This window comes from Chenopodium quinoa, unplaced genomic scaffold (genome assembly GCF_001683475.1).
Source record: "Chenopodium quinoa cultivar QQ74 unplaced genomic scaffold, ASM168347v1, whole genome shotgun sequence".
Classification (NCBI taxonomy): domain Eukaryota; kingdom Viridiplantae; phylum Streptophyta; class Magnoliopsida; order Caryophyllales; family Amaranthaceae; genus Chenopodium; species Chenopodium quinoa.
Window position 1 is genome coordinate 715,912 of NW_018745454.1, and position 281,743 is coordinate 997,654.

The 281,743-nt window shown below is 36.1% G+C and overlaps 32 protein-coding genes, 3 non-coding genes and 4 pseudogenes across 47 annotated transcripts; 21 read left to right on the top strand and 18 right to left on the bottom strand.

Moving 5' to 3' along the window:
- Nucleotides 1-330: 330 nt before the first annotated feature.
- LOC110713884 (arginase 1, mitochondrial-like) lies at nt 331-5,492 on the top strand. Of its 2 annotated transcripts, none has more exons than XM_021892320.1 (7): nt 331-531; nt 1,878-2,020; nt 2,174-2,333; nt 2,819-2,952; nt 3,415-3,624; nt 4,200-4,310; nt 5,009-5,492. In XM_021892320.1, the coding sequence occupies exons 2-7, from the start codon at nt 1,880-1,882 to the stop codon at nt 5,267-5,269; spliced, it is 1,017 nt and encodes a 338-aa protein (XP_021748012.1). In that variant the 5' UTR covers nt 331-531; nt 1,878-1,879; the 3' UTR covers nt 5,270-5,492. The 2 variants fall into 2 exon arrangements, with proteins under 2 accessions (XP_021748012.1, XP_021748011.1); XM_021892319.1 differs by having other exon boundaries at nt 332-531; nt 1,864-2,020.
- Nucleotides 5,493-5,756: 264 nt separating this feature from the next.
- Nucleotides 5,757-12,935, bottom strand: LOC110713882 (annotated as a pseudogene).
- Nucleotides 12,936-44,441: 31,506 nt separating this feature from the next.
- LOC110714458 (probable tRNA N6-adenosine threonylcarbamoyltransferase, mitochondrial) lies at nt 44,442-50,614 on the top strand. Its single transcript, XM_021892971.1, has 13 exons — nt 44,442-44,877; nt 45,044-45,088; nt 45,888-45,962; nt 46,219-46,315; nt 46,476-46,566; nt 46,749-46,798; nt 48,237-48,427; nt 48,553-48,638; nt 49,062-49,137; nt 49,265-49,348; nt 49,424-49,538; nt 49,697-49,785; nt 50,258-50,614. The coding sequence occupies exons 1-13, from the start codon at nt 44,623-44,625 to the stop codon at nt 50,390-50,392; spliced, it is 1,389 nt and encodes a 462-aa protein (XP_021748663.1). The 5' UTR covers nt 44,442-44,622; the 3' UTR covers nt 50,393-50,614.
- Nucleotides 50,615-51,174: 560 nt separating this feature from the next.
- On the top strand, nt 51,175-56,373 carry LOC110714481 (DNA repair protein RAD51 homolog 3-like). Of its 2 annotated transcripts, XM_021892995.1 has the most exons (10): nt 51,401-51,417; nt 52,534-52,632; nt 53,034-53,076; nt 54,083-54,199; nt 54,351-54,384; nt 54,466-54,536; nt 54,608-54,834; nt 55,328-55,459; nt 55,918-55,984; nt 56,098-56,373. In XM_021892995.1, the coding sequence occupies exons 3-10, from the start codon at nt 53,046-53,048 to the stop codon at nt 56,271-56,273; spliced, it is 855 nt and encodes a 284-aa protein (XP_021748687.1). In that variant the 5' UTR covers nt 51,401-51,417; nt 52,534-52,632; nt 53,034-53,045; the 3' UTR covers nt 56,274-56,373. The 2 variants fall into 2 exon arrangements, with proteins under 2 accessions (XP_021748686.1, XP_021748687.1); XM_021892994.1 differs by lacking the exon at nt 53,034-53,076 and having other exon boundaries at nt 51,175-51,417.
- A 1,399-nt stretch (nt 56,374-57,772) lies between these two features.
- LOC110714594 (transketolase, chloroplastic-like) lies at nt 57,773-62,002 on the top strand. The gene is made up of 7 exons (XM_021893138.1): nt 57,773-58,515; nt 59,296-59,386; nt 59,469-59,574; nt 59,660-59,942; nt 60,085-60,233; nt 60,324-60,477; nt 60,632-62,002. The coding sequence occupies exons 1-7, from the start codon at nt 58,027-58,029 to the stop codon at nt 61,589-61,591; spliced, it is 2,232 nt and encodes a 743-aa protein (XP_021748830.1). The 5' UTR covers nt 57,773-58,026; the 3' UTR covers nt 61,592-62,002.
- A 1,764-nt stretch (nt 62,003-63,766) lies between these two features.
- LOC110714614 (3-phosphoshikimate 1-carboxyvinyltransferase 2) lies at nt 63,767-70,796 on the top strand. Its single transcript, XM_021893160.1, has 8 exons — nt 63,767-64,302; nt 66,009-66,253; nt 66,887-67,040; nt 68,197-68,411; nt 68,486-68,603; nt 68,978-69,188; nt 70,075-70,136; nt 70,241-70,796. The coding sequence occupies exons 1-8, from the start codon at nt 63,970-63,972 to the stop codon at nt 70,457-70,459; spliced, it is 1,557 nt and encodes a 518-aa protein (XP_021748852.1). The 5' UTR covers nt 63,767-63,969; the 3' UTR covers nt 70,460-70,796.
- A 5,012-nt stretch (nt 70,797-75,808) lies between these two features.
- LOC110713981 (UDP-glucuronate 4-epimerase 3-like) lies at nt 75,809-77,980 on the top strand. The gene has a single exon (XM_021892436.1). It carries the CDS (start codon nt 76,222-76,224, stop codon nt 77,563-77,565), a length of 1,344 nt encoding a protein of 447 aa, XP_021748128.1. The 5' UTR covers nt 75,809-76,221; the 3' UTR covers nt 77,566-77,980.
- Nucleotides 77,981-80,862: 2,882 nt separating this feature from the next.
- Nucleotides 80,863-85,757, top strand: LOC110714115. 4 transcript variants are annotated; one of them, XR_002510106.1, is made up of 5 exons: nt 80,863-81,106; nt 82,384-82,934; nt 83,022-83,247; nt 83,362-83,815; nt 83,962-84,639. XR_002510106.1 is itself a non-coding variant. In XM_021892588.1 (2 exons), exon 2 carries the CDS (start codon nt 85,004-85,006, stop codon nt 85,589-85,591), a length of 588 nt encoding a protein of 195 aa, XP_021748280.1. In that variant the 5' UTR covers nt 80,863-81,106; nt 83,962-85,003; the 3' UTR covers nt 85,592-85,757. The 4 variants fall into 4 exon arrangements, 2 of the variants coding, with proteins under 2 accessions (XP_021748280.1, XP_021748279.1); XR_002510105.1 differs by having other exon boundaries at nt 80,866-82,934; XM_021892588.1 differs by lacking the exons at nt 82,384-82,934; nt 83,022-83,247; nt 83,362-83,815 and having other exon boundaries at nt 83,962-85,757.
- A 130-nt stretch (nt 85,758-85,887) lies between these two features.
- LOC110713967 lies at nt 85,888-89,019 on the bottom strand. Its single transcript, XM_021892419.1, has 2 exons — nt 88,587-89,019; nt 85,888-86,541 (listed from the first exon to the last, which is right to left on the bottom strand). Exons 1-2 carry the CDS (start codon nt 88,808-88,810, stop codon nt 86,334-86,336), a joined length of 432 nt encoding a protein of 143 aa, XP_021748111.1. The 5' UTR covers nt 88,811-89,019; the 3' UTR covers nt 85,888-86,333.
- A 687-nt stretch (nt 89,020-89,706) lies between these two features.
- Nucleotides 89,707-103,599, top strand: LOC110713966 (annotated as a pseudogene).
- Nucleotides 103,600-104,094: 495 nt separating this feature from the next.
- Nucleotides 104,095-106,124, top strand: LOC110713965 (protein ASPARTIC PROTEASE IN GUARD CELL 1-like). Its single transcript, XM_021892418.1, has one exon. It carries the CDS (start codon nt 104,255-104,257, stop codon nt 105,746-105,748), a length of 1,494 nt encoding a protein of 497 aa, XP_021748110.1. The 5' UTR covers nt 104,095-104,254; the 3' UTR covers nt 105,749-106,124.
- Nucleotides 106,125-107,397: 1,273 nt separating this feature from the next.
- On the top strand, nt 107,398-111,995 carry LOC110714616. Its single transcript, XM_021893162.1, has 2 exons — nt 107,398-109,694; nt 111,033-111,995. Exons 1-2 carry the CDS (start codon nt 108,633-108,635, stop codon nt 111,810-111,812), a joined length of 1,842 nt encoding a protein of 613 aa, XP_021748854.1. The 5' UTR covers nt 107,398-108,632; the 3' UTR covers nt 111,813-111,995.
- A 1,573-nt stretch (nt 111,996-113,568) lies between these two features.
- On the top strand, nt 113,569-115,950 carry LOC110714091 (40S ribosomal protein S18-like). The gene is made up of 4 exons (XM_021892564.1): nt 113,569-113,820; nt 113,951-114,111; nt 115,265-115,453; nt 115,592-115,950. Exons 1-4 carry the CDS (start codon nt 113,584-113,586, stop codon nt 115,695-115,697), a joined length of 693 nt encoding a protein of 230 aa, XP_021748256.1. The 5' UTR covers nt 113,569-113,583; the 3' UTR covers nt 115,698-115,950.
- Nucleotides 115,951-131,536: 15,586 nt separating this feature from the next.
- On the top strand, nt 131,537-133,916 carry LOC110714212 (ribosome biogenesis protein TSR3 homolog). Of its 2 annotated transcripts, none has more exons than XM_021892701.1 (2): nt 131,537-131,650; nt 132,571-133,916. In XM_021892701.1, the coding sequence occupies exon 2, from the start codon at nt 132,606-132,608 to the stop codon at nt 133,431-133,433; it is 828 nt and encodes a 275-aa protein (XP_021748393.1). In that variant the 5' UTR covers nt 131,537-131,650; nt 132,571-132,605; the 3' UTR covers nt 133,434-133,916. The 2 variants fall into 2 exon arrangements, with proteins under 2 accessions (XP_021748393.1, XP_021748394.1); XM_021892702.1 differs by having other exon boundaries at nt 131,549-131,650; nt 132,606-133,916.
- Nucleotides 133,917-135,090: 1,174 nt separating this feature from the next.
- LOC110714310 (pentatricopeptide repeat-containing protein At3g50420-like) lies at nt 135,091-137,190 on the bottom strand. The gene has a single exon (XM_021892815.1). It carries the CDS (start codon nt 137,188-137,190, stop codon nt 135,091-135,093), a length of 2,100 nt encoding a protein of 699 aa, XP_021748507.1.
- Nucleotides 137,191-137,625: 435 nt separating this feature from the next.
- LOC110713961 (tRNA 2'-phosphotransferase 1-like) lies at nt 137,626-143,229 on the bottom strand. The gene is made up of 9 exons (XM_021892413.1): nt 142,911-143,229; nt 142,088-142,253; nt 141,685-141,813; nt 141,367-141,514; nt 140,473-140,562; nt 138,692-138,746; nt 138,480-138,602; nt 138,120-138,176; nt 137,626-137,988 (listed from the first exon to the last, which is right to left on the bottom strand). The coding sequence occupies exons 2-9, from the start codon at nt 142,243-142,245 to the stop codon at nt 137,858-137,860; spliced, it is 891 nt and encodes a 296-aa protein (XP_021748105.1). The 5' UTR covers nt 142,246-142,253; nt 142,911-143,229; the 3' UTR covers nt 137,626-137,857.
- Nucleotides 143,230-144,012: 783 nt separating this feature from the next.
- Nucleotides 144,013-147,602, top strand: LOC110714250 (probable LRR receptor-like serine/threonine-protein kinase At1g34110). The gene is made up of 4 exons (XM_021892747.1): nt 144,013-144,736; nt 145,171-145,431; nt 145,533-146,384; nt 146,758-147,602. Exons 1-4 carry the CDS (start codon nt 144,307-144,309, stop codon nt 147,237-147,239), a joined length of 2,025 nt encoding a protein of 674 aa, XP_021748439.1. The 5' UTR covers nt 144,013-144,306; the 3' UTR covers nt 147,240-147,602.
- Nucleotides 147,603-149,915: 2,313 nt separating this feature from the next.
- Nucleotides 149,916-152,247, bottom strand: LOC110714437 (pentatricopeptide repeat-containing protein At2g45350, chloroplastic-like). Its single transcript, XM_021892948.1, has one exon. The coding sequence runs from the start codon at nt 152,037-152,039 to the stop codon at nt 150,099-150,101; it is 1,941 nt and encodes a 646-aa protein (XP_021748640.1). The 5' UTR covers nt 152,040-152,247; the 3' UTR covers nt 149,916-150,098.
- A 142-nt stretch (nt 152,248-152,389) lies between these two features.
- On the bottom strand, nt 152,390-153,622 carry LOC110714438. Its single transcript, XM_021892949.1, has 2 exons — nt 153,487-153,622; nt 152,390-153,324 (listed from the first exon to the last, which is right to left on the bottom strand). Exons 1-2 carry the CDS (start codon nt 153,541-153,543, stop codon nt 152,713-152,715), a joined length of 669 nt encoding a protein of 222 aa, XP_021748641.1. The 5' UTR covers nt 153,544-153,622; the 3' UTR covers nt 152,390-152,712.
- Nucleotides 153,623-156,113: 2,491 nt separating this feature from the next.
- LOC110714323 lies at nt 156,114-161,600 on the bottom strand. Of its 2 annotated transcripts, none has more exons than XM_021892826.1 (7): nt 161,133-161,600; nt 158,316-158,635; nt 157,925-158,082; nt 157,767-157,847; nt 157,543-157,618; nt 157,369-157,428; nt 156,114-156,579 (listed from the first exon to the last, which is right to left on the bottom strand). In XM_021892826.1, exons 2-7 carry the CDS (start codon nt 158,626-158,628, stop codon nt 156,413-156,415), a joined length of 855 nt encoding a protein of 284 aa, XP_021748518.1. In that variant the 5' UTR covers nt 158,629-158,635; nt 161,133-161,600; the 3' UTR covers nt 156,114-156,412. The 2 variants fall into 2 exon arrangements, with proteins under 2 accessions (XP_021748518.1, XP_021748517.1); XM_021892825.1 differs by having other exon boundaries at nt 157,363-157,428; nt 161,133-161,598.
- Nucleotides 160,017-160,090, bottom strand: TRNAN-GUU. The gene has a single exon. It is a non-coding gene; the product is annotated as a tRNA-Asn (tRNA).
- On the bottom strand, nt 160,708-160,781 carry TRNAN-GUU. The gene has a single exon. It is a non-coding gene; the product is annotated as a tRNA-Asn (tRNA).
- A 704-nt stretch (nt 161,601-162,304) lies between the features above and the next one.
- Nucleotides 162,305-166,298, bottom strand: LOC110714325 (50S ribosomal protein L19, chloroplastic-like). The gene is made up of 5 exons (XM_021892829.1): nt 165,951-166,298; nt 163,630-163,881; nt 163,467-163,553; nt 163,239-163,372; nt 162,305-162,744 (listed from the first exon to the last, which is right to left on the bottom strand). The coding sequence occupies exons 1-5, from the start codon at nt 166,017-166,019 to the stop codon at nt 162,642-162,644; spliced, it is 645 nt and encodes a 214-aa protein (XP_021748521.1). The 5' UTR covers nt 166,020-166,298; the 3' UTR covers nt 162,305-162,641.
- A 1,063-nt stretch (nt 166,299-167,361) lies between these two features.
- On the bottom strand, nt 167,362-171,104 carry LOC110714107 (annotated as a pseudogene).
- A 2,390-nt stretch (nt 171,105-173,494) lies between these two features.
- On the top strand, nt 173,495-187,144 carry LOC110714509 (protein transport Sec1a-like). The gene is made up of 21 exons (XM_021893041.1): nt 173,495-174,205; nt 175,739-175,791; nt 176,725-176,806; nt 177,641-177,719; nt 179,031-179,081; nt 179,185-179,281; nt 179,366-179,398; nt 179,900-180,028; nt 181,083-181,265; nt 181,343-181,426; nt 181,515-181,613; nt 181,696-181,772; nt 182,395-182,491; nt 183,780-183,905; nt 184,006-184,101; nt 184,237-184,356; nt 184,462-184,542; nt 185,292-185,491; nt 185,611-185,701; nt 185,789-185,878; nt 186,661-187,144. Exons 1-21 carry the CDS (start codon nt 174,118-174,120, stop codon nt 186,712-186,714), a joined length of 2,010 nt encoding a protein of 669 aa, XP_021748733.1. The 5' UTR covers nt 173,495-174,117; the 3' UTR covers nt 186,715-187,144.
- Nucleotides 187,145-187,929: 785 nt separating this feature from the next.
- On the top strand, nt 187,930-195,109 carry LOC110714090 (transducin beta-like protein 2). Its single transcript, XM_021892563.1, has 10 exons — nt 187,930-188,739; nt 188,840-188,945; nt 190,085-190,145; nt 190,238-190,530; nt 191,442-191,581; nt 192,463-192,537; nt 192,944-193,034; nt 193,468-193,671; nt 194,584-194,628; nt 194,757-195,109. Exons 1-10 carry the CDS (start codon nt 188,527-188,529, stop codon nt 194,840-194,842), a joined length of 1,314 nt encoding a protein of 437 aa, XP_021748255.1. The 5' UTR covers nt 187,930-188,526; the 3' UTR covers nt 194,843-195,109.
- Nucleotides 195,110-200,571: 5,462 nt separating this feature from the next.
- On the bottom strand, nt 200,572-200,644 carry TRNAK-CUU. The gene has a single exon. It is a non-coding gene; the product is annotated as a tRNA-Lys (tRNA).
- Nucleotides 200,575-203,746, bottom strand: LOC110714350 (glutathione S-transferase 2-like). Of its 3 annotated transcripts, none has more exons than XM_021892855.1 (9): nt 203,256-203,613; nt 203,043-203,099; nt 202,387-202,472; nt 202,152-202,223; nt 201,913-201,966; nt 201,747-201,822; nt 201,475-201,536; nt 201,177-201,241; nt 200,575-201,095 (listed from the first exon to the last, which is right to left on the bottom strand). In XM_021892855.1, exons 1-9 carry the CDS (start codon nt 203,362-203,364, stop codon nt 200,936-200,938), a joined length of 741 nt encoding a protein of 246 aa, XP_021748547.1. In that variant the 5' UTR covers nt 203,365-203,613; the 3' UTR covers nt 200,575-200,935. The 3 variants fall into 3 exon arrangements, with proteins under 3 accessions (XP_021748547.1, XP_021748549.1, XP_021748548.1); XM_021892857.1 differs by having other exon boundaries at nt 201,182-201,241; nt 203,256-203,601; XM_021892856.1 differs by lacking the exon at nt 203,043-203,099 and having other exon boundaries at nt 203,256-203,746.
- Nucleotides 203,747-205,724: 1,978 nt separating this feature from the next.
- On the top strand, nt 205,725-207,666 carry LOC110714604 (abscisic acid receptor PYL8-like). Its single transcript, XM_021893150.1, has 3 exons — nt 205,725-206,007; nt 206,628-206,843; nt 207,207-207,666. Exons 1-3 carry the CDS (start codon nt 205,906-205,908, stop codon nt 207,432-207,434), a joined length of 546 nt encoding a protein of 181 aa, XP_021748842.1. The 5' UTR covers nt 205,725-205,905; the 3' UTR covers nt 207,435-207,666.
- A 713-nt stretch (nt 207,667-208,379) lies between these two features.
- LOC110714603 (protein ROOT PRIMORDIUM DEFECTIVE 1-like) lies at nt 208,380-210,704 on the bottom strand. The gene has a single exon (XM_021893149.1). The coding sequence runs from the start codon at nt 210,415-210,417 to the stop codon at nt 208,825-208,827; it is 1,593 nt and encodes a 530-aa protein (XP_021748841.1). The 5' UTR covers nt 210,418-210,704; the 3' UTR covers nt 208,380-208,824.
- Nucleotides 210,705-216,422: 5,718 nt separating this feature from the next.
- Nucleotides 216,423-223,904, top strand: LOC110714081 (AT-hook motif nuclear-localized protein 7-like). Of its 3 annotated transcripts, none has more exons than XM_021892549.1 (7): nt 216,423-216,661; nt 217,427-217,881; nt 219,595-219,662; nt 221,928-222,059; nt 222,595-222,756; nt 222,992-223,290; nt 223,544-223,904. In XM_021892549.1, exons 2-7 carry the CDS (start codon nt 217,521-217,523, stop codon nt 223,548-223,550), a joined length of 1,029 nt encoding a protein of 342 aa, XP_021748241.1. In that variant the 5' UTR covers nt 216,423-216,661; nt 217,427-217,520; the 3' UTR covers nt 223,551-223,904. The 3 variants fall into 3 exon arrangements, with proteins under 3 accessions (XP_021748241.1, XP_021748243.1, XP_021748242.1); XM_021892550.1 differs by having other exon boundaries at nt 216,450-216,655; XM_021892551.1 differs by lacking the exon at nt 223,544-223,904 and having other exon boundaries at nt 222,992-223,294.
- Nucleotides 223,905-224,945: 1,041 nt separating this feature from the next.
- On the top strand, nt 224,946-228,793 carry LOC110714190 (proteasome subunit beta type-1-like). Its single transcript, XM_021892670.1, has 7 exons — nt 224,946-225,151; nt 225,243-225,350; nt 226,183-226,264; nt 227,289-227,418; nt 227,550-227,692; nt 227,801-227,887; nt 228,499-228,793. Exons 1-7 carry the CDS (start codon nt 225,105-225,107, stop codon nt 228,571-228,573), a joined length of 672 nt encoding a protein of 223 aa, XP_021748362.1. The 5' UTR covers nt 224,946-225,104; the 3' UTR covers nt 228,574-228,793.
- Nucleotides 228,794-230,258: 1,465 nt separating this feature from the next.
- LOC110714311 lies at nt 230,259-232,847 on the top strand (annotated as a pseudogene).
- Nucleotides 232,848-233,378: 531 nt separating this feature from the next.
- LOC110714307 lies at nt 233,379-235,726 on the bottom strand. Its single transcript, XM_021892811.1, has 6 exons — nt 235,058-235,726; nt 234,807-234,932; nt 234,174-234,252; nt 233,990-234,082; nt 233,786-233,899; nt 233,379-233,680 (listed from the first exon to the last, which is right to left on the bottom strand). The coding sequence occupies exons 1-6, from the start codon at nt 235,261-235,263 to the stop codon at nt 233,627-233,629; spliced, it is 672 nt and encodes a 223-aa protein (XP_021748503.1). The 5' UTR covers nt 235,264-235,726; the 3' UTR covers nt 233,379-233,626.
- A 1,183-nt stretch (nt 235,727-236,909) lies between these two features.
- Nucleotides 236,910-244,084, top strand: LOC110714066 (ATP-dependent DNA helicase 2 subunit KU80). Its single transcript, XM_021892530.1, has 12 exons — nt 236,910-237,101; nt 238,030-238,122; nt 238,324-238,375; nt 239,365-239,496; nt 240,267-240,670; nt 240,809-241,095; nt 241,188-241,383; nt 241,517-241,720; nt 242,689-242,856; nt 242,935-243,318; nt 243,534-243,664; nt 243,789-244,084. The coding sequence occupies exons 1-12, from the start codon at nt 237,087-237,089 to the stop codon at nt 243,847-243,849; spliced, it is 2,127 nt and encodes a 708-aa protein (XP_021748222.1). The 5' UTR covers nt 236,910-237,086; the 3' UTR covers nt 243,850-244,084.
- A 9,117-nt stretch (nt 244,085-253,201) lies between these two features.
- LOC110714313 lies at nt 253,202-255,667 on the top strand. Its single transcript, XM_021892817.1, has 2 exons — nt 253,202-254,991; nt 255,076-255,667. Exons 1-2 carry the CDS (start codon nt 253,202-253,204, stop codon nt 255,665-255,667), a joined length of 2,382 nt encoding a protein of 793 aa, XP_021748509.1.
- Nucleotides 255,668-263,776: 8,109 nt separating this feature from the next.
- LOC110713904 (65-kDa microtubule-associated protein 3-like) lies at nt 263,777-272,383 on the bottom strand. Of its 2 annotated transcripts, none has more exons than XM_021892343.1 (13): nt 272,322-272,383; nt 268,085-268,180; nt 267,082-267,288; nt 266,749-266,997; nt 266,269-266,478; nt 266,039-266,194; nt 265,786-265,945; nt 265,494-265,645; nt 265,324-265,411; nt 265,033-265,106; nt 264,783-264,857; nt 264,440-264,671; nt 263,777-264,368 (listed from the first exon to the last, which is right to left on the bottom strand). In XM_021892343.1, exons 1-13 carry the CDS (start codon nt 272,334-272,336, stop codon nt 263,896-263,898), a joined length of 2,187 nt encoding a protein of 728 aa, XP_021748035.1. In that variant the 5' UTR covers nt 272,337-272,383; the 3' UTR covers nt 263,777-263,895. The 2 variants fall into 2 exon arrangements, with proteins under 2 accessions (XP_021748035.1, XP_021748036.1); XM_021892344.1 differs by lacking the exon at nt 272,322-272,383 and adding an exon at nt 268,307-269,010.
- LOC110713905 lies at nt 270,434-273,309 on the bottom strand. The gene has a single exon (XM_021892345.1). The coding sequence runs from the start codon at nt 272,803-272,805 to the stop codon at nt 270,904-270,906; it is 1,902 nt and encodes a 633-aa protein (XP_021748037.1). The 5' UTR covers nt 272,806-273,309; the 3' UTR covers nt 270,434-270,903.
- An 827-nt stretch (nt 273,310-274,136) lies between these two features.
- LOC110714113 (LOB domain-containing protein 19-like) lies at nt 274,137-278,761 on the bottom strand. The gene is made up of 2 exons (XM_021892586.1): nt 278,253-278,761; nt 274,137-274,856 (listed from the first exon to the last, which is right to left on the bottom strand). The coding sequence occupies exons 1-2, from the start codon at nt 278,631-278,633 to the stop codon at nt 274,461-274,463; spliced, it is 777 nt and encodes a 258-aa protein (XP_021748278.1). The 5' UTR covers nt 278,634-278,761; the 3' UTR covers nt 274,137-274,460.
- Nucleotides 278,762-281,743: the final 2,982 nt, after the last annotated feature.

The following is a 281,743-nucleotide window of genomic DNA, read 5'->3' on the forward strand; positions in this document are numbered from 1 at the left end:
GATTAAAGCTGAATTGAAATGAAATTAAGCTGAAGATAACATACCCTAGCTCAAGGTACAATACACTTATGTTTATAAAACAATTTCTATTTAAGTTCTAATGTTCTATGATTATGAGTACTCACTTTTCTGTGTTCTATTTACTACCTCCGTTTCATATTATTTGCAACAATTTGACATAAAAATAGAGAGAAAAAATGTCTAATCGTTGTGATAATATGAAACAGAGATAATATAACATGTGTTTGTTTTTTTCTATCTTCCCTTAAATTAAAAAAACGTGTAGTTTTTCCCCCGGGGTTAGCCCCTCAGCCCTCGTGTGCAACAAAAAAAAAACCAAAACGTGGAGTACGAACAACGGAGTAGAATAATACAGAATTTGATTGGCTAACTCCACCTCCTCTAGTCCTTTACCTCTGCTGCCATTGCCAACTATTTAAACCATTCCAATCTCTCTTTCTCCTCCCAAAATTCCTAAGCCTTTTTCTCCTTTTTCAGCTACTTCTCTTTCTTCTTCATCCATTTTACCAGGTACAATTCTTTTACTTTTTCTTCTGATTTTTAAGAATCTTAACTTCTCAAGTTCAATTTTATAAGGGTAATACAAAAATTATTTATTTATAAGTTTCAACTAATTCTTTGTGCTATAAACAATTATTATGTCTTATTATTTAGTTTTGGTTATTAATTCTCTGGAAATTTTCATGATTACTTTTCTGGGTATTGCTAGTTTTTGGTACTGGAAGTTTGAATTCAGTCCGATTCAACCCTAGATTTCGAATTTATTTTATTGTATCAATTGTCTGCCTGATTAATTTTGGATACCTGAATTGTAAAGTTACTACGTACAAATTAAGCTATCAGTTGCGGCATTTACTTAATATTCAACATTAATTTATGCATTTTGCATATCCCAATTAATGGTTGTTAGAATTCTTAGAAATGGTCATTGAGCGTGCTGGGCCGAGGTAAAAAATCAGCCCACTCCTCCGGCCAGAAATTATGTGCCCAAACTAGACGGGTCGTGTGGCCTTTTCGGGCTGGGCCAAAAAAACCAACTAAAATTGCATAAAATTGCTTAGGGTCTCTTCTGATTTACCCAAGTGAGTTGAACTGAACTGAACTAATTAGAGCTGAGTTGAACTAAACTGAAATGAATTGTTTATGAGAGAAGGAAATTAGGAACTGAATTGATTGGAGATTGGAGATGAAGTGAATTAAGCCGAAGAGAACAGACCCTTAGCTTGCCAAAAAAAAAAAAAGGACGGGTAGGAAAACCTGTCCAACATCGGGTCGGGCTCACTTTGATCACCTCTAGGAATTTTGGGTCATGTTGAAATGATCAGTACACTAGAATGCTAGATTATTCGGATAGCAAGGGCATGGTGAATGGATGGTTCTGGCAAATAAATTCTTCTGTACCTTTTTTATTTCACTGTTAATAAATGTTGAAATTCGAGATCAATCCTTGTTTCCCTTAGGAAAGGGGTGGGGGGATGATATTAGCACCTTTACAAAATGGACATCTCAAGAGTTAGAAATATGCTTTGTTTTGAGTTTTTATCTCAAGGGATAAATTAGTAAATAAAGTGATTTTACATCATGTTTTAGGGTGATAAATAATGGTTTGAAAGCTGTGACTGCTTACACATGGAAGTTTTTGATTGATCTTAATGATCTATATGGTGGAGATGATAATCTGATAGATCTATTATACATGCAGCCAATGCAGGAAAGGAGTTGTTATTTTATAATCTGCTACTCCGTATAACATTGTGTTTGTTGCGTTAATAATTGAGTTTGAAAAAATTTATATGTATACATGTGCTGTTTTAAATGTTTTCTCTCTTTTTACATGTGCAGTTTTCCTTCTTTAGTCATGCAGCAGGTTGCAAGGAGGGGGATTCATTTCATGCGGAGACTGCATGGAGCAAATATTCCTGAAGATATGATCGTTGAAGGCCAAAATCGAGTAATAGATGCCTCCCTCACCCTCATTCGTGAGAAGGCGAAGCTCAAGGTAGTTCAGCTATCCACATACAGTGATGAACTGATGATTACTGTCCTTATTTGAGTTTATTCCTTATTGCTCTGCCTTGTTATCTTCTAGAATGGATGATTAAATCTCGCACTAGTGTGTGTGAATTTGTTCCATTTTAATTGTTGTTTCTAGGGCGAGCTTGTGCGGGCCTTGGGAGGAGCCAAAGCAACATCTGCACTTCTTGGAATACCTCTGGGGCATAACTCTTCATTTCTCCAAGGGCCTGCTTTTGCACCCCCACGTATTAGGGAGGCAATGTGGTGTGGAAGCACAAATGCTACAACCGAAGGAGGTAATGTCATCTCTGATTATCCATTGTTGATAAATATCATGTACCTTTTTTTTTTTTTTTTTTTTTTGAAGACAAATATCATGTACCCTGTAACTAAAAAAATTTGGTAATCTGTAACTTTTAACAGAGTTTATTTACGAGGACACCTTGTTTTCTCTTTTTAGTTCTATATTACCTTTTCTAAGATTTAAAAAAAATTATATTCTATAAAATAATTAAAATGAAAAAGTATTCATGGAAACCATTTAAAACCTCATGTGTGTGCAGGATCAGCTAACTGATAATAACTTTCTGTAATCAGAAGGTTTGATTTCATATATAATTGGTTTGTTCGATTTCAATTCAACTCACATCTGAAAGTAAGTACCATATGTTATGCTATGAGAATTTGGGAACATGTTGAAGATGTTGATATAGACTTTCTACCTTTCATTTGTTTAACTTATATGCTAATTGCTTGCCGCTAAAACTGTGACATTATGCAGGAAAAGAAATAGATAACCCTCGAGTCCTAACAGATGTAGGCGATCTTCCTGTTCAAGAGATCAGAGATTGTGGAGTGGATGATGATATACTGATGAACATTATCAGTCAGTCAGTCAAGCTAGTTATGGAAGAAGTAAGTCATCTCTTAAAATCTTCCCAACGTACAAGTAACCTGTTGTTTCCTTGAGCTTTGATTTTACATATAGAAAATCTTTTCCAGCTTTCACTTACAGATATTGCACAAGCATGATCACACCTTTTATTTTCATGCATGGGGGATACTTAATTTTTTTAATTCCACTAATAGTAATATATACATTGTTGTAGAGTCGAGTTTGATCTTATTGGCAATTGAACCCACGTTCCAAAAAAAAAAGAAAAGAAAATGCATAAATAAAAAAAGGGCAAGGTCTGATGATCATCATGGTAGCTCACATGTTCATGTATACATGATGCTCATTCATCCTATCTACAGCTTATTATTTCTTCAACCATGATCTTGTTTCCACTCGTTGTATAGTTTATTTTCAGAGGTGAAGATATGACCCTCTTGAATTTTTTTGAAATTATTTTGTTCTGATTATTTTATTGGCAGGAACCTTTGCGTCCGATGGTGTTAGGTGGTGACCATTCAATATCTTACCCAGTTGTAAGAGCTGTGTCTGAAAAGCTTGGAGGACCTATAGATATTCTACATCTAGATGCCCATCCAGATATTTATCATGAATTCGAAGGGAACAAGTATTCTCATGCATCTTCTTTTGCCCGTATAATGGAGGGTGGCTATGCAAGGAGGCTGCTGCAGGTAATTGAGTTAATTTTTGTTTTTTCCTTTTCTTTAAATTGTTCAATAAAGAGACTCAGCCTGTGCTTGTTTTCAGTGATGTGCTCTGTGATCTTTTATAAAAGCAATTTTACTCTCACCTGTAGCCATCCTATAAAAAAGAGAAGATTGATTACTATTACCAGGTTTATCTAGTATGTTCATGTTGCAGTCCACCAATTATATAGATGGATACATTATAATATTCTATAGACTCCTCGGTTTTTGCAAAAACCACTAAGTAATCAGATTTTGAGCCATTAGTCACCATCTTTTCTACTCCATATTTAGCTACCGGGGTGGTAAAACAGGGCTTTTTGTTGAATAATTTCAATAGATCTCTTAATGAAGACCATTTACATCAGCATTTGGCTTGATGTTGGGATTGGCCTGCATTACCCATATGGACTGGACTGTACCACGTAGTGTCTTTTCTGTTGGGTATATATAATATTCTTCTTAGTATATGATATTAAATGCCAGAAATCAAGAGCTGTTGACTTCCTTTTGGCATTGTAATGATCTCTGAAACTATAAGAATGTCATAAATTGTTCAGGTTGGTATAAGATCTATAAATAGCGAAGGTCGGGAGCAAGGAAAGAAATTTGGAGTGGAGCAATTTGAAATGCGAACATATTCACAAGATCGCCATTACTTGGAAAATTTGGTATTTCCTTATCTTTCTCATCTGCTCTGTGAATCTATGATTGCCAACTTATACATCATACTGTTTTATATGTTTCAATGTATGTTCATGCACATAAATGTACATCATGCTCTTCTATGCTGTTGCTTCATTTGTTTGACATCTAAGTTTCAATCCTATTATCCTTTCCTGGATTTCATTTTGCTTCCTTGATAACTCTCTTTCCTGAATTAACAATCTTTGCTCCCAAGAAATCCAACCTTCGTGTTATAGGTGGAGTATTAACAGCATTGTACATTTTCTAAATGATTTGTGTTCAATTTCTTGTTGTCACTCCTTTTTAAACAAAGCTTTGGAAATTTTCTTATTGTAGACGACCTGATGTTATCTTATTTGGGTACTCAATTGTCAGTCAATAAATTATCGAAGTCATTTATTTGCGTTACTTTGATGGCATACTACCTCAGTCCATGAAACCTTTAATATGCCTTATGTCCCATAGTAATCTATTAATTTCCAGTATTAGCATCTTTCCTCTCTGCTTCATCTCTAAAGTTGCCTCCCATGCATATCCATCTACCTTTTCACTTTCCTAATGTCCGTGCAAATTGCCAACATGCAATTTTGGGGCGAAAGATGAAGTGTGGAGTGAATTTGTTTTACTTCATCCGGATATTCAAGCGTTTTTGTGACTTTTTTCTCCTTTTGCATTGACTCAGAAACTGGGTGAGGGAGTTAAGGGTGTCTATGTGTCAATCGATGTGGACTGTCTTGACCCGGCATTTGCACCTGGTGTGTCTCACTTTGAGCCCGGAGGTCTGTCTTTTCGTGACGTTCTCAATATTCTGCATAATCTTCACGGTGATATCGTGGCTGCAGACGTGGTTGAATTTAATCCTCAGAGGGACACTGTTGATGGTATGACAGCAATGGTTGCTGCCAAGTTGGTGAGAGAACTATCAGCAGTAATGTCAAAGTAATAGTCAACATCAATCATTCATACAATAAACTAGACCAGTACAGTTCTGTTACACAACAGATGAATTGGTTTATAGTGTTTGATTTTAATGTAGTATTGTTGTTGTCAAATTGTTATTATCTTCCAAAACTTAGCTGAGATTGAAAGCATGATTGCCAAATATCTAAATAAATTCATGCTTAGCTTTTGATTTTGTGAAAAAATGTTCATAACTAATTAGCTAATCTTCAATATTTTGCTCATTGTCGTGATTACAAAGTAAACATTCTCGTAGCAGCTATGGTTTAGGTGCAATTCCTATGCAAAAGACCGCATTCAGGTTCTCTACACTTACAGAGCATAGTACAGAGTAACTCATAAGAGTGTTAAGACAATTCGATTCCTCTAAAACTGAACTAGTATGGAGCAAGAAAAATTTAGGGCTGACGAAAACAGTTTAGGTGCAATTGTAGAGGCTTATAATAGCCTCGTTGCAAAGGTAGTATAAATTCACAAATGTAGTTCAATGACATTCCTTGAAAATTTTACAGTTAGATGCTAGCTATTGTTCAAGTCAAATGTGGCGTGGTCGCCTACTCTCAAGTTTGTTACAATGGGAAAGATCAAGAGTTCGAAAAAAAAAACTTGTGTATAATGCTACTCTCAAGAATTTCCTCACTTGAACTATTTCTGCAATCAAGCTCAATGGTTTAACACATCATCTTTTTGAAGTTTCCTGTGAAGTATACATGTAATGCTACAACAAATGATCTTAGCTTACAACTCTTTCCACTTTTCCACCTTACGGTACAATGGTTTCCGTTTCTTTGCCACCTTCTCGCTTCTCTAAGGAGATACACTTGTACCTTCTTGCACAAAATACATAGAACCCTAGATTTACTGCAGTTAAAGCAGCCGACAGGAAAAAGAACCTGTCTAAGTGCCCGTCATTCAAGTTGGGAGGCACCCAACCTGGCTTGCCATTCCTCGTGGTAATACGCATTACAACAGACAACATCAAGCTGCATAAGTAGCTTCCCATTGCTGAAGAAGACATCGATAATCCTAGTCCAATACTCTTTATACCATCGGGTGTTTGCGAGGAGAAAAACTCCCATTGAGCCACATAAACAAAGGCCTCAGCAATTCCTACTAGAACATACTGTGGAGTTTGCCAAAAGATACTCAAAGGACTTATATCCTCCCCACTCAAAATAGCGTATTTCCTCCTTTGTTGTTCCAATAACCCTGCTACTATTATTGCAACAACTGCTATTGATAGTCCAACACCGATCCTTTGTAGCTCGCTTGGAGGCTTTGGCTTCCTCTTTGTGAGCTTAACATAAAGAGGGACTATGAGTTTGTCATAAAAGATGATGAAGGTTGATGTGCTGATTATGTCAAAAGCAGTCATACTTGCTGGGGGAAGTGGAAGGCTCCTATCGCGGTGTTCATGGTGGCTCCTTGCTCTATGAAGAGAGACAACATTTGGATGAAAACAACCGAAGATAGTATGGTACATAGCCATATAGGTAGTAATCTTAGGATGCATTTCACTTCCTCGACTTGAGTGACTGTGCATAGCCGCCAAGGGTTCGTAGGGGATGTCTTCTCTGGTATAAAGGACGTGTCTACCGGTGTGATGATTGCTGCTCTATCGAGAAACCTGCAAGGAAAGAAATCGCAGTGAATAAGGAGCAGAGGAAGCAGAGTTTAGTAGATGATAAATGCAATTTATACATTCGATCTTAAAATATAACTTATTTTTGATTGGCGATCATATTTTTACTATCACTTATGTTAAGGGTAGTATCGGGAAAAAATATTTATTAAATTTAGAAAGTGACTTATTATTTTAGGACAATTTAAGTTACAGCGTGATCAATTATTACTTATAAATAGAAAGAGTAGATGATTCTGAAGCGAGATGATTACTTACTTGAACCCATTCGAGTGGAGTAATTTTCGAGCTCCAATCATCTCACTATCCTTTCCTTGAATCTCATAAAGCCCTTCACCATGTTGAGGAACCTCAAGGCTCATTTTCCTAAAGGATGCAACAATCACTTGAAAGAACCTAGAGATTGGGTTACCACTAGGCTTAAAATGCCTATATCTCATAGTTCCACTAAACAGCAAAATCAAAGCAGCAATTCCACAACAAGTAGATATCCAAAATCCAAGCACCCAATCTCCCATTGTCTCAATGTATACCAAAATTGTCTCTCCAATTAAGGAACCCATGTTTAAGGCGACGTAGAAGTAGCTGAAAAACGAGGTCTTTGCCCGGCTTTCTTCAGGATCTTCCTCATCAAATTGATCAGCTCCGAATGTAGCTAGTGCAGGTTCAGCTGCCCCGTTACCTAAGGCAACTAAGTAGATTGATATGAAGAATATTGCTGTCTCGAATTTCGAGTGAGGATCACATTGTTGCTCTAGTGTTCCACAACCACCAGGTTTTAGTAGGAGATGTTGGGTTGTCAAGGAGCTTGCAATTAACCCCTGCATACATTAAGAAGCACTTGTTTAACTTCATTATTTCATACTAATGACAGCTACTTAATCGCGAAATTAACTCTAATGACAATCTGATTTGAGCTAATTTGAATGCTTGTAATAAAATAAGAAGTAATTAATTATTGGCAAGATCACGCCTTTTTTTTTTTTTTTTTTGATGAAAGGAAACACAAAACCCGATGATTGAATCTACTCCTGGCATAGATATAACGTGTTGAACATTTAAAATCGTCAGTCCCATTTTTTGTGCACAACAATATGTGTAACTCATGGTTCATGTTAATTTTATGAGTCTATGACCCACAACTTCTAATTAACTTAAAACAAAATAACCGTTCAAACAAATAAATTGAGGACTACATTGTGGTACATAAGGACATATCTCTTAAGTTAAAACAAAACACGCATAAAAAACTTTAGTTTTTTAGCGTGTTTAATGTTTATACATTTATCTTACGTGCTGTAATAGATTATATAACGTTATTATGAATTTATGATATGCAATAAAGACTAAAAGATTAAGATCAAGAGTGGGTGAGGACAGATATATACTCACAATGGTAAGAACAGCTTGGAAGATTAAGCAAGTGAAATATCTTCCCAAATATGAATCACTGAGAAAAGCCCCTATCAATGAGAAGAGATACACCGCGCCCATCCACATACTGAAGGTGTTTGCTGCCTCGGCGTTTGTCTGTCTCAACACCGATTTGGAGAATAACACCAAGTTCACTTCCACACCAACAAATGCTAGTGTTGCTAGTACTTCATTACCTATTTTTTGAAAACATCAAAAACTTACATATCTTTAGAGCAAAAACGGAAAAAAATAAGACATAACTATGTTAACATCATGTTCTATACAGTTGTATGTCGCCCTAGCAATTACTATCTCCACCTCAAAATAATGTCATCTTTAATTTTCATGGTCATAGGCTTACAAACATGTTGATTTAACGGTTGACAGGTTATAATTTACACATGTCGATATATCTTAATTTACTTCAAGGTCATATTTACTTTGAACGTGTGAAGATAATTAAAGAAGTTTGAAACCGAGAATTTTATAAAGGATTTTTTCTTATATACAATTTGAGATTGTCTTTTCAAATACATCTTGAGATCTTAGTGATCATAGTGTCTTAAGAAATCAATACAAAAGTTATGTTTCATCGCCAACTTATACATTCATGAATGTATAAAGTAAACTCCTATTTTTAAAGTCCCAAAATAACTTTTTCATTATCTTCTTGACCAACTTTTATTGCTCAATCTCAACTTCTATCTTTATCGTGACAAAAGGTAGAATCTCGCATGATTATGTGATATTTCAAAAGTACTAAATTTAGCCATCAACAAGGAAGAGTCCATCAATTTCAATTATGATTTAATTGAATTCAAAGTGATAATTGTCCCCATGCCACTAAACAACATAATAATAAAATTTTGGACAAAAATTAAATATTTTATATCATGTAAACATTAAACAATATATATGTATACTTCATATTTTAGCGCATGTTGAACTTATGATGATTTATTGACAACAAAATAAGGTACATAGGGTCCATGAGACCAACCGAAAAGGTGTCACATAATTATATTTTTGGGATTCTTAAAATTTAGATCAATATAATTATTTAATTAATCTCTATTATTCTCCAAATAATAAGTCAATTCCTTAAATAATTTGGTGTCCATCTTAAATATCTAGTAACATGTCATTACTTTTTTTCATACCGGTAATTTTTGTAGTTTAAAATTTAAAGCACATATCGCATGCATATAGATCTAGTCTAGTATAATATGAGTAAAAGTTAAAGATATACAAAGACCGGGAGATTAGCAAAGTAAATTTATACTAATTTTTTGGTGGACCTAATTAATCATAATCTATTGTACTTATTATATCATGGATTGAAATTTCCTTTCGGTGACATGCTAAGTTCACAAGATTCATGATTTTGTATGTGAATGCCAACAAGTTAGCTAACTAGGAATTGGCACCATCATTTAAGAGGATAAAGTTTTTCTCTATTCTTTGACTAAAACTAGGTAAAATTTTCACTACTGAGTACATTCTTTTTCATCAAAGATTGAAATGACTCTTATTTGTATTTTCAGTTGACCATAAATTTAGTTGTTACGTTATTACTATCTCTGTTTTATAATTAACAGTTGGTCTTATTTTTTGAGGTCAAACTTTGAGTCTCTCCAAATTATAATAGACCACATTAATTTTGATGGTGGGTGATAAAAGGAAATAACATGACCTTTCTTGGACAAACTCGATATGAATCCAAAAGTGTTCTATACTTCGTTCTATGAAGTGTAATAATTGCAACAATTTGACTTAAAAAATTATCATAATTAAGTAGTTATTACCTAAGAGTAACATCCCGGCTCTCCACCCACCGGTTCTTCCTTTGGCTGCAGGCCTTCCATGCCGATCTAGTGATCCATCTTTCGTGTAGGAAATCCATGTTTTCGCGTTACTACTGCTACTACTACTGCTGCTACTACCGCCCTGTGATCAATCAAATATTCTTAATATATAACTCTTTACTACACTCAAAATAAATTGGAAGGTAACAAAAAAAAAAATCATATGATAACGTTAATGCTAGCAAATTATGATCATTAAGAAATGTTTGTACACTGCTATATGTGCTCCATTTTTTTTTTCCACTAATGATAGAATAACACGACGATGTACTACAAGCTAATTAAGCTCATAACAGTCAATCAACAAATTATTAACTCAACGTGGTTGGTTAACTCAAATTCATTAAAAATTTTACCCAAACAAAAATAATGAAGAATTATATATTCGTACCATCTTGGGTTATATATTAATATATAAAATTATAAATGAAGTGAGTGATATCGACTATTGCCTCACTCATGATTAAACTTATTATTCAATAGAATGGAGTTTTAGACTTTGTTCAAACTAAACTAAATGCACATAAACATACGCGAAATATGTTCCTATGTTCATAAATAAACATACGCGAAATATGTTCCTATGTTCATAAACTATCTCATATATAACATGCATTTTAGACTTTGTTCAAACTCGGTTCATTTGCTAATTAAGTTTTAAATGCCAAATCCAAGTTTTTAATCGAGTTTTCGAGCAAGAAAGTTGTTTTATTGGATAGAGGATACTCTTCAATTTTTACTACAAGACATCCAAAACTAGACATTATAATGAGTGAATTGCATCATCAAATATATAAGCCTTTTTCAATACACTTTTATTGGAAAATTAATTAAAGTGGTAGGTAGAATTGAAAATGCAAGTTAGTTATAATTGTGTAGTACAATATATTTCCTCAATCTTTTTAATTGATGATCAAGCTTCACTCCTTGCGGCTTGTATCATACTTTTCCAAGACCAAATCATACTCGCTATCAAATCCTCCCTCACTAAGGAATTATAAAAAATAAAAGTTTATAAAACAAAAGGCCTTTTCAAGTTCTAATAGTTTGACTTTGAAGTACTCTAAACTTTGCCAGAAAAAAAAAATAAAAAAAAATGAAATTTTGTGATTTAAGACTTTGAAGTACTCTAAACTTTGCCAAAAAAAAAGTGAAAAAAGTGAAATTTTGTGATATATATAAGATTCTTATACATTATTAATTGCACATACTCTCGTATGTATTAGTTGGAATTTTTCTTTGTATGTAGTTGTAATAAGCTAGAGAACAACTTTACTTGTCTCATAAATTTGTTATGGCATTAACACATAGTTATATTGAGTGACTTTATATACGAATAAATAATTAATGAGAAAGCCCATGTCAATAATTACTCTAGTCATGAATGATAATAACAAGTGTCCACTAATACTTTTAAATCTCATATTGATATTAATATTGTACCAACTTGATATCTAAAACTATCAATAGTCTTGTTGGTGTTGTTAAGACTTGTGATCATACCATGAGGTTTGAAGCACTAGGCTACTAGCGGACACTTGTTATTGTCATTAATGACGGAAGTCTCGTACGTAGAGAGTATGTACTGTAGACGCCAAATTCAAGGAAAAATGCCCAGTCAACAATTTCAATAACATATTGGTTCCATTTAATTATAGGAAAATTATTATGTAAAGCAAAAGATTATCAAATTAAATGTTTAATCTTTGATAAGCAGTTTTAAAAAAAAGGTTGATCCTACAGTAATCAGCAATTATTAGATAGGTTTTCCCATCTAAGCATTAGACAAGCAACAATAATTAGCAATTACAACCGCATATAAACATTTAATGTTTACTAAATTATTGCTACTTTTGATTATAACCCTGTAAAAATCAATTCATAAGACAATTGATAAAACTAATATTTTTACTCTTTGTATGCATTTTTTTATAAACACCCGGTGTATGTGTATTAAAAAAATATATATAACAAAATCTTTTGAATAATGTCAACATAATTTAATTTTTTGTAACAATATTATACGTAAAAAAAAGGAAAAATAACATGTACGGAGTATTTAATTGATATGTTTTCTTTTTTTTGTTGACAGATAATTGATATATTTCCTAAAATGGGGAGAGTAACACCAAAGTGACGTATGTTAAGGGAGCATTCAAAACTTACAACCAAGAAGAAAAGAGAGAAATAGTTTTACAAAATTATAAATTATACAATACTTCAGAATTTATACATCTAAGAAAAAAAAAAGAAGAAATGAAGTTCTACAGAATAAAATTAGTGAAAAAAAGAGAGGTTGTTTTTAATTAAAAATAAAAAAATTTACCTGGGATCCATTACAAACTAAAGAAGATTCACTGGAATGCAATTTTGTCTCCATCTTTCAAATTCTCTGTTTTTTTTTTTTTTTTTTTTGGTTTTTGTTTTTGTTCTTCTAATTTAATTTATATTTCTGGGATTTAATTTGTGAAATGAAGGGGAAAAAAAGAAAAGAAAAAAAGGAAGAGGTTGGAAAAAATGGTGAAGAGGTAGAGTGAAACAGATGGCAGAGAAGAAGAAATGGATTGCTGCATGCCAAAATGAGAATGAGGAAAATCAGCAAGTGATTTGTTGGCCCATGCAGAGCAACTCTTGTTTTTATAACCAAAGTAATTAAGGCTCTGACATTTTTGTGCAAGGGTATTTTAATCATTTTATATGGATGTTGAGGGAAAAAGTATATAACTATTTAAATAAATACTTTTAAATAAATAATGTACTATACTGTATATTTATTTATAATGATACATGCATGTTAAATGATGTTATGGAGTACAACAATTTAAATAGTGTAACAGCTTTTACTTCCATATAATGTCAAAGAAAATCTGATCTGATTCTTATTAACAATGTCATACTAATATACTATAGTGAGATTATATGGTTACCACAAGATAAGTGAGAAAATATGGTCTGATTATAGATTTTATTATTATTATTATTATTAAAAAACAAAAATCATATTGGACCGGCTCAATTACAGTAGTTGTTTCGGGGTTTTCTGATGTCCTGCGGGAGAGTTACAATTCCGAGACTGGAACCGGACGCCTGTACCTGCAAAACAAACGGATGCTCCGGATGATTGGAGATCCGCCTCCGACGGTCAAGTTAGTACTTGATTAAGGAGTAACTAATGCGGAAATTAAAGTGATTGAGTCTCTCTAGGTGAGAGTGTTTAATGGGTGTAATCTGCGTAATCCCCCTTAATGAGGATTAAGGGAGGTATTTATAACCTCGGGAAACGTGTCAATCCTAGGTTTAGGTTAACCTTGGGCTGATTGGGCTTCCCTCGGAAGTTGGACCTAGGTGGCCGACTTCTCCATTAGGCATGGAGTATGCCACGTGTCATGAAATAATAGGTCCAGGGTGGACGAATAAGCGTGTGCCACGTGGCAAGCCCTGAGAGGTCCAACTGGGGACACTTGGCAGGACTTGCTTGGCTCACGTGGCGCATTCCGATTGGTGGGAGCAAAATCCCCTAATCATTTGCCCCTCACAGGTGGCACGTGACTGGTCACGTGTTACCTGTGACAGGTGTCGCCCTGTAACAGGCGACGGCCTGCTACAGGTGTCACTCGGCGAAAGGCCGAGAGATTCTCCCGCCCAAATTTTGAATTCCGGAAGTGACCCTTCGCCTTCTCACTTCGCCTATATAAGGGAGTGTTGCCTTCGGTCATTTTCACACTTGAGAACTTTGTGAGAGAACATTCGGACCCCTGAACTTGCTCTGACATTTTGGACCCTTTCTGCCTACCGCCTGCTCTGACAAGCCGACTGCAAAGGATTTTTAGAACTTCATCAATCGTCACTCGTTCAGGTAACCGTCGGTTCTCTTACTCTTAATTTTCTCTTTACTTTATTCTTTTTTGAAATGGCACCACGGAAACACACGACACGACCTAGGTTAGCGATCAGCCGGTCACCGGGGACGGCTGAATCTAGGACTAGGAGTGTCGCCTGCCCTTTTCTGGACCTATCTTTGCCCTTTATACAAAGTCCGACTGTATCTGTGTCTATGCAAAACATGATGGCCAGAACAAAAAAGACGGCTAGGATCTCGAACTCAGACGGCTCCTCCCACCGGGTGCCGATTAGTGAAACATCTGACCAGGCGCCAGATGTGGAAGTGAAACAAAGCGGATTGAAAGCCGGCAGTTCTGAGGGAGGAGTCAAAGTGACCCCTTCCCATTTTACAGTTGACAATTCTACATTCTCTCCTGCTCCTTTTAAAGGAGAGGAGGCGGGCCCCTCTGGGAGAGGGGAGGAGTCGTCCTCTTCGGACTCGTCAGAGGACGAATCCGAGTCTAGCTCTTCTGGCCATGCTTCTCTGGACACAGAAGAGAAAAACAGTCGCCTACAAGAGGCGAGGCTTTCTCACGCAGTTGAGAAGGGGGACAATTGGGCGGAGCCATCCGCCTCTCACCAAGAGCAAAATACCCCCTACTACTGCACGGTACCTCGGGGCCGGATCACGGCCATGCAAGAAAAAGTGGGGAGCTTTATAGCAAACCACACAATGGGCCCCGGCTTTTTAGTGTTCGTGCCGGATCCAGAAGACACAGTCGTCTGGCCGGCTGGTACTAGTTATGATGGCGCCTGCTTTGGCTGCTACGAGGCGGCCATCAAGGCTGGGATGCACTTCCCACTACATCCGGCTGTTCAACGGATCTTGGATGGGTATGAGTTGGGGTTATGGCAGTTAGCCCCGAACTCCTGGGTCAACGTACTCGGCTATGTGGCCGGGTGCGAACTGCACGGGGTGGAGCCGAACTTTGAGGCTTTCGCCCACATGAACTACCTCAGCCGGACCCCTAAGGCAGGCGGTACCGGCTGGTATCAATTGACGAGCCACAGGGGCTACCTCATGACAAGAGGTAAAGCAAACAAATGGAAGGACTGGCGGAGCACCTTCCTTATCATTGAGAGTTCAGACACAGAGCTGAACAGGCGCTTCAACAGGTGGAACAGGAATCCGCCCCTTCTTGCAGGCGGCCGCAGCATGCCGCCTGTTCCCCCCAAGGCTAAGAAAGAGATCCTAGATAAAGGACTCTTCAAAGTAGAGTCGAAGGTGAACTCTACTTCAGGGGTACGAGAGCAAGTACCTCTGCACTGCGTCCCGAGCTTCAAATGGCTCTACGACGAGTACTTTTTGGCCGCCTGTGGCCTCAGCAGTTGGTGCTCAAGAGGTAGCCGGCCTGTCGAATACTCTGTTGTTCCATGCATTTCTGTTATGACTTTTATTAACTTTGCTATTTGTTTTTGCAGCGGACGCCATGAGCAAAATTACCGCCTCCAAGACTGCGGCGACCATGTTGCGGGCCTCCATCATGCAACAGTCTTCAACCGACTCCCCCAACAAGGGGGAACCCTTGGTGGGCTTCGAACCTTTCACTCTCTTTTTGGAGTTGTGTTTATGCATATACTGACTATTTTCTTCTTTTTTAGACGGGCGCTCCAAGAGCTTCTTCTTCCCAACAGCCGGACTCCAAGGCCCGGAGGACGACTGTTGCGAGCTCTCCTGGTTCTGCCAGGAAACATGCGGCGGCTGAGAAACAGCCGGCCCTCCTTCCAAAACTTCAATTGGGCCGCCTAGAAGTATGAAGTTGTCCTTGTAAATTTTAGACTTGCTCCCTTCTTTACTAGGTCTAATCCGTTTGTCTATGCTTAATGCAGCCGGCCCTCAGGAGCCTGACTTGGTCGAGGTGGCCAAGTCTATGATCAAGGCCGTTCCTCCAGCTGAAAGGGAGACGGTCAGGGGTGTCGGCACCCTTGACCTAGACGGGATTGCAGGAGTCCTTGCTGAGGTATACTTAACATATTTTTGAGTATTTGAATTCCAGGACGCCTCTCTCTCTCTTTTTTTTTTTTTTTGTTTGGAAACTGACGCATGTTCCCCTTTTTACTTAGGCCCTGCTCCGAGTAAACGGCCTCCGTAAGCCGCTTGACAGGAAGAACAAAGAGGTAAAGGCTGCAAAAGCTATGGCCGCCTCTGACTGTGATAAGGCAATGTTTCAAATTGCCCAAAATGAGGTTCTGACAATTGATATTCTTATTATCAGGCGCAGGCTACCGCCGCTATCCGGGCTCAGTTAGAGGCGGCCCAGAAGAGGAATAGTGAGCTGGAGGCGACCATCAACAATCTCAAGGCCGAGCTGAGACCTCTTCGCCAAAAGATGTCCTCATACGACACCTTGGAGAAATCTTTGGCGGCTGTTAAGGAACGCCTGGTGACCCAGGAAAAGAGTCTTACTCAGGAGCTCTCGGAAAAGGCCGAGAAAGAAAAGAAAGAGCTGGTCCGGGAGATGATGGAAGACTCTGCTCAAATCGAGCGCATGACTTGGGGCCGCCTCTTCCCCAATGCCGACTTTGCCTCCTGGGAAAAAACGTACCGCCAGTGTTCTGATAGATATAATCAAGAGATCCTGGCGGCTGCTGAGGACGAGGCGTTGGAGGAGGAGGAGTAGCCGGTAGTGGCGCTTGTGCCGCTTGGGGGTAATGCATCGAAGAAGGATGCAGATGAAGCCCAGTCCAGCAAAAAGAGTGCTGACCAGGCGGCAGCTGCTAATATTGAAGATCTGCCCCCTTCTTAAGCTTTATGTCTTCTTTCCACGGCCTGCGTGTCGTTTGTTTGTATTTACCCGGCCAGGGGGCCGGGGCTCTGAATATTTGGCCGGTCTTTAATGACCGGCTTCCTTTTAATGAATGTTTTTGTTTTGCTTCAAATTTGTTTAAGTATTGAATATTCTGATATCTAATTGCACACTATACCGACTGTTTTACATGGCCGATAGTTGCAGACATGTACGGATAGTTAGTCACGCCGCCTATGCCCCTGGACGACTGGTTGTCTGTTTCCAGGCTAGGCGATCAGTCGGCCATTTATCCAATCGGTATTCGACCCATTTTAAAGACTGGATCCCCTTTAGGTAGGCGGTCCTGTCATTTGTAAAATTAACTAAGTAGGAAAGTGGTTTCCTACTTGTCATGTTTTTAGGCTAGAGACTTTAGGCAATCTAGGTCGACTGTTCCCCGCCACATTTAATCTAGTGTGAACAGGTGCTGTATGAACACCTTTTTAGTTTCATACTAAATTTTTAAGGAGTGACCAAGTAAACATGATTGTTACCTAGTCGCCGAGTGACTGAGTAGTAGAGGTTTCAAGCGGTGGGTACCGGTTGCTCCCCTTTATTCGCCAATGTTTGTTGGCTATCAACTCATAAGATACCGACTGTTCTTATCCCAAGTAGTCCAGTCGGTTGGTTGACACGGATGGTTACTGCGAACACTTATTTGACCTGATTAGTCAGTTAAGTGAGAGGTATCCTTGTCCGGGAAACAGCTACGTGGTTGTCTTGTTTAGACAGCCGTATAGGTGTCGTGTAATGATTTTATAGAACAATGTTCCACCCAAAAGGGAGCTGCTCTCTGCGACGAATTTCATCCGGATGGATGCCGTCGGACGCCTGCTATAACGTTGGGACAGGTCGAATTGAATTTTTATATTTTGATCAGTTGGCTTGACGCCTGGTCTGATCATTTTAGCCATGAGCCTTTGATAGTTCTTGGTGAACTGTATTATGAGAGAGTAGCCGGTTGAGTGAAACAAGCGGCGTGCCCCTCTTAAGTAAGAATAAAAATTAAACACGGAGAGTAGCCGACTGTTTGTCAGTAGGCATGCCCCTCTTAGGTAAAAATGAAAACTAAATATGGAGAGTAGCCGACTGTTTGTTAGTAGGCGTGCCCCTCTTAGTACAAAATTGAATGAAACAGCAAACTTTTATTAAGTAGCCCTTGACTATTTACATCATTCAAAAGAAATATTTCTTAAGATTATCTACATTCCAAGTTCGAGGCAACGGTTGGCCGTCTGGTATTTCCAGACGGTAGGTACCGTCCCTGACCTCTTCACAGATTCGGTAGGGTCCTTCCCAGTTGGGAGTTAGTTTGCCAGACTCATTAGCCCTACCAACTGCTTCCATTTTTCTAAGTACAAAGTCCCCCACTTTGAGTGGACGCCTGTGTACTTTTTTGTTGTATGACCTAGTCATTCTCAGGCGGTAAATTTCATGGCGCAAGACAGCATTGCCCCTCCTTTCAGGGAGTGAGTCTAATGCCAGGCGCATGGCTTCCCAGTTTGCCTCTTCGTCATATAGCATTACTCGAAGAGTCGGCTCGTAGTGTTCTATTGGAAGAACAGCTTCCGCACCATAAGTTAGGAGGAATGGAGTTTCTCCAGTCTCCCCTTTTTCAGTCGTCCTAATGGCCCAGAGAACATGTGGTAATTCATCCGCCCATAGGCCGTCTGCTCGTTCAATCTTTTTCTTGAGACCGTCTGAGATGATTTTATTAAAGGCTTCTATTTGGCCGTTTGCTTGTGGACGGTCGACAGATGCAAAGTAGTGTGCAATTCCTTGGTCACCCAACCAGCTTTTGAGAACAAGCGTCTCAAATTGGGGACCATTATCAAAAACCATAGACATGGGAACCCCGAACCGAGTGATGACATTTTTCCAAATGAATGAAATTACATCCTTCGTCTTGATTCCCTTTACAGCCTCCGCCTCTACCCATTTAGTGAAGTAGTCGACTGCAACAAGTATGTACCTCCTTCCGCCTGTAGCAGGCGTATATGGACCCAGAATATCCATGCCCCACTTAGCAAACGGTAGTGGGCTATGAATGGTAGTGAGGTCAGTAGCCGGACGGTGAATTAGTTTGCCAAACCTTTGGCACTTGTCACATTTTTTCACCATCTCCATTGCATCTGCTTCTAAAGTAGGCCAAAAGTAGCCCTGCCGCCTTACCCGTTGAGCAAGCGTCCTACCGCCTATATGGGAAGCACAGTAACCAGAGTGAAGATCGTCTAGTATCTTTCGCCCCTTTTCTGGAGTAACACACTTCAAGAAGGGTTGAAGGTACCCCCTTTTGTGCAGTTCTCCCTTTATCATTTCAAAACTGGTTGCTCGTTTTTTCAGTGCTGCCGCCTGTTGATGATCATCCGGCAGGGTACCGTTTGTCAGATATGCCCTGATTGGATCCATCCAGGTTGAGTTTCTGTCTAGGATTCCAATAGGGTCTTCCTCAATGCTTCTCTTCTTCATTACTTCCCAAAAAACAGTTCGAGGAGTATCACAAGAAGCGGATGATGCTAATTTTGAAAGTGCATCCGCCTGGTTGTTTTCTTATCTCGGCACTTGAGTCAGACGAAAATCTTCAAGGGATCCGACCGCCTGTCGTACCGCCTGTAAATACTTGATCATGGCCGGATGGGTTGCTTCGTATTCGCCATTATACTGACTCACTATCAATTGTGAATAGGAACAGACGTCTATCTTTCGTGCCCCTGCCGCCTTGCACATGCGGATTCCAGCTAGTAAAGCTTCATATTCTGCCTCATTGTTTAAGGCCTGAAAACTGAAGCGTAGAGCATACTCGTACATGTCGCCCTCTGGCGACTGACATATGACGCCTGCTCCACAACCATTTGATGTAGAGGTTCCATCCACATATACCTTCCAGACTTGGTCTGGATCTCGAGAATCAGGGGGACGAGTCATCTCAACAATAAAGTCAGCAAAGGCTTGCCCCTTCACTGCTTTTCTAGGCTCGAAAGTAACTTTGAGGCTCTGTATTTCTATGGCCCATTTGATCATTCAGCCTGACGAGTCCATGGTGGTCAGTGGCCGCTTGATAGGTTGATCTGTATACACGACGACTGCATGTGCCAAAAAGTAGGGCTTCAATTTTTTAACAGCCATGAAGAGTGCAAGACCAAATTTCTCCACTAAGGGATACCTCAACTCGGCATTTTTCAGTACATGACTGACAAAGTAGACCGGGAGCTGACAGCCGTCTCTTTCAGCAAGAAGAACAGCGCTTAACGCATGATCAGAGACGGCCAGGTACATGTAAAGTACTTCTTTGGGTAAAGGGCTGACCAGCCTCGGCAAGGAATGCAAGTGAACTTTCAATTTCTGGAAGGCCGCCTCAGCATCCGGCCCCCATTCAAACCTTGTCTTCTTCTTAATTGCCTGGAAAAAGTATAAGCATTTGTCGCCTGATCGGCTTAGAAATCTTCCCAAGGCCGCCAGACAACCTGTTAACTTCTGAACCTCTCGGATGGTACGAGGCGACTGCATGTCGATGACCGCCTGCACCTTCTCAGGGTTTGCCTCTATTCCTCTCTGATTGATAAGGAATCCGAGAAATTTCCCAGACTCAACTCCAAAGACACATTTCTTGGGATTGAGCATGACATGGTGCCGCCTGAGTATGGCAAAAGTTTCTCGGAGGTCCGACAGATGATCTTTCTGAAGTTTAGACTTGACAATCATATCATCAATATATGCCTCGACATTTCTCCCAATCTGATCAAAGAACACAGTGTTTATCATTCGCTGGAAAGTGGCCGGGGCATTCTTAAGACCAAACGGCATGACCGTGTAACAGTATAACCCTTGATCAGTGACAAAGGCTGTCTTCTCCTGATCTTTCTTCCATAAAGGAATTTGATGGAAACTAGAGTAGGCGTCCATAAAGCTCATCAAAGCATGGCCGGCTGTTGAGTCGACCAGGTTATCAATTTTAAGCAGAGGGTAACTGTCTTTGGGGCACGCCTTGTTTAAGTCTGTGTAGTCTACACACATTCGCCAGGTGCCATTCGGCTTTTTAACAAGCACCACATTTGCAACCCAGTCTAGGAAGTAACATTGCCGAATGAACCCTGTATCAAGTAATTTTTTAACTTCGGCGGCTGCCGCCTGACTTCTTTCTTCGCCATGGTTCCGCTTCTTCTGCCTTACCGGCTTCTTTTTCGGATCCACGACCAGTTTATGTACCGCCAGATCAGGACTGATGCCTGGCATTTCATGGACTTCGAATGCAAAGATGTCCTTGTATTCTTTCAATAGTTTGTGAAGGTCGTCACCCAGGACCCTTAGAGCAGTCGTCCCAACTTTGATTGTTCTGTCAGGACGCGAGTCATCTAAGATCAGGTCCGTATGCTCACCAGTTGGCTGAGGGCGGAATTCATCCGACCGCTCCTCTGCCAATGATTGCTATTTTCTGTCTTTTCTTGCGGCCCCCGTCTGGGATGTCTTTCTCTTCTTGCCGCCTGCTTCTTGAACAGGCGCACTCTCCTTGACATTGTCAAGGTCTATTTTTCCACCACTCGGCCCAGCGGCCATAACAGTGGGCTTGACATCCGAGAGATAGCACTCTCGGGCCATCCTCTGATCTCCCCTTAGGGACCCGACTGTTCCATTATCCCTCTCAAACTTGAGCAACATAAGAGATGGGATTATAACAGCCTTGGAATTATTCAGGGTTGGTCGTCCCAGAATCATGTTGTAGGCCGAGAGTTCTTCTACTACCAGGAACCGGACTACCATGTGTCGTCCTTCCCCTTTTTCACCCAGGCGGATGGGTAAATCCACTCGTCCCACTGGGTGGACGACTCCTCCTCCAAACCCTACTAAAGGGTGGGGTGCCGGATGTATGCAATCAGTCTGATATTTTAGTTTCGACAGACATTTGCTACTGATGAGATCTGAGGAGCTTCCGGTATCTATGAGGATTCGGCCAACTCTCTGGTTGGCCACTTTACATTCAATAACGATAGGGTCGTCATGCGGCCCTCTTACCCCTCCTAGATCTTCTTCAGTGATGACAATCTCAGGAAATGAATATTTGGAGGGCCGTTCTTGGTGAACGGAATTTACATCTAGCCGTCTGATATTGTCTTTGTTGCCCCTAATAGTGGGGCCGCCTCCTGAGAAGCCGCCTGCAATGGTGTAGACGACTGCATCATCTGTATCGGAGCTGTCGGCCTGTTGATTCTTTTTGGCCAACTGCTTTTTCGAGGAAGTGTTCCCCGTAGATTTCTTGACATAAGTGTCAAGATCACCTTGCTCAGCCAGGCGGTCCAGATACCGCATGAGACTGATGCATTCATTGGTGTGATGACCAACATCCTCATGATAATCACAGAATTTTTCTTGGTTCCGGTTGTTTGCAGAACCCTTCATGGGGACCGGCTTCTCAATTGAGATCCGTCCCTTGATTTCCTTTAGGATAAATTGGCTATCCTTGTTAAACGCATACTTTGGGGAGTATGGTTTGAATTCTTTTTTCTTCTTCTGGGTCAGCTGTTTAGAGGAATCAGCCGCCCATACCTCTTTTCTCTTCTCATCTTTGTTTGACGACTGTTTCTGTCGTCCTTCTCTTTTGTCGGACCTTTTCCCGTCTGACTGTTTTACCGTACTACAAAGATCAGTCGCCTGTATATAGGTTTCCGCTTCAATCAAGGCCTCTTGAAGAGTCGCCACCCTCTTTCGGACCAAATCAAATTTGAAGGTCGACCCGTCTTTGAGACCTCTGAAAAAGTCAGTATAGGCTACTTCATCCGGTAACCCTTGAATCTGTATTCTCATCAGGTTAAACCGCCTGATGTAAGAACGAAGCCCCTCCTTCTCGCCCTGCTGAATCGTTCCTAAATCAAGGGTCGTCTTCTTCGCAAGGATGTTCATGGCGAAGTTGGAGGTGAATAAATAAGCAAGCGTCCTGAAGTTATTTACACAACCAGTCGGCAGGTTGCCGAACCATTGTTGTGCGATTCCTTTGAGAGTCGCTGGGAAACACTTGCACCAAGTGGGATCATCCAACCCTTGAAGGTACATCAGGTTGGTGAATGCCATCAGATGGTCTTCTGGGTTAGTAGTGCCGTCATAGGCGCCTACTAATACATTTTTCACTTTGGCCGGCTGAGCGGCTTCAGTAATTTCCTTAGAGAAGGCCGACGGCTGTTCGCCAAGTCTAAGCAACTGTAGCTGCCAGTCCATAGGTTGGACATTTTTTGCTGCATGTCCACCAAACGGAGGTGGCTGCAAAAAATACTGTTGTTGCGGTACAAACGGTAAGTTTGGTACCGCCTGGTCGCTATGAAAGCCGGACTAACGGGAGGTGCCGCCTGACTGACTCTCATGATACAACTGAGTATGCCTCATCGAGGTATTGCGCAGACTGTCTTGGAAGTTTGAAGTAGAGGCCGACTCTGACAATCGGTCACTCTTCTTCTGCTCTAGCAGTAGCCGAGCATCTGTGTATGTTTTCCTCGACCCGTCCGCCTGAATATGACGAACAGGTTTCCTCTTTCCTGGAGTAGGAAAACGGTATTTTGTGAAATCAAGGGCAGGCGGCTCCCACTTCCTAGATTTAGGATGAGGGGTTGCCTCTCGCCCTTGAACTGACTTCCTCTTCCGTGAAGTGGAGGGTTTCTTAGCCGACTGCTCCTTGTCCAGAGCAGGCGGCTTCTTGTTGATCAACTCTTGAATTTCTCCCTTGAAGTCCCTCATGAAGGTCATGAGTTCGTTCCTTGTGATGGGAGCAGACCCATCAGTCGGCTGCTGCCGAATAGGCGGTGCGCCTGCTGGCTCACTTCCAGTTTGAAGATGTTCACGTTCCCTCCTTTCGGTATGACGGGTACGTCGGGCCCTTAGGGTCCCGTCTGAAGCTGTGTGAGCTTCAACTTCAAATTCATTCTCAGTATCGTGGTCCGACTGAACTAGAGGGTCGTCCAGGGGACAACTCTCTTCAGGAGCCGGTACAAACGTGGATGCCATCTCAGAAGTACTCTCCCCACAGACGGCGCCAAAAATGTTTCGGGGTTTTCTGATGTCCTGCGGGAGAGTTACAATTCCGAGACTGGAACCGGACGCCTGTACCTGCAAAACAAACGGATGCTCCGGATGATTGGAGATCCGCCTCCGACGGTCAAGTTAGTACTTGATTAAGGAGTAATTAATGCGGAAATTAAAGTGATTGGGTCTCTCTAGGTGAGAGTGTTTAATGGGTGTAATCTGCGTAATCCCCCTTAATGAGGATTAAGGGAGGTATTTATAACCTCGGGAAACGTGTCAATCCTAGGTTTAGGTTAACCTTGGGCTGATTGGGCTTCCCTCGGAAGTTGGGCCTAGGTGGCCGACTTCTCCATTAGGCATGGAGTATGCCACGTGTCATGACATAATAGGTCCAGGGTGGACGAATAAGCGTGTGCCACGTGGCAAGCCATGAGAGGTCCAACTGGAGACACTTGGCAGGACCTGGTTGGCCCACGTGGCGCATTCCGATTGGTGGGAGCAAAATCCCCTAATCAGTAGTCAAATTCTTAGAAATAGTTGAGTCTAGAGCGAAGGATATATAAGAGCATTCTCACTTCCAAGAACTGTCATTACTAGGATTATTGTATATAAGCTTAAGATAAACCAACTACACACTTCGTTATTTGGTACGGTGTAGCATAACAAAAAATGGGTCTTAGGTGATTATTTAAGAGAGTGAAAACTTGATATTCAATTAAAAAAAATATTTATTAAGTTATTTATACTTGCATATAAAACAACATAATACTCCCTTCGTTTTTTATTAATCAAAAGTTCGAATTACATGAAGAATTTCACTTGCTTGTTGGACTGTTTGAGTACTCTCAAAGAACTATACTTCACACAATTGGTAAGAACTCTCACGATCTCTTTACATTACTCTTTTTTTTCCCTTTTTTTTGCTGATAATTAATTAACTCAAATTATGAACATAACTATATCTATTGCGAATCACTTTTAGGAAAAACATCACCAATTAAGGAAACAAATCTCCTAATACTTGTACACAACTGGATAGTCTGGATTTTAGTTCTTTTTAAGTGCAATTCATTAGGCACCTTTAATCTTTATTCTAACCTTTATTAATCTCAATAAAACCTTCATATGTCTCACTTTGTTAGACTCATTTAACCATACTTATGTTAGTTGATATCAATGTTGTTTTATTGTCTCTTCTCCTCATTCTTTTTATATTGTACTTCTCGGGCTCTCAATTGCTAGGATTTTAGGTCGAAGATAGTTTAATTTCTTTGGAAATTTGTTGGCTATTGTTGAGCTATTCATTATTTATTATAGTTTTTGTTGTTAGCTTTAATATGCTACATCAAGAGTGTTGTAGTAAGCTAGCTAGTTTGAGTTTTTTTTTTTTTTTAGTCTCTTACTCTTTTTATAGTGTTTTTGAGTCAAGTTAACAAAAAGTTTAAATGGATGTATAAATGTTATGTAAAAATTGTCTATTTTTTATGATGGATGCATGCATGTTGTTCATGACCAATCTCAAATATGACAATTATTTCAAGACAACAATCTCCATATACACTAGAAAAATGCATTACATTAAAGTTCATTCATCATTCCTAGTGATTTATAAATAGAATATACTTCCTCCATTAAATATTAATTACAAAAAAGGGGTATTTTTGTGAGATATAAAAAATTTCTTTGTTGCAATTAATATTTAACGGAGGAAGTATATCATCCACTGTATATTTTTAAATATTTTAGAGGAGAAGGTTATTATAGTTTTTAGATCTGATTTTGTTTAGGGAAATGTTGATTGTGGTATTGTACAACTTTTTCTTCAATGAAAATTTACCTTTTCAAAAAGAAAAAATTGGTATTACTCCAATAGTTGATATCACATTATTATGTCAAATTCATATATATACTAGCTAGCATATATAGGTGATTCAACAAACCACTCATAGAAATTAAAAGGTTACGTATTTCACTTTTCTCATTGTATACCACTTCTGTTACCAAAAAAAATATTTCATATATCAAGAGCATAAAATAACACACACTATGTCACGCGTACATGTCGTTTAAATGCTAGCATGAGAGCTTTGTGCTCCAGGGTTTTAGTTTGAAGAGATAAGAGAATGATGTAGCCTACCATTATGTATAATCTTGGTCCTACTCATCCCTTAATGAGCCCTATGCATTATAAAGTGTATGAGTGTTGTGTGCATAGATCCGAATGATGTATATGACCACAAAGGATGTCATTGACAATTAGTTTATTTGCAATCAACAAATATTTCGAATGTACGTAGATCATTCTTCAATTGAATACTACTTTATTTATTATATTGGTCCAATATTTTTTGAGGGGACTTTATTGGATCAATATAATTAAATGAACAGTAATAATGTAAGATCATATATAATTATGATAATAATATGGACCACTTAATACAAAATGACATATAATTAATCAAGAAATCATGAAATTTGCCAAATTTCCTACATGCTAGTTTGATGTGGGTCATAAACTCATAACCATGCTGATGAACCCTTTTCAATTAAATTTATATTATCTAATAAATCTTATAAACCATGGTAATTATAATGTATGGTTTTAACTCATTTATGTTCTTTTTAGTGTCATATTTCTGTACAAGTAGGCCACATTAAAGTAGGTATAAATTATATGGGTGACTTTTACCCCTACACCATCAATACCTCATGTTAGTCTTGTCTCATGATCAACTTATCAATTTTTAGAAAATCTAATTTAACTATGCCTTTCAATCCAATTGAATAACTACATTTCATTGATATTGCTTTTCTTGTTTGGAAAATTGGTCAAATTTGATATCAAATACGGACTTTAATTTATTTTTTATTATTTTTTTATTATTTTTACAAACTACAATAAGTAATCCCACTAGAAAGATTGGTCAAATTTGATAAGTAATATTACTTAATTGAATATTAATTGACCGGAAAAAATATTGTAGACTTTTGTTTTTAATTACCATGATCGATATATTTGAAGTGGACAAGTTAGTCCCCCTAAATCGCTATATATGTAAGTTGTGATGGGCTCTTTGTATTTGTGTGTTTTTGCCAAAAAAAAGTTATCAAAGGTGATAATAGTGTAAGCCAATGGTTAAATTAATGCTTTTTCTAACACAAATCTTACTCTCCATTTATTATCAAAACTGATTTTGATGATAAACAATTGATAAAATCATATCATTGAAATCATATCATTGGTACGTGAAAATAAACTTTTTAATGTCCAGTTGAAATAAAAAATTACGGAGTCCCAAGGGTAAACTAATAAAGAAAAAAAATTCTAATTTTGAGGAGGCATTCTATCTATACCTTGATCAAATTGATGGATAGACACAAATGTGGCTTTACCTTGATCATATTGATAGATTGACACAAATTGATCGATTGACACAAATTGATTGAATTGATGGATTGACAACACAAATGTGTCCTTTGAATTAAAAACTTTATATTCCTTGAAGGATGCACATACTTATAGATTAAGGGCATGTTCATATTTACTGAAATGAACTGAACTGAACTGAAAAATTAAAATGCATAAAAATATATGAAAATTAATGATAATATATATAGTGGATTGTGAAAAATATAAAAGTATTTTAAAAATATCTCTGTATTTTAATTATTATATTTTAAATTATTAAATTTTTGTGTATTATATTTTAAATATATATATATATAAATAAAAAGTATTCTTCAATATTTTACTGTAGTCAATCGTTGCTTGTTGTACTCTACACAATTTTGTTCGTTTACATGAACTAGGGATTCCATTCACGCACCAAGTTGAAGTCATGGGACCAACAGAAGATCATACTATGTACGATGATAACAGAAAAGCAGCTATGGATAGTGTACGAAACCAAATAACTGATCAGATTTGTGAGTCAATTCAGAGGAATGCCGAGGTAATGGAGCAACTTAATGAAGAAGAAGAAGACGAATAACTAACCGATTATGAAAGCTAGTAATTGTTGTGTGTCGTACTCTCATTTTGTCAATGAGTTCAACTATAAATAATAATAATTATTATTATTATTATTATTATTATTATTATTATTATTATTATTGTTATTATTATTATTATTTTATTATTATTATTATTATTATTATTATTATTATTATATTATTATTATTATTATTGTTATTATTGTTATTATTATTATTGTCGTTGTTGTAATATGCTAAAACATCTAAAACAAAAAAATTAACAACTGAGCTGAACTGAACTGAACTAAACTAAACTGAACTGAACTAATTAGAGCTGAACTGAACTGAACTGAACTGATTGGAGCTGAACTGAACTGAAAATAAGTAAATATGAACAGGCCCTAAGACTTATTTTGATGGTCACCGCCCATTTTAGGTGGTAGATTCGAATCTATATAAAATATGGTGGTGTTATAGTGTTATTTAATATCTTATTCTATATTTTACCTTTCAAGTTGTATTTTATTCTATCTTTTACCTTCCAAGAAGTTAATTATTCATAAATATTAAATTATGTGTGTATATAAATTGTGTACACGATATTTCACTAAAATAAAATGTATTTATAGGGTGAAGTAGTACTCACTCCGTTTTCACTGACTTTGTTATTTCTTCTTTCTATATGCTTTCTTAAATTTCGCCCAATTTATGAGAGAATGATCTGATACGACCATAGAAGTCTTAATAGTAAAAATTTACTCCGTAATTTATTTAACTTTAGTTTGAAACATTATTGTAATTCCTTTTATAGATTTATGACAATTGTTTAATTAGTCTTGGAATAAATTTAATTATGTGTCATCAACAAATGAAATTACATTTTTAATTACATTTAAAATAAAAAAAATTATACATTTTTAATAAAAATTTAATCAGAATTCGAATTGAAATTTAATTTCCATATGGCTCAAAAACGATGAATAGTGAAAGAAGATTGAAATAATTAAAAAGGAAAAAAATTATATTTTGATATTAAATATTAGATATTTTATCCAAATATTCGATAAACATAATATAAACGACATTTTTACATTTCTAATAAAATTTTAATTATAGTATTATATGGATTTATATACTAAATATTATTAATTAAAAAAATTAGACTTTAAATAAAAAAAATATTTCTTTGATTTATATAAAAGAAATTAGGATAAAAATAAATCAATTATAAAGATATAGATCAAAATTAAATATAAAAAAAATATCATAAAACTATATATAAGTATATGAATTAATTATGGCTAATATTTTAGCCCTAGTTTTTATTTTTTAATAAGTCTCATTTTGCCCTATTTTATTTTTGACATACGAGACCACACTTTTATTCTCAAAACTACCCCATTAACTCTTATCTATGTTAACGTATTTTAATGTAATTTTTTAATTGATAAATAATTTTACGTAATTTATTAATATATAAGGAAATTTAATATTATTTATTTATTTAACTTTTTATATCTTATTAACTATATTTCTAGTATAATTTATTAATATCCTTTTGTTTCCATCCTTATTCTTCACATCCATTAAAACCTTGGTAGAGGTTTATTTGTTGTGTAATAATTAATGAATGATATCCTTTATTTTTATCTCAATCACCATTGAATTGAGAAAATTTACAATTACTTACTTGCTTTTTAGCCTACGTAATTAGTATTATCATTTTCAAGATTTAAATTATATAATTTATATTATTGCCAAAATTTAGTATCTGCAATTACTATACTATTTATGGGTATTTTATATTGATAATGCTCAAAATCCCAAATTACACCTTTTTACAAAAAAAATTCGCTCCATACCGTCTCACATAATAATCAAGTTTGTTGTTTTTTTTTGAAAAAATTCAATCAACACAAAACCGCTAATTGAATTGGCGATTTCTGACAGGTTAAAGTCATATCACCTAATCAAAAGTAATTCCTAAAACCACTAACTAAAATAGATAGGGAAGTAGAGTCGAATCCACAGGGAAACGAGTCTTTTTATTCCTAATTAATTAATATAATCTAGATTATAGAGTAACAAATTATTATTATCGAAGGGAAACTAAACTACTAAGAGTAAAAGTGGGAAAGAATAAAAGTAGGAGGAGAAACAATGAATAAAAGGCCTAGGGCATAGGTTCATCAATAAATAATATTCCAGGGTAAAACATAAAAATCAATCATCAATGCATACATTAATCAGATCATAAAGGGCTTTCGCTACGTATTACAATCACACAATTAATTTACCGATATTAAATCTCATCTCTCGAATCTCAACTTAACCATTTATAAATTAACCTGCCTATTGAAACTAGACCTAAACATTAATTCTCATCTGTCGAATCTCGAATCAATATTGTCAAACTCATGCATAAAAGATCTGCGCAAATCTAGTCACAGAGCATTAAATCAATCAATAGGAAATTAATCTAGCATTGACAATTAACAACAATAAATTACCCCTTCATATTATTTATAGATCCCCATAAACCCTAGAAAGAAAACTACTTACACCAATTAATATAAAGAGAATAATAGTATAAAAGTAATAAGGAAAACAAAATAATAAATCTTGTGAAAAAGTAGAAAAGAAAAAAAAAAGAAAATTAAAACTAAAAGAAAAGAAAAACTAAACTACCTAATGAAAGCCTCCCCCACCTATGTAACTACTCCATCCTTTTATATGAAAGGAAAAGGAGTTTTCTAATCCCACTCAAACTATAATAACCAAAACAAATTAATCAAATTTGCGTGAGAATGGACCAATTGGTCTTGGCTGCACTCTAGTGCAGCTAAGATAGCTACAACAAGTGAAGCCCAAAAAGTGCGACCCAAATAAAAAATGAACATTTAGTTGAAAAATATGAACATGAAAAAAAAATGAACATATAAAAACAAAAAATGAACACGTAAAAAAATGAACATTTAATACTAAAAAGTGAACATGTTACAAGAAAATGATAATTTATTAAAAATGAATCTAATTATCATATAATCATAAATTTGCTAGACCACGACCTTAAAAATGAACATTTAGTTAGAAAAATAAACACATAAAAAAAAAGAATATTCAGTAATAAAAATGAACATTCAGTAATAAAAAGTGAACATGTCAAATAAAAGAAATGAACATTTAGTATATTAGAAATGAACCTTTTTCATACAACCATAAAATTGGGATCATATACATTAGAAATTCTCCAACTTAAAGGCAAATCCATTGTACATATCATATACTTCTTCATCACTTCTTAGTTGTTTCTTCACTAATTCAGAGTCTTTGTCTTCTACAAATACAATTAATCTGTACTCACTAAAATATAACAAATAATCAGAATTTTCATAATCATCACAAAATATCTTCATAATAATTATTTAGAATGTTTATAATATATAATCATCAATACAATACTTAAAAATATAAATAATATTCACTCTATATGTCATATGTGTTCATAATCAATAACAGATATGTTCGTAAAGAATAACGAAACATATATATTCATAATAAATTGTTCAGATTTTCAACATAAATGTTAAGATAGTTTAACTTTCAACGTATTATATTTTACTTTCAACCTAATAAAAATGAAAATTTAGTATTAAAAAATGAACACTTATAAAATGAATATGTAACCAAAAGTTATGAATATTTAGGATATTAAAATGAACATGATTTTCATAAAGGTTCAAATTCATTGTACATAATTATTAATGAAAAATAAAGATAATTATTAATGAAAAATAAAGATAAAATAAATTGTCGAAATATGTTAATTTTTTATGTATTTAATATTCATTTTCGGTGTACTAAATGCTCATTTTGTAAAAGATGTTCATTTTAAATTCCTACGTATTCAGTTTTTTTTTACAGAAATTATATTCAAGATTGATTGTAATTATTGAAACTCTAAAAAATTGATTATAAACCTTAAATCTAATCTTGAATCATCATAGAGAAAATAATTATTGATTTGTAACATGATTAGAAATCAAAATAGAGAGAGAACGATAGGGGAGAGAGAAAATAACTACAAATTAAGCAATACAATTGATATTCATTAACAATTAAACAACTTAATTGATATTCATCACAAACTCATAATAATTTCAAATAATCAAACAATAAATCATCATGCATGATCAACGAAATCATACAAAATACAATTACAAATTGATAAAATATAACCTCCATTGTTTTCTTTGACCTCAACTTTCTCTCTCCTCCATTTTTTCTTTCCTCTTTGATAAAGCCAAATGATTGAATCTGAAACTCATAGATTTAGAAAGAAAGGAGTATACCCATCAAAACACGAATTACTAACTCAAAATTTTATATAAAGAAGAAGAAAACTTTAAAGATTGAAGGGAAGTGAGGTAAAGAGGAAAGAGAAAATTTTAAATTGAGAGGAAAACTGAAGAGAGAGAAAAATAATAGTGCTAAGGAAGAAGAAGAAAGAGAATTAAGATATAGGGAAGAAAAAAAAACGTATGTTCATTTTAACGTACTATATGTTCATATTTATTGTTGTTGCAGCTAGCTTGGCTGCACTAGAATGCAGCCAAAAATTTGTAGCAAGCCTAATGCTGAAGATGTCCACCCGACCGGGCCAGGCCCCTCCCGATCAGGCCTGGTCAACTGAAGCTGCAAGCTGGGCTTTGTGGCTTCTTTTATTGCCCATTTCTTCTCTTGTTTGGTCCGTAATTTGTGTGGGAAATTTTGGAACTCTTTATATATCGAGCCCTTTAATCACCAAATTAAATTCCTTTAACTCGGTACTTGAGCTTTTTATGAATGGTCATAAATACGATCAAACTCCAATGACTTTGTAGTGGCTCAATAAGCTCGGGAATTATCATAAATCTGCAAATTCTTACAAAATAATACCAACTCTACAAAAACACTAGAAAACGTATATTAGTAATAAAAATAGCTCCGCATAGCTCAAATAAGCACAAATATGACCGTGGGACGAGGAATAAAAATATATATAAACACTAGTAGAATAAACTAAATGGGCAGCCACAAATGGCAAGCGGTTATTGAATTTCGCTTGCCAAAATGCAAATGGCAAGCAGTTTTGGATGAACCGCTTGCCAAAATGCAAATGACAAGCGGTTCATCCTAAACCTCTTGCCAAAATGTAAATGGCAAGCGGTTCATAGCTCAAACCGCTTGCCATTGGTAAAAAAAAAAACTACCAACCCATCGTATTATTTCACGCCTCTTTCCTCCTCTCATTACCTCCACTATCTCTCCTCTTTCAAGCAGCACCTCTCTCTAGCTCCTCTCATTTCACATTTTCACGCAGCCACTCTCTCTCCTCTCTCATTTTCACGCACCTTTCCTCTACTTTCTATCCATTTCTCACTCTATTTTCTATTTCCTTTCCTTCCTCAATCTCAATCCTCCCCTCATTTTCGTGCAAAAAACAAACCAAAAATCCAAAAATCTGATCGAATTCTAGCAATCGCCTAGCATGCGTGTGGATTTTAGAGTTTTTTAGGTCAAATCTGACCATGAAAACTCTAGATCTAGAGTTTTCATGGTCGAATTTGACCATTGAAACCATAATTTCAAGCCAAAATCGGGGTTTTGGTTGATTTCAAGGTATTTTCCCTTTTTCTTTCATTCATTTTGTTTTTTGAGATTTTTTTAAAATTTTCATGGGGTTTATTTTCTGGGTTTGAAGAGTTTTTTAAATTTTTTTGGTTCATTTTTTATTGAGTTTCTGGGAATTTTTGGAGTTGTAGTGATAAAAGGAAGAAGAAGGGTAAAAGAGGAAGATTAACGCGGCTGGTGGTGCTCGTGGGTGTGGGCTGCTAGGTGCGGTGGAGGTGTGAAAGCCAGCGACTGGCGGTGATTGCGGTGGGAGCAGGGGATGCTGAAATTGGTGGGCAGAGATGGCGGTGAGAGTTGCGTCAATTGCGGCTGGGCAGTGACGAGTTGGTGTTGGTGTTGGGCTGAGTTAGGCAGTACGAGGGGAGCAGGGGATTGGTTACATGATTATTAATTTTTGTATTTTTTTTAATGAAATTGTAATATTACAACAATTAATTAATGAATATATTAATGTTTTTACTTATATTTTGTTTGTGTTACAATTTAAGTGAAGAAAACCAAACCAAAAAAAAAATTATTTTTTACAGGCATAATGGGCAGCGGTTTTGGCGCCAAACCGCTGCCCTTTCTCTACAAATGGCAAGCGGTTCTGAACCGCTTGCCATTTAAAAGGCAATTGGCAAGCCCCCCAAGAGCATGCGGTTCAAAACCGCTTGCCATTAGGGGGTTTGAACCGCTTGCCATTTAGTTTTTTCTACTAGTGAAAATAGATTCATCAGTTTCATATAGGATAAAACCGCTAACTCAATTAGTGGTTTTATAAGAATTTGTGCATACAATTGTAGAGTTTATCTCACCTAGCAACTAAATCGCTAATTCAATTAGTGGTTTATATGTGTATAAACCCTAATTTAATTAGCGGTTTACTAGTAAATTGTAGAAAAAAAATTAATTTAAATGTTGAGTTGGACGGTATGGGGGAATTTTTTGTAAAAGGAATGTAATTTGGGAATTTTTGCATCTTTGAACTATTTTTATGGAAATCACTCCTATTTATGTCATATATTTTTAATTTGGTAATGATGTTCCACGTATTCAAATTATTGGGTTTACAATATATTTAGTCTAGATGTTTCATACAAACCCTTCTATAAACATATACGTAAGAAACTCATCACTCGCCCTTTCTAAATTGAAAATAAAAATAATAAAGATTTTTGTGATACTTAGTTACTTACTACCTGAAATAAAAGTATAAAAAAGTTTGCAAAAAATATTATACCTTAAACTGCTAATATTTTACTAATATGACAATAATGAGAGTGTAGGATTAAGGTGTTTTTTTATTGGTTATTTACCACCTATATTTGCCAAATATTTTAAACTTACCACAAGTTATTGATTGCCGTCTAAACTCTAAGTTTCCGTCCAATTGGGGTCAATAACTATTGTTTTTTCTCATCTTCATTCCCCGATTTCACTCGTACTCATTATTTTTATGAACTTGGTTTCTTATTTAAAAAAAAATCAATCAAAATCCAAAATTAACCAAGGGCTTTTATATTATTTGCAATTAATTTGCCATAAATCAAGTTTAGATGCAGTTTGAAGAAATTAGAGTATTGAAGACATTAGCTATATAAAAAAAAAGTTGTCTAGTTGAAAATTGAGAGTTTAATGTGCAAAAAGAGGGGAAATGAAATCGGACCCCATCAACGCAAAAATGGATGACAAGTCGACAATGCTCAAAACATTTGGCAAATATAGTGTGGTAAATATAAAAAAAACCTTATATAAGATAGCAAATACTAATGACGGCATTGGGTCAGGCCGGCGTAAAGCCCCGACACAACCCAACACGAAAAAAGCACGGCACGGTACTGTGCGTGTAAGTCAGGCCTGGGCCGCCTTTATTTGGAGATGCATGATAAGGCATGGCATAGCCGGACCCAGCACGATAAAGCATGCTAATATCAATGCATTTTTATTTAGGCACGCAAGCTCGACACGATGGCATGTGGGCCTGGGTCGTGCACGACCAACCTTTTGAAAACTTCGGCCTGGTACGTGAATACGGGGAAATTAGGTCGTTGACTAACCTGATCACGGTCAAACAAAATTTATAATAATAATCCTAAACTAACCCTTATACAAGTCTAGTGGTAAGTTCGGAGTCGAACCACAAGGAATGGTAATGTTAGATTGTTCTTGATCTAATGCTTAATCTATGCCGAAGTCGGTTTATGGATAGAGGACACTACAACTACACTAACACACATATAAAGAACAAGATATTATAAAGTCTATTAGAGGCAAAGATCCACTTTGAATAAATTAACAAGTTAATGAGAATCCATTTAATAATCAATCATGCAAAGAAAGAATTAAAATGGGAATTAATTACACTCAAAAGCAATCTCTCAAATTTCTAGCTTAGATCTCTTATTGATTAGGTGCATAGAAGAAATTTACCCAAAATTTAATCAAATATATCAATTCTAATTCGTCAAACTATAACTAATATGCAATTAAGTTTGTTGTTATGGGAGATCAATCCAATCTAAAACAAACAACATGCCATCATCAATTCGATCAATATAATCACACAAATTATCAAATTTATCTCAAATAGCTCAATTAACCATTACAAAGATTCACTCAGCACCTATTAGAAGGAAATCTACTCAAACATAATTAACAAAGCAATTAAAGAAAGCATAAAGAGAAAAGTGAGTAAGAATGCTCATTGATATAAGATGAAGATCTTCAAATCATCAAATTCCTCCTTTCATTATCCCAAATTCATGAAAACAATTGTATTTCTCACTTTCTCTATGTAAATATTGAGAGTTTTTCTCTCTAAAAACCTAAACATAACCTAAAAACTACTGAAAAAAATGAATTCCTCCTCTAAAATGAGCAAAAAAAAAAAAAAAAATTTATATCCATTACTAAATTGCCTAGGAAGCTCCGCAAAAAGTCGAGCAGCACGTATAGGAGCGGGCAAGGCGCTCCAAAGGTTGTGCATGGGCGCTCTTTGTTGTAGCAGAAAGAGGTGGGATCGTTCCAAAAAGTTTGGAGCAGGCGCTTCTCTTATACTGCGCGCCCGCTCCTATGCACTGGACAAAACTGCTCGGCTTTAAATGAACATAACTCCCTCATTTTACATCTGAATTGAGCATGTGACCTGTCGTTGGAAAGATCTTGAGATAAGCTTTCATATCCAATTAAAATCACTCCAAAATTTTTTGTAGATAAAAATATATAGGAGATTGAAGTTCGATCTTTGCAATCAAGTGCACATTTATTCATTACTTGTTCTTTTATGTTTTATATTTTTTCAATCTTGAACAATGAACTTATCCAAGTGTTCCTAAGTATAAGAACAAATCAATAAAGTTTAATCTAATGCAATAAGCAACCAAAATATGCAAGAAAAGCCAAAATTGAGCAATAATGACATTTCACACGCAAACATGACAAATGTAATACAACGTTATTAAAAGTTTAAAACCAAGTAAAAAGATATCAAAATTATAAAAAACTAACTAGAAAATCCTAAAAAATAGTGACACAAATGACACTTATCAGTACGGCACGACACAAAACTCGTGGGCCGAGCCATGGGTTGGGCCTACCTAAGCCAGGCCAAAGCACGTGGGCCTGACACGAGGCACAACCTGGCACGGCTAGAGCCATCTCTAGAGAATACTAGTTAACAAAATGTGATAAATATCACATACGTAGTGTAAAAAGTGGATGGTATAGTTATCTTCTCATACCTCATTTTTATTTGTTATCGAAATTACTTTGTATAATCTATTATTTTTATTTCAAACTAAAGTTTTTTTTTTTCCAAATTAATAATCATATCATGACGTCAAATTATCCTCGCCATTATCCTCACCTGACAAAAACTTACAAAAAATAACAAATTAGGGCTTCGTCCGGGACATTAATTTTTGTTTGGAAATGAAATGAGCACATGTACCAATAGTAACAAGTCCAAAACTATCAAGTATTTGTATCTATTTTTGTCTATAAATGGCGGTACCTATGTCATATATATACACTATGCTTGGTCGAGATTTACACCACCCAAGTAAAAGTATATACCCAAAAATTTGATAAAATTATAAATGAATGAATAAGGCAAGTATTGCAATTCAAAGCGCACCAGTTCCTAGTCCAATTCCAACATTTTAGGAACCATTTCTATTGATTCCAACCAATTTCGGGTCTAGTTTATCTGATTTTAACCGGATACCCGATTTACTCACTCTAGTCTTAAAAACCCTAGTATGAACAAAGATTTTGACCAATTGAAATAATTACGATTTTCCACATCAACTACTAGAATAAGTTAAAAATAGTTTATTATTCTAAAATCTAAATCAACTACAGTAAACTTTACTCGTAGGAATTTAAATCGAATTGGAATAATTGACAGGAATAACCCCAACTTGCTCGATTCGTCAAAAATAATCTCAACTTTTGGTTATTTTTTAATAATTCGAACTTTAATATGAATTTGCTTAAAATGGTCCGAGCCGATTATAAAACTTGTTATAACAAGTCACCCAGCACGTGTCATGACGTGATCCGTCAAAAAAATATATATAAAAAAATAAAATTAAAAAATCAACTAAAAAAAAACACAATTTAAAAATAATTAATTAGGAAAAAAAATTTAGGGAAATTCCCATTGGTACCATCAAGGTTTTAACTTTTCCCATTGGTACCACAATTTTTTTTTACTTCCTAATGATACACCCCAGTTTTTGACTTACTAACTAACGTGATTAAGTCTGTTAATCAGACGTTAATAAGTTGGTTTTGTAGCAGCTTAGGTTTAAAAAAAAGGGAAAAGTCTATTATTCCCCCACTTAAATCATTTCCCTTCAAACTTTCCCTCTCTTATTTTTCTGTTATTTTCCACCAAAACAATTCTATCCCTTTAAATGCGCCACTTCCTATTTTTTTCTCCATTTCATTTCTCCCCCATTACTGAATTTATCTTACTCTCCAATTGTTTGACATAGCTGGTTCTTTAAGCTCTGGTTTTTCTTCTGGCAGCAGACATGGAAGGTCCACCCAGGGAGAACCTATTTCAAGTGCAGGCACTGTGGTTTCTTTATGTGGGTCACTGAAAATCAATTGATGGGAAACAGAACAGGGGAGAGAAATGTTGCTGAGTATGCTAATCTGAGAGAAGAATCCAATGAATTTACATAGAGATCATATGAATTTGCATCCTCGATTTAGTTTGTACCTGATTTTACTTTATTTTGTTGCTCTCAATTGAAAGTGATGTACTATGTGAAATTATTAGCAATATTAATTTGTCATGCCATATATTTGGTAGATTATTAGCAATTAAAGGTTGTACTGTTTGAATTTATGAATGACAAATGATAAAAGGGAAACATCAATTATCTTTGTGTTTTATATACTTTTTGAAATTAGTAATGATTCTAACACAACCTTTTATCTAAATGAACTGATATCACAACTTTAAACAAGGGCAAAGTTGGCTGATTTCATATAACCAAAATGTAGATAGTTAACAAAGTTAAGTTCCAAACCAAAATATATCAATTCCAAACAGCAAACTACACTGTTAGAATCCAAAAATAAATACTTAAATTCCCTAGCTTTTACTGAACAAAAAATCAGCTTAAGTATCAAAAAAGAGAGTTGAATACATATAACTCTCTGCTACTGTATACAAACTTAGAGAATCAAATTAGGCTTGAGACTGGTTCAATGGTTGGGTAGGAATCTGTGAGGCATTCAATTCTGTTGGATGTTCAGCTGAGGGTCTTCCTTGATTCATGGACTTGGATCCTGCAGCCTCAGATGTTGCTGTCTTTGAAGCCTTTGTTGCCTTTGCTGCATTAGATTGATCTCTGACCCTTGGGTTCTTGATGACAACAGGCTCAGAAGCCTTCAACTCTTTTCCAGTTAAGCCCCCCTTACAGGTTGCCTTATTGTGCCCAAAGCAACCACACTTGCTGCACTTCACTGTTTTGATTCTTTTGCCTGGTTGCACTTCTCCTTCTTCTCTTTTTCTATTCCTACTTGGCCTTCCAATTCCCCTCTTCATATTAGGGGGCATGATAATTCTACCTGAGTCATCAGAAGGCCATTGTTCTGTGTCTGGAATGGGGTTAATGCACACACTGTAAGACTGCTTATATGTCTTCACAGAGTACCAGGAGCTAACAAAGTCATGTGGGTCTAACTTTGCATCAATTAGTGCCCTAATGGCATGCCTACATGGTACTCCAGATAATTGCCATGCCCCACATGAACAATTTTTCTTGTTAAGGCTCAGAGGGAACTGAGATCTACCTTCATGGATTTCATACTCCCCTGGGCTGGACTTGTACACTTTACAGTTTGAGCTTGCCTTTCATATCTCTTTCATCAGTTTCACAATCTTTGGACAAATGTCTTCATCTTTCCAAGACTTTGCATTCTCAAGCCTTGTTGCAATTCTCACCATGCATACCCTCCTTATGCCTGCATATTCAATCTAAATTAGAAAACTACTCACAATTTATAAACATTCAACTGAAGTAAACAAGTTATGCACAATATACCTTCTAGCAAAGTTAATACAGGCCTACACCTATTAACTCCAAGTGTGGAGTTAAAGCTTTCTACAAAATTAGATGTATTGTATTCATTGCATACATCAGGGTCAAATTTATGCTTACTCCACTTGGACTGTTCCCTCAAGTCTGCAAACCAAGACATAACTTCATCACCTCCATGTTTCTGAAGCTTCTCCATAGCTTTCCTGAATGTTATATGCAAATGTTTAGAATTGCAGAATGTGAATGCACATGTGAAAGAAGAAGTTGAGTAGTATACCTGAATGTGAAAGCAGAAGTAGCATTACAAGCTCTCCAAAACAGGACATACATGAGAGGGCCTGGAAACTTCTTTTTGTAGTTCCTACTAAGGTGCCTACAACAGAACCTTCTGTCAGCTTCTGGCCACACATTGTCCAAAGCTAATTTAACTCCCTGAAACAGTGATGAATTAGATAAGTATGCATATATATATATATATATATATATATATATCAAGAACAGAACTGAACAACAAAATTAAAGTTAGGTACTTGCCTTTTGCCTATCAGAAATGATTGTCCAATGCTTTCTTGAGGACTCTTTGACAATATTCAGCAAATGCCAGAAGAAATAGCTCCATGACTCCTTGTCTTCTTGGCTTACTACAGCATAGGCAATGGGAAAAATCTCATTATTTCCATATATACCCACAGCAGATAGCAATATGCCCCCATAATTTCCTTTGAGGTGTGTTCCATCTACACCAATCAAAGGTCTGACACCTCTAAGAAGGCCCTTCCATTGTCTAGTGAAAGAAATGAATATGCTTGTAAACTGAAGCTGCTTAGGTAGGGACTCAGATTCTTTCCAAGCACAAAAATCTTTACTTCCAGGGTTTGTTTCAATGCACATTTGAGCATACATAGGCAGCAAAGAGTATGACTCATCATGTCCTCCAAAGAGCTGCTCAATGACAAAACTCTTTAACCTGTACAAAGTGGACTGTTTCATGTATATTCCATATCTTTGGAAAAGCAACTCATTTAGTGCTTTGCCAGGAATGTCAGGGTTAGCTCTGATGTCTTCCATAACCTTCTGAGAAGCCCACTTAACATTGCATATGGGTTTGTATGTCTCTAACCCCCTGCAAGTATGCACATTGGGCCATATCTTCTTAATGGCCCAGGTTCTGCCATCTGAAAGTCTGCTTGCATGTAACCTCCAGTGACAACACTGAGATTGGCACACTGCAGTTTACCTCTTGTTGTCAGCATACTCAACATTAATAGCAAATCTTTCTTGCACAGCAAAGTCTTTCAGTGTATCCTTAAAGTGTGCTTTATCTGTATAAATCATCCATGGTCTGAGTTGAATCTTGTCAAAATCTGCATCCTCATACATCTCTCCATTCTTGTACAACCTTTTAAAGTAATCCTCATCATCTTCATCATCTAAAAATTCAAACCATTTCCCTGGTTTCCAATTATCCTTTATTTTAGGAATCCTTTGAAGCTGTACCAGCTCATCTGCAGGTATATCCCCCTTTGGTGCTACTTCTCCATCAGAATCTTCTTCATCACAATCACCCTCTCTTTCTCCAGATTCACTACTTTGCACAACAAACTGCATATTTTTCCTTCTCACCTTTATACTAGAGACTTGACCCTCCTCTTCACCCTCATTCAAACCAGAGCTAGTACCCTCCACCTCACTCTCATTCCTACCAGATTCATCACTTTGGACAACAAAATCCATCTTCCTTCTCACCTTTAATTTTCTAACTGGACCCTCCTCTTCACCCTCATTCAAACCAGTACTAAGGTCATAATCTTGACTCTCAATCATACATGACTCAACACCAAGCATCCTTCTCTCTATGGCAGTAGTAACAACCTTTAACCTTAACCCCTTTCTAATTGCTGTGGTCCTGGGAAGCTTTTTTGCAAAAACAGAGCTTTGAGATGATTTAGGCAAAAGTTGGACATTAGAATCAGCTGTCTCAGTCACTGTAATAGGTGAAAATCTTGGGCTCCTTCTCAAAGGTAAGCTCTTGAAAACAATATTTGGTGACCTAGGGGATGGTGGTTGCATTAGGGTTGATTTTGTGGCAGCTTTCTTTTTTTTCTTTGCAAACATTGACCTTCTTTGCCTTTTCTATCCTTGCCATGGAAGCCTCAAACAGTTTCCTACCCTTGGTATACTCATGTTCATTTTGTTCAGGAATTAGTTCATCTACTGGTGAATCATGATCAGCATACCTAGGTGGAGATGAATCATTTAAAATGATCTCTTCTATGGAAGGCTGAGAGGGATCTCTTTGTGATGATTGTGTTTGGGGTGCAGTGTTATGAGTGGATTCATCAATCTTAGGAGATCTTGTTTGGGGTGCAGTGATCTTAGTGGATTCATCAATTTTGGGAGGTTCCGTTTGGGGTACAGTCAACTGTGAAGATTCATTAGTTTGGGGTGCATGTTTGGACTTCCTTAAGTTCATGATCATTCTATTAAGAGGACTTGGTTTTTTGGAAAACCCAACCCAAATGTCATACACATCACACTGACCTAGGCTCTGAAACATCTTATATAAATCAGTAGCATCTAATAAAGGGTTATGCTTTTGATTGTAAGCATAATTAAAGGAAGGGTTGATGATAGGAAACTCGGGGTCTATGTCAACATTGTCTTCAAATTCAAGAACCAAGTCAATCAAATTGCATGTATCTAAGTCAACTTTAAAGTCAATATGTTTCCCAAAGTAATGAAACCTTAACACAACCTCATTACTATCACCCATTCTGCAAAATAAGGCAAACAAAGTACACAATTACAACATGCACAAATATTCTACACACTTTAAACAACGCACATTCACAGATTCACCTATCAATCAAACATGATAAAGCCATATCATCCATATACATCATATACATCAACATATACATCAACAAATTAACCTAAATTAACATGTAGATGTAAATAACCAAAATTCGCATAATTACATAACATATTCATCAAGAAATTGGTCTAAATTTACTTAAAACAAAACACCAAACAAAATCACCAATTTTTTTAAAAATTGAACAGTAGTAGTACTAACATACCTGAATTATGGAATGTATCAATCTCCAACCTTTGAAACCCAACGAAAATTGCAACAAATCTCTGTAAACCCTAGGTTCTCCCTTCGATTCAATAGAGCAAATTAGAAATAATTTTGAAATTGGTTTGGTTTATGTCAAATCGACATAAATGGAGGGGGAAGGGGTTTTGATCGTTGGAGGGAAGGGTTTAAAAGGGGGTAAATTAGTCTTTTTAATTTTTTTTACCCAAAGTATATTTTAACCTAGATTCACTAACTTATTAACGTCTGATTAACAGACTTAATCACGTCAGTTAGTAAGTCAAAAACTGGGGTGTATCATTAGGAAGTAAAAAAAAAAATGTGGTACCGCTGGGAAAAGTCAAAACCTTGATGGTACCAATGGAAATTTCCCAAAAATTAATTTTAAAAAAAAACCTCCACTAGCCCTGCATGGCAGTTGGCAGCACCGCCTGACCCCTACCTCGGCTATCAGCGCTTAGTTGGCGGATACTGCCGGCGCGTTTCCTCCGTCATAGCCGGCGAAGATCAACTCACCAACCCTCTCCCCTTCCCACGAACAACCCCTCCCCAAATTCCCTTACCCCGATCCGCCACCGTCATCGCATTTCCTCCACCCGATCCACCATCCTCCTAGATTCCCCTACCCGACGCGCCACCATCCTCCCAAATCCCCCTACCCCGACGCGCCACCATCCTCCCTAAATCCAGCTAAGTGTAAAAATTAACAAAAGGGATAAACCCAAAAAATCAAATGTGAAGTTGGGAAGAGAAAAGGGGTAGGGATGGATTCCCCGGCGGGGGAGGGAAATGGATCGGCGGGGCGGGAAGTAGCCAGCCAAGGAGTGGGCCAGCTAGGCGCCGGCGGTAATCGGGGGTAAGGTTCAGGCTGGTTGGCGCCTGGCGGTGGCAGTGGTTGGGTGGGTTGGTGGTTTCAATTTGTTTTTTTTTTTTTTGTAATAATATTTTTAAAGTTAATTAATTACATAATTAAGCCAATAATATAAATATAAATGAATTTGAGCCAATAGCATGATGACACGTGTATATTATTTTTTTTTTTAAAAATAATTATCTGTTCAACGGGTTATTAGTCACCCGGTACCATTGGAAGCAAATTCATATTAAAGTTAGGATTATTAAAAAATAATTGAAAGTTGGGATTATTTTGAGGGAATTGAACAAAGTTAAGATTATTTTTGTCAATTTTTCCAATTGAATTTGTCATAAACTAGGAAAAATATGAACCAAACCACTCCGAACCAAAACATCTTTAGAACGAACTCACGAGCCCCAACTAACTCGGACTTTTGGATACTCGGACTTGGCTTACTTCACTAGTCATTGAACGTACGTACCTCCTCACCTCTTAGGCTCTTACCCATTCCAAATTCCAAATTCCAAATTCCCAATATCCCATCCCTCTTTCACTCTCTTTCTCTCCTCAGAAAACGAAACATTGTATAAAATGGTGGGTGTGGCGGGAAGCCTATCAAACACAGTACTACTGCATCGCTTTAAATATTTCATTCCTTTCCCCTCTTTTTGCAACAAATTAACTGCACTCTCCAAGTTTCGACAACATAGAAAACTTCAATTTCATCTTAATTTTGCTAATTTCTCCACTACCCAATTCGATTCTCACAAAACCCATTTAGCAAATGTGGATAATTTGATTGTTCTTGGGATTGAAACCAGTTGTGATGACACTGCTGCTGCTGTTGTAAGTTTTTGTATTTGTTTTCATTTTTTTTTGGGTTCTATAATGTTGTTTAGGAATATGATATATGCAGTTGTAAGGGCTAATTATGATCGGCGGGTGATTTTGTCATGAGTTGTTTTCTCTTCTTGTTGGTTTTGATTGATTCAATTGATTGTTGGGGTTTCAGGTGAGAGGCAATGGAGAAATTCTTAGTCAAGTTGTGTCATCTCAGGTACAATTTCTATTTCACTGATAATTTTGATGGTTGAGATTGAAATTATGCAATAGTCAGAATTAAGAAACAAAGATTTGATTTTTAACACATTTATATTTTAGCTATTATCTGTAAAATTATTCATCATGTGATTCTATCTCTAGTTTTATTTGTGTAAAATTATTTATCTTAAACTATCAATTTGATTGTTTGGTTGAAGAGTTGTTGGGCATCGGCGCATTGAATTGGCACTCTATATTAGAATGTTGGCTGAAGAGAGTATTTGAAAGCCCTAAGGGTGCTAGGTTGCTATTAGTAGAGAGATTGCTTTTAGCTTTAGTGGGTACTAGGGTTATCTGAGTGACTGATGATAAGGAAGGAGTATAAATTAACAGGTTGGTGCATTCATTGAAGGGGGATTGGAAGTTTTCGTAAGTTTGCAATGATGCTCAGTTCATGGCCTCGTGGGTATAGGCTAAGTAGATTTTCAACCACTGATATCATTTTGTAATGAAATTATATTATAATTCTGTACATAGATTTAATTCTTGGTAGCTAATATAAGTAACAGTCTATTGCTAATTTGCTACCTTTAGTTTGTCCTCTTTCGATTTCGACCCTGTTGATCTGCTATTGCATTTTGGTATCTTGCTATATAGGTTGATATTGCATAATCACATGTCCCTAACTGGAATTAGCTGAATAGATAACCATCGTTTTACTTGTATATATATCATTACAACATACTCCGTATTATGTAAGGAGCTACAAGTTTGTTAATTTACCTTTAATTTTTTTTTTATTTGTGCTTATTAAGGCAGATCTGCTTGTCCAGTATGGAGGAGTTGCCCCAAAAATGGCCGAAGAGGCTCATTCAAAGGCCATCAACCGGGTACATTTCATCAATCTGACTTGCTTCTGTTGCTAATAAGTTACTCTTTCAATTTCTATGAATAAAATAAGAATGATTGGAGGAATTGCTTCAATTTTTCTGAAAACGTCTCCTTGGCTCCTTGCTACTTTTTTTTTTCTTTTCTTCCAGCCAAACTTCTGATATATTTTCTTGTGAATCATTCTGTTTCATGTATTCCTTTTTGCGTGCAATCATCTCACCGTTTTAATTTATTTTCTTTCTTCTCCATCTGCAGGTAACACAATCTGCACTTGATGAAGCAAATTTAACTGCTAAAGATCTTTCTGCAGTTGCAGTTACTATTGGTCCTGGATTAAGTCTTTGCCTACGTGGTAATGTATTTGGTTGACTATCTGTGTGTCTGGTTTTATTTACAAAATAGAAAACTAGCTTACAGTTTTTGTATGCCATGATTCTTGTGAGCTGTATGGTTCAGAGCTTCTAGGAATCATCTTTGCTAAAGTATTTAACTTCTCTTTCTTATTAATGTAGTTGGTGTCCGTAAAGCTCGAGAAATCGCCCGTAGCTTCCAGTTGCCTTTAATTGGCGTGCATCATATGGAGGCTCATACTTTAGTAGCAAGGTATTACTGACTTCCCTGCACATAAATTAAATGCCCAATCTGATATTAATCCACTTAATAATATTTCATATTTCTTACTTATTATGTGGATATCAGGGAGTTTTGACTGTTTAGAATCTGATTTCTTCTGCGCTCACTAAAAGCTACTTGTTTTTGCTTTTCATAATTTTTCTGTTGTCCAGGTTGACAGATAGAAACCTTCAGTTTCCCTTCATGGCTCTGCTCATTTCAGGTAATAATGATAACTTGATATTGTTCCTCTTGCACTTTTCTCTGTAGCTTGCTTTTCTTTTGTCATTTTGAGTCATTTGACTCCAATTAATATTATGAACTCTCAAGCTGAATGAACTTGAGTTATGAAACAATCAATGTTTTTATATCTTTCCAGTCTCCCACAATCCTAATCATTCTATATCAATCAGATTTTAAACAAAATGCTTCCCCAGCCTATTTAAATATTGTATTGTTCCATAAATTTGCAAACATTTTGGAGATTATGGCCAATGTTTCAACAATTGAGTTGAAGGCAGTCAAGGGAAACATGAAGTCTGACATAACTAATATTATAGTTCTTAAAGGATTATAAAGTTTGTATATCAGGTTGCACACGGCAGTGTCTTACTAAGGTCTTCTTGGCATTCTGTGAAGGATACTTTTGAGAGTTGTTAGCAGCTATTTATTTTCAGAAGTTCAGAACCCATTGTTCCAGTAGCTTAGGTTCATATGTATTTGTATAATTAAGCTCTTAAGTTACGATTAATATCATAAGTCTGATGAGCACACTTTATGGGTGGAATTCCCACTGGCATCACATAGACTGCTGTTTTCTAACAGTTCATGGCAGTTTCCATATCAGAACTGTTAGAAGCAACTTGTTGGGTACTTGGGGAGTTGGGGGTATTAATAGTTGAATACACTCTCTTAAACAGAATTTGAAGTGCTTTGTTTAGTAAACCTGCAATTTGATTTGTGTTTATTTTTCAATGCTATTTGCTTTGTCCTGTTTTGGCTTTTAACCAAAAATGTGCTAGTATTTTCACTTAGTGAGGGGACAGAAGACATAAAGGGATATTTGGGGTGTTACAGGCCACAGCAGGAAATTCTTTATTCTAGTTAAATCATGTGAAGAATGCATTTTTTAACAGTTCATAACCATTTCCATGTCAGAACAGTTCAGAAGAATACATTTTTTTTATTCTAGTTTAGACTGGTTTTCCCTCACATAGAGCGCTATTTTCTAACAGTTCATAACAATTTCCATGTCAGAACTGTTAGAAGCAACTTGTTGGGTACTTGGGGTATTAAACTATTAATAGTTGAATACACTCTCGTTAACAGAATTTGAAGTGCTTTGTTCACTTAATCTAAAATTCGATTCGTGATTAGTTGTCAATGCTATTTGCTTTGTGTTATCTTGGCTTTTAACCAGAATCGTGCTAGTGTCTTTACTGAGTGAGGGGGTAAAAGACATACAAGGATATCGGGTGTGTTACAGGCCATAGCAGAAAGTTCTTTATTCTAGTTAAATCATTTGAAGAGTGTTTTTCCCTCCTTTTTAAAAGGTTCTTATGTTTACAAAATTGATAGGATTCAACTTCCTATGACTTTTTGAGAATTTTTTTTCATGATGTAAATCTTTCTGAGCATCTAAAAGAGTTTTTGTTTTTTAGGAGGACACAATCTTCTAATTCTTGCACGTGACTTGGGCCATTACATACAACTAGGGACAACTATTGACGATGCTATTGGTGAAGCATATGACAAGACAGCAAAGTGGCTTGGCCTTGATATGAGAAGGAGTGGTGGTCCTGCTGTAGAGGAGCTTGCTCGAGAGGGTGATTCTGAGTCTATAAAATTTAAAGTTAGCTCCTATTTTCTTAAACAACTTTTCTAGTCACATTTGCAGACTGTATACTTTGGGTTATATATAAGCCATATTGTTGGGCAATATTCATCACCGATTCTTGTTTACTTATTTTTTATAAGACCCCAATGCTACATCATAAGGATTGCAACTTTTCCTATGCTGGTCTGAAGACTCAAGTGAAGTTGGCAATTGGATCAAAAAACATGTAAGTATCTTCTCCTGCTAGGGGCAAAGTTGTTCACATCTTGACCTTCCAAGACTGTCTATTGATATCTAAACTGAGTGTTGTTATTTATTATTTGTATCTCTTGGTCTATAGAGCATGTCTTCACCTTAAAATCTTGTATAGATGTCAAGCTTGAGGTCCCTGCGCCTTGTGGCTAAAGGGACGGCAGAGGTATATGTGTTGCCTATGGAAAATTTGGAAATATAATGCCGTATCAAAGTTCTGTTGCTTATTATAGCATTGAGTATCTGTTAATGCAATTACCCTTTATTCATTGCCTAGTCTGCTTCAGTTTTGGCTAGATTAGTTTATTGATGTTGCTTGTGATGAAAATGTTCAATAGCTATTGGACTAATAATAAACTTTATCTCCAGTTGTTCATGAGTCTTGGGCTGTGTGCAGTGATGCGGAAATTCCACTTTCCTTAGCAAGTAGTCATGACAGAAGTTCTAGGGCTGACATTGCAGCTTCTTTCCAGGTTACTTCCTTGTATCAAACAATATTTCTGTTTTTTCTATCTTGATGTTTCTTTCTTCCTGTGTAAAGTGGCTCTTTGTATAGCATTGTTTCATTTGCTGACGCACTTGGGGAAAATTTGGATGCAGCGAGTTGCGGTGTTACATTTGGAGGAAAGATGTGAAAGAGCTATTGAATGGGCATTGAAAATGGAGCCATCGATTAAATACTTTGTAAGTAGTCAATAATTGGTTTATAACTTGCTACTGAAATCTATGCTTTTGACTCTCATCAGAGATATTATGCAGGTTGTCTCAGGTGGCGTAGCATCAAATCAATATGTGAGAGCAAGACTTGAACAAATTGCCAAGAATAAAGGCCTGCAGCTTGTTTGTCCTCCACCCAGCCTTTGTACCGACAATGGTAAAATCACTGTCTTGCTTTCTCACATTCTAAATCACCTCTAGTTTATTCCTTAACAATATAAAGATGAAAGAAACTATAAGATCCAGACAGGTTGAATAATCTAAGACTGGTTTTCCCTCCTTGAGTTTGTGAGACTAACCCAATTACTTCAAAAGGTGTCATGGTTGCTTGGACTGGCATTGAGCACTTCCAGATGGGAAGATTTGATCCACCGCCACCTGCTGATGAACCTGAAGATACAGTGGTATGTCTGTAATTCCGTATGTATCAGTTAAAAGCTTCTTACTGTTGTCTCTACGATTTTGTCTGGTTGGGAGGAAAATCATATTCCATGAAACCCGGTTTGTAAAGGGGTAATGTTCTTATGCTTTAAAAAGTTTTCCACAAGATGGACATTGTTCTTGTCTAAGAAAGGAATGCCACATTTTCTTCCTTTACCCTTGCCTTCCTCCTCTCCGCTTCTCCATCTCCTCTCTTCCCTTTCTCCTTTTCTTTCTAACTCTTTTAGCAATGAACTAAGGAAAAGAAGATTGAAACCTGATTTCCATTGAATGCAGAATTCACTTTTTAAAAAAATGTTTTCTTTAGAACTAATCACAGCCTATTTTATATGCCTTGTTTTACTGCTTACTGCAAAGTCACTTTCTGAACTAACAGTTAGCTGAATATAATGAAAAGGATTTTGACCATGCTTACGCTTTTGCTTGGTATTGCAGTATGATCTCCGGCCTAGATGGCCACTGGGGGAGGAATATGCTGAGGGAAAAAGTGAGGCACGCTCCATGAGAAAAGCCAGGATGCATCCATCGCTCACATCTCTCATCCAAGGCTCAACCAAACAACTCTTGTAGCATCGCATGATCTCCCAGTTTCTTCATTGATGCTGCTGGGTTTCCATTAGGTTGCAAGATGCTGTGCTACGCTTATCTGCAGGAGTCATCCCTAACCATTTAGTCTAAGAGTTGACAACTGTTCATATTACAGCATTAGAACTGTAGAACTTCATCACTCATATTTGTTGTATGTACTGATTTTTTTTTTGCTTATTAGCGAAATCCTATTTTTGAGGGCAATGATAGTTCTAAAGGTTTTTTTTTTTTTTTTTTTTTTTTTTTTTTTTTTTTTTTTTTTACGCTGCAACCTTGCATCCATCTTTTCTTAAATTTGAAGCTCCTAGGTCCTAGCAAGAGTTATTGGTCCAATAATTGTATGGTTTTTGTGGTTCACATAATAAAGTGATTTATATCGAAAAATCACCCCTTTAATATAATAGAGTTCTAGCATAAGTTTACTTCCATCATTAGTATTACACTATTACATGTAACCTTTTATGAAAAATTAGATTATGCTAAAATATTCTTTAATCCAATCACCCCCCTTTCAAAACAAAAATGCTACGCTATTAAGTAAGTCCTAATCTAGTGGTGCATGAACCATAAATTCGAAACTTCAAATCCTCTTTCCATTTGTATTTGTATGGAATAATGTCGTTATAACTCACTTATATCTATTATTTTACGGAGTACTTTTAAAAAAAAATTAAACTCTTACAAGAGTGTTTCCTTTTAAAATCCCAAATAATTATTATTTGTACAAGTATAAATATTGTTATTTTTATTTTTCAAAAATATCCGAATTTCTAGAAGAAAAAAAAAAGTTTAAGCAAAATAATACGAAGCTGAAGTTGATTTGGCGCGAGATAAAGAAAGTGGAAGGAGAGAGAGAGAGAGAGAGAGAGAGAGAGAGAGAGAAGAGGAATCGAAAATGGAGGTGATGAGAATGGCGATTTCAGGAACACAAAGAGGCAAACTGATATCAGCAGGCTACACTTCTCTCTCCTCTCTTTTTTCTGTCTCTCCTCTTCTTCTTGCTCAAGGTTTCTTTCTCCCTCTTTCGTTTTATGCTTTATTCTCCTAATTTAACGCACTTATTTTTTTATTTTAATTTCTGTTATTTCGATCTATTTCTGTACTTTACTAAGATTTTAGGGTTTGTCTGCATAATTTCATAGCTGTTGATTATTTTTCCTGTTTTTTGGGCACATCTTCCTACTGTTCGATAAAATGTCTGGCTGAATCCCTCTCAATCCTTTTGCTTTTTGCTAACAAGTTTGGCTGATTTTGGATCTGTATTGCTTTTATGTGATACCCTTTTTTGTATTGAGTTTATGTACGCGAATTATTTGACAATTTAGGTCGTTAATTTCATTGAATTTGTCTTCCTGAAATCATTATTCAGTTCCCATTTCTCATGCTTTTCTGGGTTTTGATTGTGATATTTATTGGCTATGTAGGTTGTATTATGAATTTCTACATTGAATTTTCAATCATTTCTTCTTTTAGGGTTAGGAGGTACTAAGAATGAGGGGGTTGCTAAGGATATTAAGTAAATTGGTTTGCTGGAGATACAAGTGAGGCAATGTCTCATTGTTTCTTCGTGCAAACCCAACTCGAAATAAATGTCACTAGTTAATTCCTTTTGGATATTTTGTTTTGGGGTTGTTGTGATGTTAGTTTGCAGCTAATACTTGCGATGCAATATTGTGTTGTACTCTAAAGCTTTGTTCAAGTTGGGTTTATGAATTTATTAATTACAACATAAGATATGAGGATTCTTTATACTCGTCAATTTTGTGGCTGAACTTCAAGTTTATGAACTAAAATTGACCAGGCGTATGATGAGAAGTGTAATAATGTGTGAGAACAAAAGTCGGGTTTTCAAGCTTACATTTCCATTTCTAGGATGCCAAGTAGCTTCTGAATGAGTTCAGTCCTCATGCATTGCTTATTTTCTTATAGGCTTTACAAGTTTACCGTGCGTTGCTATGCTTGCAATTGCTGCTGCTCTTTGTGATGATAATTTTTATTTGTTAGTTGTCATATGTACTAATGTACACATAATCTTCCTTTTTTTGCTTGTCTTTTTATATCATTCAGTAATTATATGTCAAACTGCACTTTCAAGTTACAATGCTACATTCTATTTCTAACAGATTTAAATATTTCGGAAGTTGAAGCTCTTGAAATATTGAAGGCTGCATCGCATAGTGGCAGATTAGACACATCAGGTGGAAACCATGCTATTCTCAATGGTAAGTCTTAAATTCTTTGAGCTTAAATCTGTCTAAAGGTTGTTAGCAAGGAATATGTTAGTAGCACTAATGCTTATATCATTCCACATTCCAGTGAGAAGGGTTCTATTGTATTACACTATTATGATGTTCAAAACTTCAAATATCTATGAATAAAGCTAACATTCAGGGATGGATTTAGAAATCATAACAGTTGTCTATGTACATTGCACATTGGTTGTAAATTGCAATCAAGCCAATCATTAGTGTTAATTAGTTAATTAGTCTCAATTACACTCTTGACTCTTCATGTAACTGTAATGAATATTGTTTAATGACGTACTAGTCAAGTCCTTAAATTAGAGATATGATTGAATTGAACTAGTTTCACCCTAATCTTCTTATACTTTGCTTCCTTACAGTTTATTTGCTGAATGTGGACTTTTTGGTATTCGCAATCTAAAGGTATCAAGCCATAGTTTGATAAACATATTGCAAGGGATCTTATTTACTTGACTCTTTTTTTTTTTTTTTTTTTTTTTTTTTTTTTTTTTTTTTTTTAATTATTAACCTAAATTTATTCTAACTTAAAAAATTACTTAACTCTATTTTTTCTTATTAACCTAATTTCTTCTGTACCTGAGAAAACAGATAGGATGAAGAAATTGTTTACTGACTTTAAATTATTCATGCTTCAGTTGTGAGTCCTTGTGACTAATATGCCCCCTTTTCTTATGGATATTGACGCAAAAGCATCTTATTTTCAACCATCATGTCTTAGGGTGTGCTCTCCTCAACTTATTTTGACTTACTAAACAAAAATAAGTTGAAATAAATTCAACTAAAATAAGTTTAGATAAAATAAGTCTAATAAGCAAATAAAGACTCACAAGTTTAGATAAAATAAGTTTGATAGTCGAAATAAGTTGAAGAGAACACACTCTTAGGCCCTTTTTGGTTGAAGAAAATTTGGCTGGAAAGAAAAGAAAGAAAAAGGTTTTTACTATGCTCTCAATTCCCATGTATGGTTTGCAAAATGACATGCAAAGTAAAAATTCACAGGAAAGGAAAAGAAGTGAAAAGAAAGCCTCTTTACAAAATTTTCTCTTTCCTTCCTCCCAAAATTGGAGGAATTCGACTGGAAAGAGATAAATAAAGTTGTAAATTAGATTTTTCTTCTCTCCTCTTCATTTCCTTTCGTTAACTTACTATTGGAAAATAAAATCTCTTTCCTTTCCCTTCTCTTCCTTTCTTTCTCCCTCCCTCCCTCCCTCCCTCCCTCCCTTCCTGCTCTTCTTTTCTTTTACTAATATTGAACCACCTCTTTTAGTACAACTGAGTCACTTTGATTGGTTTGTAACTGAAATCTCAGCATGTTATGTGATGTTCACTTCCATAATTTGCCACTCCTCTATTTCACTGTATGTGCAGAGAAGTGACATTTAAGAATGATTTTTAATATCTGTCATAGGCGCTCAAAATGCTTGGGAAATGTTTGAGGACTCATGTATACGGATAACTACATCTTCTGCTGATGTTGATGACATCCTTGGTGGTGGTATAAGCTGCAAACAAGTTACTGAGATAGGTATGTCCTCTGGTTTTTGTGTAAATAGAACTGCTGACACAAACCACCTTTTCTAAGTACTACAGATTTTTTTTCCCTCTTGTATGCTACCACAGTAGTAGATGATTAATATGATTTGCATTGCTCAAATAACTACTTTTCTGGAATACAGGTGGTATACCTGGCATTGGCAAAACACAATTTGGGTAAGTAGCCAATTTTTTTGTTTAACAGTCTCCTTAGTCCTTAGTTTTGTTATGCATCAATATTGATGCTTTATATCTCAGGATTCAACTTGCAGTCAATGTCCAAATTCCAGCTGAATTTGGTGGTCTTGGGGGAAAAGCAGTTTATGTAGGTGAGTCATTGCTACACCACTTTCCCTGGCTTAGATATGCTTGAATCTAAGCTGTGTAGATGCATGTTTAGATACAGAGGGAAGCTTCATGGTGGAGCGTGCTTTGCAGATTGCTCAAGGATGTGTTGATGACATGGAGAATGATAACTGCTTTCGGCAAAGAAATATCCGAGCTGTTAAAGACAAATTGCTTCCCAAAGATTTCTTGGCTAACATATTCCACTTTAGGATCTGCAGTTACACTGAGCTAATTGCTATGATAAACCATCTGGATAAATGGGTCTCAGAGCATAGAGATGTGGGTACCAAATTGATGCACAGGAACTTAATTACATATTTACATTGATTTTTGAATCTCTCTTTATACTCCTCATTTTTTAAGTCATTGACCAACTATAGTGCAATAATTAGATATTTTGTCACATTGTCCTAGTCCCTCATGATTAAGAATATGCTTTTTTTTTTTAAATCACGGACTTGAAATTATTATAGACCCTTTATTATAATTGAATCTTTCTATCATCTCCTATTAATTAAACTTGGACTCTGTATCATGTTAGGAAAACGGTGACGAATATAATGGACATCCTAAAATAGTGGTTTGCTATAATGCTCTGTGTGTATCACAAAATTATAACTGCTCTAGCAAAAAAAAAATTCCCGCCTTCTTTACCAATCTAATATTGGATTGATTGATTGCCCTCTTTACCAATCTAATATTACAAATAGTTGCAAGCGTTCATGCTATTTGGTGTATGATTGACTTAACTTTGTAGCTATATTTCTTTCAGGTGAAACTGGTTGTAATTGATAGTGTTACATTTTATTTCCGTCAAGATTTTGAGGACATGGCCCAAAGGACTCGGATTCTTGGTGAAATGGCACTGAAGTTGATGAAGCTTGCACAGAAGTTCAATTTAGCAGTAAGTGAAAGTTTCACTCTTGAATGTTTGTATTAGGATGAAACAGTAAGGTGTGCTTGGGCAGAAGAAACAGATAAAACAGTGTACTTGACGATAGCTGCATAAATTGAGATAAAAACATGAATTTGACTCTGGAAACTTTTTTTTATTGTCAGGACTCAGAAGTGTACTACTAGATCCAAACCCTTGTCCATTTAGTAGGTTTTTATCGCCTACATCCTACACTTCTTCAGAAATAGAGTTCTAATTGTATACGTAGAGTGATTGACAGAATTTGTGTTTAAAATGATTGGGTCTTCAAAGATACAATAGATTGAACAATTGAACTATGTAGTGTGCAATTGTGCATAGCAGATTAGCAGCTTATAAAGTCATGAATCAACCGACCCTGGTTCCCCCACCCTCTTCTGAATGGAAATAATCTGGATCTTATTGGCTGTTTATTTATGTACCATCAGGTGGTTCTATTAAATCAAGCGGCAACCAAGTGCTCCGAAGGTTCATATCAACTAACACTAGCACTAGGTAATACTATCCATTATGATCTTTTTGCCTGTTGAATTCCTGGCTTGCCCTATTGTTTCCTTGTAGAATGCACTATTGTTTTGATTTTCATAGTGGTTGATCTTGTGGAGCAGGTGACAGTTGGTCTCACGCAAGTACAAACAGGGTCATCTTATACTGGAAAGGGGATGAGCGTTGTGCTTATATTGACAAGTCGACCTCTCTTCCATCTGCCTATGCACCATATGCTATTACAACCAAAGGAATCCGAAACTCCAGTAAAACTTGTAAAAGAACCAAAATGATGTGAACTTTTTTCTGCTCAGTTGGATTCATTTAGCTGCACAGCTTGTATGTTTATTGGGTTGATTTTGGTCTTGAATCTTTCCTGGCTATGCGTTTTTTTCTGCTCTAGTTGCTTATTACAGTACATTGAAGACTACATTCAAAAAGAAAATATACATGAACAATCACCTCTAAAAGAATGGTAATGTTCTTCATAGTTGCGGCTTTTCAATGGAAGAATATGGTATTCGTAATTAAAAATGTGACAAATCTCTCTTTAATTAAATTTTAAAAATAGCTCTAGACCATCCTTTAAGAATTTTATTAGATCTGAACATGAACATCAATTTCTTTCAATTGTCTTATTCTGCTAGTTAGTAGTCACCTAAAGAATCAAATTAAGTCCTATTACTTGGTATACATTACTAGTAATATTATTCAATTTAAGGAATTGATTTGTTAATACTCCATATAATTTAACTGCAGACAACACAATTTTTTCTTCTCGAAGTTGTTGATTTGTTTAATATTTATTCGTTTATCTAATCTAATCTCTTTGTTAAGATATATGTTAATATGAAATGTTGTAAACATAGAATAAATTGAAAAATTATACCCTATAAAATTCTAGATTGGAAGGTCATGTTTGGCAACCGTGGGGGCATTCTCTTCCTCTTAATTATATTATCGGTCAATAATTAGGAATGCTAAAACAATTCATTAATAAAACACTAGTAGTTGCATACCCAAACAAAAAAGTTGCATTTCCCAACACTATCTACTGAGCTAGTGAGTTGTTTAGAGTAGTGCGACTCGCCCACAACCTCAAAAGCCATTATGCACCAAAGTTAACCCATCTTTACCATTAATTTAGTAATTAATTCAATATTCTTTAATCAAACCTTGAGCTTGAGATTAAGTTGCTATACTCTAGGAACCTTCATGTTCAAGCTCAACTACTCTTTGGAGATACCCAAATAATAGAGTGGCAAATATCACACTTCATCTATTACTCTATATTGCCCCATATCCTATCAAAAAAAAAAAAGTTTGTAACTTGTGAACTTTACACTATTGACAAACTCTATTGTTAAATTAATCTCAAGGTCTCAATAATATTCTTTGTAATTCTCATTGTTTTTCCCATTTTGCTCACATTAGAATTATCTAATCCTAATATTCCTACATATCTTACTTCTTCTAAATCTATCACAATCTATCACATATATCTTTTCACATTAATATCTCATATCTGTTGGAAAAAAAAAAAAAAACTCATATCATATTATTCTCATAAAATCATATCATAATATAATATACATTCCTATCTCAATATCTATTCTAAACTCTTTTAATAATTATAAGTATTTAAGTATATATATTTGATTAAAACTACAAATTGTTACATTTGGAGATTGTGTTACATACATCCAAAATGACAATTCAAGTAATCCACTCAATTTCATTTCTTCCATTTAATTTTAATCACTAAAAACCATAAGTGACTTATGAAATGATCTCATTCATCATCATCTATTCATATGTTAAAAATAGAATATATTTCCATCAAATTTCCTAAAAATAAAAAAATTCCACCAACCCACCAATAAAACCAGTCAACGGTTCTGATCATCTCTCACTTACATCAAACGGCCACCAACCCCCCCTTTTTTTTCAAAATTTGTAAAAGTTGTTGTCCAATTTTCTCTCTCTTCCTTCTTATATTTCTACTCATAATCCCCACCAAAACCTTACTTTCTCTCTCTACAATTCCAACAATGGCGTCCTCTCTTTCTCTCTCCCAAGCCATCTCCGCCGGCCGTACTTCCACCTCTCGCAACCCTTCAACACCCACAAACCGTCTTCCTTCTTCACTTTCTCTCTCTTCCTCCTCTTCTTCTGTTTCTCTCCTCAAATCATCTTCTTTCTCTCTAAAAACCTCCCGGCGAGTGGCCCCACGCGCCACCGTACGCGCTTCTGCGGTGGAATCCCTCGACAAGTCTGGTACTACTGAAGATACCCTGATCGATAAATCGGTGAATACGATCCGGTTTTTGGCGATTGATGCCGTTGAAAAGGCGAATTCGGGTCACCCGGGTTTACCCATGGGTTGTGCTCCGATGGGTCACATTTTGTACGATGAAGTTATGCGGTATAATCCGAAGAACCCTTATTGGTTTAACCGTGATCGCTTTGTTTTGTCCGCCGGTCATGGGTGTATGCTCCAGTATGCTCTCCTACACTTGGCTGGTTATGACAGTGTCACTGTAATTTTCTCTCTCTTCTCTTTCTTTGATTTTGTTGATTTTGATTGTTTGCTTGATAATTTGAAATGGGGTTTTGTTGTTTTGATCTGGGTATCTTTCATTTATTTGGAATGTTGTGATCTTGGTGATGGTGATATCTGATTTTGGTAGTATTATTATCAGTTGCTTTGAAGTTCTTTGGTTGACTTAATTTTATTGATGCTGACTTGGGTTTATATATATTTTGTTTTTATCAATATAATTTGTATGATAAGTTGTGGTTGTGATAATTTGCATGATGTACACGTCTAGTGATTATATGTGGTTAGTAGATTGTCGAGATTTTTGAATACTTTTTATTTAAGAATTTGACAAATTTGGATTAGATGTGTGACAATTAGAAAATTTTAGCTAGAATTGGGAGAGAATGAAACATAAGCCATAAGATGCTAGATACTGAGTGCATCTAGTTGTCCATTGTGCACTGTGGGTCAGGTGTGCACCTAGCTCTGGCCAGGCTCGACGGATACCTGTGGCTATTTTTTGGCTCATTTGTAGAATTGTAGCTATCGAATTGAGCAAGAAAATGACATGTAGTACGGCTCATTAAGAATTTTGCAATTAGGAGCTTCTCACTGACTTTTATTTAAGTTTTCTTTATGGAGTGGTATCTAATTCAGTTTTGATGGTGTTAGCTTTTTCTAGGTTCAGTTTATTGTTAGCTATATTCATGTTTTGCAAGATGACATCACATTTGACTTAGAAACTTACTTTCTGTCATTGGGAATTATCTTATATCAGGAAGAAGATTTGAAGAACTTCCGCCAGTGGGAAAGCAGAACTCCTGGTCATCCTGAAAATTTTGAGACTCCTGGGATTGAAGTCACCACTGGTTAGGACTAGTGATTAAAACTATTATAGCGAAAATTAATTATGTGTTTTGTATGTCTAATCGATCCTGTATGACTTTGCAGGTCCCCTTGGTCAGGGTATTGCCAATGCTGTTGGGCTGGCACTTGCAGAGAAGCACTTGGCTGCTCGGTTTAACAAGCCTGATATGGAGATTGTTGATCACTACACGTAGGTTTCTTCTATCCTACTTATGTGCTGAATAAGTTGGCCGTGTTTCCCATCTTAATCATGCCTTTCCCTTTGGGTCTTTTAGGTATGCTATTCTTGGAGATGGTTGCCAAATGGAAGGTGTTTCTCAGGAAGCCTGTTCCCTTGCTGGACATTGGGGACTTGGAAAGCTTATTGCATTCTATGACGACAACCATATATCTATTGATGGTAGCACTGATATTGCATTCACTGAGGATGTTGACAAACGGTTTGAGGCTCTTGGATGGCATGTGATTTGGGTCAAGAATGGTAACAATGGCTATGATGAAATTCGCGCTGCAATCAGAGAGGCTAAGGCTGTTAAGGACAAGCCGACCTTAATCAAGGTGCATTTCATCACTTCTATGCTGGGCTGTCATATATCTTTGTTAATATTAAAGTTTCAATGTTTCTTTGCATGGATGAGTCATCTTACTGCTTTTGAGTATCAGTGGTGTAATAAAATGGTTTCCAACTTTGTAATTGTAGGTGACAACAACTATCGGTTATGGCTCTCCAAACAAGTCAAATTCATACAGTGTGCATGGTAGTGCCTTGGGAGCTAAGGAAGTAGAAGCAACTAGGAGCAACCTTGGATGGCCATATGAGCCATTCCATGTACCCGAGGATGTTAAAAAGTGAGTTTTTGTGAATGATTTACTTAATTTTCTGTGTCATCTTAGCATTAAAATTATTTGGATTATATTCTCATCTTGGTTTCCTTGCAGACATTGGAGCCGCCATACTTCTGAGGGAGCAGCCCTTGAATCTGAATGGAATTCTAAATTTGCTGAGTATGTGAAGAAGTACAGTGATGAAGCTGCAGAGTTGAAGTCTATCATCACTGGGGAATTACCTTCTGGCTGGGAGAAGGCACTTCCGGTTAGTATTGATTTAACATTATATGATTTAATGTCTTAACATGATTCTTGAGGCTTTGATAATGGAATTGTTCGGGGGAACAGCTATTTCTGGATTATATACTTTTTAATGTATGACAGTTGAATTGATATGCATGTTTCTGCATCTTCTACAGACATACACCCCCGAGAGCCCTGGTGATGCTACAAGAAATCTGTCTCAACAATGCCTGAACGCCCTTGCAATTGTTCTTCCAGGTTTTCTTGGTGGAAGTGCTGACCTTGCTTCCTCAAACATGACTTTGCTGAAGATGTTTGGAAATTTCCAGAAGGATACTCCCGAGGAAAGGAATCTTCGATTTGGTGTTCGGGAGCATGGAATGGGATCCATCTGCAATGGGATTGCTCTCCACAGCCCAGGCTTCATCCCTTACTGTGCAACTTTCTTCGTCTTCACAGACTACATGAGAGCTTCCATAAGGATGGCTGCCTTGTCCCAGGCTGGGGTCATCTTTGTCATGACCCATGACTCTATTGGACTTGGGGAAGACGGGCCGACTCATCAGCCTATTGAGCATTTGGCGAGTTTCCGGGCCATGCCAAATGTTTTTATGTTCCGTCCTGCAGATGGTACTGAGACAGCTGGTGCCTACAGAGTTGCAGTACTAAACAAAAAGACACCTTCTATTCTTGCTCTTTCTCGACAAAAGCTTCCCCAGCTTCCGGGAACTTCCATTGAAGGGGTTGAAAAAGGTGGTTACATCATTTCTGACAATTCAAAGGGGAACAACCCAGATGTTATCCTAATGGGAACTGGTTCTGAACTAGAGATTGCCGCTAAAGCTGCCGATGATCTTAGAAAGGATGGAAAGGCTGTTAGAGTTGTGTCATTTGTTTCATGGGAGCTCTTCGATGCTCAATCTGAGTCATACAAAGAGAGCGTATTGCCAGCCGATGTGACAGCTAGAGTCAGCATTGAAGCTGGAACTACATTTGGATGGTTGAAGTATGTTGGCTGCAAGGGTAAGGCAATTGGTATTGACCGGTTTGGAGCCAGTGCCCCTGCTGGGAAGATATACAAGGAGTTGGGAATCACAAAAGAGGCCGTCATTGAAGCAGCTAAATCACTATGCTAAATCACTATGCTAGACATGGTGATCTCAGTGTTTTTTGATTGCCGCAATTCCCACTTTTTTCTCCATACAGTTTTTGTATCGTTTATTGGAGGGGGATGGATCTCATAATAAGAGAGTTTGATAATACATCGCTTGTTTTACTGCAACCAACAGAGCCAAGTTTAATTGAGGTTTGAGCCTCGAGGAAGACCTATAAGAAAAGCCATTTCACAGAGTAGATGTTTATGATTTATGTAAGCATATTGAGCTTTTTGAACCTCTGTAGTTTGTGCTATTTGGTAATTGATTTTAACTATCATCTTCATCTTTAGTGTTCTTTAAGATGAACTGCTAAAGCATAACGAGCGATCCAGTTTAGGCATGTTGAGTTTACGAGTGTTTAATTCCATTGCCTTTAAATGGTTTTCTAAATGGTGCGAGCTGTGTCAGTCGTTTCGGAACAATAGCCCCCTCCCCCCAATCTATTACTGTGTACTTGTGATTAGTGGTTACATGCTCTATATAGAGTTTTATTGATCCAACACATGTTCATAAAATCCCTAGCTCAGATTTTGCTTAAAAATTTGATATTGTGAAAATGACTTAGATTTTAGATGTACTCCATATAACCATTATTATATCGTACCAGTACCTTGTTTTAAGCGCATTATTCACTTGAATGCATTATTTAAATTCCGTGATAGATATACAAGATTAATAGTCCTTTAAAATTAATAATTTTACCCAACATAATCAAATTTATACTTGCAATAAAAGCCAATTAAGCTGCCAATGGGAGGTAGGTAAGGATAGTGGTGTTTGAATGGAATTAGTGATAAAGATAAGGCTGTCACAATTGATCAAACTTAAGAACGACAAATGAGCAAAGTTAAAGAGTTGAAAAGGTGGGTAGGTATATATGCTAATCTAATTGTCATTTGTGCTTCCTTGGTTTGTTGACAAAACTAAACTCATTATTGTAGCTAACACAAGTGTGGCATATTCCACCCTAAGCATCATATTCTTTCTCTCATTGACACATTTTAATTATCTTATATTTTTATTTTTGAAAATTATAAATTTATAGAAATAATCACAACTTTATAGGTCATCAAATTACAATAGCAATGTCGAAGAAAATTTTGGACATAAATTTCTCATGTCATTTCCATGCAATTTGGCAAAAAGAAAGTGCAAGCCATTGCAAAATTCTTCCTAAGCAATGGGGTTGGTGGAATAATGATGGGTTGACATGCAATGATACATTATATTTGAACCAAAGGTCAAAGGTAAATTTTCTCCTATTATTACAATAAGGTAGACAAAAAAATTTAAGTGTTATCAACAATATAAAATTTCTCAGTGTTAGATTTCGAAAAACCTCCTCATATTGGAATGAATATCATTTATCACTATATACGGAGTATAACGTTTACAAGACTAATCCTAATCTAGTATGATAAGGATACAAAATATGTACGTAATCTAGGACAAATATTATCCTAAAATAATATGTATCATTTAGAAAATGTCTATAAAAATAGTAAAATATTTCAAATCAAAATATTGTACAAGTGAGAGTGAGGGATAGCTCAAGTGGTTAGAGCTTCCCTCCCGATTCCAAGAGATCTTGGGATTGATTCTTACCCCGCCCTTGTGGCTCTCTAAACACCAAAAAAATATTGTACAAGTAAGTATGGAGTAATTCTCAAAAAAATACGAACAATCATTTTCTTATTTGATTAAGTATACTACTTATGTTACTTTTTTTTTTTTTTTTAAAGGTAAGAAAAATTAAACATTAAAAAGCCCTTCTCACAAGGGGAAAGTATATAAAGATATACGATTCAAGTATTCAACACTTTCTTAAGCCAACACAAAAATACATACACAACTAATTTTCTATTTTTTTGTACTCGTAATTTGCAAAGTAAAGAAAAAAATACATATTTTTAATCGAGTTAAATTGTCCTAAATTTTTCATGTCATTTCCATGCAATTAAATCATCAAATATACAAACTCACATCTATACAACCTAATTTAAAAGAGTCCATGACTTTGAGTCTTTGAGTGATAATAACAATCATATGTTCAAAGTTCAACATTCTTAGCAATTGATCATTACCCTTCTTTTTTAATTTAGTTACTACGTATTTTATTACACCAACCACTTCAATATTCAACCCCAACAACATTATTTTTTCATTCCATTATACTACACCAACCCCCCTCTCTTTGGCCACCAAAATTTTTGGTTGGTGAGTCCTCCTCTCCTCTTGTCTTCCTCAAGTGCTTAATCCCATCTTTCTCTCTCCTCTAAAAAGGCTAAAACCCACCTACATTTCAAGATTTTCAACCATCAAACACAAAAAGTAAGAAAATTTAATAGAAAACAACAATGTCTCAAGCTACAACCATTAACAATGGTGTTCAAGGTGCTCAATTTTGCCCCAATTTGCCCAAAACCCACATGCCCAAATCATTGAAAAATGTTAAATTTGGATCAAATTTAAGATTTTGTCCAAAACTAAAGTCTTTCAGAAATGAGAGGGTTGGTGGGCAATCATCAGTTGCTTTTAGGGTTCGTGCATCAGTTGCACCAGCTGCTGAGAAATCTTCAAGTGCCTCAGAAATTGTGTTGGAACCCATTAAAGAGATCTCTGGCACTGTTCAATTGCCAGGGTCTAAGTCTTTATCCAATCGAATTCTTCTTTTAGCTGCCCTTGCTGAGGTAGTTTTCAATCATTTGATTTATTATTATTTGTGAATTTGTATATTTGATGATTTAATTTTTGATTTTTTTATTAAAAAATTTCATGTTAGAACTTTGTCAATTGAACTTTAATGTGTGCCACTAGCTGAAAATCATGCGTTTAGTTCTTATGTTATTGAAATGGCGAGAGTTCAATTTGTTGGATATGTCCGAAATCATGTGGTGCTTGTGTTCTTAAATAATTAACGAATTGTGAGTAATTCTGGAAATGTTGGGTAATTTATTGTGTGAAGACTTGTTATAGTATGATGGAGGATGAAATTACTGGTATTGTTTGAAGTAGATGATTAAGGATTTTGCCTCCTTTTCTTGTTTTAGGGGTAGGGGTACTGGAGGGTTGGGCAATTTCATGCTAGGATTTAAACTTAAAAACTTGGGATAGGCGTTGAAGGTTATAATATATCACCGTTTCAGTTCATTATGCATTAAAGTTTCAGTTTTGCCTCAAATTTTGCCCTGTTCTTGGCTAACTGGAAATCCTTGGGACAAGTCCTAGTGTATTTTGTTTGGGGGTGATAGGAGTAACAAATTGAGCTCTGTGTTGGCGTATTTGATTCGCAGTTTTGATTCATCTTAGAACCATATTCCTTTTATAAGGGAATAAATAACATTAACCGATAGGCATAAGGGTATAACAAATCTCAAACTGCAGTATATCTGTGACCCGTGTGTCGTAATCAGCAGCTGCTGATATACTAACACCTCTCTCTCCAATATGCAGTATGTCGTTAAATCTTCTGTCCCCAAGACCTTAACATCTACAGCCTTTGCTGCAATGTAAATAGCAGAATCACACCCTTAGAAAATATTGCCCATGGTATTCTTTTCATTGTGATAGAGGATTCAAACATCTTTTTGGATGAATGCCGCATGAATCCCTGTCCCTTTTAGCAACAATAATCTATATCTCCCCCATTCTTTAATCTTTGCTCCATTTGGACTTCTATGCTATTTACACTCTCCTTTGACTATATTTCGTGAATATGCACAAGGAAAAATTTAGTCGTGTGGGATCTTGTTAGATTCATCTTGATATATACTTTCAAAATATCAACATTTTATAATTTTTTATTAAAAGATATTCATGGTCAAGGTTGTGCACCCATGAAACTCCACATAGTGCAAACGAAAAAAAAATAGGAAGTATTTCACACTTTTACCGCTTTCTATTGGGAAGCCCAGACTATGCTGGAGCAACCTAATATTGCATTGTATCTCAAATTCTTAAAATGCTAACATAGCATAAACACCCTGTGAAGCTCTGAGGAAGCATCCTCCTTCCTAGATCAGTCAGCAATATCTGCTCTCAGGACCTGCTGCATGAGGGATGGGAAAAATCTCTGTTTTGCTAATTAATATGCCATTATTTGAGAGATGGGAAAATCTTCCGTTTTGCTGGTTAATATGCCATTATTTGGTAGATAAATAGATGCAGCTACCTTCATATTTATGCTACTAAGCCTGCTAACCCCTAGATTATCAATATTCACCATATAAAATTATGCTATTAGTCTTGGGTTAATATGCCTTTGTTTTTGCTCTATTATTATTCTGATTTGCATCATATGTGCTGTGTTTATTTTCTCAATTATTTTTTCATTATGCCCCAAACTTGCTTTTCACTTCCCAAAATTCTCAGCATTCTAACTAAAATTATGCTACAGGGGACAACAGTGGTGGACAACTTGCTATATAGTGATGATATTCGATACATGTTGGATGCTCTAAGAACTCTTGGGCTAAATGTGGAGGATGATAAGACAGCCAAAAGGGCAATTGTGGAGGGTTGTGGTGGTCTATTTCCTGCTGGTAAAGAGGGAGGGGGTGAAGTTGAACTTTTCCTTGGAAATGCAGGAACAGCAATGCGTCCATTGACAGCCGCAGTTGCTGTTGCCGGAGGAAAGTCTAGGTATGTGTAATAATTTCTTTTATGCACTGCTAACTTTATCTTTCTGTCAGCTGCTTGGCTGATTAATGTTTTTCTGTTCTCTAACTAGGGAACTGTTTCTTATTATGGAGGACAAAAAGAAAGGGAGGGTGATGTTCCTCCTCATTTGAGTATGTGTTGGGACTTGGAAGCCATAGTTATAAGTAGTCCAATTATATAGCACACCCCTAAAAGAGCTCTTTAGCCACATGTGTCCGGATAGTGTGAAGTTTGTGAACTGTCCAGGGATCTTGTTGATTTAACAGCTCAGCAAACTCTTAACAACACTGAAGGCAGAAAAGGCTGCTGCTTTCTGATGTGATTGGTTGTATTATAATTTGGAAAAACAACATACAATCATCTTGACTGACTAGATGTAAACTGTAGAGCTAAGGAATACGTTTTGACTTTTATATTAGTAACAAGATTGCTAATTTGCTATAGTATGACATAATTTTAAATATATTGATCAGGGTTGAGCATGAAAGTACTAAAGACTGAAATGAATTAGTGAAGTAGGAGGCAATCTGCTGGCTCTTATAAATGGTTTCTGCAGTTAGACATTAATATCCCTGCGCTTTAATTTCTGATACCTCCTCCTTATGGTCTCTTCAGTTATGTGCTAGATGGAGTGCCAAGAATGAGGGAGCGACCCATTGGGGATTTGGTAGCTGGTCTGAAGCAACTTGGTGCCGACGTTGACTGTTTTCTTGGCACGGATTGTCCTCCTGTCCGGGTTATTGCTAATGGGGGCCTTCCAGGGGGAAAGGTAATTGACACTTTTTAAAAAATCCTTTTTAAACTTCTTTTGTTGATAAAAAGTAACTGAGTTGATGTTGCTTTTGCTGCTTTCTCAGCAGTACTCCTTGACTTATAAATCTGCCCTGTTCTGTTTCTGTTTCTTTCAATTTTTTGGATGTATGGCTTTGTGGGGTGGAGGTGATGATGGGTTCCTGGGTTTCTATTTAATAATTTCCAATATAGCAAGCTCTTCTGGAGACATGCTTTATGGGAAAATGTATTTATGCTGTAAATCTGGCAGTAAGCAACAGTAGAATAGCTGAAAAGGGTAAATCTTCTCTTATCTGAGTGGATGAAGTTGTATAAGTTACTTTTAAGATCCAAATAGTATTTGGTATCCTAATGTCTAGGTCACTTGAAGTATCTGGTGTATTTGTGTATGATACTTTGGTTAGTAATTATGTTACCTATGTTTATTTATGTAAATCATTTACTCTGTATTTGACATTCAAAGAATATCCTGGTTTTTGGTTTATGTAATTAGTAGCTAATACTTCTATATTGTCCTCAAAATAAAGTTTAATTGATACCTTTTCTCAGATTTTTGTATTTTGGATAGTTAGTGATTGGCACTATATGTGATGACTACATTTAAGCTAAGGAAGAGAAGTGCAAAGTTGGATGACGATTTTGGTGATTACATTGTTCCTTGCAGCAAATCGGATCGTAAAACAATGACTGCTTTTTGTTTGAGCGTGATAAGTTTTCCAGTGATTGTTTTCTTTATCATTGTGAGGTTTTAGTGATTCTGGTACTCCAGCAATTAGCAAAGCTCCACATGTTTTTAGTTGCTTCATATAAATTTGAAGTTATTGCAAGAATTAGAGAAAATGTTGAGTTATGTGATGCTTATTAATGCTTTGAAGTTTTCTTAGTAGAGATTCCTAACTAAAATGCTGATTTGTTATTGTATGTTAGACTATTCCAGAGGTCTTTTGCACACTGTATCTTTTGTTTTGTTTTGTTTGTTTGTTTGTTTTTTTTTTTTTTTTTTTTTTTTTTTTTTTTTTTTTTTTTTTTTTTTTTTTTTTTTTAATGCTAATCGCTATGGATTTCATTTTGTGATGTGAAAAGCTCTATTTTTCATTTAATTTATGCCTTTTTATAAAACATATTATGTGCAGGTCAAGCTCTCAGGATCAGTTAGTAGCCAATATTTGACTGCACTGCTCATGGCAACACCTTTAGGTCTTGGAGACGTTGAAGTTGAAATCATTGATAAATTGATTTCTGTACCTTATGTGGAGATGACAATAAAGTTGATGGAACGTTTTGGTGTGTCAGTAGAGCATAGTGCTAACTGGGATAGGTTCTTGATCCGAGGTGGTCAGAAGTACAAGTAAGTCTCATCTCTGTTATTATATCCTTTAAAGTCACTCTACTAGTATACTAAAATGGAATTTGTTACCTCAGATCTCCTGGAAATGCATATGTCGAGGGTGATGCTTCAAGCGCTAGTTACTTCCTAGCAGGGGCTGCAGTCACTGGTGGAACTGTGACTGTTGAGGGTTGTGGAACAAGCAGTTTACAGGTAATGTTCAAAGCCTTTCACAAAGTTACTTAGCCCTTTTTTGAGCTCTCAGCATAGCTCTAAAATACTCTATTTTATACAAAATTCTTGAGCATGCCAGTTTGACACTCCAAATTTGATAAATGTAACAACAAGCTCAAGATGAGAGGCTATAAAAAAGAAAGATCATGGACTTTATATTCTTTAATTTTAGCTTATGACTCTCTCTATTAACTCTTTCCAATTGCAGCTCAATAAGCAATTTTTGCTAGTTTAATTGATCAGGATTTTTTTATATAATTTTGTATAGCCTTATACCTCATCTTCGTGTTTTTTTTTGTATCCAATACTCTTCTGTTGATTAGCATCTTACTTATCCCATCACTTTTACACAGGGTGATGTAAAATTTGCCGAAGTTCTTGAGAAAATGGGTTGCAAGGTTACCTGGACAGAGAACAGTGTCACTGTAACTGGACCGCCCAGGGATTCATCTGGAAGAAAACACTTGCGCGCCGTTGATGTCAACATGAACAAAATGCCAGATGTCGCTATGACTCTTGCTGTTGTTGCCCTGTATGCAGATGGGCCCACTGCCATCAGAGACGGTATGCTCAACTTCATTCTGTGAATTTGGCTCTCTTCTAATGCCATTTGTAGATTCCTTGGTACTTGATGACACTTAAATATTTGCACACGGACCTTGATTAATAATTGATAATGACAATTAGTTTGTCAGGCTAATGAGAATTTGGATTTGTCTTGTTTTTGGAAAGTGTAAACAACAACCAACTTGCTTTTTGTTCTCTGATGGTGGTTAAGTTGTCACTGCCCCATGATTGGAAGTTGTGATTTCTGTTGTTCCCAAGAGCTATATGCGGCATCTTCTGGTACAATTAAGGAGTGAGGGACCACTTGTGTGTTGTGTGGCATTGATTTTCTCACTACCAAACTTAATTAGCCAAGTGCCTCAGAAATTATGATTCAAAAAATGTGTGATGAAATGACTTATCTTTTTATAATATTAGTGCTCCGCAACTATTACTATGATTGGAGATATTAGATAACTTAGCTGGTACTCTGTAAAAGTATTCAAGGAACAGATCAGAAGACTTGAACTGAAACACCAACTGCGTGTATAGGGGCTGATACACCACACACACAAACCAAAATGTAGTTTTCATGATGTAATTGCACTGTCTCGACTGGACACTACTTCAAAATGTTTTGTTTTACTTTAGTACTCATATCAGTCGTATGTAGTGTATGAAATAGGTCAATATAGTCTGTAGTCTAAAGTATACTATCTGATTATCACACATGTGCACAAATTCACCATTCAGTGGTCTTTTTTTTTTTTTTCCTTTTATTTTGGTGATGGGACCAAGCGTGATTTGGTTTTATTGGTGACGGAAACCCTTTGTGGTCTATACTTCCTTTAGCATGTATGATGTGTACAAGATAGGCCGTGATATTTGTTATGTGATTGAACAGTTGCTAGCTGGAGAGTGAAGGAAACAGAACGGATGATTGCCATTTGCACAGAACTCAGAAAGGTTAGTGCTGTTGGATACTACACTTTCTTGTAGGTTTTAAACATGGTTGAAAACTGCATTTGACATAAATTGGTGCTCATTCGGTTCACTTTAATAATTTTCAGCTTGGGGCAACCGTTGAGGAAGGACCTGATTACTGTGTGATCACTCCACCTGAGAAACTAAACGTGACAGCCATTGACACATATGATGATCACCGAATGGCCATGGCATTCTCTCTTGCTGCCTGTGCTGATGTTCCTGTCACCATCAACGACCCAGGATGCACTCGCAAAACCTTCCCAGACTACTTTGACGTTTTGGAAAGGTTTGCCAAGCACTGAGTTGCCATATATTGGTTATCTAGAGCATACGCCTCACTCAAATTTGAATCAAGATTAATATGCTTTCAGCTTGAGCTTTCGCCGCATTCTTTGTATCATGTTTGTAAGATTTTAGTTTATACAGTGTATTAATTTTGTATCAGGCCAGTTAGAAATAAAATTCTTGAAAAGATGAACTATGAGAATGTGATTTAGAAACTAGTATTGGGGTCTGAACTCTACAGCAATAACTGCAGAGTTTGGACACCATATTTTGGTAATGTGAGTTCCATACTGTTGTTTCAAATTGTTCACCATCTTCACTTCTTTCCAACATGAGTAACCAATATTCTTATTATTAGTGTTTTTATTATTGATTTTTGGCGGTGGTCGGTGATTTCTTTATTTGTGGGGGTTGGATGTTATAGTAACTGACAATCTGACATGTCAGAAAAATGGCAGGTTACAAAAGAAAATATAAAGTAAAGGGGTTACTAAATGCCACAATAAAATTACTTATGTTGCGGTATTGAATGACGCATCTGCCCTTAATTGTTTTTTTGGCAAATTTGTTATTTGTTTAAGCTCATAAATTTACTAATTTTCGTTGTAAAAAAAAATTACTAATTTTTTTTATTCAATAAATTTTACTAATTAAATTAAGTGTATTTTGTTATTTTTAATAATTATTAAAAGTTAATTAGTATAAATTAAACGGTTTGCTTAAAAAAAAAATTTAATGGTACCCGGTCGCATGCTACATGCGACTATACCGCGGTGTAATAGCATGCGACCGGGTACAACGGAAATTAAAAAAAAAAGTCCGACATATACTTGACTCGACGGCGTCGAAGGTTTGTCGTCCCCACCAAGTGCCTCCGATATGGACGCAGACAATCGTCGACTCATTTTATTGGACGGAAAGTACAATGTTAGTGGTCAACCACCGTTGTGGGATCGGTCAAGTTTGTTGTTAAGGTGGAGTCGTGGTGGTGGACAGTCAAGGTGGGTGGTGGAGCTGATAGTCAATGTGGAGCTAAGGCTTGAGTATGGTCAAGGTAGGACAAAGTTAGTAGTTAGTAATTGTTGAATTGTTATGTTATTTTCAAAATAATAAGGGGTATAAAAGTCTTTTAATACTATAGCTTGAGTAATTTCATTGTGGCAAATAGCAATTCACAAAGTGAAACTATAACCCTTTCCAACATTTTACACTCGGGTGTACCTATCTTTAGAATTTAGATACATAGGCACTTTGCTCATCTCGTGGTTTATATAAGAATATAGTCAATATACGTAATATGGTGTATAACCTTAAGTATCCAATTTATTAAATTACAACATTAAGATTAGGGTTTGTTTGTAGATCATGCTTCATTTAATCTAGCTTGGTTGCAATAGATAAAGATCAAACTCGAACACTATCAATGAAAAGAATTATCTTCATCCCTTCAAGCTTGCCCCAATTAAACATAGATGGTTCATTAACTATTGTCGCACTTTCTTCTTAGTTAACGTTGTTGTTACTCCCTCTCTACTTTATATGCTGAATATAACTTTTAATACTACCTCCGGTCCAAATTACTCGCAACTTTGGGGTATTATTTGTGAGATATAAAATATTCTAAAGTTGCGAGTAATTTGGACCGGAGGTAGTACATATAAAAAATAAAGATAGAACAGTTTTAATAAGACGGAGGGATTAAGGGCCTGTTCTCTTCAAATTATTTTCAGTTCAGTTCAGTTTAGCTCTTGATTTCCTTCTCTTATAAAATATTCAGTTCAGCTCCAATAAATTCAATTCAGTTAATCAGAACAGACCCTAAGAGGTTATTATGTGATAGGAGTATATTTTTACGTACATGGGGCCCAAATTACAAATGGGAGACCAACCACAATCGGGTCAAATGATTGATTAAAAGAAAAGAAAGTGAGTTAATAGCTGATCACCGCCAAAAATTGTAGCATGTGACAAAGTGATTATTAAAAAGCAAAGAAAAGGAAAGGTGGAAGGTAAACATGTTTGTGTTTGTTTTATGGTCTTTCTTTCTTTGTAGTCTGGCCATCATGTTCTTTGCGGTTCCTAACACTATTTTATTTTTATTTTAATATAATTTGGACTGTGATTCACTTTTTCCAATTTATTACTCAACACTACACACTTTCACTCTAATTTTTGCTTATAATATCAATAAGCATTTTCTTAATTTGAAGAGCTACTTGCTTCTCCTAAGACCACTTCTCATTGCAATAAAACTCTACTTATCTTATTAATAACTCGTGCACCATCTTATCACTAGTTCGCCACTACTATAATTACGTGTCTAGGTCAACATTGATTTCGATATTTGTTATTCAGTCAATGTCTTAAACCTAATTACCTAAAATTAATATACATTAAAATATGAGCTTGATATTTTGCCATATATTATTACATTTCTCAATATAGAGTAGAATTTATTTTCAATGATATGATTGCTCAAAAGAAAATACTAACAAAAGCTTAAAACTTTTTATGTTGAGCAAACAGAAATATTAATCATAAATAACCATTAACTCAAACAACAAAAACAACCAATTTGGTGAATTCTATGATTATGAGTGTAGAAGGGAGAATGTGGGACATAGAGAATGAAGTTTTGAGTAAATTATTGTATGACTTAATTTTTTCCCTTTATGCTTATCTACCTATTAGAGAAACTTTAAGCTGAAGATTTATACCTTATTTGTTCCAGCAAATTTTGTTTAGAGGTAATATTATATAGATCTAATTAATATAAAGATTACATAATATGCGGAGTATATTATTGACTTAATTGTTTATAGATTTTGTCGGTGTAACTGAATATGCCTTATAAATTAAAGATCGGTTAATTTTTAAACTTTTATTTGATTTCTATCGCCTTGTTAGGCTGCTACTACTTATAAGATTATACACATTTTATTGTCTAAATCTCGAACCTTTAGACATGTAGTCTAGACTCAACTAAGTCAATTAAGTCATAGAAGTAAATATTGATTGGAATACAAGATATCCGAGGAAAGATGCTATTATTGCCTCTTTATCAAGCTTGTTTTTAGTAGCATGTACGTCTGCCCAATATCACAAAATTGAGGCCTTATTTCACCTTCACATGTTTCTGTCCCCCTTTTCATTAATTCTCTTCCTTCATACGTAGTCACGTACTAACAAACAAATAAGTCCCACAGAAAATTTATAAGAGGATCGAAGAAAGTCCAAAATTTATTTTGAAAAATGGATTTGATCCTTACATGTTCATTAATTGGCTTTTATGAAGGTTTTACGTCTATCAATTTATAAATTAAAGTCATACGTGCAAGCATGCAACGTAAAGATATGTGTACCTCTTTATTGGACTGGCGATTGACATATAAGTGTTGTGTTTAACTAAGGCCATGAACTAATTTGTAATTTGGATCTTGACATGTGGTGTTGTTAATTCTAGACATCAACCCATTTCGCACCCTTAATTTCGGCCCTATGTTTCATGTTTGTATGAATAGTGGTGTGACTATGATCATGAGATTGCTTGGATGTGAGATGAATGGATATGTATGTGTTAAATGTGTATGTGTAATATGCAACAAATATCCTTGACTTAATAGCTTGCATTTCACTAGATCAGATAGGGTCAGATGATCAAGTATAAGTTGGTGTTAGCCAAGCTAAGTTAAATTCGAGGTTGAGTTATAAGATCTAAGCATATAGCTATGAAATTCATTCTATTAAGTAATGCTGCTCATATTTTTGCCAAAAATTGGAGGTAATATGAAGTATATACTTTGCAAATTTATGATTGTAGACTTGTAGTTATGTAATTTGATTTACTTATAAATTGTAACTTGTTTATTTTACTTTAACGTAAATTTTTCTCATGTGCTTATCAACACAAGATATTTGTTCTTAATTCAACTCATTTATTTATCGTATTTGACCCTACTCAATTGAAGTTGCATATAAATAATAAACTAAGCTCATACTAGGTGTTGCCTTATGATTTTATGGTTAAAATTATTTCTATTTGTTACGACACTAGAAATTTCTTGAAGAACATCTATTGAATTTAAAAAGAGCACTCCGTAGTAATTTAGGGAATTCACATTTATTGAATAATATTCAATTTAGTTCTTTCACAATTCTATCATTAATTATATACAATTACTAGTGTGAAAAAAGTCAATCTAAACTTGCAAACAATTATATGTTCAAATTAATACTCGATTGTGTTCAAAACTTGACTCAATAACTATATTGTTGTAGGCAGGTTACAACCAATTAAGATTTTGAGGGTAAGTTATAAACCCTTTAATTATACTCATGTCTCAAACAATCCTCAAATTGAAATTTGATAATTTGAAGTTAATGAAGTATGAGATTTCATCTATCCATCTATAATTGGGCCTTCTAATTAAGATTTTACATTGTATTATTTATGTAGTACACGAATTATTTGACATGTCCAAATTTGATCAAGTGTTTCAGCTAATAAACTATTAATTAAGTGTAGAAAACAAATTCAAATGATTCGTAAATTTCAACCAAATAGATATATCATGAAATATTTTAAACCATCCATATTATTTGTTTTTTTTTTTCTTCATTTTGAAGCATATTATTGGCAATCTTTACCCCCAATAATTAACTCATTGAATAAACTTGGAAAAGTAATCCAAAATTAGCACCAAATCTCATCCCCTCCCGCCCACAACAATTCTCAAAGATCTAAAATCATTTAAAATCTTAACCTCTCACTCTTAATTGCTTAAAAATAGATTGGAGTATAATTTAATAGAATGTCTAAATTTCAGGCATTATGACCAATCAAATTACTTCCTAATACTTATGTTCATTTATTATTATTAATTAATTAATGTATTTAATCTCACTTAAAGTTTTGACTTTCTTGTGATTTGAGTTTGTTAAATTTAGCAAACCCAACAAGCATTAAATGAAAATTCCTCTTTCTTTTAACCCTAAACTCCAAGTTCATAGTACTACTATAATCACCAAAAAGGAAGGTAGTATGACTTAAATTTAACAATCACTCATACCAAACTTTTTTTTACCATTGTCATTTTTTTTTTTACTGTCTTTTGACTCTTTATTATAGATCTCCTCCTATTTAGTTGCTTCCAATTGATTGATTTATTCTTTTTAATCACCCCCATTTGCCCATTTTCCCTAACAAAAAAATATTTAATTTTTGTTTTATTAATTTTTAAAATAATAATAATTGATCCTCTTGTTTCTCTCTCCTCCATATTAAAAAATCAAATCTCTCCCACCTTTGCCTCTCTGAAACTCCACCCTCAAAAAAGGCCTTTTTCTCTCGTTTTCTCTCTCTTACCATCAACAAAAACAACTATAACATCTCCAAGAAACCTGAAGATTCCTCCTCCTTTTTTCCATCCCTTATCTTCAACTCCATATCCTGCTCACTTTGAGAGAGAAACAAGAGAGAAAAATAAAAACACCCAAAAAAAAAAAAAAATCAAATCTCCATTGTTGAACAATCTATTCCCCTTGAATAAAAAGAAAATTCCACATTTTGAGCAAAACCCAGATTCCAAAACTCAATTTCAAGAAAAACCCATAAATTTTATCCCCCATTTTTGCATAATTTTTTCTGGGTTTTGTTGAATAAATAGTTGCAGGTTCAAAGAAAAGAAGAGAGGAAAAAACAAAAAAATTATCTTTTTTTTTGTTTGTTTTAATTTTTTTTTTTTGGGGGTTGGTGTGGTTTTGATTTTGAATGTAGAAAATGCCTCATTTAGATAACAACCCATCAACACCAGGAAAATTCAAGATGGATAAATCATCCTACATTCATCATCATCATCATCATCGTTTAAGATGGCATTCAACTCCTCTTGTAAAACTCACATTTTGGTCCTTCATTTTTCTGGGTTTAATTCTAATGTTCTTCTTCAGATCATCATCTTCTTCTTCTCCATCTTCATCTTCATCTTCATCCACCATTGGAGACACAACCCGCCGCTCCCTCCGGACCTTCTCCTGGGGCGGTCCATCATGGGAGAAGCGGGTTCGAAACTCGGCTAAAGTTCGTGCATCTAATGGGTTTTCCGTGCTTGTGACCGGAGCTGCTGGGTTCGTTGGCACCCACGTCTCGGCCGCCTTAAAGCGGCGAGGTGATGGTGTATTGGGTTTTGACAATTTCAACGATTACTATGATCCTTCGCTCAAGCGAGCGAGGCAGGCTCTGCTTGAGCGAAGCGGGGTGTTCATTGTTGAAGGAGACATTAATGATCAAGCACTTTTGAAGAAGTTGTTTGAGGTAGTGGCTTTTACTCATGTAATGCATTTGGCAGCACAAGCAGGAGTTAGGTATGCAATGCAAAATCCTGGTTCATATGTTCATAGTAATATTGCTGGATTTGTTAGTTTGTTAGAAATTTGTAAATCTGCAAATCCACAACCTGCTATTGTTTGGGCATCATCTAGTTCTGTTTATGGATTGAATACAAAAGTACCATTTTCTGAAAAAGATAGGACAGATCAACCTGCTAGTTTGTATGCTGCAACTAAGAAAGCTGGGGAAGAAATTGCTCATACTTATAATCATATATATGGACTGTCTTTGACTGGGTTGAGGTTCTTTACTGTATATGGGCCTTGGGGTAGACCAGATATGGCATATTTTTTCTTTACTAAGGACATATTGAAGGGGAAATCGATACCGATTTTCGAGGCTGCAAATCATGGGACAGTGGCTAGGGATTTTACCTATATTGATGATATTGTGAAGGGGTGTTTAGGGGCATTGGATACTGCTGAGAAGAGTACTGGTAGTGGGGGTAAGAAGAGTGGTGCTGCTCAATTGAGAGTGTTTAATTTGGGGAATACGTCGCCTGTTCCTGTTTCTGATCTTGTTTCGATATTGGAGAGGCTGTTGAAGGTGAAGGCGAAGAGGATGGTGATGAAATTGCCTAGGAATGGTGATGTGCAGTATACACATGCTAATATTAGCTATGCTCAGAGGGAGCTTGGGTATAAGCCTACAACGGATCTGCAAACCGGGTTGAAGAAGTTCGTTAGATGGTACCTCAATTACTATAAACCAGGAGGGAAGAAGAGTGCTGTGTGATGAGTCTTGGTGTTGCTTAAATTATTCAATGTTCCACACTTCCACGGTAGGATTATGCTAAATTCTTGTTCATTGATTCTTCTTATGATTGTTTTTTCGAGGTTTGTTTACTCATTGCTGCTCCGATTATGTCCTGTCTGTGTAATCTTAACGATGCCTTATTATGAGAGAATACTTGCTTCCCCCCTTGGTGGAGGAAGTTTTGGGGTTACAGAACATTGTTAGGGCATTATAAGCTGTACAAGAACCATCTTTTTTGCTTTTCTCATTTTTACTCTTGAGATTGTAATTCGTTGTAGTTTCAGCAAATGTAGAATTCATCATTAATAGAACTTATTCCAATTCGTGGACACGTAGTAGTGCAATGCAATTTCAATAAAACTAGGACATGGTGCCTTCTTATGTGTTCTTCTTTTGCTTTCTTCTCGCAAAGATTTCATTGATAATCATATTATACTTATTGGCCTAATATTTTGCTCGGTTTTGGATGGAAATTTCTTGTTCAGTTGTGTTACTGAGCGAAGGCTTCCTAATTTCCTATGTATCCTCTCTCAAGAATTTAGAGAACTGTTGTTTTAGTTTGTGCATTTTGTCACTTGTAACATTTCAAGTCTTTTGTTGGGAAGGTCCATGGTTGTCGATTTAGCTTTCGATGTTCTTACTCTGTTATAGAAGGAACTCTGGACCTGCAAGGGTACTCTGCCAGTTTTCTGCTGCAGAAAATGTTTGTATTACCTTTTGTAGCAAATATGTCCACCCATAGTTCTGAAAGATGCTACTCTCAAGTATGATCCTGAATTCAAGGAGATCACAAAGAGAATCTATGGAGCTCCTAAATTGAGATTTAAGATCCAAAATGTTGGCCTAGTTGGATTGACTCTGATCAAGGATTTAGAATTATTCCTACTATAGTAAATGAGACAATTCTGGATACGAGGTAGTATCGGTGCATATATATATAATGGATTTCAAGCTATGGAATTTGTTTACTCCAATTTCTTGTGGAGATGTTTTGGGAAATGTGGATTTAAACTTTGGATTTGTTACTATAAACATCTTCTGATTTTGTGGAGATGCTGCTTATTCTTTAATAAGGAGATAGTGGATACCAGATCCAACGGCGCCAAGTATGGTTACAGCCCTTACAGGCTTGCAGCACATGTAGTCGCTGCTTTCGTGTTTATGGTATTGTTCTCAAGATTTTAATTTTCTGGTTTAAGTTTTTAGTGGCTGTTTGGTTGGCTTAAATCTACAGCGAATGTAGAAAACTGGGTTTTTTGATTGACTGAAACACTGGCATATCTTCGCCGGGAAGCAAGAATTTAACTTTCCGATTTCACTTGCTTTCACAGGGTTGAGTAACCTCATTTTTGATCTGCTGACTTTTCATCTCTGGTCAATCTTTGAATGTGAATGTTCTTCTTTCGGGCGAAATGTCATGTTAGATTAAATTAAGGAAGCTGCTAGAAAGAACTTCTGATGGACTCAATCCAACAAACACAATGAGATGTTATCATAATTGATTAAGCAAGTTTTAATTGCTTATGTAGAAATATCTCTCTGACTCTGACTACTTATATATGTACTCAAAGCCACTTTTCTTCCTGTGTTTCTTTCTTTTCTAGAAATAAGCAATCACATTTCGATTGTGATATCTTAATGCACACCAAATACTTTTTATGGTATCGTTTGATTTTCTAGTCAGTTGCATTGCTAAACTAGCAAATTTATTACACACGATTTTTCGACAATAACATTTTGAGTAACTTCTAACGTCTTATTCAAAATCATTACTAATTCAAAGTATGATTCGTATACAACAAAGACTATGTTCGATAAATGGTTTGACTTTATTGGTTTTTGGCTTATCATGTTTTTATCGATCAAATGACACCTTCTTTCATTCACTAAATAAATTCGAACCTCATTTTTTCTATGTCAACCAAATAACCTCTTAGTTTTATCGAATTAGCTTTAAACCTTGACCTGCCATAATACAATCATACAATATACAATTGAGAAAAGAACAAAGCAGAAAGGAAGACCTAAGCTACAAGAGTGAAGATTTCTATAGGATAAAAAAGGGGACCCTTGTTGGAGACTACTACTATTTTGGTTGGTGACTGATAGAGACTGAGTCATGGTCTTAGCATTCTAAGCTGTCAAATGTGAATATGTGGTGTGATACTTATGATAATTTTTAAAAGTGGGGGCAACATTATATTTATTGATTGCACTGCTAAATGTTAATGTATAGCTGCTGTTGTGTTAAAGACTGTTGGCTTTGCTTTCATGAAAATAGACAAAGACATAAGTATGATGAGGATCGAGGATGGGGTGAAAATGAAAATGGTACCTTTTGCTCATGTAATTTTTTTCCATTATACAAATATTGCACTATGTTGACTTTTACACTAGTTACACAATCTCTTTTTACCAAGAGTCTTATGAATTTTGTTGTATTCATCTTAATTTTTTTCATGTAATATTACGTTTTTCATAACAAGTTTGGATAGGTTTGAAAAATAAATTTAGATAATGATTAATAAGGGTCATCCAAGTTCAATTTACAACTAAGGTAATCATGAACTTCACTTATCTCATCTAACCTAAATTTATCAAACTTAATCTATAGGTGGGGAGAATAGAGGCTATAACTTAGGGTGCATTTTATACACCTAATTTTCACTTTAGAAGAGCTTATGATATATTACTAACTTATTAGACCTGATACACGTGAAAATAACCCGAGTATAACAAAGCCTTATAGTCCTCTCGAATTGTTCTTGTAATTCACTTCCCTTATACATGAAGACCCTTTATCCTTTGTTAAAGGTTTGCCTTACTCATGCAAGTTTCATGATTAAATTCATAGCTTCTTTCTCTTTGTAATTTTATTCTTTGTCTCTTTTGGGTTTATACTTTATACTTATTGTTCATACACACTCAATTTCAATTTATCTTGTTGTCAAATTAATAAAAATAAAAATAAAAATAAAAAATGCTCCCAATCATCTTTTTGAGACCATGTTATATTGTGCACGTCAGGCATATGTACTATTGTCTAGTCAAAAATTATGGGAAGCAAAATCCTAAATACTCGTAACATTTAGCCAATTTCAGGACCACACCTTATATTTGCTGATGTTGGCTTTTCTTTATGTACTACTTGTGTACCTCTTTTAAGTCTTTTTAGGACATACACAGTATATTGTTACATGGGTCTTATACTCTTAGAGCATGTTTGGTATGGGCTTTTTATAGGGCTAGAAACGGAATCGGGTTACCGTTTTCGTTAGAAGATTTTTGGTTAAAGAGTTATGTAATAGAAACCGTTTCCCTCCTCTAACCCATTCCATTACTTTGTTTCCACTGTAAAATTTGGGGAAACAAATCCCCTTTCTTTCCTCTATCTATTCTCTCTCCTGTCATACAACAGATCACCCCTCAAAATCCTCAACTTTGATCGATCGAAGCCACAATTTCGCTGAAGAACCCTAAATTTTCGTACTTCAAATTTCCAGAAATCCACAATCTCAAGGTTTGATCTCTCACTTTTTTGATTAAGAACCCTAGATGTTGAGTTTGTGTTGAATTTATATAAAATTTGTTTGATTGATTGTGTTTTGATTTTTCTACTGTATATCGAAAGATTGCTATTTAGGAGGTATTTTCGATTCATGCTCTTAATTTGATTTGCGATCCATATTTTTTTGTTTGTGTTGATTGCTATTTTCGATTTATGGTGTTAATTTCTAGGGTTTTCTGTCCTAATTTATCATTTTTATTTGAGTTTTATTTTTCTCAATTGAATCACCTGCTTTTTGTTTCATGACATTATTGCTAACATGATATCAATTTTCGATTTTATGCTTAAATTAGATGGTATATATAGCTATTATTGCATGTAATTGTTGTATATTTTGTGTTTTCCCCCAAATTTCGATTTATGCTTAAATTAGATGGTATAATTTGTTGTTATTATTTGGCTTCTTTTATCAGTATTGTTGAAATAATACTTACTGATTTTTTTGTTCTGCAAATTTTGATTTTATGCTATTATTATTTGGCTTCTTTTCCCCCAAATTTGATTTTATGCTTACTAGTAACACAAACTGATGTCTTAGGATTTCTACTGCTGCATTTTTTTGTTGGTTATTTTGTGTTACTCCCCCAATTTTTTCCATGATTTTGGTTTACTTTTGGTGGGTTGATTGTATAGTTGGGGATTTTTTTTGGATTTTAAGTGCATTAGGAAGTTGCTTGTTTAGAATTTTGATTTCTTCTAATGATTTCTAAAAGCTTAAGCAATTGCAATAATATTCTTCCCTTGAATTCATGAAATCATAATCAAAGTATAGTCCAATTGTTCAGATTGGTTAAGAAAAAATATGACTGAGACTTGACAGAAACATTGAGTGGTGGGACTACAAGTCCATATTTGCACTAGGTAAGCCAGAATATCCCCTTTGCAACGATTTAGGCAGCTTTAACAATAGATACCACACCAAAGCTAAAGTAAAAATAAAACCAATTATACAGACCCTCAGCTTTGGTCCATATGACTTCTTCTGTGGGTACTTGATGAAAATCAGATGCAGGAAAAGGAGTAGATAGTTAATATTATTAGTCAATCATAAGAGAAATATTCAAATAAACTAGCTCATGATTACTAATCTCCTTGGGAAAACATCCCATACTCAAGTTCTCGATGTGTTGCAACGCAATCTTTATGCAGTTGACTGTAATCTTGGCTAATAGAATATGTGACATTCATCTCGTTCTCTAACGTATCATGAAAATTTTGCCGTTTGTCAGGTTCAATTTCCATTTGTTGTGTTTCTTGTACAATGGCTCGACTTATGCGTTCTATAAGGAAGAAAAAACTATAACAAATACAATTAGTAATTGCAATGGTTATTATTATGTTGATGATGTATTGGATGTGGTATATAATTTGCGTTGTTACAATAAGGGGGGTTCAAATAAAAGAAAGGAAAAGAAACAAAAAATTGTTACGAATGTTAGTATTGAGAGGGCTTTATAGGGAGAGTGATGTGAAATGCAAGAGTGAGCTTCGCGTTAATAGAAGAACTTTCAATATTATTTGTGAGATGCTTAGAGACATTGGGGGTTTGAGTGGAACAAAAAACATGTCGCTTCAAGAGATAGTTGCCATGTTTTTATACACGTTGGCTCATCATAAGAAGAATAGGTCTATTAGACAATACTTCTTTAGAAGTGGAGAAACCGTGAGCCGACAATTTCACCTTTGTCTAAGGGATTTTCTCAAGTTGCATGAAGTACTACTTTACAATCCCACACCAATATCGGATGATTGTGAAGATGAAAGGTGGAAATCCTTCAAGGTATTGGTATTTTCAAAGCCCCTACGTTTTGCTAGGATTTTCTTATTTTTGCTTGTTTGTAAGTAATATTTTTTCCTATTTTTGTAGAATTGTTTAGGGGCATTAGATGGGACTTACATTAATGTAAATGTGCCTTCACAAGAACGACCAAAGTAGAGAACAAGAAAAGGAACAATTGCTATGAATGTATTGGGTGTTTGTGCACCTAATATGCAATTTATTTATGTTCTTCCTGGTTGGGAAGGTTCGGCCCATGATATGCGTGTACTTCAAAATGCTCTTTCTAGACCAAACGGTTTTAGGGTACCTCGAGGTAAGTGAACATCTTTTTTTTTTTTTTGTGAGTTATATATGTTTTGTTAGTTTTGGTAGGTAGTAATCATTTTGTTTAATAACTTTGAAGGTAATTATTATTTGGCTGATGCAGGGTATACGAATTGTGAGGGTTTTCTTGCTCCATATAGAGGTCAAAGATACCATTTAAAAGAATGGACGGATCGACAACCCGAAAGTGCCGAGGAATTCTATAACATGAAACATGCTAGGGCGCGAAATGTGATTGAGAGATGTTTTGGCCTACTTAAAGGAAGATGGAGTATACTTAGAAGTCCTTCATTTTTCCCTATTCGAACTCATGGACGTATCGTGATGGCTTGTTGCTTATTGCATAATCTAATTAGAAAATTCATGCCTACGGATGATATAAAAGAAGATGAATTGAGTGAATCCGATGATGATTCCAAGAGTGATTCTGATGATGAGAGGGAGTTTATTACAAGTGTTGCTACTTCAGATCATTGGACCAATTTTAGAAACACATTAGCCCAAGATATGTTTAACGATTGGAGGGCGAGAGGTAGACATGGTCAATAACACAAAAAGTATGATATGCCTTATAATATGTTATGTTCTGTTCAGTTCAAATATGCCTTATAATCTGTTATGTATGATATGTTCTATTGTAATTAGCCTTGTAATTTGTTATGTTGAGTTCTAATATGCCTTTTAACCTACTTTTTTTTTGTAGATGGAGGCTAGTCAAGCTAAAGGTGAGGCAAGCAATCGAGGAAGAGGCAAAAATAAAAGGTATTGGACGTATGAAGAAGACGCGGTTCTAATAAGATATTTGCATGAGTTGAGTTGTGATCCGAAGTGGAAGTGTGAGAATGGGTTTAAGAATGGTTACATGAATAAGTTGGAAGAGATGATCTATCGTGTACTTCCTAATTGCGGCTTGAGAGCGGTGCTTCTGTATTATCTGCTTGTGTGGTAACTGCTTCTGTATTATATGCTTCTGTAGTCAATGTATATTTTGTTGCTACCTTGCTGCATCCCCCTTACATTATGCCTTATATATTCTCTCATTACCTGAATTTTTAATGAGTTTACAGCTCAAGACTGATTTTACTGATTTTCTCAACAACTGGATTAGATATACACCTTCCGATATATTTTTTTTCTCCTCTTATCGTAGATTCTTTTTACATAGGTAATACTGAGAAAGGTGAATGGGTGTAAAAATGGTTGATAATGTAAGATAGAAAGATAGATGGAGTAAATAGGTGGGTGGATGGAAGAAAAGTTGGATAGAGTAAGAGATTACAAATGTGTTATGTGTATGTATTTTTATTACATTAATGCCTCCTTTATATTGTATTGAAATGTTAATAAAGAGATCCAAATGCTGGAAATATTTTTTCTTAAAGGGTACCCTTGCATGTCATTATTGAACAGTTCTGACGTTTATTGATTCATAGGTTCATAGTAGCACAGAAATCAGTGTTGATGCTGCATCTGTTCATCTAATTTAAACTACTTCAATTTATCCCTGTTTATGTCAGAATTTTAAAAAGATAGTTTAGATCAGAAATTTTAGCAGAATTGAAGGTCTAGTATATGCATAAAAAATATTAATTTAATTATTTTATCTCTTATATGGAAGACTCATAAGAAAGCTAAGGGGTTGTTTGGAGTTCCATTCGTTCATTATTACACTCTAGCAAAAAAATTATGCAAAATACAAAGCTACCGGAGATGCAAGTGAGTCGTTTGTTGATGCTATAGAAGATATGGATCAAGAGATTGATAAGCAACCATTGAATGTCGAGAGTGATGAAGAAGATGATGTGAATTCTACTCATTCGGACACTTATTCTTCTACAAGTCAATCTAGAAAACGGAAGATAGAGGATGATCATTCAACTCCTTCAAAAATGGCAAAAGTGAAGGCTTCTACGATTCATTCTTCCGCAAGTGATTCCACTACTCAATCCGGAAAACGTTCTAAGGCAAAGGAGGCTAAGGTGAAGGGAAAGAACAAAGTAGTTTTGAAGAGTTTGTGTAGGAATGATGATGATGATTTGGTGGCCTCCCTCCATGATGTATCTAACAATTTTGGGAAGATATTTGAAAATATCAATGTTAATCTTGGGACTATGGCTAGTGCATGGTCTAAAGCGGAAGAAAGAGAGCAAATAATGGATGAAAAAGTGAACAAGGTTTTGGATGAGGTGATGAAGTTAGATGGAATTTCTTCATCCGAAGCTTTGGAGGTTGCTACAATTCTCATGGCCGAAGAACATAAGCTTCGCATCTTCTATCAAGCCCCAACTAATATGAAGAAACAATATGCAATTGATCTTCTTAAGAAGAAGTAGAAAGTTTTGTCCTAAGTTGTTATTGGAGTTAATGTTTCAATGGTTTTTGAATGTTTTTTTTTATATAATTTTTTTTTTTTAGAATACTAGAATTTCAATGCTTTTGTAATCAACAATTTATGTGACTTTGCCTATATCTAGCATATGATATATTATGGTAATCGGTTCAAAAAAAAAAAAAAAAAAAATATATATATATATATATATATATATATATATATATATGTATATTATGGTAATTAGTGTTGCTCTACCTTGTATAATGTTTAGCAAAAGTTAGCCAAGATAACAAAAAATAGAAGGAAAGGTATTTGTTTCCAAGTTATCTATGCCAAACAAGAAGAAAGGGATTGGTTATCATTGTTTACGTTTCCTTAGTAATACCAAACAAGTAGTAAGGGTAACACTATATATTACCCTTTCCCCTCCTAATTTGTTTCCATTCCCTTACATTTACTAATTTGATACCAAACACCCCCTTATAGTCTTATGAGATACATTATCCATAAAACATGCATCATCGTCGTCAATGCCAACCACCAAGAAGTCATTTAATCCCTTTCACTCCAACATTAAACACTCCTTACAAGTTACAGTACTTTTAATGACTACTTATCTCTCTTCAAATCACGTACAACTATATCTGTAATGACTTACAAGTTGAATACAAGGGTTAATATATCAGTGAAAATAAGACATGAATACGATCATATCTAGGAATGCCGTGAATATGTACTTACAATTACTTTTTTAAGTGATAATGCTTGGTCACAGCTTCAAGTACTTCCCAAGTGATCTTCATTCCATTAGGGAATACAACCAAGTCTCCACCTCCAATTTCAAAAGATCCCTCCTGCCCATCAACCGAAACCTTCACTTTACCCTCCAGCAGGTACATTGTCTCTTCCGCTTCAAAAGTCCATGGAATTTTCATTGGCTGACCGCTCCATCTATTCACAATTTGTGTTAGATTAAGGCAATAGCCTTAAGAAAATCAGCTTGATAAATACATCCAAGACAAGATGCATGTATGATATATGATAGATATACAAAATATGCAGATTTTACAAGGAACTCCTAGTTGATCTCCGAGATTGGAGTATAAACTGTCAAAAGTCTGGGGTCATTATTCCAAAATTATCCTACATAAACTCAAAAGGTCAAAATATGCCAAGAGATTCTTGAGAGTTTTCTCAGTCAGTGATCCAGATTTCACAAGCTACACAATGCCAGTATATTTCTAATTCATCCACAACTTGACAAGTATATGTGAAAGTAGACAAGTTAATATTCTAATGCAAAGAATATATGTGTGACTCGGCAAAGGCTAGTCATTAGCATTTGTGTTTAATGTCTTTCAAGTACCAGAGCATCCCCAAGATTATTACATAAAACAGTCACCAAGCAAACAACAACAAGCCAACAAAAACAAGAACTAGACAGAGTAGTATGGTGTACCTCCCAACGGCTAGCAAGGAAAAATGTATGGATCAAAGCATCAGTGTAAAAAAAATTGTCATACAGAGAACATATTTGCACCAGCTGTACATTTTAGGAATCTCTCCTCGAAAAAATGAATGATGAACACAGCTTTTGATGTCTTGAGAACAAAGGGAAAAGGGAAGGATAAAAGGCTTGCTGCAAGGATTGGAATTGGTTCAATTGAAAGCTACTGCCAATCAAGAGCAATACAGGATACTCTAACTCTTCTATCATGTACTGTCCTGTTCATATTCTTGTCCAGTTCATCGTATCAGCTAGAGTATAAGTTAAAATTAACTGACAAAGGGAAGCATTACAAGGCCTTCAAGCCTGTATTTAGCGCTATGTTAAACTGTATTTGTTCTGATCAATCCAAAGTTTACAACCTTAGAAGGCACAATGATTCTCGGCAAATTATCAATGTAAAGGAGAGAAGGCCCAATGGCCATAACAAGCAAGCTTTGGAACCAACAAAATCAAATTTTCACTTGAAGCCTTGAAACCATTGAATCATAAGCTTAGCTTCATCAATGAGTCTCATACAAGACCCCAAAAAGCTATTGCCCAATCTCAACAATTTGGCAAGCAATCTCAATTCAGGCATATTAATGTAATTACTACGTATAACAGACTAACAGTAAATTGAGACAAAATATATCATACACATTTTCAAATTCAAAAGCAGGCAAGTTTATTCAAACCTTGTCTTTGAGATGTATTTAGCTATTTATCATTTCTTATAGCACCCTGCCTAGCCTCTTAAACTAAGGAAGCGATTGGGGGTGGAACATGGAACCCACAAAGTAGCCCCTAAAACTCAGCATAACCTTTAATAGTTTAATTTTTGTAAATTACACTGAAGATTAGCAGCTCTGTTGATGACTTTGTTGATAACAACTATCCATAAAGAGTAGAGCTCAGACAATCACCACCACCCAAAGCTTCGGTTAATTGGGCTTGATAATCGAAACTTGCGATTAATCACAGACCCGGCCATACCTACCCAGCTACACAACCACAATACTTTTAATCCTCTCTTAGTAATACCCATGTCCGAGTATCGGAGTATTTCAGTGTATACTGAACAAACTCTTCAATACACATTACAGATTAATCTTCCCATAAACACACAAGCTATTTAATAACCACTAGTCTACCCTCAGGGCTCAGGCATCCAGTTATGGCATTATAGTTTATACAATCATATCAATTCACAAATATTACTTTAAAAAATTAGGACATTTTCCAATTAATTACAAAATATGTCCTGCGACACTAAATGTAATTGTTAAACATAGTCATGTATTTCACCAGAACATCATACATTCATACATTACAATCAAAACTGCATATTAATAATTCTAATTACTACATAAAGATAATTTCTTGATCGCCAAAAAAAAAAAACATATTTTGATTAAAACCCTAAATTGAAGACTAAATTTTTACCCCATCAACAAAACAAACAAAAGCAATAAATTTGATGATCAAAAGAAAGGAAATTGAATATTACTTGGACCAAGTGTTGACTTGAAGTTCATCAAGCTTAGATTGAGGAGGGTTCTTGTCAATCTTCACTCCAAATTGTTTAAAAATTGATGCCCCATTTTCTTGTTCTTCCGTCATAGTGATGATGTCCTTGGAATTCTGAGGCGTTTTAATGAAAACTGAGGCTATAATTATCGAGGATAGTAGCACCAAAAGAGATGATAGCAAAAAGGGTTTTGAAATCTTCATTGAATTTCTCCAAATATAGCATGAGAAGCAAGTATTTCCAAGTGTGCTGCTAAATGACGAAGAACATTGTTTGTTTGCTGTCTGGATTTCATGCGATGATTTTGGGCCTTTATGTGTTGGATTGCTTTTTTTTTGCTCTTGTTTCTTGTTGGGTCAATTGAGAATACGGAATGCATAGTTAGACTACTAGACTTGCTTGTTGCTTTAGTGGTTCAAACTTGACCCAACTAGATAACTTGACCTAACTCAAAACTAAAATTACTTACCAAATAGTTTTTTTTTTTTTTTTTTTGTGTGTGTGTGTGTGTGTGAGAGTGAGAGGGGGGAGGGGTCATAAAGGCAAGTAATGAGAATCAATTCACGATCACATGGATCCGTGAAGGAAACTCTAACCACTTGAACTATTGCTTACTCTCTTACTTACCATATAAGTGAATTAACAATGGTAACAAAATCTTTTATTGTAAATAGTCTACTTACATTTCAGATGGATTTAATTAACTCCAATTTATGTTATTTGTGCAATATGGGCCATAGCCAAATTGTTCAACTAATAACGTATTTTGAAGTTACATTAGTGAACTTTAAATGAATAATATTTGTGTTGTTTAAAAATTTGGTGGTTAATTTAATTGGTTCACTTTCTTTATTATTTTTGTTGGGAATTTAATTGGTTCACTTGGCTTGTTTGACACCCCGACGAACTTTTTCAACAGATAATAGTTAATCTAATTATGATACAATTACTCAAAAGTTGCAAATTAAACATTGAAATAACCTCATTGTATTGGTCGAACATCGAACTTGTAACTTTTCAGCTAGGGATTTTTTATACTAACTCTGTTATATATTATTTACAACGATTAGACATTTTCCCTCTCTACTTTATGTCAAACCGTTGCAAATGATATGTAACGGAGCCACGGAGGTAGTAGATGGATAGATCCCTCCTACTTTAGTTAGCATTGCTTTGATTTTGGATCGAACCCGGTTGATATGCTATAAATGCAAGAGCAATCAAACAACGCCATATATATGAATGATTTTTCTTTTTTTTTTCTTTTTTTTATGACCATGCTAACATCTAAACATCATCATTTCATAAACTTCTGTAACTCTGCAATCTGCAAACCCCTTGAGTCCTTCATTATTGAACAACATTTGCAAACCGCTTTGCTGTTCTTGTAAACCACTCTCCATTTTCTCCGGTAAGTGCCCTCCTTCACGCTTTACTTCGAATCGAATTAATGTTTATTGAAATATTCTAATCATTTAGATAAGAAGTTTGATTTCAATTTTGTATGTGAAACAAATTGTGTTAATTGATGATTGTTTATTATTCAATTCCAGTTAATTTTATTGAGTTATTGGTTGATGGGTTTTTGTGAAACCATTTTTGTTGAAGTTCTAATTGATGCATGACTAATTTTGTAATCTTTTTAAAGAATTATGCAATATGGGGATGTGATTTTGGGGCAAAAGTTTGGTCCTTTATGTTTGGGGTAAAAATACCCTAATCACATGGCCCAATGGCCTAGTGACACGTGGCATCCAGCCATTGGTCAGCAGGGCTCCAATCCTCTGCTGACACGTGTCCTCTAAACCCTAAAAGGGTAACCATCCCTTCCCCACTATAAATAGTGGAAGGACCCTCATTAATGGGGGCTGGAACATTTGTTGATCACATTGAATACTCCTCAAAAAGAAACACACTTACCCCGAGCAATATTAATTGCGGAATTCTCCCATTACTCGAGAAGTAACTTCCACATTACGTGCATTCTACCTCTCGTATCTTTACTAACTTGATCGTCGGAGGCGGAGCTCCTACCCCCAGGAGTCTTCGTGATTTTGCAGGCACAGGCGTCGAAGGGCATTCTTGGAATCGTAACTCTCCCGCAGGACACATCAAAAAAACCCCGAAACATTTGGCGTCGTCTGTGGGGAGAGTACTTCTAAGATGACTTCTGATACTGTGTCACCGAATCAGGGCAAACGGCCTGTGGTCGAGCCTGAGGTCCAGACAGACCATGAAAGTGGCGACGAAATTGAAACATATGTGGCCCCGGATGGGTCTTTCAGAACGAAGCACCCTCGTGCTAAAGATAGAAGAGAACGGGAAATCAGCCAAGCTGCTCCCAACAACCCAGCCGGGCAACCGGCTGGAATTGCCCAAACGGTGGAGGGCTCAGCCCCCGTTACAAGAAACGAACTCATGTCGTTCATGAATAGTTTCAAGGGTGAGATCAAGAGCCTCATCCGGTCAGCTACTCCAAAGAAGGGTCAGCCGGCCAAGAAGCCTTCTGGAAAGAAGGCGGTCAAAGAACGAGTTCCTACCCCTCATCCCAAGCCAAAGGAGGGGGAGGGCTTAAGGTTTGATCCAAGCAGACTCCGTTTTCCTCAAGGGGAGCTGCGAAAGGCCATCCGGCACGTACAGCCGGATGGCTCCAAGAAAACATTCTCAGACGCCCGCACATTTCTCCAAGAGAAGCGAGGTCAGGCGTCTGCGTCGGCCTCAACGTCGACCTTCCCGGACAGTTTCCATGACGTCTCACACAGGCGTACGGGAACGAACCTTAGGAGCCAGACGGGCGAAGCTTCTGCCCGGTCTGGACCCAAAGTGATCCAGCCTGGCCTATTCGGCACAACGAATGGGTTGGGTGGATCCCCTTTCATGTCACCGGGTCTTTTCGGTGGGCAAGCGCAGCAGCCGTTCCAACCCACGGACTGGCAGCTGCGCCTGCTAAATTTGGGGGAACAGCCAACGGCGTTCTCACCAGAGATAACCCAGGCGGCACAGCCGCCTAAGATCAAGAATGTTTTGGTGGGGGCCTATGATGGCACCACCAACCCAGAAGACCATCTAATGGCCTACTCTAACCTCATGTACCTCCAGGGGTTAGATGATGCCGTCTGGTGTCGATGCTTCCCGGCTACCCTCAAGGGCATAGCCTAGCGGTGGTTTGGTAACCTACCAGCCGGTTGCATCAACAGCTTTCGAACTTTGGCGTACTTGTTTACGTCAAATTTCTCAATGAATATTCCTGCCAAAAAGACTAGCCTCGACCTAGGGGCAATACAGCAGGGCGACCGGGAGGGCCTCCGGTCATACGTCAGACGGTTCAATCTGATGAGAATTCAGATTCCAGGACTATCAGACGAAGTGGCCTATACAGACTTCTTTCGAGGTCTGAAGGATGGGTCGACCTTTAAGTTTGACCTCGTCCGGAAGAGGGTTGCTACCCTCCAAGAGGCGTTAATTGAAGCTGAAGCCTATATACAGGCGACGGAGCTTTGTGCTATCAAGCAGTCGTCAGATTATAAAAAGTCTGACAAAAAAGAGAGCCGGCAACAGCATCAGCCGGCAAGAAAGGAAGAAAAGAGAAAAGGGGTCTGAGCAGCTGACCGATCAGGACAGCCGGCCCAGAAGATCAGGCGGAAGTCAGAACCATATGTCCCCAAATACGAGTTCACAAAAGATTGCTCCACCATCCTCCTGGAAATCAAAGACCGGATGTCTCTCGACAAACCGGCTGAAATGAAAAGCCCCGTGAATAAACGGGACAAGAGCAAGTATTGCCAATACCATGAGGATGTTGGCCACGACACCAATGGCTGTTATAGCCTCAGGCGCCTATTAGACCGTCTGGCAGATGAGGGGGCCCTAAAATCCTATCTACCCAAGGCTAAGGGTAATGCCCAGGCCAAGAAAGGGCAGGCGGCAAAAACCGGCCCAGTCAACTCCGAGACGGATGAAGAGACCATCTTCACCATAGCAGGCGGTTTTGCCGGAGGGGGTCCCACCATCCGGGGCACCAAAGACAACATCAGGAAGCTGGTCAACTCAGTGGATGAGGGCCAGGCGTCGAAAGACATCTTCCCTGAGGTCCTTATTTCTGAAAAGGACCGGGGCAAGGTCAGGCGGCCTCATGATGACCCCATCGTCATCGAATGCAAGGTTGCCAACCAGAAGGTTGGCCGGATCCTAATAGACACCGGGAGCTCGTCTGACCTAATCAGTTATCAGTGCTTGACCAAGCTCAAGTACACATCCGGTAACATGCACCAGGCTCCTCACCCACTAGTTGGTTTTGGGGGTGGAGTAGTGCATCCGGTCGGAAGCATAGATCTTCCGATCCGGCTGGGTGAAAAGGGGCAAGGACACCACATGATAGTCAAGTTTTTAGTTGTGGAGGAGCTGTCCGCCTACAACATGATATTTGGTCGTCCTACCCTCAACGCATCTAAGACTGTCATCATCCCGTCCCTCATGTTGGTCAAATTTCAAAAGGATGATGGTACAGTCGGTGCCCTAAGCGGGGACCAGAAGACGGCAAAAGAGTGCTATCTCTCTGACGTCAAGACAACTGTGGGTGCAGCCGGCCAGGGCGAGCCCATAGATATTGATAACTGCGATCCAGCAGTCCCGGCTCCAAGGGCAGCCAGTATGAAAAGAAAGGCGGACCAACTGGCACCCGTCAAAAAGGAGAAATAGCAATCACTAGCCGGGGAAAGGTCAGATGACCAACGACCTCAGCCGGCTGGTGACTGCCTTGATGTCATCCTAGATGACAGCCGTCCTGAAAGAACAGTCAAGGTCGGGACGGTAGCCTTCGAACGGTTGGGAGAAGGCTTGCTCCAGCTGCTGAAGGAATTCAAAGACATCTTTGCCTTTGAAGTGGAAGAGATGTCAGGCATCAGCCCGGATCTTGCTGTCCACAAGCTAGCCGTAGATCCCAAAAAGCAGTCGGTTAGGCAGAAAAAGAGGGATCATGGTGGAGAAAGATCTCAAGCGGCAGCGGCTGAGGTCAAAAAGCTGTTGGATGCTGGATTCATTAGGCAATGCTACTACCCGGATTGGGTGGCAAATGTCGTTCTAGTAAAGAAGCCGAACGGTACTTGGCGGATGTGTGTGGATTACACAGATCTGAACAAAGCATGCCCAAAAGATAGCTACCCGCTTCCAAAGATTGACAGCCTAGTCGACTCAACAGCCGGCCATGCGCTAATGAGCTTTATGGATGCTTATTCCGGCTTCCATCAAATACCTCTCTGGAAGAAAGATCAGGAGAAGACGGCTTTTGTCACTGATCAGGGGTTATTCTGCTATACGGTGATGCCGTTTGGGTTGAAGAATTCACCGGCTACATTCCAGCGCATGATAAACACCGTTTTTATCAACCAGATTGGCAGGAATGTAGAGGCGTATATCGATGACATGATAGTCAAATCCAAGCTACAGACGGATCACCTAGCAGATCTGCGAGAAACCTTCACCACACTCAGGCGGCACCGGGTCATGCTTAACCCAAAGAAATGCGTATTTGGTGTTGAGTCTGGGAAGTTTCTCGGATTCTTGATTGACCAAAGAGGCATCGAAGCTAATCCGGAAAAAATACAGGCGGTAATTGACATGAAGTCTCCCCGCACTGTAAAAGAAGTCCAGAAGTTGACCGGTTGTCTGGCGGCATTGGGGAGGTTCCTCAGCCGGTCAGGTGACAAGTGCCTCTATTTCTTCCAGGCAATCAGGAAGAGGTCAAGGTTTGAATGGGGTGAAGAAGCAGAGGCGGCATTCCAGAGGCTTAAGCAGCACTTGCATTCTTTGCCAAGGCTAGTGAGCCCCCTACCCCGGGAGGTTCTGTACATGTACCTAGCCGTCTCTGATCACGCCCTTAGTGCCGTTCTCCTCGCTGAGAGAGACGGCATTCAGCTGCCGGTGTACTTCATCAGCCATGTCTTAAAAAATGCTGAGCTCCGGTACCCCATGATCGAAAAATTTGGGTTGGCCTTGTTCGTAGCAGTCAAGCGGTTGAAGCCTTATTTTTTGGCACATCCGGTTGTGGTATACACAGATCAGCCGCTCAAGCGTACGATGACTGCTATAGAGTCATCCGGTAGAATGATCAAGTGGGCTGTTGAAATACAAGGCCTTGAGATAACTTTTGAACCCAGGCGGGCAGTGAAAGGTCAGGCGTTTGCCGACTTTATTGTCGAGATGACTAGGCCGGTGCACCCGGAAAACCCTGATCAGGTCTGGAAGTTATTTGTAGACGGCAGCTCTACGGTGAACGGCTGTGGTGGAGGTGTTATCTGTCATTCCCCGGAAGGGGATAAGTTTGAATATGCACTACGGTTTAAGTTCCAAGCCTCCAACAATGAGGCAGAGTATGAAGCCCTGCTAGCCGGATTGCGCATGTGTAAGGCAGCCGGTGCAAGAAAGGTCGACGCCTGCTCAGATTCACAGCTGATCGTTAGCCAATGCCTTGGTGACTACGAAGCTACCCATCCGGCTATGATCAAATATTTGCAGGCGGTCAAAGAGGAGGCTGGGTCCTTCGATGAATTTCATCTGCGACAGGTGCCCCGGTCTGAAAACAATCAGGCGAATGCCCTCTCAAAGTTGGCATCATCAGCCTCCGGTGATGCTCCTAGGACGGTCTTTTGGGAAGTCATTGAAAAACGAAGTATTCAGAATGATCCCATTGGAGTCTTGGACAGAACTGCTACCTGGATGGATCCCATCCGATCCTTTTTGACGGATGGTACCTTGCCGGATGACCCTTCAGAAGCATCAGCGCTCAAGAAGCGTGCTTCAAGTTTTGTTGTTCATCAAGGGGAACTCCTCCGGAAGGGATACCTGCAGCCGTTTTTGAAATGTGTAACCCCGGATAGGGGGAAAGAAGTGTTGGAAGATCTGCACGCGGGGTTTTGTGCCTCGCATATTGGCGGCAGGTCCCTGGCCAGAAGAACCAGACGGCAAGGGTACTTCTGGCCCACTCTTGAAGCGGATGCCATGGATCTAGTAAAGAGATGCGACAAGTGCCAAAAATTCGCTAAGTTGATACATCAACCGGCAACAGAACTCACGGCAATCCATAGTCCGCTTCCGTTTGCTAAATGGAGCATGGACATTTTGGGACCTTATACGCCTGCATCAGGCGACCGCCGCTACATTCTTGTAGCAGTAGACTACTTCACCAAATGGGTTGAGGCAGAGGCGGTAAAAGGGATTAAAACGAAAGACGTGATTTCTTTCATCTGGAGAAACGTCATCACCCGGTTCGGGGTTCCAATGTCCATGGTTTTCGACAACGGACCGCAGTTCGAAACGCCTGTCCTGAAGACCTGGTTGGGAGACCAAGGAATTTCCCATTGTTTTCCATCCGTTGGCCGTCCTCAGGCAAACGGTCAAGTTGAGGCTTTTAACAAGTTGATCTCAGACGGGATAAAGAAGAAAGTAGAAAGAGCCAGTGGACTATGGGCAGAGGAATTACCTCATGTCCTTTGGGCTATCCGGACAACCGAAAAGGGGGCAACCGGTGAGACCCCATTTCTCATGACATACGGCACTGAAGCAGTTCTTCCCATTGAACATTATGAGCCTACTCTACGCATTATGTTATATGATGAGGAGGCTAACTGGGAAGCCATGCGGTTGGCATTAGACGCTCTTCCAGAGCGAAGGGGGAATGCTGCCTTGCGTCATGAAATCTACCGTCTGCGTATGACTAGAGCCTACAACAAGCGGGTTCGTAAAAGACCTTTGAAAGAAGGAGATTTTGTGCTTCGCAAAATGGAGGCAACCGGTAGGGCCAATGAACAAGGCAAGTTAACCCCAAATTGGGAGGGACCCTACCGGATCTTTGAAGAAGTACGAGACGGCACTTACCGCCTGGAAACTCCAGACGGAAGAAAGTTGCCTAGAACTTGGAATGTAGATAACCTCAAAAAATACTACTTCTAAGCATTGTACACCTTTTAAAAATTTTCAAATGATTAGTGAGAATTACATTCAATTTTGTATACAGCCGCCATGTCTTGTGCCTACCACAAGCGGCACCAGTAACTAATTTTTTCATCCGGTGACACCCGTACGGGTGAATTCATCGAAGAGAACATCTCCCATTTGGGTGATAAATTGTTCTAAGCGATCACACAGGCGGTCAAATCCGCCTGACGATCCTTCGCACCAAAAAAGGGCAGGCTAGCAACCCCAAACTTGCAGCCGGCTCACTTTTTGGACAAATCCGCCTGACTCTCTAAGAGCAGGCCTAAAATCATCCGGTGACACCCCTACGGGTGAATTCATCGAAGAGAACATCTCCCATTTGGGTGGTAAATTGTTCTAAGCGATCACACAGGCGGACAAAACCGCCTGACGATCCTACGCACCAAAAAAGGAGCAGGCTAGCAACCCCAAACTTGCAGCCGGCTCACTTTTTGGAAGGACAGCCGGTACTCAGTACCGCCGCCTGACTCTCTAAGAGCAGGCCTAAACATTTGGTCTAGGCCATAATTCATTCAGGGGTATGCTTGCAAAAGCCCAACCGGTGAATAAACATCCTAATCTGGCGTAATTCTTTTGCGAAGTCCCGACCGGTAATTCAGTATAAACCGACTGGCTCCCAAATCTAATGTTGGCACTTAGTGTATATTCGAGCTATATCATATGGATAGTCGCCTGGCTTGCAAAGACCCAGACCACTATCCAGGGGCAATTACCCAGACGGCAGTGTTACCGGTGGGGTCTTCTTGGGAACCCTTGCCAATTTCTTCGCCTAGTTTGCGAAGACCCAGACGGCAGTGTTACCGGTGGGGTCTTCTTGGCAACCCTTGCCAATTTCTTCGCCTAGTTTGCGAAGACCCAGACGGCAGTGTTACCGGTGGGGTCTTCTTGGCAACCCTTGCAAATTTCTTCGCCTAGTTTGCGAAGACCCAGACGACAGTGTTACCGGTGGGGTCTTCTTGGCAACCCTTGCCAATTTCTTCGCCTAGTTTGCGAAGACCCAGACGGCAGTGTTACCGGTGGGGTCTTCTTGGCAACCCTTGCCAATTTCTTCGCCTAGTTTGCGAAGACCCAGACGGCAGTGTTACCGGTGGGGTCTTCTTGGCAACCCTTGCAAATTTCTTCGCCTAGTTTGCGAAGACCCAGACGGCAGTGTTACCGGTGGGGTCTTCTTGGCAACCCTTGCAAATTTCTTCGCCTAGTTTGCGAAGACCCAGACGGCAGTGTTCCCGGTGGGGTCTTCTTGGAAACCTTTGCAAATTTCTTTGCTGTTTGCGCAGACCCAAGCGGTAGTGTTACCGGCGGGGTTCTTTTGGTTATCCTCGCAGAAATATTTATAAAAGATAACAAGAATTCTAATATTGGAGTGCGGAAACATAAAAAGCATTCAAAAGCCGGCTCAGCCGGTGAAAATGTTTATATTCAAAATAAAAATTATTACAGCCTAGCCCATCTCATCCGGCGCTATTACAAGATAATGCTAGGCATGCAGGCCGGGAAGTAGTTGCTACTCCAGGCGAACAGTGAGCCGGTCCTATTCCGGTTGGTTCTGGGTTGGATCAGGGTGAGCGGCTGCGTCGGCTTCAGGAACGACTTCTTCCTCTTCAGCAGCCTCCGCCTGCCGTCGCGCAATCTCCTCCCTAACCCAAGCGTCATAGGGTCCGGGCCCCGGCTCATTCGCCTCCTCGGCCAGAATGGCAAGATCAGAATATTTGAAGGCGAGTTCCCAGACGGTGAAGTCCGCCTCCGGGTGGATGAGGGAAAACGCCCGTTGCATCCGGTTTGCACAGTCATGCTCATTCTCTTCAATGAGCCTCTCCTGCTCCGACTCCAAGGTGACCTTGAAGTTCTCATTGGCAGCAGCCGCCTCTTTGCGCAGGCGCTCATTCTCTTTGGCAAGGCGGCCATTTTCAGTCTCCGCCTTGCTCAGCCGTTGGAGGGGCTCTGTCTGTTCCTCCAACTTTTTATTGGCATCATCCAGGGACGCCTGCAGTTGGTCAACTTGGTTTTTCAGCTGATCAATCTGCTGTTGGAGGGCTTTGGTCTTCTCCGCCTGTTCCATGCGTATAGATTTAGATTCTAAGCCATGCATGTACAAAGAGTAGTCAGCAACATTATGGGCGTCATCAACAGCCCGTTTGCTTCTCATTACCTCCTCAGACTTGCGGGTATAAGCTCGTTTGAGCCCCTCTACGCGCAGCATAGCCTGCAAAAATACAGCCGGTTAATACTGCATACTTAAAAATGCACGTCAAGAAAATTACCGCATGGTTGTTGGAGCATACGTCGGCCAGGTCGACCAGCACCCGGTCGGCATTAAAGGAGTTGATCCCAGGGATCGCCTCCTTCTCGTCCCTGGGGACGGCTTTCAGCATGGCCCGGGCATATTGTACCCCGTCCGGCCAGCGGGGAGAATTATCTGCACCAGAAACAGACGGTGAGAAACTCGCATATGCTCTGCCTATAGATTGCCGGCTGATTGGAGAATCCCCCGGCTGCGATCGAGACTGTGAATAAGACTTGACCCGCATGGGCAGATCAAGCAGTTTAAGGTCGAAGTTACCTTGGCGGCCCGAACGGCCTTCAGAGGGACCGGGTGCGGTCCTCAATGGGATGGCAGAAAGCACATCCGCAGATCCAGGCCAGTCTGGGACCCTTATTGATTTGTCGCCGGTAGTTTGCCGGTCGGCTGTCTTCTGCACCTTGGATGCAGACTCTTGTTGGGTCGGCGGAGGCCTGACCTGTTTTTGAAGGGACCGGGGCATCTTCTTCCCATCCTGTAAACGAGAAAAATATAAGTTATGGGATAAAAGGATCGACATAAACGAGAAGGATCAGACGGTTATACCTTCTTCGCCGCCTGGGCAGCAAGTTTTTTCTCGAGATTGGCTTTCCGGATGTCGGCAGCCGACCTAGCCGGTGTCTTCTCGGTGGGCAGCATTCTCTTGGCTTCTTCTGCAGAGGAAGGCACACGGTTAGAATAATAAATAAGCAAGGAAATAAAAGCATCCGGTTCGAAAGAAACCGGCTGAGTTCCGAATACATACGTTTTTCAAACATGCTGCTTAGACCACAAGCGGACAAGAAGCATTCGTCCCTAAAAAATTCATGTTTGGGCACCCAGTTTCTAGGTACCCTTACTATCTCTCCGGATGAGAGGGTGTCAGGAACTAACTCAAAAAAACCCGGAGTCAAGGATGGTCTCTCTATCATCCTCCGGGACAGGGGGCAGGCAGCACTTGGTCCCCAAGAGTTCTGGTTTCCGGTTGTAGATCCGGAATTCTCTGTTCTCTGCCGTAGTTGGGGCCTTAACCAAGTAGAACCGATGCTTCCAGTCCGACCATTTGGATGGCTTGTCCAAGGTCATAAGGTATTTGGGCTGGGTGGTCAAGGTATACCAGGCTCTCCAGCCGCCTGGGCTCCTACTCAAGTAATGCATGTGGGCAAACGCCTCCCAGCCGGGGTTGAGGCCCTGCATCTCGCAGGCGGCGATATACCCTAAAATATTTACCCATGAGTTGGGGGTTAATTGCCAGAGACCTAGGCCATACCCCCTAAGTATGGCTCTTATTGTGTCGTGGAGAGGGAAGCGGACTCCGGCCACGAAGGCCGCCTCGTAGCACCCGAACCAAGCGTTCGCGTTCGGTTGTCCATCCTCCCACCATATTGTTCCCAGAGCAGCCGGGACCTTTATTGTATAGTCACCCCCCAGCGGCCGCCGTTTGATAAAATCTGGCAGCGCAGCCCGCATGAGCTCGCGGTCCTTGGAGGAGACGGCGATCATGAGAGGATCGTTCCTATTATCCCAGGAAGGCCTCTCCGCCTCCTCGCTATCCTCAGATTCGGTTAAGTAGCTGCTACTGCTACTTTGAACGTGACCGGCATCAGAGCCGGCTGGGGAGTTGGAGACCTCCTTATCAGAGCCTACCTGCTCTCTGGTCTCCTGGAGGGGAGCACTCTCTTCGTTTAAAATGCTATCACCCGGGGTGCTAGGAGCGCCCCCGGGTGAGCCTCTCTGCTCTACCTCTCCATGCTCTATTTCACCGCCTGAAGCTGGGACCTCAGGCGGCTGCTCATCTGAGCTCCCACTTCTGTAGTTGGGATCTCTGGCAGTAGACCGGATTCTGGCCATTGTGTCCTGCACAGACACAGAGTCGGTCGATATGGGTGTTGAAAAAGGGTTGTCCCAAAGAACAGAGGCGGCAGACCCAGTTCTAGACTCAGCCGTACTAATAAACCGGCTGAGTTCACAGCTAGGTTCCGGGTATGGGTATAAGGGGTCCATCTACTTATGGGACCAATGAACAAAAATGCGAGTAAAAGACTCAAACGGAAATACATGAAAAAGCTAGAAAGAATAGAGACGGTACCTAGAAGAAAATCTGGAAATTCTCTGGGATGCTTGCGAAGACGCAGGCGGTTCAAAATCCGGCTGGGTTTCTCTGATTACCCTCTCGAAAATCTTTGGCTAGCTTGCAACGACCCAGACGGTCTGTAGACCGGTTGCTCTCAACGAATCTCAACTCCGAATGCTCTCAACTCTCAAATTGCCGGCTGCTCTCAAATCTTCAGAAATTTGGCAAAGTTTGTAAATGAGAGCTCGGGGGACATCTTCTCCTATTTATAGAATTTGTCCCGGAAGGTGAAAAGTCGTGACTCTTCGCCTTCTGCTTTTCCATCCTAAAAAAAAAAAAAAAAAAAAAAAAACCTTTCACCGGCGCCACGTGGCACTCTGCCACGTCAGCACCAGTGAGGGGCAAATGTTTGGGGTAAAAATACCCTAATCACATGGCCCAATGGCCTAGTGACACGTGGCATCCAGCCATTGGTCAGCAGGGCTCCAATCCTCTGCTGACACGTGTCCTCTAAACCCTAAAAGGGGAACCATCCCTTCCCCACTATAAATAGTGGAAGGATCCTCATTAATGGGGGCTGGAACATTTGTTGATCACATTGAATACTCCTCAAAAAGAAACACACTTACCCCGAGCAATATTAATTGCGGAATTCTCCCATTACGCGAGAAGTAACTTCCACATTACGTGCATTCTACCTCTCGTATCTTTACTAACTTGATCGTCGGAGGCGGAGCTCCTACCCCCAGGAGTCTTCGTGATTTTGCAGGCACAGGCGTCGAAGGGCATTCTTGGAATCGTAACTCTCCCGCAGGACACATCAAAAAACCCCGAAACACTTTATATGAATAATCTATGATTAGTAGACATTTTCACTTACTAATGATCATTATCTTACTTATTAGGTTATTTTATTTGAATTTATGTTTTGATTTGTTGTTTGTAAGTTTACCCTTTCAATGGATTAAGGTTGAGGTCCCTTTATTGCCTTTTCCAGGTTCTGTGTAGTTGCTATCACTCTGAATTTGACTGTAAATATGAAACAGTTGGGTGTTATAGCTGTGAAAGAATCAAATCTTGTAGGTTTGAAGTGTATGGAAGGAGTGTTTGTCTAGTGCCTTGCCATTGCTCTTCGATTGTGTGTATGCATTTGCAGAATTTGATAGCAATCGAAGATGTTATTCGTAGTAATTTCGTGAGATAAACAAAACTGTGCACCCTAACAAGCTTAGGGTATTGCTAATGGGATCACTCTCTTTTTGGCGAGTATTAATTCTTTGTGAGACTGCTACTTGTTTGCTTCATTTGTTTTTGTATTTTTGAAGCCACCCTAAATCGAAGTTATACTACTGCGTGATTTATTTAAGTTTTGTCTTCGTCATAGCATATGGGAGGACACAAACCACCCAGGAAGTAGAAGAATCACTGCTATCAGCGAGGTGAACAACCTGCTCCTGCAATTCAGCTTGCTATGTGGGATTTTGGACAATGTGATGCAAAGAGGTGTACAGGACGGAAGCTGGCTTAGGTTTAATTTGTTAAAAGAATTGCGTGCGAATGCTGGATTTGGAGGCCTTGGTTTGATCCCTGTTGGGACTCACTGTGTATCAAGAGAAGACTATGCTTTGATCAAGCTGAGAGGATTGGCTGTCGTAGTTGGGACTCGCTGTGTATTTAGAGAAGACTATGCTTTGATCAAGCTGAGAGGATTGGCTGTCGTGGACTGCTCATGGCACCGATTGACTGATGTTCCATTTGCTATCGGTTATAACCATGGTTGGTAGCAGCAAATATGGTGAATTATGGCTGGCCATGTGAGCTATATCTTGTGTGGAAGCGTTAGCTGCTGCGCTGTTGATATGTGGTGAAGAGGAGACGGCACATTTGTTGCTGGGGAAGTTCAAAGTGGGGGTATGCGTTCTTGTCACTTAACAAGGAGCTCCTTAAAGCTTATTCTGAATGCAAAGATAGTGCTGAGATAATTTCAGCTCAGAATGCTTGGAAATCCAAACAACAAAACCTACATGCTTGTAATATTCTACAAGATGAAGCAGATAAAAATGAATTCTTGAGTGATGAAGAAGCCAATTCAGATGATTCTGATGACAGGCTCCCGTCATTGGAAATCAATTTTAATCATCTGAAGTTAGAGAAGGCTGAAGAGGAAAACGAATCAGAGGAGAGTGAAGAATTAGGTAGATTAAGAGGTTACAAATTTGCTCTGTTAATCAAGATTAGGTGATAAACCAAGAATGAAACTCGCCTATAACATGCTGCTGCTGATTTGCTAAGCCATGACATGCTGCCGCTGACCTGCTGTAGTCTACAGGCGAATTGAACTCAGTAGAAGGCTTGGGGCCTCGGGCAGACGGATAATGTTTTTAATCACTCGATATATATGTGCACCGTTTTGCAGGCATTTGATCTTTAGTATTTTGGATAACTCAGACTCGCACAATTTTACAAATTGCTCTATAATTTTGTAAGTTTGGTCCAAGGATATTTGAGGATTTAGTGTATGTACTAATGTACCATGTGGACATTGAACTTGGATTTTCTTCATGTGTACCATTGTACCATGTGGAACATTCAGCACATGCACTCAAAACACTACTTAAGTACTTAGTGAAAAGTCATCAATTTTATAACCCTATTGCCACATATCATAGAAAACTTTGATTGCATTTTCACTATCTTAAACTTTAGAGTAACCAGAAATCAGAAATCATTTCAGTCCACAGAAACATATTATTTTTCACATACCCTGATATAATACAATTCCAAGTGTACTCATCTAGTATAAGCACATTTCCAAACACAGAATTTAAATCCACAAAATTAGAAAAGAAACAAACCAAAGCACCTGCACATCAAACATTGACGACGTAACCCATGTAACCGGTCTCGGGCAGCAGAAGCCATGGAAAAAAATGGTTTATGGTAAGTGAATGTTGTTGAGGATGTTAAGATGTCTTTGAACTTTGTTAAGTGAATGGTGTAGCGGATAGTAAGTAGCAGCAAAAGAAAATGGATGAATGAATTTCTCCCAACCGACAGACTTTTCAAGGAAAAGGGACCTACTTTTCTTTTTCAAAAATTAATTTGTATGTTTTCTTTTCATTCATCTATCATCTCCACCTTCCCCTCTTTTATTATTTTGTTTTCTTCCCAACAATCCTGACGTGATTTCCTCCTTCCCTCCTTTAATCCGCTCATCTTTCCTTCAATATAACCCCTAACCCCCCATTATCTTATCCATCTTCTTCTCCCTCACTCTTTTTCTTTCACTTTAAAATATTAAAAATGGCTAAAGATTGTTGTACCACTACTACTACCATTCTCACTCTCTCTATCCTCCTCCTCCTCTTCCCTTCCCTTTCTACCTCCTCCACCTTTACTTACAACTCTATCGATGTCTTTGCCTCGCTCCGCTCCACCCTTAACCTCTTCTCTGCCGACAACAACAACGCCCAGCTTACTCAACAAATACATCAGCAGCAGCAGCAGCAGCAGCAGCATAGGCCCAACAAACATAACGACGGCACACTGTCTGTCGAAATCCACCCACGAATCTCCCTCCACGCCCACCACTACACAGACTACAAGCAGCTCGTGCAATCCCGCCTCGCGCGTGATTCCGCACATGTCAATTCACTAGTTTCCAAGGCGGAGTTTAAGCTCCGAGGCATCTCTCGCTCGGAACTTAAACCAATGGACGCTGCCCTCGCCGCCGAAGACCTCGAGGCACCGGTATCCTCCGGGACCAGCCTCGGCTCCGGCGAGTACTTCTCACGCGTCGGTGTAGGCTCCCCTTCAAAGGAGTACTTCATGGTTATTGACACAGGCAGTGACGTCAGCTGGCTCCAATGTCAACCCTGCTCCGACTGCTACCAGCAAAGCGACCCAATCTACACCCCTTCATCCTCCTCCACATACTCCCCTCTCACGTGCAGCACACGTGAATGCTCCACCCTCGAGGTCAGCGCGTGCCGCAACAGCGCGTGTCTCTACCAGGTCTCCTACGGCGACGGGTCCTACACCGTCGGTGAATTCGTCACCGAAACGGTGTCGTTCGGCACCTCAGGGAAAATCCCAAAGGTAGCAATAGGATGCGGCCACGACAACGAAGGACTCTTCGTGGGTGCTGCCGGGCTTCTCGGGCTCGGTGGTGGCCCGCTCTCATTACCCTCACAAATCAAGGCCACCTCCTTCTCATACTGCTTAGTCGACCGTGACTCCCCCAAAAGCTCTTCACTCGAGTTCAACTCCGCGAAACCAGCGGACTGCGTAACAGCACCGCTTATCAAAAACAACAAACTCAACACATTCTACTACGTTGGACTCAGTGGGTTCAGCGTGGGTGGTCAGCAGATCTCCATCCCACCAACATTATTCGATGTAGACGAGTCGGGTTCAGGTGGAGTCATCGTTGATTCAGGCACAGCCGTAACTCGGCTACCAACTCAAGCCTACAATTCGCTTCGAACCGCATTCACTCGGCTAACGCCGCACCTAAAGTCAACAACGGGAGTAGCACTGTTTGATACTTGTTACGATTTCTCGTCAATGAGTAGCGTTAAAGTTCCGACGGTTGCTTTCCAATTCGCCGGCGGACAAACCCTTGATTTACCGGCGAAGAATTACTTGATTCCGGTGGACTCAGCAGGAACGTATTGCTTTGCATTCGCTGAAACGACGTCGTCTATGTCGATAATAGGGAATGTACAACAACAAGGGATACGTGTTCATTACGATCTAGCTAGATCTCAAGTTGCTTTTTCGCCGAATAATTGCTAACGAACGTTATGAAAAGTTAGATGATTAAATTAATAATTAAATTAAAAATGTTATTGGGAGATGTACAATTACGATTGTATCCTTAGGGGGGGGGGAATTGAAAAAGAAGAGGAATTAGATTCCCTGGTGGTTGGGTAAGTGTGATTAAAGTAGGGAGGGGCCCACGTTGAATAAGTGTTAGTGAAATGTGGGTCCCAATGCATGCAAATTGACGGGTTGGTTTGTTGTTAATTGAATGTAACAAGTACTGTACTCATACTTGCTAAGTTGCTCGTGTAGTAATTGTCCATTAGTATTATTGACTGTACTGTCACTATTTACTGTTTTTTTTTTTTTTGAGTTAATTATATACTTTTAAGCTTAAAATTCTCTGTTATATTTTTGTCATTTATTAGATTTATTCTAATTAGAATACTATCAGATTGTTTTTTTTAGTAGAATTTTCATATTTGTATCATCCTTATCCTTACAGTGATATGGGTGGTAACTGGTAAATGTTTGAATTTTCAATATTCCCATCAAATTCAGCCTAAATGCACTCCAAATGCTTGTGAAATTGTTGATGAGTCAGTAATACGGAGTAGTGAACAAAGGCCTTGCTTAGTTGCTCTTAGGGCATGTTCTCATATGTTGAAATTCAGTTCAATTTAGCTCAGCTCAGTTCAGTTCAGCTCCGCTCCTAATTTCCTTCTCTTATAAAATATTCATTTCATTTCAGTTCATTTCAGCTAAGTTCAGTCAATAAGAACAGACCCTTATTCTTGACAAATTGTGGCATTATAACTTAGAAGATGTGTGACTTTTATGGTATAGTCTTCATTTAAGTGTCAATCACCTCCTTTTGAGTTTGGACTGAATATTGTCTATGGACTATGGTATCTTGTGTCCTCAGCATGCTTAAGTGCTTCTAGAGTTCTAGCCCAGGAGTCAACTGATTTTTGGTCTACTACTATATTGTTGAAATAAAATTAGATTCTTGCTTTCCTCACCAAGATGGAAAAAAAAAAAAAAAAGAGTACTTTGGATTGACAATGTAAAAACTTATGTAAAGATAGAATTCCATGCCAATTTTTATTTTATTTTTTATTTTCATAATTTCCATATCCTTTGAAACATATCAATTTATCATACTTGTATAGTTGTATTGTTGATTTGTCATTCATTCTCTTTTTGTTCAACCTATGGATGTTAGACTTGCATGGCAGTGCTTAAACTGAAATGAACTAAATTGTTTGTGAGAGAAGGAAGTTAGAAACTGAACTGAAAGTGAAAAGAACCGGTCCTAAGTCAAAAGGTTGTTGAACTATATGGGCAATAAAATTAAAGGTCATGTTTTGGAATAAGGGAGGTGAACATGTTGAGAGTAAGCTATTGGCTCCCATAAATCAATATAATTCATATGTATCCAATATTAAAACCGACGATATCTAAAAATGATCCACAAGTTTACTAACTATAATTTAGGCTACCCAGTTCATTCCCCAAATTAACGAATTTCGTTTATCTGCGGGTATTTTGGTCTTTTCAAATGACATTGTAAGGGTACGTACGTGCGTCATTTGTCATGGATGGCCAACTAACTACTGTTGCAGCAGTAGTTGAAGATATGGGCAAGGGTCTAACGGAGCAAATTGCAAGTTGTGCATAGTGAGCTGTCAAAAATACTTGAACTAAGGGACACGCTTTTCCCATTTATTTACAATTCATGCCATCGGATAAACAAATTTCGCAAATCTAGGGCATGAACTTGTATTTTCCACTACTCTTTTAATATCAATTGTTACAAAAATAACACTACAATGTTCTTTCAAAAAAAAAAAAAAAAAAAAAAAAAAGAAAAAAAAGAAAAACCACCCTACAACGACCATTTTGATATGACCACATAAACATAAAGTGATGTGAATCGAGTCCCCTTCCTTATAACTATTTTTATTGCTTTATTTAGGTACTCTCTTGGTTTTACCTTACTCTTAAAGTAGGGGTTTTACAAGTGAGTTTTTAATAATGTTTTTATTATTTTCTTAGTAGTAGTTATGGGGCCTTGGGCTTCCAAAGTTGTGTTAATTAATTAGTGGGCTCTCTTGGTTCATTAATTAATTATTAGGGCTTTTTATTTAGTTTGCTTGCAGGGCAAGTAGGATAGATTTATTTTTCCTATATATACTAGTTGTATGTCAATTATTTTAACAGGATGTTTTATGAATTATAATTTGAGATTATTGAGCTTTTGCTTGAAGAGAACTTTGTTAAGGTTCAAACTAGTTGTTAACTAGGGTTTTGGGATCGTTACTCCTAAAATCAAACTTAGAAGTCGTTGCCTTCTAAGACTATCTTTCAAATTTCCACCATTAAAATCACTCAAATCCTTCCATCAAATATAAACCGTCAAAATACACATCAAATTGGTATAAGAGCCAGGTTTGTAAGTCCCCTCCACTTACACGATCGATCTTGTTGATTGGAAAAAAAAAAAAAAAAACATTCGTACGCCAAACGGATAAATTGCAGAATTCATCGGTTACTAGTTTGTTGTGCAAAAGGTACTCGTAACTCCTATTTTATTTGTTGGTGAGTGCTTTTTAATTTACTTGGTGAGTTAACAGACTTGCTTCCAAAATATTGAATTAATTTTATTAAAAGTTGTGTCATCAATCATCATTGATTTACTTTGCTGCCAAAGATTACACTACATTGCTATATACGTGTCTTCATTAAGTTTGTGAAGCAAAAAGTACTCTTTGGGAATTCAGTTAATTGATATCGTATAATTGTTAAAATTGTGGTTACTTATTGACGCGCGCATAATAGTTGTGGACACAGGTTTTATTTGTTGATGAGAGAACTTGAGACTTGTGTTTAATTTTCTGAATATTATTTCGACATCATGAGTACTTTAACAAAGAAGGATCTTGATACTATGCTTGTTGATATGATGAGAAATTTTAATGCGAGTCTTGAACGAATGAATGAGAAAATTGAGAAGAGTACACAAGAAATTGCTCAAACCAATCAAAGGGTTGAAACTTTGTCTACTCAAGTGATTGGGGAAGGAAGAATAATCAACAACGAACAACCTAGGGGAATCATGAGAAATTTTCCAATTGACAATGATCGAGATTTGAAGTTGTTGGAACTTCCGGAATTTACAGGTGATGGGGATGCCGAAGACTTTTTAGATTGGGTTCGTCAGATGGAAAAGGTCTTTGATTATAAAGGTTTTGATGAGCAAAAAGCCTACAAGGTTGCAAACCTAAAACTGACGAGATATGCTTCTCTATGGTTTGAGAATTTACGTGCCAAGAGATTGAGAGAAGATGAGCCACGAATTAATACTTGGAACGAGTTGAAGAGACAATTAAGGAAACGGTTCCTACCACGAGAATTTATCCAAGATCAATTCTTGAAGTTGAATCATCTTGAACAAAAGAATCTTAGTGTCGCTGAATACACTAAAGAGTTTGAGAAATTGTGCATGCTTTGTGATTTGCAGGAAAAAGAGGAGATGAAGATTGGACGATACATAAAAGGGTTAACACCTTCGATTTCTCACAAGGTGGAAACATCAAATTATGTGTTCTTTGATGATGTCTTAAGGTTGGCAGAGAGATTTGAGAAACAGGAGAAAGAAAAGAAAATTTCTTATTTCAAGGAGAGGAAGTCATTCTTTAATGGTGAGGGTTCGAATATCAACTCTAACAATTCAAACAATGAAGGGAAGATGATTGTTGTTACTCCCGAACAAGCTGCATTGGCAAAAAAAGTTTGTTTCAAGTGTCAAGGCATGGGACACATTGCTAGAGATTGTGGTAACAAAGTGACGGTATCCAAGAAGGAACATAGAATGTTGTTGGCTTATCTTGACCAAGAAGAGAAAGAGAAGGAGAGTACATGTTTGCTCAATACAGAGGAAGAGTTTGATTTTGAAGAGTTTGAGGGTCAAGAAAAGATTACTCCTGAACCTGAACATCACCATATCGGTATCTTAAGGAGAGTTTTGCATGCTAATTTTGTTCCTCCTACTACACATGAGCAAAGGGAAAATTTGTTCCATACTATATGCAAAGTGGGTGATAGGAGTTGCTCGTTGATTATAGATACGGGATCGTGCACCAATGTTGCATCTACTAAGTTGGTTGACACTATGAATCTTTCTACTAGGGACCATCCTACTCCTTACAAGCTTAATTGGTTACATGATGGAGATGGACTACAAGTTAAAAGGCAAGCTTTGGTGAACTTTTCCATGGGTTCATATTCTGATAGTGTATGGTGTGATATTTTACCTATGACTGCTTGTTCTATACTCTTGGGTCGTCCTTGGCAATATGATCGAGGGGTGTTATTTAATGGTGTTACAAATGTTTATTCAGTGAAGGTTGGGGATAAGAGAGTCCAATTACATCCTTTACCCCCTAAGGCGCCACCTATTCAAGCTCCTGCTAGAGAGTTGTTGATTATGCCTAAACTTAACAAAAAGGAAAGAAGGGCTAATATGTTGTCATTGAGAAACCAACACCCTTTTGAGATTGGTGAGTATGTTTTCTTATCTTTAAATGCTCAAAAAATCTTTAATAATTCTAGAGGTAAGAATGAACCATTAGAGGAAGGACCTTTCAAGATTGTGCATAGGGAGAATTATGATACTTTTCAAGTACTTCTTGGAGCGGGAATTTGCGCTACTATGAGGGCTAGTGACTTGGTACCTTGTCTTCCGAACGAAACTTGAGGGCAAGTTTTTTTTTTAAGAGGGAGGGAATGATGTGAATCGAGTCCCCTTCCTTATAACTATTTTTATTGCTTTATTTAGGTACTCTCTTGGTTTTACCTTACTCTTAAAGTAGGGGTTTTACAAGTGAGTTTTTAATAATGTTTTTATTATTTTCTTAGTAGTAGTTATGGGGCCTTGGGCTTCCAAAGTTGTGTTAATTAATTAGTGGGCTCTCTTGGTTCATTAATTAATTATTAGGGCTTTTTATTTAGTTTGCTTGCAGGGCAAGTAGGATAGATTTATTTTTCCTATATATACTAGTTGTATGTCAATTATTTTAACAGGATGTTTTATGAATTATAATTTGAGATTATTGAGCTTTTGCTTGAAGAGAACTTTGTTAAGGTTCAAACTAGTTGTTAACTAGGGTTTTGGGATCGTTACTCCTAAAATCAAACTTAGAAGTCGTTGCCTTCTAAGACTATCTTTCAAATTTCCACCATTAAAATCACTCAAATCCTTCCATCAAATATAAACCGTGAGTTTGATTTTGAAGAGTTTGAGGGTCAAGAAAAGATTACTCCTGAACCTGAACATCACCATATCGGTATCTTAAGGAGAGTTTTGCATGCTAATTTTGTTCCTCCTACTACACATGAGCAAAGGGAAAATTTGTTCCATACTATATGCAAAGTGGGTGATAGGAGTTGCTCGTTGATTATAGATACGGGATCGTGCACCAATGTTGCATCTACTAAGTTGGTTGACACTATGAATCTTTCTACTAGGGACCATCCTACTCCTTACAAGCTTAATTGGTTACATGATGGAGATGGACTACAAGTTAAAAGGCAAGCTTTGGTGAACTTTTCCATGGGTTCATATTCTGATAGTGTATGGTGTGATATTTTACCTATGACTGCTTGTTCTATACTCTTGGGTCGTCCTTGGCAATATGATCGAGGGGTGTTATTTAATGGTGTTACAAATGTTTATTCAGTGAAGGTTGGGGATAAGAGAGTCCAATTACATCCTTTACCCCCTAAGGCGCCACCTATTCAAGCTCCTGCTAGAGAGTTGTTGATTATGCCTAAACTTAACAAAAAGGAAAGAAGGGCTAATATGTTGTCATTGAGAAACCAACACCCTTTTGAGATTGGTGAGTATGTTTTCTTATCTTTAAATGCTCAAAAAATCTTTAATAATTCTAGAGGTAAGAATGAACCATTAGAGGAAGGACCTTTCAAGATTGTGCATAGGGAGAATTATGATACTTTTCAAGTACTTCTTGGAGCGGGAATTTGCGCTACTATGAGGGCTAGTGACTTGGTACCTTGTCTTCCGAACGAAACTTGAGGGCAAGTTTTTTTTTTTAAGAGGGAGGGAATGATGTGAATCGAGTCCCCTTCCTTATAACTATTTTTATTGCTTTATTTAGGTACTCTCTTGGTTTTACCTTACTCTTAAAGTAGGGGTTTTACAAGTGAGTTTTTAATAATGTTTTTATTATTTTCTTAGTAGTAGTTATGGGGCCTTGGGCTTCCAAAGTTGTGTTAATTAATTAGTGGGCTCTCTTGGTTCATTAATTAATTATTAGGGCTTTTTATTTAGTTTGCTTGCAGGGCAAGTAGGATAGATTTATTTTTCCTATATATACTAGTTGTATGTCAATTATTTTAACAGGATGTTTTATGAATTATAATTTGAGATTATTGAGCTTTTGCTTGAAGAGAACTTTGTTAAGGTTCAAACTAGTTGTTAACTAGGGTTTTGGGATCGTTACTCCTAAAATCAAACTTAGAAGTCGTTGCCTTCTAAGACTATCTTTCAAATTTCCACCATTAAAATCACTCAAATCCTTCCATCAAATATAAACCGTCAAAATACACATCAAATTACACATCATAAAGTCATAAACCATATAGTTTACCATTACATTGTTTCTATGAGTTACACTACAATCATAGAATACATAAAAGAACAAACCAACTAAACAATCATTACTCAAAGCCATGCAACCCGAACAAACACAAACAAAAAACATCGAAATCAAGACGTCATTTCAGCTATTAGGGCAACTAGTATGTTTAAATATGCGTTTGTGATTTTTGTAACTTGTACAATGTCTTCCACATTCAAAAATACTTTCTTTTGGGTATTCCATCAATTATGAAATTGACACACTCTAATAGGCATTAAAGCAATCAATTAGAGTATTCTAGACATGTCAAACCAAGATGTCTCTGATTAAATTTAGATCAAGTAATGTAGTTTAAATCCAGCCTCCAAACTGGTTAGATTTTGGGTCTAGTCAAGTTCAATTTGAGTTTATGTATTGTCCATCCGAGTGCAGTTCAAGTTCAATTCAATTCAAATTCAAAATGGATTCAATTTTCGATTTAGGTTGTATCAAGTCGGGTTTGAGATGGGTTCATGACTAGTAAATTCAAGTCTAAGTTTTTTTTTTTTTTATTTAAAGTTTGTGTTGGTTAATTCTCTCCGATAGGATAATATGTAAATCGAGTCATTCTTGGTTTTTTTGCCAAGTCTAAGAGCTTGTTTAATTCAGTTTAATTTCAGTTTAATTTCAGTTTAGTTCAGTCCAGCTCCTAATTTCTTTCTCTCATAAAATATTTATTTCAGCTCAAATAGTTCAGTTCAGTTCAGTTAATATGAACAGGCCATAAGTCAAATCAATACCTACCTATTCAAGTTGAACTTAGATAAATATGCATCAAATATTCAAATCAAGTAGATATGCCATTTGGGTTTGTCGGGTCCGATCGAGTTTAGGTCAGGTCACAGGTCATTTCGTGTCTAGTCAACCATAACTCAAAGTTTCGAGTTCGGATCAACCTTATGGGTTTAAAGCATTTTTTTAAAAAATTTAATTTAGTTTTTAGATATTTATAATTTTTTAAGCCTACTTTGCTATTTTCCTTTCAATTTTTTAAACAATTATTCTTACCAATATTATTTTTAGCCATTACATACATACTATGGAATAGGGAATATAAATCGTCACCGAACACATCAATTAGCCCTTTTTTTTTTTAAAGTGATAATTAGTTAATTACAATAGGACAAGTCGTTACTAGTATATTACGAGTAATATCATCCAAGCCCAATGTGTATATGTATATTAAAGCCCAACCTTTTACAACCCATCCCAAAAAATAATAAGCCAAACCCATATTCAAAACGACGTCGTTCGTTAAATATACTAGGGTTTTGGCATCATAAAACCATAACCCTAAAAATTCACAGATATAATCTCACTTCTGCATTTTTGGCCTCCACCACCAAAGTGAGAGAGAAATTAGCCGCTTCGGAGCTTCATACTCAAAATCAATCTGCAAAAATGGTGCGATCTCTTACTTTCTCTCTCCTATTTCTTCGATACTTTGATACAATTTCTTAATTTTCTAATTTAATCTGTATTATACGTTGATTAATTGATCTGGGGTTTAATTTTTTGTCAAATTTTTGAACAGTCTTTGGTGGCGAATGAAGAGTTCCAGCACATTCTGCGTTTGTTGAACACTAACGTTGATGGGAAGCAGAAGATCATGTTTGCCATGACTTCTATCAAGGGTATTGGTCGTCGTTACGCCAACATTTGCTGCAAGAAGGCTGACATCGACATGAACAAAAGGTATAATTTTTATGGGTTTTAATGTATGATTTTGATTTTATTGATGTATTTATCTTATGATTTGATGATGTTTTTTTATGTGTTTTGTTTTGATTTCTGGGTACTTCATTTTTTAGGGTAATTGTTTATGTTTTGTGCTTATCTGTACTTCATTTTACCCAGTGGTTTCAGACTTTTGTAAATTTGATTTAATTGGATGCTTTAAGGTTTAAAATTTGCCAATATTTTGTTTGGAACTTAGATTATCGAGTGTGATTAAAATGCATGATCTATAATTGAGCTGGGGTAATTGTTATCTGTTATTTCTAGTTTTCAAGAACTGTTCAGATGTTAGGTTTTCAGATTTTGAGAATTGATACTAGTTAACACTTAACAGTGTATTGCAATGTTGATGGATGTTGATGGAGTGTGTTTAGTGTTAAAATGCTTGTTGTTTACATCTGTTTGATTGCTGTGCCATGAATGTTTTGGTAAAATGAGTTTGTTTAATGTTATGTTCAATTAATTAGTTTATACATGACCGATGTTAGTCTGAAATTGTTAATACATGTGTGTGATATATGAGTGTCTTTTGGAGAATTCTATCCAAGCTCTTGATAGTTAGTAGAATCCCATATCTAATCTGAATTGGTCTATTTTGAGATTTTAGCATGTAATTTTGTATTAGTCACCACACTTTAGTAGTTTCTTTTCCCATAAAATCCTTAATGCTTGGTCTATTGCTAAGGGTACGTAGAACATTTAGACTTGACAATGCAGAACTATCAATATCAGCAATTATATATTAGAATAAATTTAAAAAGTTACAACCATATATAATACAGTCAAAGTGTGGTGCGTGAATAGTTCATAGAAGTAATTGTTGCTAGTTATTTGGGATGGAGGGAGGAGTACTTGCCAATTATTTACAAATTTGATGGTTTCTTGTATGCTGTTTACCTGCATGCGGTATTGGTTTTCGGGTTCCAACCTGTGGTTTTGTAATTTTTCCATTTTGGGTGGTTCAAATTATACCTCTGTTGACTTGTTTTGACACTATGCCTTCTATACATATGGTAGAATTTCTTTCTGTGCAAGAACTGTTAGTTTACCAATCTCTTGTTATTGTTTTCTTAGTTGGAAGTTTGCCTTAATATCTAAAATTTTGCTTCAGGGCTGGTGAGCTGACCACCACAGAGCTAGACAATTTGATGACAGTTGTCGCTAACCCTAGGCAATTCAAGGTCCCAGACTGGTTCCTCAATAGGCAAAAGGACTACAAGGATGGCCGATACAGCCAGGTTGTTTCTAATCAGCTTGACATGAAACTCAGGGACGATCTTGAGCGTCTTAAGAAAATCAGGTGTGTTTTTGTATATGATCCTTGCTTAACACTAATCCATACTGCCAAAGTCACAATATTGATGCTGTACTATAATTCGGTCAATCCCTTGAACTAATATTTGTTACTGCTGGCTTTGTTGAATGTTGTCATTGACAGGAATCACCGTGGTCTCCGTCATTACTGGGGTTTGAGGGTTCGTGGGCAGCACACCAAGACTACTGGACGTAGGGGAAAGACTGTTGGTGTCTCAAAGAAGCGTTAAGGATTTGTCTTTGTTTCTCTATGCATGGTTTTATCACAAAAATGTCTACTGTTTTTATGGATGAAAGCCTAGTAAAAGATTGACTAAGTAATGCTTTTTGGCCAATTCAGGCATTTTATGTTATTTTTGTAGATCATAGCTTCCGACTCTTGATGCTTTATTTGAGAGTATATGGTTGCAGACTTGGTGTTAGTAGTGAGGAAAATATTTGATGGATTTATTTTAAAGTGAGTTCAGACTGCCTTAATTTTTATGTTTTGTTAGATAAATTATTACATCTAGTCCTGAATATTGTTTTGTTTCATAATACGGAGAATTGATAGACTCGTTGCCTTTTGTTACTTGGGTGGTGGTAATGGTGTTGGTGTTGGTGTTGGGTTTATCCAAGTTCTCAAAAATGTTTGTTTGGAACTTTACATGCACTTGAACTCAATGTGCATTCCTACGCAACACTAGGGAGTAGTTACTACATGATTTTGTAGATGGGTAAATTGAATGTTGAGATTTTGTACTTATGAAGTCATTTGCTTATTCTCGTAATCTTGTTAGATCCTAACCACAAAGTATATTAGTATATCACCTTATTGACACAAATTTCTAAAACAATTCGTGCCTTCGTGGATAGTTGTTTTTTCTCATACAATGTGGTCAATAATAGTCAAACTGGTGGTAGTGGTACATACTACATATGATCAGATTGAAATATTCAAATTGAACCTTCAAATCAGACTAGGTGAAGAGAGCAAGAGCTAAACTCCCCTATGTTTATTCAATTAGGGTTTTTCTCAAAGTTATTGGTTAATTCAACCTTTCAGCAAGTTGCAAAATTGTTGAGCTGTCAATTCGGGTAAACAGGTCGGGTCAACTCGGGTCGGGTTAATTCGGATTAATTCCATAACCTATGCGGGTCTGGTTTAGGTTGGGTCATGCTTGAGTCGGGTCATACTTCTTATCGGGTTTGGGTCGGGTTAATAACAGGTCGGGTTACATTAAGGTCGGGTGAACAATGGGTCGGGTTAAAACGGGTTAGGGTAATTCTTGGGTTCGAGTCGGGTTCGGTTCAAGTCAATAATTTGCGGGCTAGAATCAAGTCGGGTCATTCTCGGGTTTGAGTCGGGTTCGGTTCAAGTCAATAATTTGTGGATTGTAATCAGGTCGGGTCATTTTCAAGTCGGGTCATTCTCGGATTCAAGTCGGGTTATGTTCAAGTCAATAATTTGCAGGTTACAATCAGATTGGGTCATTTTAAAGTCAGGTCATATTCGGGTTCAACTAACTATAAATAGACAATTTGTTATGAAATATTATTGTATGGATATCCATTATCCTCCTTTATCATTTCGGAATGTTCTAGAATTAGGGTTTATTGTTATCTAAGCAAACCCTAGTTATATATATATATATATATATATATATATATATATATATATATATATATATATATATATATATATCCCCACTTTATGGAAAAAATGTGACTGATCTATTCTCTATCAATCTCTCTTATATTTCTCCCTTATCAGCACCAAAGCTCTAAGTCACAATTTAAATTAAAATTCAATCATACAATCAAAGCTTAATGACAATCAAATATTAGTGTTAAAATAAAGCCAACATAACCCGATTAAAATCCCCGAATTTCCCCTGCTCCATTGCCCAACACCGCGGCACTGCCGCCTTCCCAGCCTTTACGACCACTCTGCAACCCCCCTCTTCTCCGCCTCAGTGCCTTTTATTTCGCCACACTTTACAAGCGGTGCTATTTGAAAATTTATAGGTGGTATCAAAAGCTCGTGCGATATTGATCCAATGATCCATGCAGTTATCGTGAACCCGTTAGCAGGAAAGTTTCCTCACAATTTCATTTATTTCATTAAGCTTTAAGTTTACATAATATAATTATTTTATGCCCCTTTTATACGTGTATGATGCATTGTTTTGTTAAGTGGGGTTGAATTAGTGTTTAATTGTAATTAAAGGACTAAAGGTTAGTGTACTTCATTGACGGGGAATACTTATATGATAGTTTTTATCTTTGTCTATGGCTAGTATGTATGTAGTTGAATTGTTGATTTGCAATTTCTTTGCTGCACTCTCTAATTTGTTCTAATTGATACAGATGCTATTTGGTTGATTTCTTAATAGTCTTTTCTTAGATAATATTATTAGGCATGGAGCGTAATTTGTGATTGTTACTGTTAAATTAGTTTGACGTTAAAAGGAAAATTAGAATTGTTATTATTATTAAATCTTTTGAACTTTATCTTTATTGAATTTAAAGACTGTAAACTGTTGGAGGTGCATGTAGCATTAATTTCTTATTGAAATTTAAAAGTATAGTTGAAATCTGTTTTTTTTTTTAGTAAGCAAAGGAAAAAGGTAAGATAATGCATAGAATATTTTGTATGTAATCCTATATAGTTCGAATCTCTAATCCTAGAATATTTAGAATGTTTTGTGGGTGAACATATGAAATGTGGAGTAGCAATCTATTTTGTTTATATATATGTATGTTATCTTATTCATCTAAGAAGTTAATTGTCATTCCTTGTTATATAAAAAAGAAGTTATGTTTATCCCTTTGTGATATATGTAATTTGATGTGGGGTTGTTCAAGTAGAAATAATTAATTTCTCTTAATTAGTGTTTCCTATAAGATATAAGAGTTATGAATATGGTGAAATAATTAATTAATGTAATTAGGGATATAGTGAATATTCATGAAATCTCCGATTTTGTATAATTTCCTAAATTGTTAGAATATATATTTAACATATGCGGAGTATATTTATATGTGTTATATTTACCGTATATATCTTGGTATACTTATAATAGTCTAGCAATTAGTTAGGCTTTAACTTAGTCAATAGTTATCTCACGTAATAAGGGATTTAGTTAGGAGATTCTCTGTTAACTCTTAGCTTGTATATATTATGTATTTATGTTTGATGATAATGCAAACCTCACGAAATCAATTTCCTTCATAAATCCTACTTTATTATTATTATTTCCTTTTTATAATTCCTAGATGGCCTTGCATTAGCATTATGGCTTTGTCAAAGGTATAATACGCAAAATATCATATTCCAAATCTTATCCTATAAAATAGGTGTTTATCATATATTCATATTGGTAGCATACTTTGATGAATCAAAGTACAATTTACTGCATATATACTCCGTATTTATTATGTGTGCTATATTGATGGTTAAACTGTTAAAATACTATACTCTTTATAGTTAGTTTTATGGTTATATAAATTATTGAACTTATAGAAAACTTGATCGTGGCAATGTTGCCTATGCATGTATTAATATAGATGCTTCCATTTATATGTTATATATTATAGCCTTGTGTAATCTACTAGACTTTAATACCACTATACAATATTATGAGATGGTTGATCAAATCTAATTATTAGTTTATCTATTGAAAAGAGGGTGAAGTTGCATGCTAATTATATACTCACCGTATGAATAGTTTTATAGTTCATTTCCATCCTCCTACAGAACTCATAATTTTTAATTATAAAATTTGCTTCTATATACAATGGTGATTTTACTTTGTTTTGTTCAATTAGAACTTCATCTTTTATCATATGTGGAATGAATTTGAAAAATGGAATATTATATCTTTTTCATAAATATGTAAAATAATGAAGTATGGTTTTCAAAAATATATATATTTGTAACTAAGTTGTACTCATCCCCCGAACTGAATGAGATATTGATGTATGATGGAAAAGAATAACAAGTATGTTTGTTCACTTTATTGATTATGATTCATGAAAAAGTTCATAAGAAATGTAAACATGAGTACACAATATTCAATTAGTAAATGTTTGATACATGCATTGCTAAAAGAATTTATGGCTTAGAAAGAGAATGAATTTAAAAATTGTTGCACTATTTTTATACCCCCATATGCAAGGGTTAGGGAGATATAGTGTTTATTACATTGTTTTTATGTAATCCTTGCACATGAATAATCAAATATGTTCATGGTCAGTTTGATACATACACTAGTCTATATATCAATGATTTATTTAATAGAGGTGGCCACATGATAATCAAATATTTAGAATGATATCATCTTGAAGATGGATATGAATAAATGTCATTGCCTATATACTAGCTATAAATGTACATATTAAGTTGATATCCTAGAAGGACCAGATTAGTTGTTATTAAAACTAGCATACCTGAAGTGTGGTAGTCCAAAGGGTTACAATGATAAGAATCATTGGAAGATGAAATGAGCAATATTGACAATGACAAATTTGAGACAGTGACACATTTTGATGCATCTTCTGAAGAGATCATTTCTAGTACATTAAAATGTGTTATGGTTATATAAAGTACTCCAGAAGAGTATAAAATGTTGTCCAACAAGATTAGCATGTATCAAGATTACAATCAATGCTCTGGTGGAGTATGAGTATTAGTTAATTGTCTTGCCAATTGTAGAAAGAAACACATTGGTGTACTTATATCACATCATATTCATGGCCATGCATAAAGTACTCTAATAAGGTGATCACCAATATTATAAAACTAACCATAATTTAAATACTAAAGGAAAAGTGATTGGATGTGATAATTAATAATTAGGCCATCCGGGATTTAATAAATTCTCGTCATGAAAACCTGAAGTTTCATTTGATATGAAAGAAATAATGTGTTGACGGTCTCTCATGTTAAATATATGAAATAAATTGAATGGCAAGACATAACATTAAGATTGAGCTATATTTAGATTGTGATTTTTAATAGTTTGTGTTAAAAAGAAAAGTTCAAGAGATAATATATTGGTTTTTCTGAATAATTAGTGACCAGAAGTTCACTAGAATAATATATATGTTGATAAATATTAGGTGACCAGAAGCTCACCACGTACAAGTTATATGTGAAAATTTTAAGTAACTAATATTACTATCAATGTTTCTAGTGATATCGAAGATCATCACCTAGTGAAATTACAAGAAAGTTTATATTTGTATAACAATTCTCTTGATTGAGGCTATTGTATATCAGCACATAGGGAATAGAATAAGAATTTAGCAACTGCACAATTCATTACCCCCTATTAATATTGATCTCTAGAAGAGAACAAAATTTCATTATTCTCCAGAAGAAATAGATCTTTGTTGCATATATATGATTATCCTATCTACGAGATGAAATTTGATGCACATGAAATTATATTCTAAGTTGGTGAAGAATTTCCCCAACATTTGAGATATTTTACCAACTTAGAGGGAAGAATTGAAGTAAGTTGGCAAAATTATAATACTATAAATAGTTGATCCCTCTAATGATACTTTGTAAAGTTACATGCCAACTTTTGTATTAACATATGTTGTTGCACATCTATGATTTGATTTGTATACCGTTATGACCCATCTAGAGGAATAGAGAGATATATTTTGATTATGGTGATAATGATATTATGTGCATACATTAAGATAGATCTTGCCAATTTACTTTAAATCACTCCACTTGAAGTGTAGTTTGTATAATCGGTTCCAATAGAAATATGCGATATACGGCAAGATAGTGCAGTTGATACTTTTAAAGTATAATAATAGTATATTAATATCATAGTGTGAGAAACACCCTTGATATGTGGTATAAATATCTGAATTATTATAATAGATGGCCTATTACGTAACAAAAGTTATAATGGTACCAATGAGAAATGCATTCAGATATCATAGTAAAATAGCATGGGAAATATACGTTATAAGAATTTTATGATACCGGTACATAATGGAACCGATGAATAATATGCATATGCATGATAGTATGGACTAGTGAATAAGGGATCTGAAATATATGTCCATTTTATTGTTGACATAATGATAATGATCAAAAGTTTATTATGGACCAGAAGTCCAATGAAATATGGATTTTTAAATCCACACTATACAGTGTATCCACACTGTACAGTGTCTTGCATCATTTTGAGTTTTATATTCATGTGCATGTGTGAGTCATAAGTTGCATATATATGAAGTTGTTAGATGCATTACTCATTGTATATTTGTTAATATGTTATCATATTTTCTATATCTCATATTGCATGCATTAATTTTTTACAATAACTGTGGTGTATGTAAATGTTCATTCAAAGTATAGTAAGATATGTTTACAACTTTGATGAAAAAATTAAAAAGAGATTAATATTCCAATGGGCTTATAATTGTGATGAAATTATTGATGAAACCGATTTAATTGCACATTATGAATTAAGAAGAGTTCCTGAAGAACTTTTATACGACCTATTGTAATATCCAGCCCTACTAAGTTTATATCTTGAATTGGAAATTATTATCAAACTCTTGAAAATCTATGTACGTAACAACATTATTGACATCTCAACCTGAAGTTTGAGCATATGAGAGTTAATGAGATTTACTATTTGTATTTGCAAGAGAGCTATCGTTGTCAATTATGAAACGTCTAAAGAATATCAATGGATCACTTATGCGTGACAATGTTTTCTTATGGTCCAAAAGAACCATGATTAGCGTATATAATTACGTGTTTTATATTATAATTCATATGAAAATAATGATATTAATAAATTTTTGTCATCACATTATTACTCGTATTGATGAATGTTTGATCAAATAATGATCATCAATATTTATTATCAACGACTTTCAGAAGAAGTCATAACCGTATAAGTTTATACTTTGAATCAACTATTAAACAGATATTTGAAATAATGATATTAGAGATAAACACATGTATGGTGAAATGAAGACACTTCACATGTTTATGTGAAGACTTGAAGATGCAATTTCAGTTTAGGAGTATCAAAGATCAACGAGTGATATTATACTACATATGAGAAGATATCTAACATATTGGATTCATTGCTGCGACACTAGAAGATCTCAAGCTATGTATTCATCAAGGGGAGAAAATACGCGCTGCACTCTTTTTCTCTTGACCATGGTTTTGTCCCACATTGGGTTTTCCTGGTAAGGTTTTTAATGAGGCAGCATCTTGAGCGCATTACGAAGAATGTTTTACTCTTTTTCCTTCATTAGGTTTTATCCCATAGGGTTTTTCCTAATAAGGTTTTAACGAGTCACACTCTTCGATAATGGACATCCAAGGGGGAGTGTTATGAAATATTATTGTATGGATATCCATTATCATCCTTTATCATTTCGAAATGTTCTAGAAGTAGGGTTTATTGTTATCTAAGCAAACCCTAGTTATATTGTATGTATATATATATATCCCCACTCTATGGAAAAAATGTGACTGATCTATTCTCTATCAATCTCTCTTATATTTCTCCCTATTTTATAACACTATCATCATTTTTATCAAGCTAATTATTTCCTTTGACTATAATATATATGACAATATACTAGGGAACTATAGTCTGTAATTTAGGAAGATAATTATCTCCTTTGACCATACAACAAATATATACTACATTTAACTCTTAAATTTGAGGATGATGCTTCTTTCTTTTGCAGGTCTGGATCGACTAGGTCTCGCTAGACAAAATACTTCAATCAACAATAATAAGGTGGTCTAAATTGCATTTAAAGTGATTTGAAATCGGGTCAAGAACAATTTGGGTTGAATTTAGGTCGGGTCAATAACAAATTGTGTTAATTTCGAGTTGGGTTAGTAACAGATTGGGTTGAATTTTTGGGTCGGGGAAGTAATATTTATATTAAAATTCGGGTAGGGTCTATAACAAGTCGGGTTGAATTTGGGTCAGGTCAATAACAAGTCGAGTTGATTTCGGGTCGGATTTGTAACAGGTTGGGTAAAATTCGGGTCGAGTTAGGAAAAGGTCGGGCTGAATTCTGGTTAGGTTAGGAACAAGTCAGATTAAATTCGGATTTTGACGGGTTAAAATGGGTTAGGGTCAATTTAGGTTCAAGTCGGGTTCGATGCAAGTTAATTAAATTGGCCGTTGTAAACCGCTAAATCGGTGCACTTTGTAAACCAGTAAATTGGCCGTTTAACAGCAAATTGGATAGTTCCACACACCCAATTGGAATCCCAAAATGTATAAGGGACAATGTTAAACATTTCGGAATTTTTTATTTTCGGGCGAAAAAAGTCAAACAATTCCAAAATTGAAGGCTATATCCACGTTTTTTGAAAATTTTTGGAGGTTTCGGGAACCAGTGTAGAAAAGTCTTGATATTTTAGGGGATATATCTCGGGGTTATATACTGCCGTTTGGAACCATATATGATCATTATATGTTGTCATAAATGTTCGTAGTATACTTGAGTTAATGAAATCCGTGCAAGTTGTACACCATTAAATTGGTCGTTTAAAGGCAAGTTGGATGGTTTCACCAACCCAATTGGACTCTCGGAGGATATTAGGAACCATGGTAAACATTTCGACAAATTTTATTTCATGGCGAAAAAAGTAAAAAAATTACAAAATTGAAGACTAATATCCACGGTTTTTGAGAAATTTTGGAGGTTTCGGGTCCGGTGTCGAAAAGTCTTGAAATTCTATGGAATACATCTCGGGGTCATATAATGTTGTTTGGAATCATATATAATCATTATTTGTTGTCATAAATGTTCGTGATAGGCTTGAGTTAATGAAATCGGTGCAAGTTGTAAACCGGTAAATTGGTCGTTTAAAGGCAAATTGGATGATTCCACCCACCCATGGTAAAAATTTCGGCAATATTTAAATCCGGACGAAAAAAATTAAAAAAATTCCAAAATTGAAGGCTTATATCCACATTTTTTGAGAAATTTTGGAAGTTTTGAAAGTTTCGGGAAACGGTGTCGAAATGCGTTGAGATTTTAGGGAATACATCTTGGAGGTTATTTAATGATGTTTGGAACCATATATGATCATTATATGTTGTCATAAATGTTTGTAATAGGCTTGATTTAATGAAATCGGTGCAAGTTATAAACTGGTAAATAGGTCGTTTAAAGGAAAATTGGATGGTTCCATCCACCCAATTGGACTCCCGGAGGGTAATAGGGACCATGGTAAACATTTCGTTTTCGGGCGAAAAAAGTCAAAAAAAAAATCCAAAATTGAAAGCTAAGATCCACATTTCGGTTTCGAGGCCCGGTGTCGAAAAGCCTTTAAATTTTAGGGGATACATCTCGGGGTCATATAATGTCGTTTGGAACCATTTATGATCATTATATGTTGTCATAAATGTTCGTGTTAGGATTGATTTAATGAAATCGGTGCAAGTTGTGAACCAGTAAATTGGTCGTTTAAAGGCAAATTAGATAGTCCAACTCACCCAATTGGACTCCCGGAAGGTAATAGGAACCGTGGTAAACAATTCGGGAATTTTTATTTTCGAAAGGAAAAAAAGTCAAAAAATTCCAAAATTGAAGGCTAATATCCACACTTTTTGAGAAATTTTGGAGATTTCGGGGCCCGGTGTCGAAAAGTCTTGAAATTCTAGAGGATACATCTCGGAGTTATATACTGCCGTTTGGAACCATATATGATCATTATATGTTGTCATAAATGTTCGTAGTATGCTTGAGTTAATGAAATCCGTACAAGTTGTACACTATTAAATTGGTCGTTTAAAGGTAAATTGGATGGTTTCACCAACCCAACTGGACTCCCGGAGGATATTAGGAACCATGGTAAACATTTCGGGCAAATTTTATTTCCGGGCGAAAAAAAGTAAAAAAATTACAAAATTGAAGACTAATATCCACGCTTTTTGAAAATTTTTGGAGGTTTCAGGTCTGGTGTCGAAAAGTCTTGAAATTCTTGGGAATACATCTCGGGGTCATATAATGCTGTTTGGAATCATATATGATTATTATTTGTTGTCATAAATGTTCGTGGTAGGCTTGAGTTAATGAAATCGGTGCAAGTTGTAAACCGGTAAATTGGTCGTTTAAAGGCAAATTGGATGATTCCACCCACCTAATGGAGCTCCCGGACAGTATTAGGGATCATATTAAATAATTCGGAAATTTTATTTACGAGCGAAAAAAAGTCAAAAATTACAAAATTGAAGGCTAATATCCACGCTTTTTGAGAAATTTTGGAGGATTCGGGGTCCAATGTCGAAAATTCTTGAAATTCTAGGGGATACATTTCGGGGTCATATAATGCCGTTTGGAGCCATTTATGATCATTATATGTTGTCATAAATGTTCGTGGTAGACTTGATTTAATGAAATCGTTTCAAATTGTAAACTGGTAAATTGGCCATTTAAAGGCAAATTAGATAGTTCAACCCACCAATTAGTCTCCCGAGGGGTATTAGGGTCCATGGTAAAAATTTCGGCAATTTTTAAATCCGGACGAAAAAAAGTAAAAAAATTCCAAAATTGAAGGCTAAGATCCACGTTTTTTGAGAAATTTTGCAGGCTTCGAGGCCCGGTGTCGAAAAGCCTTTAAATTATAGGGGATACATCTCGGGGTCATATAATGCTGTTTGGAACCATTTATGATCATTAGATGTTGTCATAAATGTTCGTGGTAGGATTGATTTAATGAAATCGGTGCAAGTTGTGAACCAGTAAATTGGCCGTTTAAAGGCAAATTAGATAGTTCAACTCACCCAATTGGACTCCCGGAGGGTAATAGGAACCATGGTAAACAATTCGGGAATTTTTATTTTCGAACGAAAAAAAGTCAAAAAATTCCAAAATTGAAGGCTAATTATCCACACTTTTTGAGAAATGTTGGAGATTTCGGGGCCCGTTGTCGAAAAGTCTTGAAATACTAGGGGATATATCTCGGTGTCATATAATGTCGTTTGGAATAATATATGATTATTATTTGTTGTCATAAATGTTCGTGGTATGCTTGAGTTAATGAAATCGGTGTATGTTGTAAACCGGTAAATTTGTCGTTTAGAGACAAATTGGATGGTTCCGTCCACCTAATTGGACTATCAGAAGGTATTAAGGACCATTGTAAACATTTCATCAATTTTTATTTTCGGGCGAAAAAAAGTCCAAAATTTCCAAAATTAAAGTCTAATATCCACGTTTTGTGAGAAATTTTGCGGTTTCGTAGACCGTTGACAAAAAGACTCGAGATTTTAGGGGATACATCTCAGGATCATATAATGTCGTTTGGAACCATATATAATCATTATATGTTGTCATAAATGTTCGTGATATGCTTGAAATAATGAATTCGGTGCAAGTTGTAAATCGGTAAATATGCCGTTTAAAGGCAAATTGGTTGGTTCCACCTAACCAATTGGACTCCTGGAGGATATTAGGGAATCGGGTAAACATTTTGGCAATTTTTATTTCCAGGCGAAAAAAGTCAAAAAGTTCAAAAATTGAAGGCTAATATCCACGCTTTCTTAGATTATAGGGGATACATCTCGGGTAGGGGTGTCCGTTCGGTTTTCGGTTTGGATTTAGCTCAAATCCAATCCGATACAAAATATAATTCGGTTTTCAAATTTTCAATCCGATCTGATCCGAATTGCTCTCCTAATCCAATCCGAATTAAAATTCTGTGATTTGGATCCGATCCGAAAATCCGAATTAAAACTTTTATTTTTAGCATCTAACAGACTCATACAATAATGAAAATAAATACAAATACAATTATAAAAATCACATTTGTCCAAGCCTTAATATTAATACAAATCTTTAAAATAGACATGATTATATAAAATAAATTGTTCAATAGTAACTAATACTAGTACACCACTACACCTATAAGGAAACACCATTACAATAATAACATCAAGAACCAAATAGGCAAACATCACCAGCAAGTAAAAACTTTCACCATGTTTGAGCCACAACTTTCAGCAATAGGTAGCTAGCAGCAGCAACTCAAGACAGCAAGCAATCCATATTTGAGTCATATTCATACATGCTTAATTTTATAATTCGGTTTTCGGTTTAGTTTGGATCCGATTAGGGTCAATCCGATCCGATCCGAAAATCCGAATTTTCAAAAAATCTCAATCCGATCCGATCCGATTTAAAGTTCGGATCCGATCCGAATTAATAATTCGGTTTGGATTGGATTGGATTTCGGTTTTAATCCGAATTATGGACACCCCTAATCTCGGGTTATATAGCGCCTTTTGGAACCATGTATGATCATTATATGTTGTCATAAATATTTGTGGTAGACTAGAGTTAATGAAATCGGTGCAAGTTGTAAATTGGTAAATTAGCCGATAAATTGGTCGCTTAAAGGCAAATTGGATGGTTCCACCTACCCAATTGGACTCCCAGAGGGTATTTCATACCATAGTAAATATTTCGGCAATTTTTATTTTCGGGCTAAATTAAAAAAGTCAAAAAATTCATAAATTGAAGGCTATATCTACGCTTTTTGAGTATTTTTGGAGTCTTTGGACGGCCTGGTGTCGAAAAGTCTTGAAATTCTTGGGAATACATCTCGGGGGTCATATAATGTCGTTTGGAACCATATATGATCATTATTTGATGTAAAAATGTTCGTGGTAGGCTTGAATTAATGAAATCAATGCATGTTGTAAACCGGTAAATTGGTCGTTTGAAGGCAAATTGGATGGTTCCAACCACCCAATTGGATTCCCAGAGGGTATTAAGGACCATGGTGGAAAATTCGGCAACTTTTATATCCGGGCGAAAAAAAAGTCAAAAAATTCCAAAATTGAAGACTAATATCCACATTTTTTGAGAAATTTCGAATGTTTCGGGGCACGGTTTAGAAAATCATTGAGATTTTAGGGGATACATTTCGGGGTCATATAATGCCGTTTGGAACCATATATGATCATTATATGTTGTCATAAATGTTCGTGGTAGGCTTGAGTTAATGAAATCGGTGCAAATTGTAAACCGGTAAATTGGTCGTTTAAAGGCAAATTGGATGGTTCCATCCAGCCAATTGGACTTCCGGAGGGTATTAGGGATCATGGTAAACTTTCGGCAATTTTTATTTTCGGGTGAAAAAAATAAAAAAAATTCCGAAATTGAAGACTAATATCCACGGTTTTGAGAAATTTTGGAGGTTTCGGGTAGAGCTTTCAATTCGGGTAAACGGGTCGGGTTTGGGTCGGTGAGAGTGAGTCGGGTTAACTCGGGTCAGGTCAATTCGGATTAATTCCATAACGTATGCGGGTCGGGTCAATTCGGATTTATTCCATAAACTATGCGGGTCGGTTTTGGGTTGGGTCATGCTTTAGTCGGGTCTTGATGTGTGTGACAATTGAGATATCATCACTTTCCAAATTCCAACTGAACCTTTGAGTACCTTTAATTTGGCTTTACTTGCTAAGCAAACTTGGCGGTTAGTGAGACAGCCTCAACTTTTAGCTTCTCGGGTTCTTAAGGCCAAGTACCCGACTTTACTGTCTTTGAAACCCTCTCTCTTGAGGGGCTGACCTTCGTGGGGAAGTCGGAGTCTTCTGAAGGGTGGTTCGGTTTTGGAAAAGGGGTTAGTCTGGAAGGTGGGTTTAGGGGAGAATATCAGTATTTTGGGTGATAATTGGATTCCTCAGATTCCAGTTGTTTTTAAGGATCACATTCCTTTGGCTGATCGTCCTTCGTTGGTTTCTGAGTTATTACTTCCAAATGCTTATGCGTGGAATTTTCCTCTTGTGCTGTCGCTTTTTCCCCCTCATGTAGCTTCTATCATTCCAGGCCTTGAGCTTCCTAGGCAGAAGATTGATGATTTTGTCTATTGGAAGTATACCAAGGATGGCGCTTTTACTACCAAGTCGGCTTACTCGTATTTGATTTCTCAGCATTTCAACTTGGATTCCGCCACTAGTTCTACTACTTGGTGGAAACGTCTTTGAAGTTCTCCCATTCTGCTGAAATGGAAAATGTTGGCTTGGAAGATTGTTTACAATGCACTTCCGATGGCTGGTCTTCTGTCTCTTAAGGGTTTTCCTATTGATCCCACTTGTGTCTTCTGTCACCAGGCCTTGAGTTGACGACCCATTTGTTCCGGGCTTTTCAGTTTTCTAGGAGATTTTGGGAGGTTCTTGCGTCTACCCCTCCTCAGTCGCTTGACCCTTCGTCTCCGTGGCCTCTTTGGTTTACGGAATTAATCTCTTCTCTTATTGGTTCCGGTAATTGGCACTCTTTGGATCGTGTTTTCGGCCTATGTTGGGCTATTTGGTTGACTAGGAATAATGTGCGTTTTCGGTCGGAAGTGGTTTCTCCTCATGTTATTCTTGAGCTGGCCTCTTCTTGGTATGATAGAATTACGGCGGCGCATTTGGTTGACTCTTCTGTGGCTAGCATTCCTCCCGGGTTCTCTGGGACTCCTCTGGTTTATGCCCTTCGTGGTAATATTCAGAACGATTGTCATATTTCCTTAATGTTTGACGGTGCTTGGGATCGTGAGAATAATAATACTGGTGTGGGTTAGTGTTTTTGGAATGGTAATTCCTCTTTGATTCATGGTGGTGGGGCTCGTGCTTGTATGGCTTGTTTTTCCTTTCATGCGGAGTTGTTGGCGTGCTTTTTTGCTCTTAAGCATGCTCGTCGACAAGGGTTTTCTAGTGTTTCCCTTTTCACTGATTGCCAGAATGTTTTGAATTTGCTTTCGGGTTCTGGTCCCAATGATATTGTTGTGGGTTGGATTTTACAGGATATTGACGCGGTTCTTGATTCCTTTGTTACTTGTCGTATTAGCAAAGTGGCTAGATCTGCTGTTTCTCCTGCTCATTCTTTGGTTGTTGCGGCAAGGTGTAGGAATTTACTTTTTTTATTTTATTTTATTTTTTATGTTTTGTGTGTTCCCTTTGTCAAAAAAAAATTGAACCTTTGAGTAGATTAAGTATTCTCCTTTGTTATTCAATGTAAAGTGTATTTTGATTAGAAAACAAATAAGGTGATACTCTCAGTGTTATTTTTAGGGATTCAAAAATCTAACAATTTAATTATAAATATCGATTTTGGAATATCATCAAAGAATTTTAATTATAAAAAATGAATTAAAATGAATTTTATGAAGCAAAGAATAATAGGTTGCTGTTTTTATGGCATGAAGGATACATTTAATTTAAGATTGTTCCAAACCAAATAAAATTCTCATTTCTTCATCAATAATTTTACGAAATATAATCACCACAAATACCTTTGATTATTTTTGAAAGACTATTACCTTTTATTGTATTTTAGTTTAAATTTAATATGATATAGTATATATATTTATGACGATTTAACAAGATTTGACTATACTTTTTAACATATAAATCGCAAAAAATCATAATAGAAGTATGTGAAATTTGAGTAACATTTCTAATGTTGCTATTAAAAAAGAATACATGAGACTCGTAGTTTGGAAGTAGTACATGATTTTATTAATTTTATACTCTAAAATATTTTCGATATTCAAGTATTGTTTTTTAGACGATTAATTAATACGGAGTATAATATACAAGTATAATGAATTTGTCACTAAATAAACTTAAAATAAAGGATAATTTACCAATTACTACCGCACGTTAATACCACTTTGTAAATTACTACCGCAAATTAAAAAGTTGTGAATTACTACCGCAAAAAATTTTAAGATGTTGCGATTACTACCAAACCCCCATTAAACCCAACTATGACGTCATTATATCCCTTTAACCCGTGTTTGACCATGGTTAAGGGCTATAACCAGCCCCCCAAATAAGAAAATGGATTAGTGATATAATGACGTCATGATTAAGGGCTTTAACTATGGGTTAAAGTGATATAATGACGTCATAGTTGAGTTAAATGGAGGTTTGGTAGTATTCGCAACATCTTAAAATTTTTTGCGGTAGTTATTCACAACTTTTTTAATTTGCGGTAGTAATTAACAAAGTAGTATTAACTTGTGATAGTAATTGACAAATTTTCCTAAAATAAATAAATAAATAAATATTTGAATTAGGTTTTGTACCTCTACAATTCTTCAGGCCTCACGCCCTCACTACTTATTTACTGAACAAGAATTGCAAACCGCTTTGCTGTTCCTGTAAACCGTTCTCCATTTTCTCCGGTGAGTGCCCTCGTTCACTCTTTATATTTTTATGTCTTTACTTTTTTTTTTTTAAATTATGATTAATTCAATGGTCTTTGAATCGAATTAATTTTTATTGAAGTATTCTAATCATTTAGAGTAGATGATTTAATTTCAGTTTTGTATGCGAAGCAAATTGTGTTAGTTGATGATTGTTTATAGTCCCCAAATCATTTTGGGACTAAGGCTTTGTTGTTGATGATTGTTCATGGTTCAATTCCAGTTATTTGATTGAGTTACTAGTTGATGGGTCTTTTTGAAATCATCTTTGTTGAAGTTCTAATTTATGCTTGGCTAGTTTTTGATCTATTTGTAAGAATTATGCAATGTGGGATGTGATTTTGGGGGCAAAAGTTTGGTCCTTTATATGAATAATCTATGATTAGTAGACGTTTTCACTTACTCTGATCATTATCTGCTTACTTATTAGGTTTTTTTTTTTTTTTTTATTTGAATTTGTGTTTTGATTTGTTGTTTGTAAGTTTGCCAATTCAATGGATTAAGGTTGAGGTTCTGTTATCGCCTTTTCCGGGTTCTGTGTGTTGCTATTACTCTGAATTTCACTGTAAAGATGAGAACAGTTGGGTATAAGAAGTGTAAAAGCATGAAGCATTAAATCTTGTAGGTTTGAAGTGTATGGAAGGAGTGTTTGTCTAGTGCCTTGCCATTGCTCTTCGATTGTGTGGTGCTTTTGCAGAATTTGATAGCAATCGAAGGCGTTATTATTCGTAATTTCGTGAGATAAACAAAACTGTACACCCTAACAAGTTTGGGTATTGCTATGGGATCATCATCTTTTTAGCTAGTATTATTTCTTTGTGAGACTGCTACTTGTTTGCTTCATTTGTTTTTGTATGTTTGAAGGCTTGAAGCCATTCTAACTCGAAGTTATACTGCAGGATATACATTTATTTTTTGTCTTCTGTCATAACAGATGGGAGGACACAAACCACCCAGGAAGCAGAAGAATCACCGCTCCCAGCGAGGTCAACCGAGCTCCAGCAGTGACCCTTCTATGGAGGGCAGGTCTCTCCCATCTGAATATGACTTAGACCAAGAGAGTGAACAACCTACTCCTGCAGTTCAGCTTGCTATGTGGGATTTTGGACAATGTGATGCAAAAAGGTGTACAGGACGGAAACTGGCTAGGTTTAATTTGTTAAAAGAATTGCGTGTGAATGCTGGGTTCGGGGGCATCGTCTTGAGCCCTGTTGGAACTCACTGTGTATCTAGAGAAGACTATCCTTTGATCAAGCAGAGAGGATTGGCTGTCGTGGACTGCTCATGGCATCGATTGACTGATGTTCCTTTTGCTAAACTCCGTTGTACTGCTCCTCGGTTATTACCATGGTTGGTAGCAGCAAATCCGGTGAATTATGGCAGGCCATGTGAGCTATCTTGTGTAGAAGCATTAGCTGCTGCACTGCTGATCTGTGGTGAAGAGGAGACTGCTCATTTGTTGCTGGGGAAGTTCAAGTGGGGGCATTCGTTCTTGTCACTTAACAAGGAGCTCCTTAAAGCTTATTCTGAATGCAAAGATAGTGCTGAGATAATTTCAGCTCAGAATGCTTGGATATCTAAACAACAAAACCCACAGGCCTTTCGTATTCTACAAGATGAAGAAAATAAAGATGAAGCATTGAGTGATGAAGAAGCCAATTCAGATGATTCTGATGACGGGCTTCCGCCACTGGAAAGGAATTTTAATCATATGAAGATAGAGGCTGAAGAGGAAAGTGAATCAGAGGAGAGTGAAGAGTAAGGTAGATTACGTGGCTACAAATTTGCTCTGTTAATCAAGATTAGGTGATAAACCAAGAATGAAATTTGTCTATAACATGCTGCTGCTGACCTGCTGATCTGTAACATGCTGCTGCTTACTTGCTGCTGCTGACCTGCTGTAGTCTACAGATGAATTGAACTCAGTAGAAAGCTTGGGTCGTCGAGCAGACTGATAATGTTTGTAATCATTGAATGTATGTGCACCGTTTTGCAGGCATTTGATCTTTGGTAGTTTGGTTATCTCGACTAACATGATTTACAAATTGCTCTATTTGCTCTATAATTTTGTTTAAGTTTGGTCCAGAAATATTAGAGCATTTAGTGTATGTACCAATGTACCATGGGGGCATTTAGCTTGGTTTTTCTTCATGTGCTACATAGTCTGGAATCAAGTAGGCGTGTAGGCTTAGTTTCAATATATTTTGTTACAAGAAATAAAAATGACTGGTTGGCATTTTCTGTACTTTATTTCCATGTTTGAAGAGTTTCCGCCTACAAAAATCACTGGTTAGCCTTCAATTGTATCGTCCTATTGTTACCAGAACGGCTCGCCAACATTAGTCAATTGTAGGTACATAATACATTAATACTGCATACAAAGCAATATGTGATGATCTATTAAAAGAAAAGCAATATGTGATGATATTATCAAAATTTGCTTGTACTACTCTCCAAATATTGGACTAGGAAAAGGGGGATGATTAAAACTTGGAACATGGCACAAATTGAAAACGATCATTTGTCAGCAATGAAACTATATAGTGTGTAAATCAGAGGTCAGTTGCAGACTTGCAGAGGCTGCTATTTTATTTCATCACAGATTTCTGAATTTTTGGATCAGCAGTAATTCTGATTGTTTAGAACCAGATAACACGGCTCCAAAAGATACTATAAATACAGCATCCCAAATTAGATTCAAATTTATCAATCATGAGTTTACATTCACAGTCAGGATACCTTATAAGTAAAATCTTAGTAAACCGGATGCTAGCTCTGATATATCAGATTAACAGCTACTTCGTATAAGATGGTTATATCCAAATCATGTTCCTCAACACCTAAAATTACATCTCTGAAAGAGAACATAACTGGACCCAACCAGGGAACACTGAAGTTCACTTACTGTAGTCTACATTCTGTCACGGTATTTCTTCATCACAGTAAACCATCTTATTAGCTTACGGTTTTTGGTACTACCTAGCCATATAACAATGGCAGGAGCAAGAGTGAGCAGCCTCATAATAAATTACATAGATTTGGCCACTATTGTAGGATTGTTGGACATGGTCAAAATACAGGCCTCAAGATCAGACTTGGGAAACTTATGCACGACCAACAGAGGGTGAAAAGAACCAAAAACTTCCCGTTCGTTTACTTTGCTCTTTTCAGATACATGGCAAGGCATAAGTTTCCATAACTCTTTGTGGGTGTCCAACACAAAATTCTTGGGGCAAATCGGAGAGTCCAGGTAGCATAATTGTTGTGAATGTGTGGTGCTTCGCCTTTGATATCATGTTTCCCCAAATCAAACTATTGTATCTGCAACATGCTTGTTAAGCCCTCAGGGCCCTTTGATACCCAGATCTCAACGATTATTCTATGCCTGCCTAGTAGACGACAATCCTTGTGTATTATATTTATATACCATCAATATCTTGCCGTAACATCATATTTCCTTGCAGTATCTTTAGCTGAGCCTTTACTTCTTCAATCTTCGGGTGTGATTGATCACCTGATGAGAAAACTTCCAAGCTTTTCACCGTCTCAACCCAGCTCAATCCTGGATCCTTTTCCAACATCATACCTCTTATCCTTTTCCTGACTTCCATGACACCATCCCAACTCCCCACAGAAGCATATAGATTTGAAAGTAAAGTATGAGTTGCACTATCCTGTGCATCAAGTTGTAAAATCTCCCTAGCAGCAAGAAGTCCCATAGACAAATTTTTGTTAGAAACAGCAGAACTCAACACAGTTCTCCACAATGCAAGATGATCCTTGCCAAAATCTGACTCATGAATAATTTCCACCGCCTCTTCTAGCAGCCCTGCTCGACTGAGCAAACTTACCATACAAGCATAGTGCTTAAACCTCGGATATAGTCCCTTGTCCTTCATGTAACTCCACAAGCGTTTCCCCCTCTCAACTAAACCACAGTGGCTGCAAGCAGAGAGTAATGAAATAAATGTAACTTGATCTGGTTTCAGACCAAGAATTAGAAACTCATCAAACAGTTTTATTGCCTCCTCAGCCTTCCCATGGTGACTGTAGCCGCCTATCATCGAGTTCCAACATTTCAAATCAGGGTATTTGATCTCAGCAAATATTGACTTGGCAGCTTGCAGGTCACCATTTTTGGCATATGCATTGATTAGACTTCCACATACTGCCATCTCAGAATCACACCCAGTTTTTATGGCCAAAGAATGAAGCATTTCGCCTTGATTCAAAGTTGCAAGATCAGCACATGCACTCAAAGCACTACTTAGAGAAAAGTCATCAATTTTATGACCCTGTTGCCACATATTATAGAAAAATTTGATTGCATTTTCACTATCTTCAACTTTAGAGTAACCGGAAATCATTTCAGTCCACAGAACCACATCTTTCTTTGAGATTGTGTGGAAAACCCCTTCAGCAGATTCAACTTTTCCATATCCAAAGTACACGGAAATCAATGGACTCCCGACAAACACACTTGTATCCAAACCATATACTATGACCTGTGCATGGAGGGCTTCCCCATAGTATAAAAGTGGGCATTCTTGAACGGCAGAGATCAAAGCTGCAAAAGTATATTCATCTGCTTTACGACCAGCATGATGCTGCAGTTGAACAAATAGAGCCATAGCTTTTTCGCCTTCTCTTTTCTCTGCATACCCTGCCATCATCGAGTTCCATGACACAATATCCGGATTCTGGATTCCTTCAAATAAATGGAATGCAGATTGGGTGTCGCCGCAGCTAGAGTACATGTCAATCAATGCATTCTGCAGGGGTAAATCTAGGTACACACCAGTCAAAATAACTTGTGCATGAGCAAGTCGACCAAAAGAATAGTCACTCAATCTTGCACAAGCATTCAGTACCATTGAAAACGTAAACTCCGTTGGGATAGCACCACTCCTCAACATCTTTCTAAATAGACATAACCCTTCTGCCATCCTATTGTTTTTCACATACCCTGATATAATACAATTCCAGGAGTACTCATCTTGAATTAGCACATTTCCAAACACTTGATTCACAGAACTTAAATCCCCAAAATTAGAAAAGAAGCAAATCAAAGCAGTCTGAACCTGCACATCAAACAACTGACCAGACTTAACAATCAAGCAATGAAGAGCTAACCCATGTAACCGGTCTCGAGCAGCAGAAGCCGACTGCAATAGGCTTATAAACGTTGCCCCATTTGGTGTAAAACATTGAAATCTCATCTGGGAAAACAATCTAAAAGCATAGGAACCCAAATCAAGACGACGGGCAAAGGCCGAAATGATGGAATTGTAAGTAATGAAGTTTCTTTGAGGCATTTTGTCGAACACAAGGCGGGCATCAAAGACCGAACCGCATTTGGCATACATTGAAAGGATGTTGTTATGGAGGAATGGTTTATGGTAAGTGAATGGTGTTGAGGATGTTAAGATGAGGGCATGGAGTTTCTGGGCTTTCTTAAGTGAAGTAATGGTGGTGCATTTTTGTAGGAGAGAGATTGTAAGAGAAGTAGCTTCATTCATCTGTGAATTACAAGTTTCTGGGTTAACTGCAAGTTCAAGTCTTGACTGTTGAGTGCTTGTTATTTAATCAAAACAAATTGGTTTTTTTGCCCGCCAAACACGAGGTTGTTAAATACTATGGAGTAACTGTTAAGACTTACAGAGGCTATTTGTCGTACTCCCCCCGTACCTAAATTACATTTTTATTTCTAGCAATTATTCCTAGAGAAGTAGGAATGTAATTTAGAAATGGAGGTAGTAGCATACATGTTACGTTTTTAAAAAACATTTTACTCTCTCCGTCCCTAGATTACATTCCTACTTCTAGCATTTATTTCTAGGGACGGAGGGAGTAAGACTTAAAGAGGTCATTTCTAGTATTAGCGTACTTCTTTCGAACTAACCACCTACGTTGAAACTTGAAAGAGCCTAAGAGATTCAGTTTAGAAATCAGTATTTGCTATTGCCTATAAAACAAAAATCAGCTTGACAGTAGAATTTACATTTGCACAATACACCGGATCACATCAATTTCACATAACCTCGTTAATACTACCTCTGTCCCTATTTAAATCACATTGTTTGTGAGTCACAAAGTCCAAAGTGGAAATGTTGATGAAGAGAGTACTTGTATGCGGATCCAACTATAATAAGGGTACAAACGAGGTAATACATTTGTCTAAATAACTTAAACTTGGAAAGGCACCGGGTTTCTTTCAGGCCATGACTCGATTTTCTGGAAATATTTAGCTGGGATAGCGCCATCAAAGCCTTCTGTCAGTATTACCCCATTTTCAGACTTGTAAAACTTCATTCCATCTGCCAAGGTAAGACATGGTGAAAAAAATTCCATCAGATTTGATCAGGGGGTCTATGCTGTCACTAATTACTTTTGACAAGCTATGAGCAGCAGAGTTATAGATATAAAATACGGAAACCTGGAAGTGTACCTTCCATTGCTTTCTTGGTGTCTATGAAGATTATCATGTCAACATCACGCCTAAAACCTGGAAAAATGGCCCAAAACACGTCATTGTAGCTTCATGGCAAGTAATACGAGGAATTTTTAACACATCACATTGATCACATTAGTAATTATGTTATCATTTTTGCAGAATTTCTCGTGTACAATATAACAATATACTCCGTATAGGGATAACAATACTGCTCACAGTGTGGTGAGAAAATTATGAGAAATAAATCAGTAAAAGAAACCATGCAGAAGATTTGCAGAGACCTTAATGGTCCAGAGGAAATCACAAGACATTAAAAAACTGATCAGGAAAACTCTCCATATACAGTATACATACCACTTTTTACTTCTCCATCTGATGGTAAGCCACACGCAAAGTGAACGTGCAACCTGCTCATTCGCTTGAGACCAGATGCAAGAATAGATTGAAGAAGCCTCTTATATGTACCATGAACACAAACTACATATGAAAGAAATTTGAGTTATCTTCTCAAAAAGTAACTTGCCATCAAGCAATATGGGATCTGAGTCCTTAAGCGTAGTGCATACCAGGGATCTCTTCAGCAGAAAGGATCGGCTTCAATAAACTCTCACTCTCTACAGACTGAATAACCAAAGAGAGAAGAAATAACAGTGAATCAGATGTTACAAAAAAGAGTTTATCAAGAAACATATATTGTTTTTAGAAAGAAAATAAAACGACAAAGCACTAGGTGGATTTTCCCCAAGCTCCAAAGACTACTCCCTAAAAACCTCACATGGAATTGGAAAGCCAAGGGTCATGGCCATATTGCTTTTGCGGTTCTGCCAATGCCCATGGGTAAGAAAGCTTGAAACAAGTTTGGATGGCAATACTTGAAAACCTAACTTTAAAGGATTTGCCTCTACGTTCCCATAAATTACATAGCAAAGAACAAAGAGGCCATTTTGCACACAAATTTTAGCCTCCAAAAAAAAACTTAAAACCCAATTCATCATATTCTTCCCTCTCCCCCAAACACCAAGTATTTGTTATCATTCAATTCCCCTTCATTGCTATAATATCCTCATGGACCTCACAGCTTCAACCCCAGGCCAAATATCCTCAACTTTTACATACTACCTTCCCCATTCTTCTGCCTGCAAGTGCAACACACTACATTCCTCACTCCAGCTGCCAGTTTATTTCCCATTGAGAATGCCCAAATCATCTGCTGACCTTAAGTCACAGTAAACCTGATCCCATTTTCACCACCATAATAACCAGAAAGGACACAATAACAGCATATTTAAAAATGTATATGAATATCTGTCAGCTAACCATAACAATGATGAGCCGTAAATGGTTAGATTTGACCAGCAAGACTCCAGATTAAAATCCTTCATGGTCAATTCTACTACCAAAGGAGCATCCTGGGAGCTGAACTAATGAGACAGGGAGCTAGTAGGAAACTTGTGCACTACAAGCTATAAATGGTTAAATTTGACCAGCAAGGCTCCAGATTAAGAGCTTCATGGTCAATTCTACTACCAAAGGAGAGCTTGGGAACTGAACTAATGAGACAGAGAGTTAGTAGAAAACTTGTGCACTACCAAGGACATCAACTCTAAACAGCACAATGAGGATATAATTGTTAGTGGAAGGGACTGTTGGGTGGGAAAGGTAGGAGACCTAGGAGTGAGCTGGCCAGCAGATGGAGGTTGTTAGGGGTGAAGGGCTATAGAGAGAGGGAACAAGAAAAAAAAAGGTTGACAACAAGATAAAGATAAAATTGTCGGTGATGGGTTCAATAAGACGCTATAATGAGGGTGCTGAGAAAGGGACACTTGCATTGAGGGATTAAGGAGATTTTATTCCTGACCACATCACCGACAAAATACAACAACATCAACAACAACAACAACCAAAAAAAAAAACAGCATATGATTGCCCTTCCCAATCAAACAAACACATTCTGTAAGTTAAGGGTTTCCTTTCCTTTTCCCTTCTTTATCTGTCTCTCCTATTTTAACCAAACAAAGCCATACTAGGAACAAAGTATATGTAGCATGGCAATGAAAAAAGATTGTTACTTCCATTTTGAATTCACGAAATAATTATCCATTTCCACCTATAATTGTATATCTTCCCCTTTAATTTCAAAAAATCCTCCATTATTTCCAAGATGATTCAAGTCTATTTAAATTAGCTTATGAACTGAACTAAAGTAGAATCCAACAATCTAGGTCTTCTCCATTAGTCCAGAGCATTGAAAGGATCAGGAAACGAAACTTGATATTGACTCAAGGAGCAGTTCTTGACAATTTTTTCTAGATTAATACACAATAATACTACGGCAAAAATAGCTAACCTTTAAAGTATGACCTTGGTTTGCACGTATCCACAGCTCTCCATCCTCTTCCAAAAGGCCGAGCCTCTGCTTATTGTCTATCCTTACAACCTGAAAAATTTGCATATCAGTGTGAAAGTGTACTGAGAACAAAAGAACTAAATGAATCAATGCCAAAGACAAAGTATGAGCTATTATATGAATAAAATAAAATAAAGCCTTGAATTTATTTGCATTTGTTTACAGAGCCAAGAAAATAAAAACCCCAAATAACTTGTATGCTTAGATTCTAAAAGAGAACCTATTCAAGTAACTTGTTGGGTTTCAAATCGGCAAAGTTTTTGGTACATTGTACTCCGTAATACATATGTACTTGTATCAAATTTGGATAAAAAAAATATAGTCTAATAAAAGGAAATACAATGCCTAAAAATGTATCATATTAATAACTATTGCTTGTCTTTTTTTTTTTTTTTTTTTCGAAAAGGGGAGGTGAGAGATTGGAAATACTTAGGGTTTAAGGGAGAGGGGGAGGGAGAGAGATTGGAAATACGAAGTATAATGATAAAAAAAATGGAACTTCAAAATCTTTTCACATCAGCAGAATTTATAGAAATGAATACATCAGACTTCTGGTCATAAATAAGGGGTAGGAAGGCACAAAAATTGAAGGGGAAAGATTCAAGGACACGTATAATAGATAAACTATAAAAATATGTCTATGATGGTTGATCATATGAAATGCTCAATGAATAAGGCAGGAATGAAGAAAATTGTGAATTGTGCCAAAGGCTTAAATGAAATATGGAAACACAGCAGAACTATAATCCAATCATAAAATACATATCAACTTTCAACTTATCTTACAAGATTGGGTGATCATCAATGCGTGAGAAAAATAGCGATGGGACTTACTTCTCTAATTTCATCAATAGAATGTGAGCTTAATGGGATATTTGACCTTGTTTTCATGTTCAGCTTCAATAAATCTTGAAGCTTGACATATCCATCACTACGCATGTCCAAATTCAGCTCCGTTGCATTATGCCTCAATATACGTACCCTAATAACACAAAATGTTTGATTATGTTTCCAAATCCAATACAAAAACAACAAAATGTTAACAGTCTTGAGCCTTATGAAAAAGGGTTGCAATGTTTATAAGGGGAAAAAAAAAGTTTTCAGAATGCAAAGGAGATAATGTATAAATAAAAAAGGTTGTGTAGAACTTACAACAGTCTACCAAGAGTATCAGTTCTATCTGAAGTACCAATTGGAGCACCACGACAACGACCACGACCACGGCCTCTTGATCCGCCACGATTGCCTCTCGTGTCTCCATGTTCTCTTCCTCCAGCTAAACTGCAGATTACAAAAACAATAACACAAAAATTAAAATAAGAATTTTTTGACCTATAAAAATGATCTGATTGAAAAATAATGTTCATCCAATCACTCTATAAAGAATCTTTATCAATACGACAATTGGTTCTCAATTCCTAATATACAAATTGAATAAAAATCACTAGGTACATGACTTAAACTAACAAAAGTAAATATAATCCAGATAATTGTTTTACTTCACATATTTATCAATGAACTTTAAAAATAAACATAGAGGATAAAAGAGACAAACCTCGGTATATCGCGAGCAAAAGAAGAGAAGAAGAAGCTACTGCTTTCTCTGCCTACATCCATTGTAAGGAGAGAGAATTGTCGCGGAGGGAGAAGATGAAGAAAAAATGGGTAATTGATAACCTTTGATGCTACTGTTACCGGCAATCTTCGGAGCATTAATGTTCCTATAGAAGGGAGTCATAAGATCATACATTCATACCACATAGAAGTCATAGTATAACACAATAATACAGTAGTTCAACATTTTATACACTACAAAATTCCATACCCATATAAATTAATCATCAATTTTGAAAAATTAATAGTCTTTACTAACCCATACCCATAAACAAAAATTCCCAGCATATATAATCAATAACACAAATTGAATGTTCCTATAGAAGGGAGTCATAAGATCATACATTCACACCACATAGAAGTCATAGTATAACACAATAATACAGTAATTCAACATTTTATACACTACAAAATTCCATACCCATATAAATTAATCATCAATTTTAAAAAATTAATAGTCTTTACTAAATACTAACCCATACCCATAAACAAAATTCCCAGCATATAAAATCAATAACACAAATTGAGTTAAATAAATTCGCAAAGGTGGGTTTAAGAACACCCAATTGAAATTGCAATTTGATAAAAGCTTACAATATGAACTAATGATCAACATAACTACATTATAATTGAGTAAATGAAATTTCAATGATTCCCATATTATGTAATTAATCATATTATTCAATTAATTGCATCAATTAAAACAAGGTGTATAGTGAATTGAACAAAATAAAAAACTTATAAAACTAAGATTAGGGGCATACCGTAGGCCGATTGGCGGCGTAGACGGCGGGGGAAGGCAGCTGGGTGGCCGGTACGGCGGCGAGTGGCAGCGGGAAGGCGTGATGTGTGTGAACAACCAATAAAAGGAATTTAGGGAAACCAATTTATTTCTGCAATTAATCCCTTGTTTGGTGATTTAAGATTTTAAGGAGTATCTTAGGATTTAACTTGTTTTCTTTAATCCCTGGCTTCCTATCAAACAAACTCTCCTTAATCTCTCGGTTGTTCGGTTCACAAAATTTACAATATAGGGTTTACAATATAAATTTATCTACTTTCTTTCACAAAAAAAAAAAAAAAAAAAAAAAAAAAAAAAAAAAAAAAAACAGATTTTTTAAGCAGAGTAGGTTTTTTTTTTTTTTATTTTTTTTTATTTTTTTTTATCTATCTATTTTGTTCGGAATAAATAATACTCCGTATGTACTACAAAGTATGGGGTACAAGGTCGCCAATCTTGCTAGACTTGCTAGTGTACAAGCTCTGAACAAGCAAGAGGTGCCAAGAGGAGAAAACATACATGACATTTATTGCCAAAAAATGCTCAGTGATCCAAGATGGGAAGTGAAAGTAGCTTATGTGTATCGTAAAGGAAATAGAGCGCTGGATTGGTTGGCAAACCGCGGAGTCATTCAAAACTCTCAACTTGGGTTTTTCAATAATGAGGTTCCGGTTGAGTTTGGTCGTGTACCATGCTTTGTCCCTCCGTAAGTAGCTTTTATTTTTGCTTTGTTGGTTTGTTATTTTTTTTTTCTTTTTTTCTTGTCTTTGCTCTTTGTACCTCTTCTACAAAAAAATAAAAATAAAAATAAAAATGGTATGGGGTTTAGTCTCCGAAGAGTTGGATTTGGCTCATACCAAAATTCATAGGTATCAAGTATGGAGTAAAAGAATAAAATTTCATTCTATGAGCAAACCAAACCTATTATATTAAGAGTCAAGTTCAAAATTTATACTCCTTAACACATTAATTTCATTCCTCCCTCCAAGTTCTAACCCTGTTGCTAGTGAACAAATATCACACATTTACACGTCCACAAATGACAAACCATGAAATCATAGTGAATTAGTGACAAGTCAATTTAATTAATCAAAATTGCAAAGGATGCACAAAGCCAAAAAAAGCTACACAACAATAGTTTCTGAAACGGGTAACCGGAGCTTCCAGTCACCCTCACAAACACCACCATTTCAAATTCTAAACACTCACTAGTCACTTCCTCTTCTCTACTCACTCATTCCCTCCTTTCTTCTTCTTCCTCACATCCCTTTCTTCGCCCACATTTTCTCTATCCTCCCCAAACCAAAGCACACACTCCCACAAATTAAAGCACTCATCTTTTTTCACCCTTAACCTTTTCACCTCAAACCCAGAAAAAAATGAAGCTAATCCATTGTTTTCTCCTCCTTTTTCTACCCCTTTTTCTCATATTCCCACCAACTGTTTGTGAAAATGCCGAGCTGAAGACCCTCATTGATATCAAAACCTCTGTTGACCCACATCATACATTTCTTTCTTCTTGGACTGTTAATGGGGATCCTTGCAGTGGTACATTTGAGGGTGTTGCTTGCAATGAGTTTGGCAAAGTTGCTAACATTTCATTGCAGGGTAAAGGGCTTGATGGGGTTTTACCTGCTGCCATTGGTGAACTTAAGAGCTTATCTGGGTTGTATCTGCATTTCAATAGGTTGAGTGGTGAGATTCCTAAAGAAATTGCTGGGTTGACTCAGCTTACTGATCTGTATTTGGATGTCAATTACTTCAGTGGCAGCATTCCTGAACAAATTGGAAACATGTCTAATTTGCAAGGTCGGTTGTCTAATTTTCTATCTGATTTCAATATGTTATTTAGTATTCGTATTGGATACGACTTGGCTATTTTGTGAAAACTTTCCATAAATGTCGCGTTATATGAAGTGTCATGAGTGTTTAAGGATCCAACACTGGTACTTGAGGTGAAATGAAGAGAATATGTAACATTGTTATTATTTCTTTCCTTTTCCTTACCTTTGTTTCATTATAATCATGGTTTCTAGAAAATGCATATATATTTGTACTTGTCAATTTGTACATGTGATTGGAATTGCTAATTTTGATATATGCATCTGTAATTCACAAAGTAGGAAGCAAAAAGGAAATTTGTTCTTGCTTATTAGAAAGGTTTTTGTTTTGCATTTTGCAGTATTCGAAATGGGTTTTGAAGGTAACTCAAAGTGTTTCAATTTGCTTGTCTTATATTGCAGTGTTGCAGCTATGCTATAATAAGCTAAGTGGGAATGTGCCAACACAGATAGGTTCTCTCAAGAAGCTTAATGTTCTTGCTTTGCAGTATAATCAGTTAACTGGTGCTATTCCTGCTAGTTTGGGAGATTTAGATATGTTAACCAGGTTGGATTTAAGCTTCAATAGGTTGTTTGGTCCGATTCCAGTCAAGTTAGCTGAAGCACCCTTGTTGCGAATTCTTGATGTTCGAAACAATACTCTTTCTGGCAATGTGCCTGCTGGTAATGTGAATTTCTACTCCATCTATTTAGTCAAGATTTGCTCAGTAAGTTAGCAGATGATTGGGAAAGCAAGGAACTAACATAAATTCTATAAATTGCAGCTCTGCATAGATTGAGTGATGAATTCCAATATGAGAACAATCCAGGTTTATGTGGAGTTGGGTTCGTTTCCTTAAGAGTTTGCTCTGACTCTGACAACCAAAGCAAGAATAAACCCGAAGCTTTTACACCAAGTTCTTCTGGGTTCGCAAGGAAAGATCTACCTGAATCAGCAAATCTCCCCTCAAATTGCAGCGGCTCGCAGTGCTCAAAATCTTCCAAGTCCTCCCATGCTGGTATTATTTGTGGGGTTGTTGCAATTGCGTTGATCACTGTTATTGGTCTTTCAATGTTCTCAATGTACCGCCGCAGAAAACAAAAGATTGGAACCAACTTGGATATTACTGATGGTCGGCTTAGCACTGACCAGGCTAAGGATGTTCACAGGAGAAGTGCTGCACCTCTTATTAGTCTTGAGTATTCAAATGGGTGGGATCCTCTGGGAAAAGGTTCACAGGAATTATTTGAGAATTATATGTTCAATTTGGAGGATGTGGAGTCTGCTACCCAGCACTTTTCTGAAGTGAATTTCCTAGGGCGGAGCAATTACTCAGCTGTTTACAAAGGAGTGTTAAGAGATGGATCTATAGTTGCTATCAAGCGCATAGCCAAGACAGGCTGCAAGACTGATGAAGCAGAATTCTTGAAGGGATTGAAGATCCTGACTTCCTTGCAGCACGGAAATCTTGTCAGACTGAGAGGATTTTGCTGCTCAAAGGGGAGGGGAGAGTGTTTTCTAATCTATGATTTTGTTCCTAACGGAAACTTGCTTCAGTATCTCGACTTAAAGGATGGCACCGACAAAGTTCTCAATTGGTCTACTAGAGTTTCCATTATCAAGGGCATTGCCAAAGGTTAGTGCGAGGTTAACTCCCCTTGATTGCTACATCTGTCATTCATGTTATATTTTGAGTTACATACGCCTATGTTGTGTGCATGGTCTAAGGGCTAAACTTTACTCAAGAAAGAGTCTTAACTGGGGTGTTGTCAATTAGATGCAGTTCTTGTATAAGTGTTTTTAAGTCTTACTTTTAAAAATATGGATCTTCTTATCACAAATAAACCCCAACAAACTTTACTACATAGTTGGAGGAGAATTTTGGAGGAAAGCTTGAATCTTTGCCTGATGAGCAAGATGAATAATTAGGGTATTCTGACCAACTTATATATATTAGTAATATCATTTGAAGTTCACTAATTTTTCCATTTTACTTCTTTTCTTATCAGGTGTTGATTATATACACACCCCACAGGGGAGTAAACCTGCTTTGGTTCACCAAAATATATCGGCTGAAAAAGTGTTGATAGACTGGCGCCTTACTCCACTACTCGTGGGATCTTGCCTCTACAAGCTCCTTGCCGATGACATTGTCTTTTCAATGCTGAAAGCCAGTGCAGCCATGGGTTACCTTGCTCCGGAGTACACAACCACCGGAAAATTTACTGATAAGAGTGATGTATATGCTTTTGGCATAATCCTGTTCCAAATCCTCTCAGGTAAAACTAGAATTGACCAGTCAATTCGTCAAGGTGCTGAGTCTGGAAGATTTGAAGAGTTCATTGATGCAAACCTACATGGGAAGTATTCAGAATCTGAAGCTACTGAGCTTGGTAAAATAGCTTTACTTTGCACCCACGAACTCCCTCATCAAAGGCCATCAATAAACACTGTGAGACAAGAATTAAGTCTGCTTGATGACAGTTCTTGAACTAGGAGATTATTTTCTTGCCCTGAGTTTTTCCAATTAGTGACAAATGGGCAAATGCTAACTGCCGGCTAATCTCATTTGCGGTGTATAAGTCATTGTTGTAGCTTAAGGTAGTTTGTAAGCTAGTCTGTTAGTCTGTTGCTGTTATAGAAATTTAGTGCAAGTGCCAAATGCACGACTGATGTTGTAATCTAATTAAAATTTTCAGGTAGTTGTCCTCACTACTTCAATAGTCAATTAGTCACTAGTCACTACTTGTGTTGTTGTACTGTTGTATGAATCTTGTTTCTCCCACTCGCTAGATTGATGCAGTATTGTTGCATAAATCTTGTTTTGAATAAATCCAAGGCTGAAATTTATCTACTTTGGCATTGCCTTTTTTTTACTTTTTGGCTTAAAACAGTACAACATAATAGCCATAGTAATCGATACGCATAAATACATGTTAACATTAACTAGCTCACATTAATATAAAGATAGATTTTTAAAATCTGCACTTTTAACACATAAAAAGTCACGTTGGTCTCACAATAACTACTACGGATTACTCCGTAGATGAAATTGTCTCACACAGGACTTTTCTACATCGGGTCCATGCCAGTCTTTTCTTCAAATGCATGTACAGAACTTCATATTTAAGGAATTTAATTTGGTTCACTGTTTGAAGTGCAATAGATCAGGTTCATTATTGACAAAAGTTAATAGCAGGAGAATTGCATGTGATATAGGTATGTGACAAAAAGATATGTACAGGTTGAAATTTAGTAAACATTTCACATTTGGAGTAAGCATCATCATTAAGTGTTTGAGTGGAATTACATAGAAGTGAAGAACTCATATTGGGGGCCCATTATGACTGGAGAAAGCTACTGTCCTAATAACTACTGCCCATGTGAGTTATGGGCCCATTACAGCCCTCTTTACCAATATGACAGAACTCAGAAAAAAACACTGTATTACTGATGTTTTTAACCATTTGCCTTCATTTAAAAAAAAAAAACATGAAATTTTTTTGATGACAAATTCCTATTTCCTACCCTACCAAAAAATAATAGGGAGTAGTTATCAAGATTAATTAATATAATGAAATAAGTAAAGTAAAGATTGAAGTGAGCGTGAAGAAAGAGAAAAAACTTAGGGCTTGTAATTACTTCCTTCTTCACTTATTATCTTTCACAAAATGATTAGAAAATAATACAGTATAAATGATAGAATAGATGGACATCAGGACATCAAATGTGATAGTAGTTGAAATATTTAAAATTTGGTTGGTTCTATTTAAAGAGAGGAAAAAAACAAAAACATCAATTGAAGACTATTTAGGGAATACATGTGTTAAATACGGGACCGTGTCACACCCATCATCAAGAGAGAGCCCAAACATAAAAGAGGTTTCATCTTAAAACCATATGGTTTTGATTATAAGAGTAGCTTCTTAGCCTTGTTAAATATATAACTATGTAACACTTAAATCAATTGTTCGAAAAATTCACGTGTCAACAAGGTATTATATTGAGTGATAGAAGTTAATTAGTTGTTTGGCCTTTAACCAGCCCGAGTGTTAAGACTAAACATGTGGTCTAAGTAGTATGATCTGCACTACAGCAGTATAGCTTCTACTCCTAATATAATCTAGCAAGTTTTCTTCCTAATCTTCAATGCTATAAATATAATGAGAATAATTCATTAACTCTTAAATGCAATAGTTCCCATAATTGGTAAATTACCTTGCAAATATTGCATATATCTCCATGTTCAAATATACAAATGTAGACAATTTTTTATCAGCTCAACATGTGAATGGACAAAAATTGCCCTAAGATGATAAATGTGAAGACATTTTTTTGTCTTCATCATTGGAAAATTGACAAAAAGAAGAATCTAAAATTCACACATACACAGAATTTTTTTTGTTCTCTCTTTTGCATAGTTGCATGTGAACATTTTTTGTCTTATTTTTAACTAGTGGTTTTGTCCCTGCTTTCTTTCACAATTTAAGCTCTCCTTTTCATACTAGTCTGATCAATTTCACAAGTTATGTTCTACTGAGACTGCTGGAAAAATCTTCCAGTATACATTTGCAACAATTTGAACTTGAAATCCTAAAATCTTGGTTGTGATATTTCCTGAGTATAATATGAATTAACAGGAAGATAAATTTCAGCCTCATTATCTTGGACACTTGTAACATACAGGACATTTTTGGTCAAGTCTGATGTTAATCAATTTGAGACTGACAGACCATCAAGATTATTTTCTCTTACTGAAAATCTATGTTACTTTGAGACTTCATTTTACCATACATATTCATGTCAAAACTCGACACTTTGACTTGGGTATGACACTAAGACACTTTATTTTGGACCAAACTCAGGCGAAAATCTCATAAGATGACCATGTCTAACACTCAGATGCATACCTATGGTCATAGTAACATTGGGGAAATACTGAACATGCATATTGATCTATGGTCACACATAAGATCAGCTGCTTGAAGACGAATGACAGCAGCAGTTAATTGGGGGATTATGAATTCCATTTCTTTTATCTTAATTTCATCTGACTAACATTCTAGCCTGGCATTATGGTTTCTACAATTTATAATCTCTGCCCTGAATCAAAGTGCAAGCAAAAAAATAAAAAAATCAAAATGATGAGACTAATTTTGCACAAGTATTATGGATGGACAATTGGACATTAAGTATTGTCGCCAACCTTCAAAAAGTGACTATTAACATCATATTTGGTTTATAATTACATTTACATTAAGCTTCTGCAATCTGCATGCATATCTGTATAGTATAAATGGAATATATACATACATACATTCGATGATTAATAGAATGAAGTCGTACCTAACTAGTTTACTAGTTCCAGCTCTGTGATTTCTGATTCCAACTTCAAGCTGAATCCTGAAGCACTGAAGTTGTCCAACAAAGAATAGACCTCTCCAGTATGAGGATGAGAATTATCTCTAACAAGAAACTCTTGGACTGCTCCATTGATTTCAATAGAACTGCAACCAGGAAGTTTCTTCAATGCTTTGTTCTCCATTACAGATCTAATCCTGCTAACATCTTCCCACATGCCAAATCCAGCATACATGTTAGACAGAAGCACATAAGAGCCCGAGTTCCTAGAATCAAGCCTCATAAGGTGCTCGGCAACCTGCTGCCCTAAATTTAAATCTCCATACTTAATACAAGCACTAAGCAATGTCCTCCAAATGATGTCATTTGGTTCAATAGGCATCTCGTCTACAAACATCTTCGCTTCTTTTAGGTATCCAGCTCGACTGAGGATGTCAACCATGCATCCATAGTGCTGAAGCTTTGGCTCCAATTTATGCACTCTCCTCATCAGTTCGAAACACATTTTTCCTTCCTTCACTAAACCAGCATGACCACAAGCATTTAGCAGACCAATGAATGTAATATCATCAGGCTTCAGAAGGAGTTTATGCATCTCCATGAAAAGCTCAAATGCCAATTCACCTAAGCCATGAACAGCTAACCCTCCTATCATGGCATTCCAATGATCAACATCTTTCCATTCCAAGCTCTCAAATACCTGAATTGCACTATCAATGCTGCCACACTTTGAATACATATCTATAAGAGCCACGGCCAGACTCCCATCAATGGTAATTCCAATGGTCTGAATATAGGAATGCACAGCAATTCCCTCATCAACCTGTCCTAATTGAGCAATGGCAGAAAGAACTAAAGAGAGCGTAATTCTATCAGGGAACAAATAGTCCATTTGTAATAGACCATGGAAGAATTTCAGTACTTCGAGGAAATTTCCATTTTGAACATATCCAGCCATCATGACATTGCAAACCACTATATCCTTTCCATGGGCTTGATCAAACAAATTCCTAGCAATGTCAAGAGTACCGATCTTTGCATAACCATCGATCATTGTGGCCCAAGTGATTACATCTCTTTTAGGCATTCGGTTAAATAAATCATGGGCAACTTCCATTTGTTTGCATTTCACAAGTCCATGAATCATCAAATTCCAAGTAACCATATCCCTCTTAGGCATTACCTCAAACAACTCCCAAGCTTTATCAAGCTCATCTTCGAATTGTGTATAACCACCAATCATAGAATTCCAAGATATCAAATTCTTGTCTCTGATCGGCATACAATCAAACAACTCCCTAGCAAGGCTCAAAAACCCTGTTTTCACATACCCATCAATCATCGCATTATAAGAAACCGAATCTCTCTTGGGCATTCTATCAAACACTTGGCGTGCAAGCTCAACACACCCACATTTCACATACAAAGATATCAAACAATTTTGCAGATACAATTCCGACCCAAAATCCAATTTTTTCAACAACCCATGAATCTGCATCCCTTCTTTCAAAAACCCAGATCGAGAACAAGCTTTCAGAACCAAAGAAAACGAGTATTTATCAACACAAACACCATTCTCAATCATGAAACTGAAGATGAAAAGACCCTCCTTTGGTTCAAAATTACCAGCAGAAACTGACTTAATAACCAAATTAAAAAGAAAAGGATCGAAACGGGTTTCTGGGTTCGAAATCAAATTATGTTGCGACAACATTAGGAATCGAGCAAAGAGGATTAAAGGAGAATAAGGAGAAGAAGAGAAATTGAGGATAATTTTATGGGTAAGATTAGGGTTTTTGATGAACCCAGTTGTAATTAGGCGAGCATGAATTTGTTTGATGTCGTTGAAGGTCTTGCAATGGTGGAGGAGAGAGAGTGTAGGAACAGTGGAGTTCCATGGTTGAATTGGATTTGCAGAGAGTAGTAGCATCAATTTTAGCGGGAAAATTAGCCCAACAAATTGTAACAGTGGATAAAATGCTGTTAATATGGTTATGATCTATAGATAGGGTCATAGGGCCATAGGCTGCTTGAGGTTCTTTCCCTACTATTTTGGGGAATATAACGACGGTCTGTTTTACTGGACTTATCTTGTTTGAAATTATTTTGTTGTATCAGCTGAACATAAGCCACAATCATTCGACCATGGCTTAAAATGTAGTATAATTTAAGCAATGCAATTCGAATTGACCACGTAAGTTTTATCCTACATTAGTTGTATTGTATCGTTCACCGAAAACTATCAATATATAAAACTATTGTCATTGCAATTTGAAAATTCTTACAAGTAGATATGATAACTTTATACATTTGTTTTGAGTATTACATAGATTAGTGCAATTGTTGCTAATCTTATTAGTACATAATCTCTAACAATTTTCAATATAAGGTGTACATAATTTGTTGAAACTAATACAAATATGCAAGAGGACATAAATAGAAATGCTACATTTATGGATAGAATTATTCCTTATCCATAGACCCTAAATTGATTGAATTAACAACGAAAGATCGAAACAAACTTCTAAGCTTTTCCAAAAACAACAAAGCTAGATTTGCATCACGATTCATAACGTACTCCTAAATATTTACATCTTAAACAATCAAGCTTGAATTATTTTTTGTTGAGGGGAAGTTACCCTAAACACATGCTCTTCGCCAGTGCATTTGTCCACTTTTACTACCCATTTACTCCTCTTTGTATTGAGTCCATTACCATTATAATCCCGAATACCATGATTTTTAGGCACTTTGCTAATCAACAACCCTTCCCCGATAGGTAAGAAATGACCCCCTAACTCATTGCACGAGGGCACTAGATGTTGGGCGTTGTACCCTACAACTAATGCCCCGCCTTTACCTTGAATCCTTTCTTTTTGAGCAGTTTTGAAAATTACTTCGTGACCATCGATATTACAATCGATGGTCACAAAATCCGCACTCTTAAACTGATTAGTCAACAAATCGAGGGGATCCCCTATCACAAACTCGACGTGGTCCAAGTAACGTGATAACTGTGATTTCGATGCTTGGAGCTCCGTTGACCCGGGTAAGATACAGACCACCCGCCCTCCAGTCTGTTGGGCTGCAGCCACAAGGCCCAAGGTAGTTGGGCCTGCAATGGACCCACATACCTCCACCATAAATTGAGCATTGTTTCCCCCTGCTAGGGCTGATATGAACTCTGCTACATCAGGCTCTTTGCCTCTTTTGCCCTGCAAAATTGACCCATAATAAAGATTAATCACAAAGACTCAAACTTTATTCAAATTAAACTCCAAAAAATTACAAATAAATATTAAAAATTGATAATTTAAAAAAAAAAAAAAAAAAAAAAAAAAAAAAAAAAAAAAAGGTTTCATATATACTAAACTCACCATCTTGATGGTTCTGAGGTAAGCTCTAGTAGCATTTTCAGCAGACCAATGAGACATTTTGGTGTAAAATCTTGTAATAAAATGTGTTGATACAACTAATTAATTTGCTTTGAATATTTTATTTTTAATAAGAAGTTTAAGGTTGAAGTGAAGTTATGAAGACTAGATATAAGAAGGGTATATATACCAAGAAAAAGAGGCCTAGATTTGGGAAGCAACTAAGGCAGGTTCTTTCCATATTATTAAAAGAAAAGGACCTTTAATTTTAGAGCCATTACCAACTAACGTGCTGACCAACAGTTATTTGTTTACTAAATGTTTAGTACTACTCCATACTGCAACCTGAATTTTTATTGAGATGGGTTTGGAAATATCTGAGAATGATGAATTGATAATCTTTTTTATAATGACTTGCAACTAAGGAAATGTAACCATTAAAGTTTGCGACCACCACCAGTGTACGTGGATTTGACGTTTAAAAACTTAGAGGGTGTTGAAATCAATCATATGCCATCTGCGTCACTGCATTTGTAACTCTTTATAGACTAACGATATCTTTCTAGCTAGGGGTATTCGCAGTCTGGTTTAGTGTGGTTTGACACCCAAACCAAACCAGACCAGACCAGACCAGACTGTAATTAAGTGCAAATTGAATAATTTGCACTCAAGAACCCTAGATATTTATTTTAAAGTAACACGGAGTACTAGATTAGGTTTAGCATTTGAGAACAAAGACACTTTAAGGTTTGATCAAGTAAATTTTGTATTCGATTACAATATTGGATTATTTCACGTGAATTAGTAACATATATAGGTATTAGAAATGAAGAAAATTTTACTCTAGTAATTAAGCTTGATAAAACATTTTAAAATTATAAATAGTAAAACTCAAAAATGCATTGATGCAAGAAATTAAACATGAAGAACATTAGAACAACTCCATAAAGCTCAGGTAGAACATGTCGCCAACTAAACCACACTAAAATGATGCTGCAAAATTTGTCAATCTAATCCTTACATTAATTAAGACCACATTAATTACGGAGTAGTATTTTGTGACCTTCATAGATGTTAGAATATCTAATTAATTAAGTGGTCAATTATCAAAATCAAAACTACACATAATTATTTTTTGGCAGTATATGAAACAAGTTGATCTATTGGCTACCAAATATATTCATGTTCATAAGGATTCGTTGTTATGTCCAATAAGACCTACCAAATTCTATAATTTTAATACTTTATTATAAAATTGCATCAGCATTATAACTATAAACTTTTTTTTTTTCAGTTGAATGCTAACATATTCTCCTGTGAAAATTTAAATACAATAACCGACCAAAAGTAGCCGGTTTGGTTTGTACCATATAGGTCCATATTTGATGTTTACAATTAAGTCAAACGATGGAATTAATAATAGTCAATAGTTTGCAACAATTAGTCAATACCATTAGCCCTAAGTTCATAGATTTCATGTTTATTAAAGTTCACAATATCTACATAAAGATCCGATGTAGGTGCAAGTTTTGTTTATACTAAAATTAAATGAAAAGAAAAGCGAATAAATTGAATGAACAAGCTCTCTATCCGGATTTATAAGGATTGACGCGAATTAATTCCACTTTAGAGGGGTGGATGAGATTCGAACCCGTGACCTCTATGTCACGTTGTCCCAGGAATATGTTATATACTATATTAATAATCAATACATACGAAGTAGTTTAATTCATGTTCGAAAAAACGATTGTAAATTTCCTTTTATTTTCTCATAATCCTATGTCATTCATTTCTAAATATACTCCCTTATGTTCAATCAAGGAGCTGTTTTTAGCCTTAATATATTTTTATTGTAGAAAATAGTAAAAAAAAAAAAAAATGGAAGTTGACATCCGTTTCTTAGCTTTTACTTTATGTGCTTTATTATTTTTGAAAATGATGAAGAAATTTCCTAGATATTCAATACAAGTAGTAATAAACTTCACACAGCTTAAGGTAAAGGCTGGAGCCCGACAATGAACACAGAAATCCAAGAGGAATCAATAGGTTAATGCATCTTGATATTGTGAGCCAACCCTTGTTTAATTTTATCTTTCTTTAAAAGGATAAATGTCCTATTCTTCGAATTGGGAATTGTTTTCCTTTCCATATTCATAGATTGAAATCTTTCCAACTGACAAAAGAGATTTCACCATGCTACTCTTTTTCAAGTCAACTTTAATTCTAGTTTTTCATCACATGCCAACAAAGAATTTTGATTATTTTGTAATTATCATGTGTTAAAGACACTTAGGCCCTATTCTTTATTTCAAGTTATTTTGCTCTGCCCTGCCCTGCCCTGTTCTTTGCTCAATTATGCAAAAGTATCATTACCCCAAAACTGTGTTAATATAATGGATAAGAAAAAAAAAAAGTCAGGGCTCTGTATTGATAATACAATTATGAACGAACTTTTGATGACATCATTAATACAAGATGGGAGCCTTGTTTACCCTAATCGGGGCTTTGTATGTAATAGATTATACTCTACGTAGCTCGTACCAGACCTATGTAATAACAGTATTTAGTAGGCAAATGAAGTTATGAGTCTTGGATTAAATTTTGTTTGTGTTAGAAGTTCATACTCTATCTGTTATCAACTTAGTTGAAATTTGTAGGTATTGTTTTAATGTGCTGTTTGAATCTTACTACATCAGTAATCACCATTTCAAACTAACAGTTAGAATAATCACTTTCAAACAGATGGATAAAATCTCCCAATCAAACTCTACAATAAATAGAGAGCTCTAAAGAAAATCCGACCATGTTAAAATACACCATGGTAGTATGATACTATACATGAATATGCCTAAAAGTCACTGCGAACCTCCAGTTCCGTTGACAACCCGGGGTAAACCCAAGTTCTACATTGAAATGTAGAGATCTAGAGCTAGTCTATGGGGATCCTGATCACCTTTTTGGTTTGGCCTTTGGAAGTATCAGCCGCTTTTTCATTGTTGGGCCTGCTCCCCCATGCATCTCCCACTCTATGCCTTGTAGATGGAAGGTGAAACACTCCCCAGTCAGACATTCGATTCGCTCCAATGCCACTAGATCCTGCATCATTATAGAAGAAAATATTTCACCTCACAGATTCAGTCAACTTAAGCTACAAGTCCTGCAACATGGAATGCTACCAAAACTAACTAGAATCATCATGAATTAGATTTAACGAACTTGTGAAATTATAGAATGTGCTTGATATTCTTAAGAGAATAACCGAATTCTAGAAATTTTAATCTACTCCAGGTTCGGTCAACTTAAGCTACAAGTCCTGCAACATGGCGTACTACTAAAACTAACTAGAAACATCATGGATGAGATTTTAAGAACTTGTGAAATTATAGAATGTGTTTGATATTCTTAAGAGAATAAACAGCTTCTAGAAATTTAAATCTATCTTCACAATTTTGTAAAAGTAATAATTGAATCTCGAGTTATGAGGACAGAATTGTATGATCATCTTCTGCCCAAAGATTTGATTCACCAATCCCACCCACAGTACCTCATATGGTAATAGCAGTTTATGAAGACAAATTACAGAAGGTTGAACGCTACGGATCCTTTTGATCACAAGAATATACAAAATCCTGTGAGGCTTTTGACTGATATACAGAGCATGACAGTTTCCCAGTCCTAACTACACAAGGCACACGACAGTCACACTTCTGCTTTTGCAAGTGACAAAAGTCTAATATCCAGTAATATCGCAACCCCCTTCCTCTCTTCCTCCAAGTTCAACATGCTGATATTGATCACTCAAGAGCTATTTCAGACACAAGTGAACTGCATATTATCATCCATATACTAAGACAGTGGATAAATGGATGCTGAACATACCTGTACCTGGTGGTAGATGCTTGCCAGCATTGCCTTTCCAAGCGTCTTCAAAGCTTCCAAGTTCATCTGGAAAAATTTGTAGGAAAAAGAAAAAAAAAAAAAAATCAAAGTTATGTTCAACAACTCACGACCAACTACCAGCTAAAGGGTTCATTTGCCGTCAATATTTAATGATCTTACCTTCATTCAGATTATGCAGTGTTTGCCGCATGTCCACTTTGCCATCTGAATTTAGCTTCCTAGTAACTGTATGGCCCTATAAAAACATGTTCAGAATAAATGCTTCTGTTACCACAATTTTTTGAATAAATAATTAACCACAGATGGTAACAAGTCGAACAACACTAGAAACCAAAATCTCATAAACATCCATATATGAAGGTGATTGAGGTTCAAACACATACCTTGTCATGAAGTCCCCTCGAAATCCTGTGTGTTGCTTCACCCGTTCTCTTATCAGCCTCTTTGCAGTCTTCCATGATCATCTGGACAAAAGAAAATCGTTTTCTTAGTATCAAAGACATTAAATTTATGTCACATGCAAAATATTGAAAACACTTACACCATCGCTTCCCATTCTTCTGGAAGCTGAACTAGTGTAATACACTCCATCTACACCTCCATATGTGACTTTGCAACTGTGGACTTTAAATGACTGTGCCTGTGAGCCTCCTCCATTCCGGTTGTTGTCTGTCCTATAGTTTACTTGTTTCTTATTATCTGCCAAGTGCCAAACATTATAAGTGAACTGATGATATATAGAAAAGAAAGCTGCTATTGCTACAAGAAACCAATACAGATATTCCAATAGTAAGAAAAACTTTGCTGGATTCATTTAAAATATGAGTAAGACTATTCTACTCGTTCGAACAGCTTAAAATGACAAGTGTGTCCTTTCCAAAGACTCAAGAACACAAGTAACAGAAGCTCTAACAGAGATAGACTTGAATTACCATCAGCTTCATCATCTGGATGATCAACAAAAGGCTCATTGGCAGGTCTAGAGGCATTCTGACTTTCTTCATCATTATCCTCCATTTCTACTTCATCATCAGAGCAAAGTTCCTTGATGGTAGGTCCACTTGGTGGAACCACTAGGGGAGACTCACGCAAAGAACTATTTGAATGAAATATACTGCCAAATGGGCGGGTGAAAAAGGGATCATCAAAAGGATTCTTCCCAAATATGGAACCACCAAAATCTCCAAAGTTTCCAAAACCACCAAAAATGTCAAATGAATCACTCTGCTGCCTCTCGTTCGGCATCTTTACCCTTCAAAAATACAAGTAAATCTTAAGGTTAAGAAAGCAAATTATGATATAAAAAAATAAAAATAAACATACAAGTTTCAGAAAGAAAGATCATAAAGTAGAAAACTGAAGGAAGGCTTGCTTTTTACAGCAGTATCCTCAACTTAAGAACTTCATATCTACCGACAAGGCTGGGCTTAGAATGTTAGATCAGAAAATTGCCCAAGAAAATGAAAATAAAGATTAAATGCTGCGACACTTAAGGAGGCATCAGCAGCAAGTAAAATAGGCTGAAAATTCTTAGACTGATAATATGTAAAAGACATCAACAGTTACTTAACAAAACCAGTTTGCTTTCAGCAACATATCCAATGTTCAAATTGCTAATTCATGGTCATCAGTGACTTCACACTTAAAACTCAAATGCAAAAGAATAACTTTCACTCTTCACACTATGGCTGCTTCTACTCAAAGTTTGACACAACATAAATTTATCAACCCACCCAACTTGTATCAAACTGTTTGCAAGTGCTGTGAAACCCTTGTTGATTCTATACCTCCACCTCAAGATGAAAAACCTGGATATGTAATAATACTCTAAGGCTATGTTTGGATAATAAAAAATGGAAGGAAAGGAAGGGAAGGGAAAGGGATGGAGACAAACTTCCTTGTTTAGATAATATGTTGGGGGAGGGTGGGGGAGGGGGAGGGGGAGGGAAGGATCCATTTTCCCTCCTCCTTTAATAAAGACCATCCCTTCAAAATTGGAGAGATTTGGAAGGAAAATGGAACTCATCATTTCATTCACTTTCCCTTCTTTCCCCTTCCTCCTATTTCCCTCCCTTTCATTTCCCTTCTAATTTGTTATCCAAATATAGCATAAGAGTGTGTTTGGATTGAAGGAAATAAAGAGAAGGGAAGGGATGGGAAATGGATGGATGGTGTATCTTTCATTTGGATAATAATTGAGAAATGAAGGGAATTGAAAAGGAGGGGGGGGGGGTGAAGGAATTATTTTGTAAGCAATTTGCTCCCTTCAACAATGGAGAGATTTGGAAGGAAAACTCATTTTTTATCCCTCCCCTCCCTTCCCTTCTCTCATCTTCCCCTCCCTCCTCTTCTTTTCCTTCCCTTTTTATCCAAACAAACTGTAAATCTTTTGATTTCCTCCAAACTAAACACAAACAATTTATCTGATCATTGTACATCTTTCTATTTCTTTAAGGGTGTACTCTCTACTTCCACTCAAATAACACCGTCAACCGCTTAAGGTGATTCACATACATTCTTAACTATAACTATTAGGAATTTATTTATTCAACCTTACTCAGCAAGTCAGAATCCCCAGTTCTTAGTAATAATCCCTCTGGTCTATTCATAAGTTAATCTATCCTATGTCTTTGATCATGAAGGAGGGGTCGAACCTCCGACCTTGTGGTTAACAGCCACACGCTCTAACCAACTGAGCTATCCCAGCTTGTTGGTGTCAAGGACTAATCACTATTAGAAGTATGAGGGATGTATTCTAAAATTATCAGCACAAATTGACATTTACTTCCGAAATCAACCAAAAATAAACACACAAATTATGCATATTGACCAATCATAGAGCTAGAAACATCAAATCTCCTTTGAGATGACCACAGATGAAAGACCCCGGAAGCAACAACCGCCATTTCAATTTGTTGCCTACAAGGGTCTCCAATTGATCCTTTCTTAGATGTATTCTAAAATTATCAGCACAAATTGACATTTACTTCCGAAATCAACCAAAAATAAACACACAAATTATGCATATTGACCAATCATAGAGCTAGAAACATCAAATCTCCTTTGAGATGACCACAGATGAAAGACCCCGGAAGCAACAACCGCCATTTCAATTTGTTGCCTACAAGGGTCTCCAATTGATCCTTTCTTAGGTGTATTTTTTATAATAGCCTTGAGCCTTCGCCACATATGGCTTAGAGTTGGGCACGTCTAAACCTCTACAAACGCAACCACCACCATTTCAATTTGTCGCCTACAAGAATCTTCAATTGATCCTTTCTTAGGTGTACCTTTTATAATAGCTTTCGGCACATATTAAAAATACGCTAGAAGGAGGGGTCGAACCTCCGACCTTGTGGTTAACAGCCACACGCTCTAACCAACTGAGCTATTCCAGCTTGTTGGTATCATCACCTAATTAAAACTTCAAATTTGCTACAACAATGTGAAACATACGAAGTACAAACATACAATCAACAAATTCAGACAAATTGCAACACAAAATTCTAGTATAAACTGATAATCAATATTCTGCAAAAACTACTTCAATTCAATGAACTTCACGAAAAAAATTACAAAAAACGATGCAAGCTTATAATCAACAACCTCACACAAATTGCAACAAAAATTTCTATGAACTACAAGTAAACAAAAATTGACTTGAATTTGATGTTCTTGTTCACAAAGAAGCATTTTAAATCATTGAAATTACAGGATTTAGAACCCTAAATTGAAGAGAGAGAAAATACCTTGAAAGTTGAAGATAGAAATCTGGATTTTCTGGAGAAATGGGAAGTTTCTGGAGAGAGGAACAAGCTCCTGAAAATTTGTTGTTCGAAAATGTTCGTGTGTTTAATTGTTTATATATATCGCGAAAATAAGTAAACGGAAAAAAAGAAAAAAACCAGAAATAACTAGAGAGAACGGGAAAATATTTGACTTCAACATTACGCGTGTCACTGTTTTTGAATTTGCTAATACTAGAGCTACGTGCTTACATTTAACCTCACTATCATGTAAATATGTAATATTGGACTCAAAGGCTCGGACTATGTTGCTACGGAGTACATTCAACAGGACCCGGACTAGCCTGTCAATCTGTCATGGGACGAGCATACATTGTTTGTACGGCGCCTGATACCTTGAGGGCGATGAGGCTCTATCCATGTTAGCCTTTTTCATACGCACAAAAAAAAAAAAAAAAAGAAAAAAAAAACGCAATAATACTAACCTACACCAAGACAAATGCACAAATGCACAATATTGCACATAGGCATAAGTTGTCCTGTATGAAAGACATATTGTGCTGAAACATCAAGGAAACTGTTAGCACATCAAGGTGGTTCAATGAGCAACTATGTAATGTGTTATATGTTGCACTGTAGTAATCTCATTTATAAGGGTGGTTCAAGTGTTCGACACTAAATTAGCTTTAAAAAATTTTATGCTAAAATGTGCAGTTAAATATAAGAATAATAATACCTGTATGATAGCTTAACAAATAGCTAGCTATACATTAAATTTGGGTTTACAGGTAAGTATCTCTAGAGGATGAAAGATTGAACTATGGCCCGAAAACAAGCAGCAAGGCCAGCAACTAAAATGCCGTAAAGTATTTTACATAAAAGAACATTCATGCAAGTAAATAACCGAAAAAAGTTCAGTTCTTCGTCATTGGCTCCCCCTTTCTGAGAAGGATTCATGTTATAGGAATCAAATCTGCACCTGAACCTTCACTTCTGCATCTGCACTTGAACCTTTTACTTCAGCTTAAGTAAAGCGGCTTTGAGTCTTGATTCATTTCCGATGCTCAAGTTGAGTTGGCAGGTGCCATAGTAGTATAGTAACAATATTACCAATATGACAGCTGTGGTCATTACTGTAATGCAATTATTTAACTTCCAAGCAAATTAACACAGTATGAAATCAAGAGGAGGCAGCAAAAGGTTTTATTACTCTGGCAGCTTAATAAACGCCATACAGCAAAACATTGTCAACATCCGACGATCAGATTCACTAACCACATTGATAAACCTCAATATAAGATTGCACTCTTTACACCCCAGAAATTATGCAAAAATATAAAGGGGTTTTGGGAAATGTTCCCAAAAATTATCTGATACTGCCATTCTAAAGATGCCACAGCACAGTCACCATTGATTTCACATACAAAGCGTTTGCAGATCTTTGTGATGAACCCTGGTTTTTCTTAGGTGGCAAATCATATGATCTCAATACAATTGAAACAAAGTTCGTCCCTATTTCTTTAGAGGGTTCATCTTTTCCCTAAGGTAGTATAACTTGGCTCTCCTCACTTTCTTCTTATCCAGCACTTTAATCTCCTTTATGTTAGGTGAGTACCTGTTGCCATCAAATCACAGGTCATTAATAGATGAATAATAATCTCACATCTATAAGTCACTATAATACTTGTATACTCTTATCTCAATTACCAAAGAGGAACAATGTAGCGATGTATGAAAGGAAAATTCAATGGGGAAAATGTGGTTTTTGGGAGAGCCAGAAAAGGGAAGGAAACACACACAAACACAAGAAAAGTGGTGGTTGGACCATTCATTGTGGATGTAATCCATCCCGTGTAGATTTTTCTAGTCCATTTCGTGTTTTGGCGTGTTCGGCCTAAATCTTACTGGCCTTGGATGGACTTTTCTCAGCTCGTAATAGGACCCAGCATGATGTCTCAGGCTAATGAATGGAAAGACTTTATATTGGTATTGCCCAGCTATAGTGTAATAGTCTATAACTTGATGCTTTATAAAGTAAAATTAACACATAAAGTTTGTGGGATGAAACAGATATTTCATTTTGCAAGGAAGTATTCCAAAGTTACATACATTGGAAGAAGACTCTCGACCCCAACTCCAGCAACTAATCTTCGTATTCTAAAGGTTGAGTTTAATCCTGCATTCCGTCTTGCTATAACAATGCCTTTTATTGTAGTAATACGCCGTTTGTTCTCAGGAACTTCCTGTTTCCACACACCAAAGTAAAACATGTTATTGAGAGTTCCCATCCCAACATGTTAGCAAGATCAATAGTTACCTCCAGCAAATTTTACATACCAATTTGAGCTGGATAATATACCCTGGCTTAACATCAGGAATTTCTCTCTGTCCCCTTACCTCTTCAACTGCTTCTTTATCCAGAATCTGCTGACAGAATGTTGTAAGAAACAAGTAAACACAACTTCCTCGTAAAAGATATATGCAGTGAAAGCATGCATACCTGCATAATGTGCCTAGCTGTTTTGTCAAGCCTCTTGAATTTTATGCGAGTAGGCACATCAGTTTCTGCAGGTGTAGTATCCTGTGTAATTGATGCTGCAGGAGTGCCAGCAGTAGAAAAGCTCTGGTGAAGAAAACCCTGAGAAAAAACAGCCTCATGAAAAGCACCAAACTTTGCACTTCCACTGAAGCAAGCTAACGAAGGTGCAATGTATCCATGTCTTGAAGCACATTCATGACCAAGTTTCCCTCCCTGTGACAATTCAAATATAACCAACCCATTAAAACTTTAAACAAATCAAAAATAGAAAAAGACACGTTGTAAATAATTACCCTTCTCTTTTTCCTTTTTATTGAGAAGCTAAGCAAAGAATTAGTGCTACAGTTAGCTACATATATTATGGTTAGAATATTCAGCCTTAAAATGTACTCCGTATCATTATATTGAGCAAAATTAAGGAATGAGAAACTGACATGCGTTAAAATTGGACATAGAGAAGGAGATGTGGGGTAGTTAAGCACCATAGAGTATTCAAACTGTTCACAATGGAAGTCTTAGAGAGAAGAAAGTAATTAACCTAAGACTATCAAAGCAACAACGTCACATAGCAGTGACTTACCATGCCAATTTCTCCCATCCAGCTTCCATTGAAAGGAACAGAGTTATTATTAGAAAAATGAAGTTTCACTCAAGAAAAGAGAGAGAGAGAGAGAGAGAGAGAGAGAGAAATCAAGGCCATGCTCGGAAGATATAAATTATAGGGCATATGAATGAATCTGGACACTAAAAAAAGACATAGAACTATAGAAGTGATCATAATGGTTGTTAATACTAAGTGGTGGAAGTGTGGAACCTGGTTGGTAGTCATCTACTAACCTCGCCTATTACCCTCATTTGTGAGTAAATTGTTTTCTTCAAGAGGGTTGAGGAGCCTATTACCCCTTATCAGGAAATAATATTAGTATATTACATTATTACTCTACCTAAATAATTTACACAACAGTTGACTAATTGAATCCCCCAACCCAAGAATTGTCAAACTGTAAAAAAGATAATCTTTCAACAACTTCAGCTGCACCAGGCATAACATTACCTTGGTAGGCAGGGTTCAGCACCTATTCATTCATAACTTAGTAACTTCCCAGCTCCTATACCAGAAAATAAGTAGCCTGTACTCCATTAACAACCCCTTTGACTAAGAAAACTCCACTAGGTAGAACATAAGGCTTCCGTCAAAGTCTGAGTTGTCAGGCTTTCCTCTTCTTTCCCCAACAAGGAGAAATATGACTGTTATATAGGATTCCCTCCCATTCCACAACTCCCATTACATCAAATGATTAGGAAGATCAGTTAGAGTAGTTGCATGTAGCTTTTGAAGATTGTTTGGGTACTAAAATGGACATATCCATTTTAGCCTAAAAGTACTTCGGCCCACATAAGCTCAATGAGCAAGAAAGGCCTTATAAGACCACAAGATGTCAAGTACACCGCAAGGGCCAAAGATTTCCTACATACATAATTACATAGTTAACTATATATACCCCTTTTAAGGGTGTGTTGGTTACCGTTTTTATTTTTATTTTTTTTGACAAGGAGTATGTTGGTTTAATGTAAAATGTTTCATGAAAAATGATTTCCCATTTTTCTTTTGTTTGATTTTTGAAGGGATGGAAAACAATTTCCTGGTTATGGAAAATTACACCCCTACTGTGTAAAACATTTTCCTTTACAAAACAAGGAAAACCCGTTGTCCTCCTTCCTCCTTTTAATTTTCCTCTTATCCATCCTCACCTTTACATAACTATTTTCAATTCAATTTCTCCCTAACTTTTGTAAGAAACCAAGCAAGGAAATCTAATTGGCAATTGTGGTTTTCCATGAAAACTCAATTTTCATTGTAGAGGTTTAACATCAAACCAAACGGGGCCTAAATACTCTCAAATTAAAGGTCGTTTAGGAACTAACTTGGGCGTCAGAGGGCTAGGGGTTCATCTTGCAGGTTCGTAGGCGATCCTCAAGACCCCATTTTACCTCCAAAACAATCACAATTTTAACATAATCGATGCAATACAAGCTCGAGCAATTGAATCAAGAAAATAAAACCAATACATTCCAAAATTACTAAAATGGATAAATTGAATTAAATTCAGGCAACATGCTCTACAATTCATAAATTAGGGCTTACGCACAAAATTAAAAAAGTACTCTAAATCGATAAAATTATGCTACTAGAAAATCATACTATTCAGTAAAATAAACAAGCGGAAGTGAAGAAACTAGAAAAAAAAAAAAAAAAAAAAAAAAAAAAAAGAAGCAGTTACCAAAATGGAGGAGAGAAAATCCGAGGTTACTCTGCATCGTGATCGAACTGTCCTAATTAAGGATTGCATCTGAAATATGTTATTTCTACTATTAAATAGATAAGTTGATTGATAAAAATGGGGGAAAATTGAAGAGCTACATTAATGGTGAATAAGGTTCATTGTGTTGGTACCTTAGTGAAGTAGACGAGGAAGTCTTACAAAAGCCCTGCTTTAAATGTTTTTTTTTTTTTTTTTTACGGTTTTTTTTTTTTTTTAAAGAGTTTTAAGTGCTTATTGGAAAATGTTATATATAGCCTTTATGACTACATATAAGCATTAAATTTACACTTGAAAATCGTAAAAAGTTAAGAAATTATCAAAATATAAACACTAATAACACTGATTTACGCGTGTTTTTGTCATGAATTCTTAATTTTATACAATTTCCAAGAATATAATTAACTAGATTAAACCCCGTGCAATGCACATTTATTAAATATTCTAATGACAATAAAATAATAAATTTTACCAAAAATAATGGATATATAAATATTATAAATAGACTTAGTGGTAAAAAGTATGAAATATTGTGAAAGAAATTAATTAAACATATACGGAGTAATAGTTATAATGGGCAATTTGATATTTAAGGACATTTATTTTAGATTTTATAGAAACTAAAAGTCATAATTTAATTACAATAAGTTTTTTTTAGTAAGTGGTTTTGGAGGGAAAACATTTTACAATATTTTGCCAAGTATTTACTAAGTTTCGCCTTTAGTATAATATAATTGATGCTTATATATAGCCCTTAGGGCTACATATAACATTACCCAATTAATATTTGGAAGAAATGCATTGAAATATTTTTAAGTTACATAACTGTTAAAAAAAAATATGAGAGTACTAACATGATGAGTATGTTTAACCTAAGGTATGATGTAGGGAATTTTAACAAAAAGTAGCATAATTGTGGAGTTTTGATTTATTTATTTTTTTAAAAGTTTCTTGGAAATAAGTCAATAAATTCAAGTTCCTAAAGTCAATGTGAGTCGATTTTTGCATAGTAATTTTAAGTTAAGCAGACATATCAAGGAGAATGGTCCTACCGGACCGGAACCTCTCACAAAAATAGGAAGAAACATCTGGTATAAACTAAGGAGTATTAAACATAATTCTAGCAACTTGGCAAGCATCCATTTAAAAAAACCATTTCAATTTTTTAAAAATTTTAAATAAAAAATTGGTTGGGGGGGGGGGGGTATTAGCCATGGCATTTAAATAAAATGAATGCAATTTTTTCTTTTTCTCAACTTTTGGCTTGCCACAATATAAACATCAGAAATTCCTGTATTACAAATCCCCTACACCCCCCATTATAAATCAGACTGTTAGAACTTAAAACATACATGTAAGAGGCACCCCCCCCCCCCCCCCCCAAAGCTCTATAATCTACATTTTCCTGCTCCCTCTGATCATCGAATTTCCCCCTCTTCTCTATTCATAATGTTTCTTCCCTTGATAGCTTTTACATTGCAGAAGCGTGTACGAGCTGACAGAAAGACCAGAGCCCAATTAATCCCCCAATTGCTTGATCAAAGACAAAGGGAAGAAATTGTATGAGAGCTCAGAATCTTTAGTTGCGAGGGATACTTCTGAAAGCCAGAGATATAGAACCAACACGTCTTAAAACTCTTGTGCGTCAAGGTCAGGCTTTGATGGATAATCTAGACCCTGAAGTTCCGGCATCCTTCGTAGATCTTCATCTGCATATGCGGGGATAAGCCAATACTTCTTGTCCATTCCAAATACCTGTTAAGAATCAGACGTTTACTCAAAATGCTGCAAAAGCTTAAAATTCCTGATATAGTAGCAGAAGTTAACATGAAGCATTAACTGACATGAAACCTATATTGACCCCATTGGGCCCATTCTTTTGTGTAAATGTAGGTTATACGCATAGTATTGCTTTCTCCCTCCCTACACCCCCCCCCCCAAAAAAAAAAAAAATATAAATAAATAAAAACTCGGAGTAATCTGTTAGTTGAATTAGTCAGGAAAGACATGCACAATGACAATACAGGAGGCGATTAGATTGGCAAGGTAATTCTGTATATGCTCAAGCTGTCAAGCATAATATAATGAAAGAAAATCTAGAATACATTGCAATACTTGCATATTCACAGTTTTGAAACTCACTGTAAAATCATTTCAGACACACAAACAAACATACTAACCTGCTGGAAATTTTTCTTCTTTCCGAGATCATAACGCCACTTTGGGCTTGTCTTCTTTTCATATGCCTGATCAGATAACAAAGGTAGATGCTGGTAAATAAAATTCCTTCTCAGAATAATCATTAAAGTAATAGCTAACATTGTAGTGAACCACACCAGAGTTGCAGAGGATTTTACATTTAACAACGTAGTGTATCCGTCACTACTCTTTTCTTCTACTAAATAGAGTTTTCTCCATTTTTCTTCCCTTATTTATGAGGGGGTAGAGAAATAATGCATCACACATTCACACCATTCACACCATTGAACACTCAGATACAATACAACACAAGGCAAATCAAATTAATCAAAAACAGTTCACTGCCAATAAAAGTCAGAATCTGCCCCTTAAAACCCAATTTCAATAGGAACCATGGGTTACTGACAATCCAGGTAAAGTAGAGACCCAGAAAGCTATATCATAAAATAAAGTGAGCAAAAGCCTTATGGTGAAACTTTTCCCAGGCCACCAAAAACCAACAACATAGAACAACCTCACGGTGCGAATGTACTAGAAGCAAAAAATTGTAAAGATCTCGGAGTACAACCAAAAGAATTACAAAATAGTTTACCTCAATAGTAGTGGTATTAGCAGAAACCAAAGATATATGCATGATGAGAAATCCCATAACACTCAATGTGAATGCCAAATTCAAGACTGCAACAACCACAAAAAAGGCCAACTATAAGGTTCTATGCCATGTGAGGATATAGTATTAACAGAAAGAATAAACAACAAGGTTCAAAATTAATTAGCTAATCAACCATTACCAAATGCAAGGAATGTTGTCGCAAGACTGCTTGGTGTTCCAGGTATCTCTCCATCACTAAAGAATGCAATAAATTGTGGCAACAGTGAAATTGTTACCAGAGTGGTCTCTAAAAACGTGTAGAACTGCATTGCAACAACAAACAAGCAAATATTAACTATATATATGAATTAATTAAGATCCTGCCCTCAATTAAAGATACACAGAGCATCATGTAACCAGATAACAATTGGTATCCAAACAAATACACCCTCAGACATTCTTACTCTTGTTCGATGCATTCATCAAGAAACCCTCTAAACTTGCACTTTAAAAAATTTGACCCCTTCACAATTTCCACATTAAAAATCTTTGATAATTAATTCCATATTGTTAGCCTTTTAGGAACATATCTACTATTCTATACAACCATAGATAATGAGAACCATCCAACATTAAAGCTTATGATTTTTAGATAGCAAAAAAAAAAAAAAAAAATCTCATGCTACCGAGAGGGAAATGATTTTGGCACACCTCTATATGAGAGCACAGTTTTCTATATTCTTCTCACATAGGGGTGTGCCAAAATAAATTAGTGGTGTGCCAAAATCAACTTCCCTACAAAGAAATAAACAACCATGACACCTCCCAAGCATAAACAAAAACCTCAACGACGGATCTAATGCATGTAATGATGCAATACTAACTGAAGAAAGTGGAACCAGATAAGGGTCATAAATGGAAACATACCAGGAATAGAAGGAAATATTTATAATTTAGTGCTCCAACACAATTTACAACCCATACACAATGATGATCCATTTTTAGTACACACCTCCCACCTGGAATAAAATTAAGCAGCATGTCAAGATTATAACAAACTGACAGGGGTCCATAAAAGAAATAACATGAACACGAAAGCAACGGCACTCACAAACAGAACAATGATGGCAGCGAGGAGGTTTCAGCTGGTTGCACTTTCGACAAACTCGTACTTTTGTATTAGATTGATCAGTTTGCACTCCACTGAAGTCGGACGCAGTCAATGGATCATTCTCACCTCTCTCCTCATCTATGGCAGGCCTCCAATTTGCGGGTACACACCCGGATCAGTAAAAACAACAGAAAAGTAACTCCACAACAACATGCCTAGCTGCAAGTGGAAATCAAATTGTACCTTTATTTAGCAATGTTTGACAAATCCTGGATTCTTATAGCTAAGGCATTCTAAATTTCTATTCAAAATCACAAAAATAGAAAGAAATTCAGCATAACTAACACAATTCATGGTACCCACAAATTAATTCAGCAAAATTACAGAACTAATCAGCTGATATAAAGTCAAAACCCCAAATTTCAACCTTACTAAATCAATCAAAAAAGTGGAAGCTAGTTTTTCTCAATTAATGCAAGAAATCACTCAAACCCATCAAATTTAAACATCAATAGCACCCAAAGTAATCAAATTTTACGCAAAATTAAGAAAATTTAAAAGGGTCAAATCTGAAAAAACCAAAAATATTAAAGATAAACTTCAAAAAAATCAAAATTAACTCACCAAACCATGGAATGGTAACAAAACTGCGAACGAAGTAAGAGTATCAAGACCACCATCGAATAAAGCAGGGCCATAAGTGGTCAAAACGACGGCGTAATATGTTACACCCACAACCCCTAAAACGAGCAAGATCATGATCGAACCTAAACCCCTTAAAGCAGTACAAAATCTGAATACATTCCACGCCATTACTGTTCCAGATCTGTACATCACTCACAAAGAGAGATAGGAGAGAGAAAAGTGGTGAAAAAAATCAATGAATTTTGATAAATTAATCAAATTCTTGTCTTTTTTTTCTGGGGTTTTTTTGTTTTATTTCTTCGAAATTTTCTTCTTCTTTCCCCAGTTTTTTGAGTTTCTTAAACTGGATTTTAATGGCGGAATAAATTTTAACAGGGGTTTTACACAAGAAGAGAGAGAAAAAGAGAAGGAGGCGCGTGGAAGAAAAGCGCCGAGATTGGGTTGGGGGAAGGTGGGGAGTTTGAAGAAGAAGAAATTTGTGTTTTTTAGGGGTTAGCTTGATAAATGGGTTATCGACACTATTAAATTGAGAAGGTGATTCATCAAAAGACAATATAAATATCAAATTAAATTAAATAAAAAAAAGTGAAGATTGGGTTTAGCATGGTCTTTTGTAAATTTTAATTCTTAATTTTTTAGTTTTATTTTTTTAGTTGATCTTAATTTAGAATTTTTCAAGGTAATCACAACTTTAGGACCCATGATGAAGTATTGTCACATTGACTAGAAATTTGGTTGTCAATTTAGAAAAATAAAAATTTAGTAAGATTGAAAATATGTTTTTTTTTTTTTCATTACTATTATTATTTGTGAAATATATACTACATGTTAAATACGGAGTATACCATATGAAATAATTAATTTATTTCATTCAATATATTATAAACGTAGTATTTTAATGTTAAATTGAATAACTTTGTAGATGTAACTTTTTATTAATGAATTGATTTTGTTATTAAAAAAATAAAAAATGCAACACGCTAGTTATTTTTTTTTTTTTTTTTGTAGATGATGTAACTTTTCGGTTGGGTGTTTTGTCGAAAGGGGTAAGAACTAAAGGTCTGTTCTCTCCAGCTTAGTTTCAGTTTAGTTCCGCTCCAATCAGTTCAGTTCAGTTCACGGTTCAGTTTCTAATTTCCTTCTCTCATAAACAATTCATTTCAATTCAGTTCAGTTCAGCTCCAATCATTTCACTTCTGTTGTTTTCAGTAAATCACAACAGGCCTTAATAATCTTCATCTTCAAGAATTTGCAGTTAGGAGTGAGGATTCCACTTTGTGATGACCACAAACTTATAAGGTGATCCTAAAGGTCAAATTCCCAACTAATTATATCAAGCTTTGTTTAATTGGCAGGTCTTCCTTACACTTATGGCGTCCTAAAGGCCTGTTCACATTTATTGAACTGAATTGAATTGAAATGATTGGAGCTGAACTGAACCAAACTGAAATGAGATGAAATGAATATTCTATGAGAGAGGGAAATTAGGAGTTGAACTGAACTGAAATTAAGTAAATGTGAACAGACCATAATTATATACTTGTGTACAATAATACACTCCATGGTTTTATGGTATTACGTTACGAATCATTACATCTAGCACCTTGTAATTGTAGTTAAAAATCTATGATTTATTAAATAGTACACCATCCATAATTCCATACTAGTGTATCATTTAGTTTTTGGAGGAGGCTATGAAAGTATTCTAATATCAAATGTACCTTATAGTTGGGTTATACTTGTACCTTCTGTAATGCAGGTCGTATACAAGTATTTCTCACAACTAGCTAGCTAAATTCCATATTACAATGTCATAAGTATTAGGTAAAATTTTATCTACGATGACGTCAATAAATTTTAGTACTAACATCATAATTATAATTATTTAACCAATAGATAGAAAGGAAGTTTTATATGATTTGCACAATCTCATTTATTATTACATGCTTTTATAAATTCTACATCATCAACATATTTTGCTTAGATCATTAATCCATCATAAAGGCTAATAGGCATTATATGTTCGATCTAGAAGAAAGAAACCTGAACAAGTGTACAAAATTCAACCCAAAAATTCCAAAATGCCATGCTTTAAAACAATTCCTTAAAAATTAAGTCTAATTAACTTATACGTAGTAGGTGTTAGGAAAAGTCCTTTCAATGCTCAAGTCAAGTCAATGATATCAATTACGAGTTCATGAATTTATCTAAACCCATATATAGGAGCTAGTAAAATACTTCGTATGTTGTTTTAGTGCAAATACATCAGGGAGTATAATACGAGGGAGCCCCAATTAATCTCCTCTCACAATTTCTTGCATTGATTTTTATGCCACTTTATTATTTTACTTTTATTATTAGAAGGCAAAAGCTAATGAGCGCCCCCGGGGCGTTAGATAAGAGAATTAAAGTGCAAATATTAGAGTAAAATTAACATTAATTACACTGAACGACGCGTGATTTTGTCATGAATTCCTAACTTAATATCATTTTAACCAATATAATTTATCCTTATCTAACGCCCCGGAGCGCTCGTTAGCCTGCATTAGGGGGCTTGACACTTTGAAAGTGGGGTAAGGGAATCTCTACCCCAAAGTGTTTGTTGATGGAGTTTAATCTTACGACCTCATGGTTGTGAGATACAAACCTTACCATTAAACCAAACTATGCTTGTTGAGTATTCTGTATAATAATATGTGAAAATGTTTGTTTAAGTGCAAATGCAAAGATATATTGGTGTAGACATATAGTGGTATACCATGCCTCCATAATTGATTAATTTCTACATACATCATCAACATATATGCTGGGCAAAGGGTCCTTGTCAGTTGCTATTTGCTTCATTCTTCAAGCCAATGAATCATCTATCCAAAAAAATTCAATGTTTCAGTAGTTTACTCGAATTGATATTGAATTTCATTTGTGGCTTACAACTTATAATCTGTATAAAAGATATTTTGTTAAATAAGACTTCACTTTTCAATAGTACAATTATGATTACATTAGAAATTCCCCACGTGAGGACTGGGGAGGGATTCATAATGTTATTTTCCTCAACTTAAAAAAATATAGTACATAATCTTGTATTTGATCCCTTGCTAAAACAATTGGAAGGAGACTGAACCTTAACCATTCATAACTGATCCCTAAATCCAAATTAGCCTAAATGATAAATTGGATAAAACCAACAAAAATAAATATAATCACGTGAATAATTGGACATGTTACGTTTCTTAATCCAAACCCGATCCATCACCCAAGATTCCCAATCCACAAACCCACGGACATTCTATCGTGAAGGCCCAAAACAACACATACGAAGTACATAATAATACATTGATTAGAGGTCAAACAAAATAAAGAAATGAAAGGAGTAGCTAAAAACTGCTCAACACGTCGTCAACGACTAAACGAAGAAATAACAAAGACAAAAACAAAAACGAAGAATGTCCCGCACAAAAATAACTACTTCTCTAACACCCCGCCTTATTTCTCGTTTCTCCTCATTTTCTCTCTCCTAAAAATTCCGCCATTGTTATCCATTCTTCTCTAACTCAAAACCTTCTTCAATTTTCTCAACAATGTCGGCGTCGGAATCTGACTTCGCCGCCGTTCGCGGCCAAAAAGGCGCCGGAGACTATAAGAATTTCCGCATGATTAGCCGTGACCGTGCGTTTTCCTTTCTCAATTAACCTAATTGTGATCATTTGGTTTTTTGTTTCTAATAATTCCATTTTAATCATTTGTTTTGAGCTTGATTGTTTAATTTTTCCAGCATTTGGCGGATATAATTTTGAATTTCATGTGAAATTGTTACGTGTAGCATTGTTTTAATTTTGAATTTGCTTCAATTTGTCTGCATATAACAAATAAACTAAATTGTGTAATATGTATCATTTGTCGAGGTTTATATTTGTCTCGTCTAGTGGTAAAGACTAAGGGTTTGTGTATGATACTAACAATTTGTCGTAGGTTTGAAAACTCTCCCCCATTTATAATAATGCCCGTGGCTCATTTGCACCTTAAAATATTCGTTGCTTCACATGCCATACAATAATGGTGTTTATGCACCAGGGTGCATTGAGTTTTTGTTTGGTTTTTTGCTCAAAGTATTTTAAAAACCAGCAAAATTTACCAAATGAGTTAAAATAACTATTGGGTGCGCCTAGGTGGCTAGGTGCACTATATGCTAGGTGTAATCGGGGGAAACTCTTAGCGCATAGGCCTTATGTATTAGGTATGCAAATAGGTTGACATTTTTGTAAATAATGGAAACCTGGGTGTGGAAAATATGATGACAAAAAGTACCACTATATGCATAATAGTACACAAAAATTTCTATTCAAACAACTTATACTTTAATGGTACATTATATATGTTTAATAGTACACAAAATATACCGATGTACCATTAAGAGTGAAAATGTTCCACCGAACCCTAGATTGCCCTCTTATGTGCATGCCAAATACAGAGACCCTATGCGCCTCGATGCACTGCACTCTGCAACCGGTTCACCATATTTTTGTCCATGCACGCTTAGAACACGTGATTTATATGTGTATTAGGATTATTGGCTTATCATTTCACTTGAAAGTTATGGTTAATCAAGGAACATAACTTGTTTGTGCAATTGTCATAAAACAAAGAAAATTGGGCAAGAAAGCTTGTGAATGGGGTTTTATTCAGTATTTCCATTGACACCTTCTAGTAGTGATGAGATTACTAATAAAATCCCGAATTATGATTATTTTTTTCTTATTAAAATTACATCTAATGCAAATCTCATGTTATGTCAAGTTTACTTGTCATGATAGAGTTGTCAAGAAAGTGAGTCATTGTTATTAAGTTGATAAAGGATTTAAGCCATGTTTTAAGCCTTTAAGGTATGACCGTATGAGTGCTAGGTTGAACTTAATGATATCATTTCATATGGATGTTCATATATACCTTCAAGTGTTTAACACTGTCTCAAGTTTTTTAATTTTAAATCATTTCTCGAAACATCCTTAGACTTATAAATTGTATTCCAAACTTTTGTGTATTGTAAGGATTTGACCTCATGTCCTAGTGACACTATGCCAGTTGAACTATTATTCGTTTAAAGTAGTTAACTGAACTATGCCATTAAAACATAGTGCTCCATTGGTTGGTGAGAATTCTCTGTTAGTTGTAGATTCATGACTCTACATTGAATGATTTCAGGGTTATTATACGAGATGCTTCAATCAACTTCAAGTGAATCAAAATCATGGAAGGTTTGTTTATTCCAGTTCGCTTAATTTTTCTGCCAGGGGGTAAAGCCGTAAACGTTCCAATATCTTTTTAGCTTCTTTGAAAAGTTATCTACTTAGAATACACCAAGGGATTATTATGTCTGAAAAGCTTTAAGAGAGCAAAGAGCTAAGAACAATTAATCATCATGCTTCATGGAAATCATATACTCATATTTGTGTAAATTTCTGTTATTATGGCTGTATATGGTAGTCTTGCAAACACATCCATCTTCTTTGTTACTTGGAAAATACAAGGACAGAAGGAAAGCCTTCTAGGCTCTAGCTAATTGTTTGAACTGCTGTCTGTTTATTTGGCAATAAGCTATAAGCAAGGACACATTATAATATGCTTTCATGCAGTGAAGAAATTGAGGATCAGAAGTTTCCGTGTTGCAATCAAGCAAAGACAAATGTATATGATTAAATTTGGCCATCATTGCAATTTATATTGCCTTTGTCCCCTGAACTTTGAGCCTGGGAGGATTTACTTCTTTACAAGCAGTATATCTTAGTATATTGTGTTTTTCCTCATTATTTTTTCTACCCTGATTCAACAGTTTAAATTGATCTTCTGTGCACATTTGTTTTTTTTTTTTTTAACCCATTAGTATCATGCGTAGTCTAAATGTCTAATAGCTAAGATATAAAGATCATATGCACAAAGAATACTTTTAAAGAAAAGCTGCATGATTAACATAGATCATAGATGAATTATTAGTCAAAATTTAGAAACATTGGTTTTTCTCTGAGACTGTCAATTTAAGATAGGGGGAGTTTTTGTTATAGCTGCTCTTATTCTCTGTGCATCAACAAATACTGTCGTGCAATTATTGAAGCCCTTTTATTTATGATGCTTCTTACTTAATCATGTCACAGTTTATAAAATTTGTGTTTGAAGTCATTTTTGTTATATAGGTATTGATTATGGACAAAGTCACTGTCAAGGTTATGTCCTCGTCATGCAAGATGGCTGATATCACTGATCAAGGGATTTCATGTGAGCTTCTTTGGCTTTACTGCATATAATCCAGGGATAGCGATGCCAAATATGTTTTCCAAAGTTTTTCTGAAAACTTAAATAGATACTCCGTACTATTTTGCTATTCAAGTGCATGTAGAGAGCATCTAATTCTTATTTCATCTCAGGTTTTATGACTTCCATCTAAAAGATACTACTACATCTTATTTCATTTTTTTCCTTCACTTATGATCAATTTCTGCTCACTGAATTCGATTTTAGCATCTATAGTTGGTGAGACTTGACTTTTCATTATTTGGATTTGTTCCAGCAAATGTTAGCTTTTACCCTGATGGGCGTTTCACTTGGAAGATCAGGTACTGTCTGTCCTAGTTCAAAATACTTATTGAACTAGTGACTGAAGACATTAAAAGACTTAATTCTGGAATACCAATAAAAATATTGTATAGGATTGGCATAACTCTTGCCTGTTCTCCAAGCTAATCAGCTGTGCAAAATGTATCTCTCTTAGCCATTGTATTTCTTACACCAACACTTCTCCAATGCGTTTTGACCAAGCACAAACCTTACTTACCATGTTATTTTGGGACGTATCTTGGTGTTTGAACACAGTCGACATTGAACTGATTGAAAGTCTGAAATTCTGAATATATTAAAGAAATGTTATATTCTTTTGTTTTTGGCTATCTCACAAGCTTATAAGTATGATGCTTCGTATGGTAACTCTTATTGGATTATTTGGGGGGCAATTTTATTTTGCAAATGTTCATGCCACTGTCATGATCTTAAGCTACATCTGTGACCTCAGCTTACAGTGGTTTATATTGCTCTTAATGATTGTTCTGTCTGTAGTGGTAGAAGATCTATTCAGAAGAAGGCAACCTCTTCCCTCTCTGGATGCTATTTATTTCATTCAGCCGACAAAGGAAAAGTAAGCTTTTCTCCATTCATTCTGGAACACTGGAAATCATTATGTATGAAATATAACGAATACTCTGGCACTGTTTAGACTTCCAAAAGACCCCTCTCTAAATACTGTTGAAAATATGTTTTCTACCTGCAATTGTAAGGGCTGCTATATAATTTGGTCAATTTTGTTGCTCAACTGCCTCTTGATTGTGCTTTCCTTGAAGCATAATTAATTTTGTATCTGATCAGAATTTTCTTGGAAATAATACCAACTTTCCGACTTTTCAAAGTGATCTCCCATTAGGCTAGGAATAGCGTATGCGGAGACAATATAATAATGAATTTTCGAAATTTACTAAAAGAAGAAAGTCCCTAGAACCAAAATAATTTGGAGAGTTTGCTTTGCGGAGTTTTATTTTTTCAATCTTATAAATGTCAATTTCTGTGACCAACCTACTTTTTTAGAAGTTTTCAAAGAAAGTTCTATAGATTACATTAAGATATGTGGTGCTCAAGTGGTTGCCAACTTCTTTGGGATCTTGTCTTGCAGATTTCCTAATGGCTCGGGGGCAAAAATTTGCCAAATATACTATGTTCATGCTGCTTTATGTGATGGTCCCGGATTCCATGAACTGTAAAGAGAGTCTGTCTCTAGATATTTCGAACTTGGAAGTGGGCGTTATCAAAATTCAGAACCTCACTCTTTTCTTAGGCAACCAGTCTAGTGAAACTTCATCAAGACAGTTTTATTAGTCTCTTTGAGTGGGCAGGGATACTAGTATCTTAGGAAAAGTTGGATAAAGATAGTTAATTATTTATGCTCTCAAGCTTGTTTTTATGTAGCAGGCCATGCAGACTTATATTAGTCTCTTTGAGTGGGCAGGGATGCTAGTATCTTAGGGAAAGTTGGATAAAGATAGTTAATTTTTTGTATGGGAGATATATTTAATTTGATCCAAAACTTGTCAATTTTCATGTAGGCATTAACTTTATCATCCCCTGATTTCCTTTCCCTTACAAATATCTGTTAAGGAAAATAAATACTTATGGGTAAATGAATGTCTGCTGTATTCTGAAGTTCACTATCAAAACAAGGCTAGAGATGTCCTTAAAGATATCAATATATAACTTTATCAATACAATAATATACCAGTTATTATCACAATTAGCAAGGAAATAATCGTAAGTTCGTAACAATGAGAAGTTTCCTATTAAAAATATCTGCGTAGTCAGAAGTTTTATTCTGGACTTCCTCAGTACTCCTGCTGCTAGACTTTTTTTAAGGTAATTTTGCTTGCTATATGTCTAAATTGTTTTCCTTGTTTTGTTGCAGCATAGTCATGTTCTTGTCTGACATGTCAGGAAGAGAACCTCTGTACAAGAAGTATGTAAAGTTTCCAGCATGCCTAATATACTTAAATTTTTGAAAGTCATTTGCTGTCTGTATCCCTTAAACTGCTTGTTTTGTCATTTGTTTCTGGTCCCAGGGCATTTGTATTTTTCTGCCAACCTGTTCCGAAGGAATTAGTTAACCACATCAAGAGCGATATGAGTGTGGTACCCCGTATAGGTGCTTTAAGAGAGGTAAGGGGTGTTTCTTTACTCATGTATTGAAACAATCCGAATGTCATTCATTAATGGTCTTTTACTCCTCCATTCATGTTGCAGATGAATTTGGAATTCTTCCCGGTGGATAGCCAGGTAAAAATGAATATCATTCATGCTATATTATGCCCAGCATTACAATTTCCTTGCCATAATTATGCCTGACAGACATCTGACACTTCATATGAATAAGGATACTTGGGGTGGTCCTTGAGGAAATATATAAGAAAACAGAAAAAGCTTTATGTGTCCATGTGAGATACTTTTAATGAACTCGACACTCTTGAAGATCTGAGTTACATAGGTCCATGTATCAAATTATCAATCATTGGATACTTGGAGAACTTCCTTTGTATTATTGCATGCAGAACAAATGTTAAGTCGACCAACACTTAGCCAATTGGAGAAGGGGAGGGGGGGGGAGAAGAGGAATGTTATGTTTGATATACGTTTTTGTTAACCTCCTTTTCAATTTATCTATCTGTCGTTAAATCTTTTGGTGTCATCTTACATCAAAACATCTTGCTATTTTTTCGCTTGCCTCTTCTATATTGTTGCCATAGATCTTTTTTATTAATCCAGATGCTACTGATACAGGTGTTTGTAACTGAACATGATTCAGCTTTGGAGGATTTTATTGGAGAAAATTCGCAAAATACCCGGAAATTTGATGCTTGTATGAATTCTTTAGCAGTCCGCATTGCAACTGTCTTTGCTTCATTAAAGGTACATGTAAACTTATGCCACATGTTTTCTTCATGCATTCCTCCTACCATATTCCTTTTTCATGCCCTGATGTCCTTTCCAAGTTGAACAGTATCATTGGAAGTTTTGGTGCAGCTCTTGATTTGTAGTCTCTATCTAATTAAATAATTTGAGGTTTTGGATCTGTTTCATGTATATCCTTATTTACACGTGGAATATGTGTTTCCTCTGTTTTCTATAATACCTTGATGAACACATTGATTGGATTTTAGATTTTTAGGAACTAGTCGAGCGTTTAAGACTAAATCACAACGTCAGGACTTAGTTTATCAGCTGTTAGTTTCTTATTCAGGTGCTTATATATTTTTTTGGTAGATGGTTGACAAACTAGTAAAGATCCAATCAGGCAACCAAACATGATGGGTTTAACAAGCAGATTTAATTAATGACAAAAGCTTACCAGGGCTTTGTGTCTGGAAACTTCTTGGAAAGAAATAACCTGGATATTAGAGGTTACAGAAATACAGAATAGAGACTAACAAAAATACATTACTGTTACTCTTATACACTAATCATCTGACGGTACCCGTGTCGACATGCATCTGACATTTCTAATAGATAAAGATAATTGAATTATAGTAATAGGAATTATGGAAATGTTTCTCATCTCTTTTGGGTACTTCCAGCGAGTTTTATGCATCAGTCTGAGCAATATAAGTATGTACTGCATAGTACAAGACAAGACAAACTATCTTTATTTACCGGACACACCTATGAAATTTGTTTTCTCTAAGTATTTCAGTTCCTGCTCCTGTCTAATTGAATTTGGCTGTATAATGTTGTTGAATGTGTGGTATAATATTTTTGAGTGATTGTAATTCGATGTTTAGAGAATAAATTTAGTGACCTCCATTTTTACTTTAAAGGATCATTTATCATATCATCATCTAATTAGCAACTCCTGCTGTGTAGTCAATTATATAATTTCTCATCATGTTATGGCATTAGATTTAATATCTATTATAGTTTCTTGATTGGCATAATGTAGTTAGGAACTAAATTTGTATTTTTGTAGGAGCTCCCTTATGTACGGTTTCAAACTGCAAAGGATCCTGATACAGCATCTTCACATGAATTAATACCCTCAAAGCTTGCTTCAGCAGTTTGGGACCGTCTGAAGTTATATAAATCCACAATTCCCAATTTTCCCCAAAAGGAAACATGCGAGTTACTTATCCTGGACAGAGGTGTTGATCAGGTTAGAGCTCTCACTATATATCTTGTTGCATGCTCTAATATTTGTTGTTGCTTAGCATTTGAAATTTTTATATACAGATTGCTCCAGTGATACATGAGTGGACGTATGATGCCATGTGTCATGACTTGCTGGAAATGGAAGGGAACAAATTGGTGCTTGAGGTTTGTCTTATAGTTTTCCCTTACATCATTTTATTGTATGTTCTTTTTTGCAAGTTTCATGGTGAACTTAAGTTATGCTTTATCATAGGTTACTAACAAAACAACTGGTCAGCCTGAGAAAAAGGAAGTTCTTTTGGAAGACAGTGATCCTGTATGGCTAGAGATCCGCCATTTGCATATTGCAGAAGTATGTTTACTGGACTGACATTTTGTTTACCAAAGTGAATTGTTAAACCTCAAAACAGTTAATTAACCTTTCAATGTTCCAGGCTAGTGAACGGCTGCATGACAAAATGACCAACTTTGCATCAAAGAACAAAGCTGCAACACTGAGTCAAGCCTCGAGGTTATTTAAATATTTCTGATGGCTTGTTGCTCTTGGAGTATTCTCGTACTTACTGCTTAATGATCTGCGAACTTATATTCTTGTTTTATGGTTATTATCTGCTGTTGGAGCATAACCCTCATCATGTTCGGTTACTTGGTGTTGTTCCTTTTGGTGTGTGTTGAGTTTAAGTTTTTGTTAGTAATTAAATGCTTATGTATTTGTGATATAATTTAATAAATACCCACCAAAAAAAGGGAAACCAAAAGCACTCATTTCCCATAAATGGTATTTGCCAAATAATTTTCGGTTGGTTACTAAGCTTTTATCCAAGAACTCACCAAAAATAAAGAGGATAGGACTGGAAAAAAATTATTGTATGCATTCATCTGTTTTACTTGAGTGCCCAAAACATGTATCTTGGCTCAACTACTGCAATTCTTGCTGATGGTCATGGTTGAGACAATACAATTATTTTGCTAGGCCTTTTCCTGGTGCAATTTTATTTCTTCGTCTTACGTCCTATAATCTGAGGTTTATAATCCATTTCATGGGTTATTGTCTTTCAAAATCTTGAATTTGAAAAAGTTAGTGCTGTTGAATTTCATCAAGAACTCACATAAGACTTATTGACTGTATGTAGAGATGGAGCAGAGCTTTCTACACGAGATTTGCAAAAGATGGTTCAAGCTTTGCCACAGTACACTGAGCAAATGGAGAAACTTTCTTTGCATGTGGAGGTACACTTTTTTAGTTTTAAAAGCCTAGTGTGCTCAAAACTGAATTACTCTCTAGAAAATTGTTTACTTCAAAGTTTTAACTGTCAATCACAGAAATGGTAACTATCTAATCAATGCAACAGTAGTCATCTTCAGTCAAGATGCAAGATTAATATAGTGATTGGTTCATGTTTGAAAGCAGTGGCGGATGCAGGATTTTCAAGTAGGGGTAGCGAGCGCGTAGTTGTTTAAGACAATTTAAAACTAAAATTAAAACCAAACTTTATTTTAGCTATTCATATTGACAAATTCCCACAAAAACGATTAGCATAATAACAAACTGAGTGGTTTTATTGATGCAATGCAATGCGTTAGTACATTGTTGTGCTACTTATTAATTGACAATGTGATTTTGGACATGCATACATATGACCGAGAACTTAAAACAATTACTAAGATATATTATACTAATAGAAAATAATTACGATAACAAAAACTCCATAATGGTATGAGGTATCATATTAATTATTTTTAGAAATTGATACTAGTGATTTTACTCGTACTTTTATTTTAACAAACCATTCGTATCTAATTTATCATTATAGTTCATAAAATACTACATAAATCATAGATAATTTGTGAAAATGAAATAAAATCTTTATGAATAAGAGTAATGGAGAATTTTAAATTACTATTAATCTCGTTAATGCTTTACTTATACATGTACATTATTATGGTATAAGAAATAAAGTCTAGGGGGGAATGGATTTGGAACAAAGAGTAAGAATAAGTTAAAGTGCTTAGAAAGGGAAGAAAAAAAATGAAAAAATAAGAGGAAGTAGGGCTCGAACCCTTGCCGCAAAACACCAGACTTGGGAAATTCTCTCTTACCATTGCAGCATTGATAAGCATCTAGTATAAATGTTCAGTATTAAAAAATTTATACCAAAATTCTGGGGGTAGCATGTGCTACCCTTTGTTACTACATGGATCCGCCACTGTTTGAAAGTTATAGTAGGCCTTGAAGACTATTGAGGACTTTGTAGAGCTTAAGCTATTTCAACAAAGCCATTAATTATTTACATGAATATATGTTTGATCATTTTATTATTTGTGGGCTGTGCATAACCCAATCACTAATGAAATATTATACTTTCTAGTTTCAAGAAAAGAGATCCTTCTAGTCATGGTACAAAAGTTGTCCAGTATTACATAGTTGAACGAGAACGTATAATTACAGCAGAACTCCCAGTGTTATGCATAATGATCTACTAGAGTTTGTGTGCTAATTGTTGTTTATTTGGGGCAGATTGCTGGAAAAATAAATCAAATTATAAGAGATATGGGGCTTCGAGAACTTGGGCAGATAGAACAGGATATAGTCTTTGGAGATGCAGGAACAAAGGAGATCATCACCTTCTTAAGGGCACATCAGGTTTTTACATGCACCTTTGCTTGAATAGTCGAATCTTTATAAGAAATGGAGCATTTAGTTCTTGTATAACCTCTTCTTTTTTGTTGCTTTCACTATCCAGGATGCTTCTTCTGAGAATAAACTGCGCTTGTTGATGATTTATGCATGCGTGCACCCTGATAAGTTTGAAGGAGACAAGGCCACTAAGATAATGCAGGTAAGAGGAGATCTCCAATTGCATCATACCAGCTGTTTCTTATATAGTTACTTTCATATAACCACTTATATAATTTTCTGCGCTTTATGTTTTTGTAAGTAATGACAATTAAAAGCATTATTTGCTTTGTTGCAGTTAGCTAAGTTGTCGGCAGAGGATGTGAAAGCTGTAAAAAATATGAGAATGCTTGCTGGATCATCAATTATTAAGAAGAAAACAAGTGGAAGTTTCTCTCTAACATTTGATGGTCAGAGGGTAATATGAGTGGAGTTTGACATCTTACAAGAATTATTCAACTGACTTGCATTGTTTCTATCTATGCTAACTGTTCTTTCTTTTTCCTGATCTATCCATCACCAGAAGAAAATTGCTGCTAGAAAAGATAGAACCAATTCAGAGGAGGAAACTTGGGCATTATCCAAATTTTATCCTATGCTAGAGGTAGTTTATAAATGATACCTTACTGATTTTGTCAATTCATCCTACTTTATTTTCATCAAGCAGCTTGAATGTGCCACTTTTAATACCTTCTTGACAGTAAATGCTTATAAAATGGAATAGGAATATGTTGGATATGTTTCTTTGGGGATTGATCTCTTTTAAGTATCTCTTCCATTGCAAATGGATCATCTACTTCTGAACAAAACTACAGCATCAGCTTCACTATGTTGGATGCAGACCACACAGTGCTTTGATTTTCCATCTATCTGCTCTTTGTTATGTTATAATTAATTCATTAAAGCTTTGTTACTTGGAAATCTTCCTTTCATCTCTCTCTCTCTCTCTCTCTCTTACACACACGCGCGTGCGCTCACACCTACGCACACATGATGAATGCTCAATATTCAGGCATGATAAGACACTATAAGATCTTTAAGGACCAATGATATGCAAATGTTTCACTTGATGACTTAGTTTGACACCAGGATTTATACTGTAGTTCAACACTTGTACTTGAGTCTGATTACTGTAATAAAAAACTTGTTAAACACAATTTTTGTCATTGCATTTCATGCATAATAAAGATAAATGCATTAAACAAATTCTCTATTTTATGGGTTGAGTGGCACTTGAGCCTCATATGCTTCAATCATGTAGCAATTTATGCTTACAAAGTTGGATGGAAGAACTCCTCTTCATTTTTCTCCAGGAAACTTGAGAAATTTAAAGAAATTTTTATAATTTTCCAGGAACTCCTAGAGAATGTGCACAAAGGTGAGTTATCAAAGAGTGAATATCAATACATTAATGAGCCAACTCCAATCAACAGAGAACGCAATCAAACTCAGAGTGTTTCTGCCAGCACAACCACGACAACTGGTCCACGTTCAATGAGGTCAAGACGAACTGCAACATGGGCTCGTCCTCATAGTTCTGAAGATGGAAGCAGGTACTGCAGTTCGCATCATTCTATAAGCTCTATATTTGGCATAGGACCATGAGAGATAGAAGCAATCAGATTTTATTGATTGTAGTCTCAATTTCTGTAAATTTTTTGGTCCTTTTCAGTGACTCGGTATTGAGAAATTCGCCTAATGATTTTAAGATGTTGGGATCACGTATTTTCATATTTATCCTTGGAGGAGCTACTAGATCTGAGGTAAAATTCTTGGCTTCTTGCTTCTGGTACATTGTAACCGTTGGACTTTATTCATTTCCTGAAGATCTTTTATCACATTTTACTCAGATACGAACTTGTTACAAACTCACTACAAAACTTAGGAGGGAAATTGTACTTGGTGCAACAAGTATAGATGATCCTCCAAAATATATTACGGTACATATCTCTTGCATCTATCTTTTGGACGCATGCATAATAATGATTTATGTTATTTAAGAAGACTCTCTTGAGCTTCCCTTGGTTTATAGGGATATATTCAGGATGCAAGTATTTATGCCTTTATGGTAATACAAGGATAAAGGCATAAATACTTCGACAGCCAGTCTATAGGGAACATGCAAGTATTTATGCCTTTATGGTAATGCTTGTTCCCCCCACCCCCACCTCCTCCCAAATGTTCGTCTCTACCCAATTTTAACCAATGTAAAATCTACCATGTGAAAGACCTTTTATGTTTTTAGTATCTAATTAAAAGTTTCATAATTTTGTTTTCCCAAATTTGTATATCTCCAATTCAAAAGCTTCTTGTTATCCTTGTATACTTCCTCCGTCAAGCTATAATTTTGAAATACTACTTTGAGTTATTGAGATGTCTGGTAAAAGATCTTACTTTTACTTCAGATTGTGGGGGAGATTGAGGGTAATGGGAATGGTCCAATTGTCTCCCTTCTGTATGACCCTTTTCAGTTTCTTCATTGTTTTGCCATTGTTACTGGTTAATGCTCTCGCTAATCTGTTGATTATAAATGTTTAAATACAACCATCTTGTTTCTCTGAAGAACTCTTCTCCCTCATTAAAAAAAACTTCCTAAATTGATGTTGCATTAAGCTTTCAAGACATGCAAAATTCAACAGTTGCAAACCCACTAATTGCACATTGATTTGATTTTTTTTTTTTTTCAAGTCATTTTCAGTAGCTTTTTTTTTGTCCCCTGCAGAAGCTCAAGCAATTCACAGGAAAAGGTCTCTCTCTGGACGGCCTTAGAATTTGAGCATCTTCCTTCAGCAGTTTCAAGAAGCGACAAAGATGCTTATGTTATGAATGATCATCAATATTTTGTAGCCATTTTGTTCTGCTGCTTTCCTCCAGCAACTGTAAAAAGCGGGAGTTCTTACAGCAAAATAGCTGCTGCATCAACACTGTAGAGCTTGATTTTCAGATTAGCACAGGTAGAGAGACTAAGGATGTTAATTCTTTCTAATATTCTCTCTTCCATTTTAGTGGAAGTAAAGTACATCAGGTATTAGAAAAAATCAACATACTAGTGATGTTAAAAAACTACACTAACATTCATTGTAAGTAGGCTACTTTATTAGATAAGTGTTGTAAAACAGTATTACAATATTACATTATCAAAGATCTGTCTCTCAGGATCACCTGGTTAAGAGTGCCAGAGATCAAAACATATTTGCAGCTGTGTATGTTCTATCACACCCAATCCAACAGCAAATATGTACTGTATTATTTCAAATATATCAAAAGCATAAAGTAGAATAAACTTTCAGACACACCAATTCAATATTGACACACCAAGCTTGCCTGTAGAGATGGTGGGGGAATTCACCTAAAGATATGTATAAAGCAAACACATTGAATTGGTCAAAGTTGTGTATGTGAAATTGTTAGTGCAAAAGTCAATCTGAAACACTTAAATAAAAGACGAAAGTAGTACAAGACTGCCCCCTCCATCTCTTATTATTTGCACCATTTGACCTAAAAAGTTCTCACATAAAGTTGGCCCATGGTGCAAACAAAAAGAGATTGAAGGAGTATGAATATGAACTATAGTGGTGTACCAACACCAAATGGAGTTCCTTGCAATTATGAGGGGTTGTCAATAGCGCTAAAAGGTGATCTTCGCAAGGTCTATTGACAGTTGTGTCAAATGTTGAAGATGAGTCGTACTCACATAACTCCTCCCTTTACATTCACTTAATCCAAAAGTGTAAATTCTTCATTGTTAAACATGAATGTGAAGTCACAATTAGGTATTACTATTGAGAAACTAATATGGTTGATTAGTTAGATAAGCTTGCCATCATTAAGACAATCTAGAAAAAAATTCAGGTGATTTGAACTAAGTTGAGTAACTTGACCTTATTTAAAGATTAAAATTTCATACTTCGTAGTTTACTTAGTTTCTTTTCTTGTATTTTTAGGTAAAACTCTCGTTATGTTCAAAAAAAAAAAAATTGCTGACGTGATAATTAAGTTTCCGTAACAGCCATTAAACAAGCACCACGTGGAAACTATAGAAAAGCAACTCCACGTGGTAATCAAATCTAATATATAATTTAAGAGTTTTTTTCTCCAACTCTCATTCACAGCACTCCAAATTCCCATCCCTGCAATTCTAGCCCTCCTATTTTTTATTTTTTTTTTTTTTTGAAAAAAATAACCAATAACCACCATTGTTAGTTTGTTACTCATAACTACCCGTATCACTCAATTAAAATCTAGCCCTCTATTAAAAAAAAAAACAACATAATAACCACCCTTTAATAACTATCACTTCTATTATTTTTTTTCTCATAATATATACCATACAACATATATCCCGTGCATGACAGCATGAGCACGGGTACACTCTAGTTATTTACCAAGTACAGTACTTGTTTACCAAATTAGACATTTACTTATCACTCCCACGACACGATACCAGTGTAACGCTTAATTCGACGAACTCACCGCCATTTTTATCATTTTTCCGATCTTCAATCAAACCAACACTCAAACATTCCGGCAAACTAGGGTTTTTCGCCGGCAATCTTCCACCTTTTCCGACGAAATTTCGCGGGGAAATATGGATCCCTTACTTCCGATCATACTCCTATCATTGATTCTCGGAGCAATCATCTCGTTTCTCATCTTCGGAAATTATTTCAGGAAGCAGAAATCCGAAGTTGAAGCACTTGCGAAAGGCGAGCCTGTTAACGATACGATTTCTAAGAAGCCTTCGAAACCTACTGCTTCCAAAAAATCTCAATTTAAGCATCATTCTCATGCTTCTGATAAGGTAATTTCTAGGTTATTTTGATTTTATTTTTGTGTTGTTTGATTTTGCATTAGTTTGATTGTATGTTGTTTGATTCAGAAATTTGATTGAATTTGTGCAGGAGCAAAACAAGAAGCATCATCCATTGAATTTGAACACGTTGAAAGGTCATGGTGATTCGGTTGGTGGTCTGTGTTTTTCATCAGACGGAAAAAATTTGGTCACAGGTTATAATTGATTCTTAAACTTTGATTTGCTTGATGTTTTTCTCGAGAGTTTCATCTGTTAGATAATGGATTGCATTGAACTCGAATAGTTGTGAATTACGGTTTTTATATTATGCAGTTTTAGTAGCATTGGATACAAATTGCAGTTTTATTGTTGATGAATAATAATGTGTTTGGATAATGATAATGCAAATTGATGATGTAAAGAACTTTCAGGAACATATATACCTCCGTTACATATTATTTGCAACGATTTGACATATAGTAGAGAGGGAAAATGTCTAATCTTTGCAAATAATATGTAACGAAGGTAGTATATTCATAATTTGTGCATGTAAGCAATTTGCTGAAAGTTTGTCCTTTTTGCTGTACAATTAATTATACTTAGAGATAAGGAATTCTAATATCTACAAGCATTGAGATTGTTAATTGTGTTTTCTATTTGTTTGACATTTCATTAAGCTTACTTAGATACTGATTCAGCTTAATTAGATACTGATTCAGCTTCGGGATTATAGAATTCAATTGGGTTGTAATGTAATGCTCCTTAAGGCTGTGAAATGACGTGTCTTTCCCTATCAACCCTTAAGTATATGGCTGTGCCCTTATTTGTTGTTTGCAATTCAAGCTTCATCACTAGAAATAGGAAAGTAGACCATGATTAATCAACTGCCACTCTCTTTACTCTTCAAATTGTCCTCAGGCAGTATTGCTCACTCCTCTTTTGTTTTCCCCGTACTCTTAACTTCTTTTAGTTAGCCCTGCTTGGTTTCCCTCTTTGTGAATTAACCTTCATGAATCTTCACATATAGTTTTTCTAGTGTTTCTGTTGGACAGTTCCTCTCCTTAAGCATTCGTTTAATTTGCCAATATTAAGCATAATAACATACCTACAACTCTATTATGTCCTGTTAGGGAATCAGCAACCCTAAAACTAGGATTTGGAAAGTCATCTTAAATTGTCGCCATTATCAATTCCATCTATTACCTCATGGTTATTCCCAACTTTCCCTATTCATATGACTAGTAGAGTAAGAATTGAGTGTTCCACTTGCGTGCAATGGCTGTGATCTTTCCAAGTTTATAAAAGAAAATAAATCAGTTTTTGCAATGTTTGATTTTTGTTTGTTCTTCTGCAGCTTGTGCAGATGGTGTGGTCCGAGTTTTTAGGCTGGATGATGTTTCAAATAAAAGTTTCAAGTATGTGTCCATAAATTATTTTTTATCCCCAGATGGTTTCTATAAAGATTATTGCGGGGTTTTGAAGTTGGTTATATGTTTTTTTCATGCAGATTCTTGCGTATTAACATGCCAGCTGGAAACCATCCAACTGCTGTTGCTTTCTTAGAGGATGATTCATCAATTGTAGTAGCTACTCAAAATCTTTTGGGATCTTCAATTTATATGTATGCAGAAGAGAATGCTAAACCTTCGAGTGAAAGTAAACAAGCGAAGCTTCCTCTTCCTGAAATCAAATGGGAACATCACAAAATCCATGACAAAAATGCAATATTGAATATTTTTGGAGCTAATGCTAGATATGGCAGTGCTGATGGAAGCACTGTTATAGCTTCCTGCTCAGAAGGTATATATCTGATGTTGATGTTATAATTTAACCATATCATCACGTGTCCTGATAATCGATAAAAAATACCATTGCTTTATACTACTCATATAATGAGGTGTGTGAAGGTAAAGATGTTTTATTCCTAAGTACCCTGTCTAGACTGGTTGAGAGGTTGTTCAAAGGTATGCGGTATAAGCTCTTTTGATGATGAGAATTAATAAATTTAGAAACATGACAAGCTATGATAGTGTTGTGTGTAATAAATTGTAAATCTTTTTAATATCTATGGATTCCTCAATATAGAGTGATGTGGATATGATTCTTGCCAACCCATCCTTTTGGGAATAAGGCTGTGGTTTAGTTGTTGTTAAGATAGTAATGCAAGCAAGTGAAGCAACAAATTAAAACCTCTTAAAAATCTCTAGCTCTGTTAACTTTATTGGTGAGATACATTGCTGCTCTTTTAAAGATTTAATGATCTTAATCTCATTGATAAATGTGATTGTACCACTAGTCCAAGATTTGTGTTCATTATATGGCTAAGAAGAAACAGTGACTAAAAAAAAAAAATTTGTGAACTGTCAGTCCCACACTAGAATTTTGTTAAGAACAGAAACTCCAGTGTTCTCTGTGTGTGTGTGTGTGTGTGTGTGTGTGTGTGTGTGATGTAATTAGGGTAAACTTGGTTTGATTAGCTGAGTGTTTAGAAGTTTGTGCTGTAACTCTTATTAATTACTGAATTCTCCTTATTGCTCTACTTATCTTTTCTTCATCTTCTGCAATTATTCTGTTTATAAAGGTTATGACTAGAGCTGGTCTTCATCTAGGTCCCTCTCCCTCTGATTTTCTTGGGAATAAATTCTTTTTGTTTTTTCATTGAATTTCTTTCTGTTATAGAGGAACTAACTCTCCTCAATGCATATTTTCAGCAACTGAGATTAAGCTTTGGCATGGAAAATCCGGAAAGCTATTGGGAACAGTTGATACTAATCAACTTAAAAACCACATGGCTTCATTATCACAAAATGGACGTTTTATGGCAGCTGCAGCATTTACTGCTGATGTGAAGGTGTGCGGTTTATTAATATGCCTAATGCATACTAGCATTATGCGACTTCCATTGATAATTATCATTGTACTAGCATTTGTAGGTTAATGCACTTTTATGTTTCTCCTTCATAGGGTCAGAAGCAGCAGTTTGTCTTGCTTACTTTTTGCTATATATGTATTGAATTAAAAGTAGGTTGTTCTGTTATCTGTGTTTTAAATGCACTCAACATTTATTATAGACCGTTACTCTTCTAAATTAGCCATCATAACCCATTTTAAAAATATTTAGTGTATTTTTACAATTAACATTTACATATAAGAAATATTATACTAGTTTTTTAGTGACTATAGATCAAGAGATGTATCATTGTACTGTATACCTCTTATTTCTATATCATTGTGTGTGTGTGTGTGTGTGTGTGTGTGTGTGTGTGAAGCAAGTTGTAATTTTGTAACTCAAAGCCACGACTGCTCATGCAAATACAATGGTGTTTTGTAAAAAAATATTTAAAAATTATTTTTGTGTCCCCATATTGACTTGTATAGTTTTATTACACATATCTGTGCTCTCTAAAGGCACTAACATGTATATGTTTATGTATTGTTAGTTGGCACCTTGGCACTAACTCACTTGTTTTGTGCATCATTTTCTTTATTTTAAAATTTGTTTCATTGATCTTATGTAGCAGTTGCATTATGCAAAGAGATATGGCATATGGGGGGTTCATAGTACTTTTTCAATGCTAAAATTGCACCCTTTTTTTTTCTTCTATTATGGTGCTATCTATTCTGTTTACTTTTATTGCACTTTGGCATTATTTAGCTTATGGTCTAATTTGCCTGATCTCAAGCTCCACTATCCGAGGTTTGTCTAAGGATCTGTTCGAATTTTTTCTGCAGATTTGGGAAATCATTTACTCAAAGGATGGTTTTGTTAAGGAGGTTAACAAGGCTATGCAACTCAAGGGACACAAGGTTACTCATCATCTTTGCTTTCATACTCATTGTTTACATGACTTTACTGATTATATTGTATATCCTTTGCATTAAAGTTTACTGGGCCAATCGAGTTGGATATTTTCTAATTACATGTATTTTTGGGAAATTACAGGATTCCATTGTGTAGATATTATTATTCAGTTATTCATGGTGCTTAAAGTGTCTAAGTTTCATCTGATAAACTTTCTGTTGAAAGGCTTTGGAGATATAGTCCCGCATTTATTTGTTTATGCAATTCTCATTAGCAATTTGGTTATTGGGAGTACCTCTTTTTTTAATTTGTTTATGCAATTCTCATTAGCAAATAACAATCATTTGTTGTATTTCATACATGAAACAACTGTGTCCTTTGCTTACTTTCTTACATCTTTTATGTTCACAGAGTGCAGTTACCTGCCTATGCTTTACAGCAAACTCAGATCAAATTATAACTGCATCCAAGGATGGCACCTTAAAAGTATGGAATATTAATGGTATGTGTTTTCCTTTCTCCGAATCATGGTTAATCTCATAGATTTGAAGATAGCATATTTAATCACTAGTAAAACCATCTACTTTAATTCATGTGAGAATTGTTCCTTTTTGCTTTGTAATGAGCTGGAACATGTTATCCACTAGACCACTACAGTCCAATGTGCCATTTCAAATTAACAGTGAATTTAATTTAGTTTAAATTCTGTGGACACGAAAATCTGTGATGTGTATTGTGGACACGAAAATCTGTGATGTGTATTGTACTATTGTGTAAAGTAATTCAAAGTTTGTGAATGATAAAATTTAGTGTCATGGATGGAACTTATTTTTGAGGCAAGAATATAAGAATAAATTTTTTTAATTAATTTTTATTTTATGCTCCTGCTATACTTGTTTTCATTGGACTCAATAATATTTTATCTGTTATTGCAGTTCGCTATCATATGGATGAGGACCCCAAGATTCTAAGAGGATTTCCAATTCCTCTGCATGATTCAAAAGGAGCAACTTTGCATTATGTTCATCTTAGTTTATCTCCTGATGGAAAGATACTTGCTGCTACTCATGGCTCTACATTGCAATGGCTATGTTCTGAGACTGGAAAGGTTTTGGATACTGCTGAAAATGCTCATGACGGTAAGTCCTTTATTCAGGGGGAAGATGCAGGTTACGCAAAAGTATAGTATGAGAATTTCTTTCATTGAAATATGAAATTTACTTCGTATATCGTATGACTGTTGATGTTCACATCTTTAAAGAGCGATTTAAGTGGACAATATTTTATATGGTCATATATTCCAACATCCAAGTCTACATAAACCTACAAGTTTCTTTTGCTGCTCAAATGAATGCTTACTATATGTTCCTTGTTATTTTAGATCATCATTACTTTTGGAATAGTGAAAGCCATCTTGCTAATCTTCCATCGTCTAATACATGCTTTTGATTTTGGGACTTCTGAGCCTAGTCTCTAAAATAATTCATTATAAAGTTTGATTGGGATTCCTTCAAAAGTTAAAGTGATTCTGCTGTAGTGTACCCACTGGATGTTCCTGGAAGATGACTTGGCTATCTTTGTTAAGAGATTCTTTTGCTGTTCATGTATAGTTTCTTAACGCTAATCCCACTTGTGCAAATTGCTGCTATTGCTTATTGTATTCTGATAAGCTCACTTTTGCAAATTGTTGTTATTGTGTTCTGCTCAAGGAGGGTGATGTTATTAATATATTCTAGTGTTGTTCTGCTTTCACGCATTGCCTTGGTCTTGTTGGAGTTAAGGAGTTTGGTGGCAGTGTAAACGTGTAATATACTCTTTTGTTATTTACTTTCTTCAATGTAGGTACCAGCAATCTATGTTATTTGTTCGCTGTCAGTTTTGATTGTATTCCTTGCCTTCTTCTCTAATCCATCCTACTTGTGCTTTGTGTCTCCAGTTTTCTTTTCCTTTTCTTATCTGTGTGAGTGTCCAGTGATCACATGGTTAAGTTTTCTTTCATCATCTTGATTGCGCGCCTTTATGAACTTAATATATGAGAATCTTGCATGCAGGTGATATTACATGGATTACATGGGCACCTAAGGCCCTTCCTGTTGGTAAGTTTCATAATGTGAAATCTTTTTTAATTTCGTTCCAATAATTACTGGAGTAGCTAACTGTGTTAGCTATGTTAAGGATGATGTTTGGTTCTTGGAATTAATTCCCTTCTTCCCTCTTTTTTCAGGGAATTCTGAATCTTTCATTTTGGGGTCATCTGGAGTTGACAAGAAAGTTAAATTATGGTTGGCACCTTCTATTCCTTCATCATGAATAAGTCACATGGTATGACGCTGATGTCTGGAAAAGCATCACTGCCGTTTCTTCATAAATTTCGCGATTTTGTAGTTTACAAAATATTATACGGAGTAACAATTGATCAAACGGTATTATAACAATTGTTGTTGTAATTAGCTGTTGGGCTTTACTATGAGATAGATTGTTCAATTTTGTACAATCTCCATTTTCGAAAACTCTACTCACTTACCATGTGTTCAAAATATAATGTGTTTTATTTAAAACTCGATTCACTTTCTTCAATGTAGGTAAAATTACAAAATACATTTATTTAACGATTCACTAATGGTTTATGTAAACTTTGATATTGGCAATTAATTTTCAAGCTTCCAAGTGTGTATGGCATCTCATATATGACTGGGTAATCATGCTTAACTCATTCTTGTCATCTTGTGCTCTCTCTTCTTCTTCTATTTTCTTTTTAAGTATAAAGAAACCAATTAATAAGCTTCAGCTAATCCAACAACATACCTTAGATCCAGTAACACCCATGCATAAACAACAGCTCGATATAGCCACACCAACAAAAATTTAAGCACGAGCTTCTGTCCTGAATGCTTCCAAAGCACGGAAACGTTTTTACGCGGCTCTAAAATTGGATATGAATAAAGTTTATGATAGAGTGCGTTGGGATTTTTTAAGTCGAGTTTTACGGGCTTTTGTTTTCCGCAATATTGGGTTCATATTATTGAACAGTGTGTTACAACTGTCTCGTACCACGTTCTTGTGAATGGGAGTCTTACACCCTCCTTTCGACCACAATGTGGTCTTAGACAGGATGATCCTCTATCACCGTATCTTTTTGTGTTGTGTACTTGTGTATGGAGGTGTTGTCGGCCTCTTTTAGGCGAGCGGAAGAACATGCTTTGTTTTCTGGTATTCATGTTTCTAGGGGTGGACCTTCGATTTCTCATCTTTTCTTTGTAGATGATTCGATGTTATTTTTCCAGGTTTCGCCCCAGGCATGTGACAATGTCATGGCCATTCTTTCGGCCTTTTGCTTTGCTTCGGGTCAAATCATTAATCTTCAAAAGTCTTTTGTCAAGTTTAACCCAAATACGCCTCATGGCTACTGTAATTTTTTGGCTCGCAGTCTTTGTCTACAATCAAAAGCTTCTTTGGGTACTATCTGGGCCTTCCTGTTGACCTTGGTAGGAGTAAAGTTTCAGAATTCAGGTTTTTAATCGACAAGGTTGTTAGCCGGTTGTCTACCTTTGCTTCTCTTCGTTTGTCGACAGCAGCAAAACTGGTTATCATAAATTTGGTAGTAGTCGCATCGTTTAATCATATCTTGTAGGTTTTCAAGATACCGTTTTCTGTAGCTTCTAAACTTGACATTATGCTTGCCAGATTTTGGTGGTGATCATCTCGTTCTCGGAAGGGTTTGGCGTTGCGCTCGGCTTCTCTACTTCACTTACCCAAAGGTTTAGGGGGTTTGGGTTTGCGCAACATTTCCTGCTTTAATTCAGCCTCCTTGCTGGTATAAGGTGGAGCATGTTTTGAAATCCTCAACTTTTGGTTTCTAAGCTCATGTTTTCAAAGTACCCCTCTCTGCCTGGCACCTCGGAAGCTCGTATTTCTCGACCCTCCTGGGGTTGTTGTGGGTTACATATGGCTCTTTCGACTGTTTATTCTGGTGTACGTTGGAAAGTGGGTAGAGGTAATATGGTTCGCATTACAGCTGATGACTGGGCTCGTGGGGGTCTAGTGTCATTTAAGGATGGTTTATCTAAGTCGGATCTTCCGACTCATGTGTCTAATATAATTGATCCGCGTTCTAACGTGTGGGACTCCTCGAGAGTCAATCAGTTTTTTGATGGCCCAACTGTCGTTAGGATCTTTAGTCTAGATCGTCCGCAGGAACTTATAGATGATTTTGTGTACTAGAAATTCTCTAAGGATGTCTCCTTTTCTACGAAGTCTGCCTATGCTCTTTTATTGCAGCAGACTGTCAGGTGTCCTCCTTTAGGGTCCTTGCCTGCTCCCTGGTGGAGGAAATTATGGGCGCTTCCCCTACTTCCAAAATGTAAGATCTTTGGCTGGAAAATAATTCGGCCTGGTATTTCGATAGTCTCAGTTCTAGCTGTTCGTGGCAAATATGTGGATTCGATTTGCTGCTTCTGCCAGAGAGAGCAGATGACGGTCGACCATTTGTTTTGAGACTATGATTTCGTTGCTCCATTGTGGGTTCGTAGCACATTTCATTTCAATATCCAGGGTCTTCTTCATCTTCCCTTTCTCCAATGGTTTTCTGTTATGGTCTCGTTATTAGCAGCTGCTAAGGATTGAGAGAACCTGGTGCAATTTTCTCCCTTCTTTGGGCTATTTGGTTGTCCCGCAATAATGTAATTTCCGGCAACAAGTTGTCTCTCCCGATGATGTTTTACTTCTTGCTCTTAGTGGAAGGTGAAGGGGATGCAAGCTCAAGATTCTTACCTTTCCTCCTCTACTTTAGGTCCTAGTCCTAAGCCAGCTGGTTTGGGCTTGCTGCCACGCTTGCTGGGGACCCTACATCGGGGTTTGATATTTGTTTGATTTGTGACGGGTCTTGGTCGTCCTCCGACAACTTGGCAGGTGCTGGTTGGGTTTTTCGTGATTATGACTCTCCTTTACTCCGTGGGGGAGGGGCACATGTTTCTCTCTCTTCTTCATCCTTATAGTCTGAGTTACAGGCTTGTTTCTAGGGGTTACGTAATGCCTTTTCTCGTGGTTTTCGTAAGATTCTTATTTACTCGAACAGTGAGCCTCTGTATCTAATGTTAGCCCAACAATAGAGGGACAAGATTTCTTTATACTGGTTACTTCGAGATATCCGGGTTCTTCTGTCTACCACTACGGCTTGTAAAATTCTTAAGGTTCCTCGGAAATGGGTATCTCCTGCACACTGGTCTTTTTGAGAAATTTTAGAGGTTTTAGGGCCCGGTGTTGAAAAGTCATGAGATTTTGGGGAATACATATGAGGTCATATAATGCCGTTTGGAACCATATATGATCATTATATGTTGTCATAGATGTTCGTGGTAGGCTTGAGTTAATGAAATCAGTGCAAGTTGTAAACCGTTAAATTGGTCGTTTAAAGGCAAATTGGATGGTTCCACCCACCCAATTGGACTCCCAGAGGATAATAGGGACCCTGGTAAACATTTCGGCAATTTTTGTTTTCAGGCGAAAAAAGTCAAAAAAAATCCAAAATTGAAGGCTAAGATCCACGTTTTTGAGAAATTTTGCTAGTTTCGAGGCCTGGTGTCGAAAAGCCTTTAAAATTTAGGGGATGCATCTCGTGGTCATATAATGCCGTTTAGAACCATTTATGATCATTATATGCTGTCATAAATGTTCATGGTAGGCTTGATTTAATGAAATCGGTGCAAGTTGTGAACCGGTAAATTGGTCGTTTAAAGAAAAATTAGATAGTTCAACCCACCCAATTGGTCTCCCGGAGGGTATTAGGAACCATGGTAAAAATTTCGGCAATTTTTATTTGCGGGCGAAAAAAAAGTCAAAAAATTCAAAAATTGAAGGCTTATATCCACGCTTTTTAAGAAATTTTGAAGGTTTCGGATCACGGTGTCGAAAGGCCTTGAGATTTTAGGGAATACATCTCGGGGTCATATAATGACGTTTGGAAGTTGGAACCATATATGATCATTATATGTTGTCATAAATGTTCATGGTAGGCTTGAGTTAATGAAATCGGTGCAAGTTGTAAATCGATAAATTGGCCGTTTAAAGGAAAATTGGATGTTTTCACCCACCCAATTGGAATCCCGTAGGGTATTAGTGACCATGGTAAACATTTCGACAATTTTATTTCTGGGCGAAAAATAAGTCGAAAAATTCCAAAATTAAAGGCTAATATCCACGCTTTTTGAGAAATTTTGGAGATTTCGAGGCCTGGTGCCGAAAAGCCTCGAAAATTTAAGGGATACATGTCGGGGTCATATAATGCCGTTTGGAATCATATATAATCATTATATGTTGTCATAAATGTTCGTGGTAGGCTTGAGTTAATGAAATCGGTGCAAGTTGTATACCGGTAAATTGGTCATTTAAAGGCAAATTGGATGGTTCCATCCACCCAATTAGACTCCCAGAGGGTATTAGGGACCATAGTAAATAATTCGGCAATTTTTATTTCCGGACATAAAAAAGTCAAAAAATTCCAAAATTGAAGGCTAATATCCACACTTTTTGAGAAATTTTAAAGGTTTCGGGGCCCGGTGTCGAAAAGTCTTGAAATTCTAGGGGATACATCTCGGGGTCATATAACGCCGTTTGGAACCATATATAATCATTATATGTTGTCATAAATGTTCGTTGTAGGCTTTAATTAATGAAATCGGTGCAAGTTGTAAATCGGTAAATTGGCCATTTAAAGAGTAATTTGGTTGGTTCCACCTACCCAATTGGACCCCCAGAGGATATTAGGGACCATGGTAAACATTTTGGAAATTTTTATTTCCGGGCTAAAAAAGTCAAAAAATTAAAAAATTGAAGGCTAATATCCACGCTTTTTGAGAAATTTTGGAGTTTTCAAGGCGCGGTGTCTAAAAGTCTAGAAATTCTAGGGAATACATCTCGTGGTCATATAATATCGTTTGGACCCATATATGATCATTATTTGTTGTTATAAATGTTTGTGGTAGGCTTGAGTTAATGAAATCGGTGCAAGTTGTAAACCGGTAAATTGGTCGTTTGAAAAAAGAAAATTGGATGGTTCCACCCACCCAATTGGACTCCCAGGGGATATTAGGGACCATGGTAAACATTTCGGCAATTTTTAATTCCAAAATTGACGGCTAATATCCTTGCCTTTTTAGAAATTTCGAAGGTTTCGGGTCTTGTTGTCGAAAAGAAATACTTCCTTCGTTTTCTTTTACTTGCAACACTTCCCTAAAAAGGAAATGTCACAATACTTGCAACACACTATAAAAGGAAAGTTACTTATTTTTAGGGGGAAAAAAAAAAAGAAAGTTACTTTAGGGAAAAAAAAAACTATATTATTTCCCTTATTTAAAGCACATGACCCACTAAATTACACTCCTAACAACCACTCATCCCATTTTAAAGTGTATTATATCATGTGAACCCCACATTTCTTAAATACCGTGAAAAAGTGTGTGTGACATCTAAAAGAAAACGGAGGAAGTAAGATTTTAGAGATACTCTCGGTGTCATATAATGCCGTTTGGAACCATAACTGATCATTATATGTTGTCTTAAATGTTCATGGTAGGCTTGAGTGAATGAAATCGGTGCAAGTTGTAAACCGGCAAATTGGTCGTTTAAAGGCAAATTGGATGATTCCACCCACCAAATTGGACTCCCGGAGGGTATTAGGGACCATGGTAAACATTTCGGTAATTTTAATTTCCGGGCGAATAAATTAAAAGTTAAAAAATTCCAAAATTAAAGGCTAATTATATCCACGCTTTTTGACAAATTTCTGAAGTTTCGAGATCCAGTGTTCAAAAGGCTTAAATTTTAGGGGATACATCTCAGGGTCATATAATGTCGTTTGGAACCATATATGATCATTATATGTTGCCATAAATGTTCGTAGTAGGTTTGAGTTAATTAAATCAGTGCAAGTTGTGAACCGGTAAATTGGTTTTAGGTTATAGAGCACTTGAGCATATACCGCTGGAGTTGAACTGAATAAGGAAATTGCATCAAAAAAAATAAAAAATAAAAAAATCAGTACACGCCCACCGTGGGGCTCGAACCCACGACCACAAGGTTAAGAGCCTTGCGCTCTACCAACTGAGCTAGACGGGCTTTTAATAACAAAATCAATGTTATATTTAAATACCATATCTATAACAAACATATGGCCAATGCTTTAATTTAGTATACTACGTACTACTCATACTCTCGTAGTAATGCAGTATACTTTGTATATTTTAAAATAATTCTTGACCATCATGGGTGGTTCTAAGCATGTGTATGTTGGTTGATTGCACAACGTCCCTAAGTAGAAGGAGCTTCAAAGTTTTAAAAAAAAATAAAGAGAAAACTTGTTGATTAATGATCTAACAATCAATTTTATAAAGTTACATCACAACATACTTAATTCCAAAAACCTTTACTGTTTAATACTTTGGTGAGATGAGAGACTCTAGCAGAGCTACACTCACTTCGCATCTGGCTGTCTTTCGGGTATAGATGCTTGAAATTCCGGCATAGCTTCACATGATTCATACACCCTGCGTAATGTAGGATACTTCGACTGCACAAGCAATAACTCGTAAAATGTAAGCATTACACTGCCTAATTAGTGCATAGTCTAATAACTTGGAAATGAACATACATTACCATATCAGTCTTAAATCTGTCCATTGCTATAGAAATCTGTGGTGCCAGAAATACATCTGCCTGAAATCAAGTAAAGACGAAACAATGTGAGTGCATACATACCTCATTTTGATAAATACTTGTACGTTTTATTAGTCACTAAATATTTGTTACATTACAAATCATACAAATAATTTGATTGAATATGATGTTTTAAGTTTTTAACCCTCTTGTATCTGATTACAGTATGTTATTTACTTGGATAATATAAGGTCTATGATTAAGGTCATTGAAATATTGGATACTATACAAACCATGGATACTTCATCTCCGGTAGAATATCTTCCAGCAAAATCTTTTAGTAACTTTTCAAGAGCTGCAAAAACATATACAGCGCGTATTATTACTTCTGTTTCAGTACCTTGATTAAACAGCATACAATGAATCGCGCTAACTTAACCAAACATATTCATCAACAAAGCATACAAAGTGTTTAGCTGATTGCATTTAAAGATTATCTATTCTGTTTTTGAGCATTTCATTTAACAGAATTAATCTGAGATATTAGAAAGAACAGAACACTTGCCAGAGAAACCCTTTTCGATAACAGTTTGAGACCATGTTATACTCTCCTCTTGACCAACTTTCTTCTCGATATGCTCCTATGAAGGATATTAGTGTTCCAACAACTAGTTAATGTATATGTAGTGTATCGTTGAACACGTAATTCAGAGACAAGAAACACAACATACCAGCACTGATTTCATGTGAAGTGGTTGCATGCTGCAGCTGACAATACTGGCAGCCTATAGCAGACATAAGCTTAAAATGTTAATACCAGATTTCTGTAAACACAGAAGTAAATTACAGTGATATGAGAGCTAAAATCATAGGTTAATTTTCCTGAATCATGTTGTAATTCAGTAATTCAACCAACATTCCTTTGAATTTATCAAGAAAACTCAAAAGGCGATAGTAATCAGGATCTCACCTGAAGACTGAGAGCTCGTCTACAAGGATCAGCCGGCAAAAGTTGATTTTGAGGATACTTATCTTCTAGGTACTAAACAAAGGATGACAAGTACAGACAATAATCAATGAACAAGCCATAGTAATGTTATTGTTGAAGAAATTTTGTGATTAAGCTAAGTTGGCTATGTTGGCCTGTATAATAACACAATTCATCCCGTGTAGTGCACGAGCTAGATAATGAGCTAGTTACTGACCATAAGGATAGCCAACGAGTCTGAAACCACAACCCCATCATCAACAAGAACTGGAACATAACCAAGTGGGTTGATCTTCTCAAATTCTACAAGTCACATCATAATTGTTAATTAAGATTGTACTATCTGTGATCCAAATTGTTACTAATCATATATACATCCTTCCACACTCCAGATATGTTGGAAACACACCGCGAATATTACATCTTAGCTCATGAACCTAAGGTGAAAATAAATTGTTTGGAATACAATAGAGCAACCACTAAGCAAGAATTTACTTTCACAGTCAGTCTCAAATGCTTCATAGAAAAAGAAAAAAACATTGTGTTAACACAATTTCTCGGAAAAAAGATGGAAAGCTAAAAAAACAGGTAATTTCGATTCCAATTTTTCAGATTGATATTAATTGAAAACAATCATACTAAAATTTCCAACTTCACTAATAATGTTAATTAACATCCCATTAATAAGTAATAACTACTCCCTTCATTATATGGCTATTAAAATCGATCTTATTCATTAATTTACTAGCAGGATCAGTATCATAAAACAAAATAATTAACCAAATTGAGAGCAATATCTTGGTTTGATTTAGGCATAAGATTTTATGAAGCCTAAAAAAGTTAGTTTAGACAAAACAACAGGGTTTTTTTTACCTGGATTAAATTGCTCCCCTTTGATAAGATCAACTGCTTTATACTCAAATTGAAGCCCTACAGCTTGATCAAGCTCAGATTAGTCTAAAGTTATACTCATAATTTTCAAAATTTGCAATTTTTTTTTTTTTTTGAAACATAGATTGACTAAATTGAAATGATAAATAAGTAAAATGTTGGAGGAAAAAAAACAGAGGAAAGTAAAGATTAAACCTTTTAAGTTTAAAGCAAATCGAACGCGCCATGAACAAGAACTTAGCCAAAAAGAGTAGAGCACCCTACTTGTTGATGCTGAACATGAAGATGATTCAGTAGCTTTCATCTTTGATGATAAATATTTGACAAATTTTCAATAAAATTCCAAAAAAAAAAAAAAAAAAAAAAACAAATTACTTGTAAAAGAAAAGAAAAGAAAAGTATATGTAAAATACAAAATTGTAAAAGCTATTGATCATTCAAAGGAAAGAGAAAGAGAAAGAAAATGGGTGTGTAATGGTCCTAATTGAAGTTGCAAGAGTAGCAATGGTATTGGTAAAAGTCAACTGTCAATTCCAAGATAACAACTAATCACACAAATACAGTTATAACTTATATGGATAAAATAACAATTTTCTTTTTTAAAAGTGACATGTGACATTCAATAATGATATTAGTTGGTAATTAAAAGACAACATTATGATGAGCATGGTGTAATACTCCATTCCTCCTATTATACACAAATTCTTAAATGAACCTGGTTCACACTAATTTATTGTGAACCACTAGTATTAGAGAAAATATGGTTGTTTTGTTAATAAAAAAAAAGTCACTATAATAAAAACAAGGTTATTATGTTGAAATAAAAGTTATTTTAGTAATATATATGCTATAAGAGGTTAACTTTTTTAATGAAATATGTTATATACTGGTTAATATGAATCATAAAGGTCACTATGTTCAAATTAGGGATATAAAATCGTATTCAAATTCACAATAATATTAAACGTTATACAAGTTTTAATAAAGGTTACTATGTTAAAAATAAGGAAACTATGTTAAAAATAAGGATCACTATGTTCAATATAATGTCAGTTACGTGTGTATAAATCTCGGGTCCACAATCACACAAGTCTTTCTGCCTACTATAATGAGCATGGTATAATATTTTCTTCGTCTCACTAAAATTGTTCTATATAAAGAAAAAATCTTTCAATTAAAAAATGATTTTTTTTTAATGACATGTCTTCTTATCTTCTAAACTCTCTTGCACCTTTAAGAAATTGTAAATTTAATGGAGATTTTCTTCATTTCTTTGTTGGTCTTTGAGATTTGATCAGTTTTTTATTCAAATGTTAGGTACAGTTTTTATTGCAAAGATGCCCACCTGTTATGTTAGGAATTAGGATAACTACAAACCATTACATTCAGTCAAAAACATTTTATTTTTAAAAGAATCGTGTATGAAAACCTTGGTTTTTATAGGGTTGCTTGAAATGAGAGATTTTGCTTTAAAATGTTAGGGCATGTTCTTCTCTTTTAATTTTTTATAAAAATAACTTTTTTTTTGGTTGGGAATTGCAGGATGTTAGCTGTTTGAGTTTGTGGGCTATTCGGACAAAAAAAAGGTAAAACAAGAAAGATAGGGCGATAATTTAAACCTCAAACGTTAACAAATAAGAAGTAAATAACAACCTTCTTATGGCTTTCTTAACATCTATAAAAACATCTTCTCAAAATAAATAAATAAATAAATAATTAAAAAAAAAACTATAAAAACAATAATTTTTCTTTCAACCATCACCCCCACCACCTCTAGACCCCTCAATGTTTTAGACCCTACTACCTTTTTGGAGGATTTTCTTCTTTCCAAACATGCATTAATTTGTAATTGATACTTATTGACATTTCATTCTTTGAAAGTTATTACTTAATTTTATGTTCATAAACCATTAGCATATTGACAAATCAAAGAGTAGATGATACTAAATTTAATCATTTTTTTTTTGAAGGGAATTTAATTAATTTATTGAGATAAGGCAATAAAGTAGCTCCATTTAATACCATTATATCAAGATAAGCACAATCCAAGTATTTGTTTAGTTGACTTTTTAATAATAGAAAGGCATAAAAATGGGTGTTTGTGTATGGTAAACAAAGTTAAGTTCTATATCTTGCCAAAAAAAAAAAGGTCAACTACACTTCTCACACAAAATTCTACTTCTCAAAATCAATCAAATACGAGTAACTTTTTATTCACTTTCTAAAAAATAAAGTATAAAAACAATCAATTTTCTATCACTTTATACAACATCCTACGTTTAATATAACCAAATAACTATTAAATCCCGTTATTCCTTATCCAAAAACCAACCGAACCAAGATCAATTAAATTGTAAATCAGATTGAGTTAAATCAAAGATATGGACCCTTGTATAACATATGGAGTACTAAATGTTGTAATCGTAATTAATAATTCAAGAAAGTGCACATATATAGATAAGTAAATAGTTTACATACAAAAAGGCAAAAAAGTAGTTCAAAATGCCATAACCCGGAAGCAAAGGCACTAACACAACTTGGGCGGTCAGACCATGATCCACCAACTAACATCTAGGAACGTCCAACCAATCACAATACGAGTTTCTATATGTGGGACCCACTTTTTATGCTAAAGTTCTCATTTTTATTTTATTTTTTCTATATCTTGACTCTTTGTGCACCAATAATAGCTTCTCACTCAAAATATCTCAAGCTCCTTTTTCTTTGTTCTTAATTTTTTTTTCCACTTAATAATTTTCATTTACTTAAATTGGGAAAATTTTGCCAAAAATAAATACTTTTTATCTTTGTTTAATTTACAGAAATATTTTTAGAAATAAGAATAATGGAGGCAGAGTTCATAACCAAGTATCACACACAGCAAGAGATTGGAGCCAATCAATGTTCTTCTTCTGTCACTAAACGCATCAAAGCTCCTACTGATATTGTACTTTCTTTCTTTCTCTTTTATTTTTATTAATTTATTTTATTTTTTGTTTTTTTTGTTGTATTTAAGACAAAGAAATCTGATTGATCATAATCTGTTTTATTTTGTTCTATATTGGTGGTATAATGATTAAAGATAGGATTTTTATTTCATAGAACTATATACTATTACATGTAAATTACAATTGTATTATTTGTTAGTCCATTTTTTTGTTGCATATATGTAAATTACTCATATTTTTAGATTCCCCAAATTATCCATCAATGAAATGTCATCTTGAATCAAGCTGCTGCATTTTCTACTGATTTAGAGCATTTTCTTTGCCAAGTTTTAATTGATAAAAATCAATTTGAATCCGTAATGTATTTTAATCAATAAAAATCAGTATCAATAAGACCGTAAATATAATTTGATTTTAGTAAAAATCAGGCGAAGAGAACATGACCATGCTTTATGCCAAGCTAAGAAGTCAAAAACAATGTGCTTGACTTTTTGATGACTATATTACAATCAAAATGCAAACTTGGTAATTGATGATTCTGCATTCATTTGAACTTAATGTGCAGATTCTTGGTTGTTGCAATTTGTGTTGTTGACAAATTTGGTGATATTGTTATCAGGTTTGGTCTTTAGTGAGAAGCTTTGATCAACCCCAGAAATACAAGCCATTTATTAGTGAATGTACATCAAGAGGAGATTTTAAAGTTGGTACAGTTAGAGAAGTTAATGTTCGATCAGGACTTCCTGCAACCACCAGCACCGAAAGATTGGAGCTTCTCGACGATGAGCATCGTATATTTGGTGTCAGAATCATGGGTGGCGATCATAGATTAAGGGTATATCGACTTCTTTGTTCTTGAAATACATTGCTTTGAACATTGAACATGATATTAAAACGAATGTTATTGATCAAAAATTATGTTTACTGAGTAAAACTGAATTTTCTGTTTCACTGGTGTTTTTTCTTCTGCAGATTTCTGCAGTTTTGTTGTAAACTGATTTTTCTGATTCACTGGTGTTTTCTCTTTTGCTGTTTTTACTGATAAAGTTGATTTTGTTTCTGATTGAAAGTTGAGTTTAAGTTGAACAGAATAGAAACCTTATGATCATCATCCTGCTGGTTTGTCTACCTGCTAGATGTGATGTGGTAATAAGTTAATAACAAAGAGGATAACACTGTCTTTGTGTTTTCGCTGCAGAATTACTCATCAACAATAACAGTTCACCCAGAAACAATCGAAGGAAGGCCAGGAACATTAGTCATTGAATCATTCGTAGTTGATGTACCAGACGGAAACACCACAGAGGAGACTTATTACTTTGTTCAGTACCTTATCAACTGTAATCATAATTGCTTAGCTGATGTTTCTGAAAAGATTGCATTGCACACCAATAGCTCTGGACAGACCAACTCCGTTGAATGGTAATTTTGGATCATTTGAAGTTTCGAGGAGGCTGCTTTAGACTTGATTCTCAACTGTTGTCTCCGTTCAGTAGAAAATTATTGATTTGTTCTTTCTCATTTGAATTATGGAGTCAGTTTGTTTGATTACAACAGCTATTTCTCCAAAAAGTATGATTTATGATAACAGGCTGTTTTGGACTGTAATTGCTAGGCATTTTCATCTAAATGCGGTCATATATATGACCACCAAACAATCTTATTCATTGCAGCTATTCCAATTAGCAACTTGGTGTTTGGGTACATATGAACCAATTAAGTCGTCTACAAAGTCTATGGAGTAGGCACAACTGGACATATAGCTTGACTAAGATATGAGTTAGCTCATTATCCTCAATTTTGCATCATAACTAAAAAGGGAAGTGAGAAGACTGAGAACTGTTAACAGTCTGAAAACAGGAAGAGAGAGAAGTGCATATAACTCAATTTAACAGAATCGATTTTTCTTCAGATCTGCAAGTTTTGATATAAATTAAATATACTTCTACACTGCTATTGAGAAGCAACATGCTGATTCGATACAGACAAGTGTAACATTGACAAAGTAATACTAGATCAAGTAAACCGTCCTGCAAAGAAAAATGCCTTTTGTGAGCCTGTGATTCTGTGTAACGCTGCTCTACCGCAGTTAAGACACATTCAGCATTGTTAAGTGGAAGGATGCCCAAAGTTTGGAGCTTCTAATGCCACTTATATTTTTGGTCTTGGAACAAGTGCATCATTAATCGAACTAGAATTCAGAAGACAATTTTTAGCACAAATCTTCCTGAATCAGAGATGATTTGACAAGAACAAAGGAGCAACTTCACCCACCTGCAATCTGTCATTTAGTCACCAGCCTCTATACTATTGTTATTGGACAAACTTTCAATTTCACTCCAGGTTTGATGAAAATTTTGCCCCCATAATATATACCACAAGAAAAATTTCACAAAATAAGAGGTTTTATGTAAGTATACAAAACCATCACCTTTAGTATTCTGGCAAAAATTCAACAAGATTTCGAAAGACATTCCATAGAACATCTTGCTGGTAGCCTGGTAGACATAATCATATACTTCGTATTAAACAAAAGCAGTACACCAATTACATATCGGACTCAAAATTACATTTTACACCATCAAGAAGAGCTGTATCTCCACAGTTATGGTGGAAGCATCTCCCTTCCTCTTAAACTTTACCTAGTCTATTGCAGATAAAGAGGAGCAAGTTTGAAGTGTAGTCACACTACCTCAGTGATACTCTTTCCTAAAGGAAGGATCCTGTGAGCTAGGCAAAGAACTGCTGAAACCAGCAGCAGCAAGAGATTAAAAGGTTGAAGGATCACACTAACGAACTTAAAACACTTGTCTCCCTCACCAACATTCCCTAGGTCGGCCATCAGGGAAAACAGGGACACGCTCGTCATCATTCAGTGGCTCACGATCGAACTGCTCCTCTGATTTGCTTGCCTTGACCCTTATGTTATCATTGTCATCATCAAAATCAGGGGGAGTATCATCTTCATCAGTCCAAGAATCTTCATAATCTTCATTATCACTGTCGTTTTCATCTTCTTCATCATCACCAAACTCATCACTAGCAACATTATCAAAATCAGACCACTCTCCATCCTCTCCTTCACTAAGTTCATCTTGCTGCTTGGTAGCTTCTTCTGTTTCACCCTCACTCCTTCGAGCACCCTTATTTCGTAATCGAGGTTCATTAACAAGGGCCCGCATCTTCTCCTTGACAAGTAGCAGCCTGTCCTTGTCAACCAAGTTGGAACCTCGATATGCCTCACGAAGGAATACCGAATCCCTATCTCCTTTAAGAGACACATAAAACATATCAGGATGTCTAATCAGCATCCCTCTCAACTGTTGTGAGAACCGAAATTCCTCCCGGAAATGAGTCAAGTGGTCAACAAGAGTCCTCTTCTCAACAGTGAGGCTTAAAATCTCATGAACAACTGCACAAGCATGCTTCTCTTTCTCTGGTGTACCAGGTGATAAATGTGAAAAATCTGAATACGGAGATATATAAGGCATGTCTGTAAACTGACAAATCCTTCTCATCTCATTCTTGGACAGTTTCAAACCCTTAGGTAGCTCCACCCTATTAAACTTCAAAGGCCTATCTATAATCAAATTCTTTGATTCCAACTCTCTAGCACGATTTTCCTCTTCATCCATCTCAGCAGCTGAAACCGCGAGCTCAGGGTCCCAATGAGTCAGTTCCAAAGCCGGACCTCTATCAGTTGGGACAACCTTAAAGTACTGTGGATATCTATGACAAATTGTGTCCCTGAACTCCAAAGGAAGCCCAAGATCAGTCCTCAAATGGCCAATCTTTTCTACCAAAACCCGCTTCTCCAACGACATCATCAACAACTTCCTCAATTTAACAACCAACAATGACTCCATTTCATTCCTAATCTTCAACTCCTCAAGATACAACCTCTCAGCCTCAGGGGTCAATTTAAGATTAAGCATGTATGCCCCTTCTTCCTCAATCTCAAAGACACTAGGGAACTTCTTTAACAAGGCGATAAACCGCCTTCCTCTCTGTAATCCCAACACTCTCCTATGCTTGCCCAACTCTCTAAGAGGCATAGTTCTATTAGGGTGACTCACTAAAATCTTCCTAATTTTCAATACCAATTTCAGTTTCTTATCTCTTTGAACAACATTATCAAACGGAAGTTCTTTCCTTCTCTTAACAACAGCTCTAATTGGGCAAATTGGGACATGGGTTTTCCTATTTCTGCAAAACCCAAATTCATCTTGCCCTAAAATTAAACTTTGGCCCAAAAAAGATGAACTAAGCGATGATTTTACAGAGGAATTAAAATGGGGTTTTGGGAAAAAGATGGGATTTTTAGGGATAGTGGTTTTGCAGGATAGAAACAGTGGTATTTGAATGGATTGGGTGGTTTTGAGTGAAGGGGGAAACAGCTTAGAGTCCATTAAAAATGGCGGTTCAATATCAACAGGATATATATCAATTAATACATTTGAATGAAATTGAGGAAATGAAATTGATGAGATAAGATTATAAGAAACTTACCAGAATAATTTTGCTCCCTTTCGTTTATTTATGGAGTTTGATATGAAGGAGAATTCGAGGGTTTTGGAAGGCTAAAACCTCAGTTCTTCCTATGAACAGGCAAGTTATCTAAAATCTACACTTTACAACGATACGGAGTATTTTAGTTGATCCGCAAAAAATACTCAATAGAGCGATGTGTGCCTGTGTCAATTCGGATGTGCGGCTGAGTTCAACTCAAATAAGGTTAATTTTAATTTCCCGTCGAAATAAAAAAGGTTAATTTTAATTTAAACTTGAGTTATGCTAACTTAATTTGTCTATAAAAATTCAAATCTTTTTTTTTTTTTTTTTTTTTTTAATTTTCGGGTCAAGTCAGTCAGATAAGTTTTTGACATCTTTAAGGCTTTAAGGGTCTGTTCTCATTGACTGAACTGAACTGAATTGAGCTGAACTGAATTGAATTGAGCTGAACTGAACTGAATTGAACTAAATATTTTATAAGAGAAGGAAATTAGAGCTTAGCTGAACTGAACTGAACTGAATTTCAACGCAACAGAACAGACCCTTAGAGCTATAGAAGCCCTTTTGCTGAGGTTCCTCACCCTTTTTGTCACTAGTTGTAAATGTATAGCCTTGAGAATCCAATTTTGTGATAAAAATTTCTAGGTTTTGTGTTGATGATAATTGTTTAGTTATTAATGTATTGCGTGATAGCTCTATTTTGCTGATTAGTCGTTGTAAATTAATTATTTATATTTTTGTGAGGAATAGTTGTAAACTAATCGTGGTCAATAATCTCTAGGTGATGAATATTTGTATACATATACTTGTTCGATTAATTCACTTAATTTGTGAGTATGTATGTAATCGTAAGTAAATTATTATGGAATAACTTTGTAAGGAAAAAAAATATTACTTATAGTTTAATTGATGGGTATGGGATTAACCGATTAAGTGTAGTTTGTGAATATATGTCAATAAATTACCTTTATTGTGTTTTAAAAAAAAAATTACCTTTATAAACTACGGAGTACTTTTAAAAAAAATATATTTATATTTTTATACGAAATAGATAATGTAGATGTGACATGGACCCCCTCATATATATAACACAATATTGATAATTGAATCGGATTGATTTATATGTTCCATCCATCTTAAACTACTTTATGTTTGACTATTTACCATACAAAGACCATATGAAGAATTGATAAATAGAAAGCATAATAGACTAAATATATAATCATATATATCTATCTTTTTTATATTTCATTATATAAAATAGTATATACGTGTATAGTTATAAAAATTAAAAGCTTAGGATTATAATTTGACTTAAAAAGTCAAATAGAGGACCAAATTCACAGCTATCTAAAACTAATTAACTGATAGGATTGTTTTAGGTTTCTTCAAAAATAAAAAGATAGTATAGAGTACTATATATACATATTGCTCTATTAGCCTATTAGGGTTATTATTATTCTTCACGTTGTTAAAGAATAAAGAGTACGTCAATTTCCTTGATCTCCATTGTTTCAAATTAAAGCTACAATGGCGAAAAAATTCAAGGATATTCTAAATAGCATTATGGCTTTGTTAGGATGCGTGTCTTGTGATCATAAAAACCAGGAAAACAATACGAAGAAGAAAACTACATCGTCTTCAAAATCCGAGGAAGAAACAAAGAACGTATCAAAATCAAAGAAAGAATCAAAAATGGAGATTCCAGTGTCATCTTCATCATGGTTAACAAAGAAGATGCCACAACCTACACTACGTCGTTCAAATTCTACTTCTTTCTAAGCTAATTATGTGTGTTCAATTGTTTATCAATTTGTTGTCATTCTACACTTTTATTTAGTTTTTAATATAGATACTTTGGTTTTATTCTAAGATCGTATCTTCCAATTTGTTATTATATTCGTCACTTTATTTGTTTTTGTTTTAAGTTTAATTTGCTATGATTATTTGTTATTGTTTTGATGTATTTAGCAACGCTGGAAAATAAGTAAGGGGATTTTTGTTTAATTTAAAATCGCTACGATTCAAGTTCATACTCCATGTTAATTTAATTGTTGTTCAAGTCACTCTGTCTTGTATATTTATTTTAAATTTTTATTTACTAGTTGATCGATAAAGTTCAGTAAAAATAAGTTCAGTTCAGCAAAATTAAGGTGAATCAAACAGGACCTATGTCTCTAAGCTAAGGAAAACCTATTTGATGCAAATCTTTACTATGTCTCTAAGGAAAACCTATTTGATGCAAATCCATGATGTAAATTAATATCATGGCCCTTTCATACTAGATATATCTTAAGATATGAGAGAATATTTAGGAAATATATCATGATATTATTTTGTATTATCTTTTATTATGATAGGTTAATTATTCCCCACACTGGATGATTAGATTCCTATTCAAACCAGGTTTCTAACACTTTTTTTTTCTTTGTTTTTTATTAAAAAAAAATGAACATTATATTAGCATACAAATTAGATTAAAATAATTAATATCTTCTAATTATCTTAGAGCAACTTTAATGGTGAGCTATAACGTGTACCATATTAGAATATCAAACAACACTAGTTTCAAATTACATACTCTCACAATAATTGCATGTCTACGACACCTTAGCTTGTAGCTTGCAATAAATAGTAAAAATTAGAAGAAAAAAAATTAAATAATAAATTAAATTAAAAATAAAGAACTAAATTTGATATACAATGATACACTATGAGCCGACGCACGACGATATTAAGCAAGTAGCAGGCAGCCCATTGGGGCAACAGGTAGTAAGCAAGCTATACATTTTTCTCTCTAATGGTAAACTTGTTGATAGACTGTTAATTTACAAACCAACTATTGAAGATTCTTTTAGCATAAATACATTTTTTTAATTCAAGTAGTATGCATACATTGTATGTATAGCTGAACAATCATACTTACTTTGCCCACAATTATGTGCAACAAAAGAGTATTATTTGTGAGGTATAAAATATTCTTTTGTTGCACATAATTATGGATGGAGGAAGTATATCTCATTGTACCCGTCAAAAATATTGGATATTTCATTGTGAATGACATTTGATTTAGTTATTGTCTCATGAAAATGACACGGCGTATGATCAATTCAAGATTGAATTTCATTTACATCGTTACCCATTTACTACTTGCATTGTGGTCTTGTGGGTCTTTAAGATCAGTGTCCAATATTATTCAAAATTATCCAAATACTCCTTTCAGTTTTTTATAAGCTAGAGTTGAGATTTTACACTATTTATATGTCATCATCGACTTATTTTTTTTATCAATCTATAACAAATGTGCAAATCTAACTTTATCGCTTATAAAAAAAACAGAGAGAGTATTACTCTTCTATAAGGGTTTGTTCTCATTGAATGAACTCAGCCGAACTGAACTAAATTGAAATTAATATTTTATAAGAGAAGGAAATTAGGAGCTGAACTGAGTTAAGCTGAGCTGAGCTGAGCTGAGCTGAACTGAACTGAATTTCAACGGATAACATGCCCTAAGTTGTAGAATACTTTTTCAAAAAAGAAAAAGTTGTGTGAAGTCATTCCGTAGCTATAACAAGAATAGAGTGTTGTTTATCTTTGATTAAAAAAAAATACTAAATGAAGGTGTTTGATGTAAATAGACAAAGATGTTAGATAAAAATCACATGGTGAGGGATGAATGAGGTGTAAATAAAATAATGTAAACGGTTATTAAGAAGCCGCAATGTTATTGGAGAAATTTGAGTGTGCCCCATGTGACTCTTCCCTCTCAAAAACCCCGCTCTCACTCACTCTCTCTTTGTTTTTTTCTAGTACCGTTCACTCCCGCTATATATTGTCAATGGGACATGTTATTATATCCGAATAAACTTTAAACAAAAAAAATAAGTAAAGAGAGATTGAATAAAAAATGGTAAATTCGAAAAAAAAAATGTAAGTTTCTAAATTGTTCATAAAAAAATAAAAATATGAAGATAGATGATTGGTTAGTCCCTTCATACGTCCATCGAGTAACGAGGGTTTGATTCCTCATCCCTGTGATAGGAGGTGACCCCGTCATCTTACTTGAAAAAAGAAATTAAAACAAATATTTTAAATAATTAATTCATATTATTATATTCATAAAATGATATTCAATATGTTCATTGTCTTTAATTTGAAAACTAGTTTTTGTAAAACTTAAATATTCAATAAAAATGTTTACTGTCGTTGATTTGAAAAGTGGTCTAATTAGATATTACGAGTACATGTATATTTTTAAACACACACTCAGTTTCAAAATTAGTTTTCGATGCGCATAATTAACCTTAAATTATGTAGTCGATATAGCCTAACTCAAAAATATGTTCTTTGTTTACTTTTGGGTTTTAAAATTACATGTTTAATTGTAACAAAAAATAATGGTAAACATTACATGAGATTTTGAAAAGTAATACTCCACAAGTATATAAAACACGTATAACTAGATGCCTATGATAATATAGCTAATTTTTAAAAGTTTGACCTTAGAAAGTCAAATAGGAATCTAATTTGAAATATATTGGTAAAGTACTCTACTAAAGACTTAAAGACATTCTAATGAATTTAATGAAGCTACACATCATATTGTCTTAGGGCCTGTTTTAATTGACTGAAATGAATTGAGCTGAACTGAATATTTTATGAGATAAGGAAATTAAGAACTGAATTGAATTAAAAATAATCTAAAGAGAACATACTCTTATTTTACATGTTAGCAAGATTTTTTAGTTTAAGTTTTGCCGTTTTGGGTATGTGACAATCGGAGTATACAAACTTATGTTTTATTACTAAAGTTTAATGGTATCAATAATTTATTTATTTAGCCCTCATATTCTTCTCAAAGTTCATCATGTTTGCTTTTTTTTACATCCCACAATACGAAATTTTAAAATATACAATGTGTATATATCTTAATTACATATTTTAGGGATTTGTGTGGTATCAATTATTTTTTTTTTTTTTAAAAACGGGTTGCAAATGTGACAGGTGTTTTCGCTGATAATAAATGTCAATTTTTCCTAAAAACAAACATTAAGATCCCGTAATAAAATTCCTTGCGTATATAATCATTATTAATTTCAGCTTTTTAATTACTCGGGTATAACAATTCAACATAAGAATGAAAATAAAGAATGAAGTTGATTAGTAGAATAGCATGGCAAGAGGTTGGTACTTGTTACCACAACACAAACGTGTTATACAAGAATTAGAGTTATTCAAAAAGCTTCCCACAAAAATTAGTGCTAAGAATGCAAATTCAATTTTCATCGAAATTAAAAGATGCTAGATTAATTTCTTTATATCTACTCCAAATTTGTGTCTAACAGTCAACCTTTTGTGTTTTAAATGACTAAACCGATCAACAAAATACACGATTACCAACATAACCCCAACACTTTAAATACTCATGCCATGACATACTTAGCAATTTTCATACTTTTTCAAGGGTAATATAGTATTTTCACCCTGCATTGACCGCAAAAGACAAAGGTACGGTCAACGCCGATTTAAAAGTGTCTAATTAACTCCTCTCGTGCTACCCTTTGCCAGCTTTTTTTTACTTTACAAGTTTAATTACCAATAATTAATTTAGAAATACAAATTATTTTTTAATTTTTTTTTTTACTTTTGAATGTCTTTTTTTCTTTTCTTTTTTCTTACCTAATTTCACCATCTTACCCCTAGAAATTCAAATCCCTTTTGCCGGACTCCAAAGATCTACTCAAATTGAATTTTATTTTCGATTTTGGCAAAACCCCACAGAATTATTGTAATTAATTATTGCTACAACTATAGTTTATTTTTGGTAGCTCAAATTTAATTATTTTTTTTCTTCAATTTCCAAAGTTTTTATTTTATTTTTTATTTTTTACTATTACCAGTAGAATATTTCATTTCATTTTCATTTCACCTTCCTGCTTTCTCTCTCTTCTACTTTCTCTCTCTAACTTCTCACTAAAAACAAGCTTAGATATATTTTTATTTTTATGCAAATTATTTTATTGGGTTTGTTTGATAATTAGCTGTTATTTACTTGTTGGGTGATGATCTTCTGTCGTTTGATTCTTGGAAAGGTGTCGTTTGATGGCATTGAAGTGTAGTTGTTCTTGAACTTTGGTAAAGGTTTGATTTTTATCACTTTATTTATAGTTTGAGATGTTTATGTAGCTAATTTAGTGATTAAATCATGTACATCTTGCTTTATTACAGTGTTTAAGTTTTCATAATTTTGTTGTTTTGTTTGTAATAAAGTTATGATTTTGGGGTTAGTAAGTGATTAGTGTATGCTTTGAAATATGGGGTTTCATAACAAAAACAAATTGGTAAAGCTAATTGTACAAAATGTGGGAATTTTTAGTTGATTTATAGTTGGCATTTAGATTTATGCATGAATCTGATTTATAGTCTGAGTTAAAAAAGCATAAGAAAGTTCATGTTTTCAGTATATGTTTGCTGATTTGTATTGATTATCATGATTTTCCTTTTTTGCACAATTATTGTTAGTTGTGGATACCAACTAGCTTAGTTAGTAAGGTCTCGCCGTCTTGGGATGGTACCGATCACGTGGGATCGAATCGTGTCTACATCATACACCAAAACATGATAGTTCTTTAGTTCCACCATTTTGAAATTGCATGTGGTGTTGCTTTCATTTGCAAAAAATGAATTTGAAATGGTTTCTGTTTAGGGTTAAACTTTTAATTTACTTTGGCTTACAATTTATTCCATTGGATAGGGCATTCTTATCTAGATGTACATATACTAGTATTATACTTTGCTCAAGCTTTCTTTCTTTGATGGTTAAAGTTTGCTGTAAAAATCTAATGTCAAAGATGAGTTTGTAACTTATTTTGATGAGGTTTCTACTCTTTGGAATTGTGCATGCAGGGAAATAGGAAATAGGGCTTAATTAAGGATCATTCTAGTTTATTAAAGGCATATATTTGGATTAAATTGTAATTCTTTGGAAGAACATTTATGCATGGAGGCCAAAGAAAGTATGACGACGGGGGTGACAGTTATAGGAGCAGAAGCTCCGTCGAATTATCATATGGCATCCAGGGGTGAAGCCCCCTCTCAACCCCCAAATCAGTTAGCTATATCACCAACTGGGGTTGTTACTCCAGGAAGTACTGGCATACCGGGATTGGTGGACAAAAAGAAGAGAGGTAGGCCTCGAAAATATGGACCTGATGGTAGTGTATCAAGATCATACTCGCCAAAGACGACTTCAGTGTCAGCTCCAACTTCTGGTGGTAGTCAGCCAAGTGGGAAGCGGGGTAGGGGAAGGTCAGCCGCTTCAGAGGCCAAACAGCAGCCCAGCTTTGAGATGGTTTCTATGGGTATGTGGGTCATAATTTCGGTTATTTTGACACTCAAACACAAGCATGTGATTTATTAGTTGTAATAGGCTTGCTATATATGCTTTAACTCTTGCCTCTTAGTAGGCAAGTTCATTTACATCCATGATTCAAAGGAGGTACGGATTCCTCCCAGGTTTTAGGAAAAAAAAAGTGTGGACCTAGAGTGCTAACCCTTTTGCTTTTATTTTGATCTGGTGCCTATAAGTTTTTCATGTCATCTCATGGGTTCTACTATGGACATGGAAATTAGGCGAGCTAGACTTTAAGGTTTACTGAAAATGATGCCCTTGAGTCCCTGACACCATAAGATGCAGACATCAAGGTGCCGTGCTGTCAAATGAGAATGTTTACACTTTGATCTCTTAAAAGGTTTTCAGTATACCACTGTCAACAGGAACAATTTGCAATCCACCAAAAATTGAAAATTGTGCTCAAGAAATCAGATCAATAGAGGCCAAACACATGTTGAATTGTCAGTTGTTCTGTTATAACAAACCTTTATTAGAGAACCTTTACAGTTCAACAAGATAAACTCTCAGGATTTATTACTATCAATCAATGAGAGAGTTGCAGAAGGCAATATAATAGTTTTTCCACCTATCGTAGTTGCTAATTAGGGTTTTGCATGAGTAGGCATTTGATCCCATATGGGATTTGAAGAATGTAAGGAGGAAGACAAGAGCCTTGTCAGCCTACTCCTCCCTTCTTTAGATTTATCTTGCCCCGACATTAATCCATAATTCAGCGTGGTCTTTGACCGATTTTTTTTGCCTTAGTTTTCCAGTGGGCATGGTGGTGGGGTGGGGGGGTTTAATTCCTCATAGAGCCTCTGGTCTATGCATTCTGGTGGGCTCTTTCAAGTTACTTATCTGTAAAATCAATTGCAGGCTGTTATTGACTTGTTGGAGAAACTTTGGGATGCTGATGCATTTCTGGTTTCCTTACCCGATTTGTTTACACATTAGGTTACACTATTAAGAAAATAATATAGGTAATGCTTCTTTCTTTGAAATTCCAACTAAAGAAACAATTGCAAATTTGCAATGCTGATGCATATCTGGTTTCCTTAATCCTTGTGTTGTTTACCCATTAGGCTACACTATTATGAAAATAATATAGTTAATGCTACTTTGTTTGAACGTCTAACTAAAGAAACAATCAGAAACACCATAAATCAATTATATTAAGGCAGGGTTTGGAGGTCCTAATCTATGCAGCATTACCCCTGCTAATCCAAGACTATTTGAGAGGCCATTTTTGGATGAACAAATATACAATATTCTCTTAAGATACACTATTAGCTAGTCGTGCTCCATTCAACAGTGTTGTTTGTTGATTGGATGGAGTTACGATGCTGTTTGAGGGCATATCACCAAAGGGCAGCCTATGCTGTTTGAATTGTCTTTCTAGGTTTGTTGTACAAGATCAGCATTGAGGGGTTGAAAATCAGCTGATTTTTGATAGGATCAAAACTTGTGGAAGCCTGATGATTTTTCTTATGTACAACTTGTGAACTTGCTACTTCATTTATCTTAATCGGATCGAGTATACTACTAACATTTCAATTTTTCTAGAAATATCTTTGTTATGTTTTAATATATGAAAAAGAAGGAAATTGAACATAAATGTTTTGTTTTCTTGGCTATGCTTTGTATTCAATTTATTTATTCAATATTTGATATCTTCATACAGGCGATGGATTTGGACGCTCTGACGGAGCCAACTTCACTCCCCATGTCATAACCGTCAATGTTGGTGAGGTATGTCGTGAAAATCTAGGAATATATGTGTAATTATGTTTGAACAGGAAATATGTTAGCAACCTTAGCATTGCTTTAGTGCAGCACTGCAGCAAGTCTTTTGTGGAAGCTAAGTGGGCCCTTTGTTTTCATGAAATGCAGCCCTGTTAGTTTAAGATCAAGGGAAATAGACACTTACCTTATGTAAGTAGGCAAATGCAGTGCCCGTTTCTTAGAAGGCTTGGTATGGTATCAGTTAACTTGCATGTGGTAGCTAAATTAAACTGCTGCCAATTCCAATTTGTCTCTAATATGAAGTACCTGTTCTAGTTTTGTGCTAACTTCTCTAGGTGACTAAGGTGGTCGATAACCTTACGTCATATCTTAATGAAAAGTGCACCCTTTAGAAGCATTCAGATATCTAGTTTGAACTTCCTTGGAGAAGGGTCCATGTGTAATACTATCATTGGACATTTTTCAATTTTCTTTCCCAGAAGAGCATTTCTTTTTCATTTATATTTCAGCCACTAATGCTGAAAAACCAATAACTAAAACATGAGAAAAGACGTGCATTATGAGTCATGAACAAGATATGAGTTATATTTGGCTATTTGCTTTCACATGATTTCGTGAATGGCTTCCAATTGTATTTTGTCTGTAAGGACATTCTGAAACTCAACTGGGCCCTCTTGCAGTAAGGTAGTGATTGATAACAAACACAAATTCATGGTAATAATGCCTTGTGTATGTCATTTAGCTTTTTTTTTTTCCCCCAAAAGAAGTTAAGGCATTAATGTCAACTAGTGCCTGGTTGACATGGTCATTGAGACGGATAAGGAAAACCTATATATATGACCACATTAAGGAGGCTGAACTTGTGTGTGAGTGTGACTTTGTGAGATCCTGTATGGAGTACTGAGAAATCTCAAAAGAATAGCATTCAAATGGTAGGCCTCTTGTACCTTAGTGTTCTGTTTTTTTTGATATGCAAGCTCATTTTAAAAGCTTTTTGACTCCTGGTTTTAGGCGGCTGGGAGACTCATAACAAACTAAGAAAGGCCACAGATTTAGCCTGGAAGACTCTTTAAGGACATTAGGTGAGAGATATTAATAATAATTAGAGGAAAAGCTTCCTAATATCAAAGCATTATCCGGCTATGACCTATTTGACAATTGACTCTAAATCAACCTCAGGAAGCCTATTTCAAAGTTACTCATGGTTGTAGTCTTTCAGTGAGTTGGTGAAGACTCTCAATGGAAATACGAAGATTTATTTTCTGTGTCCAAATGGCCTTTGGGAATTTAGATGACGTTGCTTTGAATGGGGGTTGATCATGATGAAGGCCTCTAGTCATGGCCTTTTGAGCCATGCTATGAATCATCCATCAATCATTGTGTTTACCAGACTTTGTTCACGCCCCACATCATATGCCTTTTCACCTATCCTTGTTTTCATCAGGATTTCCATCTTATCTACTAATCCTACTATTTCCCCCATTTCTATATTGTTCTTGTTTTACCCTTGCAATGTATTTTCCCTATTGTTTTTTCCTTTCCTTTACATCGTTTTTGCAGTTTTATTAGCTCTTCTAAAATAGGCAGAGTACCTCCAGAATGCAAAAAGAAAAGGAGCAACATTTTCAATTATAAAAAATAAAACAAAAACTATTCCTTTACAATAAAGGGTGTAAAGTTGATATATAGATAGGGAAGTGCTGAAAATGGGCATAACGATGTGGCTTTTAAACTCAAGTTCAGAGTGAGCCTTAATAAAACCCTCAAGTATATGAAGAACAATTAGCAAGAAGAGCTAGACAATGGAAGATGAAAATGCAGAACAATGATGTATGGAATTTCAAAGTGAATATACATTGTGCATCTCATTGCATGAAGGTGCACACATACATGTATGTTTATACTACAATCGATGAATCAAGTCTTGAAAATATTTGTTACCTTCGGAGGAAGAGGGGTGGGGGTGTGGAGGAGGCTGTTGTGAGTTGTGAATAGCATAGAGCCAGACTGACAGACTGTAGGGCTGAGCATATAAACATCAGTGAGCAATTAGAAATGGAATATGGCCTGTATTGGCTGTATATATTTGGAAGAAACATAGTGAATCATGGTAGGGTATATATATTGGCACAACCGCACAGCTGGTAAAAGGCTCTTTGCCTTTTCCATAGATGCTTTGCGAGGAATATATTTGTCTGATTCCTGATCTTCGTTATGATGAGCTCCACTTCATCTTGTTGATTGAATGATTGGTTACTGGATTTTTTGTAGGATGTTACAGCAAAAATTATATCCTTTTGTCAACAAGGACCACGTGCAATTTGCATTCTTTCAGCAAATGGAATGGTATCAAATGCTACACTTCGTCAATCAGATTCTTCTGGAGGTACATTGACATATGAGGTAAATACTGAATATATATCTTTATGTATTTATTCCCTTTTTTTTTTTATACATGATCCATGAATTTCTATTGTTTATATCTATGTTAAGAAGGCAGAAAAAACTATCTTACGTTGTGAATCATGCAGGAATGAAATAATTGTTTTAGTATTGTCTCATCACCAGGGAATGAATTGCATTTTGCCAGTCAAAATCACACACATGGATGATATGCTCATTCGCATATTCTCTCTCGCACACCCCCACAATTCTTTGTGTTTTACTTTCATATTTGTATCAGTGATCAAGTTTGCCTTTTTAACTCTAGTATTTTTACTTGTCTTATTGACATATTACTCACTATGTTGCAAAAAGTAGTCAAACTATGAAAATCAACACAAATAGAATATAGAAGATAGTATTGCGTAATCTTTAATTAATTTCATTATTCACCTCCTGCATATGAAATATCCTTTTATGGTATGTCTATATTTGGAAAGTGCCTTCCAAATCTTAAGTTTACATTCAACTGATCTGTTTTCGTTATTTGTCTTAGGGACGCTTTGAGATAGTAAACTTGTGTGGATCTTTCACACCTACTGAGAGAGAAGGTACAAGGTATAGAGCAGGTGGGCTTAGTGTCTCTCTATCGAGTCCAAATGGTCAGGTTGTTGGAGGATGCGTTGCTGGATTGCTGATTGCTGCTAGCCCAGTTCAGGTAAACATTCTGCTGCCATTTGGTTTCATTGTACATGCTCTCTGCTGCATATATTTTTTGTTTTTTATTTGGTTTAAAGAGTTTGTTGGTGAAACTAATACAATTGACAACATTTCTGCTTTTTATAGTAAGGCTTGCTTTCTCAAAAAACACTGTTTCAGGCATAACAAGGCTTGCTTTCTCAAAAAACACTGTTTCAGGCATAACAAGGCTTGCTTTCTCTTTCCTGTATCAGGTCATTGTCGGGAGTTTCTTACCAACTAACCCGCCTGAGCTCAAACCAAAGAAGCCCAAAGTACAAGTACAAACACCATCTGCACCAACTCCTTTTACGATTACAACTGCCCTTCCTCCACCTAATGTTGCTGAGAAAGATTCGTGTAATGGCCAAGGGCACAATCATAATAATTCTGTAGCCCCAATGCAGAACATTACATCACTTGCATCTTATCCACGAGAAAATTGGCCGAACACACATTCTATGCAGGAACGAAGGACATCCACCACTGATATAAATATATCTTTGCCTGGAGGGTAATATATCTACCTTCCTCTTTTATCTTCTCGCTTCAATATCAGATGACATTGTTAAGATCATTTTTTATCTGTAAAAACAGTTATTTGAAATGAGGTCATCAGCAAAAATGAGTTTTAATCTGAAAAATTCATTCTTGTTCAACGAAATCTAGTGAGAATAAGCCCGTGTTATGGGTTCATCAAGTCTTATGAGCATGTTTGTCGATGCTCTTGTTATGATTTGCTGACTTTGTTGATGGTTGCAATGCAGGATGTAGGTTCTCAGCTGGTAGTCTGACTTGTATGCTAATCAGCTAATCACAGGAAGGAATATATATTAGGATGAAAAGGCGGTCTGAGTCCGGGTTTTTCCCTCACTATAATTTGTGCACATTTTCTGAAATTCGGAGCTTTGTATGGACTAACTTAGTATTGATGTTTTACATGCTATAGTTACATTAGGAAACTGGGTTTTTTTTTTAGTTTTGCAGGATTTTAGTGGGTGTGGTTCTTGTCTCTATGTTCTTTTATAGAAATCACAAGGTTGTAAGCACCTTACAATATAGGGTGAACCTTGATTACCACGTTTATCATGTTAATTTCTTGGTGTATTAGTCTTGTACTTTGTTGCATGTTCTTTCTCCTAAACATATACGCGTTAATTGTTATACCGGATAGGTGGTTGTTAATCTAGATTTGGTAAAATGCCTTACTCTTATAGATTGCTAACCCAGAAGATCATGATTCATGAAGTTACATCTGAGTGTGCTTAGATAATTGAACCGTTTAATCCACCTTTAACATTAATATTGTTCTAGCGTAATAAAATCTTCGTTAGTGTATCTAAGATATTGTACTGAAGAATGAACAACAAGAACCATCATAGCTTCATTTATATATGCTCCTCCGATAACTCTATATGTTACTGAATTCTAAGGAATTATTCACAAATCAAGTACTTAGAAGTTATTATGTTGTAATATTGTATTGGTACTACAACTTGACATCTTGTCGTATCGGTGAAACTAAAACATGATATTTAAGCAGCCTCAAGGAGTTTAAAGAGAATTAAAAATGTACAATGTCTTTTGTTGCCTTTTCGATTTCTCGTGTTAACGTGTGGGTAATAGTGTAATACTTTAGCTCATTTTGTTTATGTGTGTCTTAAAAACCATTTACTTGGGAATATAGATGTCTTAAAAACCATGGTTGCCGGTCCAACATGGAAAAAGTATGGCACAATGTGGGTATGGTGTAGGCTTAGCATGACATGACAAACATGCTAAAACCAAAGAAATTTTGCTTAGGCATGCAAACCCGACACGATGACACGTGGGCCTGGGTTGTGCATGGGCCAACCTTTTGAAAATTTCAGCCCAACACATAACTCAGGAGCCGGGCCAAGAGCCGAGTCTAACTAACCCCAAAGCACGTGGACCCGACACAAAATACGACACAACACGATCTAGAGCCATCTTTACTTGTGAATTATGGAATAATATAATCTAAGATGACAAATATACATACACAATCATATTAAGTGAAGAGTAATATTGTAATGGTAATACGTTGCGATTAAAAGAGATCGTATTTGAGTAACACTAGTAGGAAGAAACTAAACCAATTGCTTTTAGACATACGACGTAGCTCAAGGCTTGAATCTTGTGCAGAAAGAAAAGCATTTTAACAACAATTCCAAAATATTAAACGAAAAGCATAAAAAAGAAAAAAAGAATTTAAGTAGTTCAATTGAATCTCTTCCCAATCTTCATTTCTTCGCCCTAAACTCTCTCACTCACTCACTTTCTCTCTCTTCCGATCGACGATTCATCATGACGAAGCAACACGCAAATTGGTCTCCTTACGATTTCAATGGAGGGTAATTCACTTTCTCTTTCGCAATATTCTTCAATTTCCCCCTTTTTTTACCCTAATTTTTGAATTAATTTCTTGGTTTTGGGATGAATCAGAACATGTGTTGCAGTAGCTGGTTCAGATTACTGTGTGATTGCTGCTGATACTCGTATGTCAACTGGATACAACATTCTCACTCGCGATTACTCCAAGATTTGCAAGCTGTAACTTTTTTCTCTCTTTTTTTAGCTGAATTGATTTAAGTTTGTGTTACTGTTTTTGGGTATTGATTTGTTTGATTGGAGAACATGAATTGCTTTTGTTGATTGGTATGATGAGGAATGTCATTGATTAGTATAATTAGCTGTTTGATGATTAGGGTTTTAGTATGATGCTTGTTAAAGTGAATAAATTGATTAGGGGATGGCCATTTCTTGCTTAAGGAATGAAAAAGGGCTTGAAAGTGGAATAATTGTTCCATTTTGTTGGAATTACTCTAGACCTTTTTAGGTTTTAGTGGCTTGTTTGTTTATGGTGAATTATGTTTTTATATTTCCATAGTTCTGATTTTGATTGTTCCGTCGTAAGTGAGTTGTTTAGAGGATTAGTTAAGTTTCACTTGCTCGCTGCTATTGGCATTTTGTTGAGATGAGGTGTGCATTTGTGAACAATGTATTTGCTTAGCAATCATAATAGAAAGAGGAGGTAGAGGAAGGAGTGAGCTTGCTTTTGCCTTCCAATATTTTCTAAAAGATTACCGGGGTTGTGTTTACATACCTTTATCATGCGCAAAAAAAATGTAGATTTTGAAAAAATGGCCTCATCCAATCGTGTGGTGTTGATTCATTCTTCTGCGGATGTATTGGAGAAGGAATTAATGGGACATAATTTGTTCAGTTGCTTCTCCTGATAAATATATTCATCAATGTGCATGCCTTTACTTCAACACTGAAAGATAGATCTGATGGATTTCTATTGCTTTTAATTTGATTCCCCTCTCCTCTCCCCAATCGCATCTTTTATGTCTTCTGAGTCCTGTTTCCATTGACCTTGCAGGGCTGAAAAAAGTGTATTGGCTTCATCTGGGTTTCAAGCTGATGTGAGAGCCTTACAAAAGCATTTAGAAGCAAGGCACCTGGTAAGGTTTTCAAAGCTTTTTTTTTTCTCTTCTTACAAATGGAACTTATTGAGTTCTTATATGGTGACTGTCAACTTTGCTCTCGCTGCTCAATATTTGATTGCATACTTTTGTTTTCTTTTTGCTGATGAACATGCCTTTATGTTTCTTCCAAAATGTTGAAATGCATATGTATTGAATTTTGCTACTTAACTCTTGTCGTACTCTCAAGGGAAAATTGATCTTCATTAATATTATTGTTAGGTAATGACAATTATGGGCTGTAGACACTAGATTGATTGAAATATCTTTAGCTAAGATATGTCAGAGAAGGCCTAGTTAAACTCTGAAATGGTTTCTATTATGATTTTTTCTATTGGATTTCACATGGAAGCACGGTAATTTTGGTGGTTGCAATCATTCAATGGAGCCAGTAGTATCCTTCCTTGAAAATAAAGAATAAATAAAGGCTGCCCCATAGTTTTAATCCTGATCCTATCTAATTTGTTTTATATATTGCCTGTTTAGGATTCTACTTTAGATAGTTACAACAGAGTTTGATATACACTGGATTACTATTGTGGTAATAGAGAGGCTATTTCTGGTGGACCCATACATTCATTATAAAGAGAGTTACAAAGAGATTTTGATGTACACGACCTATTGCTACATTCTCATAAGAAAAAAGCTAGCAAATTTCACGAGCCATTTTATTTTAGTCTATATTCTATTACAAAAGAAAATTCGAGGAATGGTGATCTTTTTCTCAAATGGAAATGGACCAATATTCCAATAGATTTTTGTATAAAGACTGTCACTCTCACTACCCTTAATTTTGATATTGAGCTTGTTAGCATCGCTATGGATAGGTAAATGGAGTATATCTTATAATATCTAATGTCAGGTTGATCTATGAATTTATTACTGGTATGTAATAAACTGAATATGAAGTAGAAATGAACTGAATGATATCTGATGTTCAAAAAACTGAATGTTCTTATTAGACTTGGTTTCTTTATTAAACTTTCTTCTGTCTGTGCCCCAGATCTATCAACATCAACACAACAAGCAGATGAGCTGCCCTGCTATGGCTCAGCTCCTTTCAAACACACTCTATTATAAACGTTTCTTCCCTTACTACGCTTTCAATGTATTGGGTGGCCTTGACAGTGAAGGTAGCTCAAAAATCATTATTTTCTTTTGCTCCTTTATGTTCTAAGTCTTTAATTTACTGAAACCAAAAAAATAAAAATGTTACCTAATGAAAAATATGGTAACTATGCGCCTTACTTGTTTAATGCTTCAGGCAAGGGGTGTGTATTTACATATGATGCGGTGGGCTCATATGAGAAGGTTGGATACAGCTCCCAGGGTTCTGGTGCGAAGCTTATCATGCCTTTCCTGGACAACCAGTTGAAGTCTCCTAGTCCCCTCTTACTACCGGCACAGGTATGTCATTGACTTTGCAGGGTATCTGCAGAAAGTTCTCTATTTTCTCTGTACTTTCTGCCCCTTTCAAGTGGCAACTTAGCTGACTAGAAACACTGGCTTATGCAGGATGCTGTGACGCCATTGTCAGAATTAGAAGCAATAGATTTGGTGAGAACTGCTTTTGCATCTGCAACTGAGAGGGACATTTACACTGTAAGTTTTTACTTGTCAATTTTATATTGTTTTCTTCATAAAATTCTGAAGTGCCTTGTGTTTCATTCTTGTGGGGGACGACTCTCAAAATGCTTTAAGAGTTTCAGATTTAAATCACCTCTTCTAATATTTTTGAACTTCTGCCTGGAGATTTTTTTCTTTCCTGCCTTTTTAAGAAGAGAGGCAGTTGACATACACCTAGTTTCCAGTCATGGAGGGATAGTCTATCTAGTTGAAGTTTTAGTTCCAGTAGTCTAGCTATCCTGTTAGAGGTCGTCTAATGGGAGTCGGGCTATGGGCTCTTCAAAAGATCTAGCTTTACTTATCACCTCTCCTAATATTTTTGAACTTCTGCCTGGAGTTTCAAATCATGATATTCTGTTATAGTAGCAGTGGTAGAATGACTTTCTGCCAAAGAATACCATTGAAAGTATATTACCCCTGGATGTAAACAGTGCTTTTTGCTTACATATCCACCCCCTTCCCTGGTACCGCCTTAGAGAAATAGTCCGAAGTTAGCTATGTTTGGACTGCAGGAGTGCTGATGGAAAATTGGGATCTATGCAGTTTGCTTCAGTAGTCTGTACTGACTGTAATTTTTGTTTGGGCAGGGTGACAAGCTGGAAATAGTGGTTCTCAACAAGGAAGGTCTTCGTCGAGAGTACATGGAACTCAGAGAAGATTAAGCTGTATTCCAATATTGTCATTATTACATTGAGTTGTTTTGTTGATGACATTGAAGCATTGTTGGTGAAAACATAATTGTAGCAGAAGATGATGATAAGTTTGGAACAGACTCTTTTCTTGTTATCTGAAACCGTAGTTGGAACTAGCTTTGCAAGGAAATATTATGCGTACAATTAAAATTATTTCCATGTGCTCTTTTGGGCTATTCCTTTCCGATAATTTGAAAGCTGCTTTAATCTTATGTTATGCACGTTAACTTTTGATATCTGTAGAACGGAACATAGAGAAAGGTGTGCAAGTGCAATGGATTATATACAGCGCATGTTCAAGAATGATTGTTTACCAACTCTTCTCTGAAATCCATATTGGTATTAGGAACATACACGGTCACTTGGCAGAGCGAGCAAGTACAGTGACATGGGGTCTGGCCTTAGGCCTAGTTTGAAATTTTGCAAATCAATCGTTTCCATCAAATGTTCTGCTATAACATTGCCATTCCTGTCCAACAGCCCCATTTTCCACACGTTTTTTTCTGTTTCCTTGGGGGAGGGCGGATTTGGCGATTTGCTTCTGTTTCTTGACACTCCGTGGTTCCCCAAACAATGGCACTTATAATTTTATAAACCTAGACATGTTTAACCTTTCCTTGAAGGAGCAATTACAACCCAATCTAAGCAAACACCATTATTTATAAAACTTATAGCTGAGTGTTATTGGGGTGTGTGTTGATTGTTGAAAGCCAGTTGCAAACTTCATCAACAAGAAGGTATAATCCAATATCTTTAGTTAGAAATGTCAAATAAAATGAAACGTAACTCCCAAGTTTGTAGTTATATGGTATATCTCCCTGTAAGAATAGATTCAAAGCAATTAAGTATAATGGTTATATATGAAGTACTACGTTTATAATTTGTGTAGCCATCCTATTATTTTTTACAAAAATATTTTGAACACTCGTATATGCAATATACTATATTCTTAACTATTTAAAGGTAAATCCTGGAATTGATTCTCTCACCCCCATCCTTTGTGGCTCTCTAAACACTGACAAAAACTATTTTTTTTCATGTTAGAAATCTCTACTTTCCTAATATATACTTGGTGATATTTTCTTTTTTTATTTTTTGTATTCCTATACCCGCCACATCATCATTCTTAACCAACACATCATCTTACCACATAAAATTCATGACACTTTTTTGTGGCATATTATGACCTTTAACATATTCCGTACAAGTATATTAGAATATTACAACATACTTCCTCTGTTCTTTTTTACTTAACCTGTTTCTTTTATCGCGCTTGCCAATGTAAAGCTTTAACAATCAATAACTTAAATTTTCCATAAGTAAAAATTATAAAAGTTATATATTATGATAATAATTATTGAGATGAATCTAAAAAGATCATACATGAATATATTTTTCCTTACATATTATTCACAAAAGACGGTCAAAGTAAGGGTGATGAATAGTGTAAAAGTCAAAGCGGGTCAAATAATAAAGAACGGAGGAAGTAGTATCATACTATCATCTTTAATTCTATATCAAGATTACACTTAATTGCAAAATCAATCACTATCAATTACACAGATTTCTAGACATAATTTAAGGCAAAAGGAGTATGTAAAATTATTTACAGTACATAAATTATATGCTTACACTCCCTCAAAGAATGCTTAGGAATGAAGGATATAGTGGTATTGACCTCAGTACTCGCACTCTTTTTGTCCTTACATAAGATTCAACCATGTTTTCTGAATATTTTTTCATGAATGAGTAAAATGATATCCTTAACATGTTATGAACTTCATTAACGTAATCCCAAAGTTCCCTCATAGAACTGTGTGGCAATAAGACCTGAACTCAGTTGACTTCTACCAAAGTTCTATCCTTACTGAAACTTGTCCTTCAAAGTTCAAACCCTTGATTATGGAGACAATGGTTTTCAGATATTGTCAGTAGTATTTCTGCATTGTTGTTGCAGCTGCTCTAGGCTTCTTATTGCTGCGCTTTTCGCTGCCTGACTTTGCGTATATCTCATCCTATGCAAATGCTATCAGGCAGCCTGTAGATGCAGGAAAACTCAAGTCTAGTTGGAAATCTCAACAGCAAGATCCTTGCTTGGGTCGTTACATATACATGCATGATCTCCCTTCCAGATTTAACCAAGACTTGGTTACAAAATGTCAGACACTCAGAAAACAGTTCAACTTATGCCCATATGTGGAAAATGGAGGTTTTGGTACTCAGCTGAAGCTTAACGCCAGTTCAGAGGATTCTGAAAGTGTTATGTCAGGGGAAAGTTGGTAAGCAACTACGCAGTTTATCTTGGAGATGATATTCCACAGTAGGATGAAGCAATACGAGTGCTAGCCTCGGCTATCTATGCACCCTTTTACCCTGGGCTAGAGGTAACCCGGCATCTATGGGGAGGGTTTAGCTCATCAATCAAGGACGCGGGAGCATTGGATTTTACAAACTGGCTAAGGGGAAGACCTGAGTGGGAACGCATGTTTGGTTGGGATCACTTCTTTGTTTCTGGGAGGGTCACTTGGGATTTTAGGAGGCCGACCTACATTGGTCCCAACTGGGGTAGCAAGCTCATGAATTTGCCCGAAACCAAGAACATGACCATGGTATCAGTAGAAGCAAGCCCCTACGCCAACAATGATTTTGCAGTTCCATACCCAACAGATTTCCACCCCTCAAATGACAGTGAGGTATTACAGTGGCAGGAAAAAGTTAGGAAGACAAGAAGAGCTCACCTTTTTGCGTTTGCAGGGGCAACACGCTCTTATAAAGGCTCAATCCGAGGGGAGCTTATCCGTCAATGTAAGAATGCACCAGGAAATCAATGCAAATTGGTTAGCTGCGTTCCGAAAAATAAAGCCAATTGCAACAACCCTGCAAATATTATCAAGGCATTTTTGATGTCTGATTTCTGCCTGCAGCCTACAGGGGATTCAGACACAAGGCGTTCCACTTTTGATGCCATCTTGACTGGTTGTATTCCTGTTTTCTTTCATCCAGGATCAGATTACACACAATATTTTTGGCATTTGCCTAAGAATTACACAAGCTATTCGGTTTTCATACCAATGGAGGGGATACAAAATGGGATGGTTCATGTTGAGGAGGTTCTGCATCAGATTTCTCAAGATGTCGTGACAGCTATGAGAGAGAAGGTAATAGGGCTGATTCCAAGTATCATATATGCGCGCTATAAGTTGAAAATTGAAGATGCATTTGATATCACTGTCAAGGGAGTCCTCAAGAGAATTGAGGATGTTAGGAGACAAATTCATGAAGGGAAGGACCCAAGAAGCAGGTTCCCAGAGGAGTTGACTTGGAAACATTACTTGACAGGAAAACTCGAAAATCATGAGTGGGATTCTTTCTTCAGAAGCAAGCAGTGAAGTCGGAGTCCAGATGAGGGTATATAATCAAATTTACTTTGTAATATTTCTGGCCCATTTCTTTTCAATAATCTCTATTTTACTATAGCAGTTGATTTGTAAGAGATAATGTAATCCCTACAAATCTAATAAGGCTTTATGAGCCACGGTTAATAAGTAATCTCCGAAGCCAGTCCTTTGTCGAATTTTTTCCAGCTCTTGCCTTTATGCCTAGTTGCCCACAGTCACCACTATTTAATCAAAACTGCTATCATATGCGATCTGAAACAGCTCACCTTCTGTGTGTGTGTGTGTGTTTTTTTTTTTTTTTTTTTTTCTCTCTCTTTTTTTTTTTTTCTCTATTGAGACCCAAAAGGTTCCGAAACAAGATGCAGCACAATACTTCAACATGAGACCTATTGGCCAGTGGACACAAAAACTCGATAATCATCTAAACGTCACACAGGACTGAAGATTCAGATTTGTAGAACTGAGGAAGAAGTAAATTTGGGGGAAATTCATAAATGGTTGTATAGCAATGCAATTACATCATCAATACGGAGATCAAAACTCCAGGCCTTCGGGTGGCTGGACACTCCCTAAACAAAGTCAAATAAATCACAGCCAATTCCTGCTTATCTCCTTCCTAGCTGATCACCCTATACATAACCTTCCGACTTCTTTCCTTCTGACAAACACATTGCTCCCATACCGAAGCTAACTCCAACTGATTTATTGGCATTACCTAGAGTCCCATCTGCTATACCTGATGCACTACAATCAAGCTCATGAATTCCGAAGTCAAGAACATGATGTTGCAAACAGTAGATTCGAGCCCTTAAGCCAACAATGATTTTGTGGAGCCATACCCAACTTATTTTCAACCCCCCCCCCCCCCCAATAACAATGAGGAGTTACAGTGGCATAAGGGGTGAGAAGGACGAGAAGAGCTCTTTTTTCACTTCCAGGGGCCACACATTCATATGTAATATGTCCGAAGGGAGCATATCAATCAGTGCAAGAATGCCTCAGAAAATCATTGCAAACCAGTAACTGCAACAACCCACATCATATCATCAAGGCATATGTGAATATATGATGTCTAATTTCTGTCAGCAACCCCCTGCAGATTTAGACACAAGGTGTTCCACTTTTCATTCAAATTTTGGCAGGTTGTATTCCTGTTTTCTTTCTCCCAAGATCAGTTGTATTACAGTAAATACTTCTGGCACTTGTCTATGCTACACCAACTATTCAGTTATCATGCATAATGATGGAGAGGCATAAAAAAAAAATTGGGACTGTAAGTGTTGAAGAGGTTCTGCAGCAATCTTTAAGGATGCTGTGACAACTAGCTATGAGAGAGGAGGTATTGAGGCTGATTTCAAGTATCATATATGCACGGCATAAGTTGGAACAATAGATGATGCATTTGATTTTGCTATCAGGGGAGTTCTCCAGAGGACTCAGTTTTTAGAAAACAAATACAGGTTGGAAAGAACCCGAGAAGCAGGTTCCATTAGAGTCAGTTTGGAAGTATTACTTGGGCATTTTTATTCTTTAATACTTCCTGATTGTTCGTAAAGGGAAATGGAATCGAATCACTAATAGAAGAACTGAATCTCCCACATACATTGAGACTTCATAAACTATGGCTAGTAAGTATTTTCTGAAGCCCATCCTTTCTTCTCCAGCTCTTGCCTTAAAGCCTGCATCAACAACCATTCATCAAGAAACATCCTGAAGTGCAAGATCAACTAAATCAAAACTAAAATGAAATCTGAAACTAACTACACAATGATATGAATTTTCACCTTGATTCTTTTTCGATTCATATCAAAATCAAAACTCCCTAAACGAGATGCAGAACGATACTGCACAATTGACTTCTTCCCCGAAGGAAACCAGAACTCCACATCATCAACAAACTACACAATAAAAGCACATGTACTCAAGTCAATTTCTGTTTCCATTCTTAGATTATTTAGCAATTCTACATAATTCTGCTAATAACCTACCCCCATTATGGGACTTTCATATTCCACACGCACATAATCGTCTTTCTTCTCCATGATCCGGGGTGTGAAATTCTCCGGTTTTGTTGATTCAATCTGCAAATATAGTGATCAATCTGATCATTAGTTAATTTACCAAGAAAAACACCAGCAGTTTTTCATGGACTGTTTAGTAAAGAAACCTTACAACTGCAAGAAGCTCCTGCATTGCCACTTCTCTACTCACAGGTTTCTTGCTCCCTCTCCCTTCTTCAGGGTTGTAGTTCCTGTTAGTTGCATAAAATAAAAATTCCCATTATTAAAATCCAACCAAAAAACCTAGGAGAAAAACTCTTTGCTACATTAACATATCCTTGAATGTCTTACTAATCAACCAAACTGCACCAAAGCTACCAACTTTCTCAAATCTTATGACACTCCTACCCCGCTACCTGTACAAATAAATTTAATTTTACATTCCTACTTGTAATAGTAATAAAACTCATGTGGGTTACAATCTAGGGCAATAATTGTGCTTTAGAAATCACCACGTACTTGACTACCAATTCAGTTGTCACGTAACTAGTTCAAGTTATAATGTCAATGCGTCCAAAATCAATTGTCACATAATTAGTTCAAGTTATAAAGTCAATGCGACAACTAATTCTTGACAAAGGGAATAATTTACAAGCTAGACTAACCCAAAGTCCCAAACCTACACTATATATTGTGCAAATATGTAAAGACCCCCCAAAAATTGCAATGTGTAAGATAATTCAGCTCAAAGATGAAACTCAAAAATTGCAAGAAATCTAAAAAAAAAATCGAAAATCAAACTTACCAAGGAGGGGCATAATGGGAAGTGTCAGATGAGTTTTCAGAAGTGGAAAGACAATTTTTAGTTGCAGGGCATAAGGCCAATGAAGGTGGATTCTTTTGCACTCCCAAATATTCTGGTTTTGTTCCACTGTTCAATTTTTAGAACCAACAAATTTTCATTAAAGCATGAATTTAAATCTGAGAATCAATTTGAAATACAAAGTATAAGCAGATAATTAGAGAATAAATTTTGAGGATTAAAAAAAAAACAACCTGAAATGGAAGATTGCTGCAAGTGTAGCAAATTCACTGCTTCTTAGTATGATTTCCCTTCTATTAATTTGGGCATTGGGTTTTATTTGTTGTTGTTGTTGACAAGAAAGGATGCTGAGATTTAGAGAGGGGTTTATAAAATGATGGGTGTTTTGTTGTTTAATGATGTTTTTGTTGGTGAAATGGTAGCTGATTGAATGTGCCATTGTTTTTAAGCTTTAAGCTGCTTTCTTGGTGTGTGTCTCTCTCTCTTTGAGAAGTTTGTGTTGTTGAGATCATTTGGAGTTTGGGTTGTTTTGGTGGGTGAATAAAGGCCCAAAGACCTTTGCCGAAAGAAGCATGTAAATAAGGCTCGTATCGTTTTGATTTGACACGTTGAAAAGAATATACCCTCTCTGTTACGTATTAATATCGGGTATTTTAAATAATACTAATGTCGAAGGGACTCAAGACTCGGTAATTGAGTAATACTTTAATTTTTTATTTTTTTTAATGGTTGATTATGATAAAAATAATAAAGCAATTATTGGAAGCTATAATATCTTCCACCACAATTGAAAAGTTCGCTACCCATACTTAAATTTTTGTTTCCATAAAATTAAGGAAATTTTGATTTTTACCACCTTCAAATAACGACTTTGTCGAATTTACCACCTTCAAAAAAAAAACATTTACTTTACCACCTCATAAAAAAATTAAACATCAGTTTTACCACCAATCACCTCCAACTAACGGATTCCGTCCAAAAATCCGTTAGTGGGGCCAACCTTGCACACGTGTCGCCATATTATTGGTTAAGTTTTAAAAAAATAAATAAAAAAACAAAATAAAAACTAAAAAATCCCCATCAAGCAACCGATGGTTGCTGCCACCGTCGAGACCCCACCGCCGGACCGGCTACGACCAGCCCCACCACCTAACCGTTACAACCAGCCCCCACCACCTAACCGCTACCAGCCACCGTCGAGACCCACAGCCACCGCACCGATTTTGACCTCAAAACCCTAGCCACCACCTAACAGCTACGACCAACCCCACCACCTAACCGCTACCACCGCACCGCACACCACAGCCGCGCCGATTTCGACCCCCTTTCCACCAATTTCCGACCTCAAAACCCTAGTCAACACCTAATAGCTACGACCAACCCACCACCTAATCGCTACCACCGCACCGATTTCTACCCCTTTCCACCAATTTCCGACCTCAAAACCCTAGCCACCACCTAACAGCTACGACCAACCCCACCACCATCCAAACCCAGACCAGAAACAACCGCCACCCAGACGCGAAACCACCCCGACTCAAAACCACCACCACCCACCAGAAACCACGCCAGCCAGACGCGAAACCATCGCGACTCGAAACCACCACCACCCAGACGCGAAACCCACACGAAATTCCGACCAACCGAGGTAGTTGATTTCGTTGCTGGTTGGTTGACATGGAAGATCGGGGAAGATGAAGAAGAAACGTCAAAAATGTGGGCCCTACTAACGGATTCATGGACGGAATCTGGTAGTTGGTGGTAAAATCGATTTTTTGGAAATTTTGGTGGTGGTAAAGTAAATCTTTTTTTTTTGGAGGTGGTAAATTCAATTAAGTGGTTATTTGAAGGTGGTAAAAATCAAAATTTTCTAAAATTAAAATATGATACTACTTTCGTTTCATTTTATTTTCAACGATCTAACATAAAGTAAAAAAAAAAAAGACATAATCATTACAAATAATATAAAATAAAGGTAGTACTCAATAATTGTCAACCCAAACAAGCCCAAGATATTGAGCTTGACTAGTCGAAAACTCGAAATAATGTGACTTCTAATTCTGAACGAGCTACTACCATCTTTTAAAATGTGGGACATAATTGGAACTTGCAAAGTTTTGCCCAGGTAGCGGCAAAATTCTGAGAAAAGTGTAGTTTCTCTAAAAGTCTCCGTATTTTCATGGCACATTGAAGCGTCTTCAGCAATCTTTCTCATTTCCTCAATTAACATTTCTGAAATTCTCTCTCTTTTCTCAATCAACAATGGCTCGCAACAAGGTAATTTCTTTCCATTTACTTTTCATTTTCAATTTTGACGATTTTAAGGGTTTTTGTTGCTGTTTTTAGTACTCGTAGTAGTTTTTTCATCATAAAATTTACTGAATTTCATTATTATGTACTTTTAATATACACTTTTCAAGCTATTTTTAAGCTTTCATTTTAATTTTTAAGGTGAATATTGTTTAATTTTGTGAATGAATTGCTGAAAACTTAAAATATAGCGAATTTGAGGTTTTGTAATTAATTTAATTTGTTGCTAGAATGTGCTATAATTTTGGTACGAAAAATATGCTAATTTTGGTTTTTACTTTTAAAATTTGAAATTTGACGATGCCGTTTTATGGAGTTTATGCCCTAGTTAGGTTGAATTGACTTAACATAAGCTCAAAGTTGTTTGCTTGATTTTATTTAGAGGGTAGGATGGATTTAGGCATGTTGTTATGTGAGGTTTGTTTGTTTCATCTGTTAGAGGACTGAGAAATTGAACATTCGTGTTACCCGAATTATACCGGATTGTCATGATGTGTTCCCTAACCCGGAAATTAAAAGCTGAATATAACATTGTTCATATTGATTATGAACTGAATGGGATGTAGTGATGCTTTTAGGGAGGTTGACTCATGTGTTCGCGGTGAGCAAGACACATTGGATATGGAGAAAGTATCTTATAGGTGACTACTGGGAGATGTTTAGCATTTCTTATGAGTACAAAGGCGTAAATTTTAGGAAGAATCACATTTTTTCCCCAGTTCTCGCCGGTCTAATTCTCTGATACAAGATGGGAAAATACAATGTAGTTATTGTCAATGCTTTGGTCAGTTTGGTGTGAGAGGAAGTAGTTTAGACAGCGTTACATAATATTTGGATTTGCTAGCTACCGATAATGCTTTCATGATTAAACAATTGTTTACCTTTTCGATGACAGGAATCACTGGTCCTATTGCTTGATGTTGGTCCAAAAATGCATGGTGTTCTTCCACAAGTTGAGAAAGTTTGTGCCATGCTTTTGGAGAAGAAGGTTGATATGTCATTACTTTACACTCTTCCATCACCCCCTTTTAGGCTTTTACTATTCAAAGGATTTTCCTGTATCTTAATGTTTTGTTGTACATTCTCCAATTAATGATCATGCTTTTGGAATCCTGTAAACTGACTATTATTGAATGGAATAATATAGTACCGAACCATGGTCTGAAGTCTTAATTTACCGTGTCTGCAGCTGATTTATAACAAATATGATGAAGTGGGAATTGTCTTATTTGGAACTGCAGGTATCTTATCTTGCACTTTCTTGTTTTACATTTTTTTTTTTTTTTAAACTTCTGCATAGTAGATTAGTACATACCACACCTGTGATCTTAAAGGTGAGCTGTTTTCTACAGGTAAGGTGTGATTTGAAATATCCTCAGATGATAAAAGAGAAATATTCTGGAAAATTTTTATATTGTCTCATCACGCTCATTTTATGCAGTAGTTCATGCTCGTGTGAATGTTATTTGTTTATTGCCCCTTAACTTCTGGTTTAGGTACTCTACACATCTTATATGTACCACCTTACTTTGCATCCTTTTTCTTGTTTGCTCCGTTATAGTAGACTATTCAATGCTTTTTTGGGCCAAGTCTATTAGAAACATCTTTGCAATAGTACAGCAATACTATGTCCATTTGACATTCTCTACCTTATCCTAGCCCCCTAAGTGAGAGATTCCTTTTGGGTATCGGGCCAATAGTCTGTTTTGAATTATGGCCACAACACACATGGCCTATATAGGAATATCTATCTTGATTTCATTGCAAGCTGAAGTAGCCTTAGAAACAGGCTAGCTTTTGCTCATTCAAAATGTGCCTGAATGGGATGTACTCCATCGTTTGCTAACATAATCACCTTGAAACTCTTATAAAACCCTTTTCAGTGGTCACAACATCACAAACATACATGTCCCAACTACCCAACAAGCCAGCTTGCAAAACTGATCTATGTATTGTGTAAACAGCTTTGTGCCTTGATAATGTTAGTAAACTTGGTATATTCTGTAATCTTGTCAATGGTGTCTTTGTTGAAATTTGTTTTTTTTTTTTGTTTTTTTTTTTAAAGTTGGGGCATATTATAGAGGAAACAAGATGAATATAGAAGGGAAAAAGACTTTGTGCAACAAAGAACTCTTCAGTATTTCACTTTATTGCCTTGTATGTTTTTGCTCTGTGCTATAAAAAGCCTACATATTGTTTCATTGACGAGTCATTGAATTTTGAATTCCAGAAACAAACAATGAGCTCACTAAAGAAGTTGGCGGATATGAAAACATTGTGGTTCTGAGGAGTATAAAAGTTGTAGATGGAGATCTGGTTGATGTACTGGATCAGATTCCACGAGGAACGGTTCCTGGCGATTGTATCTTTCATGATTAGTTGTTTTGTTATTGTGCTCTGAGTTTTATGCTTGGTTCTAAGTTTTTGAAGGGTTTGACTGGTTCTTCAGAAATCTTTTCACAAAATACCTTTTCGGTATGTTACATGGACTCAGGTACCCATGTCCGACACCAGTACGTGTCCAAGAGTCCGACTCGGCTATTTTGTGAAAAAATTTCATGATTTTGAAGTTTGAACTAAAGTGAAGTGTCCAAGTGTCACACCCATGTTTTAGTGTCGGGGGTCTGACATGGGTACTTGTAGTGAATCCTATATATTTGACTTAGTTTAATTTACTTTACTCCTCTTTTTTGCCTATGCGTTCTTGTGCTTTCTGTTAGTTTCGCTGCCAAATCAACCTTCTGCATCTGCTCCACCCAATTTTAATAGTCAGGCACTTGTGATAGTTACCTAAGCATGAATCTAAATGGATAAATTCGTCAATCCATAGTAACAAGGGTGGTTAATCTTTATTGATGATTGATAATATATGACTATTTCTCCTTGTTTCTTCACCCAATTTTGTCATTTTACTCCCGGTACTTTCGATACAGTTTGATTGGCCCCTGGGGTAGGAGGTTTTGTCAATGTAGCTGTTCTCAGCTGTTGTTGCTCTTAGGAATCAGGATAGAGTCAGTAGATGAGTAGACTAGTTTTTTTTTTGCTTTGTTGTAAATTATATTTGATTGTATAAGTGCTGTTGTTATATACATTCTTTTGATTATATGTTTGAGGCCTTGACTTTATTGTTAGTTCTTGATGCAATTATTGTTGGTATGGATATGCTAATAAAGAAGTATGGACCAACTAACAAGGGAAAGAAACGCCTTTGCCTAATCACTAATGCACTCTCTCGTCTGAGAGATCCATATGAAGGCACAAAAGAAGATCAAGTCAGCACTATTGCTCAGCAAATGACTGAGCAGGCTATTAAATTGGAATGTGTAGTAGTTAGAGGGAAGCTAAGTGGTGATGCTGATAAGAACGTTATGGATGAGAATGACAAACTATTAGAACTTTTCACAAAGAAAACTTGGGCAAAGACTCTTTATGTTGAAAGTGCAACTTCGTTGTTAGGAGCACTCAGGACTCGGAGCATAGCCCCTGTTACAATATTCAGGGGTGATCTTGAAGTGAGCTCTGCACTGAAGATTAAGGTATGTTACCTTTCATGGTAATATGGTTGAATGCAGTTAGATATTATTCTCTATAGTTAGTAACTTAGTATTCTTTTGCACAAAAAGTTAGGATTTGACTTATATTTTTCCCAATTACTTGACAACAATAAACAATAGGTCTGGGTATACAAGAAAACTTCCGAAGAAAAATTTCCTACCCTAAAGAAGTATTCAGATAAAGCACCTGCGACTGATAAATTTGCCACCCATGAAATCAAGGTGGACTTTGAATATAGAAGCATTAACGACCCTGAAACAGTTGTGCCTCCAGAGCAAAGGATCAAGGGTTATCGTTATGGACCAGAAGTGGTTCCTGTATCATCTGATGCATGGGAAGCTGTCAAATTCAAACCAGAGAAGAGTGTGAAGCTCTTAGGATTCACTGATGCTAAAAACATACTACGGTGAGGAGTATTTATTTTAAGCTGGATTTGCCATCTTCTGTTGAAGCAAAATAAAAACTCGACAATTGAATCTCTAATTTTCATGTTAACAGCCATTATTACATGAAAGATGTCAACATATTCATTGCTGAACCTGGCAAGAGAGAAGCTGTTACTGCAATTTCTGCATTAGCTAGAGCGATGAAGGAATTGAACAAGGTTGCCATAGTTCGCTGTGTTTGGAGGCAAGGACAGTCAGGTGTTGTGATTGGAGTCTTGACACCAAATGTATCTGTGAAGGACAGTGTTGTAAGTCTTCCCTTCCACTGTCACATCTATATTTGTTTACTGGCATACTCTGCTCTTTATTCATTTATCCTAAGAATTTTTTTTTCTAACTTTGTTTACTGTCTTATTATCCTCCTATATGCTATGTGAGAAGCCTGATTCATTGTACTTCAATGTACTCCCGTTTATGGAGGATGTTCGCGAGTTCCAGTTTCCTTCTTTCAAAAACCTCCCAACATTTCAGCCAACCGAAGAACAGCAAGCGGCTGCTGATAATCTAGTAATGATGCTTGACCTTGCACCACCTGCCAAAGAGGAGAACTTAAAGCCGGACCTCACACCAAATCCTGTTCTCGAGGTACTTTGTTATAGTTTTGTCTATTCATGCTATAAAATGTGTGTTTCGTGGGTGGAGGTTGAGGGGATTTGTGCATCACACTGAATCAAGGATCTTATGTTTTTCACTAGGGTTACCAGACCTGAATAATATTGCAGTACTCTTACAGTTTTATTTACTTCTATTTTTATCTTTTTATTAAATTTTATGTTCAGTTTCCTGACATTTTTAAATTTGGTAATCCTTTTTTAAAATAATAAAATATAATAATAATAGAAACAAAATTGGTTTAAATCCTTATGCCCATGTGTGGCCCTCTGACTCAACCACTGATGAGTTTGGAAAGTAATTCATTCTTCCTGAGCTGGTCCTATACAGAGGTGTCAATTTGGGTACTCGGGACGGGTTTGGTGAGGGCGGATCGGATGTATTTCAAAGTTGAGTCATGGCAAATTATTGTGTCCATGCAAGTCGAAATATGAATCGGGTATTGTCGGGTCAGTTTATACACCTCTAGTCCTATACATGTTCATGTGGAGGGATATTAATGAATTTTTAGCATGGTCAATTGATTAAAAGGACTGTGCCTATGGCATTATTTTAATGATAGAAAATTTAAGGGGCTTATCTTTTATTATTGAATGATTGATTGATAAGACAATAATAATCTGGCAGTGCTTGTTGCAAATGAAGATCATTTTCTACTTTCTAGCATGAATATTATCTAGGTGAATGCTGACTGTTATGGCTTTCTGTTATCCTTTCTTGAGTAACTACTTTGAAATAGACACCCTTCTGAAATTATCAGAGGGTTGAGAGGACTAGAAGGATTAGCTGTAATAGATGACCTAAAATTGTAAAGGCAGTGTGCTGAGTTTCTGTCTTAATGGACTGAGCTATCTAATCTCTTGATGGTAAGCTGTTTTGACTGTATTGCATCATTGATTAATAAGATTCTCTGACTGGCTAGCTATCTTATGTCTATGCAGCGGTTTTATCACTTTCTTGAACTAAAAGCAAAAGACCCAGATGCTGCTGTGCCTCCACTTGATGAAGCCTTGAAAAAAATAAGTGAGCCTGATGCAGAATTACTATCTCAAAACAAGTCTGTCATTGATGAATTTCGAAGATGCTTTGAATTAAAGGAGAACTCTACGGTGGGGAGATCTGGCTTACATGTTCTTCGTAAATCTTGTCACTGTTTATGCAGGCACTAACTTTTCCTACTTTAACAGAAGAAGAAATCAACTAGGTCAGTCAAAGAGAAGCCATCTGGATCAGATGATGAGAAAGAGGCTGCAGAAGACCATAATGTGGGGAAAACATTAATGACCACCGATGATAATACTGCAGTTAAGGCTGAGATCAGTGATGAGAAACCATCCAGTGCTGTGGCAAATAATTCTTCTCTCATTGTTGAGAAGATTGAGAACATCACCCCAGTCCAGGATTTTGAAGCTATGTTATCTCGTAGAGATAGCTCAGATTGGATAACTAAAGCAATCAAAGGTATGCGAAGCAAAATTCTTGAACTTTTAGAGGACTCATTTAAAGGAAGTAACTACGACAAAGCCGTAGAGTGTCTCGTTGCCCTCCGAAAAGGCTGTGTCCTTGAACAGGTATGCTTCTGAATTTTTCTTTGCAAATGAGCTGCAGTCTTTTTTTATTTTTATTTGTGTGCCACTCATTTTGTCACATTTGGACGTGACCAACTGACAATTGAAATAACACCAATGTGTTTCACAGTATATATTATTATATTGCTTGGATTTTGCTTTACTGAAGGTTCGATGACCACCAGCTTGTTTTGAATCTTAAAGTTTATTTATTGTAGGAACCGAAACAATTCAACGACTATCTACAGTATCTTTGTAGATTCTGCAAGGATCATGGCCTGAATGATTTTTATGAGCTCCTTGACTTAAAAGGGATGACATTAATCACAAAATCAGAAGCCGTAGACAGGTTTGATTAGCATTCTTCCTGCTAGCAACCTTAACCTTATGCCTTTAACATCATCTTTTATCATTATACATATATTCTGACCTTCACATTGCAGATTTACATCCAATTTATTGTCTCTTTGCAGTGATGTGGCAGATGAAGCAGCACGAAGTTTTCTGGTTACCAAAGAGCCCAAAGTCGAATAACAACTTGTTGCCTAATTGAACTGGTGTACATAACTGGAATGGAGGATGCCTCAGGCACACGACGCACTCTGCAGTATCTTTTCAATCTTTTACCCCAAGGAGGTGGGGGGTTCCAGAATTTTGTAGTCACATGTATGCCAACGTAAATTTTGCTGCAGGCGAGTGCAATAACCAAATTTATTATCTAATGTTGCACTACATATTCGTAAGCAATATATGTGATTTAGTAGTTTGATATCAAAGATTAGAAGGATAACATATCACTTCATTACTAATTGTCTATCGCGGAATTGAGCAGGAAAACACTATACAATAGTTTTCGAACCAAACACACTCTAACAGCTTGGGAAGTACCTAAACTAAATAGGATTTCTTGTCCTAATAAAGGTCACAAGTCATAACTCGTTTAACAGGACCTCTTCCATCAACAGCATCATCTGCCAAAAAACATAATGCCATACGATAAGGTAGGAACCTACATATAACTGTCAAACACGATATAATCTATGATTCACTAGAAAAGCTTTTAGTACAATATGTATGAACAAATGAATTCACTAGAAAGGGTTCCAACTTCCAAGTACAAGTGTATGTGTGATTGTGTGAAACTGTGAACAATCAAGTGTTAAAACATTATCCCAACTTCATATAACCTAAGTAATTTAAGTACTAAAGATTGTATTTCGTTTACTTGTCCATTAGATGGATTGAATCATGAAAGCTATATCTTCCCTGAGATAATTGGATATACCATTAACTATTATGAAGAATTATTAAATATACCTTTCACATTTACATTATATGATTTGAAATTGTAATTAATATTTATGGATGTTATCTTCCATAATAAGTAACTTTGTAACAATAAATTATACTTCCTCCGTTCTTTTTTACTTGACCCGCTTTGACTTTTATACTATTTACAACTCCTCCTTTGACCGTCTTTTATGAATAATTTGTAATGAAAAACATGTTTATGTTGGATATTTTTGAATTCGTCTCAAGAAGTAGTATCATAATATAAAACTTTTATATTTTTTACTTATGGAGAATTAAAGTTATTAATCGTTGAAGTATTGCATTGACAAACGTGATAAAAATAACAGGTCAAGTAAAAAAGAACAGAGGAAGTATCATTTATGTAATTTATCACTATATAAAGTTATAGTTAGAATTGATATGTACCAAGTAAATACCAAGCATTCATTGGTTTTGTACTCAAAATGGCATCTCCAAAACTCCATTTTACCTGTGCTCTTTTAATCACACTCATCTTCTTCGCTCATTGCAAAGGTACATAGTTTTTCTTCTCTTTCTTTTGCTTTATCCTTTTCTTATTAACAAATAAAAAAAAATAAAAAACATATAGAGTACTTTCCTTGTTAAAATGCTAAAATTTTAATTAAGAAAGTATCACATGGTAAAGGAGTTATAAAAAGAGTATTTGTACCCCCTTTGCAAAATTGCAAGTATGTACAACAAGGTGTAATCGCTTGCAAACATTTAGCTTTGGTTCCACCGTACACTTTATACAATCGGTTGTACATAAATGAAATCGCCTTTTTCCACCTTTTTCATTTTACGCTATTGTGATTTTTATACTCACAAGTCATAAATCATAAGTCATAAGCTCATTACTTACATCATTACAATCTTGTACGTTTCAATTTTACCTAAAAGTGTCCATTCATTATACTACTAGTTATTTTTCTTTACACTCGTAATCACTCAATCTTAATGAAAGTATTTAGAATAAGACAATCATAAACTTAACAAAGTACGAGTATAGATACTAAATCCGGATTGATAAATTAAATCCGAGTTTTTTATCAAACTAATTTAATTTCTCATGGGTGGTGAATAGGTGAAGATAGTGAATTATTCGATGATTGCAAGACTGTAGGGCAATGTGAAACGCAAGCTGAGTGTGCTGCAAAATGCTCTAAATTAGGATCGCCTGGCATCAGATTTTTCTGTGGACCTGTGACTAATCATCCTGAGGCTCCTAAAGTGTGTAGTTGTTGTACTACTTAGTTCTTATAACTAAGGCTGTCATTATATGTTTACTGTGATACGAGTATGTGAGTTTCATATGTAATAATGCATGCTTCACACAATATTATTAAATTGAAAAAGAATGAAGTCGTCTTAAAAATAATTGTGACTAAAATGTACATAGTAAAATCAGTTAAAGTTATCAGCTATTGTCATTTAAATGCAAATGTAAGCTAATGGTATGTTCAACAACATTATCATGTGTGACAATCAAACAACCTTTGTCATAACTAGAACCGTCAATTCGGGTAAACGGGTTGGCTTTGGGTCGGGTCAACTCGGATCGATTTGGATTAATTCCATAACCTATATATGCGGGTCGGGTTTGGGTTGGGTCATGTTTGAGTCGGATCATGTCGGGTCATACTTCTTATCGGGTTTGGGTCGGGTTACATTCGCGTCGAGTGAACAATAGATTGGGTTTAATTTGGGTTTTCACGGGTTAAAACGGGTTTGGGTAATTCTCGGGTCGAGTCAGGTTCGGTTCAAGTCAATAATTTGCGGGTTAGAATCAGGTCGGGTCATTCTCGAGTTTGAGTCGAGTTTGGTTCAAGTCTATAATTTGCGGATTATAATCAGGTCGGGTCATTCTCAGGTTCAAGTCGGGTTCGGTTCAAGTCAATAATTTGCGGGTTATAATCAGGTTGGGTCATTTCCAAGTCGGGTCATTATCGGATTTAAGTCGGGTTATGTTCAAGTCAATAATTTGCAGGTTACAATCAGGTCGGATCATTTCCAAGTCAGGTCACATTCGGTTCAACTAAATATAAATAGATTTCCTTTGACTATAATATATATGAAAATATACTAGGGAACTATAGTTTATAATTTAGGAAGATAATTATCTCCTTTGATCATACAACAAATATATACTATATTTAACTCTTAAATTTGAGGATGATGCCCTTTTCTTTTGCTGGCCTGGACGACCGATTTGGTCTCCCTAAACAAAATGCTTTGATCAACAATAATAAGTGGTCTAAATTACATTTAAGGTGATTTGAAATCGAGTAGGAACAATTTGGGTTGAATTTAGGTCGAGGCAATAACAAGTCATGTTAATTTCAAGTCGGGTTAGTAACAGATGAGGTTGAATTTTTGGGTCGGGTAAGTAATAGGTCTGGTAAAATTCGGGTTGGGTCAATAACAAGTCGGGTTGAATTTGGGTCAAGTCAATAACAAGTCGGATTGATTTCGGATCGGGTTTGTAACGGGTTGGGTTAAATTCAGGTCGGGTTGAATTCAGGTCAGGTTAGTAACAAGTCGGGTTGAATTCGGGTTAAAACGGGTTAGGGTCAATTTCGTTTCATGTCAGGTTCGGTGCAGGTTAATTAAATTGGCCGTTGTAAAAACCGGTAAATCAGTGCAAGTTATAAACAGGTAAATTTACCGTTTAACAACAAATTGGATGGTTCAACACCCAATTGCACTCCCGTAGGGTATTAAGGACCATGGTAAACATTTCTCCAATTTTTATTTTCGGGCAAACAAAAGTCAAAAAATTCCAAAATTGAAGGTTAATATCCACGTTTTTTTGAGAAATTTTGGAGGTTTCAGGGCCTGGAGTCGAAAAGTCTTGAAATTCTATAGGATATATCTCGAGGTCATATAATGCCGTGTGGAACCATATATGATCATTATATGTTGTCATAAATGTTCGTAGTATGATCGAGTTAATGAAATCCGTGCAAGTTGTAAACTGGTAAATTGACCGTTTAAAGGCAAATTGGATATTTACACCAACCCAATTGGTTTCCTGGAGGGTATTGAGACCATGGTAAACATTTCCGCAATTTTTATTTCCGGGCGAAAAAGTAAAAAAATCCCAAAATGTAGCTAATATCCACGCTTTTTGAGAAATTTTAGAGGTTTCGGGGGCCGGTGTCGAAAAGTCTTGAAAATCTAGGGGATACATATCGGGTCATATAATGCCGTTTGGAACCATATATGATCATTATTTGTTGTCATAAATGTTCGTGGAGGCTTGAGTTAGTGAAATCGGTGCAAGTTGTAAACCGGTAAATTGGTTGTTTAAAGGCAAATTGGATGGTTACACCCACCCAGTGGGACTCCTGGACGATATTAGGGATCATGGAAACATTTTGACTATTTTTTTTCCGGGCATAAAATAGTCAAAAATTTCAAAATTGAAGGCTAATATCCACGTTTTTTGAGAAATTTTAGAGGATTCGGGGCCCGGTGTCGAAAAGTCTTGAAATTTAAGGGAATTTATCCCGACGTCATATAATGTCGTTTGGAACCATACATGATCATAATTTGTTGTCATAAATGTTCGTGGTGGGCTTGAGTTAATGAAATTGTTCCAAGTTGTAAACCGGTAAATTGGTCGTTTAAAGGCAAATTGGGTAGTTTTACCCACCTAATTGGACTCCCGGAGGGTTTTCGGGACCATGGAAAACATTGTTGCAATTTTTATTTTCAGAAGAAAAAAAGTCAAAAAATTCCAAAATTGAAGGCTAATATACACACTTTTTGAGAAATTTTGGAGGTTTCGGGGCCTTGGGAAGAAAAGCAATGTGAATTTAGGGAATACATCTCGGGGTCATATAATGTCGTTTGGAACCATATATTATCATTATTTGTTGTCATAAATGTTCGTTGAATTGTAGGCTAGAGTTAATGAAATCGGTGCAAGTTGTAAACCAGTAAATTGGCCGTTTAAATGCAAATTGGATGGTTCCACCCACCCAATGGGACTCCCTGACGTTATTAGGGATTATGGTAAACATTTCGGCAATTTTTTTTTTCCGGGAATAATTGAAGGCTAATATTCATGATTTTTGAGAAATTTTGGAGGATTCCGGGCCCGGTGTCGAAAAGTCTTGAAATTCAAGGGGATACATCTCGGGGTCATATAAAGCCATTTGAAACCATTTATGATCATTGTATGCTATCATAAATGTTCGTGGTAGGCTTGATTTAATGAAATCGGTGCAAATTGTAAACCGGTAAATTGGACGTTTAAAGGCAAATAGGATAGAGTAGGAGTTTAGGTACGAAATGCGGAATACAAGAATCATATTCATATAGAACCTAATCCCAAGATCATTAATATCACATAAAGAATTAGAATTAATACCTTTGAAGCGTGATTCCACGTGTGATCGAACAAGAACAAGGGAGACAAAGAACCTCATATGTGATTCCTCTACTTGGTCCACAGGCACAAATGCTAGTTAATTGAAATTGAACCCTTCAATTGATCTTCTAAGAAGAAGAACGAGCAACGAACAAATCACAAACCACCACACGCGCCGCTAGGGTGGTCGGCCGTGAGTCCAAGGGAGAAGGAGAGAGGCGTGGGACAGAGAGAGAGAGAGAGGGTTTCTGGGATTTCTGGTTGCTTGATGCACAATCAACTGTTAATTGTGTTGTATCATACAACCCTAGGCATAAACCTTATTTATAGATCTCATCTCTAAATAAGAGTCCATGATAAAGCCCAAATCCTTACTCTAATCTAACTATGCTAGCCTAATCCAATTCATGATTTGTTACTTGTTCATGAGGCCCATAAACGGGCCTCTAACTTGCTAAACCCAATACCTTTGTGTGTGACCTCATAAAATCCATTCTAGTGGGCTTTGGACTATTTGAGTAGCACAAATATCATTAATCATAGTCTAGCAACAGATAATGACGACCCAAAAGAACGAACTTATTATCTCCATAATAGTGATCCTTGATATATCTAGTAATTGCACTTATCGAAGACAGAACTCCTTCAGATAGTTCAACCCACCCAATTGGACTCCCGGAGGGTATTAGGGAGCATGAAAAAATTTCGGCAATTTTTATTTTCGGACGAAAAGAAGTCAATAAAATTTCCAAAATTAATGGCTTATATCCACGTTTTTTGAGAAATTTTGGAGGTTTCGGGGCACGGTGTCGAAATGCCTTGAGATTTTAAGTAATTCATCTCGGGTCATATAATGACATTGGGAACCATATATGATCATTATTTGTTGTCATAAATGTTTGTGGGAGGCTTGATTTAATGAAATCGATGCAAGTTATAAACCGGTAAATAGGTCGTTTAAAGGAATATTGGATGATTCAACCCACCCAATTGGACTCCCGAATTTGTATAAAAGATCATGGGAAACATTTCGGCAATTATTATTTCCGAGCGATAAAAGTCTAAAAATTCCAAAAATAAAGGCTAATATCCACGCTTTTTGAAAAATTTTGGAGGTTTCAGGGCCCGGTATCGAAAAGCCTTAAGATTCTAGGGAATACATCTCGGGGTCATAAAATATCGTTTGGAACCATATATGATCATTATTTGTTGCCATAAATGTTCGTAGTAGGCTAGAGTTAATGAAATCGGTGCAAGTTGTAAACCGGTAAATTGACCGTTTAAAGGCAAATTGGATGGTTCCACCCATCCAATTGGAATACCGGAGGGTATTAAGGACCATGGTAAACATTTCGGCAATTTTTATTTTCGGGCGAAAAAAAGTTAAAAAATTTCCGAATTTGAAGCCTAATGTATGTGCATGCTTTTTGAGAAATTTTGGATGTTTCGTGGCCTGGTGTCGCAAAGTCTTGAGATTTTAGGGAATTTATCTGGGGTCATATAATTCCGTTTGGAACTATATATGATAATTATATGTTGTCATAGATGTTCGTGGTAGGCCTGAGTTAATGAAATCCGTTCAAGTTGTAAACCGGTAAATTGGTCGTTTAAAGGCAAATTGAATGGTTCCACCCACCTAATTGGACTTCCAGAGGGTATTAGGGACCATGGTAAACATTTCGCCAATTTTTTTTTTTCCTGGGGAAAAAAATTCAAAAAATTCCAAAATTGAGACTAATATCCTCGGTTTTTGAATAATTTAGGTGGTTTCAGGCCCGGTGTAGAAAAGTCTTGATATTTTAGGGGCTAAATCTCGGGTTGATATAATGCCGTTTGGAACCATATATGATCATTATATGTTGTCATAAATATTTGTAGTATGTTGAAGTTAATGAAATCCGTGCAAGTTGTAAACCGGTAAATTGGCCGTTTAAAGGCAAAATGGATAGTTCTATCCACCCAATAGGAGTCCTGGAGGGTATTAGGGACCATAATAAATATTTCAGTAATTTTTGTTTTCAGGCGTAAAATAGTAAAAAAAAAATTCAAAAATTGAAGGCTAATATTCACCTTTTTGAGAAATTTTGGAGGTTTCGGGACCCGGTGTTGAAAAGCTGATAACTTGCTATTTGATACGATTTTAGGGTGTTTTGAACCTAGTTTACTTGATATAAATTGCGTTTTGGTTCATTTTTACTCTATTATTATGCAATTCTTGTGTATCCTATGCTTCACGGGTTGTTGGTGTTTTTGTTGAGATTCTAGGTTCAAAAGAACGACCAAATGGAGCCCATGGATACAAAGCCGAGGTTAGAAGCAAGAAGATGGATGAAAGAAGCCAAGGAAAGGAGCATTATAGAAGAAAAGATGAAAAAAAGGGGTTTAGAAGACCCTGCACGGCTGTGCCAGACCTTGCACGTCCGTGCAGGAGGTTCCAGAAAGCTTCAGCAAGCTGCCAAGGCCTGCACGGCCGTGCTTAATCTGGCACGTCCGTGCAGAAGAGGGTGCACGACCGTGCCAGACTTTGCACGTCCGTGCAGAAGTGCTCCAGAAACTCAGAACATTCTGCCAAGGCCTGCATGGACGTGCCAAATTAAGCACGTCCGTGCAGATGTAGCTGCACGTCCGTGCCAATATCTGCACGTCCGTGCGGAACTGCTCGATTCTTAGCAGTACGTTCTGCCTCAATTCTGCCCCCTCTGCACGTCCGTGCCAAACTTGGCACGGCCGTGCTTAGCCTTGCACGTCCGTGCCAAATCTGGCACGTCCGTGCAGACCTGCAGTCGAACTCCTTCCTTGTTTTCTCCGTCCTTTTTATTTGGGGGTCATATAAATACCCCTTTAGAGCTCATTTGTACGGGGGAGGCAGTTTTTCAGAGCTTTTCTCTTAGTTTGTAGTCTTAGAACATTAAATTCTCAAATCATTAGTTAGTTCTCAATTATTAGCTTGGAATTATTCAAATTCAATCATTGTAGAAGACAAAATCCACCATTGTTGCTCACCTTGAAGCTTCATAGTAACCATTTCTTACTCATCTTTTCTACTTCTCTTTACTTTGTTGTTAATTATTTGCTAGTTCTTGCATGTTTTGGATTGTTAATTAGCTTAATCCTTAGTTTGAATTTGTTCATGAATTGCTTGAAATCTTTAATTGCTTTAACCCCCATGGATTGTGAGTAGTCTAAATTCTAGGGTTTGGGCAAAACCCTCAATGTAGTCACTAATTACTTGTTGCATGTGCTAATTTGGTTGTTGTGGGATGTTAATTAGTTGAGCTTAAGTGGTTTAATTGCTTAGTTCTTGTATATGGCCATTGCTAGAACTATTTATCCAAGCTTTCTCAACGAAGGATCGAGAGATGAACTTGAGTTAGCTCCCTTATGCTTGATTGACCCGAAATGCCATGAGAATAGGGATTACCGGTCAAGGGAATGTTTATGTCATCGTGATTATGCTTTAACACTTGTTTTATGCTATGTAACCACGAGAGTAGGTCGTATTCATGATTCAAGTAATCCCTCTAGCTTGAGAGAGTAGTTGGGTGCTTTAGATGACTTCCCCTAATTTATCCCATTAATTTACCTTGATTGTTGCATGCTAATTGTGATTTGTGATGAAGTTGAGTGGTATAACCCAAGCCCTAGATTCCTCTTAATATTGTTAACCTCCTCTTAGCTTAGTTGAATTGTGTTAGAAGAAGTTACTAAAAACCAACCCAATTTAGAATTCGTTTAGCTTATTTAAACGGTAGTACTCGGTGGTTGATTCAACGCCTCTCTTGGGTTCGACCCTTTCTTACCCTTACTATTGTTAGTGAGACCAAGATAGGAATTATTATCTTTGGTAGGCTCGACGACGGCCTATCAAGTTTTGGCGCCGTTGCCGGGGAGGCAAAGTCACATTGAATGTATTATTGTTGAATGAGACTAGATGTGTGTATATGTATAGTAGTTTTCTTACCTTAATTTTTGTTTATGTGTGTTTAAATTGCGATAGTCATTGCTAACGTTTTTCTTAGCTTTGTTTGACTTTGCATGACACGAAAGAGTAAGCAATCACCGCTTATTCCCGTTGATCCAGAGCTAAATAGGACTTTGAGAAACGTGAGGAGACTCTTGCAAGGCACACCCGAGTTTTCCATTGTATATTCGGATTCCGATCCGGAAGAGGTTTTTGGAACTAACGAAGAAGATAACATGGGAGAGAATCCTCCTCAACCATTGTTAAGAGACTATGACCACCCCAACGCATTCCAACTTCGGAGTGGCATACGTCTTCCCACCACAAATGCAAACAACTTTGAACTTTCACCTCAACTCATCCGTATGATTCAAAGCGATCAATTCGGAGGTAGTCCTCATGAGTGTCCTTTTGCTCATTTGGACAACTTTCTTGAGTTGTGTACAACTATCAAGCAAAACAACATTTCGGAAGAGTTCATCCGTATGCACATGTTTCAATTCTCCCTCCGTGATAAAGCAAAACATTGGTTGAGAACGGTTGAAGAGGGATCATTGAGTACATGGGACGAAGTCACTAGAGCCTTTCTTGGAAAGTATTGTCCTCCGGAAAAGACCGCCGAACTAAGAAGAAAGATCACCAATTTCAATCAAGACATTGATGAAACATTGAGTGAAGCTTGGGAGCGTTTCAAAGATTACACAAGGAAATGCCCCCACCATGGTTTTACATCATGGATCATTGTACAAAGCTTCTATGACGGTCTTACTCCTATTTCAAGGGCCAACCTTGATTCCGGGGCCGGTGGTAGCCTCAAAAAGCTATCGGTGGACGATGCATACAAGATGATTGAAGAAGTGGCCAAGCATTATGCATATGGAGGTGATAGAAGGCAACCTCAAACAAAGAAGGGCGGAATTCATGATCTTAGTGCAATAGATCTTATTGCATCAAAGTTTGATATGCTAGCTCACAAGCTAGATCAAGCCACCCTCACACCCTCAAGCTCTTCCTCGCAAGTCATGTCTTGTGAGACTTGTGGAGGAAATGATCACTTGTCCTCTTATTGCAACTCAACGAATCAAGAGCAAGCGGCGGCAATTGGGCAAAGGAATGAACAATACTCCCAATCCCACAATCAAAGTTGGAAGCCCCAACATAACACGGGATGGAAGCAATACAACCAAGGCCCCCCACAAAATAACTACAACCAAAATCAAACCCAACCTCAAAACCACTACAACCAACCTCAATCACAAAACCAACAAGCTCCATACCGCCATCCCAACCAAAGGGATCAAAACCACCAAAGATCACAATATAACCAACCCGCTCCTCCTCCTCCACCTCCTCAAAAGACTAGCCTTGAGTCCGTTCTTGAAACTTTCATGACTCAACAAATAAGGAACAATGCGGAGATGAATGCAAACATCCAACAACTCCAAGCACATAATAAGATAATGGAGGGCCAATTGGCTCAAATTGCACAACAAGTTGGAAGTTCATCCTCCAATCCTAGTGGTCACTTTCCAAGCACAACGGTAATGAATCCAAAAGAGCAAGCGAAATCAATCACCTTGATTATGGAAGGGGGGTATGAAACTCCAATTATGAGAGAAAATTTTGCCAAAAAGGGAGATGAGGGAGATAGTTGGGTAGATGAAAGTGAGTTTGAAAATGAAGTGAGTGAGGAGGCGAGAGGAAGGTCAAAAATGAGTGATGAGGGTGCCTCAAAGAGAGATGAGGGAGAAGTGAAGAGTCAAGCTCCATTGAGAGCATATGAGCCTCATATTCCATTCCCTCATAGAATGATAGAGAAGATGCTAAATGAGAAACTTTCTAAGTTCCTTGATGAAATGGAAGGACTTCAATCAAACATTCCACTTCTCCATGCTTTGTCTCAAATGCCTACATACGCAAAGTTTTTGAAAAATATTCTTTCTAACAAAAGTAGGCTTGAGGAGAGTGATTCTATCTCTCTTCCAACGGAGATAAGTGCTATTCCTCAAAATGAGCTTCCCGAGAAGTTTGGTGACCCCGGTAGTTTTGCTATACCGGTTAAGGTTGGAGATCTTGAATCAACAAATGCTTTGTGTGATCTTGGGGCTAGTGTTAGCCTTATGCCTCTCTCTATGGCAAAAAGATTAAATCTTGGGGAGATTAGCCCCACCAAAATGTCAATCCAACTAGCCGACCGCTCGGTTAAAGTCCCATTGGGAGTCTTGAAGGACATCCCAATTCAAGTGGGGAAGGTTCTTGTGCCTTGTGATTTTGTAATCATGGAGATGGATGAGGATTTCAAAATTCCTATCATATTGGGTAGGCCCTTTTTGAAAACCGCGGGTGTTAATATTGACATGAAACAAGGGCGACTTACCTTACATGTTGGGCATGAAAGAATCTCTTTCTCATTTCCGGAAACGTTGAATGACCCCATGGTTAAACAAGTTCATCGGGTTGATGTTTTGGTTAAAATTTTGAAAGAAGACACGGAGGAGTCACAAGATGAATCGACTCATGCTCCGGAGGTGAAAAAGCAAGAGAGGGCCAAGAAGAAAAAGAAAAACAAGATCAAGTTGATAGACAAGATGTTTGGTTGCATTTCTAGTGATGATAGCAATGTGATTATTTTGCCTAAGGAAAATGGCAAGTGTGTGGGAACAATGAGATGGGTCAAAAAGGTGTGCCTTGACCCTCCCTAATTTTGGATAGCGCAATTTCGTCAAGCTAGTGACGTTAAAGAAGCGCTTCCGGGAGGCAACCCGAATATTTTTGTAGTGGATTAACTTAAAAAAAAAAAAAAAAAAAAAAAAAGAAAAAACAAAAGAAGAAAAAAAAAAAAAAAAAACAGCACAAAGTGCATGTCTTCCAACAACAACCAACAGGAACAAAGGTACCAAGGAGGTTCAAGCGTCGAAGAAGACCCGATCCTTGAGTTAGTCTTCTTTCTCCTTTTTTTTATGAGCTTTTATTGCTTATCATTGAGGACAATGTTTATGATAACTTGGGGGGAGTCATTTGCATGCCTTCTTGCCATGTTGGTTTGTTTGGTTGCGTTTGTTTTGGTTGTTTCATTTCCCTAATATCCAAGACCCTTAATCCAATTTAGCTTCCTTGAAATCCAAATCTCTTGTCATGTGAATATTAGTGTTCCCTCTCTAGTTAGTAATGTGAATATTTTCGCTTTCTCTTCAAAAAAAAAAAAATGATGAAAAAATTGAAAAATGAAAAAAAAAAATTCCCAAGGTTGAGACTCAAATGACAATGCTTATATGTTTTTCTTGCTTGACTCTTGAGCGATGAGTACTAGTTTTCTTAGAAGGGTGTATGCAAGAGATGGGGTCATTTAGAGGTCTATTAATCTTGATTGCATTAGTGTATATGAAATGAAAGCCAATGAATGCTCAATTGCACACCCAGTATAGGATATTGTCTAATTCGCTCAAGTAGGATATGTTTGAATTGAATTGCGGTCCCTTGTGCCCTTAATGTGCCTCCTTTCCTCCCCGAAATGAAACTCTATTAGGGAATTGGTTATACTTGTATTATGTGTAATAAGTGGCATAATAAGCCACACGTTTCGAATAAAGAAAGAGTCGCTCACAGTTAAAAGAGGCGAGGGCAATAATGTAAAAAAAATGAGAAAAAAAAAATAAAAAAAAATAAATAGAAAAGAAGGGAGAACAAAAAAAAACTCCCCCAAAAATTCTCAAAATTTTGATTTTCTTTTCTTTAGAGGTCAACTTGTGGATGCCTCCCACACATTGTCGAATTTGTTGCTTATTGTTTCTTGTGAAATTCCCGAGTTATAGTGTAATTAAGGGGCCTTGGGTGTGCATTTTGGGAGGTGGACTAGCATTTTGAGATTTTATAACCGAAAGAGGGCTCATTACAACTTTGGAATATCTAGGTGTGCTCTAATGAACTAGTAAAAGGCCAAAGGAAGTATCCTAGTGCAACCTTCTTTAGTTTTCCTCTCTACCCCCAACTCATGTGTACATTTGTATGATCGGTAATTCTTGAAAGTCGTTCACTTGTCTTGCTTGTGTCTCATATCCCGATGAGTTGACTTGGGCGAAAAATTGAACTTGTGCGATTTTTGGCGATGTGCTGTGGACTGCGTGAGTTGTGGGGCAAACTCATTGGAAACCCTCACGAGATAAAAACTCGTCCTCTAAGGCGACTTAGAGGTTTAAATTGCTTCTCACTTGTGCTAAAAGTGATGATGGTTGTCACCATGCGGATTTGTTTATGTATGCTTCCCCCTTGTTGCCTCTCCTTGGATTGATGATTAGCAATTTGTTTTCCTCCTTTGGTTTGACATTTTTGTTTTGCTCGAGGACGAGCAAAAGCTTAGCTTGGGGGGATTCAAAACTTGATAGGCCGTCGTCGAGCCTACCAAAGATAATAATTCCTATCTTGGTCTCACTAACAATAGTAAGGGTAAGAAAGGGTCGAACCCAAGAGAGGCGTTGAATCAACCACCGAGTACTACCGTTTAAATAAGCTAAACGAATTCTAAATTGGGTTGGTTTTTAGTAACTTCTTCTAACACAATTCAACTAAGCTAAGAGGAGGTTAACAATATTAAGAGGAATCTAGGGCTTGGGTTATACCACTCAACTTCATCACAAATCACAATTAGCATGCAACAATCAAGGTAAATTAATGGGATAAATTAGGGGAAGTCATCTAAAGCACCCAACTACTCTCTCAAGCTAGAGGGATTACTTGAATCATGAATACGACCTACTCTCGTGGTTACATAGCATAAAACAAGTGTTAAAGCATAATCACGATGACATAAACATTCCCTTGACCGGTAATCCCTATTCTCATGGCATTTCGGGTCAATCAAGCATAAGGGAGCTAACTCAAGTTCATCTCTCGATCCTTCGTTGAGAAAGCTTGGATAAATAGTTCTAGCAATGGCCATATACAAGAACTAAGCAATTAAACCACTTAAGCTCAACTAATTAACATCCCACAACAACCAAATTAGCACATGCAACAAGTAATTAGTGACTACATTGAGGGTTTTGCCCAAACCCTAGAATTTAGACTACTCACAATCCATGGGGGTTAAAGCAATTAAAGATTTCAAGCAATTCATGAACAAATTCAAACTAAGGATTAAGCTAATTAACAATCCAAAACATGCAAGAACTAGCAAATAATTAACAACAAAGTAAAGAGAAGTAGAAAAGATGAGTAAGAAATGGTTACTATGAAGCTTCAAGGTGAGCAACAATGGTGGATTTTGTCTTCTACAATGATTGAATTTGAATAATTCCAAGCTAATAATTGAGAACTAACTAATGATTTGAGAATTTAATGTTCTAAGACTACAAACTAAGAGAAAAGCTCTGAAAAACTGCCTCCCCCGTACAAATGAGCTCTAAAGGGGTATTTATATGACCCCCAAATAAAAAGGACGGAGAAAACAAGGAAGGAGTTCGACTGCAGGTCTGCACGGACGTGCCAGATTTGGCACGGACGTGCAAGGCTAAGCACGGCCGTGCCAAGTTTGGCACGGACGTGCAGAGGGGGCAGAATTGAGGCAGAACGTACTGCTAAGAATCGAGCAGTTCCGCACGGACGTGCAGATATTGGCACGGACGTGCAGCTACATCTGCACGGACGTGCTTAATTTGGCACGTCCATGCAGGCCTTGGCAGAATGTTCTGAGTTTCTGGAGCACTTCTGCACGGACGTGCAAAGTCTGGCACGGTCGTGCACCCTCTTCTGCACGGACGTGCCAGATTAAGCACGGCCGTGCAGGCCTTGGCAGCTTGCTGAAGCTTTCTGGAACCTCCTGCACGGACGTGCAAGGTCTGGCACAGCCGTGCAGGGTCTTCTAAACCCCTTTTTTTCATCTTTTCTTCTATAATGCTCCTTTCCTTGGCTTCTTTCATCCATCTTCTTGCTTCTAACCTCGGCTTTGTATCCATGGGCTCCATTTGGTCGTTCTTTTGAACCTAGAATCTCAACAAAAACACCAACAACCCGTGAAGCATAGGATACACAAGAATTGCATAATAATAGAGTAAAAATGAACCAAAACGCAATTTATATCAAGTAAACTAGGTTCAAAACACCCTAAAATCGTATCAAATAGCAAGTTATCAAAAGCCTTATGATTTTAGGGAATACATCTCGGGGTCGTATAATTTCGTTTGGAACCATATATTATCATTATTTGTTGTCATAATTTTTTGTGGTAGGCTTGATTTAATGAAATCGGTGCAAGTTGTAAACCGGTATGGCCGTTAAAAGGCAAATTGGATGGTTCCACCCACCTAATTGAACTCATGGTGGATATTAGGGACCATGGTAAACATTTCGGCAATTTTTATTTCCAGGTGAAAAAAAAAGTAAAAAAATTCCAAAATTAAAGTCTAATATATCATCACTTTTGAGTAATTTCGGAGGTTTCGGGGTCCGGTGTCGAAAAGTCTTGAAATTTGAGGGAATACATCTCAGCGTCATATAATTTGGTTTGGAAGCATATATGATCATTATTTGTTTTCATAAATATTCGTGGTAGGCTTACTTAATGAAATAGTTGGAAGTTGTAAACCGGTAAATTGGTCGTTTAAAGGCAAATTGGATGGTTCTAACCCACATAATTTGACTCTTGGAGGGTATTAGGGACCATGAAAAACATTTCGGCAATTTATACTTTCGGGCGAAAAAACGTCAAAAAAATCCAAAATTGAAGATAAATATCCACGCCTTTTGAGAAATTTTGGAGGTTTCGGGGCTGGTGTCGAAAAGCAATGTGATTTTAGGGAATACATCTCGGGGTCATATAATGCTGTTTTGAATCATATATGATCATTATATGTCGTCATAAATGTTCGTGGTAATATTAAGTTAATGAAATTGGTGCAAGTTGTAAACCAGTAAACTGGCCAAGTAATCTCGGAGGGTATTAGGGATCATGGTAAACAGTTCGCCAATTTTTATTTACGAGCAAAATTTTTTTAAAAAAAATTCCAAAATTGAAGGCTAATATCCATGCTTTTTGAGACATTTTAGAGCCTTCGGGGCGCGTTATCGAAAAGTCTTTAGATTATAGGGGATACATCTCGGGATCATATAATGTCGTTTGGAACCATATGTGATCATTATATGTTGTCATAAATGTTTGTGGTAAACTTGAGTTAATGAAATCAGCGCAAGTTGTAAACTGGTAAATTGGTCATTTAAAAACAAATTGGATGGTTCCAGCTACCCAATTGGAAACCTGGAGGACATTAAAGACCATGATAATTATTTCGACAATTTTTATTAACGAGCGAAAAAAAATTCAAAAAATACAAAATTAAAGGCTAATAACCACTCTTTTTGAGAAATTTCGAATGTTTCGGGGTCCGGTGTCGAAAAGCATTGAGATTTTAGGGGATATATCTCGATGTCATATAATGTCGTTTGGAACCATATATGATCATTATATATATGTTGTCATAAATGTTTGTTGTAGGCGTGAGTTAATGAAATCAGTGCAAGTTGTAATCTGGTAAATTGGTCGTTTAAAGGCAAATTGGATGGTTCCACCTAGCCAATTGGACTCCCGGATTGTATTGGGGACCATGGTAAAGATTTCGGCAATTTTTATTTCCGGTTAAAAAAAAAAGTCAAAAATTCCGAATTGAAGGCTAATATCCCACGTTTTTTGAGAAATTTTGAAGATTTCGGGGCCCGGTGTCGAAAATATTTAAAATTCTAGGGAATACATCTCGGGTTTATCTAATGTCGTTTGGAACCATATATGATCATTATTTGTTGCCATAAATGTTTGTGGTAGGCTTGAATTAATGAAATCGGTGCAAGTTGTAAACCGGTAAATTGGTCGTTTAAGGGCAAATTGGATAGTTCCACCCACCCAATTGGAATCCCGAAGGGTATTAGGGACCATGGTAAACATTTCGGCAATTTTTATTTCCAAGCGAAAAAAAGTAAAAAAAAATTCCAAAATTAAAGTCTATATCCACGCTTTTTGAGAAATTTTGAAGGTTTCAGAGCCTGTTGACGAAAAGCCTTGAGATCGTAGGGGATACATCTAAGGGACATATAATGCCGTTTGGAACCATATATAATCATTATATGTTGTCGTAAAAGTTCGTGGTAGGCTTGAATTAATGAAATATGTGCAAATTGTAAATCGGTAAATTGGTCGTTTAAAGGCAAATTGGCTGGTTCCACCTACCCAATTGGACTTCCGGGGGGTATTAGGGACTAAATATTTTTTCAATTTTTATTTATGGGCGAAAAAAAGTCAAAAAAAATCAAAAATTGAAGGTTAATATCCACGATTTTTGAAATTTCAAATGTTTCGGGGCCCGGTGTCAAAAAACATTAAGATTTTAGGGGATACATGTTGGGGTCATATAAAGTCATTTGGAACCATATATGATCATTATATATATGTTGTCATAAATGTTCGTGGTAGGCATGAGTTAATGAAATCGGTGCAAGTTGTAAACTGGTAAATTGGTTGTTTTAAGGCAAATTGGATGGTTCCACCCAACCAATTGGACTTCCGGATTGTATTAGGGACCATGGTTAAGATTTCGGCAATTTTTATTTCCGGTTGAAAAAAAAGTCAAAAATTCCAAAATTGAAGGCTAATATTAACGTTTTTTGAGAAATTTTGAAGGTTTCGGGGCCCGATGTCGGAAAGATTTAAAATTCTAGAGAATACATCTCGGGGTTATCTAATGTCGTTTGGAACCATATATGATCATTATTTGTTGTCATAAATGTTTGTGGTAGGCTTGAATTAATGAAATCGGTGCAAGTTGTAAACCGGTAAATTGGTCGTTTAAGGGAAAATTGGATAGTTCAACCCACCCAATTGGACTCCCGAAGGGTATTAGGGACCATGGTAAACATTTCGGCAATTTTTATTTCCGTGCGAAAAAAAGTAAAAAAATTCCAAAATTGAAGGCTAATATCTACATTTTTGTGAGAAATTTTGAAGGTTTCAGGGCCTGTTGACGAAAAGCCTTGAGATTGTAGGGGATACATATAAGGGTCATATAATTCCGTTTGGAACCATATAAAATCATTATATGTTGTCATAAAAGTTCGTGGTAGGCTTGAATTAATGAAATCTATGCAAATTGTAAATCGGTAATTGGTCGTTTAAAGGCAAATTGGTTGGTTCCACCTACCCAATTGGACTACCGGAGGGTGTTAGGGACTAAATATTTCGGCAATTTTTATTTACTAGCGAAAAAAAAGTCAAAAAAATCAAAAATTGAAGGTTAATATCCATGATTTTTGAAATTTTAAATGTTTCGGGGCCCGGTGTCGAAAAGCATTGAGATTTTAGGGGATACATCTCGGGGTCACATAATGTCGTTTGGAACCATATATGATCATTATATATATGTTGTCATAAATGTTCATGGTAGGCGTGAGTTAATGAAATCAGTGCAAGTTGTAAACTGGTAAATTGGTCGATTAAAGGCAAATTGGATGGTTCCACCCAGCCAATTGGAATCCCGGATTGTATTAGGTACCATGATAAAGATTTCGGCAATTTTTATTTCCGGTTGAAAAAAAAAGTCAAAATTTTCCAAAATTGAAGGCTAATTATCCACGCTTTTTGAGAAATTTTGAAGGTTTCAGGGTCCGGTATCGAAAAGATTTGAAATTCTAGGGAATACTTCTCAGGGTTATCTAATGTCGTTTGGAACCATATATGATCACTATTTGTTGTCATAAATGTTTGTGGTAGGCTTGAATTAATGAAATCGGTGCAAGTTGTAAACCGGTAAATTAGTTGTTTAAAGGCAAATTGGATGGTTTCACCCACCCTATTGGACTCTCAGAGGGTATTAGAGACCAAACATTTCGGCAATTTTAATTTCCGGGCGAAAAAAAAGTCAAAAAATTCTAAAATTGAAGGCTAATATCCACACTTTTTGAGAAAATTTGGAATGTTTCGGGGCCCTATGTCGAAAAGCATTGTGATTTTTGGGGATAAATCTCGGGGTCATATAATGCTTTGGAACTATATGACCATTATATGTTGTCATAAATGTTCGTGGTAGACGTGAGTTAATGAAATTGGTGCAAGTTGAAAAACGGTAAATTGGTCGTTTAAAGGCAAATTGGATGGTTCCACCCAGCCAATTGGACTCCCGGAGGGTATTAGGATCATGGTAAACATTTCGGCAATTTTTATTTACGGGTGAAAAAAGTCAAAAAATTCCAAAATTAAAGGCTAATGTCCCGTTTTCCATGTTTTTTGAGAAATTTTGGAGGTTTTGGCCTCATAACAATACCACTTTCTTTAAAATTCACCCTAACAATTTATACATCCTATACAATTATTTGTTTCCCTCACTTTTTTCAATCCAACATAAACCGTGAACGTTACCTCGATACCTAAAGGCTAAAAGAGGTTAGTAAGGCTATTTGCGTTTAGCTCTTGTAATATTACCCGAACACAAAAGTGTATAGAACTAAGTTTACTAATTACTTTTCTGTATCTTTTGAAATGAATGTTCTTTTGTGTACGTACTACGGTACTAATGTGGTTTCGATGCAACATATTTATATTTCCGGATAACCCCCGGGCTAGCTAATCTGTATTGGCTGTGTAGGTGAGCAATTGGACGGTAAACCATTACCAGCCCTCGGACATCAACGGAAGCAGAATTCAGCAGGAACAACATACATGACCACTGCTAAGAATCCTAAGATCTAAACGTACAGTTTTCGGTATTACGTTTATCTTTGTATTTACTTGTCTGCCTGAAAGACCAACAGAAACAGAGTGTAATGGAGCAAACAGCTTCTTCAAGAATTGGTGAATTATATATTAGATCTATTATAACAAAGAAGATACTTCTAACATCAACCATTCTATCTATTTGGAAATCTGAACTTCCTAACATACATCAAAATCGCTTGATCAACTAATAATAAGTGAAGCTTCATCTAAATATTGCAATGCAAACAGTGCTGTCTTCTGAGGCAGGAAATATCCAGCTCTCAGTTCTTCAAAGGAATACTCAGGATTGTCATCCTTTTCTACTTCTACTGCCTTAACAGAAGCCGGAGTGTAGGGAGAAGCGGACCTAATGGACAGCGTTGATGGGCTGACTTTCACAGGAGTTGCTACTTTTTTGGGGGTGCTGCCACTGTTGCCTTTCTCATCCGACTTTAACTTGGATGGTGTGCTTATTGGAGTGTTTCCAGCAGAAAGTGTTTTTGAAGGTGTCATATTCTGCTTTTCTGGTGTGTTGGTTGGGTGCACAGCTGCAGTTACAGGATCTCGAATGAGAGCAAAAGGCTTGCGTTTCTTTGGTGATCCAAAATCTTTTAAATTTGTGGCTTTGGCCTGCTTCTTGTACAGTTGATCAGAAGGTGTATTGTTTCTCTTGCCTGCATTATATCAACTTCAGTTCGGGAGTTGATTCAAGAGCAAAAACCAAAAGAAACGAAAGTATAAATACCTTCATCTTGGAATTGGGCTAATTTTTTAATAGGATGTGAATGAAGAGCAGTTCTTTCAGGTTTGAAGTTTTGTCTTTGCAACATTGCGCCACTGACAGAATATCTCCTGTTAGCAGCAGCCGCTCCACTCATTGAATATCTTGGAGCCTTCTTAACACTTTTTGTTGGACTGGGTTTTGAACCAAAACGTGCCTCCTCTGCTAGGAGTCTTCCCTGAAGTTTCTTTTGATCCTGGTATTAGGACCATGGTAAAATGTGAATTTTATGATAAGTTACTGAATTTATAAAGAACTGAATCTTAGCTTGAAAAAAAATTACTGTGGAAAAGGTCAGGGGGTATACTCTTTGCCTCTGACGCTCTCTCTCCTTTTCTTGCCTTAAGATGCTGTAGTCATCAAGCATAGAGAGTAACCGGAGCTGAACAGGACATAGGATTTATGCATAAGTAAAATTCTAAATTCAAAACACATGGAGCATATATGACAAAGGATATGAGCATATATGACAAAGGATATGAATGGAAGGCAGACGAATTTGAAATCAGCTTATTGGCAACCCCAAAAATATTCTAGTTACAGAGCTGTATGCTTACCCCATCATAAGAGAATTCAGCTCCTCTTTCTTTCTCCCAGGTCTGGATTTTTGAAGTCAAGGTATCTACCATTGCTGTTCCAAACACAAAACATAACAAAGATATCAGTAAGGCTTCTGAATCTTGCAGCGTTCCTAGTATAGCCTTGAGAATTTAAACTTGGTTAATGTAAGAACTTGGTATTAAATTTGATCATTTGCAAAGCCAAGGAAAGTAGGACACCTTAAGTCAAACAAACTTTAAGTTTGAGGACTTAAGGAAGCTAAAGAAGAGTCAAAGCAGATTAGATACCTGGAATTTTGTTGACCAGTGTACGGGCCTTTTCAGCACGCTTCAAACTGATATGGCCACCTCTTCCACCATAATAACGGCTTTCATCCTGAGAAGAGAAGTATCAATTGAACAAGAGAAATCAGCAATGTAAAAAAATTTTAGGGTAGCCAAACAAAAATGCCACTCACCCTACTGTACTCCTCTAACCAGGATTCCTCTTCACATGCAGCCTTCCATTTTTCAACTCTTTCGAGTATATCCTTCCTGCTAAAAGCCTCTTCTTTGGCATTTGAGATTTGAAGTTCCGTTTGTTCTAGCATATAGGAGAGGTCAATGGCACCTGTAGAATACCAATATCATGATTACTTTTTCAGTGTAAATCAAGATAACTTCATTGCAATTACAAAGTACAGTACAAAAACCAAATGAAACAATATGCTGAATTACTTTCATTCACACTTCTCAAGCTCAAAAAATTACCGGAATCTATAGCTTCAACTGAAAAATACTTCAAACTCTGTGCATCTATAATCATATGTGTTTGCCGACATATCTCCTCCAACTCAGACTTCTTTTTCAGTATAAGTTCCTTCATTTTGCTTGATTTCAAGTTTTCGAGTCTTGTTACTTCAGTCTCAACCTAAAAATATGCAAATAATCCATATTCAGTATCATAAATTACTTTAAAAACGTTTCCTAAAAATGTGCATTATATTTCTCAATAACAACATACATGGTTGATAAAATCCATTGAAAGACAGTTGGGCTCAGTAATTTCAGGTTCTGAAGCAGCTATCTTGGAGGTTACATTATGAAACATATGCTGCTCCTCTGGTGGAGTATCCATCAAGTTCCACAGCTCCAGCATCGTGCTAGCAAGATCTTGAAGCTGGCATACAGCTCCATGTCAATAGTGGCCTTAAACTTTAAAAGTTCAAAGCAAAATTTGCTTCAAACACTAACCTTTCGAAGCCTTTGTATTTTGGTTTCCCTCAAGTTATGTATGGCATTAGATAACCTTTGAATTGTGTTATCACTAATGTTTCTAATCCCTTTAGAATCATCTAGTGTGGGATTTATATCACAAATCTGGTCTCTAAACTCCATGCCAAGCACCGCACACAAGGAATTAAGAGTGCTCAAATTGTCAAGAACCTGCTTCAGACGATCACTCTGCCAATACAAAAGGAAGTCCAAACTCGATCAAATATACAACTAGAAAAGAGACTTCACTAGTAAAAAATAAATTCGAGTTTGATCAGTTTTGGTTTGGGACTAAACCAGATCATGTGCTCTCGGATACAGTTTGGCACAATGTTGCTTGGTCTAGTTACTAGTCCAGCTATAACCAAGTAACTTTAAGACAATGGACAGGTGAAATCGAGGTAATATGCATGGGCATCAGTACATTAGATGGACAAACAAGATAACAAGAAAGTAAACCTTCTCTTTCTGCAGTGCAAGAAGTCGGGTGTGCAGTTCTTCTAGTTTCTTCAAACTCAGATCATTCTCATCCACAGTCTTCTGGGAAACAGAATCAGCTGCAGACCTAAGAATCTCACTCGAGATGTTGCTGATTTGATCAAGAACTTCTACAAATCGCTGCTTTCTTTCACTCTTTCTCTTCCTCATTTCCTCCAGAAAAGGACTGATCATATTCAATTCTTCCTTCAACCCGACAGCTTTCTCAGGCTAAACATCACAAACACAAATCAAAAAGATGATTGAAAAAAATCTAGTAAACTAATTCATGTCTTTATCTAAATGTAATCTGACCTGCCTTATATTGATGGGTCTCTCACCCAAGGAAGAGAAAATCTGTGCAAGCTCTGCCTCCGCGTCAGCAATTGCCTGACGTAACTGAGCCCTATATTGGTATGCTTGATCAACTTTTCTAGTATACACCTCCAAACACTCTTGCTCGATTTCCAAGAGCATGGCATCCCTTCCACTTTCGTCTTCTCCTACTTCATCCCATATTTCCTAATTTACAAGGAAATCAACGATACAAAACAATGACACACACTTTTCACAAGGCTTGAAATCAGTCAAGTGAAATCAAGCTATTATATGCAACTATAACAACACCTTAAACAATATAACATTTTTCACATTAAAACGTTAATTAATACGGAGTACTAATTTTAAGTGGATGGGTTTCATTTCATGATTTGTTACCCCTAATTAGTGCTAAAGTCCAAGAGTTAATGGTAAATCTACTTATTGGAGTCAAATTCCTATGTAAAAGAAAATTGGACTATGATGTTTACATAAAATCTTACTAAATAAAGTAAAAGCACAACACACGTAATCCTTATTCAGATAAACCCCAAAAAAAAGCACGGACTTTTTATCGATCAAGCAAGCCATGTATTAGAATGGTACATTGTAATATCGACACAACATTTTGTACACTAGTACTATAGTACGTGCGTTTTTCCGAGTGACCTTTATTTTACGATGATGATAAAGAACTTTTCGTAGGGAATGCAGTGAATTATTATAGTGCACCATACTACCAAATGATTCATACATAAGGAACACAAAACTTTTGCGTTGAAATTTACCAAATGATTCCAACTTCAATATTTTTGACATGCTATTCAAGAAGAAATGATAAAAAGAATTAAAATAACACTAATTCAGCATTATAAACCACAATTACTGTTTTACTTGCATTGAAAATTATCATTATTTATAGAAAATAAAAACCTAAATTATGGATATACATGCAATTACAGTACATAAAAAAAATTATAATGAAAGAAAAAGAAAGAACCTTCAACTCAATGAGAAGAGACTCGCAAGTGGTTTCCATTCTAAGAAACACGCTACTTTTCCGAATATCCATTGTTAGAAAATGCACCCAATTTCTCTGCAAAATAATAAAAATTGTACGATAAAATTATGCAAAGAAGTTAGAAATCTCGATAATTAGTAAATAAAATATACTAAAAACGATCAAAAAAAGAAAAAATCAAATAATGATCAAGAAATTTACGTGATAATGAATGTTGAATTGTAATTGAGGAATTACAGCGAAATTTAGGGTTTAAGATGAAACCCTAATCTTTAGAAAATGTAAAAATTGGTAAATAAGCTAGTAATGCTAAGTGCTATTGCTAGGACAGAGAAGAAGAGGAGAGAGAAATAAGGGATAGAGCGAAGAGGGCGTTAGACTGACATGAGAAATGAGAAAAGATAAGTAGAAATTTCCATTATTTTTACCTTTTTTATGGGGTTTTAGGAAATTTAGGGAGGGATTTTTGGTGATATTTAATGATTTTTTTAAATTTCAAAAATATAAGGCTTGGAAACGTGATTATCGCATTTTATTTTTCTTATAATTATGCATTTTGTATTTATTGGCCTAGTACGGAGCAACAAATAATTGCTCTATCGATTTTCAAAAAAAAAAAAAAAAAACGGAGCAACATATAATTTCTGCCTTCTGTCCACAAGTACAAGTATTATGTGAATCTAACTAGGAAAATTACAAAAGATGTCACGATATAAGAGATGGTGCGCAAATGCATCCATGGTTCAAAAATCAAAATTACAAGAGATGGTTCAAATGCAACCATGATAAGAATGAATCTAACTAGGAAAATTACAAGAGATAGTGCGCAAATGCAATTATGGTTCAAAAATCAAAATCAATACCCCCACTTCGCATCTCACAAACAAGCTATAGTGATACTCCCTCCGTCCCTAAATTACATTCCTCTTTCTAGCATTTATTCCTCACATGATAGAGAGAAAGAGGAATGTAATTTAGGGACGGAGGGAGTAACTTCTTTTGTTCATGACTGAAACTAGTTTTACTCCGTATGACTTATACCTTGTAAGTTGTACGATTACGCAGATTTATCATTATCTTGGGACTAATGGAGACATGGAGTAATGGGTGAGAGGAAAGAGCCATAAAACCAAAATTGTTGAGCACATGGAATTACCATGGACAAGTGATTTGCCTTAATAAATGAATAGTCAAACCAAGAATTTAAAGACACATTGTACAACTTCAGTTTCATATTCATCCAAATTAGCAATGGGCCCTTAAAATTGGGAGACGAAGTATCTGTCAATTCGTGAATTGTAAGCAAACTGAGATAGTGGGGCCGTCAACAAATAGACATAGGAAGCTTCCACACAAAAAGAAAACGAGTAAAACATCAACATTACACTCACTCATACTGATACTGGTGCTATGCTCTCTCATCACTGTCACCGAGCCAGTAAAAACGAAATTTCCATCCTATCCAATTTAAGAAATTAGAAAAGAATTTATTATTTTTTAAAAAAATTTAAAATTAGGAATTTTTAAAGACAACTTACACCTGATTAAGTATAATACAAAGTATAGAACTAAAGATATAGTCCAAATTAGTGCGAACGTCGAAGTGCTGCGTCAGTGCATCTAAAAACGGAGGAAGAATCAAAGATTCTGCACTTGTTCTCAGCCACTGAATGACTGATGTGTTAAACAAAATGAACACATTGTTGGTGAATGAATAATATGATCCTCTCTTCACTTCAAAAATAAAAATCCTATCCCAGGGTACTTTGGTAAAATCAATGACTAAATTCTGACTAATTGTCAAAAAAAGTCAGACTTTCTGAGCACGGTGTACCAGTATGGCAGTATGCTAAATATGTAACGGAGGCTAACTAACAAAACAAGAGTACTTCTAAATGGAGCTGATCAGGTGCAGGGTAGACGCATCTTTCAAGGTCACATACAGGACGGATAAAAGAGCCCAATACTGTGAAAATCAGGCAGGTTATTCTTGTACTCAGTAAGCTCGAGATCTTTAAAAACAATAACAGTTAAAGTAATTCAATAAATCACATCTGCACATCCACAATCCACCACTACTAAATAAAATTAGACAACCGGTGATAATATCAGTACATCTTATACATTCTCACGAAATTTCCAGATCCTGATGCCATATACCCTCAAAGTCAAGGGCACTCACTACCAGCACCGTAATAGAAACACATACCAGCACAACTATGCTAGTCGAGGGCCAGTTCCACAATACAGAGTCGGATATAAAGGCTACAGATGTTCGACAATATTCAGGCAAGCCTCAAAACCAAGTTGTTGCTTCAATTCACAACAGATGCAAAACTTGTCTCCGGGCTTTCATTCATATAATTGTACATACATCTCAGTGCCTCCAGAAAACAAGGAAAAAAATACATTTGCAAACCATACGAGGCAAAGTAGAAATCCAAGCAACTTCACAACACATTCGAAGTGCTAAATACCAAGTACTAAATTGACATGATTCAATCAATTGAAATAGAAAGGATCATGAATCAATCATATGCAATAATAATGGAGCTAAAAGCACCGGAAAATTACAAACAGGGTCAGAAGCAACAGAACAAGCTATGTGCAGCAAATCCTGGCAGTCATAATATACAACACTAAGAAAAAGGCACCTAAAATCAAAGTCAAAGGGTCTGATTGAGTCCTCCTGTATATAAATTACAGCCCACCCTCAAATTCTACGGAGCCGCAATCCTTGAAAAAAAAAATTTGAGAAGCTAAAATGTGGGTGGACAATTCACCTCAACGGATAGAATCTACATAATCTCTCCATGTCGAAATTCACTACCCCCGCAATCTGTACTGGAGTCCAAGACACAAGGAGAATCATACCATTTCGGATTCTCCTGATAGAAACTATCTACCTGCAGACCAACAAGACCTACATCCTCATCTAAAGAGTCATGCCTCATGGGCTTTGTTAGCTTTGAATTACAGCTGAGAATACTCTTCTCATCGAATTCACTGGTATCTAACCACTTGTCTGGTTTACAACTCTCACTAATCAAATCCTTGTCACTCCTACAATCCGTCCTCATTTGTTCCCAGGGTACAACATCCCCCAATGTTCGTCCAAAACTGTCTTCGTCTTCCTCAATCAAATCAGTATCCTTGCCATCCCCATACAACCTATCATCATGAGGATCGTTCCAATGAGGCAAATCGCCCTCACCAACCAGCATAACATCAGAATCGTGCTTATCAGAATCCAATCCAACCGTCTTAGAAGTCTCAAAACCTAACGCCCTAACCTTATTAACAATATGATACAACTCTTGAGAAACCGAATCCAATAACTCCTGAGGAAGCTTCAAAATCCGACTTTCCAACAAACCAACTTCCAATTTCAGCTCCTGAGCTTGCTGCAGCACAGCATGACCAAAATCACTTTCATCCCTACCCATGAAAGAATCATTCTCCAACTCCTCATTCACCCCATACTCCGTCTCCTGATCATTCAAAAACACCCCTTTATGCCCCACAACCCGATGCATAATCCTCGCATTCCCATCCAACGGACCAGGCTCGTGTCCTGTATGCACAGCATACAACTTAAAAACCGCCATCCCTTCCTCCTGATACACAAAAGTCTTATCCTTCTCATTATAATTCGTAATAGGCACAATCGCCCTAATCCTAAACCCACACCCACACCTCTTAGACGCATACGGTTCCCTCTTCAAAACTTTCGAGTTCTTCTTACTCGAAGCCGGCTCCCCAGCCCTATGACACGCATAATCCTTCACTTCAGCCATAAACGGCTTATACCTAATATACTTCTGCCTAATACAAAGCACCACCTTATGCTTCTTGGCAAGCTGCTGCAACTTATTCGGCACCTCTTTCGCCGGCACATCAAACGACTCCGTATACTCAAACCTCCTCCGTTTCGGCCTTCCCCCCGAAAACCCCCCTCCCCCTCCACCCCCACCATCAGACACACCGGCGCATACGTTACACGAAGCGATACAAACCCGAATAAAACTCTCGGGAATTCCATAAAACTTAGCCCCAACAGTCCAAAGTTGCTTAATCTTATCAACAGTTTCTCTAATCCCTAAATGTTTGAAATCACTATCACTATGAGAAGACATTACAATTTCTTGCCATTGACTAATATGAGAAACAAATTGATTCGAATTATTCTTAAAACAAAGATATCGAATTCCGTTACCGTCAATATGAGCATTCAATTTGTCCTGTATCCTCTTCCACGCCGTCAAGTACGCCGTATCTTCATTCCGGTCCTTCCAAACAGACCGCCATGATTTCAGCACTTCAACCGGCGTCACAGATCGGATCTCTACCGGAGTCGCAAGCCGATTCTCCAGAATACACGAAATCATTAGAGCATGTGATTCACTGTTGAAAGTGTAGAATTGGGATGAAATATGGGGCTCCGGATTGATTCTCGGGTTGATTGAGGGAGAAGGGGTTTGACCCGAATCATGACCCGAGTGATTTGAGATGGGTTGAATCTGGGGTTGGGTTTGAGCCGGGTTAATCGGGCTTGGAGAAGGAGGTGGCGAATCAGAGGAAGAAGGAGACGAGTGGTGAAAGAGGAGAGAGAAAGAAGAAGGGTGGTTGTTGGAGGAGAGGTGGTGGAAATGGTGGAGGAAGAAGGGATCTGGGTCATCTTCTACTTTGCTGGGATTCATGGGAGGAGAGAGAAAGTAGAGAGAGAAAGTGTAAAAGTGAGTTGTTGAGGAAGAAGAAGAAGAAAAAGGGGAATAATGTGGGTTAGTTTAATTTTTTGTGTTTTAATTTGTCTTTATTGTTTTTATTATTTGATTTAATAATTTGATGTAATTTGGTGCTTGATGTAAGGGTGAGTTGACAATGGTGAGGGAGAGTGTGTGTTTGTGTTTGTGTGGTGGGGAACTTTGTTGGGGGATTTTATATGCTTTTATAAGTCTTTGCTAATGGCATTTTCTACTTTGACTTCTTTCTTGATCACATGTTTTTTTTATGGATTGGATAAAGGATTTGTTCTTTTTTGTTTGTCTCATTATTCTCTCATTGTCTTTATGTATTTAGGTTAGACGTAGGAGTCTAATGCAAGATGTGTATAGAATTTGTGAATGATCTGTATAATTTTAATGGAAAATAGAATAACGGTAGAAGGATAAATCAAAGGAAAAAGCAAATTAGACTTTTAGAAATGAAAGGATCAGAAGGTACTGATAGTTTATAATTAGTATTTGTAGTTCAAAGTTTGATCATCAATTACTTCATATATTACAAGAGAAGTAGTACTCCACAATCCACATACAAAAAGGGAAGATTTTATGGTTGATTTTCAGCATCGTTTGTGATACGAGTGAGATATTATTTATTCATCCACATAATCTCCTCGTCCAATATTTCTGAGAGGTGAATCAAATAATGGATTTTATAACCAAATTTGATCACTTTAACTTATTGTCTTATCCATGTTGTGTATGTTTGTGTTCTTGTATTAGTGGTTTCCTCTTTATCATTGGTAATTGATAAATCATATTATGTTTACGAATTTAGGGATTTAAACTTGTGTTGAAGTTTAGTACAGATTAATGATGAAAAATATTAAATGAACAGAGCATAGACATATAGATTAATGATGAAAAATATTGAATGATCGGAGCATGGACATACTTTTGAGCACAACTAAAAAGCTCAAACCTGAACATGTACAAACTAGCTTAGAAATTATAACCAACTCATTCTATACACTACATTAGGAGACCACCATAAAACGCATAGATTATACTTGTAAGTATTAAGTAATAGCTTTACAAAGTATAAGTGACCAATTTTGGATTTTAATAAGTTTTTATTCATCTCAAATCACAAAATTAGTTCATATAACAGCTTATAGTATATGATCCAATAATTAAGATTGAGTCCTCTTTGTATCAATTTTATTTGTACTTTTCACTCCCAAAAAAATTTATAAATGCAACTTGCTAATTGAAAATGAATGACTGTTAACTTGATATATTTACCAATGTAGAAAACTAGAAAAGCCCAACAGAACACCAGAGTATAGTAAGGGCCCAAAAAAATGAAGCAATTTATCGGACTTTTACTAGATCCAGTAGCCCATCAACACAGCCCAAAATCTAGACTTTGAAACGACTTATTTCAGCCTACATAAAATATGAAAAGACTAATTTCATTCGCTACAACATTTAGATTAGTTTGTCACAGAAGATACACGTACAACACTTAAACTACTATTACAAAAGATTAGCATAAAGATGATACCCAAAAAATTATCAAGATCATTTGCTAAATCTTCATGATCAATAATAGCTATTAAGTATGAATTTAATTAGTGAGGCTCGGACTTGAACTTGACCCCGGGAAGGTACTTGGATACGAATTCACGTGTCAAATTTTGAAGATCACCATCCTCAAAAATTAGATCGTCTTGCTGATGATATTCTGTTAGGTTACAAAAACTGGCCAAGTCTGCTGCTGTTACAGGTGCTGATGCTGCTAATGACGATAATGAGGGTTGTGATTGTAAGGCAAAGTTGTCGAATGAAGGCATAGAAGTAATCGCGGTACTAGTGCTAGTAGTGGTGGCAATGGTAGAAGATGCTGAGATTTGATCTAAACAGCAATGTGAAGGAGTTTGATCTACTGCAGGAAATGCTGCCGGAAGGCGTTGTAAGGTGGAAAGCCTGGCTTGAACAAAGGCTAACTCTGCTTGCATATTTAGTACCTGCAACCATCAGTCAGAAACAAAATTAGTTTATTTAAAATAATAAAACTTCGTCCATGTAGTGCAATCGCTTGATATTTTTCCGTGTTATCTTTGTAGAGAGGCACACAGGACAATGATATACAGTAAACATATAGGCGATGAAAACATGACTTTGGTTTATATCATAAAGATAAACAAACTAAATTGTCTAGCTGAGCTGTATATTACATGAATTCCAAGTCACTCAACTAAATAGTCTGTTTATATGCAGGTACATGATGGGTCTCATTGGCCTACTTAATTTAGAAAATATTAGGATGTACTTACCCAAAATAGATTATATTTTCCTTCATTTTAAGTTGGTAGAGTGGCATATATGTAAAGCTAAGGTTAATACATGTAGACTAGGTTAAAAATTTCTAGGACTTAGATACAAATAAATAAACCTCTAATCATATGATTAACCTCTTCTAATCAGAAGTTCAAAGTCGTCGACGTAATGATTTTGAAGCAAGTACATACTCAACCTTTCCACATTCATGATAAATTTTCTTTTCCTTTCCTCGTCTTTTATCTTTTGATGAATCTATCTACTAATCAAGTGAATTAGTCAATAATAAGCCGCCAAAAGCAAAGTGGTAATTTGCCTAATTATAGCAGCAAAGCTTGATAAAATGTGCTAATCATCATTGTTACATGCCTAAGGATTTTATAAAGCCACACGCCCACACTTAATCATATCAAGGATCAAATCAAGCTATTATGATCATGACTGATCATCAAAAAAAAATGTTTTACTCTAAGATCTAATTTTATTGTATGTTTAGTTTTCTACCATCAGCATCTTTAATGTATCCTAGGAATCATATTGCATGTAACAGTTTACTATCCTAGGAATCACATGCTTAAGGGTCTGTGCTAATTTAATGAACTGAGCTGAACTGAACTAATTGGAGCTCAACTGATGTGAACTAAATTGAATAGTGCTCAAATAAATTGTTTAAGAGAGAAGAAAATTAAGAACTGAACTAATTGGAGCTGAACTGAACTAAAATTAAGTTGAAAAGAACAAACCCTAAAAGTAATATTCATCCACAAAAAGAAATCAAATACTCCTAGAGTTTAGATAAAATTAACCATAAAATCAAGTTTTTACAAAATGACTTTTATGCACATACATCTTATCCTATCACATACTTGTACTTCGTATGAAACAAAAGGTAAGCTCACAACACTTAAGATTTGGAAATGATAATTAAAAAAAGACCGTCAAAGATATTTTGCGATTTAATAATTAAAAAATAAATCAAACTTCAATATTATATTAAGGGTATACACTCTAAAATTATAAAATCTCATCAATAGTTCAACGTGTCTTTAATTTGTCATTTTTATTTAAGAAATCCATTGTTTGCAAAAACAAACATAAAATCTCCTACGAATGACGTACATGATCCAAAAGTAGAGTTAAAAAATACACCGTAGTTGTAAAATACAGCCAACAAAACTTATTTGCCCTAAAGTCTTCTATATTGTCAATGAATAAACCAGCATTGGTGTAACAAAGTCAAATTAATTGTAAAAGATAATACTATAAGTATTATTGTATGCACGTACAAATTTTAAATAATTTAATAATTCTCGAGCCACTAAGTTTAGCTTGATAGTTCCGACAAGCAATGTATTATGTATGACCTCTTACATAAAATCAACCCCCAAATTTTTATGGTAAAGAATTATTATCAACTTATCAAGTTGAATTTATTTTAATTCTGATATTGAATTTTATGCTTAATTTTTGTGAATATTAACATCCAAACCCTTTAAAAACGTTATTAAGTTGTAAATATTATTGAGTATAACAACCACATAGCATAAAATCAAAAGGATTTTGTACTGTTTAAGTAGTTCAACTCTTAATTACCTTCTCTCATAAAATATTTAATTAAGTTCAGCTCTAATCAATTTAATTCAGTTCAGCTCCAATCAATTCAATTCAGTTAAGCTCTAATCAGTAAATATGAACAGACCCTTAATTAATGGATAATTGGGATGTTAATGGATGTCTAACAAAAAAATTAAAAAAAGTTGTGTTTAGACATTTAGTACTACTCGGCATTTTGGTTTTCTCAACGAAAGAAAAGACGGACAAGAATGTCAAACGGAGAATTTAGTATCCGTTGATAATTAATGTTCTAGGAAACAACAAACGTACCAAACCAAAATTTATGTGATGTTCAAACTTCAAACTAGATTTATCCAATTGCATTAAGTTGGATGTTTGACCATATGCTATTCAATAATGAAGTACTACTAGCTACTCCTAGCTACTAAGATAGAAAACTACTCAATTCATATAGTTTAATGAAAAGAACTCTATTCGTTCTTTTGGAGATTGTTAAATTATATGATGATAGACAAGCTCTACTAACCCTCTTACGCTTATCCTATAGAATGGGTAATTTATTCACTGGATTGGATCGATAACTAGCCTCTCATCTGATCTTTAAGTTACAAATCCGCAATCTACAAATTCTTATAGAACATGTTAAATGGACAATTGGGTATGAAACACATGATGACCAACAAGCTAAAACTAGTATTTATACAAATTATATATTATTCACTTAATTTTAACTTCTTTAAAATTCTTGGAAAATTTTATGTTATTATTAGACAATTAACCATAAATAGAGAGAATCTTTTAACATTTCCCTTAATGGGAAATTTGTAGGACATGTCAAATCTATTGTCTTACTTCAATTCACAAAATTGGTTAAAATACTTTAAAATTATGCTCATTTATAACATCATCAACCTTATCTTGGAATTTTTGACATGATTCCTTACACAATCATCTGTCACTTCTTTAACAATGAAAGAGAAATGCAACTTTTATTTTAAAATCAACCAAACAATCATTTGGACCGAAAATACGTTTTGTCTTATGTTACTAATTTATTATTACTCTTTATTTGTTTAGTAAATCAAGGTCATCCTTAGCTAGTTAGCTTAAATTATCATCAAAAGCTCATCACTACAAGAAACTTCTTAAATCTTTTTACTAATCACTATATAATACTCGTAATCAAGACTAATATAAATTCATAATTTAATTTCCTAAATGAAATTCAAATCAGAATTTTCTTTTTTTAATAGTAAGAAAATTGTCTATTCGTTGCTTAATGATCTGCTTGTTGTATTAATTTATTCACGGTGATTCAAAAAATTAGTTCTTTTCTAAAACTTACCCTAGCTAATATTATTGATAGTAAAATGTGAATAATTCAAGTGAATTAATGATTTTATTTTCACATTACTAGCTCAAATTATACTATAAAAACGACAACTATTATTGTAAAAAAAAAAAAAGTTTTTGAGTGAAAAAAAAAGGGTAAGATAAGCATTAGATACCTGTTGTTGAAGAGTGAAAATGTGAGCAACACAACCATAAACAGGATCACGAACCCTAGACAAAGCCTCATAACAAAGAGTGACAACGGCATCGAGGCGGCGGTGAGCGGGGATGCGGAGGAGGAGCTTTGAAGCATTGCTAGCACCAAACACTTTGTGCACGGCCGCAAAGTGGGCCGTGCCTTGTTCGGAGTCAAAGTAGGGTGCAAATACACACCCTTTTACACACTTTCTTCTTAGGTACTTGCATGCTCCGCACGGGCCCCCGCCACCACTATTGTTACTATTACTATTACTGTTATTATTACCGGCTCCGCCGCAACCACCACCGTCACCTCTGCCGTGCCATTGGTGGTTGTTTGGTTGGTGATGGTTGCTCATTTGTGGATGTTTAGAGAGAGGTTGGGAGAAAGAAGTTGTAAGAGGGGTGTAGGAGGGTATTTAAAGAGAAAAAAATGAGGAGGGGTTAATTTTTTAATTAATTAATTAAAAAAAAAAAAGGTGTGAAAAGGGACTATTTGTTTAATCAATAAAATTTGATTTTTTATTTTTTTATTTATTTTTTGTTTTTTTTGGAGGGGGGAAATTGAATATTGGTGGTGGGTCATTTTGGAAGCTACTTGTGGAGTTGTGCATCATTTAATTATAACCTTGTAATGGTGGCATTTTATTTAATTGTTTAGGAAGAAATTAAACAAAAATGTGACCAATTTCACTTGATCTAATAATTACGTCAATAATTGGTCTCATGAAGAAGTAAGAGTTCCTTTGCCTTCTTTTGGAGTATTTTTTGTTTTCTTCAATGTATACAGCTGTGCTAGAATGAAGTTTCTATTAGGAGTACTATTTTACAGAAATTGAAAATGGTGCACGTAGTTTAATTAAGATAATAATCTTTTTTAAAAAAAAAATTATAGTTTTAGTGTTATTCTTTGTAAAAGTGTACCTCCTAACATATACTTTAGTACAGTATCTTAAAATTAATCAAACGAAAATGAATTTTTGATGAAATGTAAATATTCTAATTCGACCAACAATAAATGATAAATTAATGACACATTATTATCAGGTATAAACTATTTAATTGGAGTATATGAAAGATCAGGGATTAACTGTTACTTCATACAAATTGTTTCAAATAGGACAAGTGATCTGAGCAATCAATTCATTGGTATTTCGAATGATAAATCATTTATAATTACAAAGTACTCGTATATATGTAGTACATACATACTTCATCAATTAGATGCCTAGTCAATAAAGGGCTTGACCAATAATTATTCTCTCCTATAAGTATAAATTATCTACTTGTAATTGTATGTATTAGTCTAATTAATCTCTAATAAACGACACGGCCCACATAATAATCCATTGGATAATAATAAAAAGTAAAAAGTTTGCATAAAACAATGGCACAAAATTGACCACTAACTATTTAAAGACACACCTAATTAAACATTTAATAAACTAATTACAAGTACACTTACTTGTATGATCATTAGCCATGTTATAAAGATCAGGAATGTTTTCTTACTTTTCAGTTTTTGATCATCAATTCATCATTAATAACATAGCAGAGGAAATGAGATGACCTAAGATGATATCAATAAAAGAAACTGTTTGGGTACTAAAATTGTCATACCCATTTTAGTCTTGGGTAACTCTACCCATATAAACCCAAATGGCATAAAAAAGGTATAAAAGGCCCCAAATAAGTCAAATATATCAATATGGCCTTCAACAGCCCACATATGTAATTTTAGGGCTCATAAACCCACTTATGTACTCATATAAATACCCCTTAAAGGGCATAAGGTAAAAGGAGGTCACTCTTATCATCTAAGATGACCATACTCCTCCACTCTCTCCCCTAAACTCCTCTCAAAATATGCATTGTTTGGCAACTAACTTGGGCGTCGGAGGCTCCGCCCCGGGTTCAACCCCCGGGGCTCGGGGTTCATTTTGCAGGTCCATTCAAGGCCCAAATTCGAGGTTCTCAGACACCCCTCCAAGGCCCGGTTAGCTCATTTTTTTCCGAAACAGAAACTAACTAAAACATAAAAAGAAAATTCAGTAATAATAATAATTTAAAAAGAGTACGGAGGAAATAATATAGTTATGGGAAGAAGAAATATGGTTGAAAAATGAGAAGAATTGGGTTATTGGAGTAAACTTTAAAACCACATCTTTCAGAATATATCAGCCCAGGGGTAACCCTCTTGCGTGAAGCAAACATTTCTTTTCATTTTTTCTATTACTGCTACTTCCATTTTCATTTTTCTTTTTTTTTTTTATTTAAATTATATACGTTTTTTTTTTCTTTTTTTGAATAGCAAACTATGAATTGGAAAAGGAAAAATAAAAAATAAAAATTGGAATTTTGTCAAAGTAAATAGATAAATATACTTTGTACATGAATTAATTAGATGGTTTAGAATTAGAACTAACGTTTAAGTTGGATGTGCAAACGTTCGTCTTTTTTAGTTCAACTTAATTTAAAAGGTATGTTCTCTTCATCTTATTTTCACTTTAGTTTAGGTTCAATAAATTCAATTCAGTTCTTAATTTCCTTCTCTCATAAAATATTCAGTTCAGTTTAGTTCGACTCTAACAAGTTTAGTTAAGTTAAGTTCAGTAAATCACAACACGACCTTAATTAGGGTGTGTTATTTTACTAATTTCTATCATCCAATTTTTATTATTTTTTTTATATATACTTTGAAGCTGTAACTTAGGGCCTGTTCTTTTACGTTGAAATTCAGTTCAGTTCAGTTCAACTCAGTTCAGCTCAGTTCAGTTCAGTTCAGCTCCTAATTTCCTTCTCTTATAAAATATTCAGTTCAGTTCAGTTCAGCTGAGTTCAGTCAATGATAACAGACCCTTAAACTTGGATAATGCTTATAAACTTTATTAGAGCTTACTTTTTATATATGAACTTTATATTAATTGAACTTATTAATTCTGAAATGAAGATGAATAGAATAAGACCCTTTTTTTTCTGCAATAATCCTTTTTTTTAATATTGTAAAAATAAACTATAACAGAGTAATATCTTTATTCATACACGAAGTATTAATAAAATTGTACAAGTATTAATATTTATATTTTTAAATATAATGTAATTAGCTAGATCCAACATGAATACATAGATAGTTTATTTAGATAGTTAAAAATACCAATTAAAAAATACGAAGTTACATTGTTTTTTTTATTATTTTTTTTTATGGGAAAGAGAGAGGAAAATGTGGTTTCCCTTGTTTTGGGAAGGAAAATATTTGCCATCATTAATGATGAAATTTTCCATTCTTGGAAAAACTATTTTCCACCCCTTAACAAACTAAACAAAGGAAAATGGGAAAAAATGGAAAATTCATTTTTCATAAAAACCTTTTACATCAAACCAAACAGGGCCTATATCGCAAAGAAAACTCAATCTCAAAGAGACAAAGACTACAACTTTAAACTCTGGCGTTTTCATTTTGCACTAAATA

Excerpts from the sequence above, each read along its gene's own strand:
- LOC110714604 (XM_021893150.1), top strand. The coding sequence starts at position 205,906 with ATGGAGGCAGAGTTCATAACCAAGTATCACACACAGCAAGAGATTGGA. Across the intron at positions 206,008-206,627 it reads TCAAAGCTCCTACTGATATT|GTTTGGTCTTTAGTGAGAAG; the intron begins GTACTTTCTTTC and ends TATTGTTATCAG. Across the intron at positions 206,844-207,206 it reads GTGGCGATCATAGATTAAGG|AATTACTCATCAACAATAAC; the intron begins GTATATCGACTT and ends TTTTCGCTGCAG.
- LOC110714250 (XM_021892747.1), top strand. The coding sequence starts at position 144,307 with ATGAAGCTAATCCATTGTTTTCTCCTCCTTTTTCTACCCCTTTTTCTC. Across the intron at positions 144,737-145,170 it reads AAACATGTCTAATTTGCAAG|TGTTGCAGCTATGCTATAAT; the intron begins GTCGGTTGTCTA and ends CTTATATTGCAG. Across the intron at positions 145,432-145,532 it reads TTCTGGCAATGTGCCTGCTG|CTCTGCATAGATTGAGTGAT; the intron begins GTAATGTGAATT and ends TATAAATTGCAG.
- LOC110714616 (XM_021893162.1), top strand. The coding sequence starts at position 108,633 with ATGAGTACTTTAACAAAGAAGGATCTTGATACTATGCTTGTTGATATG. Across the intron at positions 109,695-111,032 it reads AGTTTGAGGGTCAAGAAAAG|ATTACTCCTGAACCTGAACA; the intron begins ATTACTCCTGAA and ends GGTCAAGAAAAG.
- LOC110714438 (XM_021892949.1), bottom strand. The coding sequence starts at position 153,543 with ATGTCTCATTGGTCTGCTGAAAATGCTACTAGAGCTTACCTCAGAACC. Across the intron at positions 153,325-153,486 it reads ACCTCAGAACCATCAAGATG|GGCAAAAGAGGCAAAGAGCC; the intron begins GTGAGTTTAGTA and ends TCAATTTTGCAG.
- LOC110714350 (XM_021892855.1), bottom strand. The coding sequence starts at position 203,364 with ATGAAAGCTACTGAATCATCTTCATGTTCAGCATCAACAAGTAGGGTG. Across the intron at positions 202,224-202,386 it reads ACTCGTTGGCTATCCTTATG|TACCTAGAAGATAAGTATCC; the intron begins GTCAGTAACTAG and ends TCCTTTGTTTAG. Across the intron at positions 201,096-201,176 it reads TTTAAGACTGATATGGTAAT|TCGAAGTATCCTACATTACG; the intron begins GTATGTTCATTT and ends TTGCTTGTGCAG.
- LOC110714437 (XM_021892948.1), bottom strand. The coding sequence starts at position 152,039 with ATGCTACTACTCTCTGCAAATCCAATTCAACCATGGAACTCCACTGTT.
- LOC110714323 (XM_021892825.1), bottom strand. The coding sequence starts at position 158,628 with ATGCCGAACGAGAGGCAGCAGAGTGATTCATTTGACATTTTTGGTGGT. Across the intron at positions 158,083-158,315 it reads TCCAGATGATGAAGCTGATG|ATAATAAGAAACAAGTAAAC; the intron begins GTAATTCAAGTC and ends GGCACTTGGCAG. Across the intron at positions 157,619-157,766 it reads CGAGGGGACTTCATGACAAG|GGCCATACAGTTACTAGGAA; the intron begins GTATGTGTTTGA and ends ATGTTTTTATAG.
- LOC110714090 (XM_021892563.1), top strand. The coding sequence starts at position 188,527 with ATGGATCCCTTACTTCCGATCATACTCCTATCATTGATTCTCGGAGCA. Across the intron at positions 188,740-188,839 it reads ATTCTCATGCTTCTGATAAG|GAGCAAAACAAGAAGCATCA; the intron begins GTAATTTCTAGG and ends GAATTTGTGCAG. Across the intron at positions 192,538-192,943 it reads TGCAACTCAAGGGACACAAG|AGTGCAGTTACCTGCCTATG; the intron begins GTTACTCATCAT and ends TTATGTTCACAG.
- LOC110713884 (XM_021892320.1), top strand. The coding sequence starts at position 1,880 with ATGCAGCAGGTTGCAAGGAGGGGGATTCATTTCATGCGGAGACTGCAT. Across the intron at positions 2,953-3,414 it reads TCAAGCTAGTTATGGAAGAA|GAACCTTTGCGTCCGATGGT; the intron begins GTAAGTCATCTC and ends TTTTATTGGCAG. Across the intron at positions 4,311-5,008 it reads GCCATTACTTGGAAAATTTG|AAACTGGGTGAGGGAGTTAA; the intron begins GTATTTCCTTAT and ends GCATTGACTCAG.
- LOC110714603 (XM_021893149.1), bottom strand. The coding sequence starts at position 210,417 with ATGGACTCTAAGCTGTTTCCCCCTTCACTCAAAACCACCCAATCCATT.
- LOC110714212 (XM_021892701.1), top strand. The coding sequence starts at position 132,606 with ATGGGAGGACACAAACCACCCAGGAAGCAGAAGAATCACCGCTCCCAG.
- LOC110714458 (XM_021892971.1), top strand. The coding sequence starts at position 44,623 with ATGGTGGGTGTGGCGGGAAGCCTATCAAACACAGTACTACTGCATCGC. Across the intron at positions 44,878-45,043 it reads ATGACACTGCTGCTGCTGTT|GTGAGAGGCAATGGAGAAAT; the intron begins GTAAGTTTTTGT and ends TTGGGGTTTCAG. Across the intron at positions 49,786-50,257 it reads ATGAACCTGAAGATACAGTG|TATGATCTCCGGCCTAGATG; the intron begins GTATGTCTGTAA and ends TTGGTATTGCAG.
- LOC110714509 (XM_021893041.1), top strand. The coding sequence starts at position 174,118 with ATGTCGGCGTCGGAATCTGACTTCGCCGCCGTTCGCGGCCAAAAAGGC. Across the intron at positions 184,357-184,461 it reads TAACATTTGATGGTCAGAGG|AAGAAAATTGCTGCTAGAAA; the intron begins GTAATATGAGTG and ends ATCCATCACCAG. Across the intron at positions 184,543-185,291 it reads AATTTTATCCTATGCTAGAG|GAACTCCTAGAGAATGTGCA; the intron begins GTAGTTTATAAA and ends ATAATTTTCCAG.
- LOC110714313 (XM_021892817.1), top strand. The coding sequence starts at position 253,202 with ATGGGAGAGAATCCTCCTCAACCATTGTTAAGAGACTATGACCACCCC. Across the intron at positions 254,992-255,075 it reads CAAAATGAGCTTCCCGAGAA|TGTTAGCCTTATGCCTCTCT; the intron begins GTTTGGTGACCC and ends TCTTGGGGCTAG.
- LOC110713967 (XM_021892419.1), bottom strand. The coding sequence starts at position 88,810 with ATGAAGATTTCAAAACCCTTTTTGCTATCATCTCTTTTGGTGCTACTA. Across the intron at positions 86,542-88,586 it reads CAAGTCAACACTTGGTCCAA|ATGGAGCGGTCAGCCAATGA; the intron begins GTAATATTCAAT and ends AATTGTGAATAG.
- LOC110714614 (XM_021893160.1), top strand. The coding sequence starts at position 63,970 with ATGTCTCAAGCTACAACCATTAACAATGGTGTTCAAGGTGCTCAATTT. Across the intron at positions 68,412-68,485 it reads CGAGGTGGTCAGAAGTACAA|ATCTCCTGGAAATGCATATG; the intron begins GTAAGTCTCATC and ends TTGTTACCTCAG. Across the intron at positions 70,137-70,240 it reads TTTGCACAGAACTCAGAAAG|CTTGGGGCAACCGTTGAGGA; the intron begins GTTAGTGCTGTT and ends AATAATTTTCAG.
- LOC110713965 (XM_021892418.1), top strand. The coding sequence starts at position 104,255 with ATGGCTAAAGATTGTTGTACCACTACTACTACCATTCTCACTCTCTCT.
- LOC110714081 (XM_021892549.1), top strand. The coding sequence starts at position 217,521 with ATGGAGGCCAAAGAAAGTATGACGACGGGGGTGACAGTTATAGGAGCA. Across the intron at positions 217,882-219,594 it reads CTTTGAGATGGTTTCTATGG|GCGATGGATTTGGACGCTCT; the intron begins GTATGTGGGTCA and ends ATCTTCATACAG. Across the intron at positions 222,060-222,594 it reads GAGGTACATTGACATATGAG|GGACGCTTTGAGATAGTAAA; the intron begins GTAAATACTGAA and ends TATTTGTCTTAG.
- LOC110714481 (XM_021892994.1), top strand. The coding sequence starts at position 51,306 with ATGGAGGTGATGAGAATGGCGATTTCAGGAACACAAAGAGGCAAACTG. Across the intron at positions 51,418-52,533 it reads TCCTCTTCTTCTTGCTCAAG|ATTTAAATATTTCGGAAGTT; the intron begins GTTTCTTTCTCC and ends TATTTCTAACAG. Across the intron at positions 55,985-56,097 it reads TCAACTAACACTAGCACTAG|GTGACAGTTGGTCTCACGCA; the intron begins GTAATACTATCC and ends CTTGTGGAGCAG.
- LOC110713961 (XM_021892413.1), bottom strand. The coding sequence starts at position 142,245 with ATGCTCCGAAGATTGCCGGTAACAGTAGCATCAAAGGTTATCAATTAC. Across the intron at positions 141,515-141,684 it reads GATACTCTTGGTAGACTGTT|GGTACGTATATTGAGGCATA; the intron begins GTAAGTTCTACA and ends TTGTGTTATTAG. Across the intron at positions 140,563-141,366 it reads CTATTGATGAAATTAGAGAA|GTTGTAAGGATAGACAATAA; the intron begins GTAAGTCCCATC and ends CAAATTTTTCAG.
- LOC110714091 (XM_021892564.1), top strand. The coding sequence starts at position 113,584 with ATGTGTATATGTATATTAAAGCCCAACCTTTTACAACCCATCCCAAAA. Across the intron at positions 114,112-115,264 it reads GACATCGACATGAACAAAAG|GGCTGGTGAGCTGACCACCA; the intron begins GTATAATTTTTA and ends ATTTTGCTTCAG. Across the intron at positions 115,454-115,591 it reads GAGCGTCTTAAGAAAATCAG|GAATCACCGTGGTCTCCGTC; the intron begins GTGTGTTTTTGT and ends TGTCATTGACAG.
- LOC110713905 (XM_021892345.1), bottom strand. The coding sequence starts at position 272,805 with ATGAATCCCAGCAAAGTAGAAGATGACCCAGATCCCTTCTTCCTCCAC.
- LOC110713904 (XM_021892343.1), bottom strand. Across the intron at positions 266,479-266,748 it reads TTGCACTGCAGAAAGAGAAG|AGTGATCGTCTGAAGCAGGT; the intron begins GTTTACTTTCTT and ends TTGTATTGGCAG. Across the intron at positions 264,858-265,032 it reads CTGAATTCTCTTATGATGGG|CTCCGGTTACTCTCTATGCT; the intron begins GTAAGCATACAG and ends TGTCCTGTTCAG.
- LOC110713981 (XM_021892436.1), top strand. The coding sequence starts at position 76,222 with ATGCCTCATTTAGATAACAACCCATCAACACCAGGAAAATTCAAGATG.
- LOC110714115 (XM_021892588.1), top strand. The coding sequence starts at position 85,004 with ATGGATCAAGAGATTGATAAGCAACCATTGAATGTCGAGAGTGATGAA.
- LOC110714594 (XM_021893138.1), top strand. The coding sequence starts at position 58,027 with ATGGCGTCCTCTCTTTCTCTCTCCCAAGCCATCTCCGCCGGCCGTACT. Across the intron at positions 58,516-59,295 it reads CTGGTTATGACAGTGTCACT|GAAGAAGATTTGAAGAACTT; the intron begins GTAATTTTCTCT and ends ATCTTATATCAG. Across the intron at positions 60,478-60,631 it reads GCTGGGAGAAGGCACTTCCG|ACATACACCCCCGAGAGCCC; the intron begins GTTAGTATTGAT and ends CATCTTCTACAG.
- LOC110714325 (XM_021892829.1), bottom strand. The coding sequence starts at position 166,019 with ATGCAATCCTTAATTAGGACAGTTCGATCACGATGCAGAGTAACCTCG. Across the intron at positions 163,882-165,950 it reads ATTTTCTCTCCTCCATTTTG|GGAGGGAAACTTGGTCATGA; the intron begins GTAACTGCTTCT and ends GAATTGTCACAG. Across the intron at positions 163,373-163,466 it reads ATATTATCCAGCTCAAATTG|GAAGTTCCTGAGAACAAACG; the intron begins GTATGTAAAATT and ends GTGTGGAAACAG.
- LOC110714113 (XM_021892586.1), bottom strand. The coding sequence starts at position 278,633 with ATGAGCAACCATCACCAACCAAACAACCACCAATGGCACGGCAGAGGT. Across the intron at positions 274,857-278,252 it reads TTTTCACTCTTCAACAACAG|GTACTAAATATGCAAGCAGA; the intron begins GTATCTAATGCT and ends TGATGGTTGCAG.
- LOC110714190 (XM_021892670.1), top strand. The coding sequence starts at position 225,105 with ATGACGAAGCAACACGCAAATTGGTCTCCTTACGATTTCAATGGAGG. Across the intron at positions 225,152-225,242 it reads CCTTACGATTTCAATGGAGG|AACATGTGTTGCAGTAGCTG; the intron begins GTAATTCACTTT and ends GGGATGAATCAG. Across the intron at positions 226,265-227,288 it reads ATTTAGAAGCAAGGCACCTG|ATCTATCAACATCAACACAA; the intron begins GTAAGGTTTTCA and ends TCTGTGCCCCAG.
- LOC110714307 (XM_021892811.1), bottom strand. The coding sequence starts at position 235,263 with ATGGCACATTCAATCAGCTACCATTTCACCAACAAAAACATCATTAAA. Across the intron at positions 234,253-234,806 it reads TCCCATTATGCCCCTCCTTG|GAACTACAACCCTGAAGAAG; the intron begins GTAAGTTTGATT and ends TGCAACTAACAG. Across the intron at positions 233,681-233,785 it reads TGAATCGAAAAAGAATCAAG|GCTTTAAGGCAAGAGCTGGA; the intron begins GTGAAAATTCAT and ends TTGTTGATGCAG.
- LOC110714066 (XM_021892530.1), top strand. Across the intron at positions 241,096-241,187 it reads GATGCTAAAAACATACTACG|CCATTATTACATGAAAGATG; the intron begins GTGAGGAGTATT and ends TCATGTTAACAG. Across the intron at positions 241,721-242,688 it reads CACCAAATCCTGTTCTCGAG|CGGTTTTATCACTTTCTTGA; the intron begins GTACTTTGTTAT and ends ATGTCTATGCAG.
- LOC110714310 (XM_021892815.1), bottom strand. The coding sequence starts at position 137,190 with ATGAATGAAGCTACTTCTCTTACAATCTCTCTCCTACAAAAATGCACC.